Below are 210402 nucleotides of genomic sequence, written 5' to 3'. Positions count from 1 at the left end.
CAGGGTCTGCCCCTGATCTGGGTCTGCATCCAGCTGCTGTGTCCAAACCACATCCCAGCCATGGTGTGCTGCTGGGCTCCTCGGTAGTTGCTGTTAATTGGGCTTAACTCCTGCTGGGAGCCGAGGAGTTTCCAGGAGCAGACGTGCTCAGCACAGCTTCAAGCTCAGGGTGTCTGTGGGGAGGTCAGGGCGGCTCTGGGAAGGACGTGGATCCATTGAGGGCAGCTCTGAGGCCGGGCCCGTGCGGCTGCTCTCGCTGTGGGTCCTCTCGGTTTCCTCCATGGGTCTGGTGCTTTCCTGCTGGGGCGGGAGCTGCTCCGCTGCCTTCCCCCCCCCGGGGGGAGCTTCCCGCTCTGGCTCCTGGTGGGGGTTTGGTTGGTTGGTTGTTCGCGTGGAACGGGAGCGCAGGAGCCCTGGCTGCTCCGGGACGACGGGTTCGGGGGACGCAGACCTGCCCGGGGCCGGCGGGGCACGGGGGGCTCGGTCAGCCCTGCCGCCCTCCCTCGCACTTCTGCTCCGGGTGCGGGGCTGGGGGCCCCGGGGCTGGGGGCCCCGCTGCTGCCGGGGGAGCGGCCCCGCCGGGCCCCCCGCGCCGGGAGCTGAGGCCGCTGCGCCCGCCCCGCCCCCTGCGGGGCGCGGCCCCTTTAAGGGAGGTGAGGGCGGAAGCGCTGGGGGGCGTGGCCTCCTGCCCTCTCGTCGCTCTCGCGAGATCTGCCGCTTCCGGCGCGAGCGCGGCCTTTTCCGCAAAGGCCCGGCCAAGATGGTGGGTGCGGGCGCGGGGCCCGGCGGCCGCAATCCGGCTCCATCCGCCGCGGGGGCGGCGGCCCGGGGCTGCGGGCGCCGCTGGCAGCGGGGGCGGCGCGGGCTCCCCCCGGGGGGGCGGGAGGATGGCGTCCCCGGGCCTCGCCGGGGCGGCGGGAGCGGCGCGGGGTGAGCGGGCTGCGGGGCGGGGGCTGTCGGGGCGGCTCGGGCCGCGGTGTCCGGGGCGCTGAGCGCGGGTCCGGGCGCCCTGACACCCCCCGCCCCGGCTGCAGGCGGAGGTGGAGCAGAAGAAGAAACGAACCTTCCGGAAATTCACCTACCGGGGGGTGGACCTGGACCAGCTCCTCGACATGTCCTAGTAAGGGGCGGCGGGAGCGGGGCCGCGTTACCCCAGTAACCCGGGCTTGGGGCGTTCCTGGGCGCTGTGACCCCCTTGGTGCTCCCGGGGGCCGGGTCTGGGGCTGCTCCTCTTCAGCGTCTTCATCAGGGCCCGGGGGGGGACGGAGCGTCCCCTCCTCCCGCTCGCTGCGGATCCCGAGCGGGAGGCCCGGGGGGGCCTCGCACCCCGGGACAGGCCGGGGCTGGACCTGCTGGGGGGCAGCGCTGCCCAGAAGGGCCTGGGCCTCCTGGCGGACACCGGGGCCCGCGGCTCCCTGGGATGCAGCAGGTAGAGGGAGGTTTCTTCTCCCCCTCTGCCCTGGTGAGGCCGCATCTGGAGCACATCCAGTGACGGGCTCCTGAGGAGCTACTGGAGAGAGTCCAGTGGAGGGGGATGAGGGGACTGGAGCGTCGCGCTGGTGAGGAAAGGCTGGGACCGGGGGGCTCTTCATGTTGGGAACATCTCAGGGGTGGGATCAGGCTCCTTCCAGTGATGGGACAGGAATGTCAGGAGACACTTTTTGACCTGGAGGGTGACAAAGCGCTGGCAGAGGGTCGTGTCACCTCCAGGTGGGGGTTGAGGTTCCTCCAGAGGAGGCTCCCAGCCCGTGTCCGGGCTGCCCAGGGGGGTTGGGAGTCTTTAGAGATCCCGGACCCCACCTGGACGCGACCCTGTGGCACCTGCTCCAGGTGACCCTCCCTAAGCAGCAGGGCTGGACTGGGGCTCCCCTGGCTGGGGGTCACTCCCGGGGGGCTCCTGCCCTTTGGGAGCAGCCCCCCAGGCTCCCCCCTCTCCGCCCCTCCCAGCGAGCAGCTGATGCAGCTGTACAGCGCCCGGCAGCGCCGGCGCCTGAACCGCGGGCTGCGCCGCAAGCAGCACTCCCTGCTGAAACGCCTGAGGAAAGCCAAGAAGGAGGCACCGCCCATGGAGAAGCCCGAGGTGGTGAAGACCCACCTGAGAGACATGATCATCCTCCCGGAGATGGTGGGCAGCATGGTGGGCGTCTACAACGGCAAGACCTTCAACCAGGTGGAGATCAAGGTGAGGCCTCAGGCTGGTGCTGAGGGGAGGGGCCGGGTTGGGTTTTCATTTTGATCACTTTGGGTCATCCTGCCCCTCCCTTAGCTGAGGGGGAGGTTGAGGCTCCTGCTTGGAGCAGAGCTGGCCCCGAGGGTCACCAGGGGTCCCTCCTGATGGCTCTGGGGGCCTCACGGGGCTTTGGTGCAGCTTGGGAGGCTGGTGTGAGCTGTGTGTGCTGCTGGGCCCTCCCTCCCTGCCCACCGGCAACTCTATCCCGTGAAACGGATCCATGAGGCTTCCAGGGAGTGGAATAACCCACAGGCTGCTGTGACCTGGTGTCACCCGTGGGATTCAATGTCGTTTTCTGGCATTAAATCCAACCCGGACCTGTGTGAAGAGCCCCTGCGGCTCGTGTGTCCCCTCCTGGGGCTGGTTGGGGGCGTGTCGGGGGGTCTGGCCCAGCCCCCTCCCCAGCTCCATGGAGGTCTCTCCTCTCTCCTGCAGCCCGAGATGATTGGTCACTACCTGGGGGAGTTCTCCATCACCTACAAGCCGGTGAAGCACGGCCGGCCCGGCATCGGCGCCACCCACTCCTCCCGCTTCATCCCCCTCAAGTGACCGGGGCCTCTCAATAAAAGACCTTCCTCCCCATTCTCGGCGTTCCTGGGCTTTGGTGGGGGCTGGGGATGGGGAAACCCCCTCGCTCTGGCTCAGGAATTGCTGTTTTCCTGATGGTTTCCCCCTGGTTTTTGGTGCTCCTGGTGAGGGAATGCTCCCAGTGAGGTGAGATTCCTTCAGATGGGGGGTGGGTGGGATCGTGGGGCTTCAGAACCAGCCCCCCCTGGAGGGAGAGAAGGTGCCAGTGGTGAGATCCCAAACTGTTTTCTCATCCCAAACTTGGGATTCTGAGGGGTTTTGGGTGGCTTGGGGGGGTGAGCTGGGGGCTCCCAGCCTGTTCCCTGCGCTGCTCCAGAGCCAGGATGAGGTGGATCATTGCAGGTGGGTGGCTGCAGGTAGGTAATCCCAGGTGGGCAATTCCAGGTGGATGATCCTGACTGGATGATCCCAAATGGGGGTGGTGCCAGGTGGGTGATTGCAAGTGGATGATCCCCAGTGTGGGTGATCCCGTGTGTGGCAGATCCTAGATGGATGGTTCTGGGTGAGTGATCCCAAGTGTGACTGATCCCAGTGGATGATCCCAGTGGATGATCTGCTCTGGCTGAGCCCAGGGGAGCTCAGCAGGGGTGGAGGAGCCGTGGGGGGAGCGCCCGGTTGTCACTGTCCCCGCTGCTCCGGGCAGGAGGCTCCGGTTTCCCCCTGTCCTTCCGAGCCCCGCCGTGTCCCGGGGTTTGTGTCCCGGGGTTTGGCCGCCGCCTCCTGGGGATTGTGGCCGATGTGACAAACGTGCCCCGGGGACCCGGAGTGGGACCCCCCGGCGGGGAGGGGGGGCAGTGGCCGCAGCGTCTGGCGCCGCCGCGTGTGGCTCAGGTCGCAGGTACAGGCAGAGCAGCAGGATCGGGCCTGGGGCTGGATCCGGGGGGATCGTCCGGGGGGGGTTCGGCTGGGGGGGTTCGGTCGGGGGTCCCGCTCCCCCGGGGGGGCGGGGATTGGTTGGGAGGGCTGATGTGCGGGGGGTGCTGCTCCCCCGGGGGTGCTGACCCCGCACCGGGCAGGATGTGACATCCCCCCCCGCCCGGGCCGCGCCCCCCCCCCCGGGCGCGGTGACAGCCCCGGGTGCCCCCGGGGGGCAGGTTTGTCCCCAGGATCGTGGGAACGGGGCAGATCCCGCAATCCCCGAAGGTTGAGGAAGGGGTGACTGGAAAAGAGGTGAGGGGGGGGGGGGGGGGGAAATGCAGATCGCACGGGGGGGCCCTTCCCTCCCTGCCCCGGCAGAGCCCGGGGGGGCGCGGGGAGCCCCCGCCCTGCAGCGGCCGCGGCGCCGCTGGAAAATCCCGGCCGGGAGCGGGGGGGGCGGGGGCGGGATGCGGCTGCTCGGGGCCGCGCCGGCTCCGCGCCCAGCTCCGCAACCGCCGCTGCTGCCGCCGGGGATGAGGTACGGCCGCACCTGCCCCCGCAACCCCGCACCCCGACCCCCCCGGGGGTCCCGGCGGCTCCGGCCGCTGCAGCCGCCGGGGACTGGGGGGGGTCGGGGGAGACGACGGGGCCGGGGGCAGGGGGGATCGGGCTGGGGGGGGGTGTCGGGGTGCGGTGCTAGGTTGCGGGGAGCTGGATGCGGGCGGAGGGGTCCCCATGCGCGCCCCCGCGGAGGGTCGCCCCGGCTCTGGGTGCGCGGAACCCACCGTCATGCGGCGGGCGCGGCTCCATCCCGGGGGATCGGGCGGAAACGGGGGGATCTGGAGGGATCGGGGGTCCGGAGGGGGGGGGGTGTCGGTGGGTATTTAACACACACACACACCCCCCCCCCCGCATCGTTCCGCATCCCCGGCCGTGGGGACAAAGGCCGGGGCTGCGCCGGGAGCCTCGGGGTGGGGGGGGCGGCGCAGCACCCACAGTCCCCATCATCCTCATCCATCCCCATCCTGTGGACAGGGGGTGGGGGGCAGCGGGGCCCGTGTTTGGGGGGGTCTCCGCTGGGGTGGCAGCATCTCCCCCCCTCCCCCCGCCACACGATGCGAACTCGGCTCCTCCCGAGGCGCTTCCCTCAAACCTGCACCCCAAATACGCATCCCAAAGCCGCCCCCCCCAAACTGCCTCTTAAAAATCTCGGCCCCCAAACCCGCTCCCCCCAACCCTAAAACCCCAGACCTGCCCACGGCTCTGCCCAACGTCCCCGTGGGTGTGGGAACCCAGGGTTCCCAGGGCTGTGTCCCCATGGAGACGTGTCCCCAGCCCCCCCCCCGGGTGGGGCTGCTGCCCCAGGCAGGGGCTGCCCCCATCCCTGCCCCCCAGCCCTGCTGCCCCCTCCCACAGCCTCCCCGCCCGCAGGCTGGGGCGAGAGGCAGGCGTGGGGGGGGACCTTGGGGGTCTCTGCATGGGGGTGTCTCTGCTGGGGGCCCCCACCGGGGCCCTTCCAGGTCTTCACATTGTTCCAAAGGCTGCGACGTGCGTGTGCAGGACACGCGTGTGTGCGTGTGCGGGAGCAGTGACTGCGGGCTGTGGGTGCTGCGGGGGGGCGGATGCAGCGTGTGGGGTGGGAACGGGTCCCACGGGCCAGTGTCACTGTGTGTCCCCCGCGTGTGTCACCCGCGTATGTCCCTGTGTTTGCTGCCCAGGAGCAGGGCAGGGGGGGCTGCGTGTGCGGGGCCGGCCTGGTGCTCCCTGGGGTGGCTTTGCTGTGGTCGGGGGTCCCCGGGGCCACCGCGCGTGTTCGGGTCGATCAGCGGGGTCTGGTGACAACACGGTGTTTGTTTAAGGTCCCGGGGGGCTCCGGGAGCCGCAGCCGGTCGGGGGGCTCAGATGTGGCTTCTGCCGGAGGTGGCTGCGCTCGGCTGATGCTGCAGTGCTGGGGACCCCCCTTGTCCCCGTCCCTGTCCCCATCCCGGGGCTGGGGGAAGCCGAGGGGTCCGCAGGGTGCAGCGGGGCACCTGCCCTGCCCTGCCCTGCCCTGCCCGGGCCCCAGGCCGGCCCAGCGCGGTGGCAGGTGTGGGGCGGCTCAGCGTGGCGTGGCGTGGTGCAGCGTGGCACGGTGACAGTGCGGTGACAAAGTGGTGGGGAGCAAAGGGCTGGGGGGGGCAGGGCAGTGCCGGGGGGATCCAGGCCCCGCTGGTGGTGCCCGAGGAGCCGGGTGCCAGGGCCCTGAGCCTTTGCACCCCCCGGGCTGCCGAGCCCCCGGGGGACACGGGGATCCCTTGGGACAGGGACTGTCCTGGTGCCAGAGCATGGCTGCAGCCCTGGCCCCCTCTTCCCCCAGCTCTGCCCCCCCCTTTCCCGCAGCCCTGGCCCCCCCTTTCCCCATCGTGTCTAGACGCTTCGCAAATGCAGGTGCGGCCGCGCCAGCCCCTCCCCGCGGGCTGCGGCTCCCCCCGCGCTGCTGGGGCCCCCGGCCGACCCTGCCGGGGAACGGGGGGTGCAGAGCTCAGACCCCCCCCCCAGCAACCCCCCACCTTCCCAAGGCCCCCCCGGGGCAGGGCAGGAAAGGGGCTGGAGCTGAAGGCTGGTGTGGGGCTGGTGGGGTGGGGTGCCCCAGCCCTGTGGCTGAACCGACAGCCCCCCTGCAGCTGGGGGGGGGTCCCACAGACCGGCCACCGCCCCACGGGGGGGCTGCAGCAGCCCCCAGGCCCTACCAGCCCTTGTCGGCCCCAGCAACGTCCCACCCCCCGCAAAGCAAAGCTGTCACTGCAGAGCTGTGGAGATGGGGGGGGCCGGGGGGAGGGGACGTCTCCGTGCCTCAATGACCCCCCCCCGTGTGGTGGGGCTGGTGTGTCCATCCCGGGGTGTCCAGCAGTGAATGTCCCAGCCCGTCCCGAGCCGCTGCAGCATGACACAGCGTGGGGGGGGCAGCGGGGGGAGTCCTGGCTCTGAGCACTTCGGCAGCGCTGAGAGGTTTGGGGTTGGGGTTTGGGGTGCGGGGGGGGGGAAGGGGGGGGCACGGACCCGCCTGCGCTGCCCCATCCGCTGTCGCCGTAGCAACGGGAGCCCCTGCCCAGCCCGCATCCCACATCCCGCATCCCTCACCCGTAATCCTGCATCCCACCTCCCTCCTCCATCCTCCTCCCGCATCCCTCATTGTCCATCCCGCATCCCAGCCTGTGTCCCGCATCCCGCATCCCACCCCCCGCCCTGTCCTCCCCCGCCTAATCCTCCCAGGGCCTGTTTCTCTCCTGGGGGGCTCTGCCCCCTGGGCAGTGGGTGCGGGGGGGGGCGTTGGATCCGTGGGGTCTTTGTCTCCTTGTGGGAGCGTGGGCAGAGCCGGGCAGTGGGGAGCTGGGGGGGGGTGCCCAGGAGGGGGCAGGATGGGGGTGTCCCCCTGCCCAGGTGGGGTGTAGGGATGAGGGAGCAGTTTTGGGAGAGGGCCGGGATGGCTCCAGGGTGGGGGGGACATCGGTGGGACCTCGGGGAGGGCGCTGGGTCCCACTGCTGCCCCATGGGACCTCTGTGGCGGGGGGGGGGTGCTGCGGCCCCCCCGAAAAGGGCTTGGGGAGGCACTGGGGGGCCAGGGGGTTGGGGGGGCTGCTGCGGGGGGGAAGAGGAGTGGAAGATGGTTGGGAGAAGGAGAAGACAAAAGAGAGACAAAGGGGGAAGGGAGCGGAGAGCTGAGCTGCTGCAGAGGGTGGGAATCGGGCAGGGGGGACTGGAGCGGCTGGGGGAGACCTGCCGGGGGGGGCTGGGGCTGGATGCTGGGGATGTCCCATCTGGGGGGGGCACAAGCTCTTGCTGGGGCATCTGGGGAGGGGGGTTTGGGTGGTGGGGGTCCTCCCACTGCTGTGGTCCTGGGTGGGTGCTGGGGAGATGTGGGGGGGCTGTGGGGTGGGCTGCAGGGACCCCCCCGGGTGCTGCCCAGCTCTGCCCCCCGCGCAGGCGCTGGAGGGGGTGAAGATGTCGGGCTCCATCGCCTCGTACGAGCAGCTGGTGCGGCAGGTGGAGGCGCTGAAGAAGGAGAACAGCCACCTCCGGCGGGAGCTGGAGGACAACTCCAACCACCTCTCCAAGCTGGAGAATGAGACCTCGGACATGAAGGTGGGAACAAACCCGGGACACACACACACACCCCCAGACCCTGTGCCGGGGCTGTGGGGAGGGCACGTGGGGGCTTCCCTTCGCATACCCCCTCCCCAGTGGCTCCATCCTTGTTTTAGGAGGTCCTGAAGCACCTCCAGGGGAAGCTGGAGCAGGAGGCGCGGGTCATGGTGTCCTCTGGGCAGACAGAGGTCCTGGACCAGCTGAAAGGTGGGTGCCCAGGCAGGGTGGGGAGGGGGTGTCCCCACTGAGCCCAGCCTCATCCTGCTGTCCCTGTCCCCAGCCCTGCAGATGGACATCACCAGCCTCTACAACCTCAAGTTCCCCCCAGAGGTCGCTGGAACTGGGCGCAGTGCTGAGGACAGCCCACCAGCCCCAGCGCCACACCGGGACGGTGCTGGGGACCTGGGCAGAGCCACCATCCGGATGCTGGAGGAGCTGGACAGGGAGAGGTGACAGCCCCGGCGGGGGGGGGTGGGATGAGAGGACAAGAGAAAATGTGATAGGATGAGAGAAAATGGCCTCGAGTCGCCCAAGGGAGGATTAGATTGGGTACGAGGAACAATTTATTTACTGAGTGGCCAAACAGTGGAACAGGCTGCGCTGGGGAGTCACGGAGTTCAAGAAATATGCAGATGTGGCACTTGGGGACATGGTTTAGTGGGCACGGTGGGGCTGGGTTGACAGCTGGACTTGATGATCTTAGAGGGCTTTTCCAACCTTTATGATTCTATGAAGCAGGGGCTTGGGGGTGGTGGGGGGAGCTGCACTAATGGGGCTCAACCCCCTCCCCAGGTGCTTTTTGTTGGGGGAGATTGAGAAGGAGGAGAAGGAGAAGGTCTGGTACTACGCCCAGCTGCAGAGCCTGGCCACACGCCTGGAGGAGCTGCCCCACGTGGAGACGGTGAGTGGGGGGCCCCCCAGGCCCTGGGGCATGGGCAGGACCTGCCCTCCCCTCACTCTGTACCCCCCTTTGCCCCCCAGTTCTCCATGCAGATGGATCTGATCCGGCAGCAGCTGGAGTTCGAGGCCCAGCACATCCGCTCGCTGATGGAGGAGCGATTCGGCACGGCCGACGAGATGGTGCAGCGGGCACAGGTCGGGGGGCTGGGGGGTCCTGCTGCCCCCTCCTCACCTGGGGGGCCGTCTGGCTGCCCTGTCCTGACAGACTCAACCCTCTGCACCCCCACACCCCGCTCTGTGCACCCTCACACCTCGTGATCTTGCGCCCAGGGCTGTGCCCTCTTGCACCAGCTCCTTGCACACTTCTCTCACCTCTCTGCACCCCCAGCCCTGCACAGCCTCTCTCCTGGCTCCGGGGGGTCCCGGGGGGGTCCCAGCTCTCACTGACACCCACTTCACCCTGCAGATCCGCGCGTCCCGCCTGGAGCAGATCGACAAGGAGCTGATGGAGGCGCAGGACAAGGCGCAGCAGCCGGAGCCGCAGGTCGGGGGGACGGGGCTGGGGGCCCGGGCGGGGGGGCCGGGAGCAGCTCCTGCCATTGTTCCCGTCCTGTTCCCATCGCCCGTGGCAGCGCGGCCGGGCTTTGTGTGGCTCGGGCAGCGTGAAATGGGCAGTTGCCATGGAGACCAGAAGTAGGCCATGGCACCGCGGGCGGCTCCGCGGCATCTGCGGGCGAGGGAGACACCAGGGCGGGGGCCCCCATTGCCCCCAGCCCCCCATCACCCACTGCCCCCATCACCCACTGCCCCATCGCCCCATCCCTATCACCCATTGCCCCCCCCCATCGCCCCCATCCCCATACTGCCCACGCCACCCCCCACCACCCCTGCCCCCCACCCATGGCCCCTCCATCACCCCATCCAGCCCCACATCCCCCCATTCCCTACTCACACCTGCAGCTCCAGGACGTGCTGCTGGGTTTGCTGGCCCTGGGGGGCCTGAGGAGCAGGGAAGGGCTGGGCAGGGGGGTCTGCACCCTGTGACCTGCCCCCCCTCTGTCCACTCCTTGCAGCTCTGTGGGAAGGTGCCGGGCACTGAGGGGGACGGGAGCCTGGACCCCCCGACCCACCCTGAGGAAGGGGGCAGCAGCAAGGTGAGGGGCAGCTGCCCCGGGGCTGGGGGGGTGGGGATGCTGTCCAGGGTGGGGGTGTCCATGCCTAACCCCCAGCCCCCTCCCGCAGGTGGAGGTGGTCTTCTGGCTCCTGTCCATGCTGGCCACGCGGGATAAGGAGGACATGTCCCGCACGCTGCTGGCCATGTCCAGCTCCCAGGAGAGCTGCCAGGCCATGCGGCGCTCGGGCTGCCTGCCCCTGCTCATCCAGATCCTGCACGACTCGGAGGGAGAGCCCGGCCCCCCCGAGAGCCCCCCCAGCGCCAAGGACGCCCGCATGCGGGCCAACGCCGCCCTCCACAACATCGTCTTCTCCCAGCCCGATGAGGGCCAGGCCAAGAAGGAGATGCGGGTGCTGCACGTGCTGGAGCAGATCCGCTCCTACTCGGAGACCTGCTGGGACTGGCTGCAGATGCAGAGGCGGGACGGGGGGCGAGGCCCCGGGGGCAGCGCAGGTACCGGGGGCAGGGGGTGACACGGGGATGGTCCTTGGACTGGAGCTGCTCTGCTCTGGGGACAGGGAGGGAGAGTTGGGGTGTTCAACCTGGAGGAGAGGAGGCTCCAGGGAGACCTTAGAGCACCTTCCAGTGCCTGAAGGGGCTCCAGGGAAGCTGGGGAGGGGCTTGGGACAAGGGCAGGGAGGGAGAGGACAAGGGGGGATGGATTGAAACTGGAAGAGGGGAGATGGAGGTTGGACGTGAGGAGGAAATTCTTGTGTGTGAAGGTGGTGAGACCCTGGCCCAGGTTGCCCAGGGAAGCTGTGGCTGCCCCATCCCTGGCAGTGTTGAAGGGCAGGTTGGATGGGGCTTGGAGCAGCCTGGGCTGCTGGGAGGTGTCCCTGGCCATGCAGGGGGTCAGAACTAGATGATCTTTAAGGTCCCTTCCAACCCAAATGATTCAACGATGATGATGATGCCCGTGTGTACACACGTGTGGCAGTGCATGCAGCTGTGAGCATCCAGCAATGGGGACACCCCCCCCACCTCCCAGTGCTGAACCCTAGGGCTGACCCCCCCCCTTGTCCCCACAGCTCCAGTGCCCATCGAGCCCCAGATCTGCCAGGCTACCTGTGCCATCATGAAACTCTCCTTCGACGAGGAGTACCGGCGGGCCATGAACGAGCTGGGTGAGCTGGGGGGTTGGCTCCAGCCTGGAGGGGACCCTGACTCCCTGGGCTGACAGCAGCAGCACCGGGGATGGGGTGGGGCCAGAGGGTCCCTTGCCCATGCCACCCCCTCTCCCGTCTCCCAGGTGGGCTGCAGGCAGTGGCTGAGCTGCTGCAGGTGGACTATGAGATGCACAAGGTGACCAACGACCCCCTGAACCTGGCGCTGCGGCGCTACGCCGGGATGGCCCTCACCAACCTCACCTTCGGGGACGTGGTCAACAAGGTCGGGGGGAGCTGGGGTTGGGGGGGATGGGGGTGGGGAGTGGGGCTGGGGGCTCTGGCATCACCCTCACCACCCTCATCCTGCTTGCAGGCGACGCTGTGCTCACGCCGGGGCTGCATGGAGGCCATTGTGGCTCAGCTGGGCTCCGACAGTGAGGAGCTGCACCAGGTGGGTGCTGGTGCTGTGGGGGATCCCCCCGGGGAGGTAGAACCTCCCCCCCTATCCCTGGAAATATCCAAGGTCAATTTGGACAGAGCTTGGAGTAACCTGATTGAGTTGACCATGTCCCCGCTCACAGTAGGGGGATTGGACTGGCTGGTCTCTTCCCACTGTGGTGGGCAGGGGGTTGGTCCCTGCACCCACCTGCCCCGCTCTGCCCTCCCAGGTGGTCTCCAGCATCCTCAGGAACCTCTCCTGGCGCGCTGACATCAACAGCAAGAAGGTGCTGAGGGAGGTGGGCAGTGTCACCGGGCTGACGCGGTGCGCCCTGCACGCTGGCAAGGTGAGCGCCGGGGCGGTGGGGGCAGGCGCTGGGGGCCAGGGGTGGGGGGGCTGGTGGTTGTGACCCCTCCCCACGACAGGAGTCGACCCTGAAGAGCGTCCTGAGCGCGCTGTGGAACCTGTCGGCGCACAGCACGGAGAACAAAGCTGCCATCTGCGGGGTGGAGGGAGCCCTGGGCTTCCTGGTCAGCACCCTCACCTACAAGTGCCAGAGCAACTCGCTGGCCATCATCGAGAGCGGCGGTGGGATCCTCAGGAACGTCTCCAGCCTCATCGCCACGCGGGAGGACTACAGGTGAGGGGGGCTGCGGGGTAGGGGTGGCACCAGGGAGGGGTCTGGGACCGTCCTGATGCCCAAGCGTGTCTGCCTTGTCACACAGGCAGGTGCTCCGGGACCACAACTGCCTGCAGACGCTGCTGCAGCACCTGCGCTCGCACAGCCTCACCATCGTCAGCAACGCCTGCGGGACCCTCTGGAACCTGTCGGCCCGCAGCCCCCGCGACCAGGAGCTGCTCTGGGACCTGGGGGCGGTCGCCATGTTGCGCAACCTCATCCACTCCAAGCACAAGATGATTGCCATGGGCAGCGCGGCCGCTCTCCGCAACCTCCTCACCAACCGGCCCCCCAAGTACAAGGACACAGCGGTGGTCTCGCCGGGCTCCTGCATGCCCTCGCTCTACATGCGCAAGCAGAAGGCGCTGGAGGCCGAGCTGGACGCCAAGCACTTGGCTGAGACCTTTGACACCATGGAGAAGCAGAGCCTGAAGAGCCAGAGCGCCAAGAAGCCCATGCGGCACATGGAGAGCCTGGTGAAGGACTACGCCTCCGACTCTGGCTGCTTTGATGATGACGAGGTGCCCAACATCTCCACCGGTGTGGAGACAGCCAGTGCCTCTGTCCTCTCCATTTTCCTCAACTCCTCTTTCCTGCAGGGGCAGGCGCTGCCCCGGGTGCTGGCGCAGAGACGCTGCCCAGAGCCGGAGAAGGACGGCAGCGGGAAGGCGGCCGAGCCCAGGAAGCTGCCCCTGCCGGAGGATGACGTCTCTCTGGCTGCCGAGAAGTTGGCCAACAAGATCTCCAGCACGGTGGCCAAGATCGACAAGCTGGTGGAAGACATCTCCACCATGCACACGTCCTCGGATGACAGCTTCAGCCTCAGCTCCGAGGACCACTGCCTGGACTGGCAGTACGGCCCCGAGGAGCTGCCCGAGGCGCGCGCCCAGTCCTGCTCGCCCTGTCGCCTCTCGGACGCTGGCGCCTTCGGCAAGCGGGAGGGCCTGAGCCGGGCGCGGGCGCTGCTGCGGCTGAGGACAGCGCAGACCAGCCTGTCCAACGACAGCCTCAACAGCGGCAGCACCAGCGACGGCTACTGCACCAAGGAGCACATGAAGCCCTGCACCAGGGCTGCCTTCCTCGACTACCGGGACGAGCTGCAGCGGTACCAGAAGCGCCCGAGCCGGCTCGACCTCCAGAGCATCCTGGGTGGAAAACCGGAGCGGGGGGAACCCAAGGGCAGGGACGCGGCTGAGCCGGAGAAGCCGGAGCAGCAGGACCTGCCCGAACGGGCCAAGAAGACGGTGACTTTCCCCAGCCCCAAGGCACTGGAGGAGCCCGAGTGGAAGAAGGAGGCAGGCAGCAAGCTCTCCCCCGACCCCCAGGTCCGCACCATCAAGCTCTCCCCGTCCTACCAGCACGTGCCTGTGCTCGAGAACACAGCCAAGAGTGGTGCAGCCACCAGTGCCAGCCACCACCCCTCCCTCATGGGCAGAAAGCAAGCCTGGTTGCCCCCCACCCTGCTGCAGACAGCTGAGACCCTGAGCAAGATCCCGGAGAAGCTGCCTGCCCACCCGCCGGCCACCACGGAGCAGGAGTCAGTGCAGAAGTACTCAGTGGAGGACACCCCGATCTGCTTCTCCCGCTGCAGCTCCCTCTCCTCCCTCTCCTCAGCTGACAATGTGCTGGATGGGCAGAGCCACAGCGAAAATGACCTGGACAGTGATTCCTCCCTGGAGATCCTGGAGATGGAGGAAGGAGATGGGGAAGGTGAGAATGGGAGGCAGGAGAAGGTGGCAGATCCAGGTCTGACCACACCAGTGGGGATTTCCCAGCCCATCACCATCCCCTTCCCAGAGCGTGACAAGGTCTTCCTGCGGGAATCATCGCCATCCCGCCAGGAGGACCTCACACCCTCGAGCTCCTCAGAGAACTACATCCAGGAGACGCCACTGGTGATGAGCCGCTGCAGCTCCGTCAGCTCCCTGGGCAGCTTTGAGAGCCCCTCCATCGCCAGCTCCATCCAGAGCGACCCCTGCAGCGAGATGATCAGCGGCACCGTCAGTCCCAGCGAGCTGCCCGACAGCCCCGGCCAGACCATGCCCCCCAGCCGCAGCAAGACACCCCTCTTTGAGCTGGGCTGTCAGCCAGAGAAGGAGACCAGCCAGTTCAACATCCAGTGGGAGAACAACGTCAAGAAGTTCATGGAAATCACCGACTTCAAGGAACGCTTCCAGCTGCCCCAGGACCTGGACTCCATGGTCTACTTTACAGTGGAGAAACCCAACGAGAACTTCTCCTGCGCCTCCAGCCTGAGCGCCCTGCCCCTCCACGAGCACTACGTCCAGAAGGACGTGGAGCTCAAGCTGATGCCCAACTTCCCAGAGAAGAGCAGCCTGAATTTTGCGGCTCACGAGAAGCGGGAGGAGCGGCGGGAGGAGCGGTACCTGGAGGGCCGGTGCCGGGCCGAGCGCCCCGAGCCCCCCGACGACGACGACATCGAGATCCTGAAGGAGTGCATCAGCTCTGCCATGCCCTCCCGTTTCCGCAAGGTGAAGACCTCCCTGCTCTCCGGCCAGGTCCTGCACCCCCAGACAAAGAAGCCGGTGCACGTCCCTGTCTACATGCTGGTGCCAACCCACGCCCACCCCAGTGTCCCCAAGCACCTTCGTGCCACCGCCCGCGACCTCTTCAAGGATGACGACTCCTTCACCGACTCAGCTGACGGGACCCCTGTCAACTTCTCCAGCGCTGCCTCGTTGAGCGATGAGACCCTGCGGTACCCGGCTGCTGAGGAGGCTGAGCACCCCCGTGGCGGGGGGCCGGGGCGCCCGGTGGGGGTCTTGACCAAGGGGCACCAGGAGGCAGGCAATGCCAGCCCCATCCCAGCCAGGAGAGCCACCTCTAGCAGCACCAGGCTGAGCTCAGCCTGCACAGGGAAAGCAGGAGTGGAGGGAAAGCGGGGCCAGGCCCCCATGAGGAGCCTGGAGCTGGAGGTGGGGGACAGCAGTGGTCCCCCCGGGAGGAGGGATGTTCCCCAGGAAGAAGGGGTGGCCTTCCAGTCGCTGTGCCACACCACGCCCACGGAGGAAGCCGTCTACTGCTTCTACGAGCAGGACTCGGACGAGCAGCCCGAGGTGGGCAGGGAGGTGCCCGGCAGCGCAGCCCAGCCTGGCTGGGGTCCCAGGAGGGAGCGCTGGGCTGGATCTGTCCCCCGCAGGGACCCTGAGCCCCCTCCCCGGCCGGCGAAGGTGAAGCCCCAGAACACCCTCATCGCCGACGAGACTCCACCGTGCTACTCCCTCAGCTCCTCCATGAGCTCCCTGAGCGATGCCAACCTCTCTGAGGGTGAGGAGAGGGGTCAGCCCTGCAGCAAAGCCCCCCGGGGGCTGCGGGCGGGAGGTCAGGCCCAGGGGGGCTCCCCCAGCCTCAACTCGGAGGATGACCTGCTGCAGAACTGCATCGGCTCGGCCATGCCCAAGCACTGGCGGCCCTCGGCTCGCCGGAGGGTGGTGGAGCGCAAGCAGAAGCCGGTGGGTGCCGGCGGGAGGGAGCGGAAAGCCGAGGTCAGACATCTCCCTGCCGAGGACGCCGGCTCTGACCGGGGCTCGGACCTGGACAGCGTGGAATGGCAGGCCATCCAGGAGGGTGCCAACTCCATCGTCACCTGGCTGCACCAGGCTGCTGCCTCCTTCTCGCGGGAGCCTTCCTCTGAGTCTGACTCCATCCTCTCCTTCATGTCAGGGCTCTCGGTGGGCTCCACCCTGCAGCTCTCCCTGGGCAGGCAGGAGAAGAAACGGGCTGGCAGCGCGGCCGGCCGGGATGGGGCGAGGAGGGAGCACAGCAAGACCCGCCCGGAGAGGAAGGACGCGCCGGGTCCCGCCAGCCGTGGCAGCGTCAGGGCAGAGCGGAGCCCAGCACCCGCCAAGCCCCTGCCCAACCTGCCCGTGGTCTTCCGGGGCAGGACAGTCATCTACATGCCCAACCTGGCCAAGGATGCCCCAAGCCCACGGGCCACCCCGAAAAAGAGCCCTGCGGCGAAGCCCGAGGCTCCAGCAGCCAAGAACCTTTCCCTGAGCCAGCAGCGGTCACGGAGCCTGCACCGGCTGGGAAAACCCCCCGAAACAGGGGAGCTGGCGCTGCCCAAGAGGAGCACCACGCCGCCCGCCCGCATCGGCAAGGGGCCCCCCTCCTCGGGATCCTCCCGCACCTCCACCCCGTCCCAGCACGCGCCCAAGAAGCTGCCGTCGCCCTCCCAGTTCACCAAGCAAAGTCCCCCGGCCACAGGCAAAGCTGGGGGCTCTCCCTCCCCACCAGGACCCCCTGCCAGAGCCCCGAACCCCAAGTCCCCGGCCCCCAAACAGTCCAAGACGCAGAAGTCGCCCGTGCGCATCCCCTTCATGCAGAAGCCCAGCAGGAAGGTGGCACCAGGCCGGGGGGCCATGCCGGTGCTGGAGGAGCAGGCGGATGGGGGCAAAGTGCAGGGCAGGGGCCCCGGCCGGCTCAACCTGGTGCGGATGTCGTCCACCCGCTCCAGCAGCAGCGACTCGGATCGCTCGGGCTTCCTGCGCCAGCTCACCTTCATCAAGGAATCCTCCAGCCTGCTGCTCCGGCACCGCGCCGAGCTCTCCCCACCGCAGCCGTCGGCCTCGCTGCCCCGCCGGGCCTCCCCGCAGCGCAGCCGCGCCGCGCTCCCGGCCGTCTTCCTCTGCTCCTCCCGCTGCGAGGAGCTCAAGGCGGCCAAGCCAGTGGCCTCTGGCCCACGGCCCCTTGTCCCCAGGGTCCAGCCGGGTGGCAAAGTCCCCACCGGTGCCAAACCGCCACGGAGAACCAGTTCTGAGAGCCCGTCCCGGCTGCCGGTGAAGACCAGTGTCCCCGAGCCCTTCAAGAGGTACTCGTCCTCGCCCAACATCGCCGTGGCGCGGCGCACGGGCAGCCCTTCCTCCGTGCTCTCCGCCCGCTCCGAGGCTCCGCGGCGGCCGCCGAGCGAGGCGGTGCCCGGCGGGCAGCCGGCCAAGCCCCCGGTGGTGGTGATGAAGGGCACGTGGCGGAGGATCCGCGATGAAGACATCCCCCACATCCTGAAGAGCACGCTGCCCTCCTCCGCGCTGCCGCTGGCGGGGGACGGCGAGGACGAGCCCCCCGGCAGCTCCGGCCCCAGGAAGACCAGCGATGCCGTGGTGCAGACCGAGGACTTCTCCACCACCAAGACCAACTCCAGCACCTCTCCCACGCTGGAGACCCGCCCGGGACCCCCGCCCGCCGGTGATGGTGAAGCCCCGGCCCCCACCAAGGCCGCTCTGCCCATCTCCTTTGGCCACGAGGCGCCGGCCGGGACCTTCCCCACCAGCCGGCACAGCTCCCCGAGCAGGGCCGCCCGTGTCACCCCCTTCAACTACGTCCCCAGCCCCATGGCGGTGACAGCGGTGGCCGAGAAGGCGGTGGAGAAAATCCAGGCTTGAGCAGCCTCTGCAGGTGAAGCCCCAGTCAGGGTCCCACAACCCCCTTCCTTCCCCACGGGAGGGGGACAGTGACATTGGACAGCTGGGGACTGGTGAGTCACCCCAACCTGCTGCCTCCCCCCGCTGGGGTCCTGCTGCACCCGAGCCCCACAGGTCCCCGTGCCAAGGACCAGGCAGAGCCATGGGGACCCGCTGGGGACGGCACTGATGCCCCAAACCGAGCTGCATCTCGGTGGCTCCATCTCCTCCCCCCCCCCAAGGGATGCCCCAGGACTGTGTCCCCTTGTCCCCCCATCCTGCCTCAGGCAGGGGCTGAGCCAAGGGCCCGATCCTGAGCACTGGGACACCCCCCGCACACTCCAGCCCTGCAGCTCATCCCGCTCCAAGGCCCAGCCCTGCCAGTATCACAGCTCATTTATTAACTGGGGAGGAACACACAGCTGGGCCAAGGCAGGGAGAGGCCCGAGGGAAAGGGGGAAAGCGTGTGGCTGTGGGGAGATGGGGCTGGGACCCCCCATTTGTGCTGGAGGCTCCTAATTAAGGCCCCTGGCTGATTGCTAATGGGTAACATGTGGCTTCCACTGGCTCAAGGCAGCGCTGGGTGGAAAAGGTGCTGGGGGGTTCTCAGGGTCCCGAGGGGCTCATCCTCGAGGTCTGCTCAGAGGGTCATCACTGGGTTGGGGAGCTGCCCTGGGAGGGGACAGTGTGCTGAGCTGGCCCCGGGGCACCCAACCCCTGAAGAAGGGTCTGGGCCCCCTTGCCCCCCAACCTGCAGCCCCCCAGCTCCCACCCAGCGTGGCAGAGCCCCCATCACAGCCGGGACCCTGGCGAGTCCCCACGTGCCGTGGACACGAGTCCATCCAGGAGTGGATTACGCCCACAAGCATGGGGGCTCCCAGCCCCGAAGCACCAGGGACATCCCCCCCCTCCTCCTGCCAGTTGGCTCCTTGTGCCAATAGAGGGAGGAGGGATGGGCTCTGAAGGGACACCCCCCCACCCAGGTGCTCCCTGACCCCCCTGGGTGCCTCCTGGTCCTCCCAGCCCACTCACTTTGGATGGGGTGATGTCTGAGCCCCTTGCCACACCAGCACCAGGGGGGGTCTGGCAGGGATAGACATGGGGCTGTGGGGACATGTGCAAGGGACACACAGGGGTGCAAGGGGCCCTGGGGAGTTGCACTGGGGCCATGGGGGTGGGCACTGAGGCACCAGGGCTGTGGGGACAGGCACGAGGTCCCCAGGAGTGTGACATGGGGACAGGGACACCGGTGCCCAGCAGGACCCAGGCTGAAGACAAGGGGACTGTCCCTGGGGGCAGCAATTGTCCCCACTCCTGAGTGCTGTGACAGAGCACGGGATGTGCTGGGAGGACTGGAATCACCCCATACCTGGGCACAGCCCCAGCCTGGCTCTGTGACAAACCCCCCAGGCCCCCTGCCCACCCCCCGCACTGTATCTATGTACCAAGGACATTCCTTGCCCCGGTCTCTGGGCAGTGTTAACAATTAAAAGCCAACCTGTGTAAATAGGAAAGGGGGCCTCTCTGTCCCACGGCCCCAGGCCGGGCGGGGGTGTTTGCAGCCCCTCCGCAGGGTTTTCTGAATCCATTTCTTGTGTTTCACGGCTGAAGAGGCGACCGGCGGCTTGAACGGGTCGGTGGGATGGGGGCTGGTGAAGGACAACACGCCGGCCGCCCGGCCCCCGCACACCAGCGGGCCCCCCGAGTCACCCTGGGGGTGCTGACAGTGGGGATGGGCCCTGCCTGGGGGCCGGGGGCTCCCCCCCCCCCGTGGCCAAGGGAGCATCTCACCCCTCTGCTCGGGGTGAGCATCCCCCCAGCTCCTCACCTTGGAGGGTCCCGAGCCCCTCTGGCGCCCCTGGAAGCAGATCATGGTGGGGCTGATCTCGCCGTTCCAGAAGCGGCTGTTGTTGCACATCCGTGTGTCCAGCACTGTCACCTCCAGCTCCTGCAGCGTGGCCGAGAGCCCCCCGCGCTGGCGGACCCCCCACCCCGCCAGGCTGCAGCCCCCCCCGGCCGCCGGCTCCTTCCCCGGCAGCTTGATGAGCCGCCGCGTCCTGCCCAGCGTCACCGTCCCCTCCAGCTGCGGGCAGGGGGCAACCTCAGACCCCCAGCACGTCGGGGGGGGTGGCCGAGGCTGGGGACACACACACACACACACTCACACACACACACACACACGGAGGCAGCACACGGGATGTCACTGAGCTGTGCACACGCTGGGAGGTGTGAAGAGGAAATGTCACCCGGCCCCGGCAAGGTGTGAACCCCGCGTGTGTGTGTGTGTGTGTGAGTGTGTGTGTGTGTGTCCCACCAACCCTTGCCCACCTGCAGTAGCAGCAGGTCGTTCTCCATCGTCCGGCGGTCGTAGCCGGGGTGGGGACAGGCTGCCCGGATGCCCAAGGTCTGCGTGGCCGCCCCGCGCTCCCGCAGGCTGTGCAGCCCCAGCACCGCCCTCACCGCAGCCCCCCTCCTGCCCCCCGGGAGCCAGCGTCGGCGGGGGGGCTGGGGAGATCCTCGGCCCCCATGTGGAACCCCACCGAGACCCCCATCCCTCACATGCAGCCCCACCAAGACCCTCCTTCCCCACATGGAGCCCACTGAGCCCCCATCCCCCACATGGAGCCCCACCGAGACCTCCTGTCCCCCACTTGGAGCCCCACCGAGACCCCCATCCCCCACAGGGAGCCCCACCGAGCCCCCCATCCCCCACAGGGAGCCCCATAGAGACCCCCCGTTCCCCCCTTGCACCCCCACAAGCCCCCACGCCAGGACTCACGGCGGCAGGCAGTGCGCAGCCGTCAGCACCCAGCGCCGGTGCAGCAGTGCCCCCCCACAGGCGTGGACCCCCCTGATCTGGATGGACACCATGTAGGGCCTGGAGTGGGGTTTGGCCTCGTGCCCCCCGATGACCGACGGCTGGAGCCAGCCCCGCGCTGCCGGGGAGAGGAGAGTCTGTCCCTGCCCTGCCCCAACCAGCACCCCCTGTCCCCCACCACTTCTGGACCCCCTCCTGTCCTCCAGCCCCTGCTGCCCCCCCAGCCCCCCAGCACTCACCGGGGGCAGCCGAAGGCAGGGTGAGCAGCAGCAGCAGCCCCAGGCAGCCCCTCGCCCCCATCCCTCCCTGTGCCTCTCTGGTGACAAAGCTGGGCGCGAAGTCCCACGTCCTGTGTGACAGCAGCACAGGGTGGCAGTGGGGAACAGACCCCCCGCTGGGTGGGGGGGAGGGGGCAGGAAGGGGAAGAGGCACCCGTGGGGCAGGGCAAACACCTCGGGGCTGGGGGGGATGGAAAAACCACCCACAGCCACCCCGGGGTTTTATTTTACCCTCCCCCCCTGCTCACAGGTGACAAAAGTCACATCCTCACTTCTCCAAGAAGGGTTTTAATGAGATTGGTGACAGTCTGAAGCAGAGGACAGACCCCCGGGGGGGCTGTCACCACCAGCCCCTCAGCTCTTTGCTGTCCAGGCCGGGGGGCGCCGGGCTCTGGCGGCTGCCGAGCGGGGTGTCCTCAGGCTGCCCACCAGCCGCTCGAAGAAGAAGTTGGCCTGGAACTCCAGCCCCGTGAGGTGCTGCAGGAAAGGGGGCACCTCAGCCTTCTTCACCCCCACGCAGACGGGGATGACCTTGGTCCCGTGGCAGTGGATGATGTGATACAGGTTCCACTGGGAAACCTGCTGGCACCACGGGTCGCGCAGGGACCTGGCAGAGAGGAGGAGGATGGCCACCCGGCTGGCCTCGATCACCTCCACGGCAGACGGGATGACACAGGTCCCGGCCACTTGGTCCTGGTGCTCCACATATCCCTGAAATCCCTCTTTCTTCAAGCGCTCCGAGATGTGAGAGGCCACGTGCTCGTCCTCGGGGCAGTACCAGAGGGAAAAGTCGTAGGCGAAGCGGCGGCGCGTGGCGGACATGTCACCAGGCAGGGACCAGGGCAACAACGTCACGGGCAGCAGGGACCAAACCCCAGGTGGGAACTTTCCTTCCAGCACCAGGAACCGGCCACTCCCTGGGGAAAGGTCGGGCTGCCCGGCCCGAGTCACCGGCAGCAACGTGGGAACAGCGAACCTTCCGCAAACCAGATCTGCCCCCTTCGGGCAGGTGAAACTGTGGGGTGTCCAGGGGGGTCCTGGAGGAGTCCCAGGGTGTCCAGGGCAGAGCAGAGGAGTCCCGGGGTGCCCAGGGGGCTCCTGGAGGAGTCCTGGGGTGTCCAGGGAGGAGTAGGGGAGTCCCGGGGTGCCCAGGGGGCTCCTGGAGGAGCAGCCCCCCTCAGCAGGCTTTCTGCCTCATCTCGGCCATGCCGCTCTCCAGCGCTGCCCCCGCTCTCTGCAGCTCCTCCCGCCGCTCCCGCAGCCGCTCCCGGGATTCCTGCAGCCGCTGGTTCATCTCCACGTAGGAGCGGCTCTGTCGGTACAACCGCTCCCGCTCCTCGGCGGGGCTGGGGGAGCCTGGGGGGGCGCAGAGCGGGGGCTCAGCGGGGCTGCTGGGACCACCCCCCGCATTGCTGCCCCTCCCCACCGCAGGGACTCACCTGGGGAGGGTCCGGGGTCCTGGCGGGGCTCGGCGGGGAGGAGGAAGACGGGGTCTGCCGGGTGGGTGCCCTGCACGTCGGCCAGGACCTGCTCCAGGCTGGGGGGCTCGGGGCGCGAGGGCAGAACCCGCTTGGCCTTGGAGGTCATCCCGGGGGGGCCGCACACACGCAGGGGGGCTGGGGGGGTGGGGGGGCGGGATGAGACTCTGGCCCCAGACAGACAGACAGAGCCCTGCGCACTGCCCTTCAGACAGACAGACCTACCTCTCCCCTCCCTGTGCCCCCCCGAGACAAGCAGACCCCCCGTCACCACCTCCCCGAGACAGACAGACAGACGGACAGACGGACGGACAGACGGACAGTCCTACTCGCTGCCCCAGGACAGGCAGCAGCTCTCGTTGCCCGTCAGACGGACAGAAAGACCGACCACCCCTTATCCACACCAAGACAGACAGACCTCCCCCTTCCCTACCCCAGGATGGACAGATCCCCTTCTTGCCGCACCTCCAGACAGACAGACAGACAGACAGACAGACAGACAGACAGACCCCCCCCTTACCCAGCCCAGGACAAACAGAAACCTCCCCCCTCGCCGACCCAGGACAGACAGACAGACAGAGCCTCCCCCCAGCACAGACCGACCGACGCCCCCCGCCCCTGTCCCCTCCCAGGACAAACAGACAGACCCCCCCGCCCTCGGGACGGACAGACAGACAGACAGACAGACAGACAGACAGACAGACAAAGCCCCCCCGCCCCCTCCCCAGGACGGACGGACGGACCCACCGCGCTGCGCCCCCGCCGCCCTCCTCTCTACCTCACTTCCGCCCCGCCCCTTTTCCCCACATGACCACGCCCCCTTGGGGTGGCCACGCCCCTTCTCTTAAAGGCGCCGCTGCCTCCAAGGAACCGCGCGGTATTAACACGGAGAATGATGATTCCAGCGGGTTTATTGGGGGGAAACAACAGCGGGGCCTGGGGCGGGACCCCGGCCCAAGCCCAGGCCCCAGGAGTAAGATCAATCCGTCTCACTCCCTCTTCTCTCCCATGTTCAAGGTTCCTTTGGAGGCTGTGGAAGACACGGAGATGATGGTTAGGATCCCATCCCTGAGGAACACACGGGCCCAGAGGAGCAGATGGAGATGGAAAGCCAGAGGAGAGGGAATTCTAGGGGAAATCTGGCTATGGAGAAGCAAGAGGGAAAGTGCCTGTTCTACCCAAGCCAAGGGAGAAAGGGACGGTTGGGTGTGAGCAGGAGATCGTTTGGGTGGCCACAACATCCCATGGAATGTCCCTTTCTCCTGGTTCGGTGGCAAACGTGGCTGGTACGTACGGACAGGCTGAGCTGTGGGGCCACCTCGGCCGTCAGGCGGGCTCTGCTGGCCACCAGAGTCCGCAGGACTGGGCCCGTGCAAAGAGAAGAGAGAGAGGATTAAAGAGGTGGGGTTGGAAAGAGAAAGAGAGAGAGAGAAAGAGAGAACCCCCTGCTCGGCTCCTGCTGAGGGAAAATAACTCAGGAATTCAGAAGGATGTGATGATTGCGTGTGAGATTTCCCTGCAGGGAGACACTTGGTACCGTGGCCAGCATGGAGCCAGGAAGAAGTTCTTGAGTGTGAGGGTGGTGAGACCCTGGCCCAGGCTGCCCAGGGAAGCTGTGGCTGCCCCATCCCTGGCAGTGTTGAAGGGCAGGTTGGATGGGGCTTGGAGCAGCCTGGGCTGGTGGGAGGTGTCCCTGCCCATGTGGATTTAGATGATCTTTAAGGTCCCTTCCAAACCAGTCTATGATTCTATAATCCTGGAATATCCAGGCCTTGAAGAAGACAATTAACCAAGAGGTTTTAAGGGTGTCTCCTGGAAATCACCCACTTGGCAGAGAAGACTTGAGGTCTGTATGGATGATTTGACCTAAGGAATGTGGGAGGTGATAAAGAAGAACCAAAATCAAGAAGTTTGACAGCAAAAGCAGTGTGGGGCAGTTGGAGCCATAGACCTTGGGATATTGTGTCCTTCAGGTGAACTTAGCTCATTATGTCATTATAATATTAAAAATCACACCCCAAGTGAAAAGACCCTTCCCCTGAGCATTCGTGCTGGTGGTTAAAAGGAGAGCTGGCCGTGTCCCAGGGGAGCCCAGCTGTGCTCCAGGGAACACCACCCACCAGACAAGGAGCAGGACAGCAGGGACCCACGTTACCTTCTCGGGTGACACTGGAAGCCGCGTCCAGGGCTTTGGTGCTGATGTTGCCCAGTGCTTTGTCCACACTCTGGTGGTGCTTGAGGAAGTGGGGCCGGATGACAGTCTGGTAGAGGACATGAGACCCGTTCCAGGAGATGGGGGCCATGCACCACAGCAGGAACAGGCACTGCGGGGAGGAGAGGTGCTCAGGGCTGGACAGCAGCAGGGCAGGGGCCGAGCGAGGCCGCCCCTGGTCCCCTCCAGCCCAAAGGCACCTTCCCAAGGCTGGAGCTGCCAGGACTGCAGGGAACTCTGCACTAGACTGCAGCCCCACCACCCTGCAGAGCCCACCACGCTTGGTTCCTCCAGATTCAACCCTCAGGCAAGACTCTGTGCCCAGCACCCCCACACGAAGCCAGTACCTTCCCAGTGTAGTAGAATGGGAACCAGTAGAGGAAGAGGTCAGAGAAGGACTCGGCTATGCTGAAGACGCCGTACACCACCCAGTACGTCAGCCACGTGGTGTCATCGTCCTTGCTGGAGCTCTCGATGGCTTTGATGCTGTGGCAGGAGAGGGGGAGGGTGCTGCTGCCACAGCCCTGCTGCCCGGCTGGGCACCTCCTTCCCAAATCCTCCAAACCCCAGAGCAAACCTGCCTAACAGGAGCTGCTGCCCCCAGCTGGGACCGTGCCAGCTCCTAGTATTTTTGGGAAGGTCTCAAGAGCTTCCTGGCCTGACCATTGAGCAGGGAGACCCTCAGCTAGGGGCAGGGAGTGCTCTGCAGGGGCTGGGATGTGGGTACTCACGAGACGTATGCGGGGTAGGCGAAGCCAATGATGTTGCAGAGCAGGGAGGCGCCGTAGCCGAACGCCAGGTAGAGCCCCAGGAGAGCTACAGAACCTGCCGGGGGACAGAGAGGACCCTCAGGTACCTGCCGAGGCCTGGACAGCGAGGAGAGACCCCAGGTCCTTCCAGTTGGCAACAACAACCACCCCAAATTAATTCCAGCACGACGCTCTGGACCACTGAGGTGCTGAGCACGCGGCACTGAGCTGCTGCAGGTGGCAGAGCCTCATGCCCAAGGGAGCCACCACCTGATCCTGTCACTGTTTGTCCCCTCCCTGACCTGGAAGGGACTTTAACCACAACAAACTCCCAGGGTTTTTTGACCCATCACCAGTCTGGAGCAAGGCCAGGGCTGCAGAGACATCAGAAAACTTCAACACACCCCTGCAATCCAAAGTCAAAGCTCCAGGCTCCTCCTCCACGCTGGGAGACACTTGGCATCTTGATAGCGACTGTTCAAGGACAGTTTTCCCAGTTCCAGCTCTGGGAGCCCAGTGCCCGGCCCTCGTTCCTGCTCCCTGCACACCCCTCTGAGCAGCCGCTGCTCCTTCAGCCCCCCGAGAACCAGCAACCCCTCTTATTAAATCAAATCATTACAATTAAATGTCAGCCCAGGCTTTGGGGTCTGCCCGGCCCTTGGACGTTTGGTGGCAGGACCAGTGGGGCTGGGAGAGCCGGGACAAGGGGCCCTCGGTGCTGGAACCACAGCCAAGACCCTGGTTCCCTCCTGGCTTGGAGGGCCTGGAGATGCCACCAGCTCCCCCCAGACTTCCCGAGGCAGCTGCCACAGACCCCGAGGCCAAGCCAGAGCCCAGCCCAGCAGCATCTCCCCTGCCTGGTGTACAAAATGCTCCGGGAAGCTCATCCCACAGCGAGCAGGAAAGCCGGGATTTAACCTGTCTGTGCTGGGGAATTAGAGGAAAGCCCTTGTGGGGCAGGGAGGGCGGATTATCCCAGCTCTGCTCACGGCAGCATTTCTGCACCTGGCTCTGGCCCCTGGAGCGTGTTCCAGGCACCAACGGGGCTCTGGGTCTTTCCCAGCAGCCAGGCAGCAGGAACGTGGCTTTGGAGCAATCACAAACCCCCCCTGAGAGGAAAACCAACAGGCAGGTTGAGGCAGCGCTGGGTTCCTTCCCACCAGAGCCTCTGCAGGATTTCATGGAAGTTCAGCCCCCAGAGAGCTTTATGTAACAGCAAATAAGCAAGTGAAAGGGCTTCATTCCCAAAAAGCTGCTGAGGGGGCAGCCTCGTGCCTTGGGAAGGGGGACGCTCTCCTCCTCCTCCTCCTCCTCCTCCTCCTTCTCCTCCTCCTCCTCCTCCTTCTCCTCCTCCTCCTCCTGGATTTTGGCCCAGCTGGAGCCACCACCCTGGCTGTGCCAGCCCAAGGCCAGGCAAGATGGGCTCCAGGCTGCAGCCCCCGGGTCAGTCCTGGAGACACAGAACCAGCCCTGTTGGGTTCAGACCCAAACTGGGAATTGCTCCAGAGCCAGGACAGGGAGAAGTTGGGGTATTTTTTTAGTTTAGCAGCAGCTCCTTCTTTCCAGACAGGGATGGAGCACACGGGACCATCGCTCCTGAGTGGAAGAGCTGCCTCTGCCCTCCCCCTGCCCCCAAAGCCCAGCACAACCAAAGCCCTGGCACCATTTTGCTTGGAGCCACCAACAGCCACACACCGTGTCCAAACACAACCTGCCTGCTCCTGGATCCCTCTCTCCCCTAGAGCAGGAAAACCAGCCCTGCAGCAGGGGAAGGGCTGGGAACTGGCCCTGGAAGGGGAAGGGCAGGGGAAGTGCCGAGGGGGAACGGGGAAACCAGGGAGCCCCGAGCCCCTCCTGGGAGGTTTGATACAAAATATGGAATTGGATGGGCAGCAAGGATGGAGCAGATGGATCACGCTGTGCTGAGGACACCGACACTCCCTAGGGAAATTACCAGCTAGTTAATTAATGAGCAAACAGGATCTAGTTAGCAGCCGGACCTCTGCCCTCCCACCAGGGAGGGGGACATGGGGACAGCCACTCCCATCCCCAGCGCCCAGTCCGACCTGCTGCATTTTGGGGGTTCACCCCTCAGGGAGCAGGGACTGCCCCCTCCATCCAAGCCAGGCTTCTCAGGGGTCTTGGAGATGAAACCTCTGACCCCGGGGGTTTTGGGGTGCAGGGTTTCATGCCCGCTGAAGATGAGGATGGACTGTGCAGCCCCCCACCCCAGCCCCGTTCCACCAGTGCACCCAGCAGCCCAAACACAGGGGGTCCTGCCCCCCCGCCCCGGGCTCTCCCCCTCACCCCAAAGCTCAGGAGCACGGTGAGGGGCACCCAGGGCACCCTAGGACAGAGGCAGGACCCTCGGAGACCCTCCCAGATGGAGGGACAGGAGGGGCGCGGGCACCCACAGCCCTGCGGAGCAACCGGGGGGGGGGCCCGGGAGTCGCACCTGTGGCCAGGTAGATCCGCTTGATACCGGTACGAGCCTCCATCCGGCCCAGCAGGTTCCCGAGGGGGCCGGGGCGATCGAGGCAGCGCTGCAGGCGCTGATACACCGACCCCATGGCGGCGGCGGCCCCGGCCCGAACCCCGCGGCTCCCGGGACGGCACCGGGAGTGGGCGGGGCGTCAGTGTGAGGGGGCGTGACGGTACAATGAGGGGGCGGGGCTTAGGCGGGGGGCGTGCCGTGATGTGCGGGGCGTTGCCACGAGAGGGCGGGGCGTTGCCACCAGGGGGCGGGGCGTTGCCACCAGGGGGCGGGGCGACGCTCCGCCGCGCCGCCGCGGGGGTTGCGCGGGCGTTGCCAGGGCAACGCGGAGGGGCCGCGGCCTCCATGGCGGCGCGGCCGAGCCCGGGGCTGTTGCTGGGGCTGGGGTTGATGGTCGCCAGCGCTGCCCCTTCACCGGGCCTCACCGAGCACCGGGTCTACCTGAGCAGTTGGGCCGTGCAGGTGGTGGAAGGGCCGCTGGAGGCCATGGGTCTGGCTCGCCGGCACGGCCTGCTCTGCCTGGGCCAGGTGCAGCCCAGAGCCTCCCTCCTTGGGGACATCCCCCCCGCCCCAGCTTTGCTTGTCCTCCTCGGCTTGTGCCCTCCACTTATCCCCAGTCAAGGAAACCCAAGAGGCTCCCCTAAACCTCCCCCGTGAGCCTGCTCTGTTTTCCGAGTGCTGCTCTCTGCTGGTCCTGCCACACACAAGTCACGTTAAACGTGTCTTTGTGGTCCCTACAGCGCCCGTGGAGCTGGCACAGCAGCCCCGGCTGGTTGTCTAGAAACCACCTCTTACAACAGCTCTTTGCACCCGCAGGTGATGGAGGGGGAGCCCTATTACCACTTCACCCACCGTGGCACCAGGCAGAGAGCCCTGAGCAGACACTGGGGCTGGAACATGCGGCTGGCGAGAGAGCCCAAGGTAGGGAGGAGGTGGGTGCAGGGACCGAGGCCACTTGCCAGGCTGGGCCAGCTCTCCCTGACCCCCCCAGTGCTGCTTCCCACCCAGGTCCTCTGGTTTGAGCAGCAAACCCTGAAGAGGCGCACGAAGAGAAGTGCCAACGTGGTGCCAACAGATCCCTGGTTCCATAAGCAGTGGTACATGGTGAGATTGTGCTGCTTTCTCCTCTAATCCTCCGGCAAATCACCTTCCCGAGGTGTAAACAGGACTAATGCTGACAGTGATGAGGCAGCAGAAGAGCCCTTGAAGGTCACCCGCTGCCTGCTGCCCGGGGGCTGAGCAAATTTAATCCCTTTTCCAGAACAATGACATCAGTCCTGACCTAAACATCCTCACTGCCTGGAGCAAAGGGTACACGGGGCTGGGGGTCGTGCTGACCATCCTGGATGACGGGATTGAGAAGGACCACCCGGACCTGGCTGCCAACTACGTAACTCCCGGGGGCTGCAGGAGCCAGCACCTCCAGGGCGGGTTGTGCCCAGGGGAGGGTGGGAGCCAGGGACTTCATCCCACCCTTGGGGTGGAGCAGTGGGAGCTCAGCGTCTCCGGGGCTGGATCAAAAGGTTTGGTGTCTCCCACCGTGAATTCTCACATCAAGGAAACGTTAGAACTTGTACATGCTCAGGCCCCCAAAAGAGCTGTGATTACAGCAAGCTGCAAAGCCAGCAAAGCTGGTAAATCCTCACCTGCTTCCAGAGGAGAGGATGGGTAGATCTTGGTGGGTTTTTTTTTATAAAAATACATTTCTAGCTCCTAACTGCATGGCTGGTGAGGCTCATTGACCCCATGCTGGGCTTTCTCCCAGCCAGGACACCAGCTCCTTTGGTGAAACCCATTTCCAACAGCTCCAGGTCAACCCCACCGAGGTGAAGGGTCCCCCCTGCCCGCCCCAGGCAGGGAGCTCATGAGCAAAGCTGGGTGATCCAGGCTTCCAGACCCCAGACGAAGCACCAGGAGCCCGTGCTGAGCTGCCCCAAACCCTCCAAAGGTGCTTTGCTCACCCAGTGCCTCTCGTGCCAACAGGACCCCCTGGCAAGTTACGACTTCAACAGCAACGACCCCGACCCCCAGCCCAGGTACGACGCCAGGGATGAGAACCGGTGAGTCCTGCCGGTGGATTGTCCAAGGAAACCCCTTCCCTGTGCTGGGTGTTCTGTCTCCTGGGGGGCTGGGACTGTCCTGGGACCCTTGGTCCCTCCTGGAGGACTCGTGCCAACCCTGCTCCTCAGGCACGGGACACGCTGTGCGGGGGTGGTGGCAGCTGCAGCCAACAACCGGATCTGCGGCGCAGGCGTCGCCTACAACGCCAAGGTGGGAGGTGAGCCATTGCTCCAGCACCCTGGTGGGATGAGGGACATAAACCAGCTCTGGAACCCTAGGAAGATGCTCCGGGGGGAGCAGCGGGTGCTGGGTAGCACCTGGGAGCTGTGGTGGGGGGTCAACCCCCCTGGGTAACACCATCGGTTCAACCCCCACGGCAGCACCAGGCTCAGACCCTGCTGCAAGTGGGGCTAAAAACTGGGAGAACTCCCCGGGCTTAATTGCAAAGGGCTTAATGAGGAGCTTTGGGCAGCAGCTCCTGGTGGCTGCACAGACCTGTGGGAGCCTGGTCTTAGGGCAGCGCAGCCGGAAAGGTGCCTGGGGCAACCAGGGGGTGACATGGAGGCTGTCGAGGTGCCCCTCAGGCCTTCCCTTCACATGGTGGGTACGGGGGTCCCGTCCACCCGGAGCTGGTGTGACCACCCAAGTGCTGCCCCCCCTTCGGACACGGCTGCTCCTCACCCCGACCTGGCAGGCGTGCGGCTGCTGGACGGGGACGTCACCGACGTGGAGGAGGCCCAGGCCCTCAGCCTGCGTCCCCAGCACATCCACATCTACAGCGCCAGCTGGGGCCCCCAGGACGACGGGAGCACCGTGGACGGGCCGGGCGCCTTGGCCACCAAGGCCTTCTACAGAGGGGTCACCCAGGTAAGCTTGGGGACAGCCTTGGGAACGCGGCGTGAGGGACCCCCTGCTCACCTTCCCTCCTGCCAGGGACGGGGTGGACTCGGCTCCATCTTCATCTGGGCCTCGGGGAACGGTGGGACCAACTACGACAACTGCAACTGCGACGGGTACGCCAACAGCATCCACACGCTGGCGGTGGGCAGCGTCCTGGCGGGCGGCCGGCGGCCCCGGTACAGCGAGGGCTGCTCTGCCATCCTCACCACCACCTACAGCAGCAGAACCACCAGCCGCGAGCAGATCGTGAGTGTCCTGGGCAGACACCCCTTCCCAGCATGGAGTGGGTTCATCCCAGCCCTCCCTTAGCCGGGGAGGGAGAGGGGGATTTATCAAAACGTCGGTGTTAGAACCCCCCAAAAATTGTGAGGAGACACAGAAGGTGCATTGACTGAGGTTACCCAACTCCAGCCAGTCCTGCCCTCTGCTCAGCAATGGTGCTGAGACCCCCCCTCTTCCCCCCAGGTCACCACCGACCTGCACCACGGCTGCACTGACAAGCACATGGGCAGCTCAGCCTCCACCCCACTGGCCACTGGGATCATTGCCCTGGCACTGGAAGCCAAGTAGGTGGTGGCAGCTCAGAGGGACAGTCCCCAGGGAGAGCCTGGTGCCTTGCCAGGAGCCTGCAGGGACACAGGACTTTGCTACTAGAGAGGCTGGGGTGTGTGGAGCTGAAATCTCCCTGGGCTCTGGTGGGGCAGGACGCTTCTGGAGAGCAGCCAGAGGCATGAGGAGAATCGTCCTCTGGAGGTCTCTGTTGCTCCCATTTTGGCAGCACAGGAGGTTGAGGGGGGACCAGCTCAGGCTAACTTGGTGTCACGAGTTAGAAGAGCCAGATCTCGCCCTGAAAAGCCAACCCAAAGCAGTGGCCTCTGTCCCCAAGTCCTCGTTGCTTCCAGCCCGGCGCTGACCTGGCGGGACCTGCAGCACCTCGTGGTCAGGGCCTCCAGCCCCGTGTCCCTGCGGGCAGAGGACTGGGCTGTCAACGGCGTGGGGCGCCAGGGTGAGCTCGGGGCTCAGCCCCTGCCTGCTCCTGCTCCCCTCCCCGGGCTGGGGGTCCTGCTGCCCCTCAAACCCCTGCCAGCAGGCCTGGGGTGGGAGTCCCCGCTGCCATCACTTGCGGACGGGCTCATGTGTCCCTCTTTTGGGTGGCACCTGCTTCTCAGTGAGTCACTACTACGGGTACGGGCTCCTGGACGCTGGTCGGCTGGTGGAGATGGCCAAGGCCTGGGCAGGAACCCGGCCCCAGCGGAGCTGCTCGGTCAAGGCTCTTCATGCCCCCCGGTAAGGGACCATCTGCCCTGCTCTGAGCCCACACGGGGACTTTCTCGTGGCAAAGAGGTGCTGTGCCCGTGGCAGGAGCAGGTGACGCTTCCCAGGGAGCGTCTGTGCCATGTGGCTTCTGCTGTCACCCCAGGGCCAGGCAGGACACCCACGGAGGGGCAGGAGATGCCCTCACCTCTGCCTTGTTCCCGGCAGGAACATCGGCTCCAAGCTCACCATCTCCACAGAGGTCTCCTGCTCGGGGAGCTCCGGGCGCATCCGCTCGCTGGAGCACGTCCAGACCCAGCTCTCCCTGAGCTACAGCCGCAGGGGGGACCTGGAGATTGCTCTGACCAGCCCCATGGGCACCACGTCCACCCTGGTGACCGTGCGGTGAGGACGCTCTGCCAGCTGGTGGGGAGCAAAGAGCTCTGGGGGGGTCAGAGGGGGCTTCTTCTCTCCCAGCCCCTCCTGGGGCCAAGAGATTCTGCCAGACCAGAGGGGCTGCTTGTGGTCCCCACTGAGCCCAAAACTCCTCTCTGGCCCCTGCCACATCTTGTGGTACCACTGTACCAAGGTGAGGGTGGCTGAGGGGCTGCACAGGCTGCACCCCTCCCTTCCAGCCCCAGCTCTCCTCTCCTCCAGCCCCTACGACACCAGCCAACAGGGCTACAAGGACTGGACCTTCATGTCTACACACTTCTGGGATGAGAACCCCAACGGGACCTGGACACTCCGGCTGGAGAACAAGGGTGATGCCTTTAACACAGGTGGGTGCCTGGGGCAACAACCCCATTCACAGGGTGTCACCCAGTGCCTGGTCATTCTTCTTCCTCCCCCCACTTGTTGGCTTGTCCTCCGCCTGGCCGTGAGCCCTCTCCTTCTGCAGGGCCACGCTGGTTTGGTTTGGGGGTCTCTCTGGCCAGCACATGGCCAGGAAGGGACACACCTCACTTCCCCCCAAAGCCTCCAGCCCCACACCTTGAAGATCCCAAAGGCTGGAGGGTGGGAAAGCAGCTGCCACCAGCACCAAGTCCCATCCCTCCTGCCCCAGGGCTGCTCACCAGCTTCACCCTGCACCTCCACGGCACGGAGGAGGAGATGTCTGCCAGGCGCTGGGCAGCGCCGCCCGAGCGCTGCCTCCGCAGGGACCCGCAGGGAGCCTGCCAGGGTGAGCCCGAGGGCAGGAGGGGACATTGCTCCAGGTGTCCCCACAACCCGGCTGATGCCACCACCCCCCCCGCAGAGTGCGGGGGTTCCCTGTACGCCCACCAGCGCTCCTGCCTCTCCTACTGCCCCCCGCGCTACTACGGCCGGATCCAGAGAGCTGCCACCACCACCCGCGTCTGTGCCAGCTGCCACCCCTCCTGCTACACCTGCCAGGGCTCTTCAGCCAACAACTGCACCTCCTGTCCCCCTGCCCGCACCCTGGACGAGGTCACTCACTCCTGCTCCCCTGTGCCGGGCTCCCTCCCCGAGGAGGAGATGCAGAGGAGCCTTCTCCCTCTCATCTGCAGGACCCTGATCCCCACAGCTGTCATTTTCACATACTGTGTGGCCTTTTGCCTCACGAAAGGTGGCTGCTGCCCCCGGGCTAGAAGGGCAGTGTGACACCAGGGACACACAGGCAGCAGGATCCCAGCCTGGGACACAGCTGCCCTCACCCGGCTTCCAAAATAAACTGGTGTTTTTGCTGTTCTGGACCTCCCCCTCCAAGGGCTGACGTCCCTTCCCAGCAGTGCCTGAGCTGATCCCACCCTGTGTCCAGCTCAGCGCATCAGCAGGGACACGGGTGGTGGCTTCTGTCCCCATCTGCCTCATCTCTCCACACATCCCTGGGGACCTGAGCTGCTGCTGCAAGGGAGCATTTTCCAGAAGGGCCAGGAGCCCTGTTGCCCTTTCCCAGACACTGAGGGCCACGAAGAGGAGGAGGAGGAGATGGGACTTCCCTCCAAACAGCTGCAGCCAAGTGACCACAGGCAGCTCCTCCAGCACAAGCTCAGCCACGAGCCCACGCAGCCCTGGGCAGAGTGAGAGCAGCCAAACCTCAGGGCAAGTCCCAGCTCTCGGTTACTTTTATTCATTAAAAAAGGGGTGCCAGGGTTGCTGCACCCCCACGTCCATCCCCTCCCCTCCCAGCAGCAGGGATGGGCCCCCCAGGCCCTGGCTGTCCCAGCAGGGCTGGCAGCAGCAGAGCAGCAGCTGCGCCCCGGCACGCAGCGGGCAGGGCTGGGCACAGGGAGAGCTGCCAGCTGGGGCCCTCCCGGGGGCAGAGCTGGGCAGCCCCCAGCCCGAAACTTCCCCCAGAGGTGGCAGTGCCTGTTCCATCCCTCCCCCTCTGTGCCATCCCCAGGCTCAGCCTGTTCACAGAGCCCAGGAGTTTGAGCCAGACCTTTGTCCAGGTGTGGGATCACCCATGGAGCACCCTTGGCTGGACCTTAGAGCACAGGGAGGAAGGAGCTGGGTGTGCACAGGGCCAGGGTGGAGGTTTTTATCCAACAGCAGCTGAGACTGAGGGGTTGTCCCCAGCAGGACCCCCAACACCAAGGGAGGGATCTGGGGGAAACAGCTTTGCCAAAACACCTTCCAGCCTGGAGCTGTGGGATCAGTTAGAGCCTGGATGTGCTGGAGCTCAGCACCCCCATGGCAGTGCCAGCCCCACTGGCCCCTCAGAGCCCAGCAGGGAGCAGGGTCCCTCATGCTGCCACAGCCCTGGGGGGTTCTCCATCCTGCTCCCCCAGCTGTGCTGGCCTAGTCTTCAACAGGCAGCCCGTGGGGCGGGAACTGCCGCTGGATCTGGGAGCGCACGTCGTCCTGCACCAGGAGAGACACAGACTGGGTTGGGGGGCTCTGCACACAGCAAGGCCTGGGGCAGCTCACACCCCCTGGGAGCCCAGGGTACCCATCCCCTCCCATCCCCAGACCCCATCCTCACCACCCGGCTGAGCTGTCCCAGCAGTGGGATGAGGTGCAGCAGCTCCTCGTCCTGTGGGTCCCCCCACCACCTTGACACTGGGATCCAGTTGGCAGCCTGGGGAGAGAGGGAGAGGGCTGGCCATGGAGAAGCCACCATGGCCGTGGTGCCCCTGAGGGTCCAGTGCACATGAACCCCCCCCACAAGAGCCATCACTGCTGGTACCTGGGCAGGGAAGCCCTGCATGGTGTGGTCCAGGGCCACTGTCTTGGCCAGGTCCCTGCCCAGACGGGTCAGATCCTTCCAGTAGCAGCCTCGGGCACAGAGACAATCCCGCTGGAAGAAGCAGTGCCTGGAGGGGAGGCAGTGCCCGTGGAGACCTGTCCCTGCCACCAGGGATGTCCCCTGGGGGTTACCAAGGCCATCACCTGATCAGCTTCCTCTTGGGGTCCAGCACATCCAGGACCTTCTCAGCATAGTCCTGCTTGGCAGTTGTGAAGATGAAGATCTGGGGGAGCAGGTGAAGGTCCCTGCAGAGGCTGCCCTGGTGTCCCCATCCCCACACAGCAGCACCCCAGGGGCTTCACACAGAGCCTGGGGGGTCTGGGTACCTCGTAGGTCTTGGAAAGGCTCTCCAGGAACTGCTGCACATGGGGACGCAGCTCCACATGGACCTGGAAGGGACCAGCATCATCAGACAGCCCCAGGAAGCCACCAGCACCAAGGCCCTGACACCGAGGTGACCCCCAGGAGCAGATCAGCAACCCAACCAGGATCCCAGGGGCTCCTTCTCCCTTGGGGCTCCGGTAGCAGGGAAGGACACAGGCACAGAGAACACACAAGACCCTGTGCATCTCCACAACCCCCCTTGGGGACCCAGCACTCCACTGTCCCCACCCCAGCACACGGGCACCCACCTTGTAGGCATCTCCCAGGAACTCCATGGTGAAGGTGGCTGCAGCCCCTCGCCGCCAGCTGGTGAGCACAGAGGAGCAGACCAGGGTCCCCTCCTGCAAGGGGGGAGCAGAGTCAGACCCCAGCCTCGGGGCTGCAGCCCCCCCCCGACCCCATCCCCCAACCTCTCCAGCTCACCAGCTCCAGGACCAGGGTGCACCCCGGGGTGCTGCGGGTCTTCCGGGGACCATCCCCCCCAGGCACTGGGGTTGCAGGGACCAGCCTGGCCAGAGGGAGGCAGAGGGTCGGTGGTACCACAGGGCCGGGGGAGCGGCTGTGGGGACCCCCACCCACATACTCACAGGCTGGGGACAGGAGGGTCCTGGCACTCATCCACGGGGAGCCCCGAGAAGTAGGTGCCCTTATAGCAAGGGGGCAATGAGGGCGTCACAGGCTCTGTGGGACAGAGGGGTCCTATCAGCACAGCCTGGGGTGACCCCCCGACAGGGATTGCCCCGGGGGGTGGGGACACTCACCCCTCGCCCCAGGGCAGGGGGGAGCAGACACCGGCCGGCGATGCTCCCCCTCCAGGCGCAGCTTGGCCAGCCGGCCCCTCCCGGCGGTTCTTGGCACCGAGGGGGGACACGGGACACGCTCCCAGGGGTCCCTGCCCCCCAGTGGGCAACACTCCCCACGGTTCCCCTCCCTCGGGCGGCTCTTGGCCCGTCGGCGACCCCCAGCCTTGGTGGCCGAGAGCCCCCGGTCCCCGCTGCTCTCCCTGCGGGGTCTCTTTGCCCGTGGGGTGACAGTCCCCAAACCTGCCATGGCTGGGACAGCCCGACAGGGACACCCCAAGGACGGGATGGCAGGAGGTGACAGAGCAGAGTCCCAGCCCTGGGGCTGCCGGGCATCACTGGCCACAGAACAGCCAGAGGTGCTGCCTGGGGACCCCCAGAGAGCAGGGCAGCCTGCAGACCCCTCCCTGCCCAAGGACAGACAGACCCGCCCAGAGACAAACCCCCCAAGGAGCCCCAAACCAGCCGAGGGGTGGGAGGGGACACTTTTATACGGTGGAGGCACCTTCCCAGCCTTAATCACCCCGCGGTGCCCCCACCCAGGCGTTAGTGGGACCAGCTGGGAGCCCAGTGCAGAGCTGGGTGATTAATCTGGCTCCTGGTGATTAATTGCTTGTTATGCTAAAGATCCTCCCGGTCAGGGGGTACCCCAGGACACGCACCCCCACTGCCCTCCAGCTGCAGCCCCTGCCCCGCGCCCAGTTTGGTCACAGCCACCAGTGACACGAGCTGGGAGACCTCAGCTCTGCCCCGGCTCCAAACCCACGCCTGGGTGGTTGTGGGACCCCCCGGGGGTGCCCAGCGCTCCCGGGGTGACGGTCCCCGCAGCATCCCCGGCAGGTCCTGTCCCCGTGCGGGCCCCCCGGCGGCGGTACGGGCGGGGGGGGCTCTGGCACAGACAGGGACCCACTCGCCGCCGCCGGAAGGGAGATAAGCGGCGGGTCCCCGACCTCGGAAGGCAGCGCCTGGCGCGGGGCCACCTCGGGGACAGGGACAGGCTGCTCGGGGGGCTCAGCATGGGGACACGGGAAGGGACCCCCTGCCTGGGCACCGCGGGGGGGATAAAGGACCCCCTGGTCCGGCTCCAGCCAGGAAGGGGCACGCGGCGAGAGAGGCGATAAATGAGTTTATTAATTTTCTGCAAAAAAATTATAATAAATTACCACTCTCCTCCTCCCACCCCCCCAGCCAAGTCGACCCCCCAGGACGGCAAGATGCCCGGCACGGGCAGAGGGCAGGACGGGAGGGTCCCCAGCGCCCTCCACCACCATGGAAAGGGCTCAGCAGGAGCGTTCCCAGCCCCTGGGACCCGCCGGCCGCCCCCTCCCCAGGCGATGGAGCGGGGGGGCTCAGGGAGGCCGGGGCTGGGGGCAATGCTGGGCTGCCTCCCGCACCAGCCGCTCCTCCCGGGGGGTCCAGGGCCGGGCGTAGCCGCCGTCCCGCAGCAGGATGCGGTTCAGCGTGTGCTCGTGGTTGACGTGTCTCTGCGCCATCAGCAGGTACCGGTGGCCCACCCGGAGCGGGGGGCAGCCGCAGGTGTTGGGCACCCACAGGTATTCCCGGGACACCAGCGGGAAGCGGCGCCGAAACGGCGTTTGCACCTCCACCTCGTAGCGCGTCTCCTGCCCCACCAAGCGCTGCGCTAGGATCCGACCCTGGAAGACTTTGGGGCCGGTATGGGGGCACCCTGAGCTGGGCATGTCCCCCAGCATCGCCCCGAGCCCCTTCCCGGCCCCGGCGCTCACCAAAGTCGCTCTGGCAGAAGTGCCGGATCCGCTGGGATCGTCCCTTGGCCGGGCGGCACCTCCCGCAGCGCCCTGCGGGGGGAACGGCAGCAGCTTAGGGGGGAGAGGCGACACGGCAACCCCAAAACCCCCTCCTGTGCTGGCGGGAGGGGGCATTACGGGCCCCATAGAACACCCCAGGCTCCCATGGCCCTTTATTAGTGTCTCCATCTCATGGAGAACACCCAGGGCTCTCTCCAGGACTTTCCCCACAGCAGAGAGCTGAGGGGTGCGAGGGGCTGCGGGGACCCCCGCGGGGGAGCAGGCACCTGTGGCAGCCCCAGCCCCGCTCTGGCCGGGGGGGCTTCTCGGTGGCGGTTCCGTGGCAAAGCCCCTGGCCAGGGACAGCACCGCAGGGGCCGGGGTGACCAGGGGCTCCTGGGGCGGGGGGCTACCGGCGCCCCGGGGCTGGGGCTGCCGCAGGGGGCTGGTGTCACCACGGCCGGGCTGGGGGTGCCCCCGGGGCAGCCAGAACTCGTACTCGATGCCGGGGTTGGGCTCCTGCAGCAGGACCTGGGCGGGCAGGGGCAGCGCTGAGGGGAGGGATGGGGCCCGGGGGCCGGCTGCCCCCCCTCCCCACGCCCCCCCGGCCCTCACCATCAGGTGCAGATCCTGGTCGGTGGGCCCGGGTGCCTCCAGGCTCTCGGTGCCATCGGGGGTCCGGGCGTAGCGCAGCCTGGTGCCGGCCGCCTCGTACGGTCCCGGCCAGGCGATGGACCAGTCCCCGTTGAGCACGTAGCGCCCGTCGCTGGTCATCAGGGCTGCGGGAGGGAGCGGGTCCGGGGCCGAGCACCGCACCGGGACCCCCGCACCGGGCTGGGCTGGGGGCGCGGGGGCAGCCCGGACGCCTGAGTCCCCCTCGGAGGCCTCTCCCCGAGCGGGGAGGGCAGCGTGGGCTGGGAGAGCCGCGGTTGGGGCTCGAGAGAAATCTGCTTTCCTGTAAGCACTTGGCGTCCATCCCAAGCCGGAGCCAAACCCTGGTCTGCAAAACTGCCCGAGCGCCCCAGCCCTGGTCCCGGCAGGGGACGGGGCCCTGGCTGCACCGCGAGGGGCACAAGGGGGTCTGGGGACAGGGGTCCCAGGTCTGGCCCTGCTCCAGCTCAGTCCTTCCCAAAACCCGTGGCTGTGGCTTCTGGAAAAGTGCCGTGAGCACCAGTGAGGTCACTGAACCTGGGGTGCTCAGAACAGCGTCTGAGAGGGCATCCAGTGTGGGACAGCATGACATGGCACAGCATGGCACAGCCTGGCACAGCCACTCCTGCCCGGCCCTGCCTGCACCCATGGGTGGCACCGACCAGGACCGACTGGGAGGGACTGGGACTGACTGGAAGGGAAATAGGACACATCCTACCAAGGTAGTTGCGGCTCTTGTCTGTCACCTTGATGTGGGTGGCCCCAGCTGGGATCTTGGTCACATTCATGTATCCAAAGTAACCTAAGGGGGAGGAACAGTCAGGGCAAAGCTGGGGCATGGCCCGAGGGGCAGCCCAGGGACAGGGGGACAGGCTGGGGCAGGAGGGCACCGGGCACAGAGTCTGGGGCAGCCCCAGCCCCGTCCCATGGCACCAGGTGCCATCCAGGGATGTCTGCCCTCATGGGGATCATTGTCCCCACAGCCTGGCCAGGGCACCACAAGGACACAGACCTTGGGTGCTCCCAGGGGTCCCTGAAAACCCTTGGGGACTCTGTGGAGCACAGGGGTGCCCCAGAGATCCTCCCCCAGCCCCCAAAGAAGCAACATGCTCTGTAACGAGGCAAAATCACCCCAGTGAGGGGCTGCTCCCAGGCCAGTGTCCCTGTCCCCACGTGTTGGGGACAGGAAGGGATCAGGGATGATGATCCAGCGGCAACGGGGCAGATGGAGACAGGATATGGGGAACAGGGGACCCAGGCGATGCCATGGGGACACAGAAGGGGGATGGGAGGACAGGGGAGCCAAGAGCCAAAGCATTCACCCATGGAGGGGGCCGGGGCAATGGTTCATTCACCGGAGGAGGGGTCCGTGCCCTGGAACAGCCGGTGCACGAAGAGACACGAGTCGTGGCCAACCCCGCACTGGCCGCAGGCGTCGGCCCGAGCGCCCGAGCCCAGGATCCCGTCACAGCCCACGCTCTGTGGGGAGCCCAGATGCAGCCTCAGGTCAGAGCTGAGGGTCCCGGGGGGTCCCAGGGTGTCCTGGCCCGGCGTGCACCCACCAGGCAGCGCCCACTGATGCAGAGGTCTGGGGAGTCGGGGCCGCAGCGGGTGCCGTCCAGCACCCGGCCGAAGGTGTAGTAGAAGTTGTGCCCCACAGCCAGGCAGTTGAGGTCACAGACATTGGGGGCTGCAGGAGGCAGGTGGGAAAGGACAGGGGTGACACCGGTGGCAGCCGTGGCCCCTGGTCAGCCCAGTGATGCCACCCACCACCCTGGGACTCACCTCCATGGAAGGGCACCCAGCGGTACCGGGCCGGCGTGCCCAGGACGGGCTTGTTGTCGTAGAGGGAGCACTGCATGGCACGGAAGGGCACTGAGCCGGCGGGACAGCCCTGCGGAGGGGCAGGATGGGACCCTGTGGGATGGGGACTGGGGAGATGGAGTCCCATGGGATGGGGAGCAGGGGGATGGAGCCTTGCACGCTCACCTGGAGCTGGCAAAGCCGGTACTGCCGCGGGTCGCCCGTGCACGGCTCCTCCTCTGCTGACCTGCAGCCACAGCATCAGCACAGCGAGGCCGGGGCAGGGCCCCCTGCATCCCTGCCTGCACCCGTGTCTCCCACGAGTGCTCTCCCTATCCCTAGGGCTGGAACACCAGCTGTGGCCAGGCTGGGAGTGATGGACCCCCAGGGACCCCCATGAATGTCCCACACGGAGCCGCATCCTGCCGGAGCTGCACTCCAGGACAGAGACGGCTGGTCTGGCTCCCCCAGCCCCTCCCCTGCCCAAATCCAGCTGAAATGTGGCCAGGGCAGAACGTGGTGACAGGGACACATGCAGCGGCGGTGGCAGAGCAGGACTGGGGTGCTGCAGAGGGTGTGGGGACGCCCCAGGGGGATCCCCCACTCACCGCAGGCACCTCCGGGTGCGGAGGGCGACGCCGTCCCCGCAGGAGCTGGAGCAGGAGCTCCAGGGTCCCCAGAGCCCCCAGGCCCCCCGGGCTGGCTGCCGACGGGGCCGAGCAGGGGCTGGGGGCTCGGGGACCCACACTCGTGTCCCCAGGGCTGGGCCCTGCGTGGAAGAAGGTGGTGGTGAGTGCCAGAGCCAGGCTGGATGCGGGTGCCACCACACACTCCAAACCCCTCACCTCCTCGGTGCCAGCACCGCAGCCCAGGCTGAGCCAGGCCAGGAGGAGCAGCTGCCACGGCCACCAGCACCTGCGGGAGCAGAGAGCCCTGAGCCCCACGGGGCCCCAGCACCGGTGCCACCAGCCGCGCACCCCATGGGGACAAGCTGAGAAGCAGCAGGACGGTCCGTGCCGATGGCACCAGCCCCGGAGGGGTGGGATTGGGTGCCCCGGGCGGGACCAGCCGCGCTGGCGACGCCGTGTCCCGCACATGTGCCCATGTGGCTCCAGGCACAGGCGACGGCACCGGCACCGCCGCGCCCAGGGCCCCGCGGCGGAAGCCGAGCCGGGCTCGCTGCCTGCCGGGGCAGGACCAGACCTGCGCGGCGCGGCCGGGGCTCCGCTGCGCCCCACGATCCGGATCCGGCCCCGCCGTGGGGAGAGCAGGGTGGGGGGCAGAGGGGAATATTCCCCCCCCAGTCTGGTCCTAAAGAGCCTGAGCCTGGAGCACCCCGGACCCCCCCAGCCCGGGGGTGCTGAGGGGTACCGGGGTGCGCAGGGGCGCGCTGGAGGGTGCCGGGGGTGCCGGGGTCCCAGTCCCGTGTCGGGGAATCCCCCGGCCGGGCTGGTTTCCTGCCGCCGCTCCCCTCCCACCGGGACCGGGGGTCGCCCGCAGCCCCGGACGCCTGAGTCCCCCCCCCGCCCCGGCAAGGCAAAAGGGGTGGTGGTCGCGATGTCCTCGCGCTGAGAGGGAGGCTCCGGAGCCCAGCGAGGGTTGAGTCATGGCCAGACCCCGCTGGTGGCCGAGGGACTACGCCTGCCTCAGTTTCCCCACGGGAACGGAGCCAGCCCCGGGCAGGAGGAAAGGAGGGGTCCGCAGGGGGGAATTAAGCAGAAATCGGGACCTTACCTGGCACCTTGGAGTCCCCCGCGGGGGCCCGAGTCTCCCCGCCGCCCCCCCCCGGCCATACCGCCCCTTATCCGGGGGGTCCCGGGGGTTTAATCCCGCTCCGGTGTCCCGGCGGTTGCGGCGGGGAGGGGGGACCCGGGACGACCGAGCATCGCCTGCGCAGCTCCGGGGGGGCCGGGCGAGGTTTTTACACACCCTCCACACACACCCCCCCCGCTCGCCTCCCGTCCCTCCCCGCCGCGTTATTAATATCCAGCCCCAAAGGTGCGCCCAGCCCTCCCCGGCCGCCCGTTAACCCTTCGGGGCCCGGAGCTTCGTTTGCTGAGGGAGGCTGGGGGGTTCCCAGGGGGTGCAGATGTGGCTCAGCAGCACCTGCGCCTCCTGGGGACCCCTCCCCAGCCCCCGAAGCAGGGATAAAAGAGCTTGACCTGCCCCCCTGGGGTTGTGCACCTCGCACCCAGCACCCTTGCCCCTCCCCAGCCCGGTGCTGAAGGGGTTACAGTGCGGGGGGTCCCTTGAGATGTCCCCCAGGATGGCTCAGGAGTTCGCAGGGGATGAGGTCCCCTGGTACCTGGAGGACACGGGCAGGGGGATGCTCTACAAGCGGGGGCAGCTCCTGGGAGAGGTAAATTTCCCCCCCCTTCACCCCCAAACCTGGGACACTGTCAGCCAGGATGCTCATTCCCATGGGATTGTCCTCACAGGGGACCTTCGGGCGCTGCTACCAGGTGACAGAGGTGGCCAGTGGCAGGGTCTATGCGGCCAAGGTCATCCCACAAACCCAGCTGGCCGTGGTGGGCATCAAGGAGAGGGTGAGTCCAGGGGGGACAATGCCCAGACCCCACCGAGTTCCCCAGCCTTGCCTTTGCCCCTTCTCCCTCCTTCCCAGGTCAGGGGGTGGGTTCCCCAGCCCCGAGGCTGCCTGCTGGGGGGGCTGGGGGGGCTCTCTCTGGATCCATGGGGTTCCCGGGGGGGCTGCTGGATACAGGTGGAGCGGGAGCAGGAGCTGCACGGCCGCCTGCGGCACCGGCACATCGTCCGTTTCCACGGGCACTTCACCGACCGCAGCCACGTCTACCTGCTGCTGGAGCACTGCAGCCGGGGGGTGAGTGGGGGCTGGCACCCCCAGACGGGGCATCCCCGGGCCAGGGCTTCGCCAGGCCCCGAGCTGGCACCTCGCTCCGTCCCCAGTCCCTCGCCGACGTCCTGCGGGCCCGGGGGCGGCTGCGGGAGCCCGAGGTGCGGTACTACCTGCGGCAGATCATCTCGGGGCTGCGCTACCTGCACGGGGAGGGCATCGTCCACCGGGACCTCAAGCTGAGTGTGTGGGGCAGAGCCGGGGCGTGGGGCGGTGGGACGGGGCGGTGGGGTGGCGGGGGTGGGGTGGTAAGCCAGGACCATGATCCACACCCGCTCTGCTCGGGCTCATCCTCCTCCTCCCCAGGCAACTTCTTGCTGACAGAGGAGATGCAGGTGAAGATCGGGGACCTGGGGCTGGCGCGGCAGGAGGCACCAGGCGGCCGGCGCTGGGGGTGAGCGGGGCTGCAGAGGTGCTGGGGGGCTCTGCCAGGCTTGGGGGGGGGGGCCTACCAGGCTGGGGGGCTCTGCTGAGCTGGGGCTCACCTGCCCCATCTCCCCAGGGCACTCTGCGGGACCCCCAGCTACCTGGCCCCAGAGGTGCTGGATCGCAAGGGACACGGGGTGCCCTCAGACATCTGGGCCCTGGGCTGTGCCATGTAAGTGGGGACCTGGCGGGCAGGTAGGGGGGCTCTCGACCCCACTGAGCAGCTGGACCCCCCCCCAGGTACACGGTGCTGACAGGCAGCCCCCCGTTTGAGGCAGCCCCCCGGCAGGAGCTGTACCGGCGCATCCGGGCAGGGGGGTACCCACCGTCCCCCCACCTCTCACCCCCGGCCCAGTCTCTCATGGCTGGGCTGCTGGCCCCCGAGCCCGGCGCACGGCCCAGCCTGCAGGACGTGCTGGAGCACGGCTTCTTCACACAGGTGGGGGGGCTGGTGGGGGTGGGGGGCACAGCCCAAGCGACTCTGGGGGTCCAGGGGGTGACGGCCTCGCGCTCCCCAGGGATTCACGCCGCACACGCTGCCGCCCCGCGCCTGCCGCGCCGCGCCCGTCTTCGTGGGACAGGCTGTGCTGTGCAGGGGGCTGTGGTGCTGGTGAGGGGGGTGGCCGTGCCAGGACTCACTGCCCCGGCCCGGCAGGTCCCCTGGGGGGGGTGAGTCCTGGCACGGCCACCAAGGAGAATCTTCCTCGAGCCACACAAACATCCTGTAGGAAAAACCTTTATTAGTACAAGGAACCGCCTAAGATCAGTCACTGACCCAAGCAGGGAGGGATGTGACCGTGAGGAACTGCACACACGCACACTGGGTTGCACTTAAAAAAGGTTAAGAAGGAAAATAAAACCTAAATTTGGAAAAAACAAACAACACACCAACAGCTTCTTCCCCACCAGCATGGGATGGGACACGGAGGGGGGGGGACACAGGGGCAGCTCCGAGGAGGCCGGGGTCACTCCCAAGGATCACTGCTGCATGGGGAAGGAGGAACACTTAAGTGTGGCCTGGGAAGGAGCAGGGACAGCAGACAGTTCCCTGTTCAGTTCTCTCCCTTGAGAGGTCTGAAAGAAAACCCTGACAACTCAGAAAAGTCGAGAGCACCAACACTCACTATGCCTAAAACAGAGCAGGGGACAAGGACAAGGTGGCTCCAGCAAGCACCAAGGAGCCACTTGGCTGCTTACAGACCCATCCACATGTCAGCACAAGAGGGAATAGGCCAGGGAAGGTGTCACCAGCCTTCCTGTGTCACCAGGGGGGCCTGGGGGAGGGAGGTGACAGCAAGGACTTTGCCTGCACTTGGGATGACCCCTCTCCCAACGCTTGTCTGTGGGGAAGGAAGCCAGAGCCACTGTGGTGGAGCAGCCTGGAGGAGAGAAGTGAAGAGCCCAGGGGGAGGCCGGGATGGTGGGGATGAGCACAGGCACCAGGGCCCTCCCTGGGCCCCTCCATGTGCTCAGACCGAGGGGACAGAGCCACAGGGACCTGTCCCACCACCCCCAACAGCGTCACACGGAGCCACAGGGCTGGGACACCAGGACAGCACAACAGCCCCCAGGAGCCCCTCACCATGAACCCCTCACACCAGAGGGAGCTCCTGGCTCCCCTCCGAGGCCCTGGGGTCTCCTCTGCCAGCCAGGGGGGCAGCCTGTCCCTCTCTCCCCCACTCCCTCACTGCTCAAACCACTTCCCAGCTCCCACCTGGTTCCTATGGGAGCAAAACCCAGAATGGGCCTTTGGCCCTGGGGGTCACTGCCCCCCAGAGCTGCCCCCCTGCCCACTGGGAGGAACAGCACACTGTGTCCCATGGGCACCACTTGTAGGGCTCCTGGGGACAAGGGCACAGCTGGTGGCACAGCCTGGCTCTCCCAAGGCCGGGCAAAGGGCTCCCTGCCCCACCCAAGCTGCTCCAGGCCTGGCACCAAGCCCACCTGGTATTTTTATCCCCGGCCTCTGGGCTGTTTGAAGCTGCGTTGCTTTGGGTTTGCTGCTTTTTTTTTTTCCACAGCCCTCCCCTGTCCCACCCTGGCTTAGCAAGGACAGCAATAGCAACACCCCCTCCCCTGCCACGACCCCAGCCCAGAAGGCAGCAGCTGCCCCAGGATGGTCCAGGGGCTCCAATCCAGCCCTGGGGAAGGTACAACCCCCCCGAGGACAGTGGGCAGGGACACAGCCACACTGCCCAGAACCCCTGCTCTGGGAAGAGCTGTCCCAGCCACCTCTGTCCCCCTCCCAGGAAGGGCTGAGGGCAGGACATTCCAGGAAATGCCATGGGGTTTTATGCTCTGGGATCTCCCCATCTTTATTCCACAGCCACCAGCTGCCCAAAGACAGGGAGGCCATGACCCAACCAGCTGCTCAGGCCACTTCTGCACCGCAGGGCACAAAACAAGCCCGGCCCAGTGGGAGCTTCATTAAAAACAAGGGATTTTAAAACCATGATTCAAGTTTGGGAACTCCTTTCACCCTCCTCCCTGGTGATCAACGAGGCTGAATCTCACCCTGGTGCAGTGATCACGTTCGAAGTTCAGCCAATTGGTGTGGGCTACATCAGCCCCATCTCCCTGGGGGGGTGACAATTCCTCCCCTGTGCAGAGCTGTCACCTCAGAGCCCTGGACCAGGGCTGAACCCAGCTCCCCAAAGCCCAGGGTGAGCTCGGAGCAGGATCCTGGAGGAAGAGCTCCAGGCAGGGGCTGGCCCAGGCTACGTTTGGTGACAGGAGTCCTGGGAATTGTGTGGCCTGAGAGGACTGGTGAGCAGGCAGTGGGGCTGGCTGGACTTGGAGGGGCTGCAGCAGCTTCTCAGCAGGCTGAAGGCAGCGAGTTGCTCTCCACCTTCAGTCCCTTGCTGGCCAGGAAGGCTTCCTGCTTGGGCTCGCGGCCCAGGAACTTCCTCAACATGTCAGAAGCATCCAGGGAACCACCAGGATGCAGGATGCAATTCCTGTAGTCCATGCCCACCTGCCAGGAGAGAGATGCAGGGTAGGGGTGGGACCCCCGCTTTCCTCCCGTCCCCGCCGGTTCCCGCTGTCTTCCCTACCTTGCAGTTCATGATCCCCTCCTGCTTGAAGCGTGTGTGGAACATGTCCATGGAGAACACCTCGCTCCAGAGGTAGCCATAGTACTGGGCATCGTAGCCACCAGCCAAGTGGCCAAAGGTAGCAGGCATGTTTGTTCCTTGGGGGCAAAGAAGGGGAAGGGGCATTAACAGGAACAGCTCCTGGAACCGCTCTCGGTGCAGAAAACCCCCCCCGTGCTGGGAATGTGTCAGAGCAGGGGTTGGGTCAGCTTGTTCCCAACCCCGGGGCAGACAGGGAAGAACTTCCCAGTTATTTTTTGCATGGTTTCAGCTCTGCTTTTTCCTGGACCCAGCAGGAACTGTCCCCTTTAAAGCCTCAGCCTTGAGAAGAGAATGCTGAGGCCCATGCAGGCCCGTACCTGGGGTGGCAGGAACACCCAGCACCTCCTCACACAGCTTGGCAAACACCTCCACGGGGTCTGCCTTGGTCTGGGTGTGCAGGGCCTGGTCCACCTTGGCCAGGACGATCTGACGCAGGTTGAAGAGCCCTGTTTGTGGGAGGAGGAGGCAGCACACTGAGCTCCTGACCCAGCCAGGTCCCCAAGGGTCCCCTCTCTCCCTTTCTGGGGACACCACGCAGTCCTTGGCGCCTCCAGCCCCTCTTTCCCTCTGCAGGGACCCACCCGTGTTGGCCTGACGGGATTTAATGAGCTTCTCCAGCAGCTCGTCCGGGATGGGGCTGCCGGTCTTGTAGTGCTGGGACATGCGGAGCAGCGGCTCCTTCTCCCACACCCAGTTCTCCAGCATCTGTGACGGCGCCTCAACGAAGTCCCGCTCCACGTGTGTCCCACTGAACATGGCAAACTCAGCCTAGGATCATCATCAGAGCATCATGGAATGGTTTGGGTTGGAAGGAAGCTTAAAAATCATCTAGATCCAGCCCCCCTGCATGGGCAGGGACACCTCCCACCAGCCCAGGCTGCTCCAAGCCCCATCCAACCTGCCCTTCAACACTGCCAGGGATGGGGCAGCCACAGCTTCCCTGGGCAACCTGGGCCAGGGTCTCACCACCCTCACAGCAAAGAATTCCCTCCTCATGTCTCACCTCAACCTCCCTCTTCCAGTTTTAATCCATCCCCCCTTGTCCTCTCCCTCCCTGCCCTTGTCCCAAGTCCCTCCCCAGCTTTCCTGGAGCCCCTTCAGGCACTGGAAGGTGCTCTAAGGTCTCCCTGGAGCCTTCTCTTCTCCAGGCTGAACACCCCAACTCTCCCAGCCTGTCCCCAGAGCAGAGCTGCTCCAGCCCAAGGATCATCTCCATGGTTGGGTGTCATTTAACCCCCCAGGGAAGCGTGAGAGGGGAAAGGAACCAAACCAGCACTCTACCAACCCAGCCTCACCTGAGAGCAGAGCTGGTGCATGACGTGTCCAAACTCATGGAAGTAGGTCTCCACCTCGTCGTGCTGGAGCAGGGAAGGGGCATCTGGTGTGGGCTTGGTGAAATTGGCCACCATGGCAGCCACGGAGATCTGCCGGCTGGCGTCGGGCAGGAGGCAGCCGGGCTGCAGGCCGAAGCAGGCGGCGTGCCCGTACTTCCCTTCCCTGGGCCAGGAAGGGGAGGCTGTGACATGGATCCTCCCCCACAGCCAGACATGAGCCCCCACAGTCCTGCTGACCCTCAGTGGGACAGCCCTGCTGGAGCCACCCCGCTCCCGTGGCCACGCATCCAGGAGTGGGACAGCTTCTCCTCTGCCCCAGGACCTGTGGCAAGTCTGGCAGATCTGTCCCCCCTCCCCGAGCCCTCGTTCTCCTCCTCCTCCTCCTCCCTCTCCCAAGGCCTCACCGTGGGTACAGGTCCAGGTAGAACTTGCCAATGGTCTCCCCAGAGGAGGCGTCCTTCACCGTGTAGAGCTGGACGTCCTCGTGCCACACCTGAGCCTTCTCCTCCAGGTGGAAGGTGAGCCCCAGCAGCTCCTGGTAGATGGCCAGCAGACCGGTGGTGACCACCTGCATGGGGAAGTACTCCTTCAGCAAGTTCTGGTCCACGCTGTACTTGGTCTCCTCCACCTGGTTCATGTAGTAGCGCATGTCCCAGGCGTTGATGCGGTTGTCGAACTCCAGGCCCCGCTTCTCGCACTCCTTCTTCTTCAGGTCCAGGATCACAGCTCGTTCCTTCTCCCCGAGGGGTTTCAGCTTCTGGGCCAGCTCGTCTAGGAAAAGCGAGGCAGGGAGGGTGAGTGCAGGGGCTGGGACCAGCACCCCCAGCTCCTCCCTCCAGCCCTACCCAGGAAAGTCGCCACCGTCCTGCTGTTCTTTGCCATGTTCATCTCCAGCACGAAGTCGGCGTGTGTGGGGAAGCCCAGGAGATCAGCCTTCTGAGCACGCAGGTCCACCAGCTCCTTGAGGATCAGGCAGTTCTCCTGCACGGTGGAGACCAGGCAGGGAGGGAAGCAGGGTAAGCAGGTGAGAAAGGAAGCAGGAGGCCCAGGGTGGGCAGGAATACAGACCCCAGAGGGAGGGGATGGCTGACCCTGCTGGTGGGCAGTGAGGCCCTCCTACCTCTTTGCACCTGGAGTTGAACATCTCCTCCACCTTCCTCCTCGTCTCAGGGACGTAGCACTTCTTCAGGAGAGGGAAATAGTGTGGGTATTTCAAGGTGACTTTCAGCTTGCCATCCTCTGTCTTCTCCAGGGAGTTCAGGAAGTCCTCAGGGAGCCCCCCTGGGAAAAGAGCGACAGGAATAACGGAGAGCCCAGGCCTCTCCAGAAAGACCAGCCCAGGAACAGGCTCCTGCTCCTTGGCCAGAGGAATCCAGGCACTCAGGGCCACACCAGCAGAGAAAGAAGCCCCATCACCCCATACCTAGTTCCTCCTTTGAAAAGGGCAAGTAAGTGGTGTCTTCGTTGAGGTTCTTGTTGAAGTCGATGCAAAGGACACTCAGCTTCTTCTTAATATCTTTGATTTTCTTCAAAATATGAATAGAGAAGAGTCAGGCCCCAGGAGAAGGCACAGAGCAGGGCTCCCTGCTGCTCCCTGCCTGCCTGCTGCCTGCCCAGCTGCCCTGTGCTCTCACTTGGCTTTTATTCAGCCACAACGTTGCAGAATTAATTGCAGACAAGGCTGAGCTCCGGGCCCAGAAGAGGCCTCTGATCACACCTGGTGGGGAAGCAGCCACCTCAGCAAGGTCACAGCCCCTCCTGCCAGAGCTGGGGAGCTGCAGGTGTTCAAGCAGCAACCTCCTCTGCCTGTCTTTCATCTCACCTTCTCTTCTGTTTTCAAGCCAACCCTGAGTTCCATGCGCTGGCACAAGAGAACTCCAAGGAGCTCAGCCCCAGCCCACCCTGACCCCCAGGGGGGCACCCCCCAACTGCTGCCACTTCCAGCACCCCCATAATCTCAGCCTCTCAGGAGCTCCCCAACCTGCAGAGTCAATTCCATGTTGTTCATGTCCTCCCCTTCCATGGAAAGGAAAAAAGGGCACAGGACATAGCCCAGAATTTCCTCCTCATGTCCAACCTACATCTCCCTCTTCCAGTTTTACTCCATGACCCCTCTGGGGCCTCCTCCATGTGTGCTTCCCTTAAGCCCTGTGGTCTCACCTCCTGTGTTTCCTCGGGGAGATGGAGACCATTTCTTTTGCCCAGTTTGATCAGCCTCTCCAGGTATCTCTTGGCTTCAGGCTTCAGGGAAGCACTCTCTACTTTCTCCTGTGAAGCAAAACCCATGAGCTCAGGGAACTGCAGGATCAGGGGCTGCAGGGAGATGGTTCCTGGTGGGAGCTGGGAGTTATTGTGACCCAGGAGCAGATGGAAACACCCCACAGGAAGGCTTGGGCTGGGGACATTAGTTCTACCAGATTTCTTTAAACATCTCACCACGTTACAGGAGTCATCAGGGTCTTCCTGCCTCTTCCTCCCCCTCTTCCAGCCCCTTCCCCACATAAGGCAGTTTGGGTGTGCTGCTGCCATATTACCAACGGAGTAATCAAGGCCCCAAGGTGGGGGCAGAGCCCTCAAACCCTCCCCAACCCCACCTCTCCAGTTCTCACTACGAGCTGGCCCATCCTGCCATGATCGCAGAGCAACTCAGTTCCAGCCCTGACTGGACATCATTCACTTCTGAGTTCTGGGACAAGGGAAAAGGATTTGCTGTCATTCCAGGAGGCTTCAGTGCCCTGCTCAGCTGCACCAGGGATGGAGCAGCCCCCCGAGCACACACCTGGAGCCAGACAATCCTCTGGTACACGTCCTGCCTCATGCTCATCTCCACGTCGAACTCAGAGAGCTTCTTGTCAGCCTCGGTGCTGGCAGCTCGGATGGCTTTGCAAGGAGAGACATGCTGGGGGAAGTCCAGCATGTTCCTGTGGACTGGGAACACAGGAGAGGGATGGCAGGGATGGCTTCGTGTCCCAGAACTGCTCATGAGTGGGAGTGCACAGAGTGGGTGCTAACTGGGAGCCAGGCTCACGGCCCCTGCCCGGCACATCCACCTGCTGATTCCCAGCACATCCACCTTCCCCACAAAACTCACAGGAATGTCATGCCCATGAAATCCCAGTGACAAGAAGCACAGGATTCCTGGGCTGGCAGACAAGGGGGCAGCAGGGCTGCCTGGCTCCCTTCCTGAGAGGCCCACTCCAACAGCAACACGCCCGAGCTGCAGCCCCGGCAGAGCCGCCGCGCCCTGCCCTGCCCTGCCCTGCCTGCCCTGCCCTGCCCTGCCCTGCCTGCCCTGCCCTGCCCTGCCCTGCCCTGCCCTGCCCTGCCCTGCCCTGCCCTGCCCTGCCTGCCCTGCCCTGCCCAACCTCCACTGGGGAAGGGAAAACTGGGAGAATATTCCCTGCCACCATCCCTGGAAACCCTCAACTAGCCTATTTCGGTGGGAAGGCATCAGAACTCTCCCCCCAGCAGGAGGTGAGTGGGAAGCTGCTCCCAGGGAAGGTGCTGTCCCTGCTCCACGAGGCTTTTCCTCTTATTTTAGGCAAGAGAAATCAGAGGGTAGAAAGCAGAGGGTGTGTGTGTGGGGGGGGGGTTCTGCTCTAGACAGACCACACAGGCAGGGAGGACAACCCACAGACACCACGAGGGGGCTGCCTCACTTGGGACTCTCCTGCTGCAAGTCATTAGCTGGAGCCCCGATGAAGGCAGCAGCCACTTCACTTCAGGCACGACCCCCAGAGGGCAGCCCTGCCCGGGCAGGACTCACCGAGACACCTTCCTCTGCTGCCTCACAGCAGCAGCTGGAAAAGACCCCTGAGATCATCCAAGCAATTTCTGTTGAGGCACAGTCTGTCCCCATCAATGCTCCCTGACACATCAAAGCAGGAGACGACCTTGGGGACCTGCTGCCCCCCCCCCGTCCTGGCTCCAGCCTCGTGCTTCCGCCCCAGGCCCTGCCCTTTGTACTCACGTGGAGCCCTATGAATGTGAACTGGGGGGGGAAAAACCCACCACCCTGCTGAGGGAGCCAAGGGAGGAAAGACAGAAAGACAGAAAGCCCAGAGCAGGAAAACCAGCACCACGTGAGCAGCCCCAGGGTGATCCCTGGAGGGGCCGTGTTCCCGGTGCTCCCGGTGTCCCTACCTGTGTATTCCACCTCCACGTCTGCCAGGGCCTTGAGGGTGTTCTCGTAGGACACCTCACCCTGCTCCTGGGAGCCCACCCGGTCGTACACCAGCTTGGTCCTCTCGGTCAGCTCTGCAGCCAGGGCTTCAATCTGCTCTGCAGTCAGGTCCCAGCGCAGCTGCTTCGCCAGCAGCCGGGGGGTCTGCGTGTCCACCACGTTCCCTGCAGAGACCCCCGCTGAGGAGCAGCCCTCCTGGGCCGCCGGGAACACCCACCCGCGCGGCTGAACCTCCAGAAAAGCGCTGCAGGGAGAGGCCCGGCAAAGCAAACGCGCCGACAGGCGCCACAGGCCCGGGACCCGGCAGCCGGGTTGTTTCCCGGGCAGGGTTTCTCCTCCGTCACCTCCCGCCCCTCGCGGAAACCTCCCCCCCCCCCCCCCCGCCGGTGCTTCTGTCCCCGGGCCGGGCGGGACCGGGGTGAGGGGGCCCGGGGGGGCCCGGGCTGCCCACACCGCCCGGGGGGGCCTCCCCGCCCCCTCCTCCTGCCCCTCCCCGCCCCCCAGCCCCCCGGTACCTGTCGGGGGGGCCATGCCGGGAGCGGGCCGGGGGCCCCGCGCTGCTCACCAGGCCCGAGCGTGCGCCCCAACCACCGAGGCGGGCGGACAGAGCGGCCGCACCGGGGGCTGCTGGGAGCGTGGAGGACTGGGCCGCTCTCCCTCTCCCCCCAGGCGGGCCGGGGGGCTCGGCCCCCCCATCGCTGCCCTCAGCGGCCCCCCCGGGGGCACGGGCCGGGCAGCGCAGCCCCCTCCGGGGCCGGCCCTTCGGTTCCCATGGCAACGGCCGCTGGACGGGCCAAAAAAAAGAGAGAGAGAGAAGCCCGATCAGGGCGGGCGCTTCCGGTCTCCGACTGCGCATGCGTGGAGCGCCGCCCGACGCTATAAAGGCGGGGCGGGCGGCGCGGGTGCGCATGCGCGGGGGGCCCCGCGGCGGAGGCGAGTGGCGGGGCCGGGCGGGGGGCGCGGGGCGCGGGGTCCCCCCCGGGTCCCCCCCGGGTCCCTCCCCCCGGGGCTCCTCCTGGCCCGGGCGCTGTGCCGGGCTGTCCCGCCGAGGCCTGGCGTGTCCCTCGCCCCGCGCGGGGCGTTCCTGGCGCTGGGGGGGGGGGGGGTGTTTGTTCCTGGCCGTGCAGGCCCCGGGCTGCGGGCGCGTTATCCGCCCCCCCCCCCCGGTTTGTTGGGGGTCCCGTTTCTTTATGGAGAAGGGGGGTGGTCTGGGGTCCTGTCCGGGGGTGTCGGGTCGGTGGCAGCCGCCGGGGGGGTCGGTGGGAGCTTTGGCGTCGCTGGTCGCGGGGACTGGGAGGATCGTCCCGCTCGGTGGCTCTGCCTGGCGCGGTCCCCGGTGGCTTTCAGCGGGGTCAGGGCCGGCTCAGCTCGTCCCCCTTCGCGGAGTTTGTATTTCAAACGTTTAGTTTCTCTTCTAACTCCCCCGGCAGGGTTTCCTGTGCTGCAAACCCGGTGAAGCCTGAGGCACCGGGGGTTGCAGTGCAGCTCAGGTGCCGTGTGAGCAGCTCCTCTGGCCCCCCCGCAGGACCCGTGCGGGGCTCCCAGGGAAGCTCCAGCCTCGGGATGAGCTGCAGGGGGTCACTGCTCCTCGTGTCCTCCCTCTCCTGGCAGGGCAGCACGGGGGGGTGGCAGCCCTGACCCCCAGCTCTGCTAATCGAGGCAAATCTCTTCAGCTCTTGTCCTTGTTTCAGAGTCAAATTACACTCTGAAAGCAGAAAACTGTGGGTGTTCTCTGAGGTGATCTCCTCAGTGCCCAGCTTGGCTGGGCTGCTCACTCAGAGATGCTTTGGTAGCACCTTTGTCTTTCCCTTGGCAGGAGCCTCGTGGGGCAGAACTTCAGGCTGGAGAGGGGGAGTGGGGACCTGACGGGTTCATGGGAAGGGGTTATGGTTACAGAAAAACTCTTTTGACTTCTTGTCCCTGTAACTTCTCTCTCCCCAGGTAGTTGTTTCCAGGTCCAGCAGCTGAGTGCAGCTGCTGCAGCCTCCCAGCATGGCCCACCAGAAGCGCTTGGCCTTCTCCATCATCCAGTTCCTGCAGGACCAGCTCCAGCACGGGGGCCTGTCCCCAGATGCTCAGGAGAGTCTGGAAGGTTGGTGGCTTCTGTGCTTCCCCGTTCGTGGCCCTGTCTCTGTCAGCCCAACACCTGGGGACAGTTGGATGCTGTCACTCTCCTCTGCCCTGCCCGGGCTCTTCCTGACATCAAACCTTGCTCAAGATTTGCAAGGAATTTGTCTTCCTGGGGAGGTCTCCAGGGCACTGGGGGTGCTGCTTCCTGAGCTGATCTCTTGGTATCTAAAAAGCAGATTAGCTTGAGGAAGGGATCAGAAGCCTCCCTCACCCTGGGGTCACCACTGGACAATTTTATCTTCAGCAAGGCAGCATCAGGAGGCCTGGAGTGTAAAATGAAGCTGCCTGGCTGCAGGGAAGTGTTGTGTCCTGCCAGGGTGCTGCTCCCACTCTGCTCCCAACGTGCTTTTCCCCAGCACAGCCTGGGGGGGTTGTGCAGGCTCTGAGGGCTGCCCTGGCAACCAGGGCACACTTGTCCTGGAGAGACACTTAAGGAGCTTATGCTTCAGCCTCGAGCTTGTCTGCTCATCCCACTGAAGCAGAGGCACATCTGCAGGGTGGTGGGGACATCCCTGGGGGAGGCAGGGGGGGTTTATTCCTGGTGCTTTTGGGGAGTAAAATAGGAGGTTTGTAAAACTGAGCTCTGTGTTCTCCCCTGAGCTAGAAGCAGCTTCCAGAGCTGGTGCCCAGGTTGGGAGGAGGAGGAGTCTGTGCAGCTCTGCCACAGCCACTAGCCACCCTCTGGGAAGTGAAACACCCAGACCTGTCCCTGCTTGGTGCCACCAGTGGCTGTGACAGGGCAGCAAAGCCCCAGTTGGATTAAATCCTGCCTCCCAGCCCCTGCTCTGGAGCCACTGGGGGGTGGGAGTCATGACTGGCTCCATCCAGGAGCTCCATCTCCAGTGCTGAGGTTTGCCTAGCTCTGAGCCTTTGGTAAAATTGGAGGTTTCAGCCCAAATATCAAGTCTGGGCTGTGGAATTGTCTGGTTTAGGGTGGGTTGGTTGGTTTGTTTTTTCCAGGTGTGTTCAACAGGCAGAAATTGAGGTGCTGGGGGAGGAGGTTCATGATTCGGTGGTTTGGGGGGAAGCTAATGAGCTAATGACCTGCCTCTTCTTGCCCAGTGGCCATCCAGTGCCTGGAGACAGCCTTTGGGGTCTCCATGGAAGACCAAGGCCTGGCTGTGGCCCAGACTCTGCCAGAAATCTTTGAAGCTGCTGTAGGGAAGGTGAGAGAATGATCTGAAGCAGGAGCTGTGGGGCCCTGCAGGGAGCTCTGGTCTCTGTGCTGCTGCTGCCCCTCAGAGCTGGGGTGGGGGGACATGGTTTGGGCTTGAGGAGGCAGCACTGGGGGGGGGTGGGGGGTTATCCCAATGGGAATCCTTTCCATGCCCTTCTTCCTGTCCTGGGCAGGAGCCTGAGCATCTCAGGACAAACTCAGAGCCCGTCACCCCCTCTGAAGATGATGTAGCTGAGGCTGAAAGGCTCAAGACTGAAGGTACCTCCCCTGGGGCTGGGGTGGGAGGGGGTTTAGATGGTAAAGGGGAGGGAGGCTGAGTTCTCCCCATACCTGGGAATGCTTGGAATGGGAAGAAAGCCAAGGGGACCAGCCCTTCCCCTTTTGTTTCTCCCTATTTGTCACTGGGTGACTTCCCACCATCTCTTCAGGGAATGAACAGATGAAGGCAGAAAACTTTGAAGCTGCTGTGTCCTTCTATGGCAAAGCCATTGACCTGAATCCCTGCAATGCTGTGTATTTTTGCAACAGGTACTGATGATGCTCCTTCTCCATCCTTGTCCACCCCTCCTTGTCCCTCCTCCTTATGTCTGAAACACTCCAGTGCTCACAAACCCTGTTGTTATGATTCTCTGGGCTGGCTCTTCCATTGCTTGCTCTTTGTGGGGGATTTTAAAGGCACTTCCCTGTGCCTCCTGGCAAGTCCAGGTAGGACCTGGGTGTGGAAACCAACTCCAGGCTTCTGGGGAGAAAGAAGGATGCCAAGAAATGTTCTGCTCTGATGCAGTTAACTCAGGTTTGAGAGGCTGGGTTGGTGATAAAAACAAAGGAGTGAAGGGAGAGGAGCTGGAGGCTCCTCAGTAGGAACTGGAGGAGTTGGTGGGTGTGAATTTCCTATTTTTCAATTTGAAAAGTGTTTGTTACACAATTTTTGGGCAAAACAGACCTGGATTCAGGGTTGTTGTCTGGTAACCATGAGTACAGGTGCTTGCAGGAGTGAGCTGGGGGCTGGGGAGGGGCTCCCTGGGGCAGGGGGTGCAGTGAGGAGAAGCTGGTGTGTTGTGCTGAGGTTTCCTCAGCTGCCTGAGGGTGATTCCCAGCAGGATTTGGGCAAGTCCCTCCATTGGAGCTGTGAGGTTGAAAGTGGAAGGAGCAGGTTGCAGCTTCCAGAAGAGTTTCCCCTCTTGTGTGAGGGGATGGAGGGGGTGGGTGACCCAGAAATGGAGGCACGAGGGGGTTGAGCTGGGGTGGGTCCCTCCTGCCTCCCCAGAGCTCCACTCAGAGCCTGGATGTCTCTGCCCAGGAGCTGGGGGTTGGGGAGCAGCCTGGATTTGTGTCAAGGTCCCACTTGACTTTGCCTCCTACAACAGGAGACTATGGAGAGGGGACAGGGGTGACCTTGACCAGCAGATTCCAGCTGATAAGTCTTTTCTTCTCATCTTTCTCCCTTCCCTCCAGAGCTGCTGCCTACAGCAAACTGGGAAATTATGCTGGAGCAGTGAGAGACTGTGAAAGGGCCATTGGCATCGACCCCAACTACAGCAAAGCCTATGGCAGGATGGGGTGAGGCAGGACAGCCTTTTTGAACCCTGAAATTTGCATTTCTAACCCCCCCCTGGCAGTGGGGCTGGGGCTGGGGCTCTGCCCTGCGCCCCTGCAGAGACCCCTGGGCTGTCAGCTCTGCTGGGGGGCAGGAGGGCTTGTCTGACTCTGGGGCTTGTGGTTTGTGTTTCCCCTGGCACAGGTTGGCCCTCTCCAGTTTAAATAAGCACACGGAAGCTGTGGTTTACTACAAGAAAGCCCTGGAGCTGGATCCAGAGAACGACACCTACAAATCCAACCTGAAAATCGCGGAGCAGAAAATGAAGGAGACTCCCAGTCCAGTGAGTTCTGAACCTGGAGCTGGTTGGGGGGGGGGGTGAGCTCAGAAGGAGGGATCTGGGGCTGCAGCTGGCAGAGCCTGGATGGACTGGGCTGTGCTGGGAATGGTGTGCAGGCAGAGGGAGCAGGAGATGAGACCTGGGAATCCCTCTGGGACCAGAGGGAAAGGTCTCTGCTCCAGCACAGCCACCCTGGGCTCGTTTGGCAGAGCTGCACAGTGAGGCTGGTGGGACAGGAGGGGTTTGAAGCAGCAGTTTTGCCTTAAGCACTTTTCTTAGTTAAAGTCAGTGCTCCTAAAATGCAGGTTTGTCTTGTCAGTGACTTGTCAGCTCTGCCAGGGGGGCTGTTTTCCTGAAGTTTTTTTTCCTGATGAGAAGAAACCTGGAGGTTTCCTGGCTGGAAAGCTGCTGAGTGCCCTGCTGCTGGGCTCTCTGCAGAAACGTGGTTACCAGTTGGAAGGGGATTTTTATGCTCTAAAGACCAGTGGGGGTGTGTAACTGGGCAGGGGGGCTCAGCTGGGCAGGGGGGGATCCTGAGGCAGAGCGGCCCCCCTGAGCCTCATCCCTCAGCCTGGCTGTGGCTGAGCCCCACAGAGGGTTGTGGGCAGGGTTTGCTGTGGGTTAAGGTGGGTTCTGGTGACACTGGGAGGGCAGTGGGGATGCTGGTGGGATGCAGCAGGGGGGGCAGCACCTGCCTGTGGTTTCTCTGTCCCTGCAGACGGGTGGTCCTGGAGGATTCGACTTGGCTGGTTTGCTGAACAACCCTGGCTTCATGAGCATGGTGGGTCTGGCTGGGCAGGGTGGGATGCAGCAGGGCACAGCAGCAGGGCACAGCAGCAGGGCACAGCACGGGCAGCTCCTCTGGCACTTCACAGATTGGTTTGGGTGGCACTGGGAGGAACCTCTGCTGGTGTTTCACTGAGGTCACATAAAAAGCCAGTGGTTTATTCCCAGGCTTCTCCCTGCCACGTGCTGGGTGTGGAAAGGTCCCTGTTCTGCCTTCCCAGCCTGCTCCTGTGTGTGACACTCTGCTTTCCCCAGCTGTTTGTGTCCCTGTGAGCTGGTCCCAAGTACTTCTGCCTTGGCTTTGTGTGGCTGAATGGCACCACATCTGCCTCTCTCCCCACTCTGTGCTGACTCAATTGGCTGTGTTGGGTTCTTTTTTTCTCTCCCCTCTTTAAACAGGCATCCAACCTCATGAACAACCCACAGGTGCAGCAGCTGTAAGTTGGCTCCCATCTTTTATTTCCTCTCTGAGTTGCTGTGTGTGTGTGTTTGGTGTTTGCAGTGGGTCTGAGCTGGGGGGAAGGGGTGGGCAGCCTTCAAACCCCCATCACCCGAGCTAGTGTGTGTTTGGGTACTTGGGGCTGTGCTGAAAGGGGGGGAAACATTTGCAGGAGGGATTGTGGCCCTGGAATTGGGAAGCTTGGGGCCTGGAGCACCCCCAGGGATGGGGCCAGTTGGATTTCCCCACGTTGCTGCAGAAAGACTTGCAGATAACTTCACCCTCTGTGCTCACTCTCCCCTCCCAGCACAAACCAAGCCATTTCTGTCTGGTTTTTCCTGCTCTGATCCATGTCTCCTGTCCCTGCAGCATGTCAGGGATGATCTCTGGTGGCCACAACACCATGGGGGCCACGGGCACCAGCCCCTCCACCAACGACCTCGCCAGCCTCATCCAAGCGTGAGTAGATCCTGGTGCTTCCCCTGGGTTGCTCAGGCCCCGGGTTTGGGGCTTTTCTGACCAAACCAGAAGCTTCAATTCAGAGCTGGGGAAGGCCTGAGGGTTGGGTGCAGATGCTGCCTGTGCTGGTGCTGTGAGCTGCTCCTTAGTGTGGAGCTGTGGGCTGTGGAGTGTCCTGGCAGCAGGACTGGTGTGGGTGGGAGGACACTGATGTCACCCGTGCTCCTTCCCCCCCAGGGGCCAGCAGTTTGCCCAGCAGATGCAGCAGCAGAACCCTGAGCTAATAGAGCAGCTGAGGAGCCAGATCAGGAGTCGAACTCCAAGTGCCAGCAACGAAGATCAGCAGGAATGAGCCCTCCAGGTGAGGCTGCAGCTGCAGCAGGTGGGCTTGGCCCCAGTATCTGGTGGCTTCACTGAGCAATTTGCTGTGTCCCCTCGGTGCTGGCTGGGATCTCTGCACCCCAGGGACAAGGCTCAGCCCCCAGGAGCAGTGAAGGAGAACTTCCCTCACCCACTGCAGTGCCTGGCACATCCCTGCTTTTATTCCACAGGGGATTTGAGGGACACTTGATCTCCTCAAAGGCTGAACCTGCACATCTCTTGTCTCCCTGTCCCTGCAGAGCAGCCCCTGGGAACTGTTCTTTGCTTTACAAACTGGAAGCCATGTGTGTGTTGCCATTTCTGGAGTTGGAAGTGTCCAAGAGGGGGGGGAAGAAAAAAAACAAGGAAAAACAAAACACTTGGTATGACCTGCATGTTAGAGACAGACTCACTCCTCCCCTCGTCTTCATCCCTGCTCCTCCTCCTCCTCAGCCTTCCCATTAGTCTTGATTTTTTTGGTCTTCTGGAAGATGCAGTGAGCTGAGCACAAACCTGCACCAGAGCCTGCAGAGCCAAGGACCCACCCTGTTACATTTGTGCTCTTTGCTACATGGGGATTTTTTTAACCCGTTTTTGAAGGCCAAGGCTCTTCAGCACAGGACCTAGGACCTCTGCCCTCTCCTGCCCACCAGCCACCTCAGAGGAGTGTTCAAGTCCTGCCTAGGCCCTGGTTAGTCTCCCTGCTGGTTACCAGGTGGTGATGTGGGATCACTCTGGAGCTCACGGGACCTTCTCTCCTCCAGGAATGGGGTTTCTGTTGGATTAGTTGCCCTGTGTCTCACACACAGGTGGGTGGTGGCCTCTCCAAGGTCAGTGTAGACGTGCCAGGGGGTTGGGACTGGCCAGGCAGAGTTTCCTTGGTGTTTCCAAGTGTTTCCTGCTTGGGCTTCCTTCCCTATCCTGGCAAAACTTGGTCTAGTGTGTCCCAGTTATGGCTCCATTGTGGGAATGACCCAGCCTGTGAACCTGGCAGGTGGACACTAGGAGATGATGGGTTTCTTTGGTGTTCAAAAGGGTTGTTTTATTTTGTTTCTTCTGCTTTTTTTAATCTGTCTGTTATGCATGGAAGTAATCAGCCTGATTGTGGGAATGGAGGGTGCCTGAGAAGAGGGAACAAAACCTGCTTGGATAGTCAGGAATCCAGCAGCAGGGAGGGGTGAGGAGCAGCTGCCAGTGAAGAGCTGCAGCCACTTCCAGCCCCTGCAGCTTTTCCCCTCCTCTGCTTCCCTGTGTCCTTCCTCAGGCAAAGGGAAAACTCTGCCCAGTTCCCCCAGAAGTCACTGGCCGAGGCTGGAGGTGGGAGCTGCTTTCCAGGAGCTGTTGGGGGGTGGGGGGGGGGTCCCCTCTGCACCCCCGGGGCAGCTGGGCTGGGAGCAGGATGGAGAAGCCCCTCAGGAGAGCTGGGAGGGAGGGAGGGAGGGAGCAGGGGTGGCGGGAGATGAACATCAAGGAAAACAAAACGATTTGTAAAAATGCTCCATACAGTGATCACGTGGTTGGTGTAACTTGTGAAGAATAAAATATTTGGACACTTTCTTGGTTCTCCCTCCTGCCCGGGTGCCTGAGGAGAGACCTGGGGCCCCTCTGGGCTTCAGGGCTCTGCTCCCTGGAGGACTCACCACGGGCTGGATCCACTTCTCCCTGGTGGTTTTTGCCGTTCCCTGCTGGTTCCTGCAAAACACAAACAGGATCTTCCCTTTGCTGCTGCTCCTGCTCCCTCCAGCTTCTCTCCAGCTGGTTCTGTAACCTGCCCAGGGGAGCCCTCAGGAATCAATTGTCCAAAAGGAGGAACCCAGGGATTTTTCCTCCCTCTTTGGACCATTTTGGTGCCGTTTCCTTCCCTGTACATCCCTCCGGAGGGTTTTTCTGCCACCGGGTTCACAGCGCTGCTGGGCTGTGCGGCGGGGGCAGCGCCTCGCAGGAGAAGAGAAAGAAAAAATGGTCATTTTTCAGGTTCCTCAGCCCCGCCGGGAACGGGCGGTGTGATTTTTAACCCGATTTCCCTCTTTCTTTAACCAAAAGCGGCCGCCGAGGCGCAGGGCCCGGGGGGTCCCCGCTCCGTGTTTCCGGGGGGCCCCGTTCGTGGTGGCACCGCGGGGCGGGGGGGGGGGGCGGCTTGACGGGCGGTCCTCTCAGCCAATGGGCGAGCGGCTCTTCCCGCCTCGACCAATGGGAGCGCGTCGTGGGCGGGGCGGGCTGAGGGAGGGGGCGGGGCTGCCCGGACGGGGCGAGAGCGGGAGACGGAGCGTGAGTTGGGGGGGGGGGGGGGGGCGCGAGGGGAGGGGGCCGTTGCCGGGGTAACGGGGGGGGGGGGTCGTGAGGTAATGGGGGGTGGGAGGTGTTGGGGGGGGCGGCAGTGGGGCTGGGGGGGCGGTTACTGAGGTAACGGGGGGGGGGGGGTTCAGGCTGAGCCCCGGCCCCGCTGCCGCCCCCCCCCATCTCTGCACCCCCCATCTCTGCACCCCCCACCCCCCCCCTATTTCCACCCCCCATCTCCGGTGCTCACGGGGGCTCCGGCCTCCGCAGGGACCCTCGGAACAACCGGGGAACCCCCTGGGAACAGCCCCCCCCCCCCCCAGCACCCCCTTCTCCGGTGGTTCCCGGGGGCGGCTCCGGGGGGGTCCCCCCGGGCTGGGCTGAGCGACCCCCGGGGCTGCTCGTGCCGGAGCCAGCGCTGGGCATTGTTAATGAGCTGTTAATTGCTGGATCGGCTCGTGACCGGCTGAGCAGGGCGGGGTTGATGCCTGAGCCGGGTGTGAGCTGCGCCCGGGAGGGGCTCGGGGCTCGGGGGTGACAGTGGTTCCTGCTGGCAGCCCCCGGGGGAGACCCCCCGAGCCTCGGGAATCCCGTGGATTAAAATTAAACTTGCTGCTCCAACCAGCAGGTGTCCCAGGTGGTACCTTCTCCATCACGGGGGGGGGGTTGTCAGCGTGGCTGGAAGGGCTCTGGGTGGGCTCCTCACCCCTCTGGGTGCTGCAGCCCCCCCCCCACCCCACCCCGGGGGGCTCGGGGGGGGGGTCTGGCAGCTCTTTCCTGGGGGAGATCCCTTCTCCAGGTGCTGTGGGTTTGACTTCACGAGTCAATTCTGTGCAAGTGGGAGGTGAGATCCTCGAGGTGCTGCTGCAGGAGCAGGGCAGCAGTGCAGGGACCTGCTCACCTTGATCCCTTTTTCTGTAAATAGTTGTTATTTTGTAAAATGGTTTTGTGCCCCCAAGGTTCACTGCCCCTGCCTGCAGCCTGGGGAGAGGGGAAATGCCTTTAGGTTTCAAATTCAGTCAATGTTTGTGACCCAGGCAGCTCAAATCCCGTTTTTCCCTTGCATGAAGCAGCCTCTGCCTCCTCCCTGGTGCAGCCCGAGGCAGCAGGGAGCCCAGCACTGGTTTCTCCAGGGGGTTTCCCTCTGGAGACCTGTTTATCCCCAGGGATTGAGGCCTCCACTGACTCCTGCTGCAGAGCTGGGATGGAGGCCCAGGAAACCGAGCAGGAGTGAATCCAACTCTACCAAACCCCCTGGGAACGTTGAGGGGAGATCTTTGAGTTCATTTCTGGGTGGCAAATCCCACCAGGTCAAGTCCCTCTTCTTTTTCTCACAGTTGGAAGACCCAAAAATAGCTAAACCCCAAAAACCTCTCTTTGTTTTTTTTCCTGTACACAGGTTCTGAGCCCAGGAGCATCTTTCTCCCCAGGCCTGGTCGAGCTGTCACCTGCTGATGTCCCTTCTCTGACAGGGGCTGGAGGGACCCCCCAGCAGCTGCCTCCCACCAGGAGCCTTCACCAGGGAGCACGATGAAGCTGGTGGTGGCCAAGGTGCTGTGTCTGCTGGGCATCTGTGTCCTGATGCTGGCCGGGTCCCTGCTGCCCGTCAGGATCATCAGTGCTGACCACGAGAAGGCCCGTTGCTCCAGGAAGGTTCTTTCCCTCTGCAATTCCTTTGGAGGAGGAGTCTTCCTGGCCACCTGCTTCAACGCCCTGCTGCCAGCCCTCAGGGAGAAGGTACCTGCTGGCCTCCTGCTAACGAGGGCTGTTAATGAGTCTGTGGCCCCGTGTGTGCTGGGGGGGGGGGGGGATCACCCTCCCCAGGCCAGCAGAGCTCGGGAATGGGGGCAAGGGTCCATGTCCTGCCTGTGGAGTCTCCTCAGAAAGGGCTGTGCTGTGCCTGGGGTTTCAGATCAGGAGGACTGACTGAGCTGTGCCCACCCCCCATTTGGCTACTGGTGACTGGGGGGGGTGACTGGGGGGGGTGACAGAAGGTGACTGAGCATCACCAGGGTGAGCAGCTCAGAGCTCCTGCCATTCTGTGGGTGTTTAACACCCCCCCAGGCAGGTGGGTTCCCTGCCTCTTCCACTGAGGCCCGTGTAACCCTGCCGAGGCACCACAGATCCATGGGGTGTCCCTTTGGAGCTGTGTGAACCCGGTGGGAATATTCCCCCTCGGAAGGGCCGAGGGGAGTGATTCCCTCTGGACTGTTCTCTCCCTTCCAGCTCGATGCAGTTCTGCAGCAGGGGAACGTGACCACGGACTACCCGCTGGCCGAGACCATCGTGATGGTTGGCTTCTTTGTCACGGTCTTTGTGGAGCAGCTCGTCCTGACCTTCCAGAAGGAAAAACCTTCTTTCATTGACCTGGAGACCTTCAACGCCAGTTCGGATGCCGGGAGCGACTCGGAGTACGAGAGCCCCTTCCTCGGGCCCTCCCGCGCCCGCCCGCCCGGCGGCGACCCCGCCCGCCACTGCCACGGCCTCAGCATCCAGGAGCTCTCCCGCTCCGGGCCCCTGCGCCTGCTGGGACTGACGTTTGCCCTGTGTGCACATTCCATCCTGGAAGGCCTGGCCCTGGGCCTGCAGGAGGAGGGCAGCAAGGTCATCAACCTGTTCCTGGGAGTGGCCGTTCACGAGACGCTGGTGGCCGTGGCCCTGGGTGTCAGCATGGCCAAGGCCTCGCTGCCCATGAGGGATGCCCTGAAGCTGGCTGTGCCAGTCAGCCTGATGATCCCTCTGGGAATCTCCATCGGGATGGGGATTGAGAGCACCCAAAGTGCAGCCAGCAGCATCATCTCCCTCCTCCTGCAAGGCATCGCGGGCGGCACCTTCTTGTTCGTCACCTTCTTCGAGATCCTTGCCAAGGAGCTGGAAGAGAAGAACAATCGTCTCCTGAAGGTTCTGTTCCTGGTGCTGGGATACACGGCACTGGCCGGGCTGGTCTTCATCAAGTGGTGAGAGTGGGAAGGGTGGGAAGCAAACCCCACCTCCCTTCCCTGGCAAACGGCTCCGGAGCTGAGCCTGCTCCAGCCAAGGGGACACTGAAGCTCAACGGCCAAGTGAAACCTCATGGTCCAGCTGGTATTTCCCAAAGAAGGGAGAATCCTTCCTGTGTGCTCAGAGATAAAAACAAGGAGTGTCCCCTTGGGGAGGGTCCCAGGCCTTGTCCCTGCTGGGGGGGGGGTCTGTGGGTACAGCAGCTTGTGTGGAGATGAGGTGACACGTTGTGGATCTGGTGCTGTCTGCAAAGAGCTGCCCCAGCCTGTGAGTTCCTGGTGATCCAGGTGACCAGCCCTCTCCCTCCTGGGAGTTCCTGGTGATCCAGGTGACCAGCCCCCTCCCTCCTGGGAGTTCCTGGTGATCCAGGTGACCAGCCCCCTCCCTCCTTCCCCTGGCACCCACTGCAGGAACTGTGGCTGCGACTCAGCTTCCTTCTCTCCAAGGAGGTGGGAAGAGGCAGCAGAAATCCAACCAGGAGCAGGTGGGATGGGGATGGCTGCACTAAGCTGCTTAGTTTTCAGCAAAACCTGGTTGTAAGAGCTGCCAAAAATAACATCCCCCCCGGGGGGGGCACAGCTGCCACTTTAACCCACCAGTGGCTCCAGGAGCTTTTTGTTCCTCGGTGATTAACAGGAAGAAACGAGGCCGGGTCCTGTCCCGTGCTTCCTTCTCCACGTCTCATCCCTCCCTTGAGCATTCCCTGAAGGAAGCCTCCAGCAGCCTGGCAGTGCATCCCTTACAAATCCCTCTCTCCCTGGCTGCAAATCCTCAACAGCTGCAGCCCCCAGCATCTGGTATTTCCTAAGGGACAGGCAGCAGCAATTCCCAGTGGGTATTTTTTAGGGCAAATGCTTGTGTGTGTAGGGTGGGATGGGTTCCCCCAGCACCACCAGAGGCTGGGGAGCTGCTCCCGGGGTGCTGGGCCAGCACTGCTGTGCTGCAGAGGCTGCTCTGGGCGCTTTGCCGGCGTTCCCAAAGGAGAAGAGGCTCTTCCGGGGGGGTTTCAGAAGCTGTGGAAGGGCTGGTGAGAGGCACTTGCACCTGACCGCGCAGGAGCAGGTCTGGCCCGCCAGGGAAGCTGGGCCTCCTGCCCATCCCACTGGCAGCCTTTGGTTTTGCCCCATGGATCAGAGGCTGGAGCCGGGAATGTGCCCCCCCTGCAGGGGCTGCGGTTTAATCCTCCCTAGCCTGGGCTCCCGCGGCAGCTTCCGCAGGCAGAGCAGGGCTTTGGGAAGCGCCAATGGAATTCTACCGGGGGGCTGAGCCCTGGCACCAGCCCTGGCGGCGTGATCCGGAGTGGGAAGAAGGATGGGAGAGGCTGGAAGCAGCACCCCGGGGCCAGCGCTGGCACCGGCTGCAGCGCCCGGGGAGCGAGGAGCCTCCCGGCGCTTCTCCTTCCAGCTGCTGCACCAGCCCCGAGTCAATTCATCTTGCTTTGAAAAACCGGCGTGGAAGGGGGGAGGGAGGGTTATTTTAGGCCTCAGATGACACAAATTAGCGGGGCCTGATGAGAATGTAATTTGCCTCCACGTGGTGAAGCCTCCGTGTGTTATTTCTCCCCCGCAGGCGGCTGCTCCGTGTCCCGGGCAGGTGGGATGAGGGGGGAGAGGTGAGGTGTGAAACTGGGAGGGGGGGGGAAGCACAGCCCTCCTGGGGCTCAGCCTCTTTGTTCCTGCCCCAAATTCTTGTCCTGTGTTGGTTTTTCCCCCCCTGCATTTGGGTAAATGTGCTTTCCCGGGCCCTGTTCCTCTTCTCTTCCGCATCCTTCCTTTCCAGCCCCAGAGCCACGAGGAGCTGTTGCTGGGAGGAGGTTTCATCATCATCACCCAAAAGATCTGATGGGAGCAGGGATCAGGGTTCCTCCCCCGTGGTCCCAGCAGGGACAGGCTCCATCTTGGGCTCTCTCCTTGTCCGTTGGAATTTGGGAATGGGGCTGGGGGGCACAGAGCCCCAGGAGCTGCTCTCCTGCTCCCCCCCCCTTCCGTCCCTCGGGGGGTTTATCCACCCGGGAACACCCAGGTCCATCTTTCCAGGCCGGGATCAGGAGTGGAGAAGGACAAACCCCCTCCCCTGCTCCCAGTAAAGGCTCCAGCATCTCCCCGCGTGTCTCTGGTTTATCTGGAATCCCGGAGCTCTCCCGGTGCCAGGATCACGCGCCGGGAGCACGTGCACATCCCGGGGAGGCGAATCCGAATCCCACGGGGAAAAGGGGTGGGAGCAGCGGCGGGGGGAGCTGCCGGCTGGACCCCGATGGAGCTGCACTGAGTCTGGGGGCAGGATCCTCTGCCGCCCACCCCTCTTTGCCCCCCCGGCCCCGCGTGTGCAGCCCCCCCCCCCCTTCCCTCCCCCCCCCCCGGTGCCTCGGGCTGAATGAACCGGGGGAGGAGCCGCAGCGGCTGGAACGACGATGGAAACTCATTCATTTCCCTTAACGAGGAGGATCCGTCCGGCTACGGGGGGGCTGCGGGGATGGGGGCACCCCGCGCGGTGACTTTCCGGAGGGGGGGCTGTGAGTGCCGGGGCCGTGTCCCCGAGGAAAGGCTGGGGGGGGGGTGGCCCAGGGGGCTGGGGAGCGGCAGCCTTGCCCCCCCGTTCCCACCGGGGTTCCTCATGGGATGCGTGGTGGCAGCGAGGGGGTGGCACCGTGCCCCCCCGTTCCCGCAGCTATTCATAGCAGCTGCGGATTTTAATTGCTGCCACTCAGGAGCTGGCATGTCACACGGCCTGGCAGCCACTGTCCCCGGGCCCTGGCAGGGACCTTCCAGCTCCCCAGGCCGTGGTTGTGGCTCCAGACCCCGCTCTGAGGGGACGCTGCGGTTGGTGACAGAGCCTCTGTGGTGCCACCGGCCACACGTGTGTGTACATGCATGTGCACAGGCTGTGCTGGTGTGGCAGGGTGGCAGCTGTGTCCCCAAAGCCAGACCCTGCCCAGGCCACCCCCACCTGCCACGGGGCCTTAGCACACCCTGTCCTGCCATCTCGGGGTGTCCCTCTGTTCTGTCTCGCTGTTCCTGTGTCCCCCTCTCACCACCTGGGGGGCTCTGTCCCCATCTTCATGTCCCTGGGCTGTGTATCCATGTTCCTCTTCGTGTGTGTCTGTGTCCCCACCTGTGCCCATGTCCACACATGGTCCTTGTCTGTGTGTCCATCCCTGTATCCCTGTCTGTCTGTCCTCATTCCTGTCCCCATCCATGTTCTTGTGTGCCCATCTCTGTCCGTCTGTCCCTGTCCCTGCATCCCCCTCCCATCTGGCCCTGTCCGTGTGTCCCCATCACTCTCCACTTGTCCATCTGTCCCCATCCCTGCACGTGTCTCGCTCCATTTATCCCTGTCCTCATCCCCTGTCCCCATCCCTCTCCATCTGTCCCTGTCCGTGCATCCACATCCCGTCTCTCCCTGTCCGTCTGTCCCTCTCCGCTCATCCCCATCCCACCCGTCCCTCTCTGCCCGTCCCCGCCGCTGCCGCCGCGTCCCGGAGCCGCTCGGGGTTGGGCCCGGGGGTCCGGCGGCCCCGGGCGGGGCGGGCGCGGCGGGCGGGGCTGGCGGCGGGGCGGGATCGGCTCTGCGGGATCGGCTCTGCGGGATCGGCTCTGCGGCGGCCGCACCGCACCGAGCCGTGCCCAGCCCCGCCGCACCGGGCCCAGCCCCGCAGCACCGGGCGGACCGGAGCCGCCGCGCCGGGGCCGCCCCGGGCCGGGCCATGCGCTGAGGCCGCCGCGCAGCCCCGCAACCAAGGGCGGATCCCGGGCAGGACACGGTGAGGCGGCGGCGGGCACCGCAATGCGACCGGCGCGGCGGGGAGCCGGGGGGAGCGGGCACGGGGCAGCGGCCACCGGCGGGGGGGACCGAGGGGTGCCCCGGCAAGGGGAGGGCACGGCCGGGGAGCGGAGCCGGGACCCCGGGCCGGGGCGTGGGACCCCGGTCCCTGCCTCTGACCGCCCTCCTGCCCCTTCTCCTGCTCTCCATCCCTCCATCCCTCCATCTCTCCATCCTGCCTCTCCATCCCTCCTTCCTGTCCATTGCTCCTCCATCCTTCCTTTTCCATCCTGCCCCTTCTGTTTCTCTATCCTGCCCGTGCCTCTCCATCCCTCCAGCCTGCTCCTGCTCCTGCTCCATCCCTCCATCCCTCCATCCCTCCATCCTGCCCCTGCTCCTTCACCTCCACCCTGCCCCTGCCCTCCATCCCGACCCCCAGACCCACCCCAAGCCCTGGGAGGTCTGAGAGGAAGGATGTTGGGGGGTGCAGAGCCCCCTGGCAGGATCAGGTCCAAGTTGTGTCTGTCCCTGGAGCTGGGGGGGCCATGGTCCAGCTCCCTGGGCACAGGGGGCTGTTTGGGGGGTGTGGGTGTGGGTGGGCACAGGCTGTCAGGCACCCCAGGGTGCTGTGCAGGCCCGTCCAGCCCAGCCCCATGTCACGGTGACAGGGTTGTCTTTGGCTGCACCACGAGCAGGTGGGGACACGGGCAGGTCAGACATGGGCAGGTAAACAGAGAGGACCCTCACCCACCCCAGCCATGGTCTGATGTCCCCACACACCAGCGCAGCCACAGCCTCTGCCCTGTCCCCATCTCCCCTGCACCTGTGATGCCTCTGACATGGTGGGATCTGAGGGTGTTTTTCTGCCCCATGCCCACCATGGATGAGCTCCTCAGCTGCCCGAGGCCACGGGGATGGGCTCCAGCCCCACTCCCAGCCCCCAGCTCTCCAGTCACCAGCCCCTGGCCAGGTGTTTGGGACCATGCTGGGTTTTTGGGGCTGTTTGCAGGATCTGGACCCACTGGTGCCGCAGCCGTAGGAAGGGGCTGGTTCCCCTGGAGGTGCCTGGGGATGAGGGGCTGCAGTGCTTGGCTGTGGCTGCTCAGGGTGCTTTGCTGTCCTCCCCTTCCAGGTCTGTTGGTCCCCACATTGAGGTGGAGGGAGGCAGGAGCAGAGCTGGGGGCAGCCCTGTCCCCCTCTCCATGATGGGGACCCTGCCCAGGCGTCCCCTGTGAGCAGGCACTGAAGTCTGGCAGTGTGAGGGTGGCCGTGGGGGTCTCTGAGCCTGCAGGCCACCAGCCCATGGCTGTGCCACACTGTCCCCTGGTGCCCACCTCCCTCTGCTCCCCACTGCATCTCCAAGGTGGGAGGGGAGCAGAGAGATGGCACGAGGTGGCACAGCACAGGGTAGGACCGAGTGGCATGGGGTGGAAGGGCACAATATGGTCGACATGGGGTGGCAGGGGGCAGTAGGGGGTGGCAGGACACAGCATGGGATGACATGGGGTGGCAGAGCACAGCACAGGGTGACAAGGGGTGACGGCACCAGGCAGCTTGGCAGGTGCCAAGGTCTGTGTGTGAAATGGCACCTCGGTGCATGGGGAGCCGGGGGGGCCAGTTGGAGGCTCTGGGTGCCTCTGGGTCCTTGCTGGGCTGGCGACTGCCCCGAGGGCTGCTCCTGCTGCTCGGGGGCTCCGAGGGTCCCAGAGATGCCCAGTGTGTCCCCCCCCAGCCCGCTGCCCCAGCAGCCTGGGCTGCAGCGGCTGTGCCGGTGCCCGCGGTGGGGCCATATGGCCGCTCGTCAGAATAGCAACTGCTGCTGCCCCCCGGGCGGGCACCGGCACCGGCACCGGCCGGCAAGGGCGCCTCAAGGGCACGGGGGGGCTGGGACCCCCCAGGTGGGGCTGGGAGCTGGGGTCTGGGGGGGGGACTGCTCTGTTCCCCTCACGGAGCAGTGTCGGGGGGTCCATCCCGAAGCCCCCAGTTGACGCCTCCTCCCCCCTTGCAGCGGCAGCAGCTTCTCCGGGGCAAGATGCCGGAGCAGAGCAACGATTACCGGGTGGTCGTGTTCGGCGCGGGCGGCGTGGGCAAGAGCTCGCTGGTGCTGCGCTTCGTGAAGGGGACCTTCCGTGACACCTACATCCCCACCATCGAGGACACGTACCGCCAGGTCATCAGCTGTGACAAGAGTGTCTGCACCCTGCAGATCACCGACACCACCGGCAGCCACCAGTTCCCGGCCATGCAGCGTCTCTCCATCTCCAAGGGCCATGCCTTCATCCTGGTCTTCTCCGTCACCAGCAAGCAGTCCCTGGAGGAGCTGAAGCCCATCTACCAGCAGATCGTGCAGATCAAGGGCAGCGTGGAGAGCATCCCCATCATGCTGGTGGGGAACAAGTGCGACGAGACCCAGCGGGAGGTGGAGAGCAGGGAGGGGGAGGCGATGGCCAAGGAGTGGAAATGCGCCTTCATGGAGACCTCGGCCAAGATGAACTACAACGTCAAGGAGCTCTTCCAGGAGCTGCTGAACCTGGAGAAGAGGAGGAACGTGAGCCTCACCATCGACGGGAAGCGCTCCAGCAAGCAGAAGAGGACAGACAAAATCAAGGGGAAATGCAGCATCATGTAGAGCCTCGGACTGACCCGCACCCCCCTCCGGTCCCCCCCTCTACCCCCCCACGACTGGACGTGGCACCACAGTGGGGCTGTCCCCTCGTCCTCCGTGCCACCACTGTGACTGTGCAGGGACACCGCAGCGTGGGCTGCGCTCACCCCAGGTCTGGGGGCGAAGACGGGGTGTCCCACAGAGCTGAGGGGTGCTCGACCCCCCCCGCGCGCCGGGACACGTGGCCGGGCACCGCCGGGGACTCCGCAGCACAACCCGCGGCACCGGCTGGTCCCTGTCCCCGCCCCCTCCCCGGTGCGGGACCCCGCGTCGGTCCTCGTGGGTGGGAAGGGTGGTGACGCGTGGGGGTGTCGGTGTCACCCTTGGGGACAGTCACACGTGCCCCCGGCCCTCCCTGTGCCCCTGTCCCCATGCCATAGCGCTCTGCTCTTCCAGGCAGAGACCCGGGGCAGCAGCAGCCCCAGTGCGGTGCCACAGCCCCCCGAGCCCCCAGCCCTGTCCCGGTGCCACAGCTCCCTGAGCCCCCATCCCCATCCTGGTGCCCCCTGAGCCTCCAGCCCTCACCTGGTGCCCCCTGAGCCCCCATCCTGGTGTCCCCAGTACCCCCAGCCCCATCCTGGTGCCCCCGCAGCCCTGAGCCGCCAGCCCAAGCACAAAGCCTCGGGTCCGAGGGAGGTCCTGACCCAGCACAATCCTGGCGAGCTCCGGTGGGAGACCCCTCCCCCCCCCCCAGCCCCCCGCTGCCCCCTCCCCACACAGGATGAGCCCTTCAGCCCGGCTGGGCCACGATGCCACGGTGACGGGCGCTGCCGTTCCCTGCCGTGATGCCCCCACCGGCAGCCAGAGCCCTCCCCTAGCCCCCCAGTGTCCCTGCCATGGGGCAGCCTGTTCCAACTCCCCAGGGACCCCCACCCCGCCACCCCCCCACTCCCAGCTCTGGTGCAGCCCTGCTTGCTCCCCCATGGCCGGAGCGGGACCCCCGCCCTGTCACCAGCCCCTCATCCCAGCGGGGTTTGTCCCCTCGCTCCGGCCCGGCTCACCCTCCGCCGGGGCCCCTGGGGGTGTCCCCAAGGGGGTGTCCCCAGGCAGGCTGGACCCCCGCCAGCTCCCCCCACCGCCGGCTTTTTACAAGACAACCCGAGCGCCCAGGGGACAAGGTGACAAGGTGACGTTCCGATGTAGCCTTTATTCTAGAACTAGTCTTCCTTCAATAAAGAGATGAGAAACGCTCCCGGCGTCCCGGTCCCGGCCCGGGGGGGGATGGTGGGACACGGGGTGACAGGCGGGATGGGCCGGCGTGTGCACACGCATGTGTTTGCACGTGTGTGTGTCTCCGAGCAGCCGTGCCCGTGCACACGCGTGTTCCGTGCGCGCACACGTGCCGAGCCGTGGCCACACGTGCGTGGCTGCGTGCCCCGGCAGCCCCCCCGCCCCCCGCCGGTGCGTGCCCCCCACCTCTCGCTGCCAGCGCGTTCCCGTGGGGAGGGGGTGGGAGCGCGGTGCGTGCGTCATCGTGCCTGTTGCCATGGAAACCATCTGCTCCCCGGGCGCGGGAGCCGCGTGGGCACGCGGGTGCGGGCGGGGGGGAGGGGGGCGGGGTGGGCGAGGGGGGGGAGCGGGGCTGCCTCAGGCTCCGTGGGGAGGACACGGCTCCGTGGGGAGGACACGGCTCTGCAGGGATGGCTGTGGCTCTTCGGGGACAGCCACACATCCATGGGGACAGTCACGGCTCCACCAGGATGGTCACAGGTCTGTGGTGATGCTCAGATGCTCCATGGGGACCATCACAGCTCCGCAGGGATGTCCCAGCTCCCTGGCATTTGCCACGGGAACCCCTGCTGTCCCCATGTCCCTCCTGTGGGCCGGGGGAGCCAGGACCTTTGGTTCCGCAGCTCTTTGGGGGACCACTGTCCTGCTGCAGCACGGGATATCCCTTGGGATGTCCCTAGAGGTGTCCCTCAGGGTACCGTTGCTCTCAGCAAAGGCCACTTGCTCGCAGGAGGATCTGGGTGGCCACCGCAGCCCCCCATGCCCAACCCTGGCACCCAGCAGCCATCGACCACCTGGGCTGGGGGCACCCCGAGCCCCCCCGAGCCCCGCAGCTGCGTGATCCCTCCAGGTGCTTTCCCTGAGCCCGGGGTTTGGATCAGCCTGAGAGTTAATGAGCGGGAGGAGCCGGGGGGGCAGCCCGGCCCATCGCCCCCCCCCAGCCCCTGAGGAGTGGGAAAAGGCACAAATCCGACATGTGGGACCCAAAGCAGTTCCTCACACCGGGACCTGCCGCCGGTGCAGGACAGTGTCCCTCGTGTCCCCCCCTCCCGAGGGATCCCCCGTGGCCGGGGCTGCCCCGTCGGCGGCCAAAGCGGCTTAAACCGCGGCAGGTGAGGCCGTGCGGGAGCAAACGGGATTAGGGGAGAAATCAGCCGACTTCCCGCTAACGGGATTAGCCCCGCCGGTGGGGCTGGCGTGTGCCCGGCCAGGGGTCCCCCGGGGCGGGGGGACCGGTGGGGACAGACCCGACATTTCTCCGTCTCGGCTCCTTCTGGGATTGAAGCTGCAACTGGTGCGTCCTGGGGTGTCCCGGCCGCACGTCAGCACAGCCCTGGGATGTGCTGGGAAGCGCTAATGGAGAGCGACGACTGCGGCTTGTCCTGCCCCAGGGAGGTGTCCCTGTCGCCCCGTGGTGACCCCCGAGGGGGGACACCGGGCTCCGCTGGCCCCACGGAGGCGGCAGCGGGCGCCAGGCACCGCCGGAGCCGCCGCGCCGGGGCAGCTGCGGGGAATCAAAGCCTCGATTCACGCCGGGCCGGGCCCCAGAGCCGCGTTTCCTGCTCCCCCCGTGACTCCCGCCCGCGGCTGATTCATCCCCCCGGATTTTCCCCTCGCTGCACTGGGAGAGCAACTCCCGTAGGGGGGGGGTGGTGGAGGGACGGGGCCCGCAGCCCCCCCGGCACGCAGGGCGGGCCAGAGCCTGACACGGCCCAAACCGGAGCCCCCCGGCGCCCGGGGGCATCGGGGGGAGCTGGGAAGGGGGGGACAGGGGCCGCCATCCCGGCCCTTTCCCGGGGGGCTGGTTGTGGAACAGAGCGGGGGGCCCCTGTGGGGGCGGGAGGATCCAGGGGCTCCCGGGGCGGGATCGGGGGGTCCCGGTGCCTCGCGCCCCGGGCGTCACGTGCCGCCGGCCGCACGCCCCCTCCCCGCGGCGACTCGCTCATCAATATTAATTAAGCGTTTTACATGCGACCGCCTCTTTCCCCGCCCCCCCTCCCGCGCTGATTGGCTGTCAGCCCCGCCGCTCCCCGTCTGGCCCCGCCCCCTCCCCGCCCGCCCTCCCCGCCGCCGTCGCAACCCAACCTGCTGGCCGCCTCACGCCCCGCCCCCCGCGGCAGCGCCAGCTCCCAATGGCGGGCGGAGCTGCCAGTCGGGGCCGGGGGGCGGGGCCGGGCCGGGCCGGCCCGCGCGCGGCGGGGCGGGGCAGCAGGGTGCGTTGCGCGGCGGCGCTGGTGTCTGAGGCGGCGGCTCCTCCGCCCCGCGCTGCCCCGGCCCCGCCGAGACCGGTGAGGAGCCGCGGGGCCCCGGGGGGCGGCGGGGCGCGCACCGGGGGCGGGCGGGGACGGGCGGCGCAGGCCGCGGGCCCGGCCGAGCCCCCAGCCCCGCCCGGGGCCCCTCGAGGCCCGTTGCGGCCCGGGCGGCGGGGCCGGGCGAGGGGCGCTCGGGGAAGTGCTGAGAGGGCGCTGGGCGGGGCGAGAGCGGCGGGGCCGGGGGGAGAGAGAGAGAAGGGGGTCCTGAGGGGGGGGAGGGAGGGAGGTGGGGCGGAGGGGAAGAGAGGGGCTGGGGTCGGGGGTGAGGGGCCCCCAGGGCAGGGGCTGCGCGGCAGAGGGGACTGGCTTTGGGGGGCCGGGGTGAGGGGGCTGTGGGGGCCCCCAGGGTTTGGGGCCGGCGGGGAGGGGTGCCTGAGCAGGCGGAGGGGGGGTCCTGGGGGGCCGTGTGGGGTGCTGAGGGGGGAGGTGTGGGGTTTGGGGAGGCTGAGTGTGGAGGGATTGGGTGGTCCTGGAGGTGGCTGGGGGTCCCATGGGGTGCGTGGGGTGAGTTGGGCTGGGTTAGGAGGGTCTGGGGTAGGGGGCAGTGGGAAGGGGAACCCCTGGGCAGGTCAGAAGGGGAGGCTGGGGCAGGGGGCTGAGCTGGGTGGGGGTTAAGGGGCCCTGGGGTGCTGGAGTTGGTGGCAGAGGGGTGAGGGATGGGGAGGAGCAGCTGAGAGGGGATCTGATGGGGTTCACAGGGTGCGGGTGGGCCAGGGGGGGTGTGATTTCTGCCTGTGGATCGGTGTGAGGAGGCGATCTGGGGGTGTGCTGGGGGGTGGATGCAGAGGGTGCTGTGCTGTGGTGGGGGGCCCCAAAGTCTTGGGGTGAGCTGCAGCGGGAGGCGGTTGGGTGGAAGGGGCTGTGGTGACAGGTGGGGGCAGCAGGGCTGGAGCTGGGGTAACGAGGGGCATGGCAGGCTTCTGGGTGGATGAGGTGAGAAGAGGCAGTTGTGACTGATGAGAGACAGTTTGGTACCTGCTTGCTTTGGAAGTTGGGTGACTTAGTGTGGAATGGGTCTAGACCCTCTTTTGGGGTATAAAAGGAGGTCGGGAAGCTCATCAGAAGGTCTGGTACCTCATAATCTACTAGGTTTTTTTCTGTGTGTGAGTTAATGGTGGGTTGGGATAGAGAGGTTTTGGAGAGAAAGGGAAAATACCTGGATGGCTGGTGTGGGATGGTGATGGTGCCCGTTCTGGACAGAGCTTTGGAGGCATCAGGGACTTGTAGTGCATGGTTTACGTAAAAGAGGGGTGGCTGCAGTGTCTGGATTTTCTGTATTACTGAGGTAGAGTGGAGTAGAGGAGATAAGTGAGTTCCACAGACAAAGAGAGAAATCCATCTCCTCTTCATTTCCAAACAGAAATGTGAAATGAACAGCCAGGTACTGGCAGGTGTCCTTTAGAAGGTGAAGGAAGGGGAGCACAGGCTCTACAGGTGAGCAGGGGCTGGAAGGTGTCTTGGTGCTGGGAGCTGGAGCTGGGCACCTGATCCCTGCAGCTCATTTTTTGGAGCAGGTGAATGGGATTTACCTCCATCCTGGGCCATTGCCTTCAGGTGTGACCTTAAATCAACCCCTGATGGGCTGTGGTGGAGCTGTGGTCTGCTCTGAGGTCCATCCTCTGTTACTGCTCGTAAACCAGGCGAGAAGTTACTGTGGCTTTTAAGGTGCTGACTTTAATGGTTTTTGGGTTTTTTTGGGGGGAAAACTGACAGCCTTCAGACTTGTTTATAGCTGTGAGCTTCTTGTAAAACTGACCTGGGCAAGTACAACTGTGGTGATTACTACTAGGAGAAAAGCTGACTTGTGGTAGACCACACAAGTCAGTAACTTGATATTTAGTCTTAGTCTGTAAGTAAACTTGAGGCCTTTTAGGTAATTGCTTGGTTTTCAGAGCCTGCTTGCTTCTCAGGCACGTAGCACTGGAGTCAGACCTTCATCCTTGGGAAGTTTTGCTCTCTGTGGTGTGGGACATCCCATGGTGGGCAGGCAGATGAGCTGCTGGGATGGGTTCCAAGGCAGGGGCAGGATTGGGCAGGGAATGCACGGAGCTCTGTGACCACGTAGCACTATTTATCATCATCTGGTTATAGATGAGGGGGTGGGGAGAGTGGACCAAAAAAGCTGGATCAATATGTTTAAATAGAGCTTATTGTCTGAGAGGTTTTCTTCTGCCATCTGTAGCTGTGAAACAAATGGAAATAGCTCTTTTGTGTGGCTGGAGTATTGTTGTGGATTTAATGATTTACACGGGAGGCACATTTCAATGTACCCACCAGTTTTTGTTCTCTATCCATCTCCTCCCTGCATATGGTATTTATCTGATACTACTTGAGGGAAAGAAAGCTTGGTGGCACGGGGGGTTATCTGAGGAAGGCACCATCCCTCTGGGAAGGTGTGGGAAGGGCAGCACACCAGGAGACTGGCTCCTCTGGGTTCAGCCAGGCAAGAGGGATAATTCCGTGGCCGGGAGAGGAGCGTGTGACTGGGGGGACGTCCGTTTGTCCTCTGCTCATCACACTTCCCCTGCAGCCAGCCCAGCTTCTGCCTTCCTGCCTTGTTTCCTTATCTGCCACATGGAGATAACTGCTCTGCCCTCCCTCCTGTGCTGGGAGGTTGTTGTGCCCTGAAGTTCGTTAGCGTAACGAGGCGAGTGCCCGGCTCCCAGACGTCAGATCCTGCTGCTAGTCCCTGGCGTTGGCTCCAGAGGAACTGGACACTCTGCCCTTTGGAAAATGCTGCTTTAATTGCTGGTCACTCACACTTCCTCCCCTGTGTGTAGAAGTCGGTGACAGAGAATGGTGGTTCTCCCTGCCACCTTGTCCCCTCGGTGCCTGCAGGGCTGGCTGGGTGCCAGGGCCCAGCCAATTGCCCTGAGATGGGCTGGGTTGTGCTGGGCTGGGAACAGCCACTCGTGCCTGTGGCTGTGGGAGGTTTTCTGTGGTGTCCCTGGGAGGAGGTGGGAACGGCACGACTGGAGCTGTCACTCAAAGAAAGCACCTTCTTGTCCCTTTGGCTGTGGAGATTGGGTTGGAAGGATCAGAGAGGTGGCTTGTCTTGGGTTTGCAGACCCCAGCGCAGCTCTGAGCTTGGGTTTCTTGCACAGGGGGAAGTGAGAGGAAAAAGGGTTTTATGCAACACTGGGTCTCTGGCAGCATCAGGGTGGGCTTGGTCTGGAGTGAGGTACCTGCTGTGGTGCTGGTCTGCTCGGGTGGCTGGTAGATCCAGTGCTGGTTTCCCCAACTTGGGGAGAAGTCAAAGGAACTGAGATGCAGAGCTCTAGTTCTGAGGTTGGAAGCTCTCCCTTGTTGCTCAGCTGTAACTCAGATCATTTGATCTCTTCAGCCATGGACCAGAAATCTCTACTTGGCATCTTGAGCTCACAGTGAGTTTCAGAATTTCCCAGTTGTAGCATCTCTGACTTCTCTGGCCAGTCAGTTCATTCCTCTCACCTGTTGCCAGATAATGTGATATATTAACTTCCTCTTCCCTGGGTTTTCCTGCTTGATGTGCAGGATGTCAGAATAAATTAAATTGGGATGGGAATGAAATGAAAAGAAAAAGTAAATCCAGGTCCCTCCTTCTGTGTGGCCTGACTGGGGGGACAGGGAGGATAAACTGCCAATGCTGGAGAGAGGTTTTCAAAAAAATTAATTTGTCTTAGATTTACCTGCTTAGTTTGTATTTAAAAATAAATTGCTGGGACCTAAGAGAAGTGGAAGAGCCAGCCCTTGCTTTTGGGTACCAGCTGGATGTGTCAGGGTTTGGTGGCCTTGGGTGACAACCCGGCTGCTGTCAGGCAGATCTTGCTGCTGTCACGTGTGAGAGTCCCTGTTATCTGCTTGTTCCTGCTACGTTCTGCTAAAAGGCCCTTTATTAAAATAGCAGAACAAACAGGCCATTGTGCAACAACAACCATGTTTTCATTTGAAACACCATTTCTGAAAGTGAAAGTTGCTTGCCATGTTCTCCAGCTCCACGGATGTAAATTTTCCCTCCAGCCCAGCCCCTCAGTGCCATGGATGCTTTCAAATGTCCCTTGGGTGGTGCAATTGCACGGGCTGCTTTCCCCCTTCCTGCTACTGCTCCTCCAAGAATACCTGAAAAGCCAAGAACCAATTTAAAAAACAACTAAATGTGGTCATGGCATCATGAATGTTTGCAGAGGCTCAGTGTGGTGATCCCCAGTTAATCCTCCAGTCTGGTGCTGCTCAGTGCAGGGGAGAGGAGCAGAAGATGTTTAATCTTTGCTTGAAGGGGCCTGGATTTCTGCTGGAAATGAGTTATGAATTCAGCTGATACTTCCAACCCCAGCATGCCTGGAATCTCTAAGAGTTTGGGATTAGCTTTTTGTTAAATGGGTGGGTAGGGATTGGCTGTGACGTTAGAAAACCAAAAAAAAAAGGAGGAAATTGAGGCACACTGTTAATGCTGAGACACAAAACAGGAAATTTAGTTAAGGATTATGCTTTTTTTGTTGGTAATTTATTGCATGTTTTTCTCCCTTCCTTCTAACAGACAAGTAAAAGTTTTCCAGTTACTCCAGTGCTGGTTCTGTAGAACTCAAACCATTTCTGAATGTGCAGCTAAAGATAAATTTATTTTTTTTTAATGGGCTTTTGAGAAGCTGTAAAAGCTGAGAAGCCTCAGTAACTCCTGCTTTGTTTTCTTTTCATTCTACAGAAAAAAGGGGGAAAGAAAACAGACCGTGGAAGAGTAACTTTAAAAATCTCTTGCTCCTGATGCAAACGTAGGAGCAGCCAAGATGGGACCTGGAGGGATGCCAGGGTTAGGGCTGGGGGCCCGGGGCTGGTGGGAGATTGTTCCTCCTCCTGACACCTCCCTGGTCCTGCTCGGGTGACAGCAGGGAGGTGACAGCCAGGAGGTGACACCTCCCCTCATGGCTCTGGGGAGCAGCCAGCCAGGGAGGTTGTCGTTCAACTATTCTTCTCCAAAAGCTTTTTAAATTATATATTTTTTTAACATAACCCCTTCAGAAAAAAAAAATTAAAAACCTATTTTGAAATATAATCGTTTGGGGGTTGGTTTTTGTTTGAGCCCTGAAGGCCTTTTGTCCATTTCTCCCTCTTCTGCTCTTAGAAAAAATGCACAAGGTCTAAATGTTTCTCGTGGTTTAACCCTTTGCAGCTTGTCCTCAGATCCTGCTGCTGCAGTCCTGAAACTACAGAAGAATGTCTCTGTAGATGTCCTGCAGAAACTGCTCTTGGGAGGTTATTCCTGCTGTAGTCATGGTTATTCTCATTTCCTCCAGTCCAAGGGTAACTCTGTGCTGGCAAAGGAGCAGTGTTTATGCTCAATAAATCACATCACAGCGTCTCTTTTCAGTTACTTGCTCTGAATTATGGTACAATTCCCAAACACAAATGCTGTGAATTTAATGTTACTCTGAGACCTTTCTGTTGGAAGGGGAAGAAAAAAAGAAAAAGGCCTGAGAGGCTTTTCTTTTTTCTTTTCCTGTTTTTAAAAGATCCTTAGTTGAGACCAACAAATACAACCTTTTTGCTTCTAGCTTTGGAATGACGTGGATCAGTGTAATTTTAGCAGGGGATGCTCCTCTGGGGGGTGTGGGACTGGAGCACATGCAGTGGAAGCAGAGAGCTCCAGGTAGCTAGTTTTTCCAATGATTAAAAGGATCCAGCATCATTTTCCAGGAGCTTCACACTCGCTGTGTCCTAGGCAAAACGTCAGGAAAGCATTTTTTCTGTGGTCCATGAGTGTTGTGAGCACCAGCATCTGACTAGCTTGTGTTACACCAGTGCCAGGTGGGTTTAATTGTGGTTGATCCCAATTAAATGTTGTCATTCCTGTTGCTGAATCACATGTGGAGTTGATCTTGACTCATTGGTTTCCAACCTTGGAAGATACTGGCTGGTAAATCTTGAAACCCAGATGGGGCTGATGGTCTGGAAGGATATAAATGAGTTTGTGCAGAGTATGTGTTAAAGGGAGTCAGTGGAAGTGGAACATACCCTGGGAACCAGCACGTTTGCTGCTTCAGGGCTGGGACTGGAGCTTAGAAATGAGGAAATAAATATTCATTAAGTCATAGGAAGGTGTTGGCTTTGAAAATAGAGGATGAGAAAAAGGTGCAAAACTAAAGGAATCTTACTGAGCAGCTGAGAGTGTGTTGGTGTCCTGTAAGGCTAAGAAAGCCATGAGGTTTGGAGATGAAGCTGAGCAAGGCTCAAAATTCAAGTGTTGATGGTTTTTCAACCGTACTTTTCATGAGGTCAGGGAGTCACTAAGCCCCCTTCCGTTGGTGTCAGGTATCTTTTTACCTCCCAAGTTTCTCCTGCTGCTTGTTTGGCTCCTGGTGTTCCAGCATCCATCCAAGAAGCTGCTCCAGGCTGGACTGTGAGTTCCCTGCTTGGCTGAATGACTTGGTGCTGTGCTGCTGGGAGGTGAGCTGCAGAAACCCTGCCTCAGGAGGAGCTGCAGGAGCAATGCGTGGGTTTTTCTAATCCCATTTAGGCCAGTCCACAGGCTGTTCTGAGTGTAAATCCCACCCTGTGCTCACTGAAAAGTGTCTTCCTGGGAAAGGCAACAACCCCCCAAGTGTTTCTGCTGCTCCACTCTGCAGAGGGGTGTCCTGCTTTGAGCCAGGATGAAGCCAATTTTCTTTTTACTGATTTATTTTTTTTTTACAAGGGGCAAAGCCAAATTCACCTCTCAGTGCTCAGACCCACGGTGTTCCCAGCCCTTGTAGAAACTTTCCCAGCTTGGAGTGTTTGTTTTAAAGCCTGATCTGTTGGTGCACGTGGTGAACAGCAGGAGCAGTTTGTTAAGGACCTGGGCAGGAACATGTGCAGCGTTTTTAACACAGGGCACTGGGGTGAAAAAAAGCCCAGGGTTTTGTATTTGTTTAGTACAGATCTACCAGGATCTACCAGCTCTGTGCTCCCAGCATAGCAATGCAGGAGGAGCTGGGTTGATGCCAGCTATTGGTCATGGGGCACACCTACTTTGGAAGAGTAGCCTGTGGGTTAGAGAAGTAATTATTTTCTAACAGCCCTGTGGGGCACAAGCAATTCAGCTCAGGGAGGACAAGGAAGGGCTTGCTCCAGAATGGTAGTTAAAAAATGGTGTGCATATGAGCTGCAGCTGGTGAGGACTTGACTAGAATGTAATTTGTCGGGGTATTGTTTGTTGCAGCGACTGGGGAAGACACGAGCTGCTGAAGGCTGGAACAGTTGCTGACCTGATGGAGCTTTTGTGGCTAGTTGCACAGGGAGTGGGCTCGGGAGAGCTGGGGTGGGCAGGGAGGGAGCCCAACTGCTTCCCTTTCCACCTCCTGGTCCATGGTCCAGCTCAGCCCCTGGTCTTGCAGCCCCTCATCTTGCAGCAATTGGCAGCTCTGAGTGTTGGGGCCACCCCAGCTGCACTGCAGTGCTGGCACAGGGCAGGGTGAAGCTTACCAGAAGTCAGAGCTTCTGCCTGATCACAGAGTTCTTCTTCCTCTGACTGCTAATTAGATGGTTAACATTCTTTGCCTTATTATCCCACCCTCAGCTTTTCTTTCTGGGGATCCAGGCTGACACTTCTGGAGGCTCCCAAGGAGCAGTTTTAACTCTTCTGTTTCTCACAACCTGCTCTTCTGGTGAAAAGTGTTTGTGGTGCTTCTGTGTAAAAAACAAAATTACAGGCTCTAGATTCAACATTTTTTGTTGGGAGGGCACATGATACTGACTCAATCTTCGTGTTATGTCACATTTTCCTGTGTCTTTCTGGTTTCTGGATGTTCCTAGGGACAACCCCAGCAGAGCTCACTGGAGCTGTGACTTCTGAAGGACTGTGTTTTCAGGCTGCTGCCCGAAGGCAGGGTTCTTGTCAGGATAGAGAGGAAATAGATGCTTTCCTACTTGCAGGTGGAGAACACCTCTCTGATAGCCCAGGTCAGACTATTTTGCCCATTCCAGCAGGGCGTGACTTTAATTTCAGTTCGATAGTCTGAGCAACTCCATGGGTTATGTATAAAAAGCCAATTAATACTTGGCCTGGTTTTTGCTAGAGAGGGTTTTTCACCTTCTTGCAAAACTCCTTAAAAATCCATATTTTATTCCTTTCAAGTGTGAGAACTGCAGTTCTGGTGTTATCTGGAAATAGTTCTCACCTTTGGAATAATGCTGCTGGGCAGGGCTGAGAAACACAGGGCTGAAAATAGCAGCAGCTGCCAGAGGCCGGGATGGAGCGGAGTCGGAGCGAGTTGTGTTGTCAGTCATGGGAACATCAATCCAATTCCACCTGCAGATGAGCATTCCTGAAATAGAAGGGGGTTGTCAGCCACCAGAGGAGATGCATTGTGTGCATCTCTTTGGTGCTCCCTCCGCACTGCGGGGAGGGGGGAAAGAAAGAAAGAAAAAGAAATGAAAAGTTGCTGTGGTTTAGCTCGAGAGAGTAACCACTTCCTACTGCCTTCAGTAAATAACAGCTGGGAGAGGCTGTTTGGCTCATGACTCTGTACAACTGGTGCTTTGTAGGTGAAATACAGCCTGTCTGCAGGCAGAGCAGCCTGGTTCACCACCCTGCTGCTCCCTCCTTTTGGGAGGAAAGTTCTGCCAGCCTGGGGAAGGTGGGAATGGCTCCAGGGGCAGGGAGAGCACTGGGGGAAGGTTGGTGGAGGGACAGGAAACCTTGCTGGAGGCGTGACAAAGTGAGCTGCTGGTGCTGGAGCTGCTGGTGCTGGAGGAAATTCGTTAACACCCTGAGCCAGGGTGCGGCTGGGGCTGGCAGGGGATTACAGGGGGGTTAAAGGAGGGGAGTAAAGTTCAGCACCTTTCTGAATTTTTAACCGTGAGGATCCTGGTGAGTGCTCCAGAGGCATTTCAGGTTCAAAGGTCTGTCCTCTCTGTGTTTTTCCTGTAGTTTGAGAAGCCAGAGAGTCTCTGGTGCAGCTGTTTCTCTTTTAAAAGCTTCTTGAGCCTCCAAGCTTTCTGCATGGAGCTGCTTTTCCTTGGTTTCAGCATGTCATCCTTGCAACTCATGTCCCCTACATAAATAAACCCTTCCTCCTTCATATGTTCCATGTCCTGTAATGATGGGGTTAAATTCCTGCAAGGAATGATGTCTGGAGCTGACCCCAGGGCTTGTGCCTGGGGTTTTGAGCCAGTGGGCAGAGCACTGCAGGTGGCTTCTGCTGGGGAGTTGTCCAAATGCTGCTTGAAATTTAAGTTCATACCAAGTAAAAATTAATCAAATGCAGTGGTTTTGGCTTTTATTTAATTACTGCAGAAGGGCTCTGTGTTGGCTCTGTGTTTCTCTCCATCTTTCCCTCTTTGGCTGCTTGCTTGCTGCGAATGGAATTGCACTGTAAATTCCCAGTCCTTCCAACCTGAGAAATGAGGGAACCTGCTGGCTTAACCTGCAGCCTTATGCTGATTAAAAATAAAACATGATGTCTGGGTGGGAAGAAGGATGGTCTTGGACACTTTCCACTTCATCTTATAATAGTATTTGAGAGGCTTTTGTCCACATCATCTGTATTTCTTCTGCTTAATGTTGGCTGATACCTGAACTTGCATCCCACCAGGAGTATTTCCTCTTCCAGGTGCTGGGAGCACTGGGCAATTGTAAGCTGTAGAATTCTTAAGACTTTTTTTTCTTTTTAAACATTTAAAAATACTAGGCACTTCACCCTGGGGCCTGCATAGTTACATAGATCAAACTTCAGTGAGATTATCAAAAGTAAAAAGCCATTTTCACTGGCAGTGTTTAATTCTGCCAGAGGATGATGGAAGCTGGCAGTGCTGTGGCTGCTCACACCTTCCCTCCAGGATAACAGCATTATCCTTATTAGCATCCTGATTGAAAGGAGCTGGCTGTTGGAGTAGAAAGTGAAGGAGCAGGTGAACCTGTTACATAATCTCACACTTGTCCCCCATGCCTGCCTGTGTTCCCCTCAGGCTGTAGGAAATGAGAAATTCAGGGAGCTTGCTGGCAGACCTGGCTTGAAAGGAAGGAGTGCTCATTCCAAGGCTCTGTGAGCTGCAGAAATGTGCTGGGAAAGAACGATTCATAAGTGAGAGCTCATAAATTCGTGCCCTCTTTCACCCTGGCTCTCAGAGCTGGCAGGGACCTGGCTGTGAATGTGCGTTTGTCCCTGTGCGAGGCCAGAGGTGCAGAAGGTTCAGCTCTGATCCACTGTGAGGAATATTATTAGTTTGCTTTCCTGGCTGATGTGACACAAACAGATCTCATTAGGAGCAGGCTGTCTGTGGCCTTGGGAGGCTTTTCCAGTGTTCAGTCAGCAGTGGTTGCTGCTCCAGCCTTCCCAGGTTTGTGTTATTCAGACTGGGTTGGTTGGTCTGGGGGAGGACGACCACGTTCCTGTGCGGAGGTGCTGAGAGGGGAGCTCTTGGCATGGCAGGCAGGCAGCTTGGCTCGTGGGGACTCCTGCAGTCTTCTGTGTCATGGGACCCACTCCTGGTGCTTCAGTGCTGGAAAGAGCATCACTGAGCTCCTGCCAAAGCAGGTCCCTCGTGGGGGATGCGGGTTCAGATGATCTTAATCCCGGTGCCTGGGCAACACAACTTGCTTTGCAACTCAGAACCCCAGGGAGCCTGGGTGCCCGCAGGGCTCTGGCTGCGCCTCCCAGCTGTGGGTGGTGTTCCTGGGGGAACACAGAGCGGTGCTGAAGCTCTGTCTCTGGGACAACAGGTTTCCAGAGCTTCTCAACTCCCTGGCTGCAGATTTTTAGAAGCCTCAGCGTGATGATCGTGAGGCAGTTGAGGTTTATTTCAGCACCAGATTAGTGCTGCTAAACTCTTTCTGCTTAAGAAGCTTTCAAGAGCTTTTGGTAAAAGATACTGAAAAAGAACAAAGTGTTATTCCAATATCCCTTTATAAATGTGATGGTTTTTTAAAAAAAGGCCTGTCTCTGTGGTGCTGTCAAGCACAGGGAGGAGTTAGGTGAGTGTGTCTGTAAATACAGGGCCTGGAGATCAAGACCAAACGGTGAAAAACCAGCACACGCATTTTGTTTTATGGTGCTGTCCCATCCTCCTAAGTAATTTTTCTTCATATTTCAGAGTGTGAAGCTGTGTGGCTTTTTACACTTATATTTGCTCAGAACCTCTCTTTGAACATTAGGAATTTTAAAGGGTTGGGGTTTTTTTGGCAAGAGGTGAAGTGATGAAGGTTCTTGAAAGCTGCAGTGAGGACGGTGGCACTTCTGACCAGGCTTTCTCCACATTCTTCCGTGGAGGCTACACACTTCTTGTAGCAGAGGAAAAGAACAATTGATAGCAGCTTTAAAGGCCTGGCTCAGCTCTGGTTTTTGTCAGGTGTTGCAGGAAATAAACCTTTGCCGTGCTCATGTACAGCTGCAGCTTTGGAGGCTTTCTCAGGAGGGGGCTGGAGATGGATACCCCTCCTGGACAGGGAGTTTGGGCCCCTCCTGCCTGTTGGGCAGCTGAGGGGTGTTGCTGTCCGTGGTTTTCTCTGGATTTAGGCCCAGTGAGTTGGGTTGATCCAAAAGGGAACAAATGCCTCTTTCCAGTGGACAGGCTGGTGGGTGTCAGTGCTGGACTGGAGTGAGTCTGGCAGGTGTCTTGATGCAGCAGGTTCTTGGGAGAGTGAGAGGACTTGACATCCTGCACATGGTCTCAGCAATGCCCGTGTGGCCTGGCAGGCAGGTCGGAGCTGTAGCAGCTGCTGATGCTCAGGAGCTGCAGGAAGGAGCTGATGGAGGTGCCGGGAGCCTGCGGGTCCCTGGGCAGGCGTGGGACGGGACGTGCCACACAGGACAGTGGTTAAAGCAGCTTCTATCTCAGGCTTTTATTGGACTCCCCAGTGTGCTGCTGCTTCTACAGGTACACACTGGGCCCTCACAGCCCTCCTGGGCAAGTAAGGGGGTTGGCACTTGCGAAGTTTGCCCTGCTCAGCCCCTGCACCCTGCAGCGGTCCTGGCAGACGAGCTCATGGTGCTGCTCCTCATCCCTGGTGGCAGCAGCAGCTTCAGCTGACTGAGCCTGCCTAGTCCTGCTGCCTTCAGCCTGCTGGAGCCAAGGCTCTTGCTGCTCAGATGAGACAGGTTGCAAGAGCAAATAGATGACGATTTCTAATTCCCATTGATACTGCTCCCTGTGAAGCTGTCCCCTCTGCAGGGGAAACACGGCAGAGCCATAACAGGAACACACAAACATCCCGCGCTTCCTGGTGACTGAGATGACTCTGCTGACTTGAAATGCATCATTGCTTCAGTCTATTGCTGAGCTGACTTTCATCTAGGCTGTTTTTTACTGTTAATGATTAGACATTAAACAGTTCTCTCTAGAACAAGCTCTGCAGCTCCTTGCCCTCGCAGGGTTCGCAGCATCTGTTTTAGTGCTGTTGCCATGAAAACAGGCTGAGCACCAGAAGCAGTCCTGCAACTGCCCTCTGGTCCCTTCCTGCACCAGCCCTACTTACCCTGTTGTTTTTATCACACCTGGAAGGAAACCCAACCTTTCAAAAGCTTTCTCTAAAATAGTAACCTTCATAATCTCTGCTCCCTTGGTGCTTTCTTCCATTAAATGTTCTAGCACAGCCTGGGTGTTTCTCCTCTAATAGAGGGGGTTTCATCTAGGGTCGAGCCTCAGAGGAGACTCAGTGGCCTTCTGTTGCAAGGGTTGGCTGCTGGAAACGCTGAGCTGACTGCCTGTCATCAGGAATTAAATACTAAAGTCATGCCTGAAGCTTGGACACACTGCAATGTAAACATCAATGCCACCAGGGTATTTACCCTTAAGTCAATGACAAATCTTGCCTGACGTTGGTGCAGCCAGGGCTTTATCAGGGGCGTTTTCAGAGGTAGAAATTAAACATTGTGAATGTTCCTGAGGAGAGGTTTATTAGTAAATCACAGCTCTGTAACTGGGCACTGGGCACATGCCTGCCCCAGGTTCTGGTTTTTATGTTTTCTTAAAAAAAAATAACCCCAAAACTGGAGGTCTAAACCTGGCTGGGCTGTAGCTGTGATGACACATTGGAAAGGCTTTGCGATCTTTGCACAGCCACTTTGGGGCCCTGTCATTGTCACTTGTGCTCTGCTGGGTGGGGTTCCTGGGGCCAGAGCTCCTTGGGTCCAGCTTCTAAGCCTGTACCTGAGATTTCTTCGCTTTCCTTCTGGTTCCTGTGCAATGGGTCCAAATTCCACATCATCTTTTGCAGGTTTCATTATCTGCCACTTGACAAAGGAATATCATGCAGCAATTTTCCTAACCTAAACAGTGATTCTGAATGACTGTATTTCCAGCTCCCCTGTAGCTTGTACTTCATTTAAGTGTGTGGGCTTTTTAATTTGATCGTTGTGGGGAGGAACAAAAAAATGAAATGTTGCAGATGTGCCTTCCTCTTCCCTTTCTTTAGTTAAGCCTGTCTTTGTCATTCTTTTTCTCTTTGACTTCCACAAGTTGCTCAGGCTATTTTTCTCTACTTTCTTTTGTTGTAGCTCCTGTAGCTCAGCCTTACATCTTCAGAAATATATAATGCATGTAGGTGACTGCTTCGTTGCCTTCCCAGCATCATTCTTGTCAGCAGATGACAAAGTGTGATTGATGGCTGACTAAGCATTCTGAATTTATTTTTTTTTCTTTCTTTGTGTACCTAATGGTTGGGTTTTTTTCTCCTTGAGCACAGGGAGGCAGGAGGGGCTGGCATCTCCTATGCCGATGGAGCCATCTTCAGCTTCAGCTGGGAAACTGCACTGGCTGCAGGTGCAGGAATCAGCCTTAAAGATCACTGAATCCTTGTGACATGTCCCTCATACTTCCTGGGTGACTTTTAAATAGTTCTGTAATAGCCTGGTGTCAAGCAGGGAGAAAAATCGTGCTTGTGTCTGTCAGGTTTAAAAGGGTCTTTGTAGCCATGAGGCTGCTGTGTCTGCCTGCATTCAATGAGGGCAGGAAGAGGTGTGAGGTGCTTCAGCTGGTTGGATCAAAGCCTGATGCTCAGAGTAGCAGGCATTCCCTGCAGGAACATTTTAATTGCTGAGAACTCTCTCCATTTCCTTTTCTTAGGAGAGCTGTCCCTTTTTTCAAGCCAGAGAGCACATCTGCCTTCCTGCTGGAGCAGCTGGTGTGAGAAGCTCTGACCAGGTAGGTGTGTGCAGCAGGACACCCCAAAGCCATCCAAACCTGCTCTCCTGCCCCATGCTTAATCCATTTTTCCACATCTTTGCATCCTTGACTCCCCAAACCAGGGTTATCTCATGAGGTGAATCCACTTAGGGACAGTTTGACCAAGGTAAAGCTGCCCCAGGGCTGCACAGAAGCAGACATGGAGCTGCCTGCAAGGTGGGATGCTCCCTCTGAATCCCGTTCTTTTTCCTGCAGTGACTGTTGCCACATCACAGTGTCACTGCTCTAGATGTTATAACATCCTGCACAGCTGTGCCCTGCATTACCTGCCATACAATTCCAGGTGAAAAGGTGAACTTTATATCACAGGGTGATATAAAGGTACCTTCAAGGTCATTAGTGAAAACTGACCTACCTTGAGAGCAGCTCTTCCCACAGTCACTCACAGTTCCCTCCTCATGGCTCTGCCTCAGGCAGAGGAGCCTCAGCACGGTTTCCTGGTGCCTCTAACTTGCCTCAGAATATTTTTCAAGGGGTGTTGGTCTCCAGCGTCCTTCCATGGGGCTGGTCTTGGAGTCTCCAAGAGAGGGCACTGTGTCCCTGGCAGCGGCACCGCGGCTGCTTCTGCTCTGAGGAACAGCAGAGTCTCCAGAGCGAGAGCCCGTGTCCTTCAGCCCATTTGAAATGACTAATTGAGTGGCAGGCTCATTAGCAAATGTCTCAGGAGCTGTTTGTGCCTGCCGGTCCTTTCCCCCAGGCTGAGGCAGGGACACGGCAGCACTTCCTCTGGCCTCACTTTCCTAAAAAAACCAAACCTGTCTTGTCTGTCCCACTTGCATCATTTTGCCCTACTTTTTGCACTTGATGTCTCCTCCAAGAGGGAGTGAGGTTCCCAGGATCAGCTTTGCTGTGAGTCAGAGTCAACTGGAGAGACTTAATTCAAAACATCAGGAATCGGGGAGAAAAACAAAAAAGAGGGAAAGCTCTCATGGAGGTTGTTGTATTGTAATATTTTGCCTTAGGGTTCCAGACAGGAATTGCTTATGCCAGTCTCCACCCCAAAGCAAATCTTTGTTCCCTGAAGAGGCAGATAGTTCCTGAAGTATGGCAGCAGGCCTCTCTCCCCAGCCAGTGCCTTTTTTTTTTTTTTTTTTTTCCCTTTTTAAGCAGTTTCTGCAGCAGGGCCTGTGGACAAGTTGTCTCTGCTGGGCTTGGCTCCCGTTGCCAAGGCCCATCTGAGAACCCTTTTTGTTCAGCTCAGTTCTCTGCTGCTGGTCACAACCCTCACAGCCCCTTTCTCTTAATTAGGAAGCAGTTTTAATCCTGTCAATCCTCCCCCAGTTGCTGAAGCTGCATGAAGACACCTTTCCTGCTGACTTACATTGTGCAGAAATGATGCTGCCCTGGCCTAGTTATCACTGATATATCCAGATATATTTCCCAGGGTTCATTAGTTTTCTTACTAATTGGCTATATAAAATTGCCTGATAACCCCTAGAAGAAAGACAGGGCACTTCTATGCTATGAAAGCATATGGAAATAACCTCACAAGTTGGTTTGAGGTAAAATTGTATCCCAGGAGAAACATCCACATGTAAAACAAAACTATTAACCTTCCTTCCAAACCCTCCTTGGGACATTTTTCTTCCTTCCTTTCTTGCTTTCTGTGATAGCAGAATGAGGTGAGGTCTACCCAGCTGGTAGCAAAGGGGAAAGATCCCCTCCCTGGGGAGTGCTCTGCTGCTGGCTTGGAAGCAGTGCTGCTTTGTCATTACATTTTATTTTATTTTTGTGTGCCTGGAGTTTTTAGGGATTTGAACTCAACAGCCTGTTGATGTTTAGCGTTTGTTTCTGTGGAACAGGCCCTGAATTGTTGGTTCAGCCTGTGAGAACACCTCTGTTTTACACCATTCAGCTTCTTGTCATAATATTTAAAAGCAAATGTCTGCACACTTTTCTAGTGGCACTTAAGGAATGATAAACCTCAGCACCCCATCTGTGTCCCCCTCTGGTATTTACAGTGCCATGAATTCTCCCTTCAGCTGGATACTCTTTCACCTCCTCTTCCTGTTGCCAGCAGTTGTTCAGTTGGTGTGCATTTTTAAATTCCTCCAATTTTTAGGAGGTTGTCAGCCACATGAAAGAACTTCTTGTGTTACTTACTTGCCTGGCAGAGGCTCTGAGCTAATCTAATTATGTTAAACCTCAGCATCCCTGGAGAAAAGAAGTGCATTGTCACTGGTTTGATCTGTTTGTAACAGCTGGAGGCATTTGCTAAAATGAGAAGATTTAGTTTTTAGGAATAAACTTCCTGTATAGGCAAACAGTTTTTGCTGCAGACATCGTTTTTGGGGTTTTTTTAGTTGATATTCTTAATTTGTCCTCTGAGAGGAGGAAAAGGTGATTTTTTGGGGGGGATGAAAGTGAGTTGGAAAGTCCAGAAACGCAGCGTATCTCCTGGCAAAGGAGGCTGTTGCTGGAGCACAGCTTCATTCCATTAGTGTTTGTACATTTTTATTTTTTTAATGTAATTTTCCAAACAGCTTCAGGAAATTTGCATCCCATAAGTACAATTCTTAAAAATAGCTGTGTTACTGCTGAAATGAGCACTGCTGTTTCCATGGTCTGGTGTCCTGAGTGTGTTACTGGCTCTCTAAAACCTTGGAAGCCTTTGAGGAGATGCTGCTCAGCAGAGCTGTGACCCCAGATATTTACTGAGGAATTAGTTTGTCCCGTTTCTCTAAAGAATGAACTCTTGCAGATGGAATGCTGCTGTCTGCAAGGTTTATTTTAAACTTTTTCCTCTTTTGCTTAGAGGAAAAATAAAGCCTAAGTAGGAATGGATGACTGGGGAGGAACTGTCCCTCTGCCCACCCTGGGGTGCTCGGACACCCCTTGGCTTGCTGGGGGTGGTGGATACAGTGCTTGTGTCTTGGTGAGGCCCAGGAGGGTTTAAGGCCTTTCTCACTCCAGTTAGGAATAATTTCAGTATTATTTTAATGAGCTGCAACTTCCCCCACGTGAAGTGGCTCCTGCCTTTGTGCTGGCTGCTCACTGCAGCACCCCTGCTAGGGAGGGTTCCCACTGCTCTGCTCCCAGATCCCCAAGGAGCTGGGCTTCCCAGGAGCAGCTGCTGCTCCCACTTGGCCTTTGGAGGGACATTCAGGTGGCAAATTCAGAAGCACGGGTGCTGTGAAATGGTTTCTGAGGCTTTCAAGCTTGAAGCATGGTGGTGTGTGTGGTTTGTTCAGCCTTGAGAAGGCTCAGGGGAGACCTTATCACCGTGTTCCAGTACTTAAAGGGTGGATACCAAGAAGATGGAGACTCTGTTTACAAGGAGTCACATGGGAAGGGCAAAGGGTCATGGGCACAATTTGCTCCTGGTGACTCGAGATATATTTTTCACCATCAGGACAATCAAACATTGGAACAGTCTCCCAAGGGAAGTGGTGGATTCCCCCACATTGGACAGTTTCAAGTCTCAGCTTGACAGGGTGCTGAGCCATCTGATATAAACTATAGTAGAACCTAGAAAGGTTGGAGCAGATGATCCTTGAGGTCCCTTCCAGCCTGGCATTCTGTGATCCCTGGAGGTGTGGAGCCCTGCAGGACTGGGAGGGCCCTTTGTGCCTGCCTCTCCTCCAGGCCTTCCCTTTTTAGGACTTCACGAATGTTCCAGAGCAAGTTGCCAGGACAGACTTCCTAGCAACTTCACAACTAGGGATTTGCTTCCAAAAGCAAATGTGCCCTGGCTGTGGCAGCTGTTCCTTAGCAAAAATCCTGGGCTGTGTGCTGGAAAATGGCAGGAGTTGTGTGGGCAAGGGAAAAAGAAGCTGCTCATCCCTTGGAGGAGCTGCTGGGGAAAAGTTAAACTTTACAAGCTCTCCCTTTACCGTGGATATTTGGCAGTGGTTGTCCAGCTGCAATTGTTTGAGGATGATTTTCTATTTATAGGTGCTTATTTTTAGAGCTATGGCAAAGTCTGCCTCTGGACCAAGATGTTTTGCCCATGATTAGAATACAAAGCAGCAGGGTTAGCCCTGGCACTGATTAGCACATCAAGGTTATTTAATTTTGAGTGTGATCTGAGTGACTTCACCTCCTCTAGTGCTTTCCTCTCCCTGTAGCTTCACTCACCTGTCAGGGCAGGGGAACCTGAGCTCCTGGTGCAGGTGTGTGCCCTCCTGCCCACGGTGACGAGGGGCGTGAGGCCGCACAGCAGGTTGTCACCTCGTGTCACTGCAGCACTGCTCTGAGTCACTGGCTCCTGCTGACATGTCTCTGTGTCACTTGGTTACCTGTGGGTCGGCAGTACCTGCTGGTGATGCTGTAATTTAACCCCGTGGCACAGCATGTAACAGTTCTCTCTGGATTAGGGATCTGTTGGGAATCTCACAAGGAGCCTCTGACACCTTGGTTTGCCAGCAGCTGCTCTGCCTCATCCAACAGCCCTCAGCATGGAGGGAGCCAGAGCTGCAAACCCAGCTGCCTGGATCACACTGCCCTTAACTGAGCAGGGCTCCCTCTGCAATGGGAATGTCGAGGCTGCCCTGCACAAATCCCGTGCTGCCTGTCTCTGGTTTTTCTAAGCCTCATGGCTCTTGGGTGCTGGAAACCCTGGAGCCCTGAGAGCAACATGAGCAGGCTGGGGTTGGGCTTTGGGGCCTGTGCAAATGCAGCTTTCTCTGGTGCTCACTTTACAACCCCCAGTGGGGTTGTTGAGGACTCACCCCCCCTTTCAGGGCTGGTGGGCTGGTGTCCTGCTCCCCAGGGAAAGCAGCACCTGGGCTTTTTATGCTTTTTCTCTCATTGAAGCATTCTTTAAAAATCTGAAGGACCACTGGCATGAGCAGCAGCCCCTCTCTGCAGCAGGACGAGGCTGATCCTTGTACTCCTTGTACTCCTCAGCTGTCTCTGCTCTTTTCAGAGCACGTTTTGTTCATCACAGTTGGAAATGCTGACAGCTTCGGCCTCCTGCCGGATCCCAGGGTGTCCGAGGGAAGCGGGGCAGGTTCCTGCTGCCGGTGAGCGGGATCCGTGTGGAAAGGCTCCTCTCCAGGCACTGCCTCCCCCGGAGTTCCTGGCACTGCTGCTCTGCTGAGGGGCTGGAATGGAGGATCTGGCTTCCTTCGAGCCTTGCCTTTGCGGGAAGGTTGGCAGCTGCAGGCTCTGGCCCTGGGAGATGCTTTGCATTAGCAACTGTTGCTGCTTCCAGTTAGTTGGGAAAGGAATTCCCCTCCCTGCTGCCCACCCCCACTTGGAGGTATCTCTTCCCCGGGCTGGTGCTGGCATTGCCAGCTGCTTCCCTGCCTGCAGAGCAGGCCCAAGCAAGAGCTTCTGGCCTGCACAGGTCAAGGAAGTTCAATGCAACCAGGTTTTTTTCCAAACCCGTTGGAGTGACACATTCCCACGAGGAGTAGCTGTTCCTAATGAGAATGGTAGAGCCCCCTCTGAGACTTGCAGGATGACTACTCCATTTTTGGCTCAGGCAGGGGCTCCAGCAGTGCCAGTGGTGCAGCATCCAACTGGAGGGAACAGCAGTCAGAGAACGCCACGAGTGGGAGAAGGGCAGTGTGTGCTGGGAGAGTGTCTGGCTGTGCCCCCAGAGCTGTGTGCTGAGCTGGGAACACTGTGCTCCATGTACCGAAGCCCTTCTGCTGGCTGGGAAGTGCTGGGGGCATTGCCTGAGGAATGGCAGCAGGGCTAGTTGATGCCCCTGTGGCTCCAGCCCTGTTTTCCCTGGCAGCAAACAGGAGGCTGTGGGGTCACACTCTGCTGGGCCAGCTGGGTCACGCTGCTGGGGATCGTGTTCCTCACCTTTGCACTGGGAGAAGCGTGGAAGGAAGGAGGGGGCAGAGTTTACTCCAGCAGGCTGAGGTCAGGCTTGTTTTCCCTCTCTGAGCATGAACAGGCCAGCCCCTGGAGTCAGGTTCCACAAGCCTGTAAACAAAAGGCTGTTTCTGCGGAAAGCCAAAGATGGGATTGTGTTCCTCTGGAAAGTTGTTTATTTTCCCCTGCTGCAAACTGTTCCTTGTGTAGTAACTTCCAGTTCAAAAGTCTGGGCAGGAGAAATGCTGATGTTGTTCCTGGGGCACAGTTTGGGGTGTCTGCAGAGCTGGCACTGGCTGCAACCCAGGGCAGAAGCTGCTCCTGCTGGCTCAGCCAGGGTTTAGCTCCTCCAGGCAGGTCTCCTGCTCTGAAAATGGTGACTGAGTTAAAAACTGGGACTCCTGAAGCCCCTGTGTTGCTGTTAAAACAAAAGGAAAGAAGGAGCAGTCAAGCTCACAGGTGCATTGGCAAAGTTCAAGGAAGAACAATGCAAATAGAAGTAAAGCACGTGTGTGTTGACACTGCAGGTTTTCACTGTGGTTACAGCTTCAAGGCTTCATTACTCAAAAAGTAGGTTTGGTTTTGGGTGACTTGTCACTGAGTGAGGTGTTGAGCTCCCTCCTGCAGCTCAGAGGTGGTGGCTCATCCCTGCAGCAGCTCAGCATTTCTCTGGTTCTTAGAGAGCACCAGAGACAGAGACGACTGCACATACTTCATGGGGCCAAGGTCCTTGCTGTTTAAATCTGTTTGCAATTTAGAGCCCGTAATTATTTTTCATGCTATGAAATCACATGTAGCTGGAGGAGCTGGGAGGCAGTGGGGTGAGACTGCAGCTGAGGGCTGGCTGGGTGCAGCCAGGATTTATGGAGGCAAGTTCATGTTTTTCAGCAATCAGCAGGATGTTGGGAAAGGAGTCTTCATTCCTTTTCCTTACAAAAGGCACAGCATCCTGCAGGGAAGGGGCTGAAGAGCAGATTGACTCACTGAGGGCTGAGATCCCTGCAGGCTGCTCCCTGCACCCTGTTCTGTAGAGGCGTGTTAACCTGCACTGCAGGGAGAGGCAGGAGCTGCAGCTCCTTGTGATGGAAATGCCCCCTTGGAGGCAGAGCAAGGGGATCCCGGGAAGCACCACTCCTGAGGACTGGTTTTCCCATGTTCCTGGTGGCTTTTCTTGCCTGCAGGACTTTCAGGTGCTGCTGCACTTGTTTTTCAGCTCCTCAGTCCTGTGCCTGCTCCTTGCCCATCTCCCTTGCTGTGTTTTGGGAGGGCTGTGCTGCATGGTTGGCAAAATCCCCTGAATTCCCAACCCTGTGGGTTTATCCCTGACTTGGGAGCAGGGAGCAGGCAGCCTGTGCTGCTTCAGCAGGAATGGTGGCTGTGAGTGAGGCCCCAGCTCGGGCAGCTGCTGGGCTGGGGGGAGGCACAGGCTCCTCTCCACCTGCTCCAGCTAAAGCCTCCCTGGGATCCTGGGGCTCCAGCCTGGGGATGATGCTGTGGAAAACTTCACTGGAGCAGAGGGAATATGAGAAAGGAGCAAGTGGCTGGATCAGCAGGGACGCATCAGTGGGAGCCATGCAGAGGCAAACCCAGTGCTCATTGCTCTGTCTTTGGTCTCCTAAACTCACACAAGTTCTTCTGGCCCATAGTGAGGCTTTTTCCCCTCTCGTTGCTGTGGGTAACTGGGGTGTGCCAGTCTTGGTGGGAAGGTGGTATTCTAGAGAATTGCAGTTCTACAAACAAACAAATATTGATTTTTAAAGTGATTGTTTTGGCAAGAGGGCAGCTCCTCACCTTTTGATTTACTGAAATCTGAAGGAGATGGAGGTGAAAAGGGCAGGGCAAGCCATGGCCCAAAGCCCAGTGGAGAGCAACTGACGTAGGTTTTACTCCTTTTTTAAAAAAAAATCAATTAAAAAAAATAAATTGTTTGTGTTCAGACAGTAAGTGGAGAAAACAAGCAGGGTTGGGTTTCAGCTCAGAGGGATTCTTGGAATTAGGCCATCACTGGCTCTGACTGGAGTGTGGTAAGTGGGGCTGACGGAGCAGGTTGAGCAATGTCTTACTGGTAAGCAGGAAGGAGGACGTCCTGCCTGGCCTCAAGAAACCCAAACAGGGCTTGGTTTTTCTCAGGGTGCTTTTTAGGCTTTCTAAAGGACAGCTCACTCCTAGACTGGTTGTTTTGTACTTGCTGTAAACTAAGCTGGGCAGCGTCCCCGTGTTCAGCCAGAGGCTCTGCTGGCTGCTTTGCTAACACACTTTTTGGGGGAATGCTGTAGGGCAAAGGTGCAAACACCTCTCCCACCATGGGGGACTTCCACTCAACAGCTGTTAACTGCAGCCCCGCAGTCAGACTGCAGTGAAATCTACAGCAGATTATTGAGGTGAACTCTCCACTAAAGCTCCAGCTACTGGTTATCTCCAGTTTCAGATGCCACATGTTCCCGTTCAGTGGCTGAAATACAAAGCGTGACCTCCAGGTCCTGAGTGTTATGTATAAAAACAAATGGAAATAAGTCAGTGTGTGTCTGCTGTAGGCAACAAAAATAAAACAGATGCTTGCAAAACAAACCACTGTTCATTTCAAAATGTACCTGGGACATGGGGTTCTTTGGTGTGAAAAGCTGCTATCAGCAAGGACTGCATGGAGATCGTGCCCTCGTTGTTGCCCTGATTATTGAGGGAAACACTGCCATGAGGGAGTTGCAGTCAGTGGAGTAAAATATATTAATTATTCCAAGTTATAACTTTATTAATAATGCACCATCTGTTTAGTGTATGGGTGACAGATCTGAATTCCCCTTTCCTTTCCAGAAGGAATCCTCACTGGGAGCCCAGGCAGCACCAGACAGAAGCCGAAACTGCTGCGCTGCAGTAAGAAGGTGAGCAAGAAAAACTTCACCTTGTGAAACTTGCAGGATGGTTTCATTGTTCATTTGCCTTCCCCTGATGGCTGAGTTTTGCCTGCTGTGGTGGGAGGTGCCCCAGCAGGTCTTGCCCTTGTGGTGGTTGCCAAACTTGGTTCTTCCCAGGCGCTCTCCTGACTGGAGTCTTGGAGCTCCTGCTCCAAGGCAAAGGCTGGTGATTACTGGCTGCCCACGTGGAGCCACGTTCTGCTCCTTATGTAACAGTAATCCACCTCCTTAATTAGGGAAGAAGATCTATGGATTCCAAAGCAGACGTGTCCCTCTTAGTCAGAAGGCATGAGGGGTGTGTGGGAGCCCTTGTTCTTGTTGGGAGCCAAGGGAAGCAGCAGGCTCTTCTGTAGCTGGATGATGAGCTTCAGTTTCCTTTTTTATCCAGCCTTTGCTGGAACGTATGGATGGGATAACCAGTAGCACAGGAACAGGAGATGCTGCAGGTGATGGCTTTTTCCTTCTGTGTAATGGTGGTTTTGCTCTGTGCTGGAATATTAGGTGCTGCAATTGTCCTGTCTTCTCCCTGCCCTCCTTGTATCCCATGAAAATTATTAAATCCTCAGTTCCAACCCTCCCTATGCAAACATCAACACTAGAACATTGTCTGGTAGTGCTGACTAACAAATCCTGTAATTAGTAATCTCCAGTTAATGAAGCAGCCTGGTGATTAAAGCCTCATGACTTTTCTATAGAAGAAATAAGCTAAGTATCAGTTGTGCTGTTTTAAATTGCCCCAGAGCTTGGTGTGATCTGAGAGCCCAGGATAAATCAGTCGCTTTGTTCTGAAAGTTCTAGACCAGTTGGTCCATTTTGTTGCTATTTTCCCTGCCTGCCCCTAGATGCAGTATTAAAATATGGACTACACTGGAAGGCCTCCAGCTGTAGTTCACCTTCTAGTGACCTCACTGCATGAAGGAGCTGGGTCATATTGGACAAATAACCTTGAGTGTCCTTGAGGGCAGTGATGGTGAGATTCAGCATGGCATTGGGTCTGCTCTGGCTCCCTAGAAACAGCATTTCTCCAGCATGTTTCTGCTGCTGCCTTTTCCAAAATAGCCTCTGCAGTTTTTCACACAACCTTGTCTTCATGGATCTTTCCCCCCCAAGGTCTCAGATCTTTGCCACGGGATGGCAGGTCTGTGGCACCACGTGTGGCACGTGCAGTTGGGTCTGACCACATCCCATGTGTCCATCATTGCTCTGCTGGTCACCAGATGCTGACTTTTAAGTGCAGCTGCGTATATGAAATACTTAGAAATCTTTTCAGTGCACTTTTAAGAAATGCTACCCACTGCTGCTTGCAGCACTGCACGGCGGGAAGTTTCTCAGCAGGACACGGGTGTTGGTGTCCCCTTTCTCTGGTCACCTCCCTGCTGTAATACTTGGCATGAATGCTTTCCCTGGAGCCTGACAAGTCCCTTCATGCATCAACAATCCTTTTGTGAAATCCGAGATTTCCTGTCCCATGTGTGAAATACCAGCAAGGTGGAGGAGCTGAGGCTTGGTGAGATGACAAACCCGGGGCTGAGAACTCACAGGCTTCTGTTGCCCTAGAGGTGGGTTATCTTTAGATCAAGGGTGCTGTGTTTCAAAGCAGAGGAGCGTTGGCATTGAAGCATCCCCGCTGGAGCTGAAGGGGCAGGAGGCTGTGCCAAACCTCCCTGTTTTGGGGAGGCTTTGCCATCCCTGCTGGGGCTCTGGTCAGGCTGGTGCTGCTTTGGGGCACAAGGAACTGTTGGACAGATGATGAACAGTTGCTGTTCTGCCCTGGCTCAGAGGACCTGGTATCCCTGTGACTCCAAAGCTAGTGGGTTTGTCTTTCCATGTGTCACAGCGAAGCTTTTGTTGGGGCAAACGGTGGCTAAACGCTCCTCTTTGTGCCTTTTGGGGACCTTCTCTCCAAAAGCCGGTTCAGTGGGAAAACCTGGGTCCGAGTCCTGCCTGCAGTGAGCCGGGCTGGACCGCAGAGGGCTCTGCCACACCGCGGGTTGCTGCTCATCCGCAGCTGCTCTGCTGAGGCCTTTTCATATTAAATCATGCACACACGTTTTTAGAAATTCTGTAGTGTGGGAGTGGTAAGTCCCTGGCTGTGGGTACCTCATCCCTGGCAGTGTTGAAGGACAGGTTGGATGGGGCTTGGAGCAACCTGGGCTGGTGGGAGGTGTCCCTGCCCATGCAGGGGGGTTGGAACTGGATGATCTTTTAAGATCCCATCCAACCAAACCATTCCATGGTTCTGTTTTTAACAGCCTGGGCTGTCACCTGGGCAGAGCAGCCAGCACAGCACCACGAGGTGCTGCCAGGGGTTCAGCTCCTTGCAGCTCTCCCCTGGAGCACTTGGAAGAGTCAGCTTAGGCCCTGGGAGCAGGAGGGTGGCTTTTCCTGCTGCTCTGAGCACTGAGTTGCCTCCAAAGATCCGATTCCTGCTGCCTCCCATCCCAGCAGGGGTGTCAGCAGATGGCAGCACCCTGCTCTGTGCTGGGTGTTATTTCTGGCTGGGAGATTCCTCATCCCCTGGATTCAACACCACAGTCTAGACTTTCTGACAGACAGGATTCTTCTCCTGTTAGGTAAGCCAGATGTAGACGCCCATTATGCAGATTCCCAGCCATACTGTCCCTCTGTAACATTTTTCAAATTGTCTAAATAAGGTGCTGTTTCATACAGAAATGTGCAGCCAGACTTTTGGGTGGCTTTCAGCTGCCTTGCCCTCTAGGCAGGATTTTTCCTTGAAGATGCTAATCTCTGCAGACTGTTTGTGCCCTTAGCAGCTCTCCAGAGGTGGAGCAGTAGCAAGAGGCAGAGCTGCACAGAGAGCTGATGTTGTTCAAATAATGAAATTCAAGGCCCAGTAGCTCTTGTCCCTGTCTCTGCAGGGCTGTCCATGCAGGGGTCCACGTGGATGCTATTACATGCAACATCATTGCACAGACCTAGCAGGCATTGTTGGGTTTCTGAGCACTGGGAGTTTACATCCCAGGGAAGAGAAGAGTTCAGCAACCCAGGGCCTTTCCCCATCAGAGCTGGACAGAGGTGTGATGATCTTGAAGGTCTTTTCCAACCTAAGTGATTCTGTCTTACCTTGTTTGGTGGCTTGTGTAACTTGCGCCCATTGTGTCCTAGGCTGAAGGAGGTGGGACTTCATAATGACTGATTGTCCAAAGTGGCTGGAAATTTCTGTGGCATTTTACTCTTGCTGTTGGTTTGTTTGGGCTTTTTTACAGAAAAATTAGATGAGCCTTTCAGGCCTGATGACTACTTGACTTATTTTTGCAGCCGTAGAGCAGAGAGCCTCTTGTCATGCACTTGTTGTTTGAGCCCTAATTTCTAAGCACTTAGTATTTTTTCAAATGTTTTGTGTGGTTCTGTAACTAATATCTGTCCTTTTGCCCCCAGTCTGAAGTTGCTTTAGACTCTTGAAGCCTCAGAGCACCCAGTTTGACACAAATAGCTGGGAAGAGATGACTGGAGGCTTAATAAGCAGCTCGTTGGGTCAGTGTCTGGCAGCCAACCAACAAGGCAGGGCTTTCAAACTGCTGTTAGTGCTGCATGGTGATCACATCTCTTCTCAAGAAAACATTGGAAAGCTTCCTAATCTTGAATTCACTCTGCGGGCACGTGATTTTCTGGGAATTAACTTGAATGCACTGCAGAATGGTTCATAAATACCTACATGGCCTAATATTAGAGGATGGAAAAACAAGCACAGCCGGGGCTGAGATGGTTCCCTTCAGGGTGGCCCTCCAGCCAGCCCTGGTGGCCTCCAGTCACACCAGCAGCTGCCAGCTTTCCTGGTGCTTCTGTTCCCTACCTATCTAAGAAAGGGAAAAAAAGGTCTGTATTTTTCAAATTGCAACATTACTCCTGTTTTCCTGAGTGTTTTGGCGCACGGTTAATTATTTAAAGAATTTTTGTTAAGCTGTTTTCCAGGGGAAACAATAACAGACCAGCCCGCGGTGTTCCAGCTGATGTTGACAGCCAGGAGCAGGACTTTGTCCTTTGCTGCCCTGGCAGTGCTGGGTGGGACTGTCCCTTCCCATCAGGAGGGCTGTGATCCCATCCCTTCCCGTTGTCCCTCAGCCCCCCCTGCACCTCAGGGCTTCTCGTGGCCCCAATTCCTGCCCACAACTCGCCCTCACCAGCAGGGTCCCAGCACATCTGCCCTCTTGGTAACTTGCATGAGTTAAAAGCCTTTGCTTGGTTCCAGCAGCATTATATAAACCATCCCCAGCTCATCTGCTCATCCTGAAAGTGTTTTACCACTTCTGCTCTGAGATCTGAGATAATGACAGGGGGTGAGCGTTGCTGACTCAGTTCTTACTGGCTCAGGGTTTTGTCCTTCCTGCCCTCCCACTCGCTCCACCTGCACACCCAGCTAACCTTCAGCACCCACAGCCCCCACGGGCTTTCCTCCCGACAGCCAGCAGTAAACACAGCCTGCTCTCCTGTTCTCCTGCTCCTTGACCTGAGATAACAACCTAGGATTTTTGGAAGAGCCACATGTGGCTGAGGTGTGCTGGAGATCTGGGAAGGAAAAAGAGGGTCCCTGCAGCCTGGGCGAGCAGCTGCTCTGTCCTGCCTTTGCAAGCTGGCAGACAGCCAGGATAATGAAATCAGTCTTTCCTTTGAAACACCTAAACTCTGGGTAAACACGAAGATACCCTCCCGGTCGTGTCCAGCTGCAGAGCTGAGGTTTCCTTGTGTGCAGGATTGTTTGCAGCCCGAAGCTGCTGATGTTGTCCTGGGCTGGCCCAGGAGCTGCCCCAGTGACTCACACATGACTGAGTAAACCTGACTTCTGTTTTGCTGTGTGAGATGCAAGAGATCACCCGTGGCTGTGTAATGATGGCATCTACTAGTGCAGGTCACAGACATATTGGATTTGGGGTTGGTTTTTAGAAATCAGTGTGTTCCAGCACTTCTCAGGGTGTCACAGCTTCAGAGCTGGCCCAGGCTCAGCCCGGTCTGTCTGGCCTGTCTGAAATTCTTTGAAGTTCAGAGCTGCCTCAGCACTCTTCTATCGATGTGCAAAAATGCTTACTGGGATTATTATTTTATTTTTTTTTAAACCCTTTATTTTCTGGAGAGATAGGAAGCCCTGATTGTGGGCTGACTGGAAGAACAGTTCAGTCCTGTGTGAACTTGTAGACAAGATGGGGAAATGATCTGTCCTGCTGTGAAATTCGGTCTGTTTGAAATGCAAATGGATGAGAGAGGGTGCAAGGGATTTAGGTGAATAATCCAACTGTCAATTGTTTCTGTAATTGATTTCTAACTTCCTCTTGTGAAAACCCTCAATCTCTTATCTGAATCTCACTGAATTTGCTCTTTCAAGTTGCAAAGTTGCAGAGGCACATTGACATGAAGCAGGTTTGCTTGTTCTTTATCTAGTTTTCTAAGTATAGATATATGTAAAAGTGCCTGAACAGCAGGAACTTTACATATTCCCAGCTGGTTTCCCATCCCAGCACAGGGTGCACATACAGCTGCTCTCTTGCTGCTGTCTGGACTGGCTTGCATTCCTCAGCCCTGAGGCCAGCATTCCTCTGCTCCTCTGCACCAGCTCATTTGTTTAGTATTTGTTTAAATTTTTAATCCCAGAACTGTCTCCAGATCATTTAAGCTACCAGACACCTTGAGAAGTTGTACATGCAGCCCCCACCCTCTGGCCTTTTAAATCGTGTTTGTACTTACTAAAATAAAATTGATATTGGCAACTTCTAGTTGCCAATTGCTCTAGTTCACTGGAATTAATCTGGAATCCCCAAATGCCATTTGATTGAGTAAAGGCAGTTGCAGTTTGCTCATTAGACACTTGGCTATTTTGGTTAAAAAGCTGAAAGGAAAGTTGCTTTTTTTAAGTCTTGATGGCAGCTTCGACTGGAGAAATCCCCTCTGTTTTGGGTTGTTTCTTTGCTCTGTGTACACAGGAGCTCCTGAGTGAGCTGTTCTTTCCTGAGCATCCAGCTTTCCTGCCAGTCCAGCCCAGTCCCACAGTTACTGTCACACGCTCCCAGCTGGAAAAGACCATGGGGAAAATGTGTGTGGAAAAGTGTCTGGTAAGAGCCAGAGTGGTCAGCAAGCAGCTTGTGAGCTGTGCTGCTAAACCTGACGTGCAGCTCTGCCTTCTGCCTTTTCCTTTCCTCAGCTGGATTTATTACTGATTGATTGATTCAATGGAAGTGGACAATCCACATCCCCCAGGTCAGACCAACCTCTTCATCTGTGAGAAAAACAAACCAGCCCCAAACCACAGAGGATTCATCCCATTTCTTGATGCCTTGGATGTCTCTGTGAACTTAGTTCCAGCCCAGGCTGGAGGCACCAGACACACAGTGTTGAAATTCTTCTTTTTAAAAAACTTGATATAGAGCAGGTTTTTATTCATCTGGACTTTCTGTGTGACCATGAGGACAGGGCCAGGACTGTGCCAGGAGCAGGAAATATTAATCTGGAAGGAACAGGCCCTCCCAGAACAAACAAATGAAGGACTTGGAACCTTCTTGGGAAGCTCCTGTTGGGGAGTTACCGTCGCCTGATGGTGAAATGTCATCAATTCCCAGCACGTAGGAACGTACCAGCAGGGCTGGCCATCAACAGCCAGAGGCTGGACAGAGCCTGATTTAACCCTGTTACATCCTCTACTGGGAGCTTCTTCAGTCTGAATCTCCTGGGATTTATCTTTGCTTCTCCTGGTCTTGACTTCAGCAGCTGTGACCCGAAGGGACGCATCGTTCCCACAGCAGGTCTCAAATCTGCTTCGGTGTTCCAGCAGACAGGGGAGCCTTTGGTTCTGGGCAGAACACCTGCTAAGAACAACTTTGCAAAAGCATCTGCAGCAGAGCACAGAAACCAGTCAGCAACCCCAGGATGGGCAGTTTCATCCAAGTCATTTCCTTATAAAGCTAAAGTGCTGCTCGGCCACCAGTCCTGTCGTCCCGCCCCGCTGCCAGGAATTTCTTTTTTCCTTTCCCAGTTGCAGGAAGGGCCCTGGAGCTCCTGCCAAGTCCCACCCACTGCACCGGATCGATCCGAGCAGCACAGGGATGGGCAGGGAGCTGGAATACACGAGTTTTGTGCCTGACATTGGAGACAGGAGAGGGCAGTTCTGCAGAGTGGTTGTGAAGGGCATGTCCTGCCAGTTCTGGTCCTGGTGCAGCCAGCACCTGAGGCAAGAGGAGATCATTCCTCTGCACGCTGAACACTTGCTGCCCCTTCTCTTTGGTTTCAGGGTGGAAATAAAAACCCACAAGTCACACAAACAAGCTTTTGTCTCTGCAAACCAGTCCTGCTCTTAATTTTTCTTTCACTCTTCAAGGAAAGTGGCAAGAAACAAACAAACTGCTGGTTTTGGTGGGACAGCAGCTGAACATCCAGGCTCTTCAAGCTCTATGAGAAATGTTTTTTTTTCTAAACTATTGCACTTGAACTCATCAGCACAAAATGTTTCCCAGCATATTCCTAGTGCTGCTGGTGGGGTTAGTGTTGGGAACACAAGCTTTGGGAAGCTCACATCTGTTAAGAATGACCACAGCTTGTTATGTTGTGGCACAAGGAGTAAGAAGTATTTTGGGGCTGTCCCCAAGTAGCCCAGTTCCTTTTAAAAACAAAGCAGATGAGCTCAGAAGGCAGATACCCAAGTTTTGAGCTTGGACCCTGCAGGGTTTGTGTCTGCAGCTGAAGGGGCTGCCCTGGGGCTGGAGGGGAGGTGGCTCTGGAGGGGCTGGGGGCTTGAATGTCGTGGCTGCTTGTTGGAGCAGCTGTGGAGTGAAAGTTGTTCAATCTTTTGTAGTAAAACCTCGTGTTCAGCAGAAGTGGTTCCTCGGTCTGCAAACTCATTATGTGGGTTTTGCAGATAAGCTGTAATTCAAACCTTCAGCTCCTTCAGAGCAGGTTTTTTTGACTTAGTTAGCCCTCCACTAAAGATGAATGTGTCTTGCTAAATGTTCAGTGGGTTGTTTTTTTTTTCTTATGGTTTGAAATGATCTCAGTTCTTTTTGCAGTGTCGTGTGAGCTCTTGCAACAGGTGATCGTGGTTAGTTAACTTCTGCAGTTGTGCAAAGGGTTTCTTTGGGTTAGCCACTGGTTGTGCAAGCACATTTACAGCTTTATCAGCACCGGCAGGAATCCTGTCTCCTCTGTGACAAATGCTGTTTTCTGTCTGTGTCTAAGTGCTTTGGTAAAGTTTACAGTGGCCTCACAGGACTAGAAGGTCAGTTCTTTTCCCAAGGTCGTGCAGAAAAGCTGTGGCAGGGCTGCTGGAGGAACCCGGGCTGCAATCTCCAGGTCTGTGGTTCCACCTCTGGGCTCTGCTTCCTCCTTAGCACCTTGGAGCTCTGAAATAGAGGGTGAAAGGGACTTACACAGGGGACCCACTTATTTTTTAACTCTAGTGTGTGCCCCTGCAGAGCCAGATGTGAGCAGTTGCCCTCTGAGGCAGGCATCTGAGCAAAGTTTGCTCCCCAAATGTGCAGGGGAATGCTGTAATCTTGGAAGAGGGAGAAAAACCAGGCTGCCCTGCTGCCTTCCTGGGGTTGCTGCTCCTGGAGTCAAGCTGACAGGTGAATTTGTTTCCTCTCTCTCCTCCTTGTATTTAAAAATACAAACACTTCCAAATGCAACAGCCCCTGATCAGAGCTGAACTGCATTTGAAACAGGACAGGACTTACAGTTCTCCACTTCTAATTTGAGCTCAGCGAGGAACTCGGCGTGTGTTCTTAGAGGCTCATCCAGCACCACTTAATGACACCTGATTCTTCACAAGGTCCCTCTCGTGTCCCTGGCTGACAGCTGAGTTGCCACATTTTTCCCCACAGTCTGTAATTTGTGGGTGATGACCATGCTTTGATGTCCCTTCTCTTTGCCTTTTCTATGCGTGAGCTTAGAAACCACTGCTCCTTCCCTCCCATGTGCTCAAAATGCTTTTCTAAGAATTCAGTTTCTGCAGCATGTGCAGAACTTCCCTGCTTTTAGAATCAGGCACAAGCAGCAATGTGCAGAGGCAAGGAAGAACCTGAGATCCTGGCAGCCTCTGTGTAGGGCTTCCTTAATACAATTGAGATAATCCCAGTTTAACATATCAAAGATCTGGGGCAATGTCCTGATTCTTTCTCTCCAGTGACGTTGTTCAGGTTTTGGTCTCCTAAGAGTTACCTTAAGATGCTGTGACTTTAGTAACCTCTTTTTTTCCAGTTTTCTCCTTTTCTTGTCCCTCATCAGCTCCAGTGTTAAGTCTAAAATGTGGTGAACATGCAGACACCTCTGCAGCTTGATTATGGATTTTTCTTTGCATACAGAAGAGAAGAGACTGAGACTGAAACATTAAATGCCTTTGCCACAAGAATCCAGGCTAAGGGTTTGCTTAGTTGCATGTTTGTGTTCAGAACAGATTTGCTTCACAGACCAACACCAAACAACTGCTCACTATCTTCCCTCGGGATCACGAGTCACCCCTGGAACATTCTTTTGCAGCAGACTTATCAGCACTGAGGTCTCTCTGGGTGCATTCCCAGCTCCTCTGCTCCTGGCTGCCCTCCAGCCCTGTCATGCTGCAGAGATGAGCCTGTTTGTGTCACAGAATCATGGACTTGTTTGGGTTGGAGAACACCTTTAAGATCATCCCGGTCTCCTTCACTGCTCCAGGGTCATCTGGATGCAGTGCTGTCCTTGTGCCTCTGCCTGGGGGGGACTCTGTAGGGCCAGGAATTTTTGGGCACCCTGAAGCGAGGGATACAGCCCTTTTGAGGGGACAGCCACAGACCCCTGGGAGAGCACAGGGTTGCAGAGGCTGCACCCTGGGAGCCCTGAGAATGTTGTACCCATCACCAGCACCTGCTCTTCTCACCTTCTCTAGGCTGACGTGTCAATCCAAGGATATTTTGCAGTTTGGCTGGATCCTGGGAAAAGGAGAGAGGAGGTTCAGTGTCCAAGACAACAATAAGGGCTTTCTGCCTTGTGGTTGGCTTGAACAAGTGCAGGGCTTTGCCATCAGCACCAAGAATCTGCTCTGCCACAGCTTGAAGTGACGTGAAGTGCTTGAGATGGGTATGGCTGAGATGAGGAGCAGCTCCTGCATGGCCTGGGATGTGCATTTATTGCTGCTGGTGGGATCTCTTGTATTTCCATCACTCCCAGACCTCCTGCTTTCTTTGGTCTGTCTGTCTTGGTCTGGAGGTTGCTATTTATTCCTCAAATTAGTTGACACCTTTTTGTTTTCACTGGCTTTGGGAAGATGAGTTCTCCTTTCCCACAGTTAGGTGCTGGATTTCACAGCTGCCTTCACCAGAACAGGTTTCTAGCCTGTTGCCATTTGAGCATCACATCTGGGAAAGGCATTACTGAGTAAAAATGGCTTGGAATAGAGCTCACAGGCCCAAGAAGTTTGGTTTAAGGATCCCAGTTGGCTTTGGAGAGCTTGGACCTTGGGTAGAAAAGGCAGTTGTGGTCCCTCAGGGATGCTGAAAGGCAGCTGGAGATGAGTTGTAGAATGGGAATGGCTTCTCTGTTGTTTTTGTGCCAAACAACGTTGGGATTCCTCCCTGAGAGAAGTAAAATGGCTTTGGTCCAGGATTCACTGTGGCTGGGGAGGAGCAGCCAGGTGCTCACGGGCCAGGGTTGCATGAACCAGGAGGTGCAGGTCCCAGCTGGGCTCCCCCCATTTCCTGAGCCCTTCCCAGGGGAGGGGAGCTCCCTGGAGGGGGTGACTCAGGCAGTGCTCAGCAGAGTTCCTACAGCTTCCCGTGTCTCACCAGCTGGGCTGGGCTCAGCACCCTCAGCCCTGCTGCGGGCACTGCCACCACCTGCCAGCTGTCCCTGCCACCCTGTGCCACCTCAAACTGTGCTTCAGAGACCCTGGTCCTGCTCCTCCTCAGGGAGCCTGTGAACACCCTGTAACACTTTGCATGTCCAGCCCCCTGGGCTGTCAGTTTTTCTTTCTTGAAGCTGAAATTACCCATTTGAGCCCCAGCCCCACTGCTGCTGGCTCTGGAGGAGCCCGGTGGGTTTGGTGGGTTTCCTTCCACCCTCATCCCAACACCTTGCAGGTTCCAGCAGCTCCTGCCTGCAGGCTGTGCCAGCCTCCTTCCCCTGAGCTAAGATGTTTGAAACTTGCACTTCATCTGCTGCTTTTCTGCCAGCTGGTTTCTCTCTTACCCAACTCCTTTCTTTTCCTTCCCTTTAACAAACACCAGAATTGCTGAGCTCTGCAGGTGATGTGCAGCTAGTTAATCTCTGTTAATCCTCAGCCCTTCCTCCCTGCTGCTGTCAGGCTTGCTCCAGTGTCAGGTATCCACAGCCTATAATAATTTGGCTCCTGCTTAATATCTGCCTGAAATGAATACAAGGTCATTGTTCTGGATGTGCTTTGCCTCACTACTTCACCTGGCAATTAAAATGATCAGCAGGAGTAGCAAAGCATAAGATTGAGTTACAGCAACAATATTCCTTAATGGTTTCAGGTATTTGAGCCCAACACTCTGCATTCCTGGGAGACCCTGGCCCAGGTTGCCCAGGGAAGCTGTGGCTGCCCCATCCCTGGCAGTGTTGAAGGGCAGGTTGGATGGGGCTTGGAGCAGCCTGGGCTGGTGGGAGGTGTCCCTGCCCATGCTGGGGGGTTGGAACTGGATGATCTTCAAGGTCCCTTCCAACCCAAACCATTCTCTGATTCTGTGCCCACTGTGGAATCTCAGTGATGAATGCCCAGCTGCAGTGTGGCAGCTGTCAGGCAGAAATCCTGAGGGGAACTCCTGCCACCAGGCACCTCTGGCTTCACAGGAAAGCTGCTGAATTCCTTTCTAGCTGTCTTAGGTCACGCAGTTCTGTTTGTGGCTGGATTATCCACATCCAGACATTGGCATCTTGCTCCTGTTTTCTGCAGCAGTTTCCTCTGCCCTGCCCGTTGTCCTGGCAGAGCCGCCAGCGCCGTGCCCAGCGTCCTGCAGGGCTGGCAGGGGAGCCCTGAAGACACACGGGTCTGTTTGCAGCAGCAGTTGCTCTGGGAAGCACAAGCATGAAGGGATTAATGGCAGACAGAAATGCTATTTACGTGCTTCCAAGCAGAGGGGAAAAAGAAAAATAAGAAAAAAAGGCCCATCCCTGCAGCCGTGGCTGGAGCCGGGTCCAGGGCGGGCGGTGGTGGGGCTGGCTCTGCTGGCTGCACCAGAGGCTGAATCAACAGGCACTTGTTTGATGGAGTTCCAGGAAGGGCCTGAGAAACAGCTTTTAACTGGGGTTGTGGACTGCTCCTCCTGCCCTGACATGGAGCCCTAAGCTCACAGGGTCCAGATCTGGGATGCACACAGGGACATGGCACGAGCCAAGGGCTCCAGTCCTGCTCAGGTGCTGAGTGTGCAGCTTCATTCCACAAATTGATCCTTGAGTTTTGCTTTCATATTGAGCCCATTTATGTGGATCATTTCAGGTGGAAAGCTTATGAGTTAGTTGCATCTTAGGCAGCTTTTTCCTTTTCTGATGCTGATGAAAGTATATTCCTATTAATATACTTTTTGAATCTGTATGAATAATGAAAGTATATTCTTGTGAAGAGCCCTCAAAGTAGCTTCTCAGCAACCACACTGATCCAGCCTTTGTGCCCTCCTAAAATTGTCACCCTGTCTGCAGATCATTTCACAAGGAACAAGAACATCATGATTTTAAAGAGCCAGTGCAAACTGCTCCATTGTGTCCAGTCCACCAGCTGCTCCAGCTGGAGGTTGCATTTTGGACTGGGAGGCTCCTGCCCTGTCACACCCTGTGGGGTGGGCTGGCCTGGGACACGGTCGCACTCTCTGCTCCTGTGGCAGCAGCTTTGCTGTGTTCCCATGAGCTCTCCTGCTGCACAGATTCCATCCCTCACCCTGAGGCAGGACCCACAGGGATCATCCCCTTGGGCTATTTACCTTCCCAGAGGGGAGAAGCAGTTGGGGTGGGTGGGAGGTGGCAGCCTCAGCTGTTGTTCCTTGTAATGAGTTTTCCAGGTTGTGAGCAGGGCTGGAAGTGAGATGGGGAGGTCCTGTTTTCCGTGGCCCTGAAATATCGGGATTTTAAAGAGACTCACTTTGTTGCCAGACTATAGAAAAGCATTTGTGCATTGCTGCAAGTCCAGCAGGCCTGGGGCCCTTCATCTTTGTAAAAGAAGCTGTTGGGTTTAATGTGCTCTCCAGATAAATCTAGGGTGATTTTGCCCTTCAGAGCCCAGCGTGAGTTTTGCAGGATTGTAGCTGTGTGCTTTTGCAGGTGTCTGGTTTAAGGACTTGTTCTCAAACTGCAAGTTGGTTGTTGGGTGGTTTGTTGTTTTTTTTTTTGCATTCCTTAAGAGGTGACAGCTGGTGGGGGATCCCCAAACATCCAGAAAAGTTGGATTCTCAAGACTTGAAGCTGTTGTGCACGAGAGGGTGTCCTGTGTGGGCCCAGGAGTAACACCAAGGCTGGGGTACAGGAAGGTGACCAAAAGGCTCTGAATGTTCAACCTCATCCTGAACCAAGGGTCCAGCTGCCAAACAAGCCTAAAGCAGCTGATACATTGATCATGAATATAAAGTCTTTAGAAAGGAAAATTAGGGGAACTGGGGGGGTTACCTTGGGTGCTGCACAACCTGCTGTGTGACTCAGGCATCCTGCATTCCTGGGTTTGCTGCTTCTAAAATGTGACGAAGACTTGACTCCAGTGCTTTTAATTAAGACTTGTTTGCACTCATCAATACAGGGTGGAAATAGCTAGAGGGTGGCCACGAGCTCACCTCCACGTACGAAGGAGTCCAACAGATTGTGTTTTGTCCCCACAAGACAGGGTTGCAGCACAGTGCAGACCAACCACAGCCTGTGCTGATGGGGAGCTGATTCTGCTCAAGGTCACGGACATATTTCATGCATCTGACCTTACTAGGGCTGTACCAAACCTGGAGAAGTGACAAACATGTTCCTGGTACACCTGGGCTGTGCTTGGATTTGTTGGTACACACCACAGCCTGCCTCAGCTGCTCCCATGCCACCCCCTCCCCACCTGGAGGGCTCTGCCCCCCGTTATGGGCTGCTGGTGTCAGGGTGAGATAATCCTGCTCCCTGCCCTGGTCCTGGCTGCCAGGGTGCAGGAAACAGCACCAGAACAGTCAATCAGATGCAGTTTCTGATCGAACATTTGGTGCTTCCTGAACCACGACAGCCTCTTCCAGAGCCAGTGTGAATCTGTACAGGAAGATGTTTTCATACTCCTCTGTCTGTTTAAGGCTTAAATCACTTAAAGACCAGTTTATGTCCATTTCATCCATCGTTCCTTTTCCAGAATGCCTGAGTCTTTAGAATACCAACAGTTAGCCCTGTTATGTCTAAGAGATAAGCTTTTAATACCGTTTAGCAGGGCAGTGCTTGTGTTTCAGCAGCTGCTGTGGAGGTTCAGGTGGAGGCTGCAAAAAGCCCAAGGTCTGTGTAAAGGACACCTGGACACAGCACAGCTCCTTCTGCTGGTTACCTGGACATGCCTGACATCCTCTTGCCAACAGAGCAGGTTCTGTCTCTTCCTGTGGCAGCACCAGGGGTGCCTGGCCTGCCTTCCTGCAGTGCCCATCTCTGCTGACCCAGAGCTGCAGAAGATGTAGGCAGTGCGAGCTGATTTCAGGTCCTTTACCCTCTTAAGTCAACATCTACAGGAGAAATAACTTTGTTTAGATACTGGTGGAGAGAGATTGCATGTCAGACTTGTGAGATTTGCTGGCAGGTTTTTTCTTCAGAATTAATCTTTTCTCTTTCTGCCTTCTGGGGCAGGAGAACAGCAGCTGATCTCTGCAAACAACCTGCTGTCTGCCCCCCCTTGTCAGGACACTTGGCCAGGGACAGATCTGATCTCAGGTGCATCAGTGCAGCTGCAGCACGTTCCTGGTGGCAGCTCCAGCTCCTGTGGCTTGTGGAGAAGGGAGGAGATGCTGTAGTAAAGTAGTGGTGGAAGGAAGGTGGGTGAGCAAAGGTCAGTCAGTGCTTTTCTGTGGCCGTGTTGCCTCCAGGCTCCTCAGCAGTTTCTCAGTTATCTCAGCCCTTCCAGCACTCTCACAGGTTGATATTCCAGATGAGTGTTGCCCAGCTGTTGGAGCACAGTGAGTGCTGTACAACTGGTTTCCTGTGTTGGAAGGAACAGACAAGATAGTGGTGATAAAGGAAGAGCCTCAAAGCCTTTCAAGTCCTGGAACTTTAGAAATCAAAACAGTAGCCGTGGCCCAGCTGGACGGCCCGGTTCCTTGCACGCTGACCTTCCTCTCCCTCTGGCTGCCATCCAGGATGAGCAGCTTTGCACGATTGGATCTCCAGGTGGCTGCAGCCTGAGCACTAGAGAGGCTGGATGTACAGAGGCTGACTGGTTTTGTTGAAAACTCCTCCATCCCTCCCTTGAAGTTCATGGCTTCAAAATGCGCTGCCTGCAAATAAAAACCTGGTGAGAGCAGAGGAGCTCTTGATCTGTGGCCTTTGTATACATGGTGCTGTTCTAATTGCAGCCTTCTGCAGAACCAGTTTGTGAGTGTCAGGAAGGACAATTTGGCACCAGCAGAACAGGCTGATGAGGAGGAGCAGCTCGTTGCACTGAGCTCTGTGCCACGGAGGAAGCTGCTGTTCTGCTCCTGGTCAGGACAGTCTGCACTGCAGCTGCCTCTGTGCTCTGTGGAAAACAGACAATTTGTACACTCCAAACTGGGTCACTCTGCTTTTTCTGGGTTTTATTGTGGTTTGTTGTTTTGTTGGTTTTTTTTTTTTTTGGTAGATAATAGGATAGTTCTCCAGATGTTCCTGAAAGGAGCACAAAGATCTGCTGAGGGCTGTGGTGAGACGATGGCGTGGCCAGGGCTGCTGAGGTTTATCAGCCCTGCAGCCAGAGGCTTCTGATCATGCCTAGTTTTATTTAGTGGGTTTATTTACATACACAGAAGTGTTTCCTTTTATCTAGTTGAATTCTGTTGTGGTAAGCTGATTCCAAACCAGTGCTGAGAGCACCTACAGCCGGTGCCATTTTACTTAAGCTCATCAGATCCCTTTTCCAAAGCAAAGCTGCTGGTCTCTAGGGTCGAGCTTCCAGCTGCTTGAGCTCTCTGCTTTCACTGGCCTGTGTGAATATTAATTGCTTCACTTCTGCTGCTCTGGAAAATGATACATGGCAAAAAAAAAAAAAAAATCAGCCTGTGTAAGATTGTTGTGCAAAAAATAAGCTGCATATCTGCCTTTTTTCCTTATTGTGGTATTTGTTGGGACAGAACTGCAGTGAACACCCCTGGGCCTGACTGTTCATGCTGAAGGTGCCCCTTGGTTGCTGCCTGTTGGGAAGGTGTGTGCTTCCCATCCTGCAGGAGTCGAGGAGTTAATCTGCACCATCCCAAGATGTTTATACAGAGTGTAAAGCCAGTGACATTTACCAGGCACTTACTGGCACAGTTGACTGGGAGTCAGTGGATGGGGATTTATTTTTTTAGCTGTCTTTGTTGTGCAGGGTTGCTAATATTCCCAAATGGAGTGTGCTTTTATCAGCAGCATCTGTGGTGCACAGTCTGACTCATGTGCTCTTTGAGTGAGGATGACAAATGGAGAGTGGAGACAAACAACTCCCCAGGATCAGGCTGCACTGGGAGGGGGAAGGAGAGAACGGTCATCTTGGAAGGCATTTCTAATAACACCCTAATTGCTGCCCTCACGTGGGGAAGTTTGGCCTTTTGCTTCTGAAGAAACTTAATTTAGATTTCTTTGGGAGCAGAGGAGGGAAAGGAGGGTGTCTGCCAGAGAGGTTGGAGGACTCTGCAGGTTCCCTGTTACCCTGAGCTGGGGGAGCCCTGGTGCAGCTTTGAGACCTGGGGCTGATCATAGAATCATGGAGTGGTTTGGGTTGGAAGGGACCTTAAAGATCATCTAGATCCAACCCCTCTGCATGGGCAGGGACATCTCCAAGCCCCATCCAACCTGCCCTTCAACACTTCCAGGGATGGGGGCAGCCACAGCTGTTCAGGGTCTCACCCCCCTCACACTCCAGAATTTTCTCCCCATGTCTCACTCAATCTCCCTCTTCCAGTTTTCATCCATTCCCTCTTGTCCTCTCCCTCCCTGCCCTTGTCCCAAGTCCCTCCCCAGCTTTCCTGGAGCCCCTTCAGGCACTGGAAGGTGCTCTAAGGTCTCCCTGGAGCCTTCTCGTCTCCAGGCTGAACACCCCAGCTCTCCCAGCCTGTCTCCATCAGAGAGGTGCTCCTGGTGCTCACACCATCTCTGCTTGGCTGCAGCCCCCGGGGTGTTTGTTGCTGCCGTGCCTGACATGCAGCACCAGGTCTGAACGTCCCGTGAGATCAGGATCTGTCCCCTGGCACCATCCTGTCCCCTGGCAGCCCCTGCAGCCCTGACTCGGGGCAGGTGGCAGCAGCCAGGGCTGACAGTGACAGGAGCTCAGTCACACTCTTCCCCCTGGCTAATTACAGTTAGGAAACATTCACCACGCCACGCGCGGGTTTGTAAACTCTTCATCAGGTGAAATCTCAGCGATCCCGCTCAGGCCTCGTGTGCTTAACAGGGAGATGCAACTTTGCAAAGTAGCTGGGATGATGGAGTGGGCCTGGGAAGCCTGTGTTCCCAGCTGTGGGCAGCCAGGGGTGGTGGGAGGGCAGGGGAAAGCAAAACAAAGCCCTTTCCCAGGGCCACCTTCCCAGCGAGGGCCTGGCTTGTCACGGCTCCTCGGTCCTGGTGCCGCCGGGAGCGCGGGGGGATTCGCTCTGGAGGTTGTTTCTGGAGAGGGTTGAGGGGCTGGTGGAGGAGGTTCCGCAGGGCCTGGGGGGGTCTGGGGGGATGTGGGTGGGTGGGGAGGCAGCGGAGGCGGTTTTCCAAAGCGCCTTTCTGGGAAAGTGAGGTCCTAATTCTGGCCTTTGTTGAAAGGAGATTGCCTACAGTCATCCTTGGTAGGGAGAGATGGTGTGAAATTACACTGCCTCGTCTCACTTTGATGTTTCTTTTCATTTTCACTAGAACGTACCCATTTTCTCTTAATTTCCACTATGAAAAATGCCTTTTTTTTAATTATTCTTTAGAAGAGACCACTAACTGAAATTGAAATACAGTCTTCAAGAAATTGTACAACTTTGATCACTAAACTTAAAAGCTCGGAAGGGGATGGGATGAGTGCTGTGACTTCTGTAGATAAATGTTTGTGAGCATTTGTGAGTTGAACAGAAATTAAAGGGCAAATAAACATCTGTGCTTTGATCAGCTCTTCAGCTCATTAACCTGTTGAGTGCAGTGTCTGGCTGAAGGATTCAAGGCCAAGAGGGGTTCAAATCACAAACCTCTTCCCCTTTCTGTGGACAGGGGTGGGTTTTTTTTCCTCTGGCATTTTAATTGTAAACACAGCAGGACACTTCTGGAGCAGCTTAAATTACTGGAGATTTCCTCTGGTCTTAACCCATCCTTAAGTTCAGTCAGCCTGAAGGTCTGAGACGCCTTGAACTGGAACTTCTGTTGGGTTTGTGCACGAGGTGTTTGCTCAAGTGGATTTTGGGTGGTCTGGTGTACCCAGAAAGTGGAGAGGGCTGCTGAGCTGCCACCCAGCTCCTGCACAGAGTGGATGGGAGTGAACATGGGGCCACAGGGGTGTCCTCCACACATCCCAGGAGCTGGCTGGACAGACGGATCCTCTGCCAAGGAGGAGTCACACTCCAGCAGCCTGGATGCCATGGAGAAATTAGCACAGCCTGTAGCTGCTCCATGCAGAGTGACCTCACGGGTTTTGCTGAAGTTCTGCTTTCACCATAGCCCTTCAGCTGCTACTGCTCCCAGGCTTTTAAAGCCAAGCAGCCCCAGAGCAGACAAACCAGCAGCGTGTCCATGGGCTTACCCACATACAGGCATGTATGAGGGTGTTGCAGGACAGAGAAGCCAACTGGGGTCCCAAACTCCTTCCTGAGGGAAGAGCTGGTGAAAGCTGCCACACGGAGCAGCATCACACCCTGCTCCCTTCTCTGCACGTGCCCCAGGCTGCTCCTCCAGGAGCTCAGGATAGTTCTGCAGAACTTCAGTAGAAAATCAGTTTATCTTGTTTTGACACAGGAGTTGTAGCTTAATTGCCACGTTGTTTATCTTGCTTGAAGCAGAAGCCTGAAAAGTTGTTTATAATAAACTAGCAAATGGCTTTGGACAGCTCCTGTGCCCCTGACTGACCCCCCAGACAGTCCCAGAGTGGTGCAGAAGTGACCAAAGCAATTCCAGCAGCCTCTCTGCTCCTCCAGCACTTCCCAGGCAACTTCAAGGAGCTGCAGGGTTTGCATTCTGTGCGTGCAGAGCTGGCTGTGCTGCAGGCTGGTGACACTTCTGTCCTGGTGCTTAGAGACATTTGTTAATTTGGAGGGGGAACCTGGGAGGAGGAGAGGGCATTGGGGGGCCTCTCATTGCCTCAGTGCTGTGGCTCCAGGAGGCAGCTGTGTCTTGGTGGGCATCCCAGGGGTGGTGGGGATGGCTCTGCTGGACCTCAGGCCTCAGTGTGGAGCCCGAGCCCCACAGGGAGCCCTGCCACGCCAAGCTCTGCCCGGCTCCTGCGGCCAAGTGGAGCTTTGTGACATTATCTCAGACACCCGATCTGGAGCTCCGGGCTATGCAGGAGCCAAGAGGCTCACACAGAGCTTTAGCTGTTTATTGCTTTTAACTTTGGGGTGATGTTGCCTTCAAATGCATCTCTTCAGTTTCTGACTTGGGTTTATTTACTCCAGAAGTGGCTTTGCCATGAAATGTGTTGCAGTGTCTGATTGTAATTCCCAGCCGAATGTCACCGTACTCATCCATTGCTCAAGGAATTGAGTAGGCATTTTGTCTTCTCATTGCTGCCCTAAAACTGCCAGCAATTTTAGGTTGGCAGCCAAATCTTCATGTGATACTGGTGGGAGGGAGGTGGTGGAATGCTGCTTCTCAGTGATGCTCTCTGAGGACCAAAACAGTTGACGTTAGAAGCACTCAACGTTGGTTCAAAGTGGCTTTTCAGATGTTGTTTCCCTTGATGCACTGACTTGGAGGAGCAGTGAGGGCTGGTGTTGATGAAGGGGGAGACTGGGGGGCAGTAGGAGACTTAGCAGGATTCCTGCAGAGCTGGGAACCTGCTGTCTGATCTGTGTTAGTATCTAATGTCAACCACAGTAACTCAAAAATCCTGTAAGTCGTGCGGTGGGTTCCTTGGTCCTGTTCTTAGTGCTGTCAGCTCCTTTAAAATGTTAATTCGCAGAGTTCTCATCTCCTGCTTCTAAATTTCTCTTGCCTCAAACGGCCCCTGGAAAACTTATTAATCAGAGTCATCTGGAGAGGCTCCTAGCATGGTAGCAGGCGCTGTGGCTCTGCCTTGCTCTCACCATCTGCCTCGCTGCACACTCCAGATGATGCAATGTGCCATATCAAAATAAACCCTTTATTTTTAACAAACTGCACTTCAGGCACGTTAGCAGCATATTTAGCCAATCCCTAAATTTGAGCCCGCCCTGACTGAGCACCTCGAGGCAGCCCCCAGCACTGGGCTGGTGGTGATGAGCTGCAGACTCACTCTGACATTTGGGGAAATGAGCTTGTGTTCCAGCCTGGTGCTCAGAGCTGATTCATGGGGTCTACGCAGAGGGGGGGTGTGTGTCTGTGTGTGCTCACTGGGCTGGATGGGACAGCAATCTGTAGGACTAATTGAGCTGAGCTGAGTCTGCCAGGTCTGAGCAAAAGCTTTGGAGATGGAACCGGTGGAGATGGAGGACCTGGAGGTTCCGTGGCAGGAGCTGGCACCTCGGAGGCAGCTCAGCTCCTCTGCAAGCTGTGGTCAGGTCACTGTAGTACTGGCTGTTGTTTTTCATTAATAGTTTGTTTCATTTTGTTTGCCTCTAGTGTGGGTGGCAGCATGTGTCGTGATTCTCCAAGTGGTTTCATGAGTCTTCTCTGCTTTCTTCTCCCTCTCCCAGCACTCCCTGTTGTCCTGCAGTTACTGCCTTTGTTCTCCTGGTCCTACCACAGCTGGGCTAGTGCAGATGTACTCCTCCCTGCAGAGGCAGGTCTAATTAGTCCCTTTTTTAAAGTCTGGAAATGAAAGCAGAGTGTTCTGAGCATAAGCTGAGGATTGTTAGCAAGCAGCAGATCTGCTGCTGTCAGACACGTGCAGTTGTCAGGTCTAAGCCATGGCTGGTGAACACACAAGCTCTGGGTGGGCAAGAACTGGGGATTTTACTGCTTGGCCACATCATGTATTTTAAAAATTTAGCTGAATAGAGAGTGCTTGAGCCATAGATGTGCTGTCTGAACCCCTGGGGGTAACTGCTGCTTCCAGCCTGCTCCAAGCTCTTTTTTTTGCCTTTTTTGGCTCATTCAGAAGCAAGCCAGGAGCTAGTGTGTGGGACACTAGGGCAAAAATCTCCCTTGTTGAAGAGTAGGAGAAAGGCAGCGAGAGGCAGTGACAGGCAGCTCCTGCCTGTGCTCCCTGACCTGGTGCCCTCCAGTCCCAGTAGAGCCCATTCCTGTATCAGGGACCTTGAGGGTGTTCAGGAGGTGAAAGGGTGATGGGAAAGCAGGCTGGGCTGGAACCCAGGTTCAAAACCAGACTTTTCTAGGTGAATGTTCATTTTTTTCCCCAGGAATTGGGTCATTTTTCCTCTTTCTATTCTAGTTACAAATAAAAAAACCCAACCACTTTCCTTCCCCAGCAACTCAGGGGAGTGAAATTCAGTCAAGAGTGAAATTCAGTGTTTACACCTTCTGAGGATGAATGAGATCAGAGCAAATGTCATCAGTACTGATTCCTGTAGTTCCTATTTATGGAAGCATTTCCTTCCACTTTATTAAGTCAAACCAAGCCAACCTTCCCTTTCCCTGAGTCCAGCCATTGCCCCCCCCATCCGCAGCCTGCTAAGGAGCTCTCTGAAAGTCTGTCACTGTCTTCTGTGGTGGTGTTGGATTCACTTTCTAGTCACCCGGTCCTTTCCCCTGGCATTTCCAGCTCCAGCCTGTGGGATTTAATTGCTGGCAGAGCAATTGCATTTTTCCTGGAAGCAAAACCCCCCTGGATTTGCCTCAGTTCACGCGTGTGCTGAGCCGCGCTGCCTGTAACCTCTGCAGCATCCCCAGGCCCTCAGAGGAGGGATGAGTGAATGCACTTGCTGGATTTATTGTGTTATTAGTCTTTGGTGACTAATCCACCTGTTTTCTCATTGTCATATTCTGCATTTTACCTTTTCTTCTCCAAGCATTTCATGCTCCATTGGAACTGCTGGTGCCCTGGAGCAGACACGGTGTCTTTCCACCATCAGTTTCCCACTCCTCAACTTGCAGGTCCTAGTTCACTAGTTACTAAACTGGGTGGTGGCTCCTCCTTTTCCCCACACCATTGCCAAAACACCCTCCTGCCCTTGCTGGCACTGCCAGCTCAGACAGTGACCTACAGCTGTGGCCAGATGAGGTCAAGACACTTTTCTGAGGAATGTTGAAATTTCATCCCAAAGTTGCGCCCTTGTGAACGGTTCTGCCAGGGTCTGGTAAAAGCTCTGTCTGTGCAAGCACAGCTCTTACCAAATGAGTAAGTGCAGGGTGAAGTGAACTTTCTCCTCTTGTTTTTAACTTTATCCATAACTGTTGGAAAACCGTTGGATGAACAGAAGTGTTTTGAGTGTTAAAATGGGCTCTGCCTTTCCACAGCGACGGCACTGGGAGCTGAGCATCACCCTTGTCCCTATCACAGCATGTCCCTGGCAACCTCTGCTGTATTTTGGCAGTTCCCAGAATACTAAATTCCCAGGAAGGAGTGAAGGAATATCTTAGAGCAGCTGGAATTATCCTATTTCAAACCATTTCAAAACTTAGGAGGAGATTTTTAAAGTACATGGTGTGTTTAGAAGCCAGAGTCCCATGAACTGCACTTCTCGCTCAACTCACCTGAGATTTTTCTTGCCCCTTTCACCCCAAAACCTCACACAGACACCGTGTGTGGTGGGGAGGAGAGCTTGCACATGCAGGCCAGGTTCCTCGGGGCTGGTGGCAGCACAATTCCTTGGCTTCATGTGCCAAATGGTGAAGCACAGCACAGCTGAGCAGCCAGCACCAGGGAGGGCTGCAGGACTGGATCCCCGCCATGCGCCCGGGGAGGAGGAGGAGGAGGAGATGCACCATGCCAAGGACTACACTTGTTCTGCCTCATGGGCTTTTTTTAGCTATAGTAGCAACTGATACCAAAGCAGCTTTTGGCCACCCCAGCAAACCCAAATAGGCGTTTTTCACGAGATGCTAAATCCTGCCTTTCTTCCCTTTATTTTTAGTGCAGGAGACTCCAGGTAGGAGCAGCACTCGCTAATATTGAGCTGAAAGAGAAACTTTAGACAAATAGCAGCAGTCATTGGAGGTTCTTGTATTCACAAGGACTTTCCTTTTTTAAAACAAACCCTCATGCTTCAGGGAGCTGCCAGGGACACCCTCTTTGTGCCCCTGAGGAGGAGCACAGGCCTGCACGTCATGTCCCTCAGTTCCTGCTTTTTGCTCCCAGTCCCTGAGGAATTCTGTGTATGGTGCTGGAAGCTGTGCAGGACTTTCTCATGGCTTTGCTGAGATGAGCCTGGGATAAATCAAACCTCTCAGCAATAACTTCAGGCTTTTGGTGGTATCTGCTGGTGGGTTGAGCCAGATTCCCATGGTGCTGGTGGAGTTACCTGGCAGTTCTGCCTGGGACACTTTCCTCTCCCCCTCTGCCCTGTCCTAACCTGCTGCCTGGACCTGAAAACCTGCTCAGAAAAGAGCAGAAATCAGATAAAAGAGCCATGCAAGAAGCTGTAGGTATATTTAGGTAAGCTTTTGGGTTAGTGCCGGACTTGAACAGGTTAAACAGTGGGAAGTGAGACCCAAGTTCAGTTTTTAACTACTTGGAATCCGAGGGGTTGACAATTAGCTTTTATAGCAAAGCAGGACTGCTAGAAACTGCACTTCTTGCTTAGTTAAGACCTGCCTTTTTCATATGTCTAAATTAAGTTCTGCAGACAGTCAGGAGCCAGTTGCAAAACAAGCCCATAACGTGTAGTTAATGGTCCTGTATTAAAATGAAATTGCATGAAAGTCCAGTGTGTTGCAGCACAAACTCCACTGCCATAAATGTGCTTTGCCTGGCGTGGGCTGGTTGCTTTTTATTTTAATGATGTCTGAGCGAGAGCAGAGGAATTGCTGCATCAGGACCACCTCTTCCCAAGGATCTTAAGACTGAAAGAAGGGAGATTTAGGTTAGATATTAAGAAGAAACTCTTCACCGTGAGGGTAGCAAGGTGCTGGAACAGGTTGCCCAGGGAGGCTGTGCCCCTCCAGGGCAGGTTGGATGTGCAGCCTGGTCGAGTGGAAGATGTCCCTGTTCAGAGCAGGGAGGTTGGAATGAGATGATCTTTAAGGTCCCTTCCAACCTTAGCTATCCTATGATCTTTGAGAGGGATGGAATGAGCTGGTTCTCCATCCCTCTGCCTGCAGCAGACGAGCTCCAGCCCCTCAGCCTCCCCTCCACACCTCACAAAGAGCCGCCTGTGACTTCGCCTCTGACTCATCTTTGTCCTTTCGATGGAGTGAAAAGCCAAGTCTGGGGTTTTTTTCTCAGCCTCCCCCTCCCCTCGTGGCAGGGGGATGTGGTGCTGGCTGTGTGGGCTGGGAGGTGCTGGAGGAGGGATCCCCTGGCCCAAAGCTGCTGCAGTGATGCAGCCATTGACGTACTTTCTCCTGCATCAAAGTGACGGTTGCCCGGCTGCCTCGCTCAGCCCGGCTCAGCTCTTCTGTGTTTAATATTAAAGCACAGAGCCGTGCAAAAACCACATGCTTTTTTCCTCTTTGAAGTGGTGCTGGCTAACTGCCTGAAAAACATTCTCCAGCGGTGGTGGAAAAAAATCCCATTACGTTTTACAAATATTTTTGTTTTCTTTCACCCTGTTCTTTCAGAAGCTCCACAATAATCCTGGGGAGACTCGGATCTCGTGCTGCTGGCAGGGCCTGACCCATCCCCAGAGCTGCCTCCTCCAGTGCTGCAAACAGCACTTGGAATTAGCTTTCGCAGAAATAAAACCTGCATTCAGGTGGCTGGGTTTGTGTTTCTCTCTCCAGCCTTTACAGCACGTTGTCCTCCTCTTGTCTCTAGCTCTACAAGCTGGGAGCTGAACGTGTGGTTTTGAGTTTGGGATTTAACTCCAGAGGTTTTCAAGCAGCTGGAGTGAGTGTACTACTATTGATATAGTGGGGCTTAAGATGAAAAAGAAAACTAGTCAGGTTGTATTTTCAAAATGAATGTACCCGTTCCTGAGCAGAAAGTAGTGGACTAAACATTATGGGAATGGGCAAGAAGGAGGGGGAATTGGATCAGCTGTAGGAGCTGATGGTCTGTGGCACCATGAGAATGTGTGTGTGTCATTTGGGACTTAAATGCAGTGGGAATGTGTTCCTCCTGACTTCAGCTGCTGAATGAAGATGTTCATTAGCCAGGGATTAACCTCCCTGCTTCATGCACTGCAGTGAACACCTCAGGTGAAGCTCTTCTGGGATCTTGGTCCAGGTTTGGTCACTGAAGGACAGTGGCCTGCTGTGCTGTGGCACTGGTGGCACAGCTTTTTCTAGCAGAATAGAAATGTTGCTTGTCCATTCCTGTCACATGCAGTTAGCATTAGGTTGCAGGAGTGCATGCTGGGGTTTGAGGACACGGAGCTTGGCTGGACTTGGCTTCTTGGTCATTTTAAAGGTAAAAAGGCTTTTGCAAACATGAAGGACAATAGAAATATTTTCATAGCAGTGGTCATGAAGCTTTCTTAAAGATACCAAAATCCATTTCCTCTTTCAGTGGAGAGTGCCAGCTGTGTGAAGGGGTGCTCTGCTTTGTCCATTCTCAGCTGGGCCTTGGCAGAAGCTCCTCTGTTTTGGTGCCAAAGTGGAGCCACATCTGAGCAGGTCCCTGCAGCACCAGCTCCAAGCCAAGCCCTGGAAATGAGTGCCCAGGGTTTGCTCCCTCCTGCCATCTCTGTGCCATGGCCCATGAGCAGTGGGATGTTCAACAAGCAAAACCAGCCTGGTGGTTTTTGTCCTAGTGGAAATGGCCCCGAAAAAGTGGTAAAATTCCACTGATCCCTCTGTCAGCTGCTCGGGGGACCTGAACTTCCTGCAGCCTGGCCCCTGCAGCAAAAGGGGCAGCCAGAAAATCACACTGGTTCCTGGATGGGGCCCTGTCATTTGTTCCAGTTGGGGTTAATTTGCCTCTACAGAGGTTCTGGTTTTCCAGTTTTCCTTCAGCTCTCAACTCTGTTCTGGGTATTTAGAGTTGTAGGTTATAAACAGGTCCCTTCAAAGTGCATGAGCATGATCCATCCATCCAGCCAGCTTATGAGCAAACGATGCCCTTCAAGAGCCTTTCCAACCCCAACCCTTCTACAGCTCATTCTGTGACTGTGCTGAGGAGCAGATGTTTCTATGATACCTTTTTTACCTTCAGAAATTCAGTACAACCCTGTGCAGAGCCTCAGAACAGCACGTGGGGCTGCAGAGCCAGGCAAGTATCACCTGCACTCTTGTGGCCAAATGAACTCGACTCATTCTTGCTCCTTTTTATGTGTTTTTGTACAAAGAGGAGGGATTTCTGCAGCCTCCCCCAGGAATGCTGGAGATGTGAGGAATGCCCTGTCCTGCTCTCCCTTATCTGCCCACGCCGTGGGCACCAGCACAAATACCTTCCTGTCCTGGGCAGTGTCACTGATGCCATCAGCCTTCGTCATTGTGTCCCCAACCTGCCCCAAACCCCCCCATGGTGCCAGCATGACAGGGGCTGGATGAGCCTGGTGCTGGGGGGCGGTCCCAGTGTCCCCAGCAGGTCCCAGTGCCTACAGGGCACATCAGTGGGGATCACTGGGTGCTGTGGGCCAGTTTCACCTGGGTCCAGTGTCACCAGCGATGAGATTTCTTGGTTTCGTCAGTGTGAAGAGGCTGTGAGTGTTAGTGTGACTTCTTCAATCACTTTCTGTTGAACATTTATGGTGATTGTTCTGTTTTCCCAGGAGCAGTCCAGGTACTTACACCTTGGGACTGTTGGAGGCTGCTTTTGCTTAGAAAAATCAATGAGTGCTTTTGGATTAAGTTTTTATTTCTTGACACACTTGTCCCCAAAGAGCAGCTCTGGTCACTTGCACTCATGCAGCCTTGGGCTGCCTCTGCTCCCTGGAATTGAGCTGAACTGGGAGCCCATCAGGGCCCAGTTGGATCAGTCTGGTTTGGAGCAGGGGAGCTGGTCCAGCTGTGCAGCACCAGCAGCCCCAGGGAGGTGCTGATGCTGGAGGCCAGGGGCCAGGCCACTGCCTTGGGTGTTATTTCACCTTGCAATGATCACACCAAAAAGCAAAGGCAGCTTAATTTTTTTTCCCTTTTACTGGGATAATGATGTTTGTTCAAGCTCTCTACTTGCAAGGCAAAGCAGGATCTAAATTTGGTGCCTCTTTTAATATCCTTTCAGCATACGTGGTTTTTTGGACCAGGTTTAAAAGCTCTTCTGTTCCTGTTATGTAAACTTTCTTGAAAGGCAGCAAGAGGTAATTTGACTGGCACATCTCGGGGTGGGCAGGTGAAGCCCCAGGTCTGGTCTGGTCTGCTCAGGAGCTGCTGCTGCTGAGGAGCTGATGGACCAGCAGGCTGGTGCCTGTTCCAGCCCGTGGCCCTGTCTGGAGCCAGTCCTGCTTGGAATGGAGGAGCCTCATACTGGGTTTGCCTAAACCCACTTGTAGTTGGGCGTTTTATTCCAGATTTAAATGGGGAGACTGGGCTGGCTGCTCCTTTTCCTTGCTTGCCAGCACTGTCAGAAATCACTGCCACAAATGAGAGGGCTGGGTGGATGGTGTGAGATCTGCTCCCTGCTTCTAGCATCAGGATCCTGTAAGTCTCACCAATTATTGAGGCTCATCTGGTCCAACTTTACGTGGAGGTGTTTCAGGAGCTTGGATGTTTCACATACCTTTGTTTTTTCTAACCTGTAGTAGATGGTTTTCCAAGTAGAAGCACCAGCCCAACGCAGACAGCCAGGGTGCCAAGGGTTGCCCATCACCCGAGTGCAGGTCACTCACGTGCTTTCTGCACAGCCCTTTCACTCCAGCTGGAAGTTCCTTTTTTAGTCTCTTCTGCCTTATTTGCAGCCCGGGCAGTTCCCAGCCCTGAGCTCAGAGCTGAACCGCTGCCAGCCCAACGTGACTCCTCTTCCTGTAAGAGAGACAAAAGAAAACGACCTTCTGCTTCCTCTCCCCCTCTGCCCAGCAGATTCCAGCGCTGCTGTAGGAGTTGCTCCTTGTTGCAAACCCTCACATGATGTTGCAGTCATCGGGGTTTACCAAAAGACCCGCGTTTACATGAAAACAGCCGCCGCAGTCACAGGGAGACACTGGCCTTTGCTCGGAGGGTAATTGCTTTGGTGGTTGAACCCAGTGCAGAGGCAGTCATCTTGCTGACCAGACTGTCCTCACCCCAGTTTGGCAGCAAACCTCACTGGTTTTGCTGGCCGCTGCTTTTGGGAGGTGGGGGCAGCCCCCAGCTCTGCTGACCCATTGTGAGTTTCTCCTGAGCATCATCTTTGCCCTCTGCAGCAGCAATGAAAACAAGATGAGTAGATAAAGTCACAGGACTGCTCTCCTGTCTGTGCTTTATGGGGGATGAAGAAAGCCCAGCAGCATTTGCACTCATGTGATGTCTCTGCTGCTAAAGGTCACTCAATTTCTGACGGAGCTGGAAGGAGCTGCTGGCCCCCAAAGGCCAATGTGTCCCCTCTGCAGGAGGAGCTGGCAGGGAACAAGCATCCGTGGGCTGTTCAGCTCACAAGTGTCACACCAGCCCAACTTCAGGGTAGTTCGAGCAGCTAATTATTTCTGAGAGCATCTAGTTAAGAACTTGGGTTATTGCTTGACACCAGGATGCCAGGTGTGATTTTTCAGGAGCGCCAGTGTGGGATTAGGAGTCTGAATTTTCCCAGTGCAAATGAGGTTCCTGCCTTATGAAGAACATTCTCACTTTGGTTTCTGAGGCTTAGCGATCAGGTGCTAATTAATCAGGTTAGCAATGGGGTGCTAATTAGTGGGTGGGGTGCGAGGACTTGGTGTTTGGTTAGCAAGAGACATTTAGTGCAGCACATCCCCAGACATGAGCAGCTCAGACCTTGGGGCGCTGCAGCTGTGGTGCTGGACAGATGTTGGGATGTGTGTGCTCTTTGCTCTTCAGCTCTGGGCTAACTCAGTGTTGCAGAACTCAAGGCCTCCACACGTGCAACGAGGACGTGCCCGTTCCCTTCAGCTCAGCCCAGCACTGAGCTGGGATTCCCAGCAATTCCATCATCACTGTGTTGCTTTGACTCCATCCTGAGCCGCTGCGCTCACAGCTGCAAACAGCTCAGGCAGAGGGACCAGCAGGAGCAGGGATGGTGTTTGCTTCCATCCCGGGTCACTGAAGGACTGCAGGGGTTAGCTGAGTGGAAGCTGCTCTTCTCTCACAGGCCCAGGTCTGCAGTTGGTGTCTGGACATGTTGCCCATGGCTGTGCAGTCGAGGTGTTACTTAAGCTGTGTCGCAAGACTTTCTGTAGCAAGCTGCGTCTGGGCGCTGGGTGCCAGGCACTGCCTTGATTCATTGATGGCACCATCACGTCTAGAGAGGTTTTTCCTCTCAGTCTCTTTCCCTTGAAACCCCAGTTGCTCCACTCCAGCACTGTTTACGAGTTTGTTTCCACTTTCAGATGACTCTGTAGGAAAAGCAGTGAGTGTTTCATGCTTGAGTTTCATGTGGGTTGGAGCAGCGTCTCAACCTCTCACTGCACCTGAGTCTTCACTGACTCAAGATGCAACTGCTACAAACTGAAATCAGGATTTTAAAGCTGTGCTGTGCTTATTTCACTGCTCACATCCTCACCCCTAAGGGTGTTTGCAGCGAGTAACTTCTCCCACGGCACCTAAAGGGTCTTCAGAAGCAGAAAGCGTTTGCAAAACCAGCAGCAGGAAAACTTTGGTGGTAAAGCAAGCAGGTGTGACCCAGATGTGTCCAGAGCAGATGCACTGAGTAAGGAGGTTTCCATCTGGTTATTCCTTGGCAGTCACTTACAGTTTAAAGCAAAGGAAAACATTTTCACCGGCAGCTCACAGTAGAGATCTCCTCTCCAGACCTGGAAATCCAGCCCCTCCTGTGATTTTGACAGAGGAAGGCAAATGCCAGTTGATGTTTCAAGCTCTGCTGGTTGAAATGTGCTCCAAGCTCTGCTAAGAAATGTACTTTAAAGGCCTGGGGGGGATTGTTGTCTGGGTGCTGGGAGATACCTGGCTGATAGAAACACGAGGAACTCAGCACAGAAGGATCCAATTCTGATCTAGTTAGCTGGGCAGTTGACTCTTCCCCTTGCTTAGCAGAGCAGAGGTAGCAGTTCCCAGTATTATTATTCAGACCATCCTTATTTTCACTTAGGGTGAAGGTACCACGGGGGGTTGGAACTGGGACAGACTGGAGGCAAAAAAAAGCAAAACTTTCTCCATGCAGTGGTTGTGCCAACAGCTCCAGGTCCTGGGGGGCAAACTTTTAGTCCCTACCCATGGATTGTGGCAAAGACAGTCAGCAGGAGCCAAGGAGTGCCCTGGTTTTGATAATGTGGGTTCAAAAAGGATTTTGGAATATGCAAAGTGCAAAACAAGGCTCTGACAGCCCAAAACATGCTGTGATTTATGTGCTTTCTCTGGAAACTGGGTTAGGTGTGCTGCAGCCAAGCCTGGATCAGCCTCTTCAGTCACACCAAAGAGGCTGAAATGCTTCTGGCTCCTGTTCCTGAGGAGGTTTCTCCGTGGCTCTGAGCTGCACCCGGGCTCATCCAGGAGCTAGTCAGCATTTTTCTTGTTTGCTCAGCATCAGCTGGATGCTCCTTCCCAGCACTGTGAGGCTTGTCCTGAGAACACTCATACAAAAAGGTTCTCTTCCTGCCCTTGAACAGGAGATATTTAATAGTTAAGAAAATATTTTTTGCTATAACCTTAGGCTTTTTTTGCTTGTTTTTTTTTCCCCCCTGACCTTGATGGTTGCAAATATTTCTCTTGTACAGACACAGGAGTGAAACTGAATCCAGGACAGGAAGATCTGTGGGGTGATTAGCACATCTCCAGTGAGAACTATTCCATGGTTCTGCGACCTCCCACCCCAGGCTTGGGGGGATCAGTCCTGGTCACCTCCCAGGGCACCCAAGCTGCTCAGTTTCATTTTTGGCATGTCAGAAAGGGGGCTGAAGGGGGAGACTTCAGAAGGCAGAAGCTTAGAAGGGGATGAATCAGCCTTGGATTCTGGTCTGAAGGTCAACAAGTAAGAGTGACTGATGCTGCAGCAGATGGCCCCAGCTCCTTGTCTGGGGTATCTTGTCCTCCAGCCCCAGCTGAGCTCACGGGGCCTCCTGGGTGACCATCCCTGTGGTGACACCAGGGTGACCAGCACAGCTTCAGACCATGCTGCCTGCAGCTTGCCCTGCAGAGTGGTGACAGAAGGTCTCTGTTTGCATTATAGTCATAAAAGGTGAAATGACAGAATTCTACTTCCAGGCTTATTGACACGTGTGTGGGAGCAGGAGCCTGGGCTCTGCCTCCTGCCTTTCCCTGGCTGTGCTCCCTCCATGGAGCTCAGCTGGTGGTTTGGGCTGGATCCTGCTGGGGCAGGACCCAGGGCTGGAGGTGCCACTGCAGACTGGCTGAAAACAATGGAGCAAGGGTGAAGTGCTCTGGGCTCTAGCACGGGGTGGAAGGATATTTTTAGCTGCTTAGAAATGCAGTTTGAATGCAGGTGGGTGTAATAGGCAGTGGAATGGACAAACCCGGGTGTTGTTTGTTTTTTTTCCATAACACCAGACAAGGTACCCAAGGGGCACGTTGTGCTGGGAAGGGCTGTTGGTACCAGCTCAGTCACCCCAATGATTGACCAGGTCCCTCTCTTGTCCAGCAGCATCGAGCCAGCCCTGCCGAGCCACACAATGAGGATATTGTAGCTTGTGGTTCTGATGTAATTCCCACCAAACACTCTTTCCACAATGAAAACTTGAAGTCACTTCAAACCAAACCCTGTGCCCTTTCCATCCCCTGCATGCAGAGCAGCATGAGGCCCAATGACCATGCTCTGCCAGGCTTGCTCCACACAGCCCTGCAAAAGGCACAGGATCTATATGAATAGAGCCTATAATTGGCACAATACTCCTAATAAAGGCTAATCCTCACAGTGTTTGCCTTGAATTCTTATTTTAGGGTTTTCTTGTCATCCTCCTTCAGTTCCATGTGGCTTTCTTGCTAAACATGTGATCCTGTTTTGGGGAGAAGCAAAATAAGTTGGAGATAATCAAAAGCTCCAAGCATCCTGCTCAGGGGTTGCAGGCAGAGAGGTGGCTTTGAGTTTGGCTGGCTGCTTGTGTGGCCCAGGAGAATACTGCCTGTTTAGGAGTGTCAGGAAGGAGACTTACTCCTGTGATAAGATTCCTTTTAAAGGGTGGAATTTTATCTGGGCATTATGGGGTAGATAGATCAGGGACTTGTTTCTTTTAATAGCTGCGAGTTCCTGACAGGGACTCTGGGCTGCTCTCCCCACCAAAGCACAGAGCTCTGCCAGTGGGCTCAGACCTGTGCCCTCAGCTGTTTTCCTTCCTCTTCCCATATAAGACAGTTTGGTGTCTCCTTTTATTGTTTGCAATGTAGCCTGGTTTGGGGTCTGCCGGGGAGAAAGTGGAGGTTTGCTGGGAAACTGCAGGTACAGGTGATGTTGGGGGGCACAAACACTGGTGACCAAAGGGTCTCTGCTCAGAAATAGGGTGTGTTTTTTTTGCAGCAGTGTGTTTTGGGGGGCTGGCAGTGGCTCTCCCTGGCCCTGCTGAGGTTTTGGTGTGCAGGTCCAGGTGCCTGTGCTGGCAGCTGGGGATGGGAGCACAGAACCTGCCTGGTGCCTCCTGCCCCTCTCAGCCCCAGGGGTGGCTGGATGTGGCTGCCTTAGTCAGGGGGTTCTCCCTCCTGGGGTGTTTGCTTGTCTGTAGAAAACTCAGAAGTCATTTTGAAACCTGCCCACCCCCTCAGCACCCAGGGAGCTGCTCAGAGGAGCTGCTGGCTCCTCGCTCAGCTGGGCCTGAGACCTGCCCAGCTCACGGGCTGAAGGAGCTTTTGCATGAGACTGATAAATTGCCATGACCTCATGGAGCAGCTGGAGGAGCCTTTGTGCACTGAGCAGCAGGGAATGGGACACTGCTCCACGTTAAAACCTCCCCTGCCTCCTTGGGATCCCTCGAGTGCTGCTGCTTGCAGCATTTCCCAGCTCAGATCTTGGGAGCGATGGGAAATTCTCAGGGATATTCTTTGTGATATTCAGCCTAAACTTCCCTTTCTTTTATCTCCTTCTATAACTTCATACTTGGGTGCCATGACACAGCCCAGCTTCCTGCTTAGTCTCTGGACCCTCCTGTGGAATGTGGAGCTGCTATTGAGCCTTCCCAGACAAGGACAAACTCTGCAGTGGTCCAGCCAGGATATACAAATTTAGCTCTCAATGTGCCCACTGAAATCACTGAGTTGGGGCCTTTTTCAGGCCATAAAGAGCTGGAACTGTGTTGATAGCTGAGGCAGTCTCTGAACTTGGGGACCTCCAAACTTACCCCTAATTATTTCCAAAAGGATTGCACATGAAAACAACAACTTCATGAGAAGGGCTCATTTTTGTTACGGCTCCTAGCGGGGGCACGGCAGGTTTGCTGCTGGGAGCTCCCTGCTTCCCTTGCAGGAGCTGCAAGGACAGACCCATTTATTTTTAGTTTTGCTATTATTAAGGCATCAACCAACTTAAGAGTGGTTTGTTTTTTTTTAAATCATCAGTGTTACTCCTCATAGTCCCTTTTTGGAAGGAAGGCACGGGTGCCTGGGTGGGGGGTTTGTGACACCCCCTGCACTTGAGCATTGCTGAAGCAAAGCACAGATGTTGCAGGACTTGACAGTGGGTGATTTTCAACAAGCCAGAGGACAAAACCAGCCTCCTTTCAGTGCCTGGTGGGAAGTACTTATTCTGTCATCCCTTTTCTTTGGGTAAGATCACAAAATCTGTTAGCGTGCACTTGGTGAAGATGTTTGTGCTTACTGAAAAGACCATAAATGTCCTCAAGTTTAAAAATCTTCACTGAAGTGATGAGTGTTTTGCTGAAGGCAGTTGTGGAGCAGCAGATTTTGAGTGGCCCTTGAAGTACAGGAATGTGCAACCTGATTTTGAGGAGCAGGCAGGAAGTTCTGCTTCCCACCCTCTGCAGAGAAGGCTGGGGAGGCAATGGAGGATTTTGGGGGTGCTCATGAATTCTTGCCATGGTTTCTATGAGCAGAGGGGTGGCATTTCTGTGGCTTAGTCATCTCAGGCTCTGAGGAGGAGGAGAGGAAACTGCAGGTGACTGGAAAGGAGCAGACTCAAAGTGAGAGCCTGCAGCCCTGGGCTGGGGGTGAGAGGCTTTTGGGTGCAGCCCCAGCTCCTGCCAGCTTTCCCCCTGCAGCAGCCGTGGCTGGAGCTGCTCCTGCACAGACCACACCTGCACGGGCAGCTCAAACCTCTGTTGGAGCTTGTTCTGCTTCTCTGCTCCTCCTTCCTCCCCAAGGAGCTGCTGCCGGGGCTGCCCTGGGCTGCAGGGTCCGAGCTGCCCTGAAAGGTGCTGTCCCAGTTGTGGCATCGGTGCTCCCCTGGTCGCTGCCAGCACTCCCTGTGTGCAGGCAGCTGGTTTTCCCCTTTGTGCTTTATCTGTGACTGCACTGACCAGAAATGCAGGCAGGATGAGGACAGAGCAAGGTTCGTGGTGCAAGCTCTGATTTATTTTACTGCCCTCAACCCCAAACAGCCCTAGAGCTCCTCGACCAAAGCCCAGCTTTGCTGCCTGGTTTAAATTAGGTGGTGGAGCATTTATGATGTCTCTGGCCATCTCTCTTATACCGTGGGCTAGCACAGGAGCCCAGTGGTGGCTCCAGACCCTTCAGAGGGTTGCCAGGACCCTCCAGGGAACCAGGAATGGATCCACAGCTCCTGCACGTGAGCCAAGGAGACAGCCCAGCACCACGTGTCACAGACTCTGGGTGATGGCTCCAGGTAGCAACTGGTGTAAATACTTACCTTTGCACTCTGCTTGTTGTTTTTTTTTTTTAATGTGTGGTCTAAAAATAAGGTTGGAATGTGCTGGAGTGACTCAGGGTACACGGTCTGCAGCACCAGGGTGGTGATTGTCTGTAATTGCCGTGGCAGCCCTGCCAGAGCTCCCCACCCAGCTGGCACCAAACCTGCTGCAGAGAACTGGGAGAGAAGGGGGAGGATAAAGGCAGAGCTGAGAGAACAACAGCCTCAGTAACACAGAGTTAACTGGGGAACGGGGGGTTTCAGGCTACCCTGGAAACAAGGTCTGGTGGATGCTCCCAGCAAGGCTGGCAGATGCATCCTGCAGGATTTCACACTCTGTCAGCCAGGTAATCATTACCTTTAATGGGAAGGAAATGGAGCTGCAGGTCTCCAGGGATACTCTCTCCTTCCAAAATCCTTGGCCAGTTTGAAACTAGAGCAGTTCAAGAGATGAAATAGCTACCAATGAATGGACCTCCTGGTAAAAACAGCTTTGATGGAGACACATGCCCCTCTCCTGCAGCTGTGACAGGGATATCCAGGAAGGTTGGGAAGCAGCTGTGCCATCCTCCTCTTGGAGCAGCCCTGCTGCCTGGAAAGCCTCCTCCAAAAATTGGGCAGAAACTCGTGCTGAGACCCTGTGCTCTGCCCAGCTTGGTGCTGCAAGCCCCATTTTGGCTGGAGACGTTCCCTGCTGCAGGAGTGCTCCCTTCCCTGGGGAAAACCTGGAGACTCCATTCGAAGCTCCGGGGTTTCTGTGCTGCAACATGAGTAGAAAAGAGAACACGTTGCCTTCCCACCCAGGCTGTGCAGAAAGCAAATTAACTTCTGTGTGTCCAAGAAAACCCTGAAGCTCAGACATGTTGGCTTGGGTTGTTTCCATCTGGAAACAGACATGCCTAGATACTGGAGCTGGGGAAAAAAAAAAACCAAAGAGCAAATTGCTCCCAGTATGGACCTGAAATGGTGGATCAGACTTCTGGTCTAGTAATGATATAGTTTCAAGCTTCTAATATATTAATAAAAGTGCAAGACTTGTCCCCGTTGACAGGAGCTGCAAAGGGTCTGTCAGTGCTGGGCTGGAGCTGCTGGTGGCTGCAGGAGGTACATGAAGCATTTTAAAATATGTGGCCTAGTTACAACCTGTTGTAAGGAGGCTGTAATTTACCTGGGGAGGGACAGTGTGAGGGGTTTTGCAAATCTAAAGGAGCTTATGGGCACTTTAGGAACTTGTTTTCCTGCTGCAGTGAAATGTTTTGGTGTCCCTGCTCTTCTCCTGTGCTCATCCTGCTGGTCAAGCTGGAGGTGATGCAGGATAAGGTGTGGAAAATAAGCTGGATTGTTTCAACCCTGAGATGTGGAGAAACCCTGGTCCTGAGCAAGAGGCAGAGCAAAGCCTGGTGCTTCCCACCACTGCCTCGTTAAGGAATGTTCCTCCATCCTGGGATGGCTCCTCGGCCCAGCTCCTCGCTGAGCCCTCCCCGAGTATTGTCCCAGGCCATAGAAATCTGGAGGTCTTAAAGAAGGGGAGGGGGGGGGAAAGGAAAAAATTGCTGCACTCAGGAAAAAATTCAATAGCTCATTCAGCTGTTAAGCTACTGGTGCAGGAAGTGTAAAAGAAAAATGGAGCCTGCTTTGTTCTGCCCAGACAAGGAGTAAATGCCATTGCCCCAACAGCCTTTTTCTGTTCCAAAAAAGCATGAGGTCATCTTTAAAAGGAGTAACCACCCGGCGGGTTTACAGTGGGTTACCAGTCTCCAGCCCCTCTTCATGTCCCCCCTCCCCGGCTTTCCTGGCACCAGCCTGGCTCAGGATGGCTCCAGTGAGGTGTGTGTTGCTCCTGGGCTGGGGCCTTGGTGGAGCTTCCCCTGGGAGGGAGCAGCTCAGCAGCCCTAACGGGGGCCCTTGGCTGCTCCCTCTCCAAGCTGGGATCTTGCCCTTCCCAGCCAGGCTTGGATCCCCTCAGGCTGCTGCTCCATGGGGCCTGGGAGATCCGTGGTCATGGTGGTCCAGGTGGGGGATGGTTTTATGCCCCACGGTGTCTCCAGAGCTGGTGCCATCCCATGGGACCTGGAGATGCTGCAGGTGGTTGAGCTGCTGGGGAAGCGCAGAGTTTGGCTACGGCTGAGATCCCGGAGTGTCCTTCTCCCCCAACCATCTCCCCACATCCCTTGCTCAGCACCGTGTGCCTGGGTCCCCATCCCACCAGCCCCATGGTGGAGGCTGCTGGCACGGTGCTCCTGGTGCTCCCCATGGAGCCCAGGGATGTCCATGAACACCCATCTCCCAGATTTTTCCTTTGTTTTGTTTTTTTATCCGGAGGGGGAAGACAAAAGCAGCCCAGCTCGGGCAGTCCCTCAGATGTTCTCCTGTTTATTCAGCCTGCTGGGAGTGGCAGCTTCCAGCTATGAGAAGTATGGGAAGAATTCAGAAACTGGAGGGATCGGTGCATATTTCCTGCCTAGCGTAACGCTTCCTGCCCGGCTGGGACGGGGTGCAGGGGCTGCAGGTGGCACCTTTTGCATCCAGGAGGAGGGGTTTGTGTGGGGTCAGAGAAGAGCAGCGTGGGGTGCCAGGCCCAGCACAGCCCCGGGTGGCAGGGCGCAGGGCTGAGGTGTGCAGGGACAAGCCCGGCTTCATCCTTGGGACCTGCATCCTGCTGTAACATCCCAGCCTGGTGCTGAGGGCAGGCTGAGCCCAGGGGTCCCTCCCTGCATCCCGTGGGATGGGAAGGGTGCAGAGCCCCGTCCTGCTGCCACCCAGTTCTGTGATCCCTCACCTCTGGGGCAGCGGTGGGAGGTGGGATGGAAGGGCTGAGCTGGGAGCAGGGAGCTGGGAGCAGGGCTGAGGTGCTGAGGGAGGAGGCGTCAGCTGCACAGGAGCTGGTGCTGAGTCACGGCTCGTCAGCGCTGCTGTCACTGCTCTTGCTCCACGCTCTGACTCAGGAGCTGTGCTGGGATGTGTTGGTTTTCTTCCCTCCCCCCCGCCCCCCACCTCCAGCAGCCCAAATCTTCACCTTTGCCATCTACCTGGTACACCAAGAACTAGCTCATGAGAAAGAAAACCTGTGTGAGGAGCGGAGATGCCTGCTGTGTCATCACGTGCCAGTCGTGCTCTGACGTCCACGGGTTTGTGCAGAACAGATCCTGGGAGCTGAGGGGGCAAAACAGTCCCCTGGAAGTGCCCTTTTCACCCCTGCCTCCCTGGAAACAGCAGAGCACAGTGGCCTGGAGCACCCTGCTGTGTCAACACTGAGAAGCCTTTTTTTTTTGCTGAAGGTACAAGAAGAACGTGAGCACAAGAAATCTGCTGCTGTAACAGGGTGATCCTGTCAATGTTCCATGTGTGATGATGAAACCTGGTCCAGAAGAGGGTATTTGTGGTCGTTCTTGGGTCAGAGACTGAGCTGCTGCAGGGCACAGTGAGGAGCATCCTGACCCTCTTTCAGGTCATGATATGCAAACCAGTTTAAAACAGCAAATCCCAATTGTTCCAGGACTTATCCTCCCTTAACTGCTGGGACTCTGTCCTCCAGGGCTTCTCCTAAAATAGGCAGCAGGGCTCACGGGGTTTTGGTGCTGCAGCCAAATCCCAACTCTGGACTTGTTTGCTTCTTTCTTGAGCCTCCTCTGCCCCTCTCCTGCACTCCTGACTCCCTGTTTACTGCCTGCAAGTGTTTCCCAACCCTCCCTCACTGCTGCTGTTGTTGGCCCTGACCTTGAACCACCACTGGATGATAAACAGAATCATTGCCCGTGCTCCTGCTCTCTTAATTTTTATTCGTTTTCAGTGTTTAACTCGCAGCAGAGTTTTTAATGCATCCAGTAGGTGTGAAATCTTTGCTGCAGGAAATCCCTGGGACAGGGAGAAGCTCCGCAGCCTGGGATCTGCAGGCTCCTGCCAGAGGAGCAGGGCTGGGAGCCCAGAGACGTGCAGGACAGTCTGATGACTTCAGCCCTCCTGGAATCACTTACAGGACAGCGGGAAAATCGCCTGAATGCAACAGGAAACCTTCCCGAAAGCGGGGTTTGTCCTCCGGGCAGCGCTGCCCTTCCCAGGAATGCCGCCGGGGAGATGGATGGGCTGGGAGGGCAGGAGCTGCCCTGGCAGGGATGCGGGAAGGGTTCTCTCCCGCCGCACGGTGTCCCTTCCGTGAATCAGCGTTTTCCTTCTGCAGAGTCATGAGGAGGTGCCGGGAAGAGCCCTGGGCAGGGAAGAGCCCTGGGCAGGGGCTGCCACGCTCCGCAGCTCCTGCCTGGCAGGGAGGAAGCCGGGCTGGCCAGGACGCTTCCCGGGCCGGGGATGGAGCCGGGGATGGAGCAGAGGCAGGACGATGTGCTCGAGGCCTGGGTGTCCCCCCTGTCCTGTGCCTCGTCCCCAGGCCGGGCTGCGGACGCCACCTCCCTGCCCTTTTCCAAACACAGATTTCTTCAAAACAGACCGTGGCAGGGGCCGTGCAGCCCTGCCCTGCCCTGCCCTGCCCTGCCCTGCCCTGCCCTGCCCTGCCCTGCCCTGCCCTGCCCTGCCCCGCCGGCTGCTGCCGGGCTTCGCTCCCAGCGCCTTCACCTCCCGGGTGACTTGCACAGCCCCTAAGCCTGAGTGACATCTTTCAGGTTTGCTTTGGCTTCTTAAAAACCCCGAGGCCGCCCTTGCTGCGCCGCTGGGTCCCGTGTGCCGCTGCTCTCCGGTTGCTAATGACGCGCTTGGTTAATTATTCACCACGGAAACAGGAGCTGGTGTGAAGGTCCCGCCGGGCAGGAGCGGGGCCGGGGGTCTGGCCCGCCCGGCAGCCCGGGCTGGGGGCGGTACCGGTCCCAGCTCGGCAGGTCTGCAGTGGGAAGAGCCTCGGGGCTTTTGCATCCAGCCAAACTGCCCCGGGGCGCTCAGGGAGCTCGGCTGCCCGCACTGGTGTCCGCACGTCCCAAAGGCTGGGCAGGAGCTGTTGCTGCCCCCTCGGTTCCCAGAGCCCCCCCGGGCGATGGTGGCTGGGGGGGAAGCAGGAGCTGTTGCTGCAGGTGTTGCTGCAAACACACGACCCTGCACTTGGTGGTGATGGGTGCTGCTCCCTGCCCCTGGGAGAGGCCACCCGTGTGGGCAGGGCCAGGGCTGGTGGGGTCACCCTTGGAAAGGACCCTGTGAAACCAGAGGGAGAGCAGGGAGAGGAACTGCTCCCTCTTACCAAGGGCTTTAAGCTGCAGGACTCTCTCAGCTGCCCTCAGTAGAACCACCCTCCCTGCAGCTGGGCTGGGGTCCCCTGAGCAGCAGGACACGGGCCACGTCTCCCAGTGCTGCAGAAGTTCCCTCAAGAAACGTGCCCTGGACTGATTCATCAGCCTTGTTCCATAAACAGGAAGCTGGGAAAGTACAAGCAGGTGATCTTGTGCTGCTGCAAACATAAATTATGTCTGATTGCTTGATTTTTTTTTTTCTTCCTCCAGCTGCCTGCTAACTCTTTATCCAGGTGAAGGATTGTTTGGTCAATGAGGAGTGAGCAGTTTGCAGTCAGGAGGTCTTTCAAGTCTGTGGTCCAGATTTAGAAAGAGCTTGACTTTGAGATAGAGCTTTTCCCCCCATCCTAATGTTGACTGCACTATTTTGGGGTGCTTCAAATGGGAGCAGGAGAAGAGGATCCTTCCCCCAGGGACCACCCTGCTTCCTTCTCCCCATCTGAGCAGCCTGGGCTGGTGGGAGGTGTCCCTGCCCATGCAGGGGGGTTGGAACTGGACGATCTTGAAGGTCCCATCCAACCCAAAGCATTTTATGATTTCCACAGAACCAGGCTTTATTTCAGCAGCTGGCTTCCCAGATGTCCCTGACCAACATCTTCCAGGACTGGAAAGGTGGAGATTTCCAATTAACCCTGCGAATTCAGGGAATTGTCCCGTGGTGGGGTTGGGAATGCTGGCTGAAGAGCCCCTTGTTTTCTGCCCCAGCCTCGGGAGCTGCAGACGGAGCCGAGCGCCGGGCAGGGCTTGCAGAGGGCAGCACACGTGTCCTGCTGCCAAGGAAAATAATCCCCGGGAGCGCCGTTGTGGTCTGAAATAAACGCCCTTCGTGTCTAAACACAGGGGAGACAGCTTGAGTCTGGTAGGGTTTTAGCTGGGACAGACGCTCCCCCCTCTCCCCCCCTCCCCAGTAAAGGCACCAGTTCAGCATCTGCTTTGAAGCTGCTGGTCCCGGGGAGAAGGTCTGAGGGAGCCTGTAATTAAAGCTGCACAGAAGGGCTGGGGTGGGCGGCTGGCTGGGAGCACCACTGGTGTCTCCCCCCCTGTTTGCTTTGGCTCTTTCCTCCTCCCAGCATCATCTCCTGGCTTGTGGGGAGGTGGGGGGTGGTCCTGGCTGCAGCCCTCACCCCCGGTCCCCGCCGGGATGGGATGTTGAGGGGCTGAGTCACAGCCAGGCAGGGCGAGGAAGTGACTTTTCCTGACAGCTCTGGAGCAGCCCCAGAGATGATCACAAAGCAACGACCTGAGGACAGTGTCTGGCCAAGGGAGCCAGGCTGGGCTGGCGTGGCTGGAGCTGCCTGGGAGGTGCTGCAGCCCTGGCTGCTGCCCCGGGGCAGCCACGGATCCTGCTCTCACAGACAAACTCCTTCAGTTGTTGCTTTGAAATGTCCAGGAAGGTTAATTTGTGACCTGAGCTGTCAGTGCCTGCAAGCTTGTGTATCCCCCCATCTGTGCTCTGCTTCCATCCAGTGCTCTGGCACCCAAGGAACCTCTGCCCCTGCGCCCTGACTCGTCACCCACCGCCCAGCCCGGGACCCTCTCTCACTTTTCCTTCCTCACTCTACATTTTTCGGGGGCATCAATTTGCAAAATGATGGATAGAGAAGTCTGAGTTTGTGCAGTAATGAGCCTTTCTGGTTGCTGCGGAGGAAATCCTGATGCTGGCAGTGGGGCAGGACAAAAGCAGTGGTGCAAAGAGAGATCAAAAGTGAGGGTGAGGACCCAGGAGCTGCCTGTGGTCACAGTGGAGCAGTGTCCCCATCCACCTGCCAGGTTACGTGGGCTGGAACGTTTCAGTTCCCTTTTCCAGTCACTTGAATGCATCTGACAGGGCTTTCTGCAGAAAAAGTTGCATTTTTCCTTTCCCATCAGCAAGTTTCTGGTTTGGGGTTTTTTTTGTTGTTGTTGGGGTTTTTTTTATTACTATTTAATTTTAAAAAGCCTGAAGAGAGTGCACCAAGATTTGCTGCTTCAAGGAAAGGAGAACTTGAAGCAAAATTGAGAAACGTTCAAGTCGGTGTCACCAGAGCCCGCGGCAGCGCTGGGCACGTGGCTGCTGGGGACAACCCAGGGCACAAACCTTTTTGAGACAGGGCCTGGTGGCTTCGTGCATGATGCCAACCCCCCCTGTCCCCCTCCTTGCTTTGCAGGATTCTCTCGTGCTGGGGCCTGGAGCCGATGGCAAAGAATGTCAACAACTAACAACATAGCGCAGGCCCGGAAGCTGGTGGAGCAGCTCCGCATCGAGGCCGGCATCGAGAGGATCAAGGTGAGCCCCGCAGCTGGAGCAGCACCCCGTGTCCAGGGTGGGCAGGGAGGGACTGGGAAGGGTCCCCGGGAGTGCACTTTGGGTTTTCCCTGAGCACACACATGCTGCTGCCGTCTCTCTGGCTCAGATGTTGCAGCATTTTTAGACGAGACCCTGGTCTGTGGGCACTGGGCACCCCAGCAGCTGAGGTCACAGCCTGGGCAGCTTCTCCTGGGTGTTGGAAGTGACAGGGTGATCCAAGAGCAGACCAGCCCCTGTAGGAGGTTCTGGAGCTCATCTGGACACATGCAGCCTGTGAAGGCACTTCCATTTTAGGGAAGACACAATAAATTACAGGTCTTCCCCCAGCACAGACGTTGGTGACTCCTCTCAGAATGACGGTGTCTCCGCTTCAGGATCCCAAATGGTGCCCGCCGAGGAGGAGGGAGGCTGTGGGTGTACTCACTGACCTTTGTAGCTGGGACTGTCTGAAATATTTCTCTGGGCAAGAGCAAGAGTGGTGGGACCACCTTGTGCTGCTGCTCAGGCTGAGCAGAGCAGCAGGGCTGTCAGGGTGAGCTCCAACACCCCTGGCCCCTGCACGCCCAGAGTCAAAGAGCACCCACTGCTCAGCTCCTGCTCACCAAGTCTTGCAGCTGAGGTGGGAGACACACGTTTGCCTGCAGATAAACGAGCTCATAAACTTCTGAGATGAAGGGAACATGCTTTAAGAAGCTTTAAAGGAGTGCGGGAGGTTTCCAGGCCACCTGCTCTCATAACAGGTTCAGCTGTGCTCCTGGCAAGCTCATCCCTTTCCTCTTGCTTTGCTCCCAGATGAGGGGTAATTAATGTCTTAGGTGAGTAATAGGTTTAAGGTAGAGCCTTGACCTTGTCTCTGCAGAGCAGTTTTGCTGTTGGTTCCCAGCATGTGCACTAAGGGTGTTTAAGTGCAGCCTGGCAGCTGTTGGTAGCAGTGCTCGTTGCTGGTTGGGAACTCAGTAAAACTGCAGTAATGCCCAGGGACTCCCACAAAAGCACCTCATCTGATGCAGTCTCCAGAGTTGCCTTCCCAGGAGACCCCACAGAATGGAGCAGGGATGAAGGGCTTTGTCTAGAGCTGCAGAGGTTCTGTCACCAGCTCCATGCGCTCCCAGTTGCTCCTGAGGGTTTTCCAGCTCCAGCCCTGCCAGCCCATCCCTGCCTGGCTGTGGGGCACAGGGAGCCTGGGGAGGGATCCCAGGGAGAGAACCACTGCCATGAGGCTCAGGGCTACAACAGGTCCCATCTGGGCCTTCCAGCTGGGCTCTGGCTGTGTTCTGTGTTGGTGCTGCTCTGCAGCTCCTGCCTGGCCCCTCTGCCCCCCCCTCGCTGCTCGGGGCTCTCACTTCCCAGAAGCCTTTGAACTAAAATAGGCAGAGCCTTAAGTAATAGTTTGTGAGGGTTTCAAAACCTCCATTTTTAACATCAGAGGATGGGCTGCTCTCAAGCAGGCGTTTTTTCCTTTCTTTTTCATCCCAAAGCCCTTAAAAATAAGAACAATAATATCTTCTTCCCAATCTTGCTCTCAGCTGGGTGTGTTTTTCCCATGCTCACCACTTGGTTGATGTCAGACCTTACAAACTGGCTTTTCTTTCCACGTCCAGTTCCCTTTTTTCATGTGTCACCCTCTCCCCGAAGTTTCTGTGACAAAAAGCTGAACCACAGTCGGGTTGGCTTCCTCTCCAAGGTGCTCAGGGGAGTCTGGTCCTGCTTCTTCCTCCACCACCTCCTCCTCTTCTGCTCCCACATGAAGGACCCACCAGCCTTGGGGAGCAATGGGCTGAGCTCGGTGCCTTCACCTGGATATTCTCCCTTTACCTTCTGCTTTCTTGCAACTTTTAGGTCTCGAAAGCATCTTCTGAGCTCATGAATTACTGCGAGCAACATGCCAGGAGTGACCCACTGCTGGTTGGAGTTCCTGCTTCTGAGAACCCCTTTAAGGACAAAAAGCCCTGCACCATCCTATAGCTCTCCTGCTCCAGCACGTGCCATCTCTCAGGCAGGGCACCCTTCTCCATCAGCTGAACCCAAGTGACAAACTTACAACTGCGCCGAGGGGTAAACACTAAAATGGTGGATTCAAATAGAACTTAAATCTCAAAAAGCAAACAAACAAAAACCAACCCAAAACTCAACAAAAAAACAAAACAAAACAAAAACAAAATTGGAAGTGGTGTAGGGCAGGGTGTCTGCTCCTGGGCGGGTGCTGCACTGAGAGGGTCAATATTTTAAACCAGAAAAACAAAAAAAAAAGAAACAAACAACACAAACAGTGTTGGGGGGGGGGGGGGGGGGGGGGGGGAGTGTTTTTAATTGTTAAATTTAAATTTGGGAGCAGGAGGGGTGAAGGCAGGGGGGGGTTTATTGCATTTCCAGTGGGATGCAAGACCTGGGTGTCGGGACCTGGCTTTGAGCAAAGCCCCGAGTGGGGCTGAGCTAATTAGTGTCCAATTAGTGTGTCCTTGCAGGGGTTTGCTCTGCTGCTCCAGAGGGAACCAGGGAGCAGAGTCCAGGTGGGGAGGAGCTGGGAGGGGTTTTGTAGAAAACTGGTACAAAAGCAAGGAAAAACAAAACAAACCAAGAACCAACCCCACCAAAACACAGCTCAACAAATTGGATGGGTCACCTGAGGCTGGGGGGAGGGGGCAGGATGGGGGGCTGGAGGGTCCCTCCCCACACGGCTCCGCTGGGATGAGGGGCTGGCACCGCTGGGAATTGCTTCCCAGTGTGGGATCCATGGGCTGGGGGAGTTTCCATGAGCAGTGCTGGGAAGCCTGGGGCTTGGGAGGTGGGCTTGAGCCCCTCTGGGGCCTCTGGGCTCTCTCTGTGCTGTGACCACTGGTTTTCCCAAACGGGACTGTACTGGGGGGAGGGGGGAAGGGGCTTTCTCATGTGCAGCATCAGGTGAGAAACCTTGGAAAAATTGGCTTTTTGGAGACCTTTCCCCAAAACACCAACATTGACAGATTTACCAGCATTTCCCATCTCCCTTTGTCTCACCACCAGGTAGTTAGGGGAGATGGGGGTGAGGCTGCGAGGAAGAAACAGCTCGGGTTCCATCCCTTGGGAATCTGGACATGGGATTGAAACGGGAGCACTTTGTTCACCAGTGCTCCCAGAGCTGGGGATAACCTGGCATGGGGCAGCTGGGGAGGAGCAGGGGACAGGGAGGTGTGGGAGAACAGGCAAAATTTCCTCCCAGTGCTGAGGAGCCAAGTGCCAGGGATGCTCAGGAGAGGGGTCAGAGCTCAGGGAAGTCCCCTTCTGTGTCCCCATGTCACTGGAGCTGCTGTCCCCAGTGTCCCCAGTGTCAGAGCCACAGGGAGGGGAGAGGTCCCCTGTGTTGGGTCTGAGTCCTCAGGGCAGAGCCCAGGGCTTGGTGGCTCCTTGGGGACAGCAAATGCTCCCACCTTGGCAGAGGCACCGTTGGGATCCCAACCAGCATTCCAGTGTCCCTTCCCAGTTACCCTGAGCACGGGCACCCCGTGTTGGTGCCTGAGCTCACCTGGGGCCAGGTTTTGGGTTTGGGAACAGAAGGGAAAAAAACCAAACCAACCAAACCAAGCCACAGCTGATGTAAAATCCTGGGAATTTTCCCATTCCCTCAGTGCTTTGGTTTTGGTTTGAAATGCCACGACCTCCTGCTGGGATGGGAGCTGAGCCCTTCCCAGGTCAGGGAGCCCTTCCCGTGGCCATGGTCACCAGCAGCCCCCAGGAGGAGGCTGGAGACCCCCGGGTTCAGCTTCCCAGGAAACGACAGAGCTCTTGGGGTTTGGTGGGAGGGAGGACAGCCTGGCCCACACTGGGCAGTGTGGAGTTGCCCAGTGGTGACTCCAGTGGTTGGAATGGCTGGTCTGGGCAGGACACTGGGATCCTTTACTGACCATTCCTGGAGGCTGATGGAGTCCCCGGGGCTGCCGCTGACTCCTGAGGCACAAGGAGCTGAGCAGGGGCCAGATGGGAGAGGAGCAGAGCCCAGGGAGGGCCAGTTGGCATCTTCCAGCAGGAAGGGCAGCTTGGAGGGTCTTCCTCCAACAATGCTGGGGGGGGCTGAGCACCATCAGCCCCTCTCCAGCAGCGACTGGCCAGGCAGGTGGCAGGGCCATGGTTGGCAGAGACGCTCCGTTCACCCCTTGGTCGCAGGTGTCTTGCCATTAGTTTTATTTCTAACTTCACCATCACTTGCCTTTGGAAACAAAAGTGGGAAAATCAAACCCGTGTGTTTTTTGACACTAACACCAACTGCAGCAGCTCTGGGAACGTCCCGGGGGCCTTTGCTGGTCTGAGCATTTCAGAGCTCCCCTGTCCCCCCCGTCGTGTCCAGCCGGTTGCTCGGGACCCCCTGGAGCTCACCCCGATGCCAGCGCCGGGGCAGGTGGAGCAGCAAGGAGGATTCGTGTTCCTCCGTGCCCGGGTCCCCAGCAGGCGATGCCTTTTTGTTGTGGTTTTGTTTCTTTCTTTGTCAGATCTCTCATCCAACATCACCTCACGCTCTCGGGGGCCGTGTCTGAGCTCGGTCCTGCGGCGCCCTCGGCCTCGGCAGGACTTTCTCTTCTCCGCGAGGGAATTTTCTCTGTCCTTAATCTAGTTCCAGCCTTATTTTTCTACTCCAGATTGCTGATTCTTCCTCTATGTTAGAGACCAGTGCATGGTGCTATAGCCGGTGACCCGGGCGAGTGCCCGAGCTGCAGGTCAGCCCAAGAACCTGCGCGGCCGATGGTGCCGCCAGCGCCGCGCGCGGCTCCTCCGCTCCACCCACCCTGTCCCCCACCCACCCCATCATCAGCTCGAGGGGCTCCCCCAGCACCCCAGCCCAGCTGGTGAGGCCTTGGAACGGGCTGCCCAGGGAGCTGGTGGAGTCACCATCCCTGGAGGTGTTGGAGAAGCAAACGCTTCTTGATAGAGTTTAGGGGTTGTGGTAGTTGGGTCGCGGTTGGACTTGATTATCTTGAGGTCCCTTCCAACCTTCATGATTTTATGGTGCCAGCCCTGCCTGTGTCCTCCCCTCCCAGGATGGCCATGGGACGGCTCCAACCTGTGGTGCTCACGGATGCCACGGGATGTGAAGGCAGCCAGGGATGCTGCAGGCTGGGAGGTGGGGGTCTCTGCCTCCCCCCCTTGTCCTCCCACTCGTGTGGCCACGCTCATCCCGTCTTGCCTGAGTTGTGCTGCTGGTAGGATGGCTGGTGGTGGGACGTCCTGTGGTGGGATGTCCTGTGGTGGGATGTCCAGCAGTGGGTGGCCAGTGAGGGGTCAGGTTTGGGTTCAGCGAGTGGCTGGAGCTGGGAGAAGGGGACAGGGAGCATCTCCTGGGGGTCCCCTGGGAGCCTGGGGACAGGGCCAGGGGCTCCCAGCACGGGGACACTGGTGGCAGCAGGGTCCTGCTGGGAGCCTGGGGCAGGGGCTGCAGGCTGGTATCTCTCCATGGGGTGGGAAAATCCTCGACCTTTTTCTTTTTCTTTTTTTTTTTTTAATTTTTAATTATTTTTTTTCCTGGTCTTGAGTAAATCCCTGTGCTCACTGTAGGTGTTTTTTGTATCGCGTCAGTATCAGTGCAAACTCCAGTAGCTGCTTGTACCTTGTTCTTGCATTTGCCAAAAAAAAATATAATCTAAAAAAAAAAAAAAAAAAAAAGGAAAAAAGGGAAAAAAAAATAACGACAAAATACACTTTTCAAGAGTTTTTAAGCGCTGGGATGGGGAGGGGACAGGCAGCCCTGGCATCACAAAGGCCTTTTTCTGGACACAAAACACATGCCCTGACCTGCCCGGGGTTTCTGTGCAGCCTGTGGTGAAACCACTGCCAAAAATAGAACAGAGACTGAAAAAAGAGAAGGGAGAGGAAACGTTGCTTCGATTCCGTGCGTTGGTCCCTTCGCCTTGTCCTGCCCTCCCTGGCTCGGGAGCCGTCCTGGGGTGGAGCCAGGGCCGGGTACCCCCCCCCAGCACCCACTCTGGGGTCCAGGGCTCAGTGGTGGAGCCTCCAGAGCCCCCTGAGCCTGATCCAAGCAGATCCCCCTTCCTCCAAGTACTTAAAAACTCAACTTTATTTAACAAAATAAAATATAACCCGTTTACTTCCTTGAACCGAAGCCACGCGTCTGATCCTCCGCGCTCTTCATTTCTTCTCTCTGGTCTATGATTATTATTAATTATTATTAGTATGAATTATTATTTTGCCAAACTCTGATCTTGTTGCCAAACGCAAACCCAGGTTTGCAGAGACTGTCCTTGGGAAGTGGTCGCTGTCTGTGCCGTAGGCTCCTCATCACGTCTGCATCTCGGGATCTCTGGGTTTGATTCCTGTCGTGCCATAGACCCAGTTCCTTGCACAGTGTTGAATATTTTGTGGAATTGTTGTTCAGAAGTGAATTGATAACACAATAAAAAGGCTCACTTTTCATTTTGCCAGATCTCCTGCCTGGCCTGATCCTGCGTCCGGCGCGGTGGGTGCTGGGGTTGGCTTGGGGGCACCTCAACCCTTCCAGAAGCTCCAGCACCAATCCTGGTGGCTCTGGGGCTGCTCCTTTGGCATCACCTGCTTCTCAGGCAGCCCCGGGGTCCTCACAGGATGGGCAGGGGGACACAGAAACAGACAGGGGGACACAGAAACAGGCAGGGGGACACAGGGATGGGCAGGGGGACACAGAAACGGGCAGGGGGACAGCCCTGGCTGCAAACCCCCTGCCTGGCTCTACCAGCAGCTGCCACCAAAGCCGGGAGCCGTGGGCCTGGCCCGGCCACGTCAGAGCTGCCCAAACTGCCCCGAAGTCACTGAAATCCGGGAGAGGGGCCGGGAGCAGCTCCCGCCGGGCGGGGACCCTGCGGAGCCAGCGCTGGAGCCCAGAGGCCTCCGGACCCTCCGGTGGCTCGAGCAGGGAGCCGGGGTGGCTGGTGGCCCAGAGCTAAAAATAACCCCCCTCCTTCGCCGGGCTATTTTTGGCTCCCCTGCAGCTATAATTATCTGCCGTCGGGGCCGGGGAAGCTGCTGGCACCGGGACCGGGGCTGTGGGGACATGACCCGGGTGGACGGGCACGGGTCCCACCAGGACCGAGGAGCAGCGGGGGTGGGGACATCACCGCAAGCAGGGACCCCTCCCCAGCTCTGGGCACATCCCACCGTCCCTGGGGACACCCACTCCCCGCCGTGGGGACTCCCTGCGTGTCCCGCAGCCGCCACCGCGCTGAGGGATCCCGGCTTGTTCCTCTCCCCGAGGTGACACGGGGACACCGGGACACCCGTGACGCACGGGGACCGCAGCCGTGACGCCACGGGGGTGGCTTCCTGCTCCAGCATCCGGCCCCTGCGCCCCATGACACGAGTCCTCATCCCATGGCGTGGGGGGAACGGGGACCCCCACAACGCCTCGAGCACCAGGGACGACCCCAGCTCCCTGCCTCAGTTTCCCAGAGCCAGGAAGGGGCTCCATGTGTCCCCCCCCATCCCTGAGCCCTCCCCAGCCCCGTGCTTGGATGTGCAAGGTCCTGGGGATCCGGGGAGGGGCACGGGTGGGAACCAGTGCTCGTACATTTCCCATGGAAAACGGGGGGGACAATGTCTCACTCGGGGGGTGTGCCCACCCGGCCTGGATGAGCCCCCCACGCTGCAACCCCCTCAAAGTCTAGTTAACCCGCCAGGGGTTAATTATCCCCCCGGTGCTAATGAAGCCGGCGTCGGGCTGGCCCAGACATCGGCCGCGCTCCCCGGCCCCCCCGCGGCAGAGATGCCGGGGGTCGCGGGGGGGACGACGCAGCTCTCACCAGCCAGACCAAACCAGCCCCGGACCCCCACGCCCAGCCCCGGTTTCCCTCGTTCCGGTGCTGGGAGGTGCCGGGGGGGGGGGTCAGACCATACATGCCCCCCCTCCCGGGTGCTGAATCAGGTCCGTCCGCCGTCCCGTCCCCCCTCCCCGCCAGACCCCGCAGCCGCCCCCGGTGTCTGGGCCGGTGGAAAGTGCTGCTCAACGTCCAGCCGGGACCCCCCCGCCCCCGGGACCGCCGGGACCGCGGCCAGACCGGGGGGACCGGGCTTGGGGCGGGGGGGGGGCCGGGACCCCCGTCCGGGGGCTGCAAGGGGCGAGCTGTGGCTACACGGGGAGGGGACCCCATTGCCCCCCACCGATTGTGGGTTCTCACTGGCACCCCCCCCGGCTGGGGGGGTTCATGGAGGGGTCCGGGGCAGCGCTGGGGGATCCGGGGGGGTCCTGGGCGGTGGGGAGGGGGCTCCTCTCCTGCACTGCAGGATCAGGGGTGCAACACGCTGCAGTCCGGGGGGTCCGGGGGGTCTCTGCGTCCGTGGGAGGGGAGCAGGGACAATGTGGGGGGTGGGTGGCGTGTGTGTGCGTGCCCCGGCACACGGGTGGGCGGCTCCATGTGTGCTCCCGGGTGGGCTGCGGCTGCGGCTGCACCGTGGGTGTCCTGTCGGGCCGGGAGGGGGGCCCGGGGGGTGCGGGGCGCCGGGAGGGGCTGCAGGGTGGGGTCCGGGGGAGGTACCAGGGACCATCACCCCCCTCCCCAGACACCCCCGGGACCGTGACTCAGCGCGGCCTGACACACTCATCACACGCTGCCGGTGACACCGGGGGCAGGAATGGTGGCGCTGGTGCCCGGTCGGGGTCACCGGGGCCTCGTGACTTGTCGCCTCATCAGTGAAATGAGTTTCGGGAGCCTCAGCCTGCCCGCCGGCCCTTTCCCTCCCGGGTTTCCCAGGGTGCTCCTGGGCACCAACACCGATGGGTGCCCCGGGCCAGCACTGCCCGGGCCGTGCCGTGCCAGGCCGTGCCATGGCCCTCGCCAGCAGCCTGGAGGCACGGGGTGAGATGTACCCCTGTCGTTGCTGCTGTTCAGCCAGAGCCCCCCACACAAAGAGGTCCCCGTGTCCCCCTTCTAAACCTCCCCCCTCTGGAGCCAGACTTGGGGCTCAGCCTCTCACTTTCCCAAACTGCCCCGTGGGAGGGACGATTTGGCCTCAGGCGGGGAAACTGAGGCACGTGAGAGCGTGGTCAGGTGAGGACGGCTCAGGGCTGTGACTCATCCTGTGGCATCCCAGGGCTCCATTGTCCCTCTGTGAACCCCCCCCCGGTGTCCCTCCCCCTTTGGCAAGTGCAGCCTGGGGTACCTGGCTTGTCCCTCCCTGGGGGCCGGGACCTCTTCCTGCCCCATCGTCCCCCTCCCCTCAGTCCCCAGCTCCAAGCTGAGACCTGTCAGCTCATTGCAGATGTGGCCGGGCAGGGCTGCTGGGCCAGGCTGGGTGGTCCTTTGCTGTATCCCCCCTACTGTAGGGTGGGAGCTGTGGTTTGGGACACCCAGCCCCATGCGTGTGGGGGGCTGCCCCCACTGACCCTACCTGGTCCTACGGGACCCCCAGGCTGCATTAGGAGGTGTTGGGGGGTGTCACCCACCCTCACAGGCCTGTGTGTGGGAGGAGGGCTTGGGGGCTGGGATCAGCCAGAGCTGCCACATGCCACTGTCCCTCCGTGCCTCAGTTTCCCCCTGCAGTCAAGAGAAGGGCACAGGGCATGTCCCCAGTTGAGGCACCCTGGCACCCCAGCCAGACCGGATGGTCACTGTCCCCAGGCCATGCTGGACTCCGTGTCCCAGCCAGGCAGGATTCCCATCCTGGCACCGATCCTGGCCCTGGTGGGACAGGCTGGGCCAGGCAGAGCCAGGACTGTCACCACAGCCTGACATGCAGCGTGGTGCTCGGGTGTGTGTGTGTGTGTGTGTGAGCTGGGGGGGCACACTCAGGCCGGGCTGCAGCGATGCCGGGATGCTCAGAAGGGGCTGGGAGCCCCCACACTGCACCGGGCCCGGCGTGCACACACGTGTGCAAGCACACACACACCTGCACACCCCTGTGCCCAGGGAGGTGGCTCCTGCCTCGAGGAGTCCCCACGGAGGGGGGACCTCACACCCCTTCCTGCTGGGACAGTGGTACAGTCGCTGCCTCCGTTTCCCCTCAGCCTTCGGGCTTCATCATTCCACTCTCCCTTTTCCCAAATCCAGGTACCCAGTTAGGGAAGGGTCCTGTGGGAGGAGACCCCGGGATCCCAGCACCCATCCCCTGGAGGGAGGGGGTCCTTTAAGAGCGCAGGTGTCCGCGGTTTGCGGGGGCGGGTGCGGGAGGGTTTATCGCCGAGGTGAGGGTCCCACCCCCCCCCGGCTGCAGGAGGAAGGGGCGCTCAGAGCAGCCCCCCCCGGGCCGCGGGTACCTGCAGCTCCGAGCACCGGGTGAGTCCCGGCTCCCGGGGGCGGGGGGGATTCCTGGGGCAGGGGAGGGGGGTTTCCAAGTCCCGGGGAGGGTTTCCCGGTCCTGGGGAGGACTCAGCCCACGGAGGGGGCGGTCCCGGTTCCCACGGCCGGGAACCCGGCGGCAGTTGCGGTTTCTGCTGGATCCCGAACCCCCGGGTCAGCCCCCACCCACGGGCGGGGGGCAGCAACGCTGGCTGCCCCGGGGCAGGGGGAGGCCACGGCTCCATTTCCCACGGCCCCAGGGGTGCGTGGGGTCCCCGCCGCGGGTCAAGATCCCCCCCTCTTTGCGGAGGAAAGTGGACGGGACGGGGGGGGGGGGTTCTCTTTTCCCAGGCAGCGCGGGGGGGGGGGGGGGGGGGGGTGTGTGGTCGTGCACGGGTGGGAAACACCCCTGTACACACACACCGAGAGCCCCCCCGCGTGTGCTGGGAGCGGGGCCGGTGCCAAGGGCGGTCGGGGAGGGCCCCGGGGCTGCTCCCCACCCCGAAACCCGCCCGGGAGCGGCCGGTCCCGCCGCCGGTGGGAAGGGCGGCGCAGAGGCAGGAGAGCACCGGGCACGTCAGACATTTTATTGCAAATCATTATAGAGAGAGAGATTTTTTTTTTCTATTTTTTTTTTGTTTGTTTGTTTCTCCCCTTAAATCAGTATAAGAATAGACTCTGGAATATGATTCAGCTCAGGATCTCCAAGTGGCTTGAGTGCAAAATAAAAACCAACCCAACATCATCTGACACCGGCGTGGCCAAGGTCCGTCCCCCCAGGCGACAAGTTATCCCTTTGGACGAAGCAGTTTGTTTGCAACAAATCCTCGGCAGTCCTCGAGTCCCAGGTGCCAAAATGAAGAAGAAGAAGAATAAATCGAAAGAAAACAAAACCGTCTCCGTCTCCTCCCGCAGCGCCCGTCCCGGGGCTCCTCGGCGCTCCCACGGCCAAGCTCGGCTCCCGGGCGCGGCTCCGGCCCGTGTCCCACCGGACGGCGCGACCTTCCCGAGCCCTCCCGGGCTGCTCCTTCCTCCTCCTCCTCCTCCGGTTCAAAAGAAAAAATTATAAAACGGTGGGTGTCCGGGTTTGTAGGTTTTAACTGGCCGTTTCCGCTTTTTTTGTGTTTTTTTTTCCTGCTGTTTCAATTTCTTTTCCCCTCCCCGGTCAGAGCCGGCGCGGGCCGGGGGGGCTCAGCGCTCCTGCAGACACACCAAGGGCACCCACTGGTTCCTGTCGCGGCTCTCGGCGCAGTAACTGGCCACCTCGGCCAAGCCTTGGCTCTTCCAAGCGTCCGTGTGTGGATTCTGGGAAAGCAGAAGCACGAGGTGAGTGTGGCTGTCGCCCCGACACGTGGCCCTGAGTCCCATCCCCGCCCCCCCGCGCCCTGTCCCCAAATCCCCGCTGGGAATCACGGGGCTGCCGGCGCGTGGCCGCGTCCCGCTGCTGTCCCCGTGTCCCCGTCCCACTCACCGTGACTAAGAGGCAGTGGAGGTCGCGGGGCTCGGTGCCGGGCTCGGGCTCGCCCAGGAGGGCGGCCAGGCGCTGCATGCCCGAGACGCGCAGGATGTGGATGTCGTTGTCACAGCAGAACGCCTGGATGAGGGTGAAGTGGATCTGCAGGGCGATGTCCCCTTCGTCCTCCTCGTCGGTGGCCAAGACACACAGCACCACGCTGTCGGGGTCCCTGGGGGGGGCGGGGAGAGAGCGTGATGTTATGAGGGGAACCCAACCACGCTGCCGCTGCTCACCCGCTGCTGTCACACCCCGTGTCACCAGGGCCACCTCCCCGGTACAACCAGCCCTCTGCTACCCCCGCTCCCGCTGGATTCCCCCCCCCGCCCCCGCACCGCGCAGGCTGCAGCGGTGCTGCAAGGACACCCCCCCCCCCCCCCCGACCCCCCATCCCTGCCGGACCCCCCCGAGATACTCACACGTTCATGAGCTTGGCGGACTCGTAGACCCCCACAGTCAGACGGTCCTGCCGCTGCGCTGCCACCAACACCCGCTCCACCGCCTCGCTCACCGCCTGCATCCTGCGGGAGAAGCGCGGGGGGACACCCGGTGAGCGGCGACAACCACAGATCCCGAACCGCCCGGCGGCGACAACCACAGATCCCGGCCCCCCCCCCCCCCACCGACCGTCCCCCCAGCTCCAAGGCCACCTCACTTACTTGCTGCTGTCGCAAGGCACCAGCTCCTCCAGGGTCATGGTGCAATTGTAATCCGGGCTGGGAGAAAAAGGCAAATCCCAAGGGCGATAATTCCCAGAGCGGCCGCGGGGCTGTGGCTGTCGCCGGGCTGTGGCTGTCGCGGGGCTGTGGCTGTCCCGGGGTCCCCTCCGCGTCTCCCCCCGACTCAGGCTTCCGCTCGCTCGCTCTGAGCCCCGCCGGCTCCGGCACCGCCTTTTATAGCCTCCCGCCGAGGGGCGGAGCTTCGCCCGGCGCCCCCGCCTTTCCGATTGGCTGGCGCGGCACAAAGCGAGGGGCGGGCCCCTCGGGGATTGGCCGCCGCCGCCGCGTCCCACGTGGGGGATGAGCCGGTGCGGGGGGGGCGCGTGGGGAAACCCCCGCCCAGAAACTGCCCTTTCCCCCCCCCCCCCCGGGGCTGTGCGGGAACGGGGGGCACGGGGGGGTCCGACCCCGCACCCGGGAGGGGGAACGGGCCGGGGGCTGCCCCGGGGGTCGGTCCCTGCACCGGGGGCTGCAGCGGGGGGGGTCCGACCGTGGGGTGGGGGGGTCGGTCCGTGGGACAGGGGCTGCACCGTGGGGGTCGGTCCGTGCACCGGGGGGTGAGTCCACGGACCGGGGGGTCTTTTCTTGCACGGGACTGTCCGTCCGTGGAACGGGGCTGTTCTCGGGAGTCGGTCCTTGCACCGGGGGTCTGCCCCGGGGAGGGGTCTGTCCCTGCAGCGGGGGTCGCTTTGTGCACCGGGGGGAGGCGGTTCGTGCACCGGGGCGCGGGGGTGGGGGGGGGGTTCGGTCCGAGCACCGCGACTTGTACCGGGGAGGGGTGGCGGGGGAGACGTCGGTGTGCTCGGAGCCGGGGGAAACGGGGACACGGCGGGGCCCGCGGCGGGGGAGCGGGCGGGCCGGGCCTGGGGCGGGAGGCGGCTGCCACCTACCGGGGGCACGGCCCGGGCCCCCCGCCCCTTGGCGCTCACTCCCGTCGCCCACCCACGGGCGCATCAACCGCCCCTCGCGACGCCCCCGCCGTGTCCCCCCGAGCCCCCCGAGCCCCCGCTCCCCGAGCGCCGCAGGTCGCTCCAGCGCCCGCCCGCCCGCCAGGCGGCAGCACCGGCAGCACCGGGAGCCCCGCCCCGCCCCGCGCGGGGCCCTCTGGGAAATGGAGTCGCGACAAGCCCCGCCCCGCCCGGAGCGGGGACTACACTTCCCAGGGGGCTCCGCGCGGGTGGGCGGGGCCCGGCAGGTGTGGGCGGGGCGTGAGGCCACGTGCGTGCCGGGTTATGGCCGCGGGAGCCGCGGGACCGGGGGCGGCACCGGGAGCGAACCGGGGGGACCGGGCGGGGAGCCGGGACTGGGGGCGGCTGGACCCGGACGGGGCCGGACCGGGGCTGGGGCCACCAAACCGGGGCTGGGCCGGGGCTGGAGAGGCCGGACCAGCCCTGGTCGGCGGGACTAGACCGTGGCCGCGGTCCGGCCGGTGTCCGGGGCGCTCCCTGAGCCTCTGCTGCTCGCAGGGTCCCGGCTCCGTTGCGGGGCTCCGCTCCCCCCGCACCTCCCTGGCCCAGGACGGTGGCTCCGAGCTCCCCACCTCGAGCGTGACCCCCAGCGAGGAGGAGGAGGTGGCCGAGGAAGGCCCCCAGGTGAGCAACCAACGTCCCCAGCCCCCCGGGACCGGGGGTCCGCGCTGTGACCCCTCCCGTCCCGCCCCCCGGGGGGCTGGGCCCCTCTGCCGGCACCTGCCTGATGGAGCTCGACGGCCCCGGCAACACCAGGAGCCGGTGCTGGGCGATCTCCTGCCCCCCCCTGGGTGGGCTCAGTGACCCCCCGGAGGGCGAGGGTCCCCCATGGCTATGGGAGCTGCCCCCCGATGCCTGGAGGAGGATGAGGAGGAAGGGTGAGGAGGCGTCCTTCTCCCCTCAGCCCCCCGAGGTGAGTGTCTGCCATCCCCCTTGGCTTTGAGACACCCCCCCCCATTTCTTCCTAACGGACTGGGGGGGCTTCTGGCAGGTGATGCCCCCCCTGCCGTGGCCCCCAGGCCTGTGGGAGGAAGAAGAGGAGGAGGAGGAGGCCCTGGCTGCCATGCTGATGGCCTGGTACATGAGCGGGTACCACACTGGCTTCTACGTGGTACGGAGGGTTGCGGGGGGCAGTGGGGGGAGGAGAGGGTGTCCCCCCATGACCCCCCACTCCTCTGTGCCCCAGGGTCTCCAGAAAAGCCAGGCAGAGGCTGCTGAGCCCCCCCCATGGCCACATTGCCTGAGGAAGAAACCCCCACCCAGCTAAGAGAGCAGGTGCGTTTGGGGGACCCCCCCCTCCCTGCACTGAACCCCGCTCTCACATCACCACCCCGCTGGGGAGGGGATCTGGGAGGGCTGGGGGACACAAAGGGACACCCCCCCCAGGGATGCTGAGGGGCTGGGGGACCCCACGGGGGTATCTGGGAGGGCTATGGAACACAGGGTTGGGGGGGCTGGGATGCCCCATCACCCCTTCCTCACCACTCACTTGTCTCTGCTCCCCAGCAGCTGCATCCAGCCCCCCCACACCCTCTCGGGGGGGGCAGCCCTTGCTCCCATCCTTCCCTTGCTGGTGGAAGGGGCTGCTCCCCCCTCCGGGGTCCTGCTGCAGGGGTGGGAGCACCAGCCTTCCTCACCCCCTGGCTTGCTCTGCATCAGAGCCCTGGCCTAGAGGGGCTGCAGCCCCCCCTGCCCCCCCCCCATTTTGTCTCTCCACTTTGTCCCTTTCTTTGGAATAAAGCTGTTTGTGAGACACCCCCCACCCCCCCCCCCCCCATCTGCTCCAGCCCCACAGGGACCCAGGGCTCTGCCGGCACCAGGACGAGCTGCTCTGCTCCTTGTTTGCTCAGGGAATTGGCAGCCTGGCCCCTGCCCCGGGGGGTGGGTGGGGGTCAGCCCGGGGAGGGGCTCAGTGCCCACCAGCTCTCGGGCTGCTCCGTCTGGACGTGGCGCTGACGCAGGTCCTGCCGGCTCCGTGTGTCCCAGGGGACGTGTCTCCTGGGGAACGTGTGTGTCTGTGTGTGTCCCCGTCTGTCAGGGGGAGGTTCTGGGGTGCGGGGGGGGGGGGGAACACACACAAACCCCCTCCCCACCTGCGTCAGCGGGTGTTTGCCCCTCGCTGCTGGGGGGTGTATAAAGCTGGCAGAGCCGGGCACATCCCTGAGCATCCAGGGACACGTCGAGCAGCAGGAGCATGGGAAGCACTTGGCTCTGCCTGCTCTGCCTGGCCGGCCTCATCCTGCCCGGCACAGCCCAGAGCCTGCCCGGGGGCAGGCAGGGGGAGACCGAGCTGGTAAGGGGCTGGGGGGGGACACACACGATGGCTTTGGGGAGACAGGGCCACCAGCAGCCCTTCTGTGGCACCTCGGGGTGCTCCTGCACCCCTCACCCCAGTTTGGGGCTGGTTCTGGCTGTGCCAGAGCATCCCCGAGCTGCTGGGAGGGGGTGGGGGAGACCCAGGCCTCGCCAGTGGGTTTCCATGGTGGCTCGGGGGGGTTCCTCGCAGCTGGGATGTGCAACAGCTCGTGGGAGTTTGCAGGGTTTTTTTCCAGGTTTTCCCTCCTTATCCTGCCCTGATGTGACACGGGTCTGCAGCTGAGGGGTGGGACAGACTGAGCCCCCCGATCCTGTCACAGCCCAGATTCCCCTCTGGGGTGACTTGGATCTGGAGCTCCTGGGGAGCTGCATCCGGGGGCGGGGGGCTTCGGGGTGACATGGATCCAGAACTCTGGGGTGACATGGGTCTGCAGCCCCCTGAGCAGGAGGGATCCTGGAGGGATCAGGGTGACATGGATCTGGAGCCCCTGGATGTCCCGGGGAGCTCAGGGTGGCACGTCCGGAGCCCCCGGGGCACTTGGGGTGACAGGAGCCTTCCGCGGCAGGTCGAGGCGCTGCAGGAGGTGCTGGAGCAGCTGGGGCGCCGGGAGCTGCCGGCGGTGGAGAAGCGGCTGAGCTGGGTCCCCTCGGTACGGCCGGGCTGGGGAGGCGTGGGGGGCAAACCCCAGCACCGGAACTGGACCCTTGGGGTGCCGGTGTCGGGGTTCCAGTCCCCGGGGGAGGGTCGAGCCCTGGGTCTGACGGCCTCTGTCCCGCAGTGCGAGCCCGGGGAGCCGTGTGCGGTGCGGCGCGGGGCGCGGATCGGGAAGCTCTGCAGCTGCCCCCGCGGCACCGCCTGCAACTTCTTCATCCTCAAGTGCAACTAAGGGACGTCGGGGACCCTGCCACCCTCCAGGATGCTGCTGGCCCAGTGGAGAACGACTCAGGGGTCCCGAGCCCCCTCCCCGTGCCAGGACACAGCTGCACAGCCCCCAGCACCCTTGGGTGCTCTGGTCCGGGGGGCTGCGGGTCTCCTGCTTTGGGGCTGTATTAAATGACTTGGATTCCCACCTGCTGCCTCCTCTTCGGGGGACTGGGGGTGCCAGCGCTGGGCACGGGGCGTGGGGAGGTGAGTGGGGGTGGGTCTGTGGTGGGGGAGCAGAAGGGGGGGGGAACGCTGCTGGGGTGGGGGCTGAGGGCTGGACACGGAGGGGCTGTGGGCCGGGTTCTCCTGAGCCACTGGAGGCTGATGGGGGGAGAAGACTGGGAATGGAGGCCGAGGGCAGGGGGGTGAGAGGGGGGCTGCACCGCCCAGCCCGGCCTCACGCTGCGCTGCCCTGCGCTGCGTCCCACAGCACATCCCCTGCACTGCACCCCCGCGGTGCGCTGTGCCACCCCCGCATCGCACCGCACCCCCGCGCTGCATCGCGGCGCATCAGACCCCCCTCAGCACTGCACCGCGCTGCACAGCCCCCTCCCCAGCACTGCACCGCGCTGCACCCCCCCTCCCCAGCACGGCACTGCACCCCTCCCTCCCCAGCACTGCACTGCACTGCACAGCCCCCTCCCCAGCACCGCGCTGCACAGCCCCCTCCCCAGCACTGCGCTGCACTGCACCCCCCCTCCCCAGCACCGCACCGCACCGCACAGCCCATCTCCCAATCACTGCCCCGCGCTGCGCAGCCCCGTCCGCGCGCTGCCTCCCGTCACTGCATCGCCCTGCAACGCCCACCCTCAGCTCCGCACCGGCCTGCGCACCCCTTGCACGGCCCTGAACAGCACTACCCGGCCCCGCACCGCACGGCCCCGCACCGCACCGCACGGCCCGTGCGGGCGGACCCCACCCTGCCGGCCCCACCCTGCCATCGCCCCTTTAAGCCCCCGCCCTGCCGGGTCCCTTTCCCCGCCGCGCTCTCCCATTGGCTGCCGGTGACATCAGTAGGCGGGGCGCGGCGGCGGTGACGTGCGGGGCGTGGCCCGGCGCGGCGGGCGGGGGGGCGCCGAAGATGGCGGCGGCGGCCGCGGGGGACGCGGGGCGGGCGGCGGCCCCGGGGGCTGCGGTTCCTGCTGCCGGGCCCGCCGCGGGGCCGCGCCGCTACTCGCTGCTGGCGATCGTGGGCGGCGGCTGCCACCGGCCCGGCCTGCTGGCCGCTGCGCTGCAGCAGCTGGAGCGAGGTGAGCCCGGTGGTCCCGGGGCGGGCCCGGCCCGGCGCGGCGCGGCCCTTCCCCGCGCGCGATGCTCCGGCCTCTGTCCCTCTCCTACCCCGCGTCCCTCCTCTCGCTGCCCCAGGATCTGATCCATCCTCGCCCCCGGCCCCCCCCCGGGTCTCAGCCCCCCTCCCCACCCCCCCCGGGCCCTCCGGGTCCGGCCCCTCCTGCCCCAGGTCTCCAGGATCGGGCCCCCAAGCTCTGTTGCCCCCCCCCCAGGATCTGCCCCCCCCCCCGACCCTCCGGCATCTGCCCCTTCTGCCCCTCCCGGATCTGGGTCCCCAGGGTCCCCCAGGATCTGCCCCCTCTCCTGCCTCAGCCCCCCAGGATCTGCTCCCTCCTGATCCCCAGGATTTATCCCCTTCCCCTGCTCCTCCAAACCCGCCGGGATCTGCCCCCCAAGTGCAACCCCCTCCTCCACGCACCTTGGGGACCTGCCCCCTCTCCCTCTGGGGTCTCTCCGCAGGCTCTGGCACCCCTGTGACCCGACTCCTCCCCTTGTCACCCCCTGGGGGACACAGCCTGGGGGGGGGACGACACACGACCGCGCTGTGGGGACCCCCGCCAGCCCCCGCTCCCATCTCCCGGCGCTGTGGCCTGAGCCGGGGAGTGGGCTCGGGCTGGAGCAGGTCCCCCAAATTGTGTGTGGGGGGGACACGTGTCCCCAGGACTGCCCTGGTCTCCTCCCCAGTGGGACCCGCGAGGGCAGCGCTGAACCCCAACGGCCCCAAACGGCCCCAAACGGCCCCAACCCTTGCAAAATCCGTGCAAACCACCCCCCCCCAAGCCAGCCGGGTTGCGCCATCGCTGCCGTTACCGGGGAGCGGTTGGTCGGTGACCTGCGGGGGGGGGTGGGGGGCTGGCAGCACCCCCCTCCCCAAACCCCCTTGCAGAGGATCTTGAAGCCCCCTTAGGGTGGGTTGGGGGCTGTGCCTTCGAGTTCCTGCCCCCTCTGTTGGAGCCGGGAGCCCCCAGGGGGTGCCGGGCAGGAGCCCCGGGATCTTTCAGCACCGTTAATTGCTTTAATTACCGTCTCGACGGAGGTGCTTCCCCGGTGCCCTGGGGGCCGGGATTTCGGGTTGGCAGAGCCGGTGGTGCCGTGAGTCACCGTGCAAGGTGCAGCATCAGCCCCGTGCCAGGCCTGAAGTGTCCCCAAAGCCCCCACCGTGGGGGGGGACACACACCCCCCTCCCCCCCCCACTCCCTATAATGCCCCTTCTTGCCAAAACTTTTCATCTGGGGGCTGTGGTGTGAGGAGGGGGGGTTTCTCCATGGCTCACAAGGCTGGTGGATGCCCCCCCCCCACCCCGGACCCCCCCCCACCTCCTAATTTTTGTGTGGGTGTGTGTCCCCCACAAAGGAATCCGCTCCTGGGACATCGACCTCTCCTCCTGCAACCTGGATGAGCAGCTGAAGCTCTTTGTGTCCCGTCACTCGGCCACTTTCTCCAGCATTGTGAAAGGTAAATTAAAAAATAAAAAAAAAAGGGGGGGGGGGGTCCAGGACACAGCCCCCCAGTCTGGCCGGGGGGGGGTGGCAGGGAAGGGGGGCCAGTAGGGAGGGAATCGCACGTCTGTGCACGTCCCTCCCTGCTGGCCCCCCCTCCCTGACATCCCCCCCTGGCTGTTGCTGGAACAGGCTTTGCTTTGTGCCCCCCCCCCTCCCCCACAAAGCCCCGTGACCCCCCCACATGAGAAACCGCTTCCTTTGCCCTGTATCCTGGGAAAGAAGATGGAGCTGGGAATGCCGGGGTCGCTCCGGTGCCTCTTCCCCACCGTGTCCCCTTGTCACACCAGTTGGTCACCACCCCTCCACTACCCCCCCAGCCCCCAACTGGGAGCACCCCAGGGCAGAAGGGGCTCCCCTCAGGCTGTCATCCCTGCTTTCATTCCTGTCATTCCTGCTTTCCCTGTAGCAGGAAGGACGTGGGAAGTGTGTCCTGCCTGTCCCTCTTCCGTGGGGGAAGCAGGCAGGCGCTGGCCCTCTGCCTCTCCGTGTGTCCCTAATCCCGTGGGATGAGGCCAAACTGGGGTGCAGCCTCCTCGTTTTGGGGTGGGGGGCAAGTGTCAGCCCTGTCTCCCCTACAGGTCAGAGGACCCTTCACCACCGGGGAGATGTCCTGGAGACCCTGGTGCTGCTCAACCCTTCAGACAAGTCTCTCTGTGACGAGGTGAGGGGTGGCCAAGGTCCTTTTGGAGCCAAGGGGGGGTGCCATGGGGCTGGAGCCTCTTCAGTGTCCCCTGCTCAATGTCCCCTCCTTTATCCATGGGGCTGGAGCCCCCGGTGGCCTCTTCAGTGTCCCCTCCTGTGTCCCCAGCTGCGGAACCTGATCACAGATGTGTCCCAGCACAAGCTGCTGGTGTTTGCTGGGCCCTGCGTGGAGGAGACAGGGGAGCTGATGCTGCAGACAGGCTGCTTCTCCCTGCGGGATTTCATCCAGATCTTCACCGACAAGGAGGTGCTGGAGGGGACGGGGGGACCCCCGGGGAGGAGCTGGGGGGGGGGGTTGCTGTCTGCTCATGTTCTCCTGGCAAAGCAGGAGGTGGCTCAGCCTGTGCTGCAGGCACAAGGGGCTGGGAATGGAGGGTGGGGTATTGGCCACATCCCAGGGTGTGCAGAGAGGGGTGGGTGGGAGTGGGGAACCAGCCCCCCCGGGTGTCACAGGGTACAGGGAGCAGGATGGGGCTGCATCCTGGGGCGGGGGTGTCTTGTGTTTGCCAAGGGAGGGGGGGCTGAGGCCGGGCACCCCCTGGGCTGTCCCATCCCAGCTGTCCCTGTCCTCTTGCAGGTCGGGGAGATCCTGAGCTCCGCGGATCCCTCGGCCAAGGCCAGGCTGACCATCAGCTGCCCTGACTTTGGGGAGTGGAAGGACTCGGGCTTGGACCATCAGAACCTCCAGGACTTCATCGAGCTGCGCTACAACCCGGGCTGTGTCCTGCCAGAGATGGAGGGGCTGGAGGAGTTCATGGAGTACCTCTCGGAGTCGCTGGAGCCCCAGTCCCCATTCGACCTCCTCGAGCCCCCCACCATGGTTGGCTTCCTGAAGCTCTCCAAGCCCTGCTGCTATATCTTCCCAGGCGGGAGAGGGGACTCAGCTTTCTTTGCTGTCAATGGCTTCAATGTCTTGGTCAACGGTGGCTCCAACCCCAAATCATCCTTCTGGAAGCTGGTCCGGCACCTGGACCGCATCGACTCCATCCTGGTGACCCACATGGGGACAGACAGCCTGCCTGGAGTCAACAGCCTGCTGCAGAGGAAGCTGGCTGAGCTGGAGGAGGACCCGTCCCAGAGCTCCCAGGGGAATGGGGACTGGGCCAAGAACCTCATCTCCCCCGAGCTCGGCGTCGTCTTCCTCAACGCCTCCGAGAAGCTGAAGGACATCGAGGGAAACTCGCGGGTGCTGAAGAGCTGTGATGAGGCTGCCCTGACCCTGCACTACCTGGAGAAGCTGGGCATCCATCCCAACCCACTGGCCCGGGACAGTGGACCCCGTGCTGAGCCCACCGTCCTCTTCCAGAAGATGGGAGTGGGCCGGTTGGACATGTATGTTCTGAACCCTGTGAAGGGCACCAAGGAGCTGGATTTTCTCCTGCAACAATGGTCGGGCAACAGCTACCCCAAGGAGCAGGACTTGCCCCTGCAGTGCTTGACCTCTGTCTGTGCCCTGCTTGTCTGGCACCCTGTCAGCCCCTCTGAGAAGATCATCCGGGTCCTCTTCCCTGGCTGCACCCCCCAGGGCCGCATCCTGGAGGGGCTGGAGAAGGTGAAGCACCTGGAGTTCCTCAAGCACCCCGTGGTCACCAAGAATGACTTGAAGGGACCGTCAGCATCCCAACCAGAGAAGCTGCTCAAGCAGAAGAGGGCAGAGAGCAAGGAGAGCCTGAAGTCAGCTTCCAAGATCAGCTTGGTGGATACCGGAGTGCTGGCACCAAAGGAGAAGGCTCCATCGAAGGTGGAGAGGAAGGAGGTGAAGGCAGGGACCAAGGAGAAGCCAAAATCCCTGGGGGAGGCAGCCAGAGCAGGGTCAGAAGAGGAGAAAGCCAAGGATGCTCGGGCCAAGCTGGACTCTTCAGTGGAGAAGCTGAAGACGGACACGAAGCCGAAGCTGATCAAAGAGAAAGTGGTGCCCAAGAAGGAGCCCACGCCCCGGAAAGAGGAGAAGAAGCTGCTGAAGAAGGATGAGGGGGCTGAGGTGAAGGGAGAGGCCAAGAAGGAGGTCAAGGCAGTGGTGAAGAAGGAGGTGAAGGCTGAGACGCTGCGGAGGGACACAAAGGAGAGCAAGGCAGAGGCCAAAGCTCCTGCCAAGACCCCAGCCCGGAAAACATCGGCCCTGGAGCCCCGCAAACCCCTGGCCAAGACCAGCAGCGTCAAGAAACCCCCCTTGAAGAAAGAGCCAGAGAAACCCAAGGCCAAAACCCCCCGGGAGGTGGGTGGCAGGAAAGAGCCAGGGGTGTCAGATGGCTCCAAGTCCTCCTCCCCTGAGGACATGCTGCCCGAGGCAGAGCAGGGCCAGGGGGCTGCCTCACTGGGGGCTGGTGGGAGGAGGAGGAAGGAGGAATCAACAGATGAAGGCATCACCACGGCCGAGAGCGAGCTGGAACCTTCACCGCTGGAGAACGGGGGGGCTGAGGGCCCAGGAGATTCATCCTGCCTGGAGAATGGCCTGGAAGACCTCGAGAGCCACCAACGCTTCCACTACCTGGAGAGCAGCCCCCTTCGAGCCGTCTGCCCCCCCTCACCCCTGGCCAAGACCCCCAAGAGCGACCGCAGCGTCAACTTCGACCTGACGCCCACCGGGGTGCTGAACCACGGCCCCGAGGGGGGCGAGGACGCCTGTGGCAGCTCCGAGGAGAAGACCCTGGAGATGATGTCTCCAGCCAGCTCAGGGCCGGCCAGTGCAGGCCACACGCCCTTCCACCAGTCACCAGTGGACGATGGTGTGGAGGACCCAGGTGCTGGCACCAACCAGCAGCCAAACCCGTGGCCGCTAGCGGGGGGCAAAACCTGCCAGGACGGCCCCGGCGCCCCGCAGGAGAAGCAGGCGGGCTGCCTGTCCCTCAGCCCCTTCAAGGACGACGTCCCTGACGTGTCCCCCACCATCACCACCCCCTCCCTGCCAGCTGAGGTGGGCTCCCCTCACTCCACCGAGGTGGATGAGTCTCTCTCGGTGTCCTTCGAGCAGGTCCTGCCACCCGTCAGCGAGTCCCCGCCGGAGGAGGGCAGGCGGTCCCGGGGGACCGGGGGGACACCGGAGCCAGAGGCCACCAAGGGTGGGTTGTCACTGCCACTGCGGCCCTGCCACCAGTCACCGCGGGCTGATGGTGACATGGGGACCCGGCCCGGCCGCCGTTCTGACTCTCCCCACGACGTGGACCTGTGCCTGGTGTCACCCTGCGAGTTCGAGCACCCCAAATCCGAGCGGTCGCCCTCGGCCGCCGCCAGCCCCCGGGACCTGTCGGACAGCGACGCCTCCCAGGAGCTGGTGCCGCAGCGGGGCCAGCCCCTCCAGCCGGCGGGAGAGACCCCTCCCACTTCTGTCAGTGAGTCCCTGCCCACCCTCTCCGACTCCGACGTCCCTCCCGCCACCGAGGACTGTCCCTCCCTCCTGGCCGACGGGCTGGAGTCGGACGAGGACTCGGAGCAGCCCACCCGCGGCGTGGCCCGGGCTCGTGACCCGCTGCCCGCCCCCATGAAGGACCCCTGCCCCCTCCCTGCCCAGCCTGGCATCTGCATGGTGGACCCCGAGGCGCTGCTGGCCGAGCCCCCCCGCGCCGGGAAGAAGGAGCCCCCTGGCAAAGTGAAGAGGGTCCCGTCCCGTGTGGGCTCGGTGCCCGCCGCCCCAAAAGCTGAGCCCCCCCGACACACCCCCCTGGCCCCCAAGGCCAGGGGTCCCGCCAGCTCGGCCCGTGACACTGGGGACAAGGCCAGGCTGACCCTTGGGGACAAGAAGGGACCCTCCGGCGGGGACACCCGCACCCCAGGGACCACCCGTGGCACTGGAGCCCGAGCACCAGTGGGAGCTGGACGGGCGTCGCCGGCAGGTAAGGGGGCTGGGGGTGTCTCTGGGGGGCACGTGATGGGTTTGGGGGGGTTTGGGGGCTGCTCACAGCCCTGTACCTGGCAGGTGCACGGGCTGCAGCCCCCCCGGGCCCCCCCCATCTACGTGGACCTGGCCTACCTGCCCGGCTCCTGGAGCGCCCGGACGGTGGATGAGGAGTTTTTCCGGCGCGTCCGTTCCCTCTGTTACGTGATCAGCGGTGACGACCACCTGAAGGAAGGGGTCCTGAGGGCTCTGCTCGATGCCCTGCTCGCTGGCAAACATCAGTGGGGCACTGACACCCAGGTGAGGACCCCCCCCCCCCCCAGTCATCAAATCCCAGAGTCACAGATTGGGTTGGGTTGGAGGGACCTTAAAGATCATCTAGATCCAACCCCCCTGCATGGGCAGGGACACCTCCCACCAGCCCAGGCTGCTCCAAGCCCCATCCAACCTGCCCTTCAACACTGCCAGGGATGGGGCAGCCACAGCTTCCCTGGGCAACCTGGGCCAGGGTCTCACCACCCTCACACTCCAGAATTTCCTCCTCATCTCCAACCTCAATCTCTCTCTTCCAGTTTTAATTCATCCCCCCTTGTCCTGTCCCTCCCTGCCCTTGTCCCAAGCCCCTCCCCAGCTTTCCTGGAGCCCCTTCAGGCACTGGAAGGCGCTCTAAGGTCTCCCTGGAGCCTTCTCTTCTCCAGGCTGAACACCCCAACTCTCCCAGCCTGTCCCCACACTACTCAGATCCCCTGCGAGGGACACCCTGGGTCAGCGCCCCCCACTCTCTGGGTGCTGGTGGGGGGGGTGACAGTGTGGGTGGTGTCCCCACAGGTGACCTTGATCCCCACCTTCGACTCGCTGGTGATGCACGAGTGGTACCAGGAAACCCACGACCGGCAGCAGGAGTTGGGCATCACAGTGCTGGGCAGCAACAGCACCGTGGCCATGCAGGACGAGACCTTCCCTGCCTGCAAGGTGGAGTTCTGAGGAAGGGGGGGGGTTGGAGTGGAGGAGGGGGCTTCATCCCCACCATCCTCCTCCTCTCTGAGCACCCCCCTCTCCTTCCCTCCTCACCCAGGGCCATGCCAGCCCCTGGCTGATGTGGCTGGGAGGGGAGGGAGATGGGGAGGGGTCTGCTGGGGGGAGGTGGGGTTATCTGTGTGTGTGTCCCCCCCACTCCAAGGACTGGCAGGGGCTCCCCCGGGCCCCCCCCCAGCCCAGCACACCCACATGCTGCACCCCCACAGGCTGCGTGGCCCTTGCATGCCCCCACACCTCACTCTGCACCCACCAACCTCCCTGGGGAGAGGGAGGGGGAATGAGGGACCAGCCAGGAACAGGGTGACCCTGCCTGGGGGGGGGGAGGTCAGGATCTGTCCCCCCCTCCAGCAGTGGTGCTGAACTGTGCTTGATTCAACAGGGTAAATTTCATTGTTTGCTGTTTTGCTCCCCCCCCTCCAAATAAGCCACTACTGCCACCAACCCCTCCTTCCCGGGTCCTGCAGCCCTGGGGGGGCCCAGTTCACCTACCTGGGGGGGGGGGCTGTGGGATGACCTGGAGGGCTGGGGGGGTGTTCCCATGGAGCAGCCATACTTGGGAGGGGGGGGGGCTGCAGTGGATGCTCCTTTGGCACTACAGCCATGAGGTCTGTGTGTGTCCCCCCCCCCAGGCACAGCCAGACCCTCTGGCCACCAAGAAAGGTTGTGTGTGTGTGTGTCCCCTCACATGCAGCAGCTTTTGGGGGGGCTTTCTGATGGCTGAGACCTGGCAGCTCGCTGCACTGATGGCTGTTACCTCCCAGCATTGAGGTCCTGGGGCCTGACCCTGTATGTGGAGGGGGGGGGCTGGGGGAGACACCCCCCCCCCGACCCAAGCCCTGGAGGTGCTGGAAGGGGCTGCCCAGAAACCAAACATCACGTGCAATTTTTAGGGGGTTTTGTGAGTTGGGGAGCAGGGGGGGTGGGGGGTACGACACAGGATTTGTCCCCCCCCCACCTTCCAGCCCCATCTGGGACAAACAAACACTAACCCGTTTTGTAGGAGGCTCCTCCCTGGTTGTTTTTTTTTTGTTGTTGTTGTTTTTTTGTAATGACTTTTTAAGGAAAATTTAAAAAAAAAAGAGGAAAATAAATAACAACAAAAAAAAAGATTAAAAAAAAGAAAAAGAAAGAAACAAACAAGGGAAAAAAAAACCAAACCACAAAAAACCAAAAGACACCAAACAAACAAAACAAAAACTGAACAAACCAAACCTGTCCCCGTGGGAGGTTTATTTATCTGTGACACCCCCCCCCCCCCCCCCCGACCTCCCCCGAACCCCCCCCGCCCCATCCGGGGGGGGGGTGCGTTTTACCTTGGATTGTATCGTGGTTCGGGGGGGGGGGTGGGGGGGGACTGAATGTTTCACCTTTAGTGCTTTATATATTTTTTCTTAGCTGGAAGCTGGTTTGGAGGTCGGGGGGGGGTGTGTGTGTTGTAAACCCCTCCCCCCGGATCCCCCCGACCCCTCCCCACGGCTGCCAACACACACACACCCCCCCCCCCCCCCCCAGTCTCACACACTCCGTTCCCGTTTGGCAAATGTGTTGAAAAATGAGCATTAAAGAGAAGATAGTTCCTGGTTGCTCTGCCTCCTGTTTTTTTTGGGGGGGGGCTTCGGGGAGGGGGAGGGTCCCCAGGTCCTCGGGGAAGGGGGTGGCGATATGGGGAGGGGGGGGGCTGGGTGCCACTGTGAGGTCTTGGGGGTGCTGCGAGGTGATTTGGGGGTTGGGGGGTGCTGTGGGGCTGCATCCTGTAGTGGGAGGGGGCTTGGGGGGCTGCTGGTGGTGGGGAGGGGGGGTCCAGGGTATCACCGTGGGGAGGGTTAGTGAAAAGCAGGGGGTGGGGAAAGTGGGGGCAGAGTCTGAGTGGGGTGGTGAGGCAGCTCGGAGGAGGATGGATGCGGGGTTGCCATGGAAACTGCATCACATCCCCACCGCCCCCGGCCCGCGGAGGAGGGGGCTTCGCGCTCTGCGCTGCCCCCCCCCACGCTTGGTACATGATGGGGGGGGGGGGGGGGGTGCCCGGGGGTCCCATGTCCCTGTGCTTTGGCTGGGGGGGTTGAGCCCTCTCCTCCCCAGGAAGCCCCAACCCGGCAGGACCAGGGAGGGGAAACGCCCTCCGAGCCCCCTCCGCCCCCAGCCACCCTGACACCCCCCCCAGGCACCCCCGGATCACCGCACCCGCCTCTGACCCCCCCCCCCACCTGAAAGCCCCCCAGCCACTCTCAAGCCCCCCCCTTGCTGCCACACCCAGTCACCCCCGCCCTCCCCCCCCCCCCGATCATTCCCCAACCCCCTTTGCTCCGGCCGTGGGGCCACGGCGGGATTTCGGGGAGGGGGCTCCTCCTGGGCGGGGGGGGTTGTCAATCCCCGGGAGGTCGGTTGTGACCTCCAGGGCTGGTGGGGGGGCCGGCTGCTCCTGTCACCATCCCCGGAGCCCCCTCCCAGCTGTGGCCCCGGGGGGACAGACACGGTGCGGGTGGGCGTTGGGCTGCGTGGGCCGATGTGGGGGGGGTCCGCGGCCGTGGGGAGGGGGTGGCACCGCCTCCCCGATGGGTTTGGCGGGGGGGGGCTTCTCCAGCATCACCGCCTGCCGAAGTGCCCGGGGGATGCCGGGGGGTCCGGGAGGTGACGGTGACGGTGGCCGAGCCCCCCCCACCCCCGACCCCCCCGCCCCATGTCCCCCCTCCGGGGGTGCGGCGGTGGCTCCGGCTGGCTCGGCCTGGCACAGCCGCGGTCAGGGCGGCGATGGGACAAAAGGGACCGTAACCGAAGCCGCCGTGTGACGCACCGGGGGGGGGTGGTGGTTGTAGGACACCCGGCCCCCCCGGGTCCCCGCCGGCTGGGCACCCTCCGCTGCCCCGCAGCTGCGCTGCCGCCGCCCCGGTGTCACCCGGAGCCGGGACATGAGCTCAGCGGGGTGCGAGGCACCGACTGGCACCGGCGGGGGCTGCGCCGGGGGCGGGGGGGGTCGTGACTGGGGGGGATGCGGTTACACCGTTAGCACCGGGGGAACCGGGAGACCCGGGGTTCTGGGGGGGGCAGCCCCATGGATGGTGTGGGTCCCCAGGGACGGCGGGAGGCCCCGGGGATGGCGGGAGCCGCCGGGGTGCGGGCGGTTCCGAGCCCGCCCCGCATCGCCCCCCCCGGGGAGGGGCGGCGGCCGCTTTAAAAATGCAAATCACCCCCCCCCTCCCCGCGCGCGGCGCGGCGGCGGTTCAGCCAATGAGAAGCGGCGGCCGCTGGCTGCGGTAACCGCTGCCGGGAGCCTTAACCAATCGCGAAGCGTCTGGGCGGGAGGGGGCGTGGCCTCGGCCGTGTCCCCGCCCCGCGCGGTCCCGGCGCGGAGCAGCGCGGAGCGGAGCAGGGCGGGGGCGGCCCCGCAGGTGAGTGCGGCCCCGCCCGGGAAGGGGGGCGACCCCCGCCCCCCCCAGCCCCCGCCGCTCCCGAGCGCTGCGTGGGTGCAGCCCCCCCCTCCCTACCCCCTCCCCCCCGCAGCAGCCCCTTCCCCAGGGCGGGAGGGGCAGCTCCGTGCCCCCCATCCCCGGCCAGACCCCCCCCCCTGCAGCGCATCTCGCCCCCTCCTTCATAAAAACCCTTCTCTGCTGCACCGCTGCAGCCCGGCCCCCTCCCCAAAATGCTGCTCCCGGTGCTGCGGGCAGGTCCTTCCCCCCCCCCCCGCGACGCCCCCTCCTCCACCCCCCTTCCCAGCCGCAGGTGCAGCGCTCGGTGTTTTCCCTCCCCCTTTTTTTTTTTGCGGGGGGGTTGGGGGGCGGGGAGCATCTGCCCCCCCCCCCCCCGCGGTGCATCTCTCTGCAACCCGCTGCCCGGGTGGGTGCTGGGGGGCACGGACAACCCCCCCCAACGCGCCTCCCACCCTCACTGAGCAGCCCTGGGCAGATGCAGCCGGGCGGGGCCCGCCCCCCTCTCCCGGAGCCCCCCGCACCCCTTGGGGCACCACCCGCGTCCCCCCGCACCCTGCGCTGGTGAAGGTCACGGCTGCGGGGGGCCGGGGGTCCCCGCCGCAGCCCGGGGGGGTGCTGAGTCGTCCCGTTCCCCCTCCCTCCCCAGTGCCCCCCCATCCCGCTTGGGGACCCAGTGGCCGCTTCCCCCCCCCGCCTTGGGGACTTTGTCCGGTTGCGGGTTCACGGCCTCTGCGGCCGCTCGTGACCGGCGGCGGGTCGGGGTCCGGCGAGCCCGGCCTCCCCCTCCCGGACACCCCTGCACCCCCAAAGCCCCATCCCGGCTGGGGAGGCCGCGCTGAGCCCGCCCCGCTCGTGACACAGGTGGCTGAGCGGCTGCGGAGGGACGGCCGGACCCGGGGGGGCCGGCAGCCGTTTCTGGGGGCTGCCGCCTGCCCTCACCCCCACCCCCCGTCTCTCTCCCCAGACTCCCGGCGCGCCGAGGATGATCGGGGGGGGCCCTGCGAGCCCCCCAGCAGCCCAGGGTGAGTGTGTCAACCCCCCCCCCGCCATTTCAATCTTCCCCCCCCCGACTTTTTTGTTTCCTGTTTTTCTTCAGCGCGTGATGGGGACCCGGGGAAGAGAGGGGGGGGGCACAACCCGAAGGGAGGGGACACAGCCTGGGGGTCGCCCCCCGCACCCAGTGCTGGGGGGCCGCTCCGGTGGGTGACCCCCGGTACAGCTGGGGTTTGGGGAGGGGGGCGGCGGGCGCCTGGGCCCTCGTTTTGGGGGGGTGGGGAAGGGGCTCCCTCGGCCTCGCAGGTGAGCGGAGTGGGGGGGGGCTGTTCGTGGGGGTGGTTTGGGGGGGGCTGGGGCCACCGGGTGCCGGAGCAGCCGCCGCGCAGCAGCCGCTCATTTATTATTTAGCTGCGTATCTGGTGTCGGGTCCCAGCGCCGCCTCCGTGACCCCCCCGACACCCCATAGCCCCCCTCCCCCCCCCGGGGGGCCGCGCGCTGTGGGGAGGGGCCGCGGGGGTGGGCGCGGGGGGAGCCTGCGGGTTTCATGTCCACGGGGCTGCGCTTTCCCGGCAAAACCGAAAAATACCCGCGTGGTGCGTGTGGGGGGGTCCCTGCCAATCCCCCCCCTCCCGGTAAGATGTGTCCCCCCAGGGCGCCGGGAGCTGAGCTGCGGGACCCCCCGCCGCCGTCCCCCCCTCCCCAAGATGTCCTACTTCACCGAGCACTTCTGGGTAAGCCTTGGACCCCTCCCCATCCATAGGTGCCCCCCCCCTTCTCCAGGCCTCACTGCCGGGGGGGTTCCCAGCCCCTTGGGGGGTGGGTTTATTGCCACGGGTACTTTTTTGAGGCCCGTTAACAGCCCGGGGGGGGGGGGATGATGGGTGCGGGTGCCTGTGAGTCCCCGCGGGAATCCCCTCCTGGAGGCGGGGGAAGTTGGCAGCACCGGGGGGGGGGGGATGAAGCGCGACCGGTGCTTCTTCCTGGTTCGTCTCCGCCGGGGTCCGGCAGCTGCGGCACCTTCCCCTGCCTCAGTTTCCCCAGGCGGCGCCGGCGCAGATGGTGCTTCCTCCCGCGGTGGTTGGTGCTCCCTGGGGGGAGGCTGGACGGGGAGGGGCCCTCTGCAGGGTGCTGGGTGGGTTTCTGGGGGGCTGAGGGTGGGGTGTTGGGTGGGTTTTGGGAGCTGAGGGTGGGTCCCCTGCCAGGGCGAGAAGAACCACGGCTTTGATGTCCTCTACCACAACATGAAGCACGGGCAGATCTCCACCAAGGAGCTGGCTGACTTTGTCCGTGAGAGGTACTGGGGTGGGGAGGTGACAGCTTGGGGGGGGGGTCCCGGGCATCACCAGGCTCTGTCCCCACCACCACCACCCCCCCCCCCCCCCCAACCTTGTCCCCAGGGCTGCCATTGAGGAGAACTATGCCAAGGCGATGGTGAAGCTGTCTAAGATGGCCACCAATGGGACCCAGCTGGGGTAAGTGGGGGCCCGGGGGGTTCAGAGTGCCCCAAAGTGGAGGGAGACCCTGCTCATCCCTGCCCACGTCCCCCTCTCCAGGACGTTTGCGCCGCTCTGGGAGGTTTTCCGCATCTCCTCGGACAAGCTGGCCCTCTGCCACCTGGAGCTGATGAAGAAGCTGCACGACCTCATCAAGGAGATCTCACGCTACGGCGAGGAGCAAGGCCGGGTCCACAAGAAGGTACCTTCTCCCACCCTGTCCTCCCCCACCACATCCCAAAACCCCCCTCCTCACCCTCTCTGTGCCCCCAAACCCCACCCCCAGTCCAAGGAGGAGGTGTCGGGGACGCTGGAGGCCGTCCAGCTGCTCCATGGGGTGGCCCAGCTGCTCCCCAAGTCCAAGGAGAGCTACCACAGCAAGTGCCAGGAGTACGAGAGGCTGCGCAAGGAGGGCACCAGCCAGAAGGAGATTGACAAGGTGAGACCCAGACCTGTGTTGCCCCCCCACCCGGGTGGTCCCTGTCACCTCCAGGATGATCCCTGTCCCTCCCTGTGAGGGTCCTTGTCTACTCCCCAATGGTCTGTTTCCCCCAGTGGTCCTTGTCCTTCTGTGATGGTCCTTGCCCCTCCAGGATGGTCCCTGTTCCTCACGGCGATGGTTCCTGCCCCGTGGGTGGTCCCTGCCCCCCCCTCAATGGTCCCCATCTCTCCAGGATAGTCCCTGCTTCTCCTCTATGGTTCCTGCACCTCCATGATGGTCCCTGTCCCCTGGGTGGTCCCTGTTTCACCCATCTTCCTCCCCCATGGTCCCAGACCCTGTCCCTTGTGATGGTCACTGTCTGCCATGATGGTCCCTGTCCCCTGGGAGGTCCCTGCCCCCCCAGTTCCCCCCCTTGGTCCCACAGGCAGAGCTCAAGTCCAAGAAGGCAGGCGAGGCGCTGCGGCGGGCGGTGGAGAAATACAACAGGGCCCGGGCTGACTTTGAGCAGAGGATGCTGGACTCGGCCATGGTGGGTAGAGGGGGGGGTATCAGGAGCAGGGGGTGGCAGGGTGGGCAGTGGTGGGGGGGGGGGATGGCAGGAGGGACAGGAGCTGGGGGCTCACACGGGCACAGATCCTTGGGGACATGCCACTCTGCCTAGCCACCCCTCCCTGGAGATACTGCCCCTCGGAGTCATGCCATCCTGGCTGAGCCCTTCTCCTTGGAGATGCCAACCCCTGGGGATGTGCCACCCTGGCTGAGCCCTTGCCCTTGGGATTGCCCACCCCTGGGGACATGCCACCCTTCCTGAACCTCCCCTTTCCCCCCTTTCCCAGCGCTTCCAAGAGGTGGAAGAAGCCCACCTACGCCACATGAAAGGTCTCATCGGCTCCTACTCACACTCTGTGGAGGACACCCACGTCCAGATCGGGCAGGCAAGTCCCTAGGGGAGAGGTGACAGATTGGGGACAACCCTGAGCTGTCCCCCTGTGGGGTTTTTTTTTAATATATTTTTGTCCAGGTGCATGAGGAATTCAAGCAAAATGTGGAGAACATCGGCACCGAGATGTTGCTAAGGAGATTTGCTGAGAGCAAGGGCACGGGGCGAGAGCGACCAGGTGAGACTGGGGGGACAGCACCCACATTTGCACGAGGGCCTTGTGTGGCCCTTGTGCGAGGATGGAGTCACTTTTCTGGGCTTGATCCCACTCTCCATGGCAGGAGCCCTGGATTTCGATGAGTACCGGTTGGCCCCAGCGCAGGAAGGCAAGTACGTCTGCATCCAGCAGCCCCCCTGCCCCCCAGGGGGATTTTGGGGTCTAGGGGGGGATTTTGGGCTGTGGAGGGGGCTGCTCACTGCTTTGTGCCCCCCATGCCTGCTCCCAGGACCCAAGAGGAGCCGCAGTAAAGCTTTCCGGATCCCTGGGTTGAGCCGGAAGGAGAGGGATCGCGATGCTGGGTGAGATCCTGCTCTGCCCCCATCCCTGGATCTCCATGTCCCACATCCCAGTGTCCCTGGATCTCCATGTTCCCCATCCCCACGTCCTCCTGTCCCACATCCCACATCCCTTCCCCATTTCAGGGTCTAACGCTGCCCCTGTCATTCCCAGGGAATCCCCGGATGCCGAGGTGGTGAGTATCCCAGTGCCAGCCCTGGGGGTTGGTTTCTTTTCCATACTGGGAGGACTGGGGAGCGAGTCCCTCTCTGAGCATCTCCCTGCAGGGCTGCCCGGAGGTGGATGAGGACGGGTTCACCGTGCGCCCTGATGCTGCCCGCAGTATCCTTGTGCTGGGGGTGTGTGTGTGATTTTTGGGGGTGTCCCAGCCGGGGGGGTGTCAGAGCAGGGGGTGTTGTTGCCTTGACGGGGGCCCAGCTGAGGCAGAGCCCCCCGGCTGCTCCTCCAGCGACTCCGACTACGACGAGGACGAGCCCCGCAAGTTTTACGTCCACATCAAACCGGTGCAGCCCCGGGAAGCAGGGGGCAGCACCGAGGCCACCGTGGAGCAGCTCAAGGCCACCGTGGGAAACCTCATCCTGCCCCCCAGTATCGGGGTGAGCCTCGGGGGGGGGGAAAAGGGGTGTCGCTGTGGGGTCCCCGGGGACCCTACCATGGCCAACTGACCCCCTGTCCCCAATCTCTTGCAGGGCACGGTCAAGAGACACTCGTCCCGTAAGTGCCACCCTGGGGGGCTTGGTGCAGCTCAGGGGTCCCTCAGCCTTATGTCCCCCTAACGCTGCCTGTCCCCACCCCTCTGCAGGGCATGTGACATCTGTGCCCCCTGCCCCAAGTGACACAGACCCCGAGGGGACGCTGGCAACAGGTGAGGCCATGCTGGGGGGGTCCCAGGGATGTGAAGGACAGTGGCTCTGTCCCCTCCCACCCAGCATGTCCCCTCTCTCCCCGCAGGTGACGGTGCAGGGAGGGGGTGTCTGGCAGCCCAGGTGAACAGGTAAGGGGCAGGGAGGGAGCGGGGTGCCGTGGGGTGATGCACCCCAAACTGCCACCCCGGGGGGGAGTGTCCCGGGTGGGCACAGAGCTCTGTTCCCTCTGTCCCTGGTGCAGTGATCCCGGAAAAGCCCCCCCCAGACCCGCTGCCCCCCGCCGCGCTCTTCGGGCCGCCGCTGGAGTCGGCTTTCGAAGCGGAGGATTTCCCGGGTGAGGGTTCGGGGAGGAAGGAGCAGGATGGGGGGGACCCCGGCGTCCGGGGTGCTGCGTGCCCCCCCACCCCGCAGCACCCTGACACGGGGGTCTCCCCGCAGCCCCCCGCTCCTACGTCCTCACCTCCTCCTCCTCCCCCTTCTCCTCCTCCTCCCCGGAGAACGTGGAGGACTCGGGTTTGGACTCACCCTCGCACCCCGCGCCCGGACCCTCCCCGGACTCCAGACCTTGGACCCCGCAGCCGGGGACGCCGCAGAGCCCCCTCCTGAAGCGGGGAGGCCCCCCAGACCCACCTCCGCCGCCACCCCCACCCACCAGCCGAGACCCTGGGGCTTGGGTGCCGCGGCCCCGCAGCCCCCGCCTGCCCGAGCCTCCGGGCTTCGCCGTCTTCAGCGGCCCCGGGGCCGACGGGCTGTGGGGGGACGGGGGGTCGGTGCCCCGCGGACGCAGCCGCTGCCCCAGCGGTCCGGCCCCCCGTGAAGCCCCCTCTCCTGACCCTTTTGGGGAGCCCCCGCCGTGGGTCCGACCCCGCAGCCCCGGTGGGGACCAGCCCGCTCCGCCTTGTCTTTCCTCAAACTCGACCTCCTCCTCTTCCTCCTCCCCGGCTCCGCCCAGCGGGGGGGGAGTCCTCCAGCCCCTCTCCGTGGACCTGCCAAGGGTCTGGGATGAGGCTGACAGAGGGTGACACGCCAGCGGCTCCCCCGCCTGAGCCGGGTGAGTGGCCGGGGTGCAGGACCCCCCCCCTATTACCCTTTTACCTATTCTACCTAATATTACCTATTACCCGCATCTCATTCGGCGTGGCTGAGAGCTGCCAAGCTTGTGGCACTGACGAGACCCTGCTGGAGCCCCTGTGGAGGGGTGGGGCACGCCGCGGGGTACCTCTGTCCTCACCCCCTATTTGCGCTCTCTCCCCCCCTCAGATGCTCCCCCAGCCCGGCCCAGCGCAGCCCCCCCGGGAGGTCCCACTGGTCGCTCCCCCTCGCAGCTCCCGCACGAAGAGGCCGGCGGCCGGTCCGGCTGCGGGCAGCAACAGCGACCTGGTGCGTGGCGGGGGTGGGGGGGGCAGCAGGGACCCCCACAGTGGGGGCCAGACCTGGACATCACCACCCCCTCCCCCCCCCCCCCCACCTCCAACACCCCCTTGCCTTGCAGTCGCGCTCGCTGAGCCCCTCACCCTCCTGGAGCTGCGGCCCCTCGCACTCGGCCCCCGCCAGCCTGGGCGAGCGGGGCTTCTTCGCCGTCTCCCAGCCGGCTCTCGGTGGGTGCTGGGGGGCTGCGGAGGGGTATGGGGGGGGTGTGTGTCGCGGGGTGGGGGGGTCCCATCCGGGCTCTCCACCCTGTCTTTGTCCCCAGGGCTGTCGCGGGGTCCCAGCCCCGTGGTGCTGGGCTCGCAGGACGCGCTCCCCGTGGCCACCGCCTTCACCGAGTACGTCCACGCTTACTTCAAGGGACACGACGCCGACAGGTACGGGGGTCCGGGGGGCGGGGGGGTGGGTCAGGACACCCTTTTCCCTCCCCCTAAGCCATCACCTGGGGCATCCACTGACCCCCGGGCTGTCCCCGGCAGCTGCCTGGTGAAGGTGACAGGGGAACTCACCATGTCCTTTCCCGCCGGCATCGTCCGTGTCTTCAGTGCGAGCGCGGCCCCCCCCGTGCTCAGCTTCCGTCTGCTCAACGCCGGCGCCATCGAGCAGTTCCTGCCCAACGCCGAACTGCTCTACAGGTGTGGGGACACGGTGACACCACCTGGGCAGGCTGGCAGCTGGGGGATGTGATGGTGGGGAACTGGTATCGGGGATACAAGGGGCACGGAGGGGATGGGGGGTTGTATATTGAGATGCATGCGGGGGGGGGGCGGCACACACATCCTGGGAGGGGTGGTGGATGAGGTGATGTGGAGGTAGTGTTGGGGTACAGGGGTTGCCTGGAGGGGTTGTGGTCATGGGGAGCTGTATGTCAGCGTACAGGGGGGCACAGGCACCCTGGGACCTGATGGATGCAGTGATGGGGAGCTGTATATCGGGGTACAGGGTGTACTCAGTTTCCTGGGGCCGTCTGGGCATCCTGGGAGCTGGTAGATGCAGACATGGGGAGCTGGGTGTGGGGGTTCCCAGGGGGCTTCAGCATCCTCAGGAGCTTGTGGGTGCGGTGTTGGGGAGCTGGTTATTTGGGTTGCCGGGGATCCTGAGCATCCTGGGGAGAACCAGTGGGTGCAGTGACAGGGAGATGGGTGCCAGCTTTCCTGGGGTGCCCTGTCCCCACTCTGACCCCGTCCCCACTCTGACCCCATCCCCACAGCGACCCATCCCAGAGTGACCCCAGCACCAGGGACTTCTGGCTGAACATGGCAGCGCTGACCGGGCACCTGCAGAAACAGGCGGAGCAGAGTCCAGCCGCCTCCTACTACAACGTGGCTCTGCTCAAGTACCAAGTGAGAACCACAATTCCCCTCCTGGAGGAGTCGGGGGGGTTGGGAGGGTCTCAGTGCCCCCCCCCCCCGAGCCCTCCCTGACCCCCAGTCCCTCCCCCCAGTTCTCACGGCTGGGCCCTGGTGCGGCGCCGCTGCGGCTCAGCGCGCGCTGGGACTGCTCGCCCGGCGCCACGCGGGTCAGTGTCCAGTACGGGTACAACGCGGGTGCCCTGGCCCTGCCCGTGCCCCTCGCCAATGTCCACGTCCTCCTGCCCATGGACGAGCCCGTCACCAACCTGCGGCTCCAGCCCACAGCCAGCTGGTAAGGGTAGGGGGGACAAACACACAAGACCCACCCCTCCCAAGCCCTCCCAGAGTGGGAGAAGGGGACCTGGAGCTGGGAAAAAGAGGTCACGGAATCATAGAATTGTTCTGGTTGGGAAAGACCTTGAAGATCTTACAGATGTGGTGCTGAGGGACATGGTTTGGGCATTGGACTTGGTAGGGTTGTGTTATGGTTGGACTCAATCTTAAAGGTCTTTTTCCCAACCAGAATGGTTCTGTGATTCTATGATCTCCAAGTCCAACTGTGAGGTTGGGAAGGCAGGGAGAGTGGAGCAGGGGGATTTTAGGGGTCTGAGGGCTTGGGGTCATGCTTGTGTCCTGGCAGGAACCTGGAGGAGAAGAGGCTGCTCTGGAAGCTGCTGGATGTCCCCGGTGCCCCAGGGCAGGGAGGTGAGGCTGCACCCCCTCGGAGGGCAGGGGAGCAGGGTCTCCACAGACCCCCCACCCTCTCTGCTGTCCTCTCCCAGGCTGTGGCCAGCTCTCGGCCAGCTGGGAGCCCCTCTGTGGGCCCAGCAAGCCCAGCCCAGTGGCAGCCCAGTTCAGCAGTGAGGGCAGCACGCTGTCGGGTGTGGAGGTGGAGCTGGCGAGCGCCGGGTACCGCATGTCGCTGGTCAAGAAGAGGTTTGCTACAGGTAGGGCTGGGGGCGTGGGGGTCCTCTCCCCATCCCCTGTGGCTCTGGAGTTCATGGGGTCCCTTCCCTGGGGTGCACAGGGGACCCTTTCCTGCTCTCCAGGGTGTCTGGGGTCCCTTCCCTGGGGTGCTTGAGGTCTCTTTACTAAGGTGGACGTGGTCTCTTTGCTCCCTGGGGTGTTCGGGGTCCTCCCCCTGCTCCTTGTGGCCATGGGGTGCTCGAGGGTCTCTTCTTTGGGGTGCTGGGGATCCCTTCCCTGCTCCCCATGGCTTTGGGGTGCCCAGGGGTTCCCCCCCAAGGCAATGCCCAGCCCAGGCGAGGTGTGGGTAGCCCAATCTGGGGCTGGCACCCAGCCCTGGCCCTTCAGCAATGGCCATCCTTGCAGCAGGCAGGTGCCCCCTACCCTGGCAGCTCGTCCTCATCCTCACAGCCCCTCCTCACTGCTTTTCCTCTGCAGGCATCTACCTGGCAGGGTCCTGACCTGCCTCCCACCAGACCCTCTGAGCCCCCCCCGGGCTTCCCCCTCGGTTGTGTGAACTTGAAACACTGGATGGAGGCTGGCTGGGGAGGGGGTGCTGCCAGCTGGGAGCCCCCCAGCCCCTTCCCCTCCAGCCCCCCCCTCTGTGGCTGTCACCGTGTTGTCTCCTGCTGCCTGGCGGTCGGTCCCCCCGCCCCCCCAAGCTGTGAAGGGAGCAGGAGCTGCTCTTTTATTAAACACACTCATTTTCTAATAACCTCCCTCCTACTTCTCCTGCCTGTCTCCTGCTGCGACACCCATGCCCGGGGCCTCTGGACTTTGACTCCCATCCCTGGGACCTTTGGGCTTCTTGAAGGAAACAGGGCTTGGTCGATGCTTGCCAGCAGCCCTGGCACTGGGAGGCTGGGGGAAACTGAGGCAGGGAGCAGGGAACTCTGCCCGGCCCTTTCCTTGTGGCTGCGGGTGCTGGTGACCCAGGGCTGGCAGGGGAATGGACAGAGGGGTGGATGGACAGACAGACAAGGGGAGGATCCCCCAGGAGATACCTCTGCTGCAGTGCTCCTGGAGGCTGGCTCTGTGACAAGGTACCAGGGGAGTCCTGGGGGGCTCTTTGCAGCACAGTGGGGCCTGAGCCTGGCACTCCTGGGCACTGGGATGGGTCCACTACCTTGGGCAAGGGCTGGCCAGGTCCCTCCCCTTGTGGTGCTGGTGGGCAAGTGGTGGCTGGGGTCTTGCTGGGGTCCCTGAGTGCTGTCTGGAGGACCCTGTCCTGGTGCTTCTTCTCTGGGTGGGGGCTGCTCGTGGCAAATTCAGGTGGGCTCCTTGCACCCGGGACCACCTTGCAATGCCTCAAGCTGGTGGTAACTCCAGCCCCAAACTGGGGGTCCCGGGGGGCTGTGGACCCTTGCTGACCATCTCTGGGTTTGGGGGCTGCTCCATGTTTGTTCCCCCAGAGGAGCTGGGCCCCATCCCAGGGGTTTGGGATGGGAGGGAAGTGTTTCTGCTGCACATCTCCTTGGCAGCGCCAGACCCTGCCCTGGGCTCGGGTGTGCTCAGCGTGGCACCAGTTTGTGGTGACACGTGGCACAATGTGACCATCCAGCATGGGGACATCTCCCCACTCCCCTCCCAGTGCCTGGAGCTGATGTTGTGCCCCATCTCGGGCAGCTCTCCAGGGGAGGATGCTCAGGGGATCACGAGGATGCTCGGTGCCCAATCCCACTCCCTGTCTCTTGCAGAGCACGTCCCTGCGGTGCTACCGGCTGGAGCTGTGGGCTCTGGTGGCCGTGGGGCTCCTGGGGCTCTGCTACCTGCTCTACCATGGTGACCGTCTTTGACCCAGCATGGCCCCCCAGACTCCCCTCGGCTCAGCCCTCTGCCCACCCCAGCCCCGTGTGTGGCCAACACCTCAGTCCACACCATCTCTGGCTTTGCCGATCTGCCCGGCCACCTGCAGGACTTCCTGCGGTACCGGCACTGCCGCTCCTTCCCGCAGCTGCTCGGTGTCCCTGGCAAGTGCGGGGGGCCTGAGGGGTCCCCCAACATCTTCCTTCTCTTGGCCATCAAGTCATCGCCGGTGAAGTACGTGCGGTGGGAGGTGATCTGCAAGACCTGGGGGCAGGAGAGGACCTTTGGGGAGCCTCCATCCGCAGGGTCTTCCTTGTGGGGGTGGCCCCCGGGATGCCAAGGAGCTCAACCAGCTGCTGCAGCTGGAGCAAGGGGAACACGGGGACGTGCTGCGGTGGGACTTCAGGGACACTTTCTTCAACCTGACCCTGTTGGGGTCCTGTTCCACGCCCGGCTGGAGCAGCACTGCCCCGGCGTCCGCTTCGTCTTCAACGGGGACGACGATGTTTTCGTCACCACGGACAACGTGATCCTCTTCGCCACGGGCACCCAGGGCCAGCACCTCATGGTGGGAAACCTCGTGGTCAACAACGGCCCCATCCGGCTCCGGCGCAGCAAATACTTCGTGCCCAGGCAGCTCCTGGTCTCTGAGAGGTACCCGCCCTACTGCTGCGGCGGCGGGACGCTCGTGTCCCGCTTCACCGCCCGCGCCATCTCCCGGGAATCGCGGGATATCCAGCTCTTCCCCATCGACGACGTTTACCTGGGGATGTGCTTGGAGAAGGCAGGGCTGCTGCCCGCTTCCCACGCGGGTGTCCGGGCGCTGGGCGCGGGGGTGCCGCCCAACGCCGACCCCTTCGGTCCCTGCTGCTACCGGGAGCTGCTGCTGGTGCACGGCTCCGCGCCCCGCGAGCCGGCGCTGATGTGGTGGGCGCTGCACCAGCCGGGGCTGCGCTGCGGCAGGACCCTGAGTGTCTTCTGGGGTGGCTGAGGAGCACCCAGAGCCGGGGCCACACGTGGGTGCCACCGGTTGTGACTCTTCCCCCCATCCCTGGTAGCTGCTGCTTGGTGCCTCCATGCTTCGAGGGATGGTCTCTCCAGGGATCAGAGAGTTGAAACCCCCTCCCCTCTCCTTCTCCAGCAGGAAAGAAGACCTGGTGGGTGAAGTGTCTCCCCCCACCCCTCCTGCCTCTGGCCCATTTCTGCCTGGTTTTAATCCAAATCTGCCCTCCTGTGGCCAGAGGAGCCCCAGAGGGAGAAAAAATGAACCCATGTTGTTAATGAGGATGTGGGCTCAGGAGCCTTCCTGGGGTCCGGGGGTGCAGGGAGGGATGGGGCTGGTTCGAGGGGAGCACAGGGCACCCGTGACCCCCCCTGGGGTGCAGTGCTGGGTGCTGGCAGCCATCGCAGCCTCCCCCTCCAGGTAAAGCCTGCAGTGAGTGCTGAGCACAGGACCCTTGTGCTGGGATGGCCTGTGGGCACCCCCACCTCCCCCCCCCGTGTCCCTTTTCTCCCCCCATGTCCTCTCTCCCCCCCCCCCCCCCCATGTCCCCTCTCTCCCACCGTGTCCCCTCTCACCTCACCCCAGCTGGTAAATTTACCAAACTTTACTAGAAAGCAGCTGAATCCCAGCCCGGTGGGGCAGAGGGGCAGGTAAGTAGAAGGGGGAAAAGACAAGCTGGGGAGGGGGGTGTGTGTCTTCAGGGGGGGATGCGGTGGTCGGGGCCAGTGGGGTGACATTGCATGGTGGGGGGCAAGGGGAGCCGTGTCCTTCCACGCTGCCTGCCCCCCCCAGCTGTTAAAGCCCATTGAAGCGTTGCTGTGTGTCCATTTGGCAGTGGCTGGGGGGCTTGGGGTCCCAGCCTTGGGGGGGGGGGGCAGAGGGGCTACCCACAGGCTTTGCCCCGGCCGTCCCGCAGTGCCTCGATCTTGGGGACCAGCTCCCCAAAGGTGGGTCTGGTGCTGGGGGTGAAGGCCCAGCAGCTCAGCATCAGCTTGTAGACCTGGGGACAAGGGACGGGGACATCAGGGGAGTGTTGTGGCCCCTAGGACCGCCCCCCCCCAGCACCCTGCCAGTCCCGGACAGGGGTCTCACCTCCCCGGAGCAGGCGGCGGGTGCCGGGAGCCGCCGATTGTCCTTCAGGAGCTCCAGCAGGTGGCAGATGATCTGCGCCGTCTGCCCCGTGCCCATCATGCGCAGGAACTCCTGCGGGCACGGGGACACCCGTGAGCACGGGGGGCGGGGGGAACCCCAGAGGTAACGGGTCTGGGAGGTGCAGTGGGACCCCAGCCCTGGCTGGGTCGTGGGGGGGGTTCTCACCTCCGAGGGGCTCCTGCTCTTGCTGCCGTAGGTGAAGAGCTCGTAGAGGAGGACCCCGAAACTCCAGATGTCAGATGCCCGGGAGAAGACATTGTCTGCCAGGGACTCGGGTGCGTACCTGCCAGTGGGAGGGCACTGAGCACCGTGTCCCCCCCTCCCCGTGTCCCCGCAGCCCCGGTGCTACCCTCACCAGAAGATGGGGCTCTGGCCGGGTTCTCGCACCACGTAATAGTCCTTGTCCTGCGGCAGCAGCTTGGCCAGTCCAAAATCCCCGATCTTCACGTGGGTCTCACTCTCCACCAGGATGTTCCTGCTGGCCAGGTCCCGGTGCACGCAGCGCTGGGCCCCCAGGTACTCCATGCCCTGGGAGGGGTGGAGCGGGGATCCAACACCATCCCCAAGAGGGGGGCGGGGGGTCACCCCAGCCCTGGGCGAGCCATGGACATTGCTCCTCATTGCTCCTGCCCTATCCCAGGAGAGCAGGACCCCCCCTTTGGCCCCTTCCCCTTGGTCCCACCTTGCAGATCTGCCAGGCATAGAGGAGCAGGGTCCTGTGGTCCAAGCGGGGCTGGTTCTTCTGCAGGTAGTCCCGCAGGCAGCCGTTGGGCAAGTACTCCATCACCAGCCGTAGCCCACGCCGCCCTGCGGGCACATCCAGCCGTCACGGGATGCCTGAGCCCCGCTCCCCGCCCGCTCCCCGCCCCTCCCTGGGCTCACCCCGGCTGTAGCAGACACCCCGGTACTGGACGATGAAGTCGTGCCGCAGCGAGTGCAGGATCTGGGTTTCCCTCTCGAAATCCCGCAGCTCCTTGGCCGAATCCTGCTGCAGCCTCTTCACTGCCACCAGCTCCCCGGTGCTGTCGCCCAGCGGGTCGTAGCGACACAGCTCCACGCTGCCAAAGTTGCCCTGGCCAGGGAGAGCCAGCATGGTGGGGTGTCTCGGGGTGGGGTGTCTCAGAGACCCCCATCACCTTGTCCTCCCCACCAGATCCCGTAGGCAAAGTGTTTCTCAGCTTTGGAGAGCAAAGTAGCCTCCTGAGAGCCAGGGACGGTTCAAATGCAGGTAAAAGAGGGGTGTGTGTGTGTGTGTAAGAAACTCGTGGCTGAGTCTTGGGGGATGGGACCCCCCACTTCCCTCACCTTGCCCAGGAGCGAGATGTACTTGAGGTGCCGCTCCTCAAAGTGCTCGGGGTCCTGGCACGTGGCGAGGGACTCGTACCCCCAGAAGCTGTCCCGGAGCGTCACGTCGGTGGGTGACAGGTCAGAGAGCAGCTCATAATCTGGGGGAGGTGGGTGGTGAGGGCACCGAGGGGGGTGGGTCTGCAGCACATCCTCCCCCCCCCCAGTCCCAGGGCTGACCGGAGGTGATGAGGCTGTTGAGGTCACGGATGAGGGCGCGGAAGCAGGGCCGGTGGCCGGGCTGATAGTCCATGCACTGGGCAATGAGCGTGGCCAGCTCCGTCCACCTGGGTGCAGGGAGCTGGAGGTGGCTCTGGTAGAATTCCAGCTTCTGGGGATGGGGATAAAAGAGGGCTGGGGCTGGCTGGGGGTGCCTGGTCCTGTGACCCCCCCCCTCAGCAGCCTCTGGCCCGCAGAGAAATCCCACCAGGATCCACGGTGGGATGGGCAGCACGTGGCTTCTCCCAGCAGTGGGTGAGTGAGGGGAACCCAGGGCAGTGGGATGGGGCAGGATCGGGATGCAGTAGGATGGGGCAGGATCAGGATGCAGTGGGATGGGGCAGGATCGGGATGCAGTAGGATGGGGCAGGATCAGGATGCAGTGGGATGGGGCAGGATCGGGATGCAGTGGGATGGGGCAGGATCGGGATGCAGTGGGATCACCTTCTGGGGCTCCAGCTGGCTCAAGGGCATGTTGCCACCACTGAAGATCTCCCAGAGGGTGGCCCCGAAGCTCCACTTGTCGGCTGGCAGCGCCAGGCTCGCGGGGTCGCTCAGGCACTCAGGGGCCACCCAGGGGATGCGTTCCACCAGCACTGGGGGGGGGGGAACACCTCGCTCAGCACCTGCTGGGGGGGCTCTGCCACCACCCCCCCTGGCACCCTGGGTCAGCCCTGACACTTACTGTCCTTGGCCAGAATGGTGACACTGACTCCAGGGTCGTTGAGCTTGATGAAGGGGGGGCTGCCACTGGCCACATCGCCCTCCCTGGTCAGCAGCACCTTCTTAGCTGAGACGTTGCCGTGGGTGATCTTCTTGTCCTCCTGGGGAGCAGAGAGGGACCAGGACCCTCAGCACACCCCCAGGGACAGGGATGAGCTGCAGTGAGCCCCAGTGGATGTGTAGGAGCTACCGGGAAGTGGATGCACTGGGACTGTGTGACAGGGATGTGTGGGAATAAGAGGATATGGATGTGTGGGAGCAATGGGACAGGGATGGACAGAAGCTGAAGGATGCAGAGGAACAGGAGCTGCAGGGCATGGACACACTGGAAGGGATGGTGGAATCAAGAGATGGGGACATGGGGGAGTGGTGGGATGAAGACACACAGGAGCTGACTGTGGCTCACCAGGTAGTTGAGGGCATAGGCCAACTGCTTGGCCACCTGCAGCTTCCAGCTGGTGTTCACCTTGCCCTCGCCTTGGTTCTTCTTCAGGTAGAGGTCCAGGGGCCCATACCTGACATACTCCTGCACCATGATACCTGCAGGGGGCACAGGGTGGCAGGTTTGGCACAGGCCCCCCTGGCCATAGCAGTGCCCAGGGTGGGGACAGTCACTCACAGTCCTTCCCAAGGCTGACGCCGTGCAGCAGGACCAGGTGCTTGTGGGAGAGCTGGCTCATGATGCTGGCAGCCTCCAGGAAGGACTGGGAGTGGGAGAGGTGGGCTTAGGCAGGGCTGTGAGGACCCCCTCGGAGGTCCCACCCCTAGGGGCTGGGGGCTGCTCCAGCCTCACCTCGGTGCAGTTTTGGTGGGTGCTGTCCATGACCTTGAGCACCACTGGGGTCTCGTGGGGCTCATCCTGCTCCTCATCCCTCCTGATACCCTTGTAGATGCGGGTGAAGGAGCCCTGGCCCAGGCTCTCACCCTGCAGCAAGAAGAGGGACGCTGGGGGGGGTTCCTGCCAACCACTCCCACCCCCCCAAGCAGTGCCCCGTCCCCCTTGTACCCTTGTGAGGCTCTGGGGGTCAATCTTGTGGAACATCATCTGGGTGAGGCTGCGGCAGGGGGCGGTGGGCGAGGGGGGGGGGGCGGGGGCAGCCGCTGCGCACGATCAGCAGGTTGGACTTCTCTGGTGGGGGAAGGTGTGTGAGGGGGGGGCTGTGACCTCAGAGAGCTCCGTGAGGTCACAGCCTGCCCTGTGATGTCACACAGCTGGCTCGGTGACACCACACGCCGTTGTATGAAGTTACAGCCGGTTCTGTGATGTCATCCAGCCAGTTTGTGACGTCACACATCCTTGCCCGTGACGTCACACTGCTGTGGTTGTGCAACCCTGTGTCTCCTGCCCTGGCATGGGGGGTCTCACCTCTGGACCGGGGAGGGCAGCAGGTCACCAGACGCAGGTGGGTCCCCTCTGCCTGCAGCCCCCGGTACCTGTAGGTGTCCAGCAGCTCCCGCAGGCTGCAGAACCCCCGGGACACTCCGGACAGCCAGAACCTCCCGTCCTCATCCCGGTGGATCCGGCAGCGCTTGTAGTCGGGGCCAGAATGGGTCTGTTGGTGAGAGCTGGGTCAGCGGAGCGGGGTCCCCTGGGACCCTCCCTCCAGCCCTGGGACTCTGCCTGTCTCCAGCATGGGTGGCACTGTCCTGGTGAGCAGCAGGTCTCAGCCTCCTCCCAGTGACACCTGCAGAGCCCAGCACGGTGCTGGTGCTGGTGGCAGGGGAGGTGGCTGTGGGGGTCTCACCTGGGCGCAGATGGTCAGCAGGTAGCTGTCAAAGTCCTGGGGGCTGCGGCGCAGCAGGTAGAGGCCCGGCTGGCTCCCTGCTGCCCTCAGCTTCTTCACTGCAAACTCGGCACTGCCAAGAGCAGAACTGCTGTCATGGTCACCTCAGGGACACCACGGGGACCCCCATGGCTCGGCTGCTGTCCCCCCAAACCCAGCAGGCACCAGGGTGGCCCAAGCAGGTAAGACAGGGATCAGTCCCAACCACGCTGGTGGCTCCAAGTGGTTTTTCCCCCCATCACCCACAGGTTGGGGTTGGTGATGGGGGGAGGGAGGATCCCAACCCCCACCTGATGGGCCCGTGACACTGGTTCTCCAGGTCCTCCAGCAGCCGGGGGGGGGCCACCTCCTTGCAGAAGTAGTGCTGGGGATCTGCTGTCAGCCGGTAGTAACCGTCCAGGAGAGCCACCAAGGAGCAGGCGTCCTGCAGCGTGGGGAACTCCACCTCCTGTGGCAGGGTGGGGGGTCAGGCCCACACTGACCCAGCCCCCCCCCGTGTCCTGCCACCCCCCCTGGCTCACCAGCACCCTGTTGTCTGTCCTGGTGAGGGTGACCAGGCGGGTCTCCTCCGGGCTGCCCTCCCTGCTCGCCTGCTTGATGCTGATGTCGGCGATGTCAGGGAAGTCACAGAAGTGCTGGTGGCTCTGGGGGACATACACACATGACCCGGGGTCGTCTCTATGTCATAGAACCATGAAGGCTGGAAAAGACCTCTAGGATCAGCAAGTCCAACCCTCGACCCAACCCCACTGTGTTCCCAGGTGCCACCTCTACCTGCTTCTTGAACCCTTCCAGCGACGGAGGCTCCACCACTGCCCTGGGCTTGGCCACTTTTTCAGTGAGGCAGTTGTTCCTGATATCCAACCTAAATGTCCCACCACCCATCCCTCCACAGGACCCCCCCCACACACCTCGGACCCGCTGCAGCTCCAGGAGACACCGTTTTCTCCAGCCACATGGATGGTGATGCCGGCGCCGGAGCCGGGCGAGCGCCCGTGGAAACTCTCCTGTGCCCAGCGCCGCGGGAGCCGCTCCAGGTCCAGCAGGTACTTGAGCTTCAGCGCCCGCCCGTCCGCCTGGCAGCCCCCCAGCCGCCGCAGCGACGCCCCCAGCCGGCGCCGGATCCGTTTGCGGGTGAGGAAATTGTGCTGCTGGATCCAGCACCGCAGCGGCTCCGGGATGCAGGACTTGTAGCTGCCGGGGATGGGGAGGTGAGGAAGCTGTGGGGGCTGTCCCCAGGGACACCGGGGCTGTCCTCACGGGTGCCAGGCTCTCCCCGTGGATGCTGGGATGTCCCCATGGGTGCTGGGATGTCCTCGTGGGTGCTGGGGCTGTCCCCAGGGACACGGGGCTGTTCGCACGGGTGCCAGGCTTTCCCCGGGGTTGCTGGGTTGTCCCCACGGGTGTCAGGCTGTCCCCAGGGACACAGGGCACTCCCCGGGGACACCAGGTTGTCCCCACGGCTGCTGGGCTGTTCCCAGGGACTCTGGGCTGTCCCAAGGGGTGCCGGTCTGTCCCTCCCCCAGCCCACCCCATCTCACCTGACGTGGCTGAAGACCTCCTGGGGGCTGCAGCGCTGCTCCCTGGCCAGGCGCAGCATGTCCAGCAGGGCCAGGCTCAGACACTGCTCCTGCGTGGGCAGGCTCAGCGCCACCCCCACGCGGCCCCCGACGAAATCGCTGCGGGACTGGGGAAGGCAGAGGGCTGGATAGGGGTTCCTTGTGCCACCCCCCGCGATGGGGGCATCCCCTGCCTGGGGATGCTGTGGCCAGGAGACCCGATGCACCCCAAGACCCCCTGGCCTGTGCAGGATGCCAGGGCAGGGATTGTGTCCAACCCCCTCCCCAGCTTCCAGGATGGTCCCAACTGACTGGTGGGTGCTGTGGGAGGAGGGGGAGGTGGCAGAGCCCGGGGGGTGAAGGGTATCGTTGTGCTGAGGTTAAGTGAAGCCAAGAAGCCACATGGGACCTCAGTGGCGGCCCCAGGTGTTGGGGACAGGGACGCCAACCTGGCAGGGCTCACCTGGGCAAAAAGGTAATCGATGACAGCGTAGTCCAGGATGGGGCTGGCTCGGTCATTCAGCAGCTGGAAGCGGTGAGACTGGCCCAGTCCACACCAGTTGGGGAAGAAGAACCTGATGGGGATTGCAGAGAGGGCTGAATGTCCTGCACAGGCCCTATCCGCCATCAGAGGCTCTCCAGAGAGCCGGGCTGGGACAGTGACATCCCCCAGGCTGTACCTGACCCTGTACACCACGACCTGGCTGCGGGAGTCCTCGACAGTGAAGAGGTGGTTCGGGGGGAACCAGCAGCTGAGATCCTCGGTGGCCAGAGCGAAGAGTGAGTGGCAGACGGGCAGCACCCCTGGGGACAGAGCTGTCACCTGGCCTGGGACAGGCACAGCCACTGCCCCAAGCCCGTGGCCGGTATCCAGAGTCCATGGCCAGTACCCTGAAGCCCCGGCCGGTCCCCCGAGCCCCCCGGTGCTGGGGCCGGTGCTCACCGCAGGCTTTGGCAGCGTGGACACACAGCTCCTCGGCCGTGTACTCGCCGAAAGTGAAGGTGAGGAGGGCGGGGCTGGCGGGGGGCTGGCGGGGGGCGGGGGCCCCTTGGTACAGGTACACCTGGAGGGTGCCGGTCTCGGCCGAGGACAGGCTGCAGGAGCGCTCCCCGATCAGCGGCGTCTCCTCGCCCAGGGGGGGCATGGTGGGGGCTGCGAGGATGGGGGATTGGGAGGGCTCAGCACCGGGGGCTGGGAGCACCGTGTGCCCCCCCAGTGTGACCCCCGTGCGGGGCAGAGCCTTTCCCAGCACTCATTCCTCTCAGCACCCTCCCCCCCTCCCCAGTGCCAGGGCTGGGGTCAGCCCGTCCTGGAAAGGATGAAGGGGAAATTGAGGCAAGCAGCCGTTTCTCCAGACAGATGGATCAATCCATCCACCCCCCAGGCGCTGTGCTCCCGTGCCCTCCATCACCCCCAGCTCTGGGTAGGGGGGACTGGGCTCTATTACCCACTTGGTACCTGCCGAGGTGCTGGTGGCTTCCGTGTCCCCTGGGGAGCAGGACCCCGGCAGGGCCGTGCTGCCAGATCAGGGCTTCTGGGCTGCGTAGGAGGCTTCGAGCAAAGGAGATAGTTAAAAAAGAAAAAAACAACACAGCACAACAGAAAAAACCCTGGGTGATTTCCTTCCTGCCTCAGTGGCTCAGTGGCTTCCTGGCAAGGGAGGGGGTAGAGGGTGGGGGCCGAAAGGAGCACCCCCCAGGGTGCAGGGAGAAGCTGAGGGGTAAAGGTGCAGGAAGCCCCAGCACCCCACTTGCTGCTGGGCACCCCATGGGCACTCCAAGGCACCTGGTGGTCTTGCTGCTCCTGGTGCAGTGAGTAGGGCAGGGGAGGGAGATGATCTGCCAGGACATTCCGGCCTCGTCATGTCCCACCCCCCTGTGTGGGGTGAGGGGCTGGGGGCTCCCTGCACCCCTCTGACGGGTCTCACAGCCTCGCTGAGCTCAGACCCTTCACCCCAGTCCCGCCCCGACCAGCCCAGGCCCCCGGTGCTGTCAGTGCCACCGGTGCTGCCGTGGGACTCGCTGTGTGCCGGTCCCCACTGCCACAGGGTGTCACACACACCCACTGGCGGATGTGGCAGGGCCCAGCAGCCACCACCCGCTGCTTTTCCCTATTTCTGCTGCTCTCAGCAGCTCGGTGATGAGATGAAGGCAGGGCCCAGGCAGCAAGGGGGGTCCTGACCACCCTGTCCCCAGAGAGAGGCACTGGGGACAAGGCCACCAAGGCTGGAGCCAGAGCCAGGAAGCCAGACACCCTTCTTTGCCCCTGGTGCTGGCCGGGAGGGGACAGTGCCCCTGCGGTGGCTCTCTCCCCACCTCGGGGCTGGTCCCCAGGTTTATCCCCGAGGTGTAGGGCAGGATAAGGAAATCCCCGTGGGGACAAACCTGTCCGGGGGCTGGGCAAGACAAAGCAGTGTTTGCAGCCAGGAATGAGGAAGCCAAGACCAGCCCCGCGCCCGCTGCCACGTATCGCCACGGCCGGAGCCATCCCACCGGCCCCGAGGGCAGCAACCGGCTCCGGCGCTCCGTGCTCCCCCCCCGGGACACCGGGGGGCTCTGGGAGGTATCCCGGGATTAGCCGGCACTGAGGTGTGCAGGAGGGAAGGGGTCATGGAAGCAGCCCCCGACGGCTCCGTCGCCCGCCCCGAGGGTCCCTCCTCGACGCCCTGAGCCCACCCGGAGGGGCTGGAGGCACGGCCGACGCCTCTCCACGGCCCCGCTCGCCCCCTCAACGCCTGCTGAGGACTTCACCGCAGCCACCGAGGACCCTCCGGGCTCCCTGCATCCCCAGGGACCCCCTGACAGCCCCCCGGCCCCTGCCCCGCTCTCCTCCCCGCCTCGGCTCCGCACCCCTGACATGCTGCAGGCAGCTGCCTGGGAGAGAGCTGCTTTTTCTGGGTAATGGTTTGCCTTGAGTTTGTTTTGTCCCCCCTCGGCCGGAGATAACTTTGGCTCTGGAGGCGGCTCTGCCCCTCCCTATTTGCACTGCCTGGGCGGTATCGCTGCCTCCGCTTCCCAGGAATCACGGAGCGGTTCCCGGAGTGCTCTGGAGCAGCTGGACCAGGCGCTGCCGCTCTCCGCTCCCTGCCTGCTCCGAACTGGGAGGTACTGGGGGCTGTTTCCTTGCTGTCCCTCTCCCAGCTTGGGCTTTATCCCTTTGCAGCCGAGGACCTTCCTTCCCGGGGATGAGAATGGGACGGGATGGGATGGGGAGGGATGGGATGGGGAGGCAGCACCTCTGCTCCGTGCTGGCTCCTTTCTGCTACGCGTCACCTGTTGGTTGGTAAGTGCACCGAATTTTCTCCCCTTCCAGTTCCTCCGCCTTTGGACACAGCGGTGCCACCGGGTCCTGGCCCAGCCCTGCGTGCCGTGTCCCTGTGTCACATCCCTGTGCTGTCTCCTTCTGCTGTGTCCCTGTGCTGTGCCCTCTTGCCAATTCCCTGACCTGTGTCCCTGAGCCACGTTCCTGCGCTGTGTCTCTGTGCTGCACCCCTGATCTGTGTCCCCGTGTCCCCGCAGGTGCCTGGCCAGGGTGTCCCCCCCCCCGCAGCCGCCGCGCTGGCCTCGGCGGGGAGCCCGGCAGGGGAGGTGCCGGTTCGTCTCACATTCAGCTTCTGGGACTACGGCGTCTTCGGGCTGATGCTGCTCATCTCCACCGGCATCGGGCTCTTCCACGGCCTGGCCAAGGGCGGCCAGAAAACCTCGGATGATTTCTTCACGGGGGGGAGGCAGATGTCGGCGCTGCCCGTGGGGCTCTCGCTCTCCGCCAGCTTCATGTCGGCCATCCAGGTGCTGGGGGTGCCGGCCGAGGCGTACCGGTACGGAGCCAAGTTCCTCTGGATGTGCCTGGGTCAGATCCTCAACACCCTCCTCACCGCCTACCTCTTCCTCCCCGTCTTCTACCGCCTGGGGCTCACCAGCACCTACGAGGTGGGTATGGGGCTGGGGGACAGGATGGGGACATGTCCTGCCCCGGAGCAGCCCCCCGGGTGCCCTGATGCCGGGATGTCCCCAATGTCCCCAGTATCTGGAGCGGAGGTTCAGCAGGAGCGTCCGGCTGTGCGGGACCCTGCAGTACGTGGTGGCCACGGTGCGTGTCTGTGAGGGGGGGGGGAACGGGAGAAACGCGGCACGGGGCGGGGGGGCTTGGATCCAGCACTGTCCCGAGCCCCCGGGAAGCCTCCTCGTTCCCGTGCTCGTGTTTTCCAAGGCTCAAAGCAAACAGCTCACGGCGGGAGCCGTTTCATTCCGTGTTTGGAATGAAAACTCCAGTGTTTTCTCAGCGCCCAGATCTGATGGCAGCGTCGTGATTTGTCCCCGTCCCCCCCCCACCGGTGTCGGTGGGTCAGGGTCTGACCCCCCTCCCCTCTTCCCAACAGATGCTGTACACTGGGATCGTCATCTACGCCCCCGCCCTCATCCTCAACCAAGGTGCGGTGGGGAGGTGGGGGCTGGTTGTGTCCCCATCCTTGCCCTTGGGACATCTCAGCTCTGTGCCCACCCCTGTGCCTTTGCTCAGCACCTTCTTGTCTCCTTCAGTGACTGGGCTGGACATCTGGGCGTCCCTGCTCTCCACTGGAGTCATCTGCACCTTCTACACCACCATAGTGGGTGTGGGATCTGGGGGGGGGGGGGGGAGTGAGGGGTTGCCCAGGGGTCCCTGACCCCAGTGCTCACCCAGGGCTCTGTCTGGGCAGGGTGGGATGAAGGCTGTCATCTGGACAGACGTCTTCCAGGTCATGGTCATGCTCTCGGGTTTCATCGCTGTGGTCATCCGGGGGGTGCTGTTGGTGGGGGGTCCCGCCAGGGTGCTGGACATTGCCAACAACGGCTCCAGGGTCAACTTCCTTGAGTGAGTCCCCCCACCCTGCTGTGCCCTGACCCCCTTCCCCTGCCCTGGGGTGCCAGGGTGATTGGTACCAGCTCTGTCTCACCCCCCCCACACACACCCCTTGGCCCCCCAAGCTTCAACCCGGACCCGCGGAGCCGATACACGGTGTGGACCTTCCTGCTGGGTGGGACACTGGTCTGGCTCTCCATGTACGGTGTCAACCAGGCCCAGGTCCAGCGCTACGTGGCCTGCAGGACCGAGAGGGAGGCCAGGATGTGAGTCCCTGGGGATTGGTTGGACCCCGCTCCATGTGTGTGTGTGTGGGGGGGAGGATGGCTGTGGGACAACCTGTCCCCCCGGGGAGCCCAGGGCCTGCAGCCCTCTGTGGACCCTGCACCCCTGCACTGATCCTGCAGCCCTGTGTGAACCCTGCACCCCTGCATGGACCCTGCATCCCTATACCCCTGTGTGAACCCTGGACCCCTGTGTGGACCCTGGACCCCTGCACTGCCCTTGGACCCCTGCATGGACCCTGCACCCCTCTACCCCTGTGTGGCCCCTGCAACCCTGCATGGACTCTGCACCCCTGTGCGGACCCTGCACCCCTACACAGACCCTTGGTACCCTCCCGTGTCCCCCTGGCTCAGCTGGGTGCCCCTGCCCCGTGCCCACAGGGCGCTGCTGGTGAACCAAGTGGGGCTGTTGTGCATCGTCAGCAGCGCGGTGGCCTGTGGCCTCGTCATGTTTGCGCTGTACCGGGACTGTGACCCCCTCCTCGCCGGCCACATCTCGGCTCCAGACCAGGTACCAGTTCTGCCCTCTTGAGCACCAAATGGAGGGCAGTGAGGTTGGGGGAGGGGCTGGTGAAGGGGGGTGAGGGGCCGGGGTCACCCCCCTGAGGTCCTGCCTCCCCATGTTCCCCCTCACCCCCCCCCCAGTACATGCCTTACCTGGTCCTCGACATCTTCAAGACCACCCCAGGGGTACCAGGGCTGTTCCTGGCCTGTGCCTACAGCGGGACCCTCAGGTGAGGACCCCCCAAGGGGACCCCAAACCTCCTTGTAGGAGGCCACCGCCCTCCCCCTCCCCCCCCCCCGCAGGCTGCCAGCGTGGGGCTGAGCTCTGCTGCCTGCCTGTGCCCAGCACTGCCTCCACCAGCATCAACGCCATGGCGGCCGTCACCCTCGAGGACCTCGTCAGGCCCCGGCTGCCTGCGCTGTCACCACGGAGGCTGACCCACATCTCCAAGGGGCTCTGTGAGTGGGGACTGCAGCTGGCCTGGGCCTGGGCCTGGCTATGCATCCTGTGCCATCCTGTGCCATCCCCGTGCCATGCTATGCTGTGCTACACCATCCCACCCCAACCCCATCCCATCCCATGGTGCCCGTGCCACCCTGTGCCATGTCATGGTGCACAGTGCCATCCCGTGCCATTCCGTGCCATCCCATGCCACATCACGCCATCCTGTGCCATCCCATGCCATCCCGTGCCATCCCATGCCATCCCGTGCCATCCCGTGCCACATCATGCCACGCTACCCCACCCTGTGCTGCTCGGCCCTGCTGTGTGCCACGCCGCGGTGTCATGCTGTGCCACACAGCCCTGTCCCGTGCCGTGCTGAGCCGCGCCGTGCTGAGCCGTGCCGTGCTGAGCCGTGCCGTGCTGAGCCGCGCCGCTCGGTGCCACACGGTGTCCCGCCGCACCGCTCAGCCTCTCCCGTTTCCCCGCAGCGCTCATCTACGGCACCTCCTGCATCACGGTGGCAGCCCTGGCCTCGCTGCTGGGCGGTGGGGTGCTGCAGGTGAGCCCCGCCACCCAGGGACCCACCCGGCGGGGGGGCCCAGCGCCCCCTCCGCCCCCTCCCCCGCCCGCTCTGCCCGGCCGAGCGGGACCCGCCACGCACCGGCGGCTGCCGAGAGCCCTTGAGCCGGCGGGGGCAGAGCCAAGCACCCCCCTCCTCCTCCTGCCGCCCTGAGCCCCTTGAACCCCAAGTCCCTTGTGCCCCCCGAGCCCCCCGCACCCCCATGTCTGGCCGCGGGGCAGAGCTCTCGCTCCTCCCAGGGCTCCTTCACGGTGATGGGGGTGATCAGCGGCCCCTTGCTGGGGGCGTTCGTCCTGGGCATGTTCCTGCCGCGCTGCAGCACGGCCGTGAGTGCGGAGGGGCTGGGGGGGCTCGGGGGGCCTGGCAGTCTGGGGAGGACAAGGGGGGCTCCGGGGATCCTGTGAGTCTGGCTGGGGTGGCTTGGGGGGGGGGCTCTGGGGATCCCGTATGAGGGCAGGGGGATCGGGGTGAGGCTCAGGGGTCCTGTGGGTCCAGGGGGGGTTCTGGGCATCTCGTGGGTGCAGGAGGTTGTGTGTGTGGGGGGGGGTGGTCCTGGGGGTCCCTGCACAGTCGTTCCTGGGCTGTGCGGACCCCCTCCTCCTGTGCTGCAGGGCGTGCTGGGGGGCCTGGCCACCGGCTTTGCCCTCTCCTTCTGGGTGGCAGTGGGGGGCACGATGCACCCCCCCAGCGCTGCCACCATGGGGGTGCTGCCCTCCTCTGTCACCCTCTGCCCACCGCTCAACGGCACCAACGGCACCGGCCCGGGACTCCAGGAGCCCCCTGAGCCCACACAGTGAGGATGGGGGGCACCCAAGGGGGGCTGGGGGGGGAGTCCCGGGGTGGGTGCTGTGACGTCACACCACTGCCCGCATTCCTTGTGACGTCAAAGCGCTCCCTCACTCCTTGTGACATCATCACACCACTGCCCTCGTTCCCTGTGACGTCACACCGCTGTCCCCGTGACGTCACACGGCAGTCCCTGCTGGTCTCTGACACCGCCCCCCACCCCAGACCAGGCATCCTGGGTGACTTCTACGCCATCTCCTACCTGTACTACGGGGCGCTGGGGACCCTCAGCACGGTGGTGGCCGGGGTCCTGCTCAGCTGCCTGCCAGGTGAGGCTGGGGACAGGTGGGGACAGGACCCAGCGCTGGGGTCCCCCACCTTGTGACCCTTCCCCATGCCCCCCCCCCCGCCCCGCAGGGCTGACCAGGCGGACGCGGCAGCCCCCGGCCGTGCTGTGGTGGGACATCGTGAGGCAGCCGAGCTCGGTGTCCCCCGTGGGCACCAAGACCCCTGGGGACGAGCCCCTGGGCAAAGGTGAAGCCCCCCAGGCGCTGGTGGCCAGGGAGGACACCTCCTCCTGGCACCTCCCCGAGCCCGGCACCCCCACCGACCTGCTGCTGCGGGAGACCCACGTGTAGGGTGGGGGACACATGGGTGGGGGGACACTCTGGGTGGGGGGTGTCCCTGTCCTGGGGTTCCCAATAAAGGAGGAGCTGTGCCGAGGGGGAGCCTGTCCTTGGGGGTCTGGGGGGGGGACACGGGGGTGGGGAGGGTCCTGCTGTGCCCATGGGGGAGCCTGTCCTTGGGGGTCTGGGGGCCTGGGGGGGACACGGGGATGGGAGGGTCCTGGGGAGGGTCCATGGGGGCCACCCCCCCCCAAAGAACAATGGGCTCTGCCGAGATGAGTCCAACCCAGTGACAATGGGCCCCGCCCCATGAAATCCCACCCTCCCAAATGACAATGGGCCCCACCCAGCCAGGTGACAACGGGCCCCGCCCTGTTAAGCCCCGCCCCCAGGTGACAATGGGCCCCGCCCTCCGGAGCCGCCGTTTGGGCACTGGGGGCGCCGCCATTTTTGTGCCGGGCAGCGGCGGCGGGCGGGGGGTGCGGGCTCTTCCTGGGCTGGGGGGGGCTGCCGTGAGTGGGAGCTGCCCCCGGTCCCCCGGGCCCCCGGTCCGCCTCCCGCCGCCTCCCGCCGCCTCCCGCCGCCGCGGGCCCGGCACGGCGGGCCGGGCAGGAGCGGGGAACCGCCCGTGCCCTTATCAAAGATGGCGGCTCCGGCTGCCAGGCCTGCCCGGCGGGCGCGCAGCGGTGACGCGCGAGGCGCGCGACGGCCGGAGCGGCGGGGACGCGGGTAGGAGCGGAACCGGGCGGGGGGTCCGGGCCTGGGAGCGGGCTGAGGGCGGGGGGCGGCCCGGGGCAGCGGGAGGACCCGGGGGAGAGCGGCGGGGGGGCTGGGGGGGGGGGGCGGGAGGTGTGAGGGGAGCGGGCCGGGGCCCTGGGGGGGGCGAGGAGAGGGGCTGAGGGGGCGGGAGGGGAGAAGCGGGGGATTTGGGGAGGGGGGGGGCGGGGGGACCCTGCCCCTTTCCTCACGGACAGGGAAGGGCAGCCCGGGGGGGGGGGGGGCTCTGCCGTGGGAGGGGAGGGCCGGGGGGGGCTTTGGAGAGCCCCGGGGCCAGGGGGGGCTCCGGGTGCAGCCCCTGGGGTGGGGGGAGGCCCCGGGCCCACCCCCGGGCCCAGCCCGGATCGTGCCCTTCAGGAAGGGTCGTTCCGTGGGTGGGTGGGGGGGATACAGGATTTAATCCAGCCCAGGCTCCGGGACTGGAACAGCCGGCCCTGAACATCAGCCCCTCGCTGTGGTGTCTTGGACAAACAAATCGTTTTCTGCCATTAAACGTGAAGGTCCAAGCCCCGGCGTGGGGGCTGTGCCTGGGCTGCCTGCTGAGGGGCTGGGCCTGCGGGTTTCCAGTGAATTTCACGGCTTCTGTGGCTGCCCCATCCCTGGCAGTGTTGAAGGGCAGGTTGGATGGGGCTTGGAGCAGCCTGGGCTGGTGGGAGGTGTCCCTGCCCAGGCAGGGAGCGTGGAACGAGATGATCCTTAAGGTCCCTTCCAACCCAAACCATTTCTGTGCAATGATTCTATGAGATGAACACTGTGTGGTCATTTATCTGAGTTAAACCAGCCCCCGGGGCTGCGTTTCTGTGCAGGCAGTTGGAGGCTGTGATGCAGCATTTGTGCTGCTTCCCTCTGCTCTGGGGAGGGAATTCCCTCTGCTGGCAGCCAGGAGTTCCCCTCGGAGCCTGCTGGTGCAGAGCCAAGGCCCCCAGCTTCCTTTCCATTCAGCAGCAGAGGTTGTTTTAGCTTTCAGTGGTCCCGGGACCCCCACAGCTCCTGTTGCTGCAGAGAGCAGAGATCCCCCTGCCTGGACTGGGGGGTCATCAGGTCTGTTCTGCCCAGCATCTCAAAATACTATGAGGAAAAAGGGGCTTTCCAGCTGTTCCTCCTTCCCGTGGTGACAATAAACCCGAGATCCTGGACCAGGACAAGGAGCTGAACCTCTTTTCTTCACAGAGCACCTTGAGGGATGCCCAAGAAGTTCCAAGGGGAGAACACCAAGTCGGCTGCTGCCCGAGCGAGGAGAGCTGAGGCCAAGGCAGCAGCTGATGCCAAACGGCAGCAGGAGCTGGAAGATGCCTACTGGAAGGATGAAGACAAACACGTGATGAGGAAGGAGCAGAGGAAGGTGAATGGCTGGTCAGGTAGAAGGGTGTCTTGGGGTGTCCTCCAGCTGGTCCTCTGCTAAGCTGGTGAGGTTCAGGCTTGAAGTGATATCTCCTCTGTCCCCAGCTGTTGCTGTCACACCTCCTGCCTTTAGTTGCAGGCAGAAGAGCTGGAACTGGTGGGTTTTAAGCTGGAAGAGGGGAGATTTAGGTGAGACATTAGGAGGGAGTTCCTTAGTTTGAGGGTGGGGAGACCCTGGCCCAGGCTGCCCAGGGAAGCTGTGGCTGCCCCATCCCTGGCAGTGTTGAAGGGCAGGTTGGATGGGGCTTGGAGCAACCTGGGCTGGTGGGAGGTGTCCCTGCCCAGGCAGGGGGTTGGATCTAGATGATCTTCAGTGTCCTTTCCCAACCAAACCATTCCATGAACTTCTCTGTCTCTCCTGACCTGACTCCCTTACCCTAGTGCTGCCCAGCCAGGGATTCTTGGTGACAGAAATGTGGATTTTGGGGTCCCTGGATTTGTGCTGCTCTGTGAACGTGGTGTGCAGGTCCTCAGGCAGGGCAGGGAGCCAGTGTGTCCCCATGACTGTGACAGCTGCCTGCTGTGTCCTTCTGCCCCAGTTCACCCCAGGATGTGTCCTAATGTTTGGAATGTGGAGCCCCATGTGCTGCTCCTCAGTGCCAGCCCATAATGCTGCCTAATGACTTCCTGGAACAAAGACTTATTATCGCTCTGCTTAAGGCTTGGCCAGGGGTGACCTGTTTGACTGGGCTTCCCAAGGAGCCTCCTGCAGACCAGGGCCACAGGAGCCTGGAAGCTGAGTCACGAGCTGGAATTGTTGACTGGAAAACCAGGGTCCAGCCCAGCACCTCAGACTGGGTTTTAGAGAAACAAGGGAGGTGGTTTCCACTCAGCCTCCCAGTGCTGCACTGGGAACCCTGCAGGATTTTTGGCTTGTCTTGGGGGGAAAAAAAAGTAAGTATCTGGGAGCAGGCTGGGATTGGGAGCTTGGTGCTGGATCAGCTTGGGATCTTGGAGCAGGACCAGCTGCAGGGGCATATCCAGCCCTGCTGCACCCCTGGCCTCCCTGTGTCCCTCCAGCAGGGCTTGTTGAATTATTTCCTCCACCCCAAGCTTGTTGTCTCCCTTCACTCCCTGGATTTGCCAGGCTCTCCCCAGGGAAGTATTAACCTGATGGGAGCAGGGAAGAAGCTAAATGAAGTGTGAGCCTGGCAGGGTGTGATTTAATGGAGAGCAGGAGCCTTGTGCAGGTGCCACAGCAACTGCCAGCAGAGAGGGATGAGAGGGTTACCAGGGCAGAACAACTCAGTGAGACATTCTTCATCTGCTCCTTCAGTGCCATCAGGCTGGAATATCCCCATGGAGAAGGGAAGGAGCTGCTTGTGCCCCATTGCATCCCAGCAGAGCCTGTGGCTCGGGCTGGCAGTGACATCCCATCCTCATCCCAGAGCGGGTGAGGGGAGGGACTCGGGAGGAGGAGAAGGTGCTGTGAGGAGGAGGATGCTCCCTGCATCGCGCAGTTGATGCCGGGCCACCCTTCCCAGTCCTTCCCGGCCCTTCCCAGTCCTTCCCAGTCTCTCCAGGTGATGGCAGTAACACTCCCCCGCAGCTCCCCGTTCCCGCACCGCCAGGGGCAGGAGTGGCAGTGAAGCCTTTGGGCCCTGCCCAGACCAAACCCCCCCCCCCCCTTTGAATCCCTTTCCCACCCCCCAGGTGAGCACAGGAGCCTCAGGGAGATAAGTGAGCAGGGATCCCGTGTCTGCCCGGGGTCTGGTGGCCTCGCTGAGGGGGCAGTGACACTTGTCACTTGGAGCTGAGTGCTCAACCCCCCTGCCTGTCACGAGGTCCTTGTCACCAGCCCGTCCCCGTTGTTGTTTGGCTTTTGCTGCCGTTTGGGGTTTAAATGCCACCTCCCCCGCTCGGAGAGCAGTGCTGGGAGCTGATCTCTGCTGACAGAGGGTGACACTCCTGTCGTGGCTCCCTGAGGCGTGAAGGGACATCTGAGCTCGGGTCCCTGCTGGCAACGTGTGTGTCCCTCCTCTGGCCCTTCCCACGCCCCAGCTTCTCACCTCCCCTGGGGAGCTCTGGCTGCAGAGCACAAAATCTGCACCCTTCTTGCTGGGAGACCCAGAGTTTTTACCTCAGTAACTGGTTTTTCCTTTGAAATCCTGGGGTTTTCATCCTTCCTGCCCCTTCCTGCTCTCTCTGAGCAGGCCTGGAGCTCAGCACTGCTCCTCAGCCCCATCCCAGGGTGTTCTCCAAGCAATGAGCTGAAGGCTGGTGGTGGAGCAGCCCTGGGGATGTGTGTGTGTGTCCTGGGTGGAGCTGTGGGCAGGCTTGGAAGGGTGACAAGCTGTTAAATCTACTGGAGCAGATTCTGGGAAGAAAGGGACTGGTGAAGGATCCCACAAGGGCAGAGGTCTGAGAGGGAGTCAGACCTTCTCCCTGGTGACCTTGGGTTGAGCCACTGTGGGTACACAGGGATCTCCCTGGCTGGAGCTGGGGTGTCTGCTGGAAGACACAGCCAGATTCCCATTCTCTTTCCCAGATTCCCATCAGGACTGTCTGGCTGAGGGAGAACAAGCCCTTCTCCCTGTCCTGGCTGTATTTTCCTTGCCCATGTGAGCCAGGGAAGCTGTTCCTGCTGGGTGGGCAGCAGCTCCCAGCCCCTCACGGTGTCCCACAGAGTTCTCTCTTGCTGGGAATGGCAAAGGGAGAGCAGGGGGCTGAGGTGTTCCTGTGTCTGGGGAAAAATCCAGGGTGAGAGGTTGTGGCAGGAGGGCTCAGGTTTTGTGTGAGGGACTCTTGTGGTGCCAGTTTTGTGCCTTTCTCACTCCCGTTGGCCTCAGTGACAGGCTGGGAGCTGGCAGGTCCCACTGGTGTCCCAAACAGGCCAGCGGTGACTTTCTCCCCCTCCTCCCCTCTGGTTCAGTGCAGGATTGTTCAGCTGTGAGCACCAGATCTTCAGATACACCACAAAACATGTCAACTGATTGTTCTTCCCCCTTTGGAGGACATCTGTGTGGTACCAGGTCCATGATACTGGCTGGAATGTGCAGTGCCAGGGGACAGAGACACCTGGTGACACCAGGCAGGGCTTCACACCCCAGAATCAGCTTCCTGAGGCTCAGAATCCCTTCAGTCCTTGCTCTGGCTGCCTGTAGGCAATGAGACGGGGTCTGATTCCCATCTCCAAGCTCTGGTGCACCTCAGAGGATCCTCTCAGCCCTTGGACATGCTCCAGGCTGGCTCTGCCTCACTTGCTTTCCGAATGCAGCATTTTTTTTGTGGCTGGATTTGCCCCGTGAGCAGCAACCTGCTCTGCCCAGAACACTCCAGGGGCCTCCTGGGGCCTCAGGTTGATCAGAAGAGCTGCTGCTTCAATACACACCTCACTCTCAAAGCCACGTGGGACCTTGTTCTCCTCCTCTCTGGCAGGTGGGAAGCTCTTCTGAGCACTGAGTCGTTCCTTGCTCAGGCAGTTTTCTGCAAGGCTGGAAACTCCCATTTTAATACAAATCCTTGGGAACAGAAGAGGGTCCAGCTGAAGAAATCTCATCCCCAGCTCCTCCCAGTGCCCTGTTGATGTTGGGGGAGAAAATTCCTCATCTCCTTTTCCAGTTTTCTAGCAGCTCTGCAGTACGTTTCGCTTGGACAATCCCAAGCTTCTCTTTCCAGCAGGACATTTAAGCTGATTCATAAAGGACTGGGTTTGGTGTTGGCTCAGCCTGAGGAAGGTCTCCAAAAATAACAGCCTCAGGCTGCTTCTGAACCTGCTGGCAGGTGTGGAGCAAACCTGGACGTGAGGGGCCACTGGAGAAACCTGAGCGGGTGGATTTGGCAGGTCTTGTGACACATCAGTGACAGTGCCAGCGTGTTTGCTCTCCACAAATAGAAACTCGGTGGTAAATGCCAGAGAGCAGGGAGTCACTCACCCCAGCAGCAGGGGAGAGGAGGAACTGGAGGTCCCCTGTGGCACGTGGGGCAGGAGGGAGGTTCTGTGGCCTCTTTCCCTGTTGCTCTGTCCTCTTTGGGGCGTTTGGTTTGGAAGGAGCTAAGGGCAGCAGAGCTTTATCCTTCAATTTCTGCTCGGTCAGACGTGTTGTCCCAGCTGGGCTGTGTAGTGTGACAAGCTGCTGAGCTGGCTGCCTCTGAGGACAGTTCCCTTTCTGTCAAAGGAGGGGTAAAAGATAATCTTCCCTAACTATAAATAACATTTCTGCTCTGAAGTGTCTCTCCCTTCCCTCAGGTCATTAGTACTTGTGTATTCACTCCTTATCTGGCTCCTGAATTATTCAAGCCCCAACCTCTGAGGTGCCAGCACCTTCTCTGGGTTTCCTTGTCCAGTCACCCCTGAGCCTCAGGGACAGGACAAGCAGTTGGGGACAGTTTCTTTGCACTTGCCCATGTTCTAGACACCATCCCAGCACCCCACACTCCCAGTGCTGCTTCTCTTGCATGCGCTTTACATCTAATTAAACACCTTCCTCACTCTGGCTGCTGAACCCCCCGTGGTTTCTGTGGCCCTTCTGTTTTGGCACATTAATCTCTGTAGTTTTGGGGAGATTCTGCCTTAAAACTGCCTGGTGCTCTGGCAGAGCCTGGTGCTTGAGCTGGAGATCCCATCCAGAGCTGCCCTGTGCTGAGTGAGGGTGGGCAAAGCCCCTGCAGCTGCTCCTGCTCAGCGACATCCCTGTGAATATATTTGGGGGGGGGTAAGACAGTCTTCCCTCCCCTCTCGTGACACTTTGTCAGTTCCAGGAGTGGCCAAAATCCCTCCTCCTCTGGGAAGGTGGGTTGGTTTGTTTACTTGACCTTTACCAGAAGAGGGAGAGGCAGGACAGGGAAGCTGCAGGCAGGGAAAGTGGGTGTCTTAAATAAATGAGTTTGCACTTTGAAATCCTGCACGGTCCAGTTGCTGGGGCATCGTGTCACAAAGGCACTGGCACCGAGGGCTTAATGACCAAGGGTTTGCAGCCTGCCAGTTGCAATAAAGGCTTCCTCCCTCTGATGGCTTTTTTTCCCCATCCCTGGCCCCAGCAGCTGGGAGTGGAGGTAGGTGAGGTTTCCCTTCCTTGCTGTGCTTGATGGCAGCAGCAGCAGCCCCAGCACCTGTTTTGATTCAGCATCTCTGGGCTTTGATTGTGTGTTTTGATGAGTTTTTCCTTCAACTCTTGAGCTGTGGAGTCACTTACCTGCTTTTTTTTGTTTAATGGAGGCTCCAACCTCAGCCTCTGGGGTCTCCAACCCCAGCTGCCCTGCCCCAAAACTCAGGATTCTGCTCCTTAAACACAGATGAGGTGGGAGGGCAGGTTGTGTTGCTGCTGGGGTGGTTGGTGCCTTTGACCTTTAATGCTCCATCAGCTCCTTGTGCCATCCCTGTCCATAATGGATCAGAGCCATAATTAAGCATCCACATAACAGCTAAAGATGAAGCATGTGATGTTGCCCTAAATGAAGATACTTCTTTTTGCCAGACCTTTGGGAGAGGAGGGGAGAAAAAAACCTCCAAGCCAAAGTGCTGAAAGCCCGTAAGGGCCTGTTGTGTGGTTCTTATCATCCCCTTCCCTGCCCCTTAGAGGGCAAAGTGGCTCTTAAAACTCCTTGTGGAGCACTTGAAAATCACCACCAGGGCTGTGTGGTTTGTTGGAGCCAGTCTAAGCACCTGCCCCAGCTCCTGGGAGGAGCGTGAGCAGGGCCTGGGATGGCTCAGCCCCTGGACTGGCTGGCCTGGAACAACTGCTGAACTTTCAACCCCAGACCACTTATTAAAATTAAAGTGGAAAACTTCATCTGACTGTCAGCAGCTCTGGCTGGTGCCTCCAGTGCCCTCTTGATGGCAGGGTTGGGTTTCCCTGCACTGATCCCAGCACCTGGATGTGGGCAGGGAGGGGGGAATTATTATCCTGAAGGGCCAGGCCAGGTCCTCCCTGCCCCACTGGAGGTCTAGGGGGGACCAACCAAGGTCTCTTCTGGTAAGATGGGGTCAGCCCTGCCTTAGGTACAGGAGTGAGGAGCCTGTTCCTGCCCAAGCCCTGCTCTTGCAAGGGGTAGTTGGAGCTCTCTGCTCCTAGGGAGGGCGAGGATGGGGGTGACCAGGTCCTTTCTCCCTTCCAGGAGGAGAGGGAGAAGCGGCGGCTGGAGCAGCTGGAGCGCAAGAAGGAGCTGCAGCGCCTGCTGGAGGAGGAAGACTCGAAGCTGAAAGGGAAGTCACCCAAGCAGGTCACTCCGGGCAAAGTCACCAGGGCCCAGATTGAGGAGACCATCAAAAAAGACCAGCAGCAGAAGGAGAATGCAGATGCAGGTGTGGTGGTACCACAGGAAGGCGCTGAGGGCCCAGGGGGCTGGGGTGTGGGAAGGGGGGCTGCTCCTGTGTCACCTACTGTCACCGAGCTGCCTGCAGCTGTCCTGTGCTGCCTGTGGCCACCACCACCCACGAGGGGAAAATGAGACCTCCTGTCACCTCAGGGTGGGGGGGAGCAGAGCTGCAGAGCAGAGACACGTGCCTCCCAGGGCTGGGCCTGAACTCAGGCAGTTTCCCCAGTACTTTCTTTGGAGAGCTTTGGAAAAGGGTGTCTCTCTTCTGGGCATTTTGCACAGGCTGGATTTGATGTTAATGTTTCTTCCTCCCCCTCCCTCTCTGGGCAGTGGAAAAGGAGAAGACTCACTTGGAGGTCCCCTTGGAAGAGAACATCAACAGGAGGGTGCTGGAGGAGGGGTCTGTGGAGGCCAGGACGATTGAAGATGCCATTGCTGTCCTCAGGTACGTGCCCATATTGGAGCCCTGCCCTCCTTTGAAGGAGTTTCTTGCTTCTTGCAGACACCCCCTCCCCCAGATTCTAACACCTGGGGTGTGACTTTCTGCCTCCAGCGCAGAACCAGGTCACATCCCCTGCCCCCTTGTCCTGTGGAGAGACCTGCAGTGGGCAGGGGCTGTTCTTCTTCCTCACCCGAGCGATTCTGCATGCACCTGGTGGTGGCACTGACAGGGAGGGAGGCCAGGGGGGTGTCTCTGATCCGTGTCTCCCTCTGTGTTCCCTCCTGGCAGCGTTGCTGACGCCGACCGGCACCCCGAGCGCCGCATGAAAGCGGCTTTTGGGGCCTTCGAGGAGCTGCACCTGCCCCGCCTGAAGCAGGAGAACCCCAACATGCGCCTGTCCCAGCTCAAGCAGCTCCTCAAGAAGGAGTGGATGAAGTCTCCAGAGAACCCCATGAACCAGAGGCACAAAGCTTACAACAGCCAGAAGTAGGACTAGAGCTGATCACCCCACCAGCACCACCCCATGGATGGTCACCTGGAGCCCCAGGGCCCTGCTGGGATGAAAACAGGAGACATGAGGAACCTCCCCCTCCTTTTGTTTCCCTTCCCTGCTCCCACTTTTCTGTCTTTGTTCTTGGATCTAAGATAAGCACGTCGGGACCCTGCAGGTGGCCTGTTCCCCCCCTCCCTGCTTACCCACCCCTCCCCAGTGAGTCACCTGGACAGACTAACCTCACCTTCACCCTCCCAAATTTGGTTGTTTTACAAAAAAAAAAAAAAAAAAAAAAGCTACTAACTGGCTCCCAGAGCTCCAGCCTGGGCAGTGCTTCTGAGGCGCAGCCTCACTGCCAAGGTAGCCCCCCACCCAGCTTGGTTTTGCACCAGGACCCCCCTGCCCAGCCCCATGCTGGTTTTTTGCTCCCTGAATTAACCTGCTCACAGCCAGGACCTGAGCCAGATCCATCCCTCCCTCTGCCCTGGCTGCACCCTCCTGCTCCACAGGGTGGGTGTTTGGATCCAGCAGCAGCAGGAGGCACGTGCCCTGGCTTCATCCTGGATGCTGGGATGGTCTGCTGGCCACCTCCCTCCTCTTGGGCTTGACTGGCTGTGAGTTGGATGGGGAGGAGGAACCTCAATGGGAGGAGGTCTATGGGAAGAGACAAAATGAACCTTCCATCTCCAAGGGGCAGCAGGAGCCATTGCCTGGCACGGTTCCTGCCTGGTCGGTGCAGGACGCCGGTGCCACCTCCCTGTGTGACTTCCCTGGTGGCCTTGGCCAGAGTTTCTCACTCTGCTGGTGGGACAGGAGGGTCATCCCTGGAGGGGCTGCAGCCCAAGAACTGCTCCAAGGAGGGAACTGCTGCTTCTGCCATTGCCTGTTCCCCAGCCTGCTCACGGGCTGAGAGGTGCAGGAGTGGATGGGGGAGCTGGCACAAAGGGGTGAGCTCCTCGGGAGGGCTGGGGGGGCTCAGCCTGGAGTCCTGCCCCTCGCCTTGAGTAGGTACCAGCTTCTCCTCCTTTCCCTCTCCCCTTTTCTGTCTCTTTTGGGAATGAAATTTCCTTCTGAAGGTCTCAGCCGGGGCCCAGGCAGCAGCTCAGGCTGTTGGTGTGTGACTGGGCTGAGCTGAGCCCGGGGCTGGTGTGGCATCCCCCTGGGATCCCTTCCCGTGGCACCACACAGAACTGGGATCCACCCCGAGCTGGGGTTGTGGGCACGGGGGGTGCCCAGGGCCTGTGAGCAGCCCGGGGGGGGTTGCAGGAGCCGTTTGCACTTTGGTAGGGACACAGTTTGAGGAGGTGTCACTCGGTCCTGCTGCTGTTCCTCGGTCCCCTCCGCTCACGTAACCAGGCTGAAGGAGTGGGGCCACGTCCCCCACCCTCTCCACTGCTCCCTGCAGCCCAGCTGGGAAGGGCGGGTGGGAACACACCCCGTGTCTCCCCTTTATGTGAGAAGTTTGTTGTGTTTGAACCCAATTAAAAAATTACCAAAAAAAACCCAAACCCACCCCACCCAAACCCTCTCCCCTTGCTGAGATGATAAAGGCCGCGCGGCGGGGGGGAGGAGGTTTGTGCTGTTTGTTCCCCTCAGACGCTGCTCAAAATCCTGCTGGATTTGTGGGTCCTGCACGGATGGGGGATTTTTTTTTTTTTTTTTTTTCCAGGAGTGGGGGGGCTGTGCTTGGGGTACCCCCCCCCACCCCCCTCAGCAGGCTGTGGGGCGTGCGTGGCTGCGCCGCAGCGATGGAGGCAGCACCCGCTGCCTGCCCTGCCCTGCCCGCCCCTCCTGCCTCCTTCATGCTGAAATAACGAGCCCACGTGAGTGTTCCCATCCCTGGGGGGGGGGTCCGGGGGAGCCCCCACCCACTTTTCACACCCCCCCCCTTGCATTGGTGCAGAGGCCTCGGGCTCTGGCTTTGTGCAGCAGAGCCCACCCTCCTCCTCCTCAGCACTGCGGCAATGCCTGGTGTGTCCCCCCCACACACACACAGCCCGGGGGGGGATATTTGGGCAGTGGCTGCACGGGGAGGGGGTTTGGGGGGGGGGGGGAGGGAAGAGGGGGGGGCTGTGGAGTGCTGAGGCTCCCCTCTATGTCGGGGGGGGGGTCCCGGAGGCTGAGCCCCCATGTCAGCCCCAGCAGAGGGGGAGCCCCTGTGATGCTGGAAAGCCCCTGCAGGGAGGGGTTGAAGGGGCTCATGGGGGGGCTGCTCCCCCCCCCCAACACACCAGCTGAAGGAGGGGATCCCCTATTGCAAGGGAGGGGGTAGGGGGGAACCCCTCCTGTGCAGGGTGGGGGTTCCCCAGTTGCAGGGAAGAGATTGATGGGGGGAATCCCTCGGTTTGGGAATGGGACCCCCCCCTTCCAGTCCAAGCATGGGGTTAGTGGGGGACACCCCCCCCGGGACAGGGGGAATCCCGCGGTGTGGGGGTGATCCCCGGGGCACGGAAGGGGTTAACGAGGGAACACCCACCCCCCCAACCCTCTTCCTGCAGGGCGGGGGTCCCGGTCTGTGTGTCCCCCCCCCACTCAGCGATGCGGCTCTCGGGGGGGTCCCCGCCCCGCTGGGGTTCCCCTCCCCTTCCCTCGCTGGCTGTGTGTGGGGGTCGCGCCCAAACAGTGCGCATGGCGGGGGGGGGGGGGGGGGTGTCGCTGCCATGGCAACGGGCTGCTCCGCTGCGGGGGAACCCGAGGGGGGGTGGGGGGGTGGTCACGCGGCCCCGGGATCCTCCCAGCGACCGCGCAGCCGCGAGAACCGGGCATCCCCCCCCGCGACCCCCCCCCCCCCGGCACCGGGCATCCCCCCTCCCGGCACCGGGCATTCCCCCCCGCCTCCCCACCCCCCCTCAGCACTGGGCATCCCCCTCCCCCCGTGGCCCCCGCTGCTCCGGGTATCCCCCCACTCCACAGCCCCTCCCCGTGCCCACCCTCTGCAGCACGCCCGCTCTGCACCATGCCCCCCCCCGCACTGTGCGCACCCCCTGCACCACGCAGCCCCCCCTTTTCTCCCCCGTCCCCCCTGCACCACGCACCGCCCCTGCACCACGCAGCCCCCCGGCCACGCCGGGCCCCCCCCCCCCGCACACACTCACCATCTTTTGTCTTTACAAGGACCCTTTTCCCGCTGCACACAACACAAAGAACCCCCCCTCCCCTTTGCACACCCTCCCCCGTGCACACTCACCCCCCCCACCCCACCTTGTCACAGGACGCTTGCACACGCGTGTGCCCCCCGAGCTGCCCCCGCAGCTTCTCTGGCTGGACAAAGGGAGCGGGGGGGGGGGGGGGGGTGGCAGCACCGAAGCCCCCCCACACACACACACTCAGGCCCCCCCGGTGCCGAACGCAGGGCCCTGCTCAGGGGGGCCGCCCCGGATCTGGGGGGAGTCCCCGGGTCCCCACTGGCTCCTGTGGGTGCAACGCCGGGGGGGGACACGACGGTGGTCTCCGTGTCATCCAGGGGTCTGGTTCGTGCCTGTCCCAGGCCAACCATGGGGACACTTTGGGTTCCACCGCGGGGGGGGGGTCACGACCCCCGCAGTTTTCCACGGCCACGGGTGGGACAGTGCCGGGCGAGGCGGCGGCACAGCAGGGCTGGGGAGGGCGGGTGATCGCCCACCCCCCCCACACACAGGTGCCGGTGATTCGAGCCTGAATTTAGCGGCGAAGACAATAGCAGCAGCTGCCACGGCCGCCGGGGGGGTCCGGGGGCGCGGCGGCGGGAGCGCGCGGCGTGTGTGAGCGGAATAGCAAAGCGGCCGCCCCGGGGAAATCGAGGCACGGCTGCGGGGCCTGGCGGGACCGCGGGGCCGGAGTTGAGGCCCTTAGGTGTCCCCCCCCACCCCCGGGCCCCAACCGGGTCCGGTTGGGCCTGTGGAGCCCCCCGGTACCCCCGGCTCAGCGCCGCACGTGCCGCCGCCAGGCCATGGTCACCGGCGGCAGCGCCCGAGGGGAGAGGCCGGGGTCTGCCTGCAGGTGGGTGCAGCGGCGGGGGGGGACGGGGGTGGGCTGGGACCCCCCCTTAGCTCCTGGGGATCTGCGGGTGCTGGGGAACCTCCTGACTGCTGAGAATCCCCCTGGCTCCCGGGAATCCCCCTCCCCCCCCCCGGCTTCTGGGAATCCTCTGGCTTCTAGGGACCCCCGGCTTCTGCAGATCCTGGGGTTCCTGGGGACACTCCCGGCTTTTGCGGATCCCTCGGTTCCTGGGGACGCCCCCAGCTTGTGGGAACCCCCTGGGTCCTGAGGACCCCCCTAGCTTGTGGGGAGCCCCCAGCTCCTGAGAATCCTCTGCCTCATGGGGACCCCCCGATGCAACGGAGATGGAGGGGGGCGGCAGGAGGGGATGCCTCGAGGAGAGATGTGGTTCTTTAGGAAGGGGACACTGGTGGGGGGCTGCCCCAAGGGCACCCCGAGGTTCTGGGGTTCCGGGGCAGGCAGTGTCCATTGGGCTGCCCCTGCTCCCCCCCTGCTGCTCACCCTGCAGCCCCCCGGCATGGCGGGGAGCCAGGGATGGGGGGGCGGATCGGGACAGGGGGGTGCGGGAGGCAGCCCACGGCGGTGACAATGAGGACGCGATGGGAGTGACTGTCCCCAGCTAAAAATATCCTCCTCCCCCCTCCTCTGCCAGCGCCGCGGCCTCAAGGTCACTGCCCGCCGTGGCGGGGCCGGGGGGAACGCGGGGGCGTGGGGCGGGGAAGCCCCCGGCCCCCCCCCGCGCAGCGGCTCCCACATGCGCCGGGCACGGCCACCGTGGCCACCGCTGCTCCGCCGCGCCGAGCTGCCAGCGCCCGCGACCCCCGCGCCCCGGCACATGCCCCCGCCGCCCCTCGGGTCCCCCGGAGCTTCCCCACGCTCCCCGTAGCGTGGGGCTGTGGCAGGTGAGCGGGCGGGGGGCGGCAGCCGTGGGGATTCCAGGGATGGCTTCCCCCAGCTGTGGCTCCGTGTCTGGGCGGGGGGACCCGGGGAACACCGGGGATACCCTGCCTGGGGGGGATCGGCTGCTCTGGGCAAGCCCCAGCTGCTGGAGTCAGGGGACTGCGGGCGGGTCTCTGGGCTTGGGGACAGTGTGGCCATGGGGACCAAAGCCACCAGGCTGTGAAGGGGAGTGCAGTGGTTTGAGGGGTGGGGGGACCTCGGTGCTCCCCCATGGCTGCCAGCACAGCCGCGGGGTGACAGTTCCCTGGGATGGCTCCATCCGAGGGAACCATCTCTGCTCTGCACCCACCAAAACTGCAGACACCCCGTGTCACCGACAGCCTTGGTGGGTCTGGCGGTGGCACTGGGAGCTGGCCGTGCTGGGGTGGTGCGGCCGGGGCTGGCGGGACCGGGGGCCACACACCGAGTTTGCCGGTGCGAAGCCTCAGGGCCAAAGCTCCGGGGCTCTCGGTAGGTTCTGGCACCTCGTGGTGCTGGTGGCCTCGACGTGCCGGGGAGTGCCCGGCGTGCTGCGGTGCAGCCGTCGAAGCTGTGGGCGCGGGGGCTCTCCCTGTCCCTCCCGACCTTCCCCGTGACCTTGGGCTGCCCCTGGGGACCCTGCGCAGGGGTGGAGACCACGGTGGCTGTGGGGACACCTCCACGGTGGTGGGGACCACCGCCCTGCGGTGTGGGGATGGGGGTCTCAAAAGGGGCTTGTGAGGTTTGGGGGACACCCCCTCCCCCATCCTTCAGGGGCTTGTGGTGG

At 60.9% G+C, this 210402-nt stretch overlaps 20 protein-coding genes and 1 long non-coding RNA gene across 33 annotated transcripts; 13 read left to right on the top strand and 8 right to left on the bottom strand.

Annotated features, from left to right (window-relative positions):
• Nucleotides 1-681: 681 nt before the first annotated feature.
• On the top strand, nt 682-2812 carry RPS15 (ribosomal protein S15). The gene is made up of 4 exons (XM_051639537.1): nt 682-763; nt 1035-1120; nt 1948-2182; nt 2666-2812. The coding sequence occupies exons 1-4, from the start codon at nt 761-763 to the stop codon at nt 2777-2779; spliced, it is 438 nt and encodes a 145-aa protein (XP_051495497.1). The 5' UTR covers nt 682-760; the 3' UTR covers nt 2780-2812.
• A 1119-nt stretch (nt 2813-3931) lies between these two features.
• On the top strand, nt 3932-18007 carry APC2 (APC regulator of WNT signaling pathway 2). Of its 3 annotated transcripts, none has more exons than XM_051639369.1 (15): nt 3932-3988; nt 7640-7798; nt 7918-8008; nt 8082-8250; nt 8594-8702; nt 8783-8896; nt 9168-9245; nt 9775-9855; nt 9944-10328; nt 10904-10999; nt 11125-11264; nt 11355-11432; nt 11650-11766; nt 11846-12060; nt 12146-18007. In XM_051639369.1, exons 2-15 carry the CDS (start codon nt 7658-7660, stop codon nt 17499-17501), a joined length of 7170 nt encoding a protein of 2389 aa, XP_051495329.1. In that variant the 5' UTR covers nt 3932-3988; nt 7640-7657; the 3' UTR covers nt 17502-18007. The 3 variants fall into 3 exon arrangements, with proteins under 3 accessions (XP_051495329.1, XP_051495330.1, XP_051495328.1); XM_051639370.1 differs by lacking the exon at nt 3932-3988 and adding an exon at nt 4180-4214; XM_051639368.1 differs by lacking the exon at nt 3932-3988 and adding an exon at nt 6429-6664.
• Nucleotides 18008-19005: 998 nt separating this feature from the next.
• Nucleotides 19006-20426, bottom strand: LOC127394177 (granzyme M-like). Its single transcript, XM_051639989.1, has 4 exons — nt 20299-20426; nt 19848-19989; nt 19348-19602; nt 19006-19230 (listed from the first exon to the last, which is right to left on the bottom strand). The coding sequence occupies exons 1-4, from the start codon at nt 20388-20390 to the stop codon at nt 19006-19008; spliced, it is 714 nt and encodes a 237-aa protein (XP_051495949.1). The 5' UTR covers nt 20391-20426.
• A 461-nt stretch (nt 20427-20887) lies between these two features.
• On the bottom strand, nt 20888-22876 carry C24H19orf25 (chromosome 24 C19orf25 homolog). Of its 3 annotated transcripts, none has more exons than XM_051639546.1 (3): nt 22841-22876; nt 22055-22231; nt 20888-21971 (listed from the first exon to the last, which is right to left on the bottom strand). In XM_051639546.1, the coding sequence occupies exons 2-3, from the start codon at nt 22200-22202 to the stop codon at nt 21793-21795; spliced, it is 327 nt and encodes a 108-aa protein (XP_051495506.1). In that variant the 5' UTR covers nt 22203-22231; nt 22841-22876; the 3' UTR covers nt 20888-21792. The 3 variants fall into 3 exon arrangements, with proteins under 3 accessions (XP_051495506.1, XP_051495507.1, XP_051495508.1); XM_051639547.1 differs by having other exon boundaries at nt 22837-22854; XM_051639548.1 differs by having other exon boundaries at nt 22811-22853.
• Nucleotides 22877-22986: 110 nt separating this feature from the next.
• Nucleotides 22987-27691, bottom strand: REEP6 (receptor accessory protein 6). 2 transcript variants are annotated; one of them, XM_051639531.1, is made up of 6 exons: nt 27510-27691; nt 25037-25130; nt 24653-24791; nt 24249-24417; nt 23388-23455; nt 22987-23123 (listed from the first exon to the last, which is right to left on the bottom strand). In XM_051639531.1, the coding sequence occupies exons 1-6, from the start codon at nt 27622-27624 to the stop codon at nt 23106-23108; spliced, it is 603 nt and encodes a 200-aa protein (XP_051495491.1). In that variant the 5' UTR covers nt 27625-27691; the 3' UTR covers nt 22987-23105. The 2 variants fall into 2 exon arrangements, with proteins under 2 accessions (XP_051495491.1, XP_051495492.1); XM_051639532.1 differs by lacking the exon at nt 23388-23455.
• A 202-nt stretch (nt 27692-27893) lies between these two features.
• On the top strand, nt 27894-33478 carry PCSK4 (proprotein convertase subtilisin/kexin type 4). The gene is made up of 15 exons (XM_051639988.1): nt 27894-28076; nt 28365-28469; nt 28557-28652; nt 28810-28938; nt 29532-29608; nt 29738-29826; nt 30304-30476; nt 30543-30755; nt 30975-31075; nt 31412-31515; nt 31679-31796; nt 31992-32168; nt 32421-32545; nt 32830-32946; nt 33022-33478. The coding sequence occupies exons 1-15, from the start codon at nt 27894-27896 to the stop codon at nt 33384-33386; spliced, it is 2172 nt and encodes a 723-aa protein (XP_051495948.1). The 3' UTR covers nt 33387-33478.
• A 3928-nt stretch (nt 33479-37406) lies between these two features.
• Nucleotides 37407-42255, bottom strand: ADAMTSL5 (ADAMTS like 5). The gene is made up of 12 exons (XM_051639452.1): nt 42113-42255; nt 41224-41293; nt 40987-41147; nt 40565-40625; nt 40361-40469; nt 40138-40265; nt 39931-40054; nt 39294-39377; nt 38540-38703; nt 38212-38455; nt 37904-37975; nt 37407-37821 (listed from the first exon to the last, which is right to left on the bottom strand). Exons 1-12 carry the CDS (start codon nt 42169-42171, stop codon nt 37508-37510), a joined length of 1590 nt encoding a protein of 529 aa, XP_051495412.1. The 5' UTR covers nt 42172-42255; the 3' UTR covers nt 37407-37507.
• A 2141-nt stretch (nt 42256-44396) lies between these two features.
• THOP1 (thimet oligopeptidase 1) lies at nt 44397-53132 on the bottom strand. Its single transcript, XM_051639422.1, has 13 exons — nt 52843-53132; nt 52288-52491; nt 50924-51072; nt 50305-50412; nt 49568-49670; nt 49265-49425; nt 48990-49125; nt 48549-48915; nt 48106-48307; nt 47392-47578; nt 47128-47256; nt 46730-46866; nt 44397-46650 (listed from the first exon to the last, which is right to left on the bottom strand). Exons 1-13 carry the CDS (start codon nt 52856-52858, stop codon nt 46492-46494), a joined length of 2058 nt encoding a protein of 685 aa, XP_051495382.1. The 5' UTR covers nt 52859-53132; the 3' UTR covers nt 44397-46491.
• An 84-nt stretch (nt 53133-53216) lies between these two features.
• Nucleotides 53217-59932, top strand: SGTA (small glutamine rich tetratricopeptide repeat co-chaperone alpha). 2 transcript variants are annotated; one of them, XM_051639509.1, is made up of 12 exons: nt 53217-53260; nt 54269-54419; nt 55520-55623; nt 55808-55892; nt 56063-56162; nt 57090-57194; nt 57376-57514; nt 58230-58292; nt 58697-58734; nt 59106-59195; nt 59433-59556; nt 59816-59932. In XM_051639509.1, exons 2-11 carry the CDS (start codon nt 54320-54322, stop codon nt 59545-59547), a joined length of 939 nt encoding a protein of 312 aa, XP_051495469.1. In that variant the 5' UTR covers nt 53217-53260; nt 54269-54319; the 3' UTR covers nt 59548-59556; nt 59816-59932. The 2 variants fall into 2 exon arrangements, with proteins under 2 accessions (XP_051495469.1, XP_051495470.1); XM_051639510.1 differs by having other exon boundaries at nt 59747-59932.
• Nucleotides 59933-61783: 1851 nt separating this feature from the next.
• Nucleotides 61784-66306, top strand: SLC39A3 (solute carrier family 39 member 3). 2 transcript variants are annotated; one of them, XR_007891546.1, is made up of 4 exons: nt 61784-61823; nt 63232-63569; nt 64059-65160; nt 65202-66306. XR_007891546.1 is itself a non-coding variant. In XM_051639508.1 (3 exons), the coding sequence occupies exons 2-3, from the start codon at nt 63363-63365 to the stop codon at nt 64791-64793; spliced, it is 942 nt and encodes a 313-aa protein (XP_051495468.1). In that variant the 5' UTR covers nt 61784-61823; nt 63232-63362; the 3' UTR covers nt 64794-66306. The 2 variants fall into 2 exon arrangements, 1 of the variants encoding a protein (XP_051495468.1); XM_051639508.1 differs by having other exon boundaries at nt 64059-66306.
• Nucleotides 66307-68551: 2245 nt separating this feature from the next.
• DIRAS1 (DIRAS family GTPase 1) lies at nt 68552-72443 on the top strand. Its single transcript, XM_051639534.1, has 2 exons — nt 68552-68592; nt 70600-72443. Exon 2 carries the CDS (start codon nt 70624-70626, stop codon nt 71218-71220), a length of 597 nt encoding a protein of 198 aa, XP_051495494.1. The 5' UTR covers nt 68552-68592; nt 70600-70623; the 3' UTR covers nt 71221-72443.
• Nucleotides 72444-74685: 2242 nt separating this feature from the next.
• GNG7 (G protein subunit gamma 7) lies at nt 74686-142507 on the top strand. 3 transcript variants are annotated; one of them, XM_051639554.1, is made up of 6 exons: nt 74713-74774; nt 76159-76232; nt 88812-88889; nt 97512-97579; nt 140095-140213; nt 142074-142507. In XM_051639554.1, exons 5-6 carry the CDS (start codon nt 140133-140135, stop codon nt 142197-142199), a joined length of 207 nt encoding a protein of 68 aa, XP_051495514.1. In that variant the 5' UTR covers nt 74713-74774; nt 76159-76232; nt 88812-88889; nt 97512-97579; nt 140095-140132; the 3' UTR covers nt 142200-142507. The 3 variants fall into 3 exon arrangements, with proteins under 3 accessions (XP_051495513.1, XP_051495514.1, XP_051495515.1); XM_051639553.1 differs by lacking the exon at nt 76159-76232 and having other exon boundaries at nt 74686-74774; XM_051639555.1 differs by lacking the exons at nt 76159-76232; nt 88812-88889.
• On the bottom strand, nt 78212-89535 carry LOC127393949 (uncharacterized). Of its 2 annotated transcripts, none has more exons than XR_007891550.1 (3): nt 89287-89535; nt 82928-83074; nt 78212-78248 (listed from the first exon to the last, which is right to left on the bottom strand). It is a non-coding gene; the product is annotated as an uncharacterized LOC127393949 (long non-coding RNA). The 2 variants fall into 2 exon arrangements; XR_007891551.1 differs by lacking the exon at nt 78212-78248 and adding an exon at nt 78760-78896.
• Nucleotides 142508-151035: 8528 nt separating the features above from the next.
• GADD45B (growth arrest and DNA damage inducible beta) lies at nt 151036-152829 on the bottom strand. The gene is made up of 4 exons (XM_051639536.1): nt 152636-152829; nt 152396-152497; nt 151935-152148; nt 151036-151768 (listed from the first exon to the last, which is right to left on the bottom strand). The coding sequence occupies exons 1-4, from the start codon at nt 152671-152673 to the stop codon at nt 151655-151657; spliced, it is 468 nt and encodes a 155-aa protein (XP_051495496.1). The 5' UTR covers nt 152674-152829; the 3' UTR covers nt 151036-151654.
• Nucleotides 152830-155828: 2999 nt separating this feature from the next.
• Nucleotides 155829-157043, top strand: LOC127393943 (cocaine- and amphetamine-regulated transcript protein-like). The gene is made up of 3 exons (XM_051639550.1): nt 155829-155956; nt 156546-156629; nt 156759-157043. Exons 1-3 carry the CDS (start codon nt 155858-155860, stop codon nt 156864-156866), a joined length of 291 nt encoding a protein of 96 aa, XP_051495510.1. The 5' UTR covers nt 155829-155857; the 3' UTR covers nt 156867-157043.
• A 950-nt stretch (nt 157044-157993) lies between these two features.
• MAP1S (microtubule associated protein 1S) lies at nt 157994-166748 on the top strand. The gene is given in 8 exon segments (XM_051639557.1): nt 157994-158154; nt 159548-159649; nt 160275-160357; nt 160505-160645; nt 160976-164137; nt 164139-164228; nt 164312-164530; nt 165059-166748. Coding segments are annotated over 5 exon segments (3687 nt in total). The 5' UTR covers nt 157994-158154; nt 159548-159649; nt 160275-160357; nt 160505-160585; the 3' UTR covers nt 165215-166748.
• A 1871-nt stretch (nt 166749-168619) lies between these two features.
• Nucleotides 168620-178386, top strand: FCHO1 (FCH and mu domain containing endocytic adaptor 1). Its single transcript, XM_051639987.1, is given in 30 exon segments — nt 168620-168654; nt 169658-169715; nt 170341-170420; nt 170892-170983; nt 171087-171161; nt 171243-171384; nt 171469-171621; nt 172049-172153; nt 172461-172559; nt 172646-172742; nt 172846-172890; nt 173011-173083; nt 173235-173256; nt 173348-173402; nt 173499-173677; nt 173771-173795; nt 173884-173946; nt 174033-174067; nt 174161-174281; nt 174386-174900; nt 174902-174998; nt 175230-175327; nt 175440-175545; nt 175641-175752; nt 175855-176010; nt 176586-176718; nt 176820-177019; nt 177368-177432; nt 177510-177674; nt 178132-178386. Coding segments are annotated over 29 exon segments (3171 nt in total). The 5' UTR covers nt 168620-168654; nt 169658-169675; the 3' UTR covers nt 178155-178386.
• A 947-nt stretch (nt 178387-179333) lies between these two features.
• Nucleotides 179334-180490, top strand: B3GNT3 (UDP-GlcNAc:betaGal beta-1,3-N-acetylglucosaminyltransferase 3). Its single transcript, XM_051639986.1, is given in 5 exon segments — nt 179334-179475; nt 179508-179786; nt 179789-179824; nt 179827-179928; nt 179931-180490. Coding segments are annotated over 5 exon segments (1119 nt in total).
• An 818-nt stretch (nt 180491-181308) lies between these two features.
• On the bottom strand, nt 181309-188428 carry JAK3 (Janus kinase 3). Its single transcript, XM_051639410.1, is given in 24 exon segments — nt 181309-181502; nt 181595-181705; nt 181820-181937; nt 182010-182182; nt 182337-182461; nt 182537-182726; nt 182960-183099; nt 183179-183329; nt 183662-183813; nt 183903-184041; nt 184347-184480; nt 184560-184644; nt 184734-184865; nt 184947-184995; nt 184997-185069; nt 185307-185493; nt 185686-185797; nt 186015-186172; nt 186246-186366; nt 186634-186918; nt 187266-187411; nt 187747-187858; nt 187964-188087; nt 188227-188428. Coding segments are annotated over 24 exon segments (3336 nt in total). The 3' UTR covers nt 181309-181385.
• A 718-nt stretch (nt 188429-189146) lies between these two features.
• SLC5A5 (solute carrier family 5 member 5) lies at nt 189147-195360 on the top strand. The gene is made up of 16 exons (XM_051639985.1): nt 189147-189168; nt 189689-189846; nt 190803-191213; nt 191308-191373; nt 191663-191714; nt 191823-191890; nt 191981-192135; nt 192249-192389; nt 192789-192918; nt 193053-193141; nt 193258-193370; nt 193845-193915; nt 194176-194262; nt 194548-194729; nt 194948-195051; nt 195140-195360. Exons 1-16 carry the CDS (start codon nt 189147-189149, stop codon nt 195358-195360), a joined length of 2070 nt encoding a protein of 689 aa, XP_051495945.1.
• Nucleotides 195361-195992: 632 nt separating this feature from the next.
• Nucleotides 195993-206227, top strand: CCDC124 (coiled-coil domain containing 124). Of its 3 annotated transcripts, none has more exons than XM_051639527.1 (5): nt 195993-196077; nt 197296-197467; nt 203584-203770; nt 204115-204229; nt 204515-206227. In XM_051639527.1, the coding sequence occupies exons 2-5, from the start codon at nt 197309-197311 to the stop codon at nt 204714-204716; spliced, it is 663 nt and encodes a 220-aa protein (XP_051495487.1). In that variant the 5' UTR covers nt 195993-196077; nt 197296-197308; the 3' UTR covers nt 204717-206227. The 3 variants fall into 3 exon arrangements, with proteins under 3 accessions (XP_051495487.1, XP_051495488.1, XP_051495486.1); XM_051639528.1 differs by lacking the exon at nt 195993-196077 and adding an exon at nt 196083-196100; XM_051639526.1 differs by lacking the exon at nt 195993-196077 and adding an exon at nt 197144-197166.
• The last annotated feature ends 4175 nt before the right edge of the window (nt 206228-210402 follow it).

Source organism: Apus apus, chromosome 24, assembly GCF_020740795.1.
Source record: "Apus apus isolate bApuApu2 chromosome 24, bApuApu2.pri.cur, whole genome shotgun sequence".
Lineage (NCBI taxonomy): Eukaryota > Metazoa > Chordata > Aves > Apodiformes > Apodidae > Apus > Apus apus.
The sequence above is the reverse complement of the archived record's forward strand: the minus strand, read 5'-3'. Positions and strand labels throughout refer to the sequence as shown.

Excerpts from the sequence above, each read along its gene's own strand:
- THOP1 (XM_051639422.1), bottom strand. Across the intron at positions 49,671-50,304 it reads TCCCCGAGGAAACACAGGAG|AAAATCAAAGATATTAAGAA; the intron begins GTGAGACCACAG and ends CATATTTTGAAG. Across the intron at positions 48,916-48,989 it reads GACGGTGGCGACTTTCCTGG|ACGAGCTGGCCCAGAAGCTG; the intron begins GTAGGGCTGGAG and ends CGCTTTTCCTAG.
- LOC127394177 (XM_051639989.1), bottom strand. The coding sequence starts at position 20,390 with ATGGTGTCCATCCAGATCAGGGGGGTCCACGCCTGTGGGGGGGCACTG. Across the intron at positions 19,990-20,298 it reads GCTGCGCACTGCCTGCCGCC|GGGGGCTGCGGTGAGGGCGG; the intron begins GTGAGTCCTGGC and ends GGGGGGCAGGAG. Across the intron at positions 19,603-19,847 it reads ACGACCTGCTGCTACTGCAG|CTGGAGGGGACGGTGACGCT; the intron begins GTGGGCAAGGGT and ends CCCTGCCCGCAG.
- SLC39A3 (XM_051639508.1), top strand. The coding sequence starts at position 63,363 with ATGAAGCTGGTGGTGGCCAAGGTGCTGTGTCTGCTGGGCATCTGTGTC. Across the intron at positions 63,570-64,058 it reads TGCCAGCCCTCAGGGAGAAG|CTCGATGCAGTTCTGCAGCA; the intron begins GTACCTGCTGGC and ends TCTCCCTTCCAG.
- LOC127393943 (XM_051639550.1), top strand. The coding sequence starts at position 155,858 with ATGGGAAGCACTTGGCTCTGCCTGCTCTGCCTGGCCGGCCTCATCCTG. Across the intron at positions 155,957-156,545 it reads GGCAGGGGGAGACCGAGCTG|GTCGAGGCGCTGCAGGAGGT; the intron begins GTAAGGGGCTGG and ends CTTCCGCGGCAG. Across the intron at positions 156,630-156,758 it reads GGCTGAGCTGGGTCCCCTCG|TGCGAGCCCGGGGAGCCGTG; the intron begins GTACGGCCGGGC and ends TCTGTCCCGCAG.
- GADD45B (XM_051639536.1), bottom strand. The coding sequence starts at position 152,673 with ATGACCCTGGAGGAGCTGGTGCCTTGCGACAGCAGCAA. Across the intron at positions 152,498-152,635 it reads GTGCCTTGCGACAGCAGCAA|GATGCAGGCGGTGAGCGAGG; the intron begins GTAAGTGAGGTG and ends CTTCTCCCGCAG. Across the intron at positions 151,769-151,934 it reads TCCACTGCCTCTTAGTCACG|AATCCACACACGGACGCTTG; the intron begins GTGAGTGGGACG and ends CTGCTTTCCCAG.
- REEP6 (XM_051639531.1), bottom strand. The coding sequence starts at position 27,624 with ATGGGGTCGGTGTATCAGCGCCTGCAGCGCTGCCTCGATCGCCCCGGC. Across the intron at positions 25,131-27,509 it reads GCGGATCTACCTGGCCACAG|GTTCTGTAGCTCTCCTGGGG; the intron begins GTGCGACTCCCG and ends GTCCCCCGGCAG. Across the intron at positions 24,418-24,652 it reads CATTCTACTACACTGGGAAG|TGCCTGTTCCTGCTGTGGTG; the intron begins GTACTGGCTTCG and ends TCCTCCCCGCAG.
- APC2 (XM_051639369.1), top strand. The coding sequence starts at position 7,658 with ATGTCGGGCTCCATCGCCTCGTACGAGCAGCTGGTGCGGCAGGTGGAG. Across the intron at positions 8,009-8,081 it reads GGTCCTGGACCAGCTGAAAG|CCCTGCAGATGGACATCACC; the intron begins GTGGGTGCCCAG and ends CCCTGTCCCCAG. Across the intron at positions 9,856-9,943 it reads AGGAAGGGGGCAGCAGCAAG|GTGGAGGTGGTCTTCTGGCT; the intron begins GTGAGGGGCAGC and ends CCCCTCCCGCAG.
- PCSK4 (XM_051639988.1), top strand. The coding sequence starts at position 27,894 with ATGGCGGCGCGGCCGAGCCCGGGGCTGTTGCTGGGGCTGGGGTTGATG. Across the intron at positions 28,653-28,809 it reads TCCATAAGCAGTGGTACATG|AACAATGACATCAGTCCTGA; the intron begins GTGAGATTGTGC and ends TCCCTTTTCCAG. Across the intron at positions 29,827-30,303 it reads CTACAACGCCAAGGTGGGAG|GCGTGCGGCTGCTGGACGGG; the intron begins GTGAGCCATTGC and ends CCGACCTGGCAG.
- C24H19orf25 (XM_051639546.1), bottom strand. The coding sequence starts at position 22,202 with ATGACCTCCAAGGCCAAGCGGGTTCTGCCCTCGCGCCCCGAGCCCCCC. Across the intron at positions 21,972-22,054 it reads GGACCCCGGACCCTCCCCAG|GCTCCCCCAGCCCCGCCGAG; the intron begins GTGAGTCCCTGC and ends GCGCCCCCCCAG.
- SGTA (XM_051639509.1), top strand. The coding sequence starts at position 54,320 with ATGGCCCACCAGAAGCGCTTGGCCTTCTCCATCATCCAGTTCCTGCAG. Across the intron at positions 56,163-57,089 it reads GCTGTGTATTTTTGCAACAG|AGCTGCTGCCTACAGCAAAC; the intron begins GTACTGATGATG and ends CCTTCCCTCCAG. Across the intron at positions 58,735-59,105 it reads AACCCACAGGTGCAGCAGCT|CATGTCAGGGATGATCTCTG; the intron begins GTAAGTTGGCTC and ends CTGTCCCTGCAG.
- GNG7 (XM_051639553.1), top strand. The coding sequence starts at position 140,133 with ATGTCAACAACTAACAACATAGCGCAGGCCCGGAAGCTGGTGGAGCAG. Across the intron at positions 140,214-142,073 it reads CCGGCATCGAGAGGATCAAG|GTCTCGAAAGCATCTTCTGA; the intron begins GTGAGCCCCGCA and ends TGCAACTTTTAG.
- CCDC124 (XM_051639527.1), top strand. The coding sequence starts at position 197,309 with ATGCCCAAGAAGTTCCAAGGGGAGAACACCAAGTCGGCTGCTGCCCGA. Across the intron at positions 203,771-204,114 it reads GAAGGAGAATGCAGATGCAG|TGGAAAAGGAGAAGACTCAC; the intron begins GTGTGGTGGTAC and ends CTCTCTGGGCAG. Across the intron at positions 204,230-204,514 it reads GATGCCATTGCTGTCCTCAG|CGTTGCTGACGCCGACCGGC; the intron begins GTACGTGCCCAT and ends CCCTCCTGGCAG.
- ADAMTSL5 (XM_051639452.1), bottom strand. The coding sequence starts at position 42,171 with ATGGCCGGGGGGGGGCGGCGGGGAGACTCGGGCCCCCGCGGGGGACTC. Across the intron at positions 40,470-40,564 it reads ACCGGCTTTGCCAGCTCCAG|GGCTGTCCCGCCGGCTCAGT; the intron begins GTGAGCGTGCAA and ends GCCCCTCCGCAG. Across the intron at positions 38,456-38,539 it reads ACCAGGATCTGCACCTGATG|GTCCTGCTGCAGGAGCCCAA; the intron begins GTGAGGGCCGGG and ends CTGCCCGCCCAG.
- RPS15 (XM_051639537.1), top strand. Across the intron at positions 1,121-1,947 it reads CAGCTCCTCGACATGTCCTA|CGAGCAGCTGATGCAGCTGT; the intron begins GTAAGGGGCGGC and ends CGCCCCTCCCAG. Across the intron at positions 2,183-2,665 it reads TCAACCAGGTGGAGATCAAG|CCCGAGATGATTGGTCACTA; the intron begins GTGAGGCCTCAG and ends TCTCTCCTGCAG.
- DIRAS1 (XM_051639534.1), top strand. The coding sequence starts at position 70,624 with ATGCCGGAGCAGAGCAACGATTACCGGGTGGTCGTGTTCGGCGCGGGC.
- SLC5A5 (XM_051639985.1), top strand. The coding sequence starts at position 189,147 with ATGTCCCACCCCCCTGTGTGGG. Across the intron at positions 192,136-192,248 it reads TCCAGGGTCAACTTCCTTGA|CTTCAACCCGGACCCGCGGA; the intron begins GTGAGTCCCCCC and ends TGGCCCCCCAAG. Across the intron at positions 194,730-194,947 it reads GAGCCCCCTGAGCCCACACA|ACCAGGCATCCTGGGTGACT; the intron begins GTGAGGATGGGG and ends CCCCCACCCCAG.